Genomic DNA, 288,358 nt, shown 5'->3' with positions numbered 1-288,358 from the left:
AAAGACAGACATTGGTTAAAAGCCTCCATGTAATGAGATGTATGATCTGAGAAGTATGGAGGAGCAGAGGGAGGATAATCCTGAACAGCAGTTTCTAGAATTGGAGACAACATTAACTTAAGGCTGCCACCCTCCAGATACAAGATAATACAGTTGCCAAGTTGCATATACACATAAAACTATTGATTACTATTACAGCTCAGAAACTTTTCAGAGCAGATTAGAGTTTAAAAGCTTCTGGAGAACTTTTTAGCTTTCAAGTAGAGAAAGAGTACCTATTCACAACATAAAGACTAATGAGCATGCTTCTTACCTAAAATAAAGTTTGGCCAGATGCTGTAACACCTGCCAAGATTTCCAGTTTTCCACACACATGTGAGCGGAAGGAAATCCAAAGCTGTGTAATAGCTTCTGATTTTGATTACCTAATTGCAGGGTTGTTAGCTTAAGGTGAAAGCCCATAAAAAGAGAGGCAAGGTGTTTTTAGCTGCACATCATTGCTAACAATCATTGGCGCCTTCCCAAATCACTGTTTCCATGTGGAGTGGCAACCACTGTGCCACCCAGAAAATAACCTCTACTACTATTCAAACATCCACTTATTCTCAAGCTGCAGATAATAAATAAAATAAAATAATAACCAATAGCTCTCCAATGCTTTCCTCATTCAAACTCTTCACCCTGAACTCAGAGCAACCTCAAAGTTCCCTCTGAGACACGTTGACATAGTTCAAGCTTGAACCAAGTTCAGAGGATTGAAATAGAGAAACAAAACTATGCAGTAAACATACCTCACACCTTCTCCCTTTTCTCTGTATATATATATATACCTCTTGCTTTGGAGTACAGACTTACATACTAGTCAGTGCATCTGACTTTTCCAAGCTTCTCAACATTCAGTATTATTTCACTAGCATGTTATAAGAGAAAGCTGGTTGGGTATTTCATGAATAGCCCCTCCTAAATAGTTATTTTTAAAAATCACGAGAAATTAAACTTTACAGAAATATATAGTCTTGAAAACTGTATAGAATTCCAGTTGGAATAAGAATAATATGCTTGGGCCAAACATAGCTAACTATGAATTGATAGCTTGGGATGTCGCCTATTTTATTTTATTCAACATGCATTTGGATTTAATAAAGAAAGCTGCCAGACTTGTGCCTTCACTTCTAAGCGCACATCCACGCACTCATCCATCACTCACATGAGAGCACAGCGCCAAAAATGTGTGTCTTTCAAGGTAGCAATCTCACAGGAGCCAGGTGACTTGCACAAGACCACAGGCCCCCAAAACAGGGTGTTCTGCTTAAATCAGGACAGTTGAGAGGTATGTCATTAACCACAAAACATAGGTAGTTGATCTGTTTAACTGGAAAATAACATAGTATTCACAATATGTTGGCTAAGCAGATCAGTTAACTTTCTATTCCCTCTAAGAATGTCCCCAAAATTAGAATATTAATTTTCTCCCCGTCATTCACATTATTTTTATGACATTTAAATATTCAAACTTTCTTTTAAGACCTAGATTAACTCCAGGTAAGGGCTGTCCCCATTAGCCATATTTCAGCGATGGGCAATGTCCACTGCAAGTAGTAAGTCAGACCAGACACCTCACCTAGTGAAAAAGAATCTCCAGCCAGCAATGCGTAATGAAGAAATAATTGATTTAAATGCCCAAGAGTAAGAACAGATACAAGGACTGCAAATATCTGCTTCGATCCAAAATCATTCTTCAGAACTATGACTTTTCACGTGAGTCATTATAATACTGTCCCTGCTTTTTACCTGGTTATGTTAAAGCAGAGGGTTCTTGCACAACAAACAAATGTCACCTACTCTTTTATTTTCTTTCTTTAGGAAGGAGCAGTTTGCAAATGAGAAAATGCCATTCCTGCATACAACAGTCTACTACTGCATTATTCCTTTCTCTCCCCTTGCAAGATGTCCCAAGTAAAAGATGTCAGACAGGTAATGATTTTTCTCCCTCTAGAGTCTGTGCCTTGTCAGATTCCTAAAGCATTTAAATTGGTGACTTAGAAGGCTCCTTCCACCCCCCACCCCCAAAGAACCAGTCTGTGACATGCTTTTAAACTTCTGATAGCCAATCAAGGTTACTTTGTCAGAGGCAGCTCTTGCCCTTGATGCTAAGTGACTGTGCATTTTTATTCATTTGCAAGCAAGGCCCCGCAGAAGAAATTGTTACATCTACCAACAAAATTGTGTAGGCCTGAAAATACGGTACTTGCATGAGTTAGTATTCACTGGAGCCTGAGATGAGAATGCTAAGAGGCCAAGTATGGCATTGTGACATAAAGATGTAATGGGTTTATATTGTATATAAAATGTTAGAGCCTCCTTGACTGCAAAATAGCCTTCTTGGCAAAACAAACCTGCACCGGAGTAAAAAAAAAAAAGTGAAGCTTTCCAAATTAAATTGACTTTTTTCCAGCAATGCACATTGTGAAACAATTAACACTTATTCTATGGTTTCTGTTTTGAACTGAACTCAGTTTTGTTTTGTTTGCCAAGGACTAGCTAATTGTCTTAATCAGCTCTCAGCTGTTCTCTTTCCTTTCCCTCCCCCAACAAAAGCAACGTGAGAACATTTCACAGGGAATTTGGCCATTCTTGACTCAGAAAATTATTTATTTACAATATTTGCACCCCAACTTTCATAAAATAGTAAGGTGGCTAGCAACAAAATCAAGAAATGATTTAATCATTTAAAATATCAGTTACATTAAACATTAAAACAATAGGTTTTTTTAAAAAAAAAGCCTATCAAATCAGTAGATTAAAGCTAATTTTAAAAGTTGTCTGCAGGCCAAAATCCTTCTTATAAGGGGAAGGTGGTTTTTTTGCCAGCTTCTGCAAGGACATCTAAGAGGGGCTGAGGCATGTCTCCTAGTCGAGATGGAGACCCAAAGTCTAGATGCAGCCACAGAAATGACTCTTCGGTTCCAACCATCTTAAGAGATGTTGGAACACGGAGAACATCTTAGGATGATCTCAGTAGGTGGGCAGACTTGCACCAGTGCAAGTGATCTGTTCTTTCCCACATGATATTTCAATATAACACTAGACTGAAGTTCTTGTTTCTGTTTAGGTGTGCCTAGCCAAGGTTGGAGTTCCATAATTTACATGCCAGGTTGACCATTTCTATGGACCTCAGTAGCCACCTGATTTTGCATATCTGGAGTGTAGCCTATCACATGCAGGAGCCACATCCACTGGACCACACACTATTGTCTCTAGCCTTGCTCACTTTTGCCTCTGGTCATACCCACCATTGTCATGTGGCCCCCCCCAAAGTGGTTATGCTTGACAGAATGTGACCCCCAGGCTATAAAAACCTGGGAAGTAGGCACAGCAGCTCTTTATTTTCTCAGCTCCACAGCTGCTGTGCCTTGCTTTCCTTTGGTCAGTGCTTCTCCTCCATCTATGATGGGACATACCTAAAGTTTTGCATGCTATAGCAGGCAGAAAAAGTAGAAAGCGTAAGAAAATCTAGGGATCATAGTAGCTTCATATTCTTTCTTCATGCCCCAGAACTTTTAAAGAGACATGCACCATCTCCGGGTGAAGACCTGGCAGTCTGAATTTGTGCTAAGATGATTGAAGGTATCCGATACAAATCCATTAACAATAGTTAATGCCTTGCAGTGATTAATTTGAAGTCCTGTGCCCCTTTTTGCCATAATTCTATCTCCCAGCTACATTTGTGCCTCCTTTGTGATTAATGAACACAGAACAGAGAGATGCAGTACAACGTGCAAATTTTGCCTTCTTCTGCCAGTTTCATCTCTACTTAGCCATTCTCATTTATTATCTCTAAATACAGGATGCAACTCAATGTGAGCCAGGACACATGCATGATATAATTAATAGTATTGATCGGCATTTCATTAAAGCAAGGCCTCTCATTCTTCCTAGGAAATGAAACACATTTTCTGGAGATCCAAAACCACTAGCGGCAGTACTTTAAGAAAACAGACCAAATGAAATTGACAAACTAGATTTGTGTCATATTTATGAATGAGCATAACATTAACAGGCAATATTTGTAACTTATCACAGTCCAGATTACAGTAAACAGAGGATCTAATCAACATAGCCTTAGGGAGAAAAAGAGGAAAATATATGCTAGCTGACAAACATATACCATAACAGATTTGCAAGGAACAATCCAATAAATTGGATTAGGTTAGGAATAGCAGTGGCCACCCTCTAACTTTAGGAAGTCCAAAGACACCTTCCTGAGAAAGAGGCTTATGGCAGCAGGAAAGTTGTGCCTATTGGGCCTGTATTTCCTTATTACACCTGCTGCTTCTCAATTTTTACAACAGTCATTCTTCTTGTTGCTTTGCTATCAGTCACCATTATGCTTTTTGCCCTGGGAAGCAAGGATGTAGTGCAGGATATTTCTGAGAAATCTGACAAGTAGGTGTTGCATCTGAACAAAATGTTCCCAGGCAAGGGATAAGAAGGAAATGAGCTGACAGCAAGTAATTTAGAGGAGTTACAGAAGGATTGGACCAAGCTTCTCCAACCTAGTGCCCTTCATATGCTTTTGAAGTAAAACTCCCATCAGCCCCAACCACCATTGGTCATTAGCCATGGATGAAGAGTCCAACAATATATGGAGGGCACCAGCTTGAAAAAGGCTGGATTAAATAAATTCATGGTGGAATAAATTCACAAATCCCACCCCCTCTTTCTGTCTCCCCCGCCACCTTTGGGAACTTGAGCTTCTCCTATGTCTCTATGCAACCTAATCAAATTATGGCTTTCAGAACCACATATATGCTGATGACACCCAACTGTACCACTCCACGCTCTACCTGCCTGATATTTCTGTTTGGATGCTTCATCATCCTTATTACAAGTACAGTACATCCAAGACAATGTCACATTCCAGCCTGCTGAAGAGTCACAAAGACAGTATTTGTCTCCTCTCTTTCATTTGCTCCCCATATTCAGACTGTTGCCAAGAGATACAACCCTTCCTCTGCCCCTTCAGCAAAAACTTTCATTTGCACCCTGGCCATCAGTCTCCTTGATTAGCATGACCTTCTCATCTCACTCCCCTCATCTCTAACCAAAACTGCTACTGAAATCAATCTCGTCACTCTGACCATGTGACACTCCTCCTTAAATCCCTATACTGGCTTCCAAAACACAATCTCTTCATCCGTACCTTCAAGGACCTCCCTTTATCTCTCTGCGCCCACATTCTGATACACAAACACAGTTTTGTTGCGGTCTTATATCATTCTTTGGAAATTTTATTGAATATTGTATTTTTTTTTACTCTTATATAAAATTGCTTAGATACCGTTATTACATTAGGCAGTATTATTTTTGATTTAAAAAATAAATATTTGCTATCAAACATTGCTCCTCCAGCTCAGTCAGCCGCAACTCTCCACAGAACTCCTGCTTCCTTGGGTTGCAAAATACTGGAAGAAATCAAACATTTCCACTGGCTTGGCAAACCTTGGTTATGATATTTTTTAAAAAAATATGAAAGATTCTGGGGAAATAAGCTATACTCACAGATAGTTTGAGACCCTTCTTGATAAACTGGAGCAAAATTAAACCATAGGCAGTTGTTTGCTGAGATATATTAACATTGTATAATACTTTTTTCCAATATATTTTTTTTTCTGGAATAATAATATATATGGAGACACACTACAAACTCAAATGCTGAGTTATGAAAGCTACTGAGAAACTACAAGGAGGCTTTGTGGGGATGGGAACTTAATGGGGAAACAAACAACACCCAAAAATTCAATGACCATTGAACATACTCAGTGGTCACAGAATGGTAATGACAGAAGCAAACCATCAGTAAATCATACCGTGCATGTTGGATTTAACTCTTTATTAGCAAGAACAGGATCAGCACAGTCTTGGCAGAGTGCCCGACCTACTGAACATAAGAACTCGTGCCTGGTAGGCCTTTAGTTGCTAAGAGTACACAGCTGTCTATGTCTTCTTCTCTCCAGGGTTTTGCCAAGCAATCAGAGATAGCTCTTGCATGCTTGTTTTGCTCCTTCCACTTCATACATCTTCTGGTTCTGGGAGGCCAAGGGGAGGGGAGCTTATTACAGCAGAAGGAGGAGACACCCGTGACTCTTCACCAGCCTGACTCCTCTCTGCCTCTTAGCCTTCTCCTCCCACCCTCCTGCTTCAAGCTTCTGCTTCTGGACATTTCTCTCCCAGAGTCTCCCAGCTCACTAAGCCCTGTTACCTCTTCAGCTTCCAACACTTCCTCTTCCCAGTTTTCTCCCTGTGATCACTCATCGTTGTCCCACCACCCCAGGTGCTGAGCCTTCTTCCCTTGCTGGTTCCCCAGCTGGTTCCTCCCACTATTCCTCTGCATCCAACCAGTTCATGGCAGATATATATATCTGTTGAAGGGTCAGTAACAGAAAGCTGGGTGGGGAGCTGGAATGGAGTAAGCTGAAAGACAGGCTGGCTTATTGAAAATAGTCACTCCATGCTGCAACATTTTTTTGAAGGTCACACACATACATGCATATTCCTTTTTTATACTGGAGAGGTACGACACATGGAGACAAGTGCTTAACTAGGTGGACCTTGGCCTGATAGAGCAAGCCAATTCTTTTTTTAAAAAAAGAAATCATGACTAAATGGGTTACTTTTTAGTTTGGTTGAGGTGGCATAGCTAAGGAATTGGTGCATGTCCACATTTGACATCACTATTGTACAACAGATTAGTGATCTAACAGTCTTAACGGTTTCCTGTAATGCTACAAATATTTAGAGCTAATGGGATACAAGCCCGCTCTCCTCATTGATGGTAATGGATCAGGACTGCCACCTCATGGTAAGCAGGACAGTTTAAGATGAGGTGAATTGCAGCAGAGCATTACAATGGCTTAAAGTGTTTAAAGAGGGATAAACTGAGTTTTCTTTTAAAGAAAACTTTGCTAAGCGTATGCCCTAAGAAAGTAATCAATGTAAATTTGCACATTTTAATTCCTAAGGAAAAGACAGGTTTGTGATTAATATAAAAGGCAGCATAATATGCAGAGTCTACATGCAAATTTATTGCACAGAGCTTATAGCAGTCCCCGGGCTTCTCCGGCAGTTGTAGATTAACCACTGGCCTGACACACCAAGCAAGCAATTAACAGTAAATGCATTTTCTCCTTTGAAATATTTAGTAAGTTTCTTGCTAGTAGAATTCCCTCATCAGTTTGATAGCGTAAAAGTGCTCACCTGTGAATTTTCCTATCCTATGACAAGCCTTAGTCTACCTCAGTTTCTCATATTACAAGAGGCAGAAATCATTTAGGCCCTGTGTTTACTTTGAGTCCTTGGGACTCTGTTCCCTATGAACTTGGGTCAGAGGGAGGGAGAGATAAAAATCTAGGTACTCCATAGAGGAGAAATTACTTTGACTATGACAGAGTAAAGGGAGACATTTTTTTAAAATCAAAAGACAAACAGCTTTTACATTAGGAAGCAGTTTAAGGGCCAGCATACCTCTTTTGGAATCTGGCAATTAGCTTGTATGCATAATCAGGATTCAAGTTCATTTCTGTGTTAATCGAACATTGAAATCCACATCCTTGTCAAATACCTTGGCTTGTTCAACAACCAAGCCTGGAGCCCTATGACCACAAGTTCTGGAGTGAAGGTAACCACTTAGAGCCAGTTTACTGGCCATGATATTAAATGTGTGAATCCAATTGATGTGCAGAGTTTTTATGATGTAAATAAAAAAAGGAGTCATGTGGAAGCCTGAGCAGCTTTGGGATTATATGGTGGGCAAAGGGGAGAGAGATTAAGTCTTTATTTCCCTGCCACAGTCCTGACAAAAATGGCCTTCCCGAAGGTACTACTTGCATTTCAAGAGAAGTCACCATTGGCAGCTTTCCTTGAAATACAAACAGCAACTTCAGATAGGGGATTTTTCATAGCAAGGTAGTCAGGACTAGGTCAGGGAAATAAAAGTTTCACTACACATCATGGAGAGGCCAATCTCCATAGCTGCTGTGCCTGCTGCCCCTACCTTGCCTCCTTTAACGCAAAAGAGCTTGCAGGTACCAAGTGTGTGTTGTGCCCTGGTTTAGTGCTGAAACCCGCAAGGAAAATAGGACAGCTGGCAGACCACGGACAGCTCCAAGTGAGCAACTTGAAAGCTGACTGAGACTTTGTCTCTGTCTCCAGACTACCTCCTTCAGGCTCCACCCACTTGAGAAAACTTCAGAGCCTTAAAGGGCCAACCATCTAGCCTGAAGCACAGAGCTTGCAGGCAGTCCGCCCGCCACCTCCCCCTCAGCTGTAGGACAGAAGCCTGAAAGAGAGGCGGGAGGCGGTGGGCAGACACAAGCCACATGCTGCTGTTTGGGCAGTGCAGAGCCTGAAGGCGCCCAAGCCACTATGTCACTCCCAGGAGAGACACGTGGCTCGGGTGCGCTACAGGCCCTGCAGCAAGTGCCGCCCCCATGGTGTGTCACCAGAGCCCCCCACAACCCCTAGCTATGCCTCTGCTCCCTCCTGATGCACTCCTGGAGCTGCTGGACTGGTCATGCGTGGTGGGGGTCGTCTGGTTCTTCAGGCTCAGGAGAAGATGTTTGCAAGGGTCCACGCTCTGAGCTTATAGGCCCTGGTGGTCTGAGAGGCTCCTCTAGGAGTTCTTGTCCAACTGCCTCAGGAGCAATCAATTCCCTATTTTCCACAGTCAGTTCCTGGTCAGCTCCCCATCTGATGCCTCCAACTCTGTGTCCAGAACACTGCTGTATACAGGGGGTCATTATACTTTGGCTATGAAGAGACTACAGACACACACACCCTGCAATCTGACACACAGCATTCACTCAATTATTAAAAGCTTCAGTGTATCCACACTTGGATAACATGTGGTTTTATGTTGCGTATTTTCCCTTTTCAAATTATTCACAGATCAGGAAATTCTAATTATTTGGGGGGAAGTACAGGTTGCCACTTGGATGAGGAAAACACAATGTGAACATCAGAGCAAAAAAACCAAAAAAAAACCACAACCAGACACACACAGGATGCACTGTATTCACTTTAAACTGCCTTGTATACATGCCCTTGGTGCTGAAGGGCCCATAGCATCACAGGTGTTTAAAAACAAATGGAGGGCGTGGAGTCACTGGAGGGACAGATGTGGCATAGAACTGAAAGACTGCTCCAGGAACAGAAATTACAACTTTGGGCACTAATGTGAAATGAACAGAAAGAGATGGGAGTGTGCTATGCTAAGCTGGTGGCAATCATGGATTTAAAAGCTAGATGTGTTAGCTGAGCAAGGTGGTATAAAAACACGATGTATTGCTCATGGTCACACTAATCTTACCTTGTTTGAATCACAAAGTGTATTTGTATTGGGCACAGAAACAAAGTACTGCATGTTGCTATTTGCGAAGAGACAACATTATGGTAATAAATTAGTAAACCATTTTAAAAAGAGATTAAAAAGAGACCACCGATTTTTTGTTTCAATAAGTCTACTTCTACAACACGAAAATCTATTTCATTTCATGATCAAACAAGATGTGTGCATTCATTATACACATTTCATGATAACCTACTTTGAAAATTAACCCACAGTTTCAAAAGTTCTAAATAACCTTAATTAAGAGACTGAGAAGGGATAGCTCAGAGGAGCCATTACTAACATTTTGATCGAGTAGCTCATTAGTTATCATTATGTAACTGGTCCAAGTTTTGCTCCAAAGGGCATAAATTATTCCATAGCTGCCTCCAAAATGGAACCTAGACTCACTTTTTCAGGCTTATCCATAAAGTAAATATACCAAAACCACAAATCCAAAAAGCCAGAGTGCAGGTATTGCTGTAGCAAGGTAGTATTCTGGACTCAAGACTGGTGGGGACGCACCAGTTAATGTGCCCACAAGCTAGAAACTACCCTGTGAGGCAAGTTAGACTTTGTCACGATCACCCTAAAGCTTTCTAGCTTGTAGGATGACCTTGACAAAGTCTAACCTACCTCACAGGGTAGCTGTGAAGATAAAAGGGGAATGCTACCTATATGTGCCAGCCTGCATGCCTTGTGGAAAAGGCAGGATAAAAGAACATTCAAGGAGAACATATTTAGATTTTAAAAACTTACATCCATTATGTTTAGGATCTCATTAATCCAAACGTTAGTACAATATTCTTTAAAAAGAATGTGATTTCAGACTGGGAAAGCTATCAATGTTTATTTCGAAGGATCACTAACATTTTACGTTCTAGTCTTTAATAATCCATATCTTAGAGCACACTTTCCCATTCTGGCAGCCTTCATATGTTTTGGACTACAAAACCCATCGCGCTTGAGCATTGGCTATGATGGCCGGGAGCCTGGGGCTAATGGGAGTTGCAGACCAACAACTTCAAAAGTTGGGGAAGGCTGCCTTAGTGTAGGAATGACTGGCCCTCTGGTGGTACAAGAGCTGGTTATCAGCCCCAAAAGAGGTTTTACCTTACCCCCACTCAGTTTTAAACAGCACAGTCCCCCCCAAAAATGCACATATTTGACGTTGTATGAAATAAGGAAATCCTATCTACACTTTTAAGCTTATAACTCTCTTTTGCATTTTGTATATAACATGTGGGACTTGCAGCAAAAAGTCCCAGCATGGAATACTCCAGTTGAGGGTTCCAGCTAGCTAGCTAGCCAGCCAGCCTTCTTTCAGGATACATTTCCAGTCCCTCCTGGTTTTCCATTCCTGACCATGATAGACATCAGAATTCTGTGGCCACTGGGCATGATCAATTCGTACTGGACAGCATGGTTGGTTGTTTTTCCTTCTTCCCCTTAAAATTTTATTTTCCCTTAAAGTTATTTTTTCCCCTGACTCCTGCTCATATCTCTCTTCTTTTTTGTGCATACTACTCTTTTGACTTCATAAGGATCCACATTTTGAGAGTGAATGTATAGTATACTGTATATTCTCCAGCTAGGACTGAGGATTTGTGCTGTACTCAACAATTGTGTAGTACCGCTACAAGGTGCCAACTTTATTACGGAACCTGACCAATGATGAAGGTGTTGGTCTTTGCAGCAAACGTTGTAGCATTGGACCCCTCCCTGGAGAACTGATCACTCAGGTTTACTTTATTTATCAGGCAAATTCATAGCCTGCTTTTGAAAAATTGTTCTCCAAGCAAGTTAGACTGAAAGAAAATTGCATGTCGACAAAATTATTTCAACAACCAAACATAACAGTGAGCTTAAAAATAGAAGGCAGACATGAAAACATATGCTGCAATCCTATACACAATTATCTATAAATAAATCACACTAAGACAAGAAGGATGTACCTCCCAGTAGCCTTGCACAGGATTGCACTGCAGAGAAAAATATTGACAGTTCATTTAAAAGTCTCCTGGATCTGCCAGAACTTGAAGATCTTGGTTATTCCCAGAGGTTGAGCTGTGACAGGCGGGTGGTCACTACTCAACATCAAAACTATTCTGTTCCAGAGCATTCAGCACAGCTGTTTCACCTTCTGCATATTTAAAAGTAAAAAGGTGACTGCAAAATACTGGCAGACTCCAGACCATGACTAAGTAAGTCTTTTCTTAAACTCTTGCCTGCAGCATGAACTAAGTAATTGGCTTTAGCTAAGCAACTGCCCTGAGCCTTCAAATGCAATACTGCAATATCAGATTAATACTACTAACCTACCTTATAAGATTGTTGTAATGATCAACTGAAATGATGCATGAAGAGCATTTTGAACATTGTAAATTGCTATGCAAATATTAAATAGTATAATCTTATTACTAAAAAGCTTCTGAGAAAATTCTTTAAACTACAGAAGAGTGAATCCAAACCGGGGGGGGACACTCCCAAATAAAACCGTATGATATAAGGGACCTAAAGGTTATTTCACTAAACAAATCCCCAGCTTTTAGATTAATCTCTTATACACAAAGTAATTTATAAATATCCAGATAGGGGAATGTCTTAAAAACTTTCCTCCTTTTATTCTAGCAGTGTTCATAATGGTAATCATTTGCTTTTCAAACAAGCATTGAGAAGGAAAACACATTAAAAAGATCACAATGAAGCCGCTAGAGTATTATTGCTACCATTGGAATATCAAAGAATTTCGCAAGCACTGAGGATTTATTGTCATACGAAAACATTCAAATGTTAATGATACCAATCTGCAATAGGATATTCTCCCTTTGATTAGATGCCATGCATCAATCTGACACCCTTAATACTTTTCAGTTAGGCTGAAAAATGAAATCAATTTTAAATTACATTACACAGTATGCCTGCTGGTTAATTTAGAAATAAAATTATTTCCTTATAAATCTTGAGACGATCAACTAAGCAAGTGTAAATAGCCCAAAATAAAAGTTTCTCCAGGGGTTGTACTTTTGAGGTTGGTGTATTCTCTTTAAAATAGTAATAGTAACACTTCTAAGCTCAGAAATTGGGCATTATGGGAGATGTGTGGCTGCCATAAATTTCGCGGTGTGTTTTTCCAACCAAACAACATGCACAGAAATACACTTATTGGGGGAAGAGTTGCATAAGCACCCACATATTAATGAAAACAGCATACAAAAATACATTGTATGATGTGGGGGTGTAATTATCCAAAACTACACAGGAAAATGGGTTTATTAGAAGAAATGCTGATGAATTTTTAATTTTTTTTATTAAAAATGCACAAATTGCTACAAAAATGTGGAGAGGTGAATTTAAGATTGGAAAAATGAGGAACAGAAAGAAGCCAAAACTTGACAGATTTGTCCATCCCTCTTAGTGCCCGAAAGAACAGGTGCTGGTCATTGGGAGGCAGCAGATATATAAGGAAGTTGCAGGTGGGACTGGACAATCTTAACTGAACTGATTAAATTTCACCCTAAGAGATTCTGCTGTTGATCATTCCCTATTGCTAAGCATGGATAATTTATGTGAATACTTTTTTGGATTCAGATATGAAGCGCTAGCGCTTTGTGCAAAATGACATTTCTGCTGAATTGCAATTCTGCCTCTGCTTTGATCTATAGGGCTCGGTGTGTGCAATTGCTCTTCAGAGATATACAAATAGACAGTCAAGTTGCAGGAAGATGACACACAGCAAAAGTTATGTCGATTAAATGTAATTACCATGCGCACATTTTACTTTAGTCATTTGGAAACGACGAGAAGCGGCTGCAAAATTAAAGTGAAGTTTCAAAAGAGAGGAGTGGGCAAAGAATCTCAGCCAGCTGGGCTTTGCTGGCTGAACCATTACAAGATATATCCCAAGCTGTTTCCTGAAGATCAACACAACTCACTCATAAAGTCTGCAGGAATGAGGCACTTCATTTCTCCCAATTTGAATCAAGTTGTGGAATATGATGTGCAAAATCCTGTATGTCCTTAAAGGAGGACAGCTAATGGATTAAGTTGCTTCCTTCCCACAAATGATTCTGGCATCTGCTATTCTGATGGCTAGAACCGGATATAATGGCATAAGCTTATTGTCCAGCTAAGTTACCATTGTGCTTCCACCAATACAAGCTGATCAGTAGCCTATACCTGGCTAGCACCACCATCAAACCAGCTCTGTTATAAGATTAAAAGAACTCCAAACAAAGCAATAATAACACACCCACTGCAAAAGCCATGGCAATTGCATGCTCCCAGCAGTCATAATGTCATACCCTGATAATTCCCCAAGCAATTGCCAAGGTTACTATATTGTAATGTTACCCTTTTATTATGGGAACACTTGACCCAAAATTGCCCTAAGCTTCTTTTATGATTCTTTAATGCACAGAAGCCCTGTTTAGCTGTTCTAATATCTCACAAAACAAGCACATTAGCTCTGCCTCCCCTCCCTGGCATCCATCATGTGCTGGAGGGGAAACTCCTAAAAGGGAAAACTTTTCTATGCAAGCAGAGAAGCCCTCCTGGATCAGCCCATAAGTTCATATAGTCTAGCCTTTTCATAGAATCATGGAATTGTAGAGTTGGAAGGGATCCAAGGGTCATCTAATCCAATCCCTGCAATACAGGACTCTCAACTAAAGCATCTGTGACAGATGGCCATCCATCCTCTGCTTAAAAACCTCCAAGGAAGGAGAGTCCAACCATTGTCCAACAGTTCCTACTGTCAAAAAGTTCTTCCCAATGTTTAGTCAGAATCACCTTTCTTGTAACTTGGTTCAGGTCCTACCCCTCAAAGCAGGAGAAAACAAGCTTGCTCCAGAAGTCCATAAACAGGAGCTGAGGGTAACAGCCCTCTCCCCATTTGTGATCCCAAGCAACTGAAATTTCAGGTCAGTGTGAACATACACCTTCATGATGTAACCAAAGTGCCTTCTATACAGGGCTTTTCCCTCTGAAATAGTCATCCTTTTTAAAAACAAAAATAGAACATCCAAATGACACTGTTATGAGCCTACTGATACTTATTCCAGTCATTTTTGTGTTGTCCTCTGTTTTATTCTCAGACTCCACAGCCAGTGATTTTTTGGTAATAAAATGCAGCTGTGGCACCATTCAATCTAGTATGGACAAGCAAAACTTTTAAGGGTCATTTTCCTTTATTAAACATTTGCAGGTTCAGTCCATTTTACTGCCGATGAATGCAAGTGGGGTGCTTCTTAGTGATGAGCAACTTCTTAATTTCCCCTTGAATAGCCTCCCTTAATTGCTTCGTTACTGGTTTCCTCTCATTATTCCTCTCATTTCTATAGTGAAATAGTGCGTTTACACTACCATTGTACCTCTACTTATGTATCCCTCTGGATATAGAATCTTCGGGTTACGGCCACGGCAAACCCAGAAATGTATACTTCCAGGTTTCACCGTGCGCGCATGCGCAGAAGCGCTCAATCGTGCCACGTGCATGCACAGAAGCACTCAATCATGCTGCACGCATGCGCAGAAGCGCGCCTCTATTTATGTAATTTTTGGGGTGTAAATGGACCCCCGGAACGAATTACGTTCGTATCCGGAGGGTCCACTGTATCACAAAGTTAGAGCAGGAATAAAACTGAGGGGAAGCTCATAATTTCTCCCCTCAAGAACTGAAACTGACATCGGGGTAATTAAGAAAGGCTATTCAAGAAGCTCTTTTAATCAAAAATTTCCCACCTGCACTCAACAGGAAGCAGTAACACAGGCCAAACCCACAAGGAAGTTTAGAAAGAAAGAAAGAAAGAAAGAAAGAAAGAAAGAAAGAAAGAAAGAAAGAACTAAATAGAAATTACTTTTCTCAAATAGCGTAAGCAGATCTAGACAAGGAGGGGTCCACAACCCAGCATCCATGGGTACCAATGCTACCACAGAGCACCTGTCAAGCTCTTTAATCCTCACCTGGACACCAGCCACAAATCCAGTATGGTCTTCACTCTCCTGCCCACCTTCTAGTTTAATTGGCTAGCTGATTTGGAAAAGAGGAAAGAAAACTGTTCTCTCTGCTGGTGCTGTCCAGTTAGAAGAGAGAGGGCAGTTCTAATTGGATGCCACCAGCTGAGAGGATACAGAGAGAACAATTGTAATTGGAGGCTGCCAGCAGAGGGCAACAGCTCCCAGGACAGATAGCAACAATCTAGCAAGCTCTTCTTAATCTCAGTTACAATTCCTCTTCCAGACCGTTGTGTGAAAGCAATGCATCAGCTCTAGTGTGAAGCAGCCAGACATCTTTTTGCATGGATCCCAATCAGAATGAAGAGAGCAGAACTCAGTTTAAAGGTACTTTAGTGATACCAAACTGACCTTAAATGGGTGCCCAAGGGGAACCTTCATTCTGTCCTAGGTCAGTAGCCATGAAACAAGATTGGTGCTCTATCCCTCTTCATCATGTTGTTATACATTTACTGCAGAGTTAATCAAACACAACACACAAGTCTGCCTCACGCAAAATCATCCAAAATCACCACAACATATCAAGCAGCTATATATCAAGCAATATCTCCAACAACAACAACAACAACGATGATTAAGGATTTTGAAAAGCTGCGACTGCAGATCTGAATGAAAGGATACTCTGACATCTGCCATTAGCTGGGAGACCAAGATCTCCTTGGTTGTATATGTGTGCACACATAAAGGCAGGGGGGTCCACCTGCCCAGATCAGACAATACTTCAAGAATTTGTGCCTGAATTTGCTTATTTACCACTTGCCTACATTTTCCCATTTAATCCAGGTTTACCGTTTCCATGGAAAAATCTGGTCAATTAAGCAAAAACAACATGGAAATTGGAAATGGAACAGGCCCTTTCTCCCCACCCTCACTAAGCAAACTTATATTAAGCTTGGAAACAACAGAAAGCACCTCAGTAGTTGAGTGAAGTTCTCAAGTGATTCTTGAAGAACTCTGGTCCCAGATCATTTGGGCTGTTAAAGGATAATGCCATCCAAGCACCTTGAACTGTATCTGGAAACAACCTAAGAGCTAGTGACATATGAAAGGTATAATGTGAACCATTCTGTGAGTCTCTGCTATCAGTCTGGTTCCGTTTTGAAGCAACTGAAGGTACAGGCATTCTTTTATTTAAATTTTTACAAACTGCATTTTTATGTAAAGTATTACAAGGCACTATAAAACAACTCCACGAAGATAGCATTACACTAGTCCAACGCTCAGGCTGTACATATGTCAAGGTTGGGAGAGAATACTATATTCACACACATACATCATCATAACATATAACCTGCATTAGTCGGCTCTGCTCATATGATCCCTCTGTTCTGTGGCTGACGGATTACATGCATAAAACATGCACAAGAGTCCTCCTGACTCATGCTAAAGCTCCAACACACAATATGAGAAAGAGTTCACAAGCCAAAGTTTGCTGTGAAGTCCTGTCAAACAGACAGCATACTCCAGCCTTTTTCAACCTTTGATCCCCAGATGTTGTTGGACTACAACTCCCATCATACCTAGCTAACAGGACATGTGGTGAGGAATAATGGGAGTTGTAGTCCAACAACATCTGGGGACCCAAGGCTGAGAAAGGCTGGCCTACACCAAAGGCGAGGAACCTGTTATCCACCAGTTGTTGTTGGACTTTAGTTTCCATCAGTCCCAGCCAGCATGCACAGGACAAATGGTCAGGGATGATGGGAACTGGAGTCTAGCAACATCTGGAGGGCTGCAGCTTCCCCATTTGTGTCCTTCATGTATATGTGAACAACTTCAGTATATGTACGCAATGTGTGAAGCCTGTCAGACTTGGGACCAACAGGGTGGGTGACTCAGCTTCAGCAAAGTGGAGATTTTTTTGCCTACTCTCATCACAGGTGTTACATATAACTGCCAATGTATGTGCTGAAGCAAAATGCACACAAGCCTTTTAGTGCATAAAATATTACACTTACGTGCCAAAGAAGGATCGAACATTCTTTTTGTACGCAACAGCAGCAGCAAGGATACTTATCGCTAAGAAGTGGAAAACCCAAGATCTACCCACGCTGGAAGAATGGCAGATGCAGCTGATGGACTATATGCAACTGGCTGAGATGACTGGCAGAATCCGAGACCTGGGAGAAGAGAGGGTTGAAGAAGATTGGAGGAAATTTAAGACTTATTTACAAAAATATTGTGATTTGGTGGAAAGTTAAGTAGGATGTTTGATCATAAATAATTGGCCACCACAAAATCGGATCGGAATGGGATGTAAAGCGAGATTAAGAGAAATAAATTTGCAGAGGACTATATTTAAATAAGCGGTTATAAAATTTGCAAACTAGATGATAAATTGCATGGAAAAAAAATTTATGATGATGAAAATGGCAGCGGGAGATGTGAGGAAGTCCAAAGAAGTTATGAAACTCTGTTGAGATAAAAGTAAGGTTGTTTATTGTCTTTGTACTTTATTCTGTAAAAACCCCTAATAAAAATTTTATTAAAAAAAAAAAAAATTACACTTACGACAAAGTGTTTAAAACACACACATCATAGCTGTAATCTGAAACATTTTAAAGAAATGAAAGTGTTAAAAGTCTCCTACTACAGTTGCTTTCATTCTTAGTAATTACCCTGAAGCCAACCCCCACAAACAAACAGTGCAAAGAAGAAAACACAATAAATTTTGAAGTATGTTCCTTCCATTCTGCATATTTAAGGGTGCAGTTTAGCTATGTGGACATTGCTGAATTCTTGGGTTATTGAAATAAAGCAAATTAAAATTTAACACTTTAGGATACAATTATCCATGTTCTAACAGAATGCTGGTACAGTACTTACAGCAGGTTTGGACTGCCATCTTCTGGGATCCTGGAAAATTGCCACATCTTCTGCTAGACCTAATGCAGTGTTTTCAAGGGCTGAAAGTGATGATTCTACATGCTGTGCAGAATCCAGTTGTACAATATAGCTATAGAATTATTGACTGTGCTTTAGACTCCAAATAGAAGAGTTGTGTTGTTGAGTGCTCCCACACAAACACACACACTTCTTGTAAACTAGCACATCCTGAAAGATTTTCTATGAGGTGTTTATATAGGGCAGCACTCAACAATATAACCTCTCCACATAGAGTCTGAAGGGTGGAGTCCAACCTCATTTTGCTACTTCTATACTGGAGGTGTGCCAGCCATCACAACCTGACATTTTCCATTGCAGAGGTAGCGTTAAAGGTATTGGGGCACAAGTAAGGTGGTGAAGGATGTCAAAGACCAGTCCTCTATTTGATAGGCTGGTGAAAAGATAAAGAACCATATGACAGGAGAGTCGGTGCAGGCCTCTCTGTAAAATAAATCAGTCTGGGAGAAAGAAGGGGAAGCAATCTGGGGAGAGTGGAGACACCAGCACAAAGCAAATTTGGGGGGTAGGGTCACACCACAGATGCAGGCTGTCTGTCTGTCTTCCATTGTCTGTCGTTCAAGAAAAAAGATAGCATGGACACTACAGGCAGTTAGAAAAACATTTAGAGGTATAAGGTGACTTGCACTTATGCCCTGCAGTTCTCTTCATTGCTTTCACAGGGGATGCAGGGGGTTTTCTTGAGAAAGCCTCGCTAGCTTCATGCATCCCAATTAAAAAAATAAAAAACCACAGAAATGAGGGAGATGGATGCTATTCCACAACATCACCCAGGCACCTCCACCAGCTTCTGCCTGCCAATTTCATCTGCTAACTTCAGCCTGCCAACTTCCATGGGTTTCACCTATTCATGAATATACACCAGTTTCTTTTCACACATCACAGTCATGCACATATGCACACCACTAGCCCCAACCCCTTTCAAAATCTTACAGTCATGCACACAAGCATACACCAGAACACCAATAGACACAACCACTCATCTTCCACTCACCATTTAGTCATATGCATTGCCCAATTTCAATCCACAAATATCCACTGGCTTCTGTCAATCAGCTCCCAAAGGTGAAGTTCAACCAGTTTACAACCACAAATATCACTATGTTTCAGCCTTGCAACATCCAAATGAGAACTCCATTGGCTTCCACCCACCAACATCTGCCAGCTTCTGCTAGGTCTACCACTAGAACATCACACACCTTGAATCATGGATATCAGCTGCCTTCAAGCAACAATTCCACACTGCAAGTGAACTTGCCTTATTATTGCTCCATAGCATCCTACAGCCAGATGATCATCTCCATCCATCTGCCTATTCACCTCCTCCAGGTGGAAGAAGACTAAACGTCACAGCTGTTGCTTGCTATGTTCTGTTGGGGAAGAGGAAAAGGCCCACCTTCATATCCACTCAGCTGCCATGTACTTTTGTGATGTCACAGGTAGTCTGTAGCCAGTGGCAACAGCTGGAGATGCATCATTATAATCTCTGCAGGCCTCACAATTGTGGGTACATCTCAGCAGTGATTTATTTGTATGCTTGCTTATTGTTAAAAATATTTATAGAAACCAACCTTCATGTGTACTGATACCAGGGAAGGGTATACCATAAAATGATTGTAGGAGTCCTTTTTCAGCACAAGGGTCACATTTCCCTCTAGGGACCCCTGCTACACACACACACACACACACACACACACACACATCTATATACAGTAGGCTTCATTCCAGCTATGTAAAAGCCAGAGGCTCCCCCCCCCAATCCTTCAATCCGCTTAAATAAGAAGCATGATCGAAGTTCAGGAAAATATTCCAACCAGGCAGAAACATTTTGAGGGTGTACAGCTGGTGAGGGGAATGACCTAGAGAGAGTCCAGTGGTCTGCTCTTGACTTGCAGACTGGACGTTCCCCACCCCATAATAAAACCCAAGGGTTATAGCCAGCATTATTTGCAATCAGATGAGACCTATTGAATCAATAGGGTTAATAACTTAAATCCATTGATTTCAATGGATGTACTCTGAGTATGATGTATTTGCATATTGTTCCAATTATTAAAAACACCAGCACACAAAAACACTAAAAAAAAGCTGAACAGAAGGAAAGGGTAAAATACTAGTTTCACAGTTAAGTAGCCACAATAGTTGCCCAAAACAGACATGACCAAAACATACAAATGCACACACAGAACTACATACTACCGGTATATTCTCTTTCTCAACACACACAAACTGCACATTTGCATGTGCCCACATCCATTCATTGAGAAGAGAAGACTCCCTGGAAAAGACCCTGATGTTGGGAAAGATGGAGGGCACAAGGAGAAGGGGACGACAGAGGACGAGATGGTTGGACAGTGTTCTCGAAGCTACCAGCATGAGTTTGACCAAACTGCGGGAGGCAGTGGAAGACAGGAGTGCCTGGCGTGCTCTGGTCCATAGGGTCACAAAGAGTCGGACATGACTAAATGACTAAACAACAACAACAAACAACATCCATCCATCCATATCTCAATCACACATTTATTACACATGTTCTCACCCATTACCATACTGCACACCTCTCTCAGCTTGACTTCATCATTATGTGCTGTATCACTTGCTTGCTCCATTTCCCCCCCCATGTACTGTACTGAGACAGGGGCTCCCTTTTTTGAGCATGCAGCAAAGAAGCGGAGCTTTAAAAAGGGAAGCACAACAAACTGGTGACGCAGGAATGCTTTACTCTAGTGATTTAGAGACAGAGTGCTTTTCTTTGCCAGCCCACTCAGTTTCCATACTGTCAAAGGACCTATTCTAAGATGCACGCTCCTGCACTGGATTCAGACCCACAACACCAGAGGCGCCACACAAACGAGAACGTGTAGCCTGAACCATATAGCTACGCTTTTATTGCTCCAAAAAAAGGTGCTTGTCATTTATACAAATGGCCACAAGGTGTCAGCTGTTTGTAACTTTAAAGGGGAAATCTGCATTAACCTATTGCCAGAAAAAGGCAAACACATGCAGCACAATTCTATGCATACATGTAGTAAGCACCACTAAACAGGGATCGTGGGCATAGCCAGGATTTAAGCTATGCACCTATCTGTCATCATCCTGTCTGGCTCTGTCTAGCAGATTCTAAATTAAATTTCTCAACAACTGTTGTTTTAAATTACTTTCTTTTGACCCCGTGCTCAGAAAAACCTGTCAAAATCTCTCTACAATGTATACTTTTAGTTAAGTATTATTTTTTTTTTACTTATTTACTTGATTTAGTGGGGGGGGACACTTGCCTCCCTGCCACACCCATGACTGGGATGACTGCCACCTCGAATGTAGAACAAAAGGGGGGGTTGCGCCGTGTGCGTATTTCACCAAAATATTAATTTTCTGCTTCTCTCTGTCACACCATCCTTCAAAACTTTGGTGGCTATTGGATTCCATTAACCTTGTCAAAGACAAGATAACAGCAGCAGGCGACGCATCCCTTGTGAGGCTGGATCTGCTGCCCCTGCGAGCCCTGCCACCTGAAGCAGCCGCCTCATCTTGCCTCAGGACGTTTTCAGAACGCTTTAGGAGGGCCGAAGTCATACTTTTAATAAAGAAGGCTTCCAGATATTTTGCTGTCCTTAACACAAGCGAGGCACAGAGGCGCGAAGAACGTTACAAGCAGCTGACCACCTCAGACTAACAGCCTCTGAAGAGAAGCACTCCGAACCTTTGCCCCTCCCCTTTACCCGGCGAAACCGAACCCTCAACGGAAACCTAAGCCCCGCCCCGTGACGCAATCGCATGCAGCGGGAGGGTTCTCTGGCAGGTGGGGCTTAACTAAGCTCCGCCCTTTGCCTTGTCCTGTCAGGGTTTCGCAATGCACTGTGGGAGCGAGACGATGAGCGTCGAGAGCGGCAGCGGACCGGGGAGGGAAAGGCTTTTGCGCGCGTGCGCGCTCTCCCTCGTCACGTTCGGCTTTTCCTCGTCTCTTCCCGTTCCCATAATGCTCTGCCGCTTCCGTCACTGACGGCTTGTCGCAAACGCGAAGCCCTCGTTCTGCCGGTGGTGGATTCCATCAGTCTCCCCTCACAGCTTGCCCGCTGCCGCCACCACCACACCCCCCCCAGCCGAGCCCCCCTCCCCTCCGCTTGGCGGTTAAGCAAAGGCGTGGGGGGCGCTTTTGCTCCTGGGCCTCGGCGGCGTCTTCTTCCCTTCCCCCCCACCCGTTCTCTTCCCTCCTCTTCCTCCTCCCCCCCCCGTCCGAAATGCCCCCCAAAAAACAGGCACCGGCAGCATCGGGGGCGGGTAACAAAAAGGCAGATCAGAAAAAGAAGGAGAAGATCATCGAGGTGAGACAATTTAGGCCCAATTATCGGCGGGGGGGTCAATCTCTGTTTTGGGGCTGTACCACTAAGGACTGCAGGGAAAGCTTTTTAACAGCGTGGCCTCCAAAACTACCCAATGTGTGCCCTGCATGTAGAAAGTTAACATTTTAGGAAGGGGGCGAGTTTCAGCTCATGTCATTTCACCCAGACATGTTCTGAGGTGGTGGGTGTTTTCGTCTAGAAAACCAATAAACCAGGAGATTCCCCCCCCCCCCAATTTGTATTCTGATTTTGTGCTATCCAGAGGTAGGCAACTTTTAGCAGGGTAGTGAAGATGCCACCTCTCTGTAATTACCTGCTTCGCTGGACTTGGCACCCAGTACAGGTTTCGGAGGCTGCACTTATTCTGGTCCTGAGCCGAGTCCAAGATCCTCAGGTGGCGTCATAAATTAGTATTGCCATGCCTGTTTATGTGCTCTCTGCTCCTGTTAATTATTACAAGGCTTTAAAGCATTGCTGGGGAACATGTGGCCTGCCAGATGTTGATGTATTATCACTCCTGTCATCCCTAACCTTTGGCCAGATTGGCTTGGGCTGATGGGAATTGGGAGTCCCCACAGAATCAGGAAGGCCCACAGCTTAGCCACCTGTTTTAAGGAAGCTATAGGTACTGGATATCTCTTAAACAATGACAACTGTAATGCACAGGACTATGCCTCATATTTTTCTATCAGTATTATTTTTCAGAGGGTATATTTCAGTATTATTTTGAAAGTGGCATGGTAATAAATAAAACGGCTGAGCCCAGGCATTCGTTTCCAATGCCTGAACTTAACTTCCTTCTATAGTCAGGTCATTGATTCATCCAGTCTGGTATTGTTTACATTGGTTGGCAGCTGCATTTTTAATGAGGCCTTTCCTAGCCCTACATATTTGCCAGGGATTGAACTTGGACCCTTTCTCATGCAAGTCATACAAAACATGTACTCTGTACACTGAACTATGGCGGTAAAATTCCTACACATCATTATTATGGGAAAGGCTTCCAAATAGCTGATCAAAGGGTAATGTTTTCAGGTGGATAAGCCCTCCAGCATCTCTTCAAAAAAGTAAAGTACTGAAAGGTACAAAACAATTTGTAATGGTAGGATTAAGAGAGCTGTGTGCATTTTGGAGTAAAACCCACACAACTTAGTCTGGTTTATTCCTGAGTGATCATGTTTAAACTAATCTGAGTCATTGAACACCCTGTTGGGTTTCTACTTCTGAGTGAACATGTATTGGTATGGAATTGTAATGCTAATAACCAAATGGCGGTATCCCTTGGTAGGATTCTAAACCAGATAATATTGGAGTGAGATGAGACTGATAGATGGTTTTTGAACCAAAACAAAAATATCATATGCTCCTTGATATTATTAATATAATAATATGATAAAATAAGACGCTGTTCTTTAGACTTTAAGCCCAACATTCAAATAATTTAACCAGTACACGTGACACACCATATTAAGTTATGACAGCTTGAGAAGTGAAAGGTGAATTGATATGTTACTTTGCCTAAATATGATCCACATGATGTACATCTTTTAAAACATTTAGATGAAAAGTGTTGGTTCTTTTAACACTGGAGCAATCTCAGTTGCAAAAAAACTTTCTTTTTTTAATGAATATGTATTCCTGTTTATTAGTTCTGTATTAGTGAACAGAGATGAATTCAAAGAGAAAATGCCATATATGTTATATGGGGCAAAATTAATATAGAAAATTTGAAATTATAAATGTACTGCTATTACAGTAGCAATTGGGACCATGTTACACAATATTGTGCCCAAATCAGTTGTATATTGTTGTCAGTAATGTCTTCTGCATGCAGAATATTTTGCTTCCATTTTAATTGGTCATCTAAACATGGTTATTGTAATTCTAAATTGTAGTTTGTTCTAATCCACGGCCTCAGAAACCTTTAAGTTCTTTTAAAAAGAATTATCACAGTCCTGTAGTTACTAAAAAATTATTGATAACTGGGGAGGCTCACCCTCCTTTATGTGCATGGCTCTATTGAATCATCAGATTTTATCACTGAAGAGAATATTAGATACACATCGCAAGACAGATGCATATGATTTAAACTGAGCTGTAAAGAGCCTTCATAGGAGATTTATACTAGAATTGGTGTTTTTTGTCACTAGATAGCAGTTAAAATGTATTTATTTTCTAACAGAGTTAAAAGTAAAAAGGTTTTATTTAGAGTTTTAAGTGTTTGACTAAACAGATGTGCACTAAAAGTGAATGAGTGTTAAACTACATTTTCTACACATTGAAAAATCATGCTAGCTAATAACATTCCTACAAACCTTTGAAATTAGGACAAAACCTTTGGCTTAAAGAATAAGAAAGGAGCGAAACAGCAAAAGTTTATCAAGGCTGTGACCCATCAAGTTAAGTTCGGTCAGCAAAACCCACGGCAGGTAAGTAAATGTTTACTTGACTTCACTGTTCTCTCTTTGCACTTGTTATAATGTGATTGTTTTTTCTATTATGTTGCATCATAGGAGTGTGGAGCTGTCAGAAGATGGGACAATTAAGTTAGGTCCTTCTTTGTTGGATAAATTTGTGTTAAGGGGCAGCCATTATGTTTATGGATGTACAGTCATACCTCGGGTTGAATGCGCTTCAGGTTGAGCGCGTTCGAGTTGCGCTCCGCGGCAACCCGGAAGTAACGGAGTGCGTTACTTACGGGTTTCGCCGCTTGTACATGTGCAGACGCTCAAAATGACGTCACGCACATGCGCAAAAGTGGCGAAAAGCGACGCTCGCGTGCGCAGACATTCCGTCGCTAGCTATATTTGCTTCTGGATGCGAACGGGGCTCCGGAACGGATCCCGTTCGTATCCAGAGGTACCACTGTATTGTGAGATTAGGCCATACTCACAGCAGAGAAAGAGGTGATGGGCTATAGATAGCCCTTGGGCTACATGGAACAGTTCAAAATATATTAATGTGTCTTTTAAAAAAAATTATTATATTTATTTATATCTCATCTTTTTCCCAGACTGGGACTCAATGTGGTTTACAGATGAAATCGAAAAAATGGGGGGGGGGAGGGAGAGAAAGAATAATAATTGAAAAAGTAATTAATTACTTGTACAATTAATATATAATATCTGTATGAATATAGATAATAACCACAATAAAATGCCAAAATATGGTTAGTTAAAAAGGTAAGAAAATGCTTTCAAACTCCTCACAGCTGCACCAGAGACGAGAAGGAAACACACAAGCCCAGGTTATGCACAGGCTCGTTCCGCTTATAATGTCTGGAAGAAGGCCATTATGAATTATGTTTTATGGATATTGTATCATGCACTTTGTCTTAAGAGTTGTGGTATGCACTTACACACTCCCGCTGGTCTTGTAAATACCTGTTCTGTGTCTTGTTTTAGGCTGGTCAAGCAGAAGGTGACAAGAAACTAAAGAAAGATGATAAGAAGAAAGAATTACAGGAGCTGAATGAGCTTTTCAAACCTGTGGTTGCTGCACAGAAAATCAGTAAAGGCAAGCTTTCTTTGGATGACTTCCATTTTCCTGCCTCAGTGCATCTGAGATTTATGCATTATTTGATCTGGAAAGTTACTAAATAATCAGCATATCTTGCAGGTGCCGATCCTAAATCAGTAGTCTGTGCTTTCTTCAAGCAAGGGCAATGCACAAAAGGGGACAAGTGCAAATTTTCTCATGACTTGACCTTGGAGAGAAAGTGTGAAAAGAGGAGTGTTTACATTGATGCCAGAGATGAAGATCTTGAAAAGGGTAGGTTACTTCTTAAAAATTGCAGACAAATTGTTTTTCTGTTGTAGTTTTTAGAACAAATCATGTCTTTGAGGAAGTAGATATAAATGCAAGTCTAAATAGGTGCTTCTTCTTTTCATTGGATTTTCATACATACTTATGTAAAGGACAAATTACCTGCATTTCTACAGATTCACTGTAGTCTGTGGTTTCAATTTTTATAAGCATTTAAACCAGGGTTAAAATTGGTTACAATGAAGAAATGGAGCTCTTTGATCTGGGATGGTGACTCTCCAGCCCATGAGCCAATCTTGTCGTGCCAAGGGGTCCATCTTGGGATATATATTTTTCCCCTTTGCAAACAGCAAATAGGCTTTAAAACAATACTATACTGGTTTTGGAAGTCTCAACAGTTGGGAGTTCAAAGTGCAGCATCAGCTGGCATGGTGATGTCATAGCAGCTGCATTGATCTGTCACATTTGGCCCACCAGGATGTGAGGAGAGTGATCTGGCCCAGTAGCCAGAAAATGTTCCCTGCCCCTGTCCTAGATAATGGTATCTCTTGGCACTGTCTTGTGCTTTTACTCTGGGAGAATGAATGTAAAATAAGAGAGCTGCAGATTGATCAGTGGCTATATTTACAAACATAGCACTTAGGAAAAGACTTCTGTGAACATGCTTCAGCATAATTCAGATGCAATGCTAAATTATGGTTTGGTGTTACATGAACAAACGTGTGCAGACTTTGGACTCATACACCCAACCCCTTCCTCTGGCGTGGCTAAGAGGAGCAGTTTGGAAGCTTTTCTTTTTTTTCCCCCCACTTCACAAGAGTTTGGACTTACTAGTTAGTTGGTTTTGATACCTGAACCTGGTTTTCTAAGGTAATTATTTTGATCTTTCCTTGAATTCATTAATTCCTCTTGTTGCTTCATCCAAATATTTCGCTATTTGTCTTCATCTTAGCCCATCCTCCCTTTGCACTTTTAATTCCTTCTGGCTTACATCTTTTTAATATGCCACTTGCAGTATAAACACAAAGGTAGAATTCAAATATTTATATAGGAGAGCTTTGCTGGTGGTGTTGAACAAGCTTAGTCCCCTTCTTCCCTTGTATAATGAAATGTTTTCCTGCTATATGTAGACACAATGGATAACTGGGATGAAAAGAAACTGGAGGAGGTAGTGAACAAGAAGCATGGTGAAGCTGAAAAGAAGAAACCCAAAACCCAAATAGTATGTCTGTCTTGTTTTGTATTGGAATACCTAGTTTAAATCTTATGTATTACATACCTCATTTTTAGCAGAAAAAAAGTTTATAAAATGACAGGATATTCTTATTGTGTGATTTGTGACTGAAAATAAGCTGTGATGCAAATAAGCTGAATTGTTAAAAAAGTACTATGGCAACAGCTTGAACTTTTAAGGGCAAAATAGCTCAGGGACCACCTGGTGACATTATATGATAATGCCAAGGTACGATAAACAATACTAAATAGAATGAGAAGTAGCTCAGAGATGTAATTACTTTATGTAGTTATTAGTACAATATAGCTAAAATCCAGTCCATAATAATTACAAGTACTCTTGTTTTGAAACTATACTATTTACTAGTGTTGATCAAAACCTTATGTGTGATTATTAGTTGATTCAGCAAATGGAGTCTGGAAGTCTAGTTTTATAACCCATTACTATTAAATTTGAGTATTGGGGGCTGGGGGGCTTCTATTATGTTGTAAATAAAATTCCAATTTAAAAAATTGAGTTATAAGGTGTAATTGCTGTTCACTGTATAGATGGCAATTCTGTGGTGTCACAAAATTATTTCATAGACTGTAATCTCAAACTTGATTTTATTTAAAAGTAGATATTCACCGTAACCTGCAAATCAGAGAACAATGATTGAAACATGATACTACTTTCCTAGGTAAAAATGGTTCCATGGAGGTCTTATTCTTCCAAATCAATATAAATGTATACTTTTTTGACTAAAGGTAACTATTAAACCAGAGAGCTAGCTCAGATGTACACAAGTTGTTGCATACACTCATTGGAGATTTTACCCTTTGTTGAGATAATGGCATTCCTATGTCATTTTCACCAATTCTTTTTAACTCCTTGAGTTTTTGGAAATGTTTGCCATAAAGCCAGAATGGTAAGGAATGCTGCTCTATACATTCTAAGCCCAGCTGAATGTATAGATTCCTTAGTGGGGGGGGGGGTTCCTGCATTTGCTGCCAAAGTCAAGAGAACTTAACATTTCTCCGTATTGTGCCAGATTCTGCTATGTAACCACTGCATTCAGTCATGATTGATTTATACATGTCATACATTTAGGGGTTCTGGAAGAAATTCAGTGTCACACCAAGGTAATAGTTCCATCAGGGCAAGCATTTCAGTTTGCCAGACAGAAAGATCCCCCTCTCCTTCCCTTGCATGCTGTTGCAGGGGTTATCTCAGTCCCAATTTTGAGGGATGCAGTAGGGAGGAGGAATATTTGTGCCCCATTGCAAAAGCTGAAGTTGTTATACAAAATTTCCACTTATAGGACTCATTGATTGAATCTTGCTCACTGCATCTGATAACTTAAAAAATAGGTACAATTGCTGAGTGAATGTAGATTTAATTATCATACTATGGTAACTTCGTCCACTTTATAGTGCAGCGTTTCCCAAACTTGGGTCTCCAGCCATTTCTGGACTACAGCTCCCATCATCCCAAGCTAGCAGGACCAGTGGTTTGGCATAGACACCTGATTTGGTGACCAGAGCCTAAGATTCATTCTGCCTATTGTGTGTATAAAATGAAGACAATGTGTGATAATAAATGTTCAATGCAGGTCTGCAAGTATTTCCTCGACGCTATTGAAAACAATAAATATGGATGGTTTTGGGTCTGTCCTGGTGGAGGAGACAACTGTATGTACCGCCATGCGCTCCCTCCTGGCTTCGTACTCAAGAAGGACAAGAAGAAAGAAGAAAAGGAAGAAGAAATTTCTTTAGAAGACCTAATAGAAAAAGAGGTGACATTGTAGTCATTTTCTCTATAAAAATACAGTAGTTTGTCACTTTGATGTTGTGAGGTTATTTTAGCAATGAGGAGTCTTTAGTTAAGTGGATTTTTGTATACCTGAGCCTTAATATGGGCACTTTAATTTTTTAAAAGGCTTATTTCAGTAAAATTTAGCAATTTCTATCTATAATTGGAGTAGATTTATTGGATTACAGCAGATTTTTTTGTAATACTCTAGTTAGGTTAAAAAAAATCAATTTCTGCATCATCAGGAATCAGTACTGATTTCCTGCCTTCAAGGGACAGCTATGTTTACTTTTTTAAAAATGTGTTCATATATTCAAACTGAATACAGTGTAGCACTTAATGTTAAATATCTGATTACTAATGAATCTGGCTTGCCATGTACTTGGAAAATGTTTACTCAGAGAAGAACATTTATGGGTATTAGTGCATCATCTAGTCTTTTTGACATTAGGTAATCCTTTTTTTCATGTTTACTAGTTCCTTGTAGGCTTGGAGGAAACTATGAGAACAATAATGGAGATTTGCTGAGATTCATAGAACAAAAGCTTCTGCAGAAGGACTGTATTTAATTGCTTTAAGGCCTTTTCTTAATGTACTGGAGAGAAAATAATGAATCTTCTAAAAGCGTGCTCAGTTAATAATGTTTTATCTTACAGCGTGCAGCCTTAGGAGCAAATGTTACTAAAATTACTTTAGAGTCTTTTCTGGCATGGAAGAAAAGGAAAAGACAAGAAAAAATTAATAAGGCTGAGCAAGATATGGAAAGAAGAAAAGCAGACTTTAAGGCTGGCAAAGCACTGGTGGTAAGTTCTATGTAGCCTGATCTATAACATTAAAGTCATGTAATGACACACAGGCCAACATTTTTCAGTGAAGCGAAATGTTCCGAACTCTCAAATGTATATTACTGTTTCATATTGTGCTCTTTCTCTGTGGCTAGATCAGTGGGCGTGAAGTGTTTGAGTTCCGGCCAGAGCTGGTCGATGCAGATGATGAAGAAGCAGATGACACTCGTTATATTCAAGGAACAGGTGAAGATGAGGTAAAGGAGATGTAAGAGGATTGTATGCAATCTCAAGACAACCAAAGGATAACCTTATTTCCATGGTTGAGGAACTGACATAATGAACTGTAGCATTATTAGGGACCACTATGTACCAGGTGCCTTTGGATCACAGCATGATCTACTGTGGCTCAGCTGCACTGAATGCAGTGGGACTTTAAGCCTACACTGATTCTGCTGTAAGTAAAATTAAAATAACTTTTTCCCCTTTCAGGTTGATGAACAGGGGGATGTAAATGATGTGGACTTGAACCTGTATGTTCCAAAAGCCGTAGATGAGACTGGAATTACAGTAGCAAGTCTGGAACGATTTAGCACATACACTTCGGCTGAAAAAGATGGTAAGATTTGTGTGTTCTGTGTTCTTAAGAACTGCAGTAGTATTTAAACTTTGAAAGGTTATTGATATGTTCGGGATTTTAATTGATATATTCAGAATTGTAGTCAATGAAGCTGCCCTGTTTATGCAAGAACTTGCCCTTGCGCATCGGAATGGCCTTTCCATTCCTTCCCCACACTCCCTCTGATACCTTCTAGGGGTTCCCCCAGCTCACTAGAGCAGATTTGGGGGCAGAGGAAATTCCATTGTTAAAGTGGAAGTCCTTGGCACAAATGGAATTCTGTTATTGGATTCAACCTTTCATGCATGGGTGTAGGCAGGGGAGACAGCTGCCTCCCCTAAATCGAGTAAATCAATAAAAAATACTTAATTAACTGAGGTTCTGCCCCCTCTAGCATAAATCCTGGCAACGCCCATGCTTTAATGTTTCATGCCACAGTGTGTGACTCCTGTGTTTTCAATTTATCCCTGCAGTTTGTATATGGAATGGACTGCAAAACATTAACTTGGGTAGAGGTAGTTATCCCTTTTAAAAAGTTACTTATGTATCTTTCCTGTACACAGACATGTGTAATGATATATAGCATTGTATCCATTATGACCCATCCAGCTCTATATATAATGGAATATAGATTGTTTGTTAGTTAGTTAGTTAGTTAGTTAGTTAGTTAGTTAGTTAGTTAGTTAAATAAATAAATAAATAAATAAATAAATAAATCCTTCCTTCCTTCCTTCCTTCCCATCTGGCTGGTATCCATTACCAGCATGAAAATTAAATTTTATCTTTATGACTTAGGGTTACGATAATGTCACTCATTTCCCCATTCCCCTCCTTTCCATTTCTCATTCTTTCTAAAATCTTCAGGATAGAGACGATGGAAAAATGCATTGGCATATTTAATATCCATTTTCTAGCTCTTGTTGTGGTTTTCTTTGGAACACATTATTTCTGAAGCTGCTAAAATTGTATAGTCACAATACACAGATTACAATGAGAACATTACTGGCCTACAGGTTTGGAATCTAAAATACATGATAAAAAGGAGTGGGGGTGATAGGGAGAGGAAAACAAGCAGGCATCAACTCTTCTTCTTCTTCTTCTTCTTCTTATTATTATTATTATTATTTATCATTATTATTTATACCCCACCCATCTGGCTGGGTTTCCCCATCCACTCTTGGTGGCTCCCAACAGAATTAAAAACACAATAAAACATCAAACATTAAAAACTTCCCTAAACAAAGCTGCCTTCAGATGTCTTCTAAAAGTCAAATAGTTGTTTATTTCCTTGACATCTGATGGGAGGGTGTTCCACAGGACGGGCGCCACTACCGAGAAGGCCCTCTGCCTGGTCACATAGTTCTTAAAATGACAAGCTTGAATGGAAACAGTTCAGAAAGAGGCGAAGCTAAATTACCAACTGAAGTTTAAACCAGGTCTATGGAGAGAGGCCTAATGTTCCTTTGCCCTACCATTAGGAAAAAGCAAAACAAAACAAAAAATCACAGAACAAAAATATCAGCAACAAAAGCAGTCACTCTCGGTGAGCTCACAAGCAAAAAATGTGGAGGAACACTATAAAATTAAAGCAGTGTAATATTGGCCACCAAACTCCCAAGAAATTCCTATCAAGGAGAAGGCTCAGATAAAGCTGTAGTTTTTAAGTCCAGGAAGCCTCTGAGGGACTTGAGTGTAAGTGTGCTCAGGACTAAGTAGCAAATATTTTTGATTTCTGTGACGTTTACTTCAAAATAAGGGTGGTTTGCTCACTCTGGAAAGTATCTACCAAAGTAGTTGAATTAGCACACAAACTTCCAGCTATGCAGTGGAATTTCTTCTTCCTCTCCCTTCCCCACAGACTCCCTAAATCTGTTTTGGGGTTTCCCCTAGTCCTTGAGCACATTTAAGGAGGGCCTGTGAGGAGAGGGAAGAAATGTTTGATTGCACAAATGGAATTCTCCTAGCACTAATAGAATTCCTTCATTGAAATCAAATATATATTTTTCAGATACATCAGCCTCACTTTCTAGAGTTGTGTAGCCAATTTTCTTAGCCTGCTTAACATCAGCAGAAAAAATAGGTTGGTGTGTTTAAATGGTACATGGTACGAATTGTTTTCACTTTCAGATAACAAGTTGAGTGAAGCTTCTGGAGGTGGACTGGAGAATGGAGAACAAAGTGATTTGGAAGCTGACAGCGACATGGAGGGCACCCAGGAAAATGGAGTAATTGATGCAGTCCCAGTCGATGAAAATCTTTTTACTGGCGAGGATTTGGAAGAACTAGAAGAAGAACTAAACACACTTGATTTAGAGGAATGAACATTTAGAGGAATGAATCTACTTGACAACGTTAATACTATCTCCATTCTTATGTGGAGTACTCTTGGTTCCTCACACGATTCTGGGGGGGAAAAAACATTAAACAGAAATACCTTTCCCCCAATTTTTTTCCTGATTCAGTCTTAACCAGCTTAATAAACTTCCCAGATAGTACACTGAGAAAGAACTCTCTTAATGTACAATGACGTAATGAAATTCCCGCCAAAAGTAGGAAGTCGATCACAACTTTTCCAGGATGTGTGAAGGGGTGTGTTGCTACCAAGTCCAGGAAGAGGCCAAGAATTCCTTCAGTAGAACTGCATTTGAAATAAGTATTTTGAGTGATTAAGTTTGTGCTACGATACTGTAAGTCAAAGTGATAACAGGTTGAAATGGCTGTGTTCTTAAAAGTGCTGGAATTGCTTTTGATTATTTGACCAAACAGATACGTAAGGTAGAGATTCATAAAATCACACAAGTATGGTCCCTGCTTCTAAATTTTAAAGTTAATCCACCAAGGTGTAAATAAAGACTATCTGGTTAAAAAAAACAAACCATGTTGGTTCTACATTAGTGTATATGCATGTTTTGCAAATATGCAGTAGACCTAAACAAAAGCACTTCTGCAAGTATGATTAATTGCAGTTTAAAGTGTAATTTATAGATTGCCTCTGTGTGTGAAAAGTCTTCTTCTTCTGCCTGCTGAAAAATCCCAGTATATGCAAAATGTACTTGCCATGACTTCATCATTCTTACTGGTTTTCAGGCATATCCATTTGTATGTAGTGTAAATTTTGTGAGATTTGGGAATTAGTACTGGAATTCTGCTTTCAGTAATCAAAGCAGGAGATTCCTACATTCTTTGGACTACAGAGCCAAATGGATTTAAATTTAGTTGTAAAGTTGAAAAGACAAATACCATATTACAGTGGTATTTTAAAAAAATGTTAGCCCAGGTAGTTCAACATTAAATACAGCAACTCGCTTTGCATTTTTTGTAGCAAAGTTTAGAAGTTTTTCTGGCAGAGTAGCTTGCAAACCAGTGATGCGGAGAGAGCTTTCAGACAAATGTTACATTTCATGTGGCACAGACCTCTGGCTTAGAATGTGAATATAGCCTCGTTCATTTCAAAAGTGTTTTTAGTCCCATATTTGAGTACGAATGGGATATGTTGCTATATGACCCAAGTACTAAAATCTAGAAATTATAGATTTTTTTTTTAAATGGAAAATTACTTGGAAGGGATATTGTGAACACTGGAAACTGGAAATGCCTTGACTAATCTGTCCAGCTGGTGAGAGGTAATGCTTCATCCAGTACTGGGGTGGGGGGGTTAAAACATAATGCTAAATAAGATAATGCTGAAGAAAGATTTGTAGAACTGAATGTTAATGGTCTAGCCATCAAAGTTCATAGAACCTTCACAGCCTGTGGCTGGATTAAAATAGAAAAACTTGGATCAGCCTATACCTAAGTGGGATCTGTAGGGTTGCTTATATATTTTATGTGTACTTTATTTTTCACCGTCTCCTTCATTGCTCACTTTTTTTCATGCAGACCTCTTATTGAGTTGAGATTCATTTGAATCACAACGTCTTGCTTATCTGCCTTAATTTTTCCAGAACCAAATAGAGTTGTGGGCTTCCGTTTGTCATACATCCTGCTTTTTATTTTTTAAAAAGCACTTGAATTATTTTTTTTAGCACTGCAGTATGCTTGTTTTCAAGGAAAATGAAGAGTAAATGTTGTTGAAGATCTTGATGTTATTCTCTTTTTCAAAAGTTTGGAAAACTTTCCTCTCTAAAATGTAGACTGAGGATTAAACAGCAGACCCAGCCATTTTTAGTTGTGGCTAATGTTACCTTATTTTTGAAGTATTAATTCTTACATTATTACTATGCCAAGCAAACCTTAATAAGACACAAATGGCTTCTTTGATTCATCTATCCTGAAAGTGGGTTAGCTTTTTGAATTGTAGTGGATGATTGTGTTTATACTTGTGCTATTATTTTCCAAAAGACATTGAACAACTTTGTATTCAAGTTCAGTTATAGTGAAGGAAAAGACAAGATCATGTTGAGATTGAATCCTCAGTTTAATTGCAGTGTGCAGTGAACCACATGGAGAAAATGCATCTAGATCATATAACATGGGAATTATTGTAAATCAGTGGCTCTGCAGCTCTTAATTTTCTCATGTACCGTGTGTTATGATATGTTCTCTTCCAGAACTATAACATGTTTCCTGACTAAATATTCATTTCAGCCATATTCCTGCATTTGGCAGTGTTTTGTAAAAATATAAATAGCCTTGGTTGAAAGATGACTCCCCCACAATTTCTTACTAAGTAATATGGTACAAGACATATTAAACTGGGGGAAGTCTCACTAAATTTTAGAGTAGTTGAAATTTCTACACATAGCTTAGCAAAACAGTGGCTTTCAAATTTTCATGAGGTTTGCTAGATTTTGTGTTCCCCCTACTTCAACTGAGGCTGACCTTAAGGGTGTTCCCACTGTTCCTCTGCAGTTGTAAAATTGATTGCCACAAATGATATTTTCATTAAGGGATCCCTGAGAAGCTTCCCAGGTACTCCAGGATTCCCTGAAATATAGTTAGGAAACCACTGTTAATAGTCATCTTTTCATATGCGTCCAAAACTGTAGGGATGGGGGATCCCAAACTTAATCTAGTCAGGTGGTATGGTGTGGTATATCTTTCTAGACATGTTATAGTCATGACTTTGCTTTGTGACCCTTCTTTTTGTGTTTGGTTGTTTTCTAGAGATTAATGAATTTTTAACCGTGCCTAGAAATGTTTTGCCCCAAGTGGATAATTGGGAGCTCTAGTTCCCAAATTGTAGGATGGGATCCCCGTCAGGTTTGAAATGAATGAAGAGTAGGTGTAAAGACCCTTAGACGCAGCATGTCTTACCTACCACCCAAAGTCCTGGATAGTCTGCAGTGGACACAGCTGTGCTTAAACGAATTTTGTAGGCCTGGGGAGAGGAAACTGACTCTCCAGCTCTTCCCATCATCCTTGACCACTGACCAAGCTGCCTGAGGCTGCTGGGAGTTGGAATCTGGGGGAATCACAAGTTCCTCACCCTTAGATACCTATGGAGGAGATGATTGACACTTACGGAGTGGGGGCAGAAGGTGTAAACTTGGAAAGGGAGCTGAGCTGGAAAAGTTTGAAAAATTCTGCCTTAGTTTGTTACACAGGGGCGAGAGAACCTTACAGATGTTGGTCATCTGTATGAGATCTGTAAAGGAACAGCGCTTTGCCTACATTTTTTGCTTGAAAAGGTGAGTGAAATATCCTCTATTTTTGTTCATAGTGTGTGGTAGGAATCATTATTTACATCCTGCCTAGCATATTTACTCTTGAATGTGTGTATGTACATTGGGTGGGGCGGTCCACCAGTGATCACGATTGGGGAGGCGGCTACTAAAACAATTCCTATCCTTCAGCACTGAAATCAGTGCATACTTTGCCTGAGAAGTAAACCTGCTAACAAAGGGTTTAAAAATTGGAAATTGTGATTTTTGTAGTCCTCTGTCAATGGAGTTACAGCAAGGTCTGAATCCAGTGTAGCCCCCTTTGCTGTGTGGTCTTGCATGCTCACATACTCGTAATAAGGGAGATGCAAAGATTATTCACTAGTGAGGGTACAACTCAAATACAAAGCACAACTTAAAACACTTAGTGTCCTAGAATAAGTATTGCCTAACTACTGTGCAGATCTAGTATATCAGCAAATGGATGCTTTTTGTGACAAGAGAACCAGCTGTTACCTTTATTTAAAACCCTGTTTAAATGCTCCCATAAGGTGTTTTTTCCAGTTAACTGGTGGGCATTGCTGGCAGGTGGTGATGTATATTAAATTAGTTGACATGGAAATCAGTGAGCCTACAAAATTGCCATTTCACCATCTTCTCAAATTTTCACAGCCCTCTAGTGGCTATGGTGGCTCATTTACCAGAAGTAATGTATTTAACATTAACTCTGGAAGTATATACAGTACTCGATTCTGACCAAACTAGGCTCTCTTGGTATATTTTGCAACCTACAATAAATTAGGCCAAATATATTTGGGAAACAAGTTACCCACCCCATGTACCGTATTGGCCCAAATATAAGCTGCACCTGAATATAAGCCACACCTTTAAAATTTGGGGGGGGGGGGGAGAAAAAAAGACAATACCTGAATCTAAGCTGCTCCCTTAAAATTCTACAGGCATTCACACCCATTCTATTTTACTGTATGTCTGTTTCAGCAGCGATCTCGTAAAAGCCAATTTTTGTAAGGTCACGAATTTAAGCCGCACTTTAACTTTTCACAGTCAGAATTTGGTAAAAAAGTGAGGCTTATATTCAGGGCAATACAGTATATACTGCATATGTTGAGCCAAGATATATGCAGGAACACCATCCTATAAGCAGCACACACAGTTCCCAGTTAAGAGATGCATCTAAGCTACAATTCTGTTGTTGGCCTCCCTTTAATAACCACCTCACCAGGTTTGCATACCCTGTTCTGTTATAAATGCTTTCTTTGGTTTAATTACCTGCTGGTCATTGGGCTGGCATCCAAGAAATGAGCTGTTTCCTGTGTTTGTTGCTTCTGCCGTTAATGCTGTGAACCATTAATGAAATGCAGGAGAGAGTGATGTTGAATGCTCATAGACTTGTAGATTTCCTCCTCTGCTCTCAGTCATGTTATGTTATTATCAGAGTGGAAAGTACCCACAGCACCAATCAGATGCTTCTTTCCCATCCCTGCCCCTTAAAGGGAAAATAACCCTGTGAGCCTATATAGTTTTACCAAAGAGAGTTTGAAGCTTCATGTACATGGGATTTAAATCTGGATCCTTCCTTGTGCATTTGCTTTACCCCATGCAGTCAAATGTGCTAGCAGTTTTATTGTTGCGCCATCCTTTTAAGGCTCTACCATATTATCAACTATTATATTGTAACCTGCCCCGGGACTCCTATGATGAAGAGTGAGTAAGCAATCTTCTAAATAAACAACTTTCGTCTGAGTATAACCCAATGCACCTTTGAATTGTAGGTTGTCTGCTTTCTTGAAGTGACACGCATGCACATGGCTACCAGCCCCTTTTAGAAGTGACAACCACTTTTGTGGGTTCATCTCATAGTGCAGGGATGGCATACCTCAGGACCAGAAACTGAATGCTCCTCTTGTCTGGCCTTTGGAGTTCTCAGTCTACATTCTCCCCAGCCCTCCTTCATAACTTCCTTGAGTGTTTGGAATGTGTCATTGTTGTCTGATCATGCCTCTTGCTCAGAAGTGGCCTGTCTTGTTTCGCCACCGGAGGCAAAAATGGATTGGGCCACCATACCACCACCACTTCCGTTGTGCACCGGAGCACTCCTCCTTGCCAAACTTGGCAAGAGTGAGGGGGCGTTATGCAAAGCCCCTTGACGCTCGTCTCTGCCCCAGAGGCAGGGAAGACAAGAGGAAACGCCACACGCCAGAACAACCCCCTCTCACTGACTTTGGCAAGAGGGGGACATTCCGCCACCGGTGGCAGAAGCAGTGGGGCTTTACCCTGCCTCATCAGTGAGCCGGTTCTGCTCTTGCTTGGCTGGATAGAAAGGTGTGGGTGTACAGAAATCATGGGTCATGCATGGCTTTTTTTATCTAGTAACCATCATAGAACAACCAACCAAACTCAGTAGAAACATTTGAGTTAAAAAAGAAAGAAAAGCTCAAAGCCAATGACAACTTGCCCTGTTGTTGTTATCACAAAAGTGATGTAACTGGCTGTAGATAACATGGGTTTAGTCTTGTGGTGAGTGAACAAGTACTCCTTGAGGTAGGCATGTATATCCTACGGCATTATGGTTCTGGAACTGCAAATGTGGAAACAAAGCTAATCCCATTTAAGATGCTGTTTCTATCCTTTAATCTGTTCAAAATTACGATGCTAAACTGCAAGAAAATAGCACCGTTGACTGGTGACAAAATTTTCGAAAACAGAATTACTGGTTAGAGTCAAATGAGTAAAGGCAGATGTAATCCAGAAACGGAAAACAAAAAGGGATTCTTCCAGCTCTGCCATCTGCATGCCAGACTGGTTCAGCCACCAGTCATGTCTCTTCTCCCATGTTAAAGGAAGCATGCCTTGCCTTTAACAAATCAATGTGTGTTTTAAAGCATCTCATGTACATTTCAACTTTGATAACCCTGACCTTTATTTTTTAAATAGGCAAAACTAATTGCCAAAGGCCCGCTGCTATAATACAATTCGTATCCACTTAAAAAATAAAGATGCTAGACAATTTCCTCCAGCATCAGTTGCATTTTAAAGGTTGATTGGTGCATGGATTCTCTGCTAAAAATACAGCCAAGTAAATGCAAGTGGGCCTATCCCATTGATCACTGGAGGGGAAAGTATTGTGGATGAATTTGGAAATCTATCTGCTATAGCAACTAAAGAGTGCTGCCCTTATACAGTGGTGCCCCGCAAGACGAACGCCTCGCAAGACGGAAAACCCGCTAGATGAAAGGGTTTTCCGTTTTCGCAAAACGAATTTCCCTATGGGCTTGCTTCGCAAGACGAAAAAGTCTTGTGAGTTCCTTTGGGGGGTTTTTTCCTCTCCCCCCCCTTTTCCTAAGCCGCTAATCAGCTGATCCGCTGATAAGCCGCTTAACAGCTGATCGCTAAAAGCCGCTAAACCGCTAATAGCACTAATCCGCTAAGCTGTCAATGGGCTTGCTTCGCAAGACGAAAAAACCGCTATACGAAGAGGCTCACGGAACGAATTAATTTCGTCTTGCGAGGCACCACTGTATGTAGTTCTAGTCTAAAGCAGCCGACTGTTGCTTTGTGTGAACCCTATGTCTGCATGAAATTACCTACATCTGGACAGCAAAGAAATCAATGCATGTATGTAACTGTATGTACGTTCCAGAGTGTGCAAGCTGGAAAGAAGGTAAGTATACATGCCATTTCCATGGGTACCGATAGATGGGAACTTCAAACTCCACTTGCTTGGGGATGGATTTCCCCTTCTAGTGCAGCTTACCATGCTATAAAAGGGTCATTTGATGTCATAAGGGTGTCAGGTGATTGGCCCACCTGTAAAAATGGCCCATCAAAGGTGGGGAAATCCAGACCAGGTCCAGTTCACCACCCCTCTTCTAGGCAGATACCTTGGGCCTGGTCTCATCCTTCAACTGTAGAGTGTAATGTATGAACTGATACAAAGTCTTAGCTTTGTCCATTTGTGGCCCATGACAGATCAATGATAATTGAATAAGCAAGTGCTTTGTGCTTTGTGTCTTGCTTATTTGGGACGCAGGTGGCGCTGTGGGTTAAAGCCTCAGCGCCTAGGACTTGCCGATCGAAAGGTCGGCGGTTCGAATCCCTGCGGCGGGGTGCGCTCCCGCTGCTCGGTCCCAGCGCCTGCCAACCTAGCAGTTCGAAAGCACCTCCGGGTGCAAGTAGATAAACAGGGACCGCTTACCAGCGGGAAGGTAAACGGCGTTTCCGTGTGCGGCTCTGGCTCGCCAGAGCAGCGATGTCACGCTGGCCACGTGACCCGGAAGTGTCTCCGGACAGCGCTGGCCCCTGGCCTCTTAAGTGAGATGGGCGCACAACCCCAGAGTCTGTCAAGACTGGCCCGTACGGGCAGGGGTACCTTTACCTTTACCTTTTGTGTCTTGCAAACTAACCAGTATTTTCACTGTATCCCATATCTACATCCTGTCCAACCTGAAAGCTCAAGAAGTAAAGGGAAAATGACTGTGAAACGGGATACACCAGCCCTTGCGATTAAGTTCACATACATTTTCACCACTTAGAGGAAGAAAATGTAAAAGCTTCCATGTTTGCCTTTTTGTATTGTTTAACATAGATGCCAGGTAAGTGGTTGTTTATAAGCTTGGGATAAGTATTATATGGTGATAATAGGAAAAGTTCAGGAAAGGGGCTGTAGCTCAGTGGCAATGCCGGATTACCCGATAGGCAGAGTAGACATGAGCCTATGGGGTCCACAACATAGGATCCAAATATTGATGTGATCTTGAAAGAAAATTACAAGAAAATATTAGGAGATAATTTGCAAGGAGGCCCCTGAGATTTTGACTGCTGAGGAGCCTCCAAAGCGTTTAATCTGGCACTGTGCAGTGGTAGGGCACCTGCTACCTGGTAGGACTGGGAATATCCTGTCTCAAACCCAGTCAATGTTAACAATACTGGGCCAGTGGTCTAACTTGATATGAGAAAGTTCCTCCAATATGCCACTGTGAATCCTCTCCCACTATATTCCCTCGCACTTTAAATAAAAGAGAGGGGAAAGAAATATACGTGTTTTTACTGTCTTAAGATGTAATCAATGGTGTGTGCATGAATGTAATAGGCTGTGCTATGCATTTGGGGGCTCTTCCTAGCAAGCCAGAATTAATCGGGAAAAGGGATAAATGTGGGAACAGTTAATATGACTCTCAGTTGCCATGTATTCACTAACTTCAATTCACTAACCAAGAAACAGGCCACAAAACATTTCTTACTCATTAAAATTATGTGTTTTGATTTGGATCTCCTCTCTGCTTGTCACATTCATCACATTCCAAGATAATATAGAAGCAGGAAAGAAAATATCCCACATTCTAATAAATAACTTGTGAAATATACAAGGTTCCTAGAAGCAGGCCGTTTTCTGTCGGCGACCGAGAACTTGTACAGCGAAAAGAACTTGGACATCCGCAAATATTTTTACTCTTGGAATGGATGCTGGCTGTTCATATATCATTCCGTTGCTATTTTTATACACATATAGGAAAATGCCTAAATGTTTCTTAATGCATTTTTAGACATCTACAGAATAGTTCCTCAGGGGGGAAATGTTTGTTAAGGGGTAGGTCTTCTGGGCATCATTGTTCCATTTTAGAGGATGGTGGGCTTCCATGTGAGTCTGACTGTGCCTGGCCCTAGTTGGTGGCAAAGTTCTGGTGAGTCATTTATTCATTAGAACGAAGAGGAAGGAGGAAGGGCGAGACACCATTGATTCTTATCAATATAGAGATTGAGCAGAAACTGAAACAAGCTTTCTAACCCTTTAACAAGCAACTAACCCTTTAGGTCTGCTTCTTGAACTATATATTGCTTTTCCATAGACCAACCTGATGTTCTACAGTGTTTAGACTACAGCTCCTGTAATCACTCACCATTGGTTATGCTGATGGGAGCTGTAGTCCAAGACATCAGGGCTGGCATAGACCATTAACACTTTGGCAGCCAGGCAGTTCTATTTACCTTCCAAGTGTGGCAACTATAAATATTTGGGGAGGGAGGGCTGTCAAAAAATCAACATGTGTTGAAATCTGTAGGAGACCCTTGAGCTTACAGTCTAAGCTGCTCTTCCAGTCAGCTTTGCTGAGTGCCCATCTCTCCCACTACCATTCACTGTCTCCCCAGGTTGGTGGAGGTGGCAGGCCTTCCCAGAGTCTCAGTAGAGCATATTCCCACACAAGCCATCGGACTCATTTCAGTGCTGGGGGATTCCGGAAGTAGTCACTCCATTCCCACCACCAATGAGAGAATATGCTTTGCCATGGCCCCCAGAGGCACCTGCCACCACTGCTAAGGCCCACATCCTTTCCTTGCCCTCTCCAGGTTTGGAGAGCAAGGTGGCAGCACGTCCAGGATCAAGGTGTGAGTAGGTCCCCGTTTGCTTCCTTGTTGCTTGCAAGTATTCAAAAGGGGACCCTTGGCTTTATAAGGGCTTGTGGCTTCACTTGTTACAACTGTCATAAATGAATAACTATGAAGAATGAGCTGCATCAGTTTGGGCATCCCCCATTAGGAAACCCCCTAAACCCTTTGGTATCTGCTTTTAATCCATGAGCTCAATTGTGCCTTCATGCCTGTGCCATCTATGAATCAGACTGCTGGCCTCAAAGAAACCCCGAGTTACCAGAAACCATGCCGTCTCCAGAGTAAACACTGCCAGGGCTTTGGTTTTCATTTTAATCACCCTCCCATTGAGGCTGCTTAATCAGATTAATGCTGAAGCCTTGCTTTTGCTGAGTTCCCGGCCTGCCCACTCAACCACCTACCACTCAGGGTCTTCTCCTTTCATTTAGCAATCTGAAGGGGAGAAATGCTTTTGGTTGATTTGCTCAGTGATGCTGTCTGAACCCACCACAAGCCAGTGTTTAAGTATCTGGAGCCTGAACTGTCTTTTAGCACTGCAAAACCACCTCTGGTTTCCTAATAAGTTTTCCCCTATTTAATGAATTTATTGCAAGCTGCTTTTTGAGAACATGCTGCACAAAAGCAGCTTTAAAACAAACGTATAAAACTACCTTCCCACCATCTCTTTAGGATGCATCTATCAATGTCTATTAGTCCTGACAGCTGCATATGACCGCCATAATATTAGGAAGTTGCCTGAGACAGAGTGCACTGATCCACCAAATTCTACACTGACTTGGAGGCAGGTGTCCAGGGTTTCAGACAGACTTTTCAAGCCCTTCCTCATGGGCGTGAAACCTTTATCAACCTTCCAATGGCTACATGCCAGAGGTGGGTGAGGTCAGGGGCAAAGGGGAGCTGAGGGAAGAGGATGCAAATGTTACCTTTGTGCTGTAGGTTAGTGTGACATTAACATGAGAGTGCTGGAGGTGAAATAGTTAAACAGGTTACCCAATCAGGATCCAGAGGGGTGGAGTCAGAGGGACTATAAAACCAGCTCTGGGAGGAGCAAAGAGAGGAGTTCGTTGGGAGTTGGGTGGTTGATTGAAGCGGGAGTGAATTGACCTAGAGTTTGTGGGTAGGTTGAGTTAAGTGCAGCAAAATAAGCTGAGTCAGGAACAGTTAGGGGCTAGGAAGACAAGTAAATATCTGAGAGGTAGTTTAGTGAGTGAGAGCAGGTAGCGGAAGTTATAGGTCTGGATAGGCACCCCATAATTGTAATTGACCGATACCGTTTATGAAACCACACACTTGTTAAACTGCAATAAATAAACAAAAGTTTATGTTCCAATTTAACCCTGGCTGGACTCAGTATTGTACCAGGTAGGGCCTGGGTGGTGGCAGCGAGAAATAAAGTGGTGGCACAGGGATCAATAGATGGTGAAACGTCCGGGGACCCTGTGTGATCACCACAGTTAGTTTCTACATCCACCCCTCTCTATGCTCCCTCCATGCAAGAGGAATTCTCAGAGTCCCATGCGAGTCAGGCAATTACAACAGCATGGACCACTCAGTCAGTAATCTAAGGCATTGATTCTGTTCTTTGGCTAGCAGCAGACTGGTTGTCTGTAGGTTCTGAAGGTTCTAGTCGATTCGGAGGTAGTTTTCAGTGAAGAAGACTGGGGAGAATTGAGTTTAGCCCTGTATCGGGAAGTTTTCAATGAATGACATTTTATGTTTTTATATGTGCTGGAAGCCACCTAGAGTGGCTGCGGAAACCCAGCCAGATGAGTGGGGTATAAAAAATAAAATTATTATTATTACTATTAAGAAAAGTGGTTCTGAAGGAGTTTCTCTCCCACACCCTTACCCTCCCTGTGTAGGCCTGACTTAGGACAGACAAGGCTATGTTTTTTTTCCTCCTGTTCCTGTTCAATTGACTTCAGTAAAGTGTTTACAGTTTATTCTCTCTCTGGACTTTTGTATGCTCTATTCCCTTCACTCTGCACACAGGGCTGATGAAAGGTAGACTTTTTAGGGCCTGACAGAGAAACTTGGGGAGCTGCATATACCCTGCCTGAGGCTTCCCAACCCTGTGTGGATAGGCACTTAGAGATTTAACCTGGGACCTGCAGAAGCAGCATCACAACATTTGCTGGGGGATCCTGAGTAGTGATGTGCTATTGCTCTCACTTCCTGCTTGCAGGTATCCCAGACATATCTGGTTGGCTACTGTTGGAATACATTACTGGACTAGATATGGCATTCAGAACCAGCACTCGGTTAGTTGTCTTTAAGATGCACAAGCCTTTTTTTGTTTCAGTCAGGACAGGTTTTCTTCTCCCACCTGTTTGAAGAGATTAGCATTTAGGCTATACAGACCCAAGGCAGAAGGAACCACAGCTTTGGCAGGATGTAGTTATTTATTTACTGACTGCCTTTATAGACTGCCTCTCGGCCGTAACAGCTCCCAAGGCAATTTTACAATTAAAAAACAGCAACACAGTTCCTGTGTAAAGAATAAAAAAAAAAATGTAAACCATCTTACAAAGCCATGCCCTCACTTCAAATGATATTGCCTGAATCCAGGTGCAGAATCAGAGCGCAGCAGGACCCGTGAAAAACAGTGCTCAGGGCCCAGAAAAATGTGGCACAATGGGTCAGTGCATCTGGCTGTTAACCAGGAGGTTGCTGGTTTGAGCCCACTCAGGATTCCTACATTGTAGGGGGTTGGACTAGATGACCCTCAGGGTCCCTTTCAACTCTACAATGCTATGTCAAACCCCAAGCCGTAACATGCCAGGCTGCGGCTACCCATTTGCCAGTCCGTTAAGACCGAGGATTTGGAATGTCTTGATCGTTTTAATGTATGCCACCATGACATTCTTACGAGTTGGCAGTTTACAAATATAATAAATAACTAAATCCAAACCACCATGAAAAAAAGACAGCTTCATAAATGGGTGTTTTTATCAATGGAAAACTCAGGTGGGATTCGGCATTGCTCTATTGCAAGCATCCTATCCACACAAGCATATATTTGGTGGGCAACTGGGCATGAAAGGAAATAACATTAATCGCAGGCTGCACACTGCTTAAAACAGGTTCTGTATCGAAGTATTCTTGTGGCCCACTTGGTATGAGGGGTTGAACTGCCCTGCTGTAGATGATGGTCGTATTCCAGCTCCCATCAGCCCCGGCCAGCATGACAAATAGCCTAGACCGGATGATGGGAACTGAAGTCTGACAACACCTGGAGGGGGTATAAAAACTTATTCATATTTCTCTGAAATCCAGCAATGAATCTTCCAGCTAGGGGAGGACAGAGATTTAAATACATAGGATTGGTTATAACCACATTGACTTGTTTCCCCCTCTAAAGCACTGCTGAGGTATCCTATAATCAAAGCCCACCTCTCCCCAGGAGCATCATCTCAGGTTTTGGGGGCTGAGAAAATTAAACCAGCGTGGAAAGAGAAGATTGAAGCTGGCTAGGAAGGCCTTCTCTTGGCTAGAGATTCAATATTACATAGTTTATAAAAAGAAGAAGAAAGCAAAGCAGTGTTTTTAAAGATAATTAAATATTAATCCGAATTCTATTTAATGTACAGTGTGGTCACCTTAAACCACTGTGCTCAAATTAGATTAGATTAATTTGTACTGAGACATTTGGCCATCACAAAACAAAACTTTAATAGGATAAAAGTTCACAAGGGAACATCAGTAGAAGTTAAGTTGGGCCCCAAAGGACCAAAGCATAAGCAAACTTAAAACACCAAATTTCCCTGGCTATTCACAACATGCCTCTTTAAAAAAGAAAACAAAATGTTCCGCTGCAGTGCTCATATAATGGGACATGACAAGAGTGGACTACATAAGAGTTCTTTTTTTATGAAGGGCTGCATCCATCTGATGAAGTGGGTTTAGTCTATGAAAACTTGAGCCGCAATAAGGCTGCAATCCTGGAAGCAACCCATACTGAACTCAGTGGGATTTACTTTTGAGAAAGCATGCATGGGATTACATGGGAGATCTGTTAGGCCCCATCTGCACTATGCACTTAAAGCAATTTCATACCACTTGGAACAAGTCACGGGTTCCTATTCCTCTCACAGAATGGTTTAACAGTCAATCTCTCTTCTCAGAGAACTCTGGGAATTGTAGCACTAGGAGGGGAATAAGAGTCTCCTAGAAACTCTCAGCATCCTTAACAAACGACAGCACCCAGAATTATTTGAGGGAAGCCATGACAGTTTGAAGTAGTATGCTGTTTTCAATGTACACCACAGATGGAGCCTTATAAAGGTACGACAAGACTTTTTTTTGCTACAGCTGTGCAACATAGTCACTGATCTTGCTTCTTTTCTCTTTTTTTTGAATAGCTAGAACAACATTACAGCATACCAAATAAAAGCCTCCTCTCCTTAAGTCTGCCCTTAATTGCGACTTTAGGATAGGTATCTGAGCCTAACACCAAAAAACAAGAGCACGCCGGCCCATTTTTTGTTTACCATCTGGAATCTGATTCTAGAGTTGTTCATTTTGCAGCTGTACCCAAAAACTGAACAAGCAGAATCAGAAGTACCATGTTTTCCACTTCTAAGCGAGATAAGGGTTTTGTTCACCAGAACTCCACTTAGCCACAAGTCATTCTCATCTATTCAACCTAAAATTAGTGTTTGTAATCCTTTGTTAGCCGTAGATCAATCAGATTTAGTCATTCATTCCAAAAGGCAGGAATTGTTTTGCAGCTGAATGTAATACATTTATCTTCTTGGCCTACGACCATTCCTCTTTAGTCATATTACAAACTAGTTAGGATACACTCACATCCTTACCTTTCCTAGTTCTGGTGCCCTTGGGGATTTTTTTTTTTAATTGTAGGGGGGGGAGGCACATTTCCATATAAGGATGTGTAGCTACACCCTGAATATGTCTAGACAGCTGGAGGGTTGGGTTGCTGGTTTTTTTTGCAAGGCCTGTAGGGACTGAAGTCCATACAGTAAATGACTCTGTGACTTCCTTTTCTTTGAGATGACTCAGCATGGTAGGAGGCAGTTTGCTGACTTGGCAAAACAACTGCCTTAATTAACTCAGTTGCTGCCCTTCTGACACACATCAAAACACAAGGAGGAAACAAATATTACGGAAGGATTCTTTTTTTAAAAATCCAACAATGGTGGGAGTATGAGGAAGAGGGATAATAAACCCAGTAATAATTAACCAACTACGTTTTCTTCTGGTCTAGGGTTTTTTCTGCTCAGTTCACTTTTCAATAAACAGGATGCTAAACAACTACTTGATGGGACAAACTATTTAAATCAGAAAGAAAATTCTTTTTGATTCAGCCTTTTCACTGTGGAACCAAATATGTCCCAGTTCAGAAGTAGCAATCCTGGTCCAGCAAATTCAGAGTAGCCAGATGAAGAAGATCACAGGGTTCCTACAACTTTCATTAGTTGAGTAAGGAAAGGAAACATGGGTTCCTGGTTTGTTTTCCCCAGATAAGCCAGGAACAGTAAACTATGAACAAACCTTCATTACAGAGTGAGACAAACCATGAACCTTGGCTCAGATACAATGCGAAGTGAAACCATGGTTTAGAGCAGCAGTACCAACCAGGGGATGAGCAAAACGGTGCCCGTTTTTACTGCGGGTACCCATTCACTCACCAATTCATGTTTAACCAAGGGACCCTCCGTCCAAAGCCATGTTGCCCCCCGCCAAGATTTCCTGTTAATCGCACCTGACTGCTAGAACCCCCATTTTACAGGTGGGCATGCTGAGGCCCAGCTCAGTTCGCCTTGTAGTTCGAACTTCGAGTTTTCCAGGAAATGATTCGGCGCTCTCGGTGCCTATCCAGCCTGATCGTGCACTCGCTCCGCGGGTCAGCAGGAGCCGAGGCTCTCCCGCCTCCGGCCGGACCGAGGAGAGAGAGCAACCCCTGCGAGCGACCAAGGCCGCCTTTCCCTACTGTTCGCATTCAAGCGCACGCCGCTCCTCCTCCTCTCCAGACAGTCACATGATGGCGATGATCCGCCTTTCGCTCTCTCCTCGCCCGGCCCCCTTGGAGCGATGGGGGCGGTTCGACGGCTCAAGGCTGGCGGCGTTGGCGGCGGCTGCGCCTGTTTCCCCGCCCACGACCCAGTCTGTGCCCGTCCTGGAGAAACAGGGAACAAAACAAAAAAGGAAGTGGTCAGTCCCACCGGCTGGCTGTGGAGTAATTTTCGCAGCTCCCTCTTCGCCGTGTCGGAATCGGATCTCCCGCAACCCTTCCTTGGCTGGAGAGTTGAGGTGCCCGCAAAAAAATAAAATTAAATCCCAAGGGGGGAGCTTGGAAGGACCCGTCTCTACAGGGCATCTGCTGGGCATCGCTTTTGCTGGCCATGGCTGGGTTCTGGTTGTTTTTGCTCGTGGGCCGCCTACTGGCGCCGGGCATCGCCTTCAACCTGGACGTGGAGAGCCCAACTGTTTACTCCGGTTCCGAAGGGAGTTACTTCGGCTTCGCGGTGGATTTCTTCGCCCCGGATCTCTCCTCGTAAGTATAATCTGTCACTCGGGCGCATCCATCCCGAAACGGGAAAAGGCGCCGCGCTCCTTCGCCAGGAGGACCCTGGGATCTTTGCAGTCTTTTCTCTTTTTCGTTAATTATTAGACGCCAGAAAATGTTGGACAAGCCCCAGGAAAGTCCTTGATGGAGCCCTGCAAGGGAAACTGAAACGCGCCTGTTCTGATCTCCATTCTGAGCACAGCTCCGCTTTGGAAGCGAGCTTCATTGGAATGAATGGAACGGAACTTCCGAGCAAAAGTGTGTCTGGAATTGGGATAGAGTAAGCTTCCCTCCGCGCCTGTACGCCCAGCTTAGACACCCTCCTCCTCGCTCGGCTATACGTTCTCCCCATCTTCTGCCTCTCCCAAATCCCGCTGATTTCAGTGGACCATAAGAAATGCACCACAGAGCGAACCTCCTCAAAAGTGCTTTGAGCTGGACTTAACTCCCCAAGTAAGGGTGCGTAGGCTTTTGGGAGCCCGGATTTAGGAAGGAACCCCGTTGAAATCATTGGAAAGCTACGTGCATATAGGAAGATTTGGCTAAAACCCAAGTACTGAAAGTCTTAGCTCACATTCCTTCCCCCTGATACAAGGCAAGATTGCCTCTTCTTATCCTGGCCATACAAATCTGTGAGGGACACTTTGTATCAGAAGATGATAGTGGTGCTATGTGGTGTGAGCCATTTTGATGCTGTAATTGCAGGGGAAAGGGGCGGGGGAGGGGAGAGAAGGAAACATATTTTCTTTTCCTTATTCATAATTTGTTACCTGCTTGTCCCAGATTAATTAGAAGTGGCGGACAATGTCATGCTGAAATCCTGCCTTTTAGAGGACCCCGGCCAACATTTTTATTATTAATATTATTACTACTGTATAAATGGAGTAATTATGGACAGATGCTATGTTTCATAATTATATGTGGAAATGTATAAAACTGTGGAAGATGAATCAATAAGAAGTGAACCTCTCTTAAACCCGCCCATCCACTGAATCCTAAACAATGCTGTCTTGAACTTCGGATCCGTTACCAGGAGTAACACAAACTCTGTGTCAGGATATTTGCAGCCTGTGAGCCAGTCTTGATGTGTGATTCAGATATTGTCATCCATTTGAATGCACTTTTGTCTAATAGGCTCTAATGTGGTCTGACAGCTTTTCATTTTGATTATGGGGAAGAGGGAGCAGAACCGTCCAGATTGCACAAACTTTGCTGTGTTAAGTCCCCCAAAATGAGAGGGTCCGTTTGTTTCTGTGATGGCTAAACTTAATGCTCTGAAGCCAGGGATACTAACTTGAATAAAATCTGGGGGTGGGGGGCAGGTAACCCTCGCCCCACATAATCGATCACAAGACACGGCACACGCACAGCGTTAGAAAGGCAATGCCCATCAACTTGGGGGGGAGGGTAGCCTCATCAAATATTTTATTAGGGGGGTGTGAAATCACCTCAGCCCCTAAGAGCTGGTTGCTATGCTCTGATGCGTATTCTCCCAGTCTCACTGTGATTTCTTTCCAGATAGGCGTTTGTGGCAGAGGATATACATTTTGAATGTAACTGAGGTGCTCCAAGTTGGTGCAAAGGTTGGGATATGCTGCTAATGTCATATGTGTGTGTTTTTCCTAGAGGAGGTCCCAGGAATAAGTGGTAGCCTAGGCCTGCAATGATCAAACATTAAAAACTTCCCTATACAGTGCTGCCTTCAGATGTCTTCTAAAAGTTATAGTTGCTTATCTCCTTGACATCTGGTGGAAGGGGGTTCCACAGGGACCGAGAAGGCCCTCTGTCTGGTTCGCTGTGAAACCACCAGAAGGCCCTAACCAGTTTGTAAGCCCCACAGAACCCATGGCATATACTTTTGGGTAAACATGAGTAGCATTGTCTTATAAGACCGTTTCACATATGAACTCTCTTTATGGATCGAACCAAAGGTCTATCATAGAAACGCCTCTGACCAGATATGGCCAAATAAGTTTTGGGCCTGAGGTAGACTTGGATAGGGCCGTCCCCACCATTAGTCAGAGTGAGGTGGCCACCTCAGGCAGTGAATGCTGAGGGTGGGGCTGGCAGCAAGGTGCTGAAGGACAGAGCTTATCCTGCGCCCCCTAAGCTAGCCTGTTGCCCTCAGGTTTGGTGGGGAAAGCTGACACGTGGCTAGTGTTGAAGTAAAATTCAGCTGTCAAGCCCCAGGCAATTTCTGTATGTGCCATTGGAGAACCATCTTGTCTGCCTCAGGCAGCAAAAAGTCTTGTCTGAGGAGGGGCTGCCTATGGGTAGATAAGTTTTAACCCTTTATTCCAGTATGTAGCAGTATGTACTGATCAGTCAAGCTGAGTATCACCTGCTCTTCGTGTGTAGGTTCCTCACTTCCATGAATTATAAGCCCTGTATGATCTGGGTTTGAAATTATGGTGGGCTTTGTTCTACAGACCTTCCCTGCGTCCCATGGATGGGGGGGCAGAGCCAGCACAGGAGGGGATATGGGGCAGGGTCAGTGGGCTGGGCAGGGTGGAGCTGGTGGGCATGATCCTGGTGTCTGCATGAAGGATAATGCCCAAATAGGACTACAGTGGCAATGGGGAAGACGCACCATATTTTTCCATATATAAGACTAGGGTTTTTTTTTTTTACCAGAAATTAGGTTTTAAATTGGGGCTTGTCTTATACATGGGTAGTGCTGAGGGATGTTTTCTTAATTTGGAGTCCCCAAAAATAGGGGGCGTCTTTAGACGGAAAAATATGGTAAGGGGGCTCACATTCTCACCATACATTTAAAGCAGTCTTATGCCTCATTAACAGCAATGGTTTCCCCCCCAAGGAATCCAGGGAAGTGTAGTTTGCTAAGGGTGCTTGGAATTGTAGCTCTCTGACAAAGATACAACAGTTCGCAGGATTCTTTGGGAGACGCCGTGACTTTTAAATGTGGCATAAGAGTGGTTTAAAGGAATGGTGTGGATGTCACCCATGAGATGGGTGTGTATTTGGACGCCTATAAGCTGTGGGCATCTGCTGTCAGATGGCACTCAAAGAGGTACATGAGTAAGAGCCAAAAATAATACAGTGGTATCTCGGGTACGCAGGTGGCGCAGGTGGCGCTGTGGGTTAAAGCCTCAGCACCTAGGACTTGCCGATCGAAAGGTCGGCGGTTGGAATCCCTGCGGCGGGGTGCGCTCCCGCTGCTCGGTCCCAGCGCCTGCCAACCTAGCAGTTCGAAAGCACCTCCGGGTGCAAGTAGATAAATAGGGACCACTTACTAGTGGAAAGGTAAACGGCGTTTCCGTGTGCAGCTCTGGCTCGCCAGATGCAGCTTTGTCACGCTGGCCACGTGACCCGGAAGTGTCTCCGGACAGCGCTGGCCCCTGGCCTCTTGAGTGAGATGGGCGCACAACCCCAGAGTCTGTCAAGACTGGCCCGTATGGGCAGGGGTACCTTTACCTTTTTTATCTCGGGTTAAGTACTTAATTCGTTCCGGAGGTCCGTTCTTAACCTGAAACTGTTCTTAACCTGGCCATTGCACCGCCAGAGCACCATTTCTGTTCTCATCCTGAAGCAAAGTTCTTAACCCAAGGTACTATTTCTGGGTTAGCGGAGTCTGTAACCTGAAGCATATGTAACCTGAAGCGTATGTAACCCGAGGTACCACTGTATAACGTACACAGCCAGTGTGGTGTAGTGGTTAAGAGCGGTAGTCTCGTAATCCTGGGTAACCGGGTTCGCGTCTCCGCTCCTCCACATGCAGCTGCTGGGTGACCTTGGGCCAGTCACACTTCCTTGAAGTCTCTCAGCCCCACTCACCTCACAGAGTGTTTGTTGTGGGGGAGGAAGGGAAAGGAGAATGTTAGCCGCTTTGAGACTCCTTAAAGGGAGTGAAAGGCGGGATATCAAATCCAAACTCTTCTTCTTCTTCTATTTTACTGTACTGGTACAGGAAACCTATGCACAGGGTGGATTTGATTTAAATCACAATTTAAATCAGTAAGACAGGATGAGAACAGAAATCGTGCTCCAGTGGCGTGGCAACAGCAGGAGGCCCTATTAGCTGAAGTGGTGCTTCAGGTTAAGAACAGTTTCAGTTTAAGAACAGACCTCCGGAATGAATTAAGTACTTAACCCGAGGTACCACTGTACACTTAATGTAGGCAGGAGGAAAGCCATGCTTATGACCAAGTAGGATGAAGGAAAACAGGTCACTAGCAGCTTATGCCTACAGTGGTTTGTTCTGCAGGAACTCAGGAGAGCAGTTTTGCATGATGAATTGCAGGAGGAATTCAGGAAATTCCCCGAAACCTTGTTGTATGGAACTTGGTATGCCTGGGTAGTACAAAGAGCTTGCTGTCTATCATCTTGAGATGCCGCAGGACTGGAGATAGGCAAATGTTGCCCAAATAGTAAAAAAAAAAACCAAAAAAAAACAGGGCTGGGAAGTGGGAGAGTGGGGGAGGATCCAGGAAATAACAGACTTGTCATTCTGACATCAGTACCAGGGAAGATCCTAGGGCAGATGATGAAGCAGTCAGTTTGCAAGCATCTTGATAACAATGCCGTGCTTAGTAGTGGCCGCTCAAGCTGAACCTAGTCCATCAATCATGTATGAGCGCACCACCAGTGGTGAGATAAATCACACCCTTGTGCTTCCTGCCTGCAAAACTGGGGGCCAGGATTGGGGAGGGGAAGTGCCTGCAGCCCACAACGCATGTCTGTTGGCCTGTCTTGGGCTTGGTGGATTATAGCTTGAGTAGACCTGCTATATCTTGACAGAAGTCTGATAACTTACAATATCTGATGGTTTAGTAAGTGGCAGTTGTTTTGATTATGGGCAGATCCCCATCTAGCACAACTTGTATGAATCATTCAAAGAAGGAGCAGGGAGACCTCACAAGGATTAGATAAATTATTGGAAGATAGGGCTATCAGTTGGCTACTAGCCTTGATTGATATGCTCAACCTCCGCTGTCGAAGGCAGGCAGCAATGCTTCTGATACCAGTTGCTGGAAACCACAGGAGGGGAGAGTGCTGTTGTGTTCAAGTCCATCTTGGCTGTGAGTCCTGGAAGACCTGCTCCCTGCCTTATAGGCCTTTTCCCACCTGGCATGGGAGGGTGCGGTCCGGACTGACTCCAACTACAAAAGCTGAGGCTGCTGAACAGACTCATGGGCTGAGGTTTTTTTGTTTTTTGTTTTGAGGGGGGTGCTGTTGGTTTTTTGTAACTTTATTTTAGATTTTGTTGTGATTTATGTGGAAATTGTTCAGTTTAGTTTTGTAACTTTTAATGTTTAATTTATTGTTTATGAATGCTTTTGTTAAGTTGTAGATAGGGCTGGGCGATATCTGGTTTTCAACATTGTGATATATCATCAGCTGAACACAGTGGTATATAGCGATAGATCACGATGTCTGAAATAAGGATGTAACTATGTAGAGGCAAACAGGATAATGTCCTGGCAACTGCTACTACTTAGGGCAGAGCTTTCCAAACTGTGTGTTGCGACATATTAGTGTGTCGGCTGCAGTGTGTAGGTGTGTCATGCGAACACTCCTCCTGGGGCTGAGAGGGGGTTAGTTTAACCTCCGTTGTGCTAGTAAAACTGAATTACTGTGTCACGAAATGATGTGTGTCTGAAAAATGTGCCAGCACCATGAAAAGTTTGAAAAACTCTGACATAGGGGTCTAAAACAGATACATTTTTACTTACCTTTAGCATACTGTTAAAACTGCTATTTTATAAGCAGCAGGGGCAGCAGAAATCATGAGAGAAGTTATGACCGGCTCCATTATTTCCCCCCATCACAATTTTTTATATAGCACTCAAACACACACACACATTGTGATTTGTGATATCACCATGTCAGATATTATGAAACCATTATCACGATAGGGATAGGGAAAACCGATAGGGTTTTCCACGATAGGGAAAACCGATTTTGGGTGATTGTATTGATACATCACCAAGCCCTAGTTGTAGTCATTTATGTTTTTTTATGTTGGAAGAAGAGTTTGGATTTGATACCCCGCTTTATCACTACCCGAAGGAGTCTCAAAGCAGCTAACATTCTCCTTTCCCTTCCTCCCCCACAACAAACACTCTGTGAGGTGAGTGGGCCTGAGAGACTTCAGAGAAGTGTGACTGGCCCAAGGTCACCCAGCAGCTGCATGTGGAGGAGCGGAGACGTGAACCCAGTTCACCAGATTACAAGACTACCGCTCTTAACCACTACACCATACTGGAAGCCACCTTGAGCATGGTTTGAACTGTGGAAAGGTGGCATATGAATAAAATGATGTATGTATGCTTGTATGTTCTGCTTGCTGGTTTCCATGAGCATGGGGCTGGCCACTGAGAGAACAGGACGCTGGACCAGAAGGGCCTTTGCTCTGATCTAGGAGGAGTCTTCTTATGTTCCTACTTTGCAGAAGCTTGATGACTGACCATTTTGCTTCACTGTTTCTCCTTGGTGGATATTGCTCCTCCTTTTGTTATTCTTTAAATGAATTGTGCCCCAGGCAAAACGAAATGAATGGTGGTATCCGATGCTATTTGTACTCAGGATGGAGCCATAGAAATTAAAAAACTTAACCAACTAAAGTCCATTGATTTCAATGGGTCTACTCTGAGTACAACTTAGTTGGATATCATGCTCTTACAATAGTTGACTTGCCTTGTTATATTTAGTACAGCATGACTCATTGTATATATAATTTTCCTGAACTCTGATGCCAAGGAACAAAGACTTGGAAAAAAGCTCTATTCAAATAATTGGGATTCATCTACTTGGCTGGGGATCCAGTGAACCACAGAACCATTTCTACATGTTTAACAATATAAACATGCCCAAGGTATAAACTTGACTAGCTATCCAAATAAGCAAGGTGTGTACATGGCACAAACTTAGTTGGATATTTGTCTACACACAGTTCCGATTGCTGAAGACATAATCCATGGTTTCAGTTTTGCAAATTCAGCAGTTGTTAAGAAAGAAATAGAGGAGGAATCTTATGTTCTGAAAGCATGCAAATACTAATTCTGGGATAAAAGTGAAACAATTGAAATTTGGCAGGAACAGAGGGAGTGGACACTATTTTCCCTTTCTCTTATATCTGCTCACATGGTGATAAGCAAACTGTACCTGTGGAACTTCCGACTTCCTCTGAAAGAGAGAGGAGCCATAATCCTTTTGGAATGTGGCAATTTTGTGTTGGCACACAGCACACTCTGTGGCTCACCACTGCATCTGCTGATATCTGTAGGATCAACATGCAACACTCCAATCCTAAACATTTGTGTTGGACAGCGTTGATGTCCCTGGCAAAATGTTGCGCTGTAAGTCGCTGCAGTGGGTAGAGCAGTTTATTTGCCATATGTTTTGCATTTATTTCCTGGCATAGTCAACATCAGAATTGGGATATTATGGGGTGTGTTTTTTGTTTGACTGCTTCTTTTCTATTTTAAGCTGTCATTTCAATACTGTCACGGCCAAGATTTGCCAAATCAAAACATCAGAAGTAAGTGAGACTGAATAGCTGAGGGTATTTGTTCTGGAGAGTAGATTTGAGCAGAGATGTTGTGAATTAAGGGGAATATGCCTGATGATTTATAGAGGCATGTTGCTTGAAGTGGAAGGAGAGCAGGAGAGACTTTCCTTGAGTACAAGGAACATGATATATTCTAATGACTGCAGGAGGCTGTTTGTTTTATTTTTGGAGTAGATTTGTTTGCGCTTAAAGTGTGTTTGCTGGGGGAGGAGTTGAAGGCCAGAATAGCTTTGGAATATATTGAATGCCATGGAATTTAAAGACTCATTCCCTTCAACTTAGAAGATCACTAAACCTCATATGCTGCTGGTTACTCAAACACAGCACATGGAAACATCTGTTGTGTGGAAACATCATGCAAGGCTCATCTGCCATGTAGACTTCTTCTTTGTGGTCTGTCTATCTGCACTGTCAAAGGCATTATGCCTCTGAATACCAGGTGCTGGAAAATGCAGACAGGCAGAGTGCTCATGTGTAGCTTGCAGACTTCCCACAGGCATCTTTTTGGCCATTGTGAAACAGGATGCTGGACTAGATGGGCCAGTGATCTGATCCAACAGGCGTTTCTTACGTTCTTATGTCTTACAGTCCAGCCCTGTACAGTCGTACCTCAGAAGTTGAACAGAATCAGTTCCGGAAGTCCGTTCGACTTCCAAATCATTTGAAAACCAAAGTGTGGCTTCTGATTGGCTGCAGGAGCTTCCTGCAGCCAATCAGAAGCCACAGAAGCCCTGTCAGACGTTGGGCTTCCAAAAGAACGTTTGAAAACCATAACACTCACTTCCGGTTTTCGATTATTTGGAAGCTGGAACATTCGACTCCCAAGGCGTTCGGGAGCCAAGGAATGACTGTATATCGTTTTGGTTGAGGTGGGGTAAGCAAGTTGCAACTTTGGCCATTCCAGCACATTTTGAGCCTAGGTCAGAGAGAAAGAGACCTCAGGCCTGGTGGCCTTCATGCAGTCCTATAGGCCTTTTAATCTGGTCTTTGGGCTTCAAAGGCTACATGGCTTACTGACTGGAATGTGTCCTTGAAGTGTGATAATGCCTCTTTCTTGCCTGGATAAGGGATGGAGATGTGTGAGAGAGCAGAAACCTCTGAGCTTTGTTTTGCTAGAAGGTAGTGCCAGATTTAGGGCACTGAGCACAGTTCCCTCACACAAGGTGCTGAGCAAAATTGCAAGGGTGTGCAAAATCACAACAGCAACAGCAACATGTATATTTATACGGGTACCTACTGAGAAGATCCATTTAAAAAGCAACTGTACCAAAAAGACTTATTGTGAAAATAAGAAATATGGGGGGGGGGCGCCAAAGTTTATCCTCACAGGTTCCATATTACCTGTCCCTGATACTGCATGGTAAGATTCACATTCATTGCTCCCACTTTTTGCCTCTAGGCCTGCCCACTACTGACATGTAGCCCCTGAGAAGTTCTCTTAAGGGGATGTTGCCCTCATGCTGAAATCTTAGGTCTCACTGGTATGTCTGTAAACAGGGGGGGCAACTTGAATAAAATATTGTGGGGACCCAGGAAAGCCCCATCCCGCATAATCAGTCACACAATGCAGTGCACACATACACCCTTTGAATGGGAAGGCCCAGCCCCCTCAAATATTTTGTTGTGGAGACCGAAGCCCCCTTGGCCCCTAGGAGTTGGTTTGTATGCCTGTAAATATCAGTTGCTGCGATTCACAAATTGGAAGAGTGCTGCTGTTCTCATGTCCTGCTTCTGGGCTTTCCATAGGAATCTGGGGGAGAGTCACACTGGCTCTGAATTTTTTTGTGGTGATAAAAAATCTCATGGGACAAGACCTCCCTAATGGTGACCCACCAAGATGACTACAGCCCATGAGCCATGTGCTCTGCCAGGTGATTGACCCCCCCCCCACTCTAGCCACCATTTTTCTAGTCTCAGCTGGGCAGCAAAACCACAATGTTTAGATGGGCTGGACTCTCACGTATGGCTGGTGGGGTAGCATTTGGCTCGGTGGACCACAAGTTGTTCTATGCAGCAAATCTGACTATAGAAGGAAGAGCAAACAGGGCCTCCAACAATCCCACCTCAATCCTTTGGCTTCTACATGGTCCTAGCTATGGTTCTAGCCCTACCTAACATTACAGTAGCTGCCATACTACACTTGAATCCATTTCCTTCAGTGGCATAATGAGGATTCCTAAACTGTTTGCTTCTTCATTTGTTTCCTGCAGGATGTTTCTCCTTGTGGGTGCTCCAAAGGCAAACACAACTCAACCTGGGATTGTGCAAGGAGGCCAGGTGCTCAAGTGCAACTGGAACCCCAACAGAAGAAACTGCCAGCCGATTGTATTTGATGCCACAGGTAATATAGCAATATGGGCTTTTGCCAACCCAAGGGATTTGGGTGAATTGCAAAGGGGAAAGCAAATCAGCAACCTGTTGGAAAAGATTTGGAGCAATAAGGGTCACTGTACACAAAGCTCACTTTGTTGGCCTGTCTTCATGCCATAGTCATTCAAAATGGTGGAGGTGCTCTTAGCTCAGTGTTGTGAACCATCTTGAGGGCTCGGGTAGTGATGCATGTTGTGGTAGGCCTGCCGACATGCATAGTATGCCATTGATTTGGAATGGTTGTGACAAGACAGCCAACACATTAATTGTTGGTGAACAGTTTGGATCCTGGTGACAGAACCAGCAGGATGGAAGGATGTAGCTTTCCCACGTGATCTTGGGAATCTGTACTGTTTGGAAACCAGCCCCCATCTCCCTGCCCTCTTCTGCTTGTTTCTGGCAGCCCCTCAAGGAACTGCAAATCCTAGCAGATAAAGTTTCTCTTGGCGGAAGTGCACCGGATTTGCAAATGTAAGGGAGGGAATGACGGCCTGTGATGAGAGGTAGGGTATAAGCCAATTCGAAGACATCCCTAAGCTGTCACTGTTCGTTCTTGGCAGTTTCAATGTGTTAAAATAGGCTGGCTTTCTGGTGAGCTGGAATCTTTGTCGCTGGAATTAAAGAACTCTCTGCTTTACAATGGCAAAAACCATTTGAAAGTGCTTTTTATATGCTGGCTATTTCAGCAAAGGGTACGTTGGTTCCTTGTCCAGGGCTTAGAACAATGTAGGCATAACATAGAGGACTGGATTCTAGAATTTCACGGAGGGGGGGAGGTTTCCTGACCCCTCCTCTCCATTGCAGTGATTTGCACCCCCAATAAAAGCCTCTTTGGAGGGTCGAGGATCCCTCCTGAAAAATATGGGATGTGGTGTGGTAGGCTGCTATGAGAGGGGAGAATTGCCCCAAATCAGATTTGAACCACAAGGGAAATTCTAGTTCCTGTTCCTAGCAGCAATCTCATGCCCTGCCCCACATTGTTTAGGAGCCCCCTCCCCAACCCTCCAGGGAACAATACTAGGGGGGGGGCTCTAGGGCAGCAGGTAAGAGGGGATGGGAAACTTTCCATTCAGAAAGTTTCTTAAGTTCACTTAGCCTGAGGCTCCAAGTCAAGAGGTCCTGAAGTGGGAGATATGCTCATAAAGGCAGGCTTGAATTCCTGTGCTTATGAGTTGCAGATTGCTCAGTCCCTCAGTCACTCCCACTAAAGATAGATAGATAGATAGATAGATAGATAGATAGATAGATAGATAGATAGATTTATTTATTTATTTATTTATTTATTTATTTATTTATTTATTTATTTATTTATTTAAAGGGAAACCATGTACATAGCATGACTTTGCACATGCAGCCCCACAGCCATCTGTGGACATGTGGTGGAATCCTGGTAAGCGTTCTATAGGGCCAGGCAGTCATTTAAGGCATTTCTGGAGCAGTGCTGGGCTTGCAGGTACACTAGTTGCAGGTTAAGTACTTAATTCATTCCGGAGGTCCGTACTTAACCTGAAACTGTTCTTAATCTGAAGTACCACTTTAGCTAATGGGGCCTCCTCTGCTGCCACGCCGCCGGAGCACGATTTTTGTTCTCATCCTGAAGCAAAGTTCTTAACCTGAAGCACTATTTCTGGGTTAGCGGAGTCTGTGACCTGAAGCGTATGTAACCTGAAGCATATGTAACCCGAGGTACCACTGTACTGTGTTTTCCCCCAAATCAGCTTCGATCTAAATTGAGAAAAAGAACAACCTAGCTGTGTTTTAAGCTGGCAGTGTGTACATGGCCAAAGTCTGGATCCATCTCAAAGATTCTCCCTCTAGCCTGCACACAAACACCTTATAGAAACATGTCATCTGGTTCCAGCTGTAGCCTAGTTCCAAAAAAACAGCCCATGGGCTGAGACTGGTCAGCTGTAGTGTGATGCAAGCCCAGTGAATTCCGCTCCCCTTCATTTGACTGTTGAAATGTTCCCTAGGAGAAACTCTGCAGCTCTGGTTTCATTTCTGATGTGCGTGGAAGGGGAAGCATGGCTTTTAAAAGAGTGTAGAATTCCTTTTTCAGGGCAACAGAGCCACGTTCCCTTCTGGTTATTGTGTGTGGGTGATCCCTTCGCCAACAATAGAAAGCCTTGTTTGAGAGCCAAACGACGCTATCGGTCAGGCATGGCCATTGCTGTGACCCATTTAGCATCTGGCATATTTTAAAGGGCCTTGCGTAGCGCCGTCCTCTCAGCCTTCTCCAGCTCAGGAGCTGCTGCCGGTGCCGAGAACTCATGCGGAAAATGTGTGCCAGGGGTCTGGGAAGGGGGGGAATTGGTGGGGAGCTGCGTGCCGACTTCTCTCGGCGTACGGCAGAGGAAGCTGGCAGAGACGAAGCTGAACTCATCCAGCGTGTCATTGTTCAAAGGCTGCGTTTGGGGGCGGTGGGTCACGGGAAGGTCCTTTTCCTATTTATAGCTTTAGTCTAAAAACAACATCTTGCCAACAAGCCCACAAAAGGCTCCTGTGGCAGCAAAAGAGGAGATCAAAATATAAAACCCCAACGAAAACGTTTAGAACACCGAATCCACTACAAAACGGGAGGGAGAGAGGAAGCCAATCAAGCTGATTTTGATAAAATAATATTAGGAACAGCTGATTTGACTGAAACCCTTATGTGAGCAGGAAAGTATTTATCACCTTCCTGTGATATGAGCTAGTTAGAGGAGCCTCCCCAGGTAAGTGTTCTTCATCCTTAGGTCCCCAGGTGTTTTTGGACTACAGTTCCCATTGTCCTTTGCTGGTTTAGGCAGGGGTCAGGGATTATGGGAGTTGTAGTCCAACAGCATCTGGGGACTAAAGGTTGAAAAGTGCTGCCAGCAAGGGAAAGAGCTCAAATCAAGGGGACTCATCTTCACTGCCACCCAGCTTAGACAGTGACAGCAACAAGTGAAGTTCTTTTAGAGGTTTGACATGGGATCAGGCATCCTGGACCCAAACAGCACAATCCTGCACATCTGGATTGGATGCTGGGAAAGGATTATCTCTCATAATACTAAGAACTTGTTAAATGAAGCTAGAGTTGAAAGATTCAGGGCAGTCAAAAAGAAATTATATCTTCACCATAGTCGAACTATGGAATTTGCTTTCACAAGATGTTGTGATGGCCGCTAACCTGGATGGCTTTAAAAGAGGTTCCGGGTTTGTTTGTTTTTCAAACTTGGCCCTCCAGCTGTTTTTGGACTACAGTTCCCATCATCCCTGACCACTGGTCTTGCTAGCTAGGGATGATGGGAGTTGTAGTCCAGAAACAGCTGGAAACCCAAGTTTGAGAAGCCTTGACCAGTGATGGCCAAACTTGGCCCTCTAGCTGTTTTGGGACTACAGCTCCCATCATCCCTAGCTAACAGGACCAGTGGTCAGGGATGATGGGAATTGTAGTCCCAAAACAGCTGGAGGGCCAAGTTAGGTCATCACTGGTTTAGACCAGTTCATGGAGGATAAAGCTATGTTCTGCCTCCATTTTGGGAGGCAGCATGCACCTGAATACCAGTTGCTGAGCACTACAAATGAGGAGAGTGCTGTTGTACTCAAATCCTGCTTGCAGACTTCATGTGGGTAGCTGGTTGGCCTCTGTGAGAACAGAATGCTAGATGAGATGACCCCTCTTCTGCTCGTATCTTTACTCAAAAGTAAGTCCTGCTGTGTTTAACAGGTCTTGTGGATGTGTTTCAGGATTTGGGCCCTTGTGTGACTGAGTTTGATATCCTTTACTAAAGTTATGCAAAAGGAAGCAAAGGATGCTCAGGGGCCCCTTTAGCAAGAAGAAACATTGCAGTTTCTCATTTCTTGGAGGGTCCTGCCAGACCTCTCCTCTGGTTTAATTTTACAGTTCAGATCAAAGCTTTTCAACACATGGTGAAACAGGATATGACATTTGTGCAAGGAGCGTGCTTCTTGCAAAACTCCCAGCCTATTTTGAAAGTGTTGCAACTGATACACGGTTTAATATATGTTGATTTTCAGTGTGTATATGACAAAATCTTTCACTGAAGCTGTTTAAAAAGCTGTTTTTGAAGCTATTATGAAACTACAGGCAGTACACACAAGGAAAAAGTATAGAGGGAGCAAGCCAAAGATCCTGTATTTATTACTATTATATTTATATCCCGACTTTCCTCCAAGGAGCTCAAAGTGGCATATATGGGTTCTAACCCACTCCATTTTATCTTAACAACAACCCTGGGATGTAGGTTAGCCTGAGAGTCTGTGGCTGGCTGAAAGTTGTCAAGCAAGCTTCATGGCTGAGTAGGGATTTGAACCCAGATGAAAGAGACAGAGCACCTTGTAGAAGAATTAACAAAAGATCCAAGGGTGCTTGCTCCTGGCAGCTGATGCATTGTGGGGGGCCCTCCATTTTATTTTTATTTTTTTAGGGGGCTGGGACTCCTCGATGTTCAGAGGGCCATGTGTGCGATGTCAGAATGTCAGGTCGGGCCCCCTCAATCCTCTGGAGAAGGTGGCACCTCTGAAAGGATCTAATATAGCTAGGACAACTGAGGCACAAAATGGTAGATGGATTTAATTGTGGATATGTAAAGTGGATATGTAACAGTGACTGTGGAGGCCTATTCTGGATCCACATGTCCTTCCGCAGTGGGGATATAGGTTTCTGGGCAGGAGTTGATTATGATGAGGATTTGCCAAATTAATTTAATTGTGGATATGTAAAGTGGGACGCAGGTGGCGCTGTTGGGACGCAGGTGGCGCTGTGGGTTAAAGCCTCAGCGCCTAGGACTTGCCGATCAAAAGGTCGGCGGTTCGAATCCCTGCGGCGGGGTGCGCTCCCGCTGCTCGGTCCCAGCGCCTGCCAACCTAGCAGTTCGAAAGCACCTCCGGGTGCAAGTAGATAAATAGGGACCGCTTACCAGCGGGAAGGTAAACGGCGTTTCCGTGTGCGGCTCTGGCTCGCCAGAGCAGCGATGTCACGCTGGCCACGTGACCCGGAAGTGTCTCCGGACAGCGCTGGCCCCTGGCCTCTTAAGTGAGATGGGCGCACAACCCCAGAGTCTGTCAAGACTGGCCCGTACGGGCAGGGGTACCTTTACCTTTACCTTTTAAAGTGGCACACCCATGAGAAATATATTGGGCAAACCAATCCCAACCTCTGATCATGTGCTTTGGGATACAGAGGAAATTTCCTGAAGATAGCTGCCTTCTTTCTTCTTTAGCGATCACTCATAGCCGAGTAAGATTGTCTTCCATGAACACGGTCTTAACAGTGACTGTGGAGGCCTATTCTGGATCCACATGTCCTTCCGCAGTGGGGATATAGGTTTCTGGGCAGGAGTTGATTATGATGAGGATTTGCCAAATGTGCCTTCCTCTTAGCTTGTTTCTCCCTTTCGTCCTGAATTTGTGCTTCTTCAAAGCCCATTACACCTTTGGTAGAGGCTGTTCTTCAGTTGGAGCCCTCGCAGGCCAATGTTTCCCAATTATCTGTGCTTATACTGCATTTTTAAAAATAGATTTGCCTTGAGAGCATCTTTAAACCTCTTTTGCTGTCCACAAGTATTTTGCTTTCCATTCTTAAGTTGCTTTGGAAGACGATAATCAGGCATCCGAACCACATGACCAGTCCAACGAAGTTGATGTACGATGAAAATGACTACAGATGACATACATCTGTATGCCTTCTGAATTTTCTGTTTGTTTTTTAAAAGCATTTTTAAGTTGCGGGAATTTGAGAAACAAAAACTTTATGGTATGTCTACTGGATGTCACAATTATGTTGCCAAGTTAGCACTTTTGTGCTTTCTTTCCTTACACCCTTCAGAAGTGTCTGGAACAGATCACTGTCAGAAGTAGGATGCAGGGCTGAGGCAGGTCATTGACCTGACCCAGTCAAGATGCCTTTTTTTGCTTCAACTTCCTTATTTCCTCGTCTTCCTCATTCACATTGGAGCCCCAAAGTGTAATCTCACAAACTGATAGTGGTGCAAGTAAAAAGAAAACACTGTTGGGCATGGGAAGGGCTGGGGCTCAGTGGTAGGCCATCTGCTTCGTATACAGAAGGCCCCAAGTTCGATCACTGACAAGTAGGGCTGGGAGAGCCCCCAGCCTCAAACATTGGAGATCTGCTGCCAGCCAGCATAGACCAATACTGAGCTAGATGAATCAAGTGTCTGATTTGAGATAAGAGAGTTTTGATGCCTTGTGCCATGGCACAGGTTGAACATTTGGTTGAAAAACACCTGGGCTTCATTTTGGTTCAAGCAAGTTGCAATGTATACCTATGCGCTTAATTTATTATGGGGCCCTTGTTAAATCCAGTATACCTCACGCAAAGCTGCAAGGACATAAGCTCTGCCTCTTTTCCACCACAGCATGCAATTCCCGGCATGAGTCATTGTGCGCATGGTTAAGGAGATTCCTGCTTGGATAGTTTTAAACTGTGTTTACTCAAGTCATAACTAGATGGGAGGATAAAATGCCTTGCTCGTACTAGCCAAGATAGAATGATTTATTTGTGTTTTAAAAGGTTTCTGGAGGAAGAAACAGTTCTTTGCTGCCCAAAGCAGGAGCTGTGCAGTTACAGTGAGGGCTAGTTGAAATGTGGTTGGTGCTAGAGCAGTGGCAAAGCCTGGGGCGGCCTTGACTGCATGGCCGGTGTTATTGTGAACATGCCTACACAGCAAACCAATGCTTGTGAATGTCTTGTCGGTTCTTGGAGATGTTCCATGCAGCCCAGCGGGAAATCCTGAAGGCCGAGTTCATATATTTATCCTGACGCAACAATATATGCTCACAGATTGAGGAGCAAGCATGCTCTCTCCCCTCCACAATGCATGTCATGTTGCATATTGTGCAGGTATCCTCCTCCTTGGATGAGCACCATATTCGCCTTCCTCCATCCTGCACAAATGGGCAGAAACCTGATGTGATCAGCATGGCAAAGGGGAGGAGGTCCTGTCTGCTCTTTCAGCACACACACACTCCAATATTTATCTGATGAAAATAGGGATGTCGATAATAATAATAATAATACCCCACCCATCTGACTGGGTTGCCCCAGCCACTCTAGGTGGATTCCATCATATATAAACACATAATCAAACATAAATCAATAAAAAATTAGAAAAGCTTCCCTATATAGGGCTGCCTTCAGGTGTCTTCTAAAGGTTGTATAGTTACTTATCTCCTTGGCTCAGTTGTTGCATAACTTCACGCTCTCCAACATTTCTCTGATGAAAATAGGGACATCCTAAGGAAAAGTGAGACATTCTGGGATCAAATCAGAAACCAGGACAGCTTCTGTAAATCTGGGACTGCCCCTGGAAAATACAGATACTTGGAGGGTGCGCCAGCATGTAAGGGCTATTGCTATCTGAATGCATGTTTAAATGAAGGCTGAGTGCATGTGAGGGTGGCAGGCCTATTTCTTTAAAAGTGCAAAGTGGAGAGGTTGAGTTGAACGGTAGGGCGTCTGATTCCATGCAGAAGGTCCCAGATTCAATCCTTGGCCTCTCCAGGTAAGGCTAGAGAAATACCTCATCTGAAACCCTGGGGATCCCCTGCCCATCAATGTAAGCAGTACTGAGCTATGTAGTCCGGCTCTGTATAAGGCAGCTTCCTATGGCACTCTTGATGGTGGTGTTGCATCCTTCCCCTGCTCCAGAAGTCTCTCCCTCAGCTGCTTTTTATTTAGTTATATTTGCTTCCACTATTCAAGCCCTTGAAACTGTAGGGGGTGAGCTTGGTTGGTGGGTGGAGAGATTTGGCATTCCTTACCTGCTCACCTCTTTTGCTCTTTAAATTGCACACCACCCCACACTTTACACTGGCTGACTCGCGTTTAAAGACATGGATCAGCCAACCCACAGGCCTTCCACCTCCCTCCACCCCCTGCCCTCCGAAGACTAGCATTTGCTTTCATTTATATTGTGTATGTTGCAACGACTGCTGTGCTAAACAATGCGCTCTGGAGATATTAACATTGGAAGGCCTCTAAACAAACTGAGAAGGAGGCAGCAACATCGCAAGCCGTCTTTTCTTGGCACAAAAGCAGACGAAGCATCTCTGCAAATAAATGATCCCTCTGGAGATGCAATAAATCTGCGACTTCTGGCTAGGCTTTCCACCCCATGCAGTCCATTTCTTCTTAGATTTCCTAGCCAGCCAGGGACTCTGGTTCAGTTTTTGCATTTTTGATGTATCTGAAGGGCTGCATGAAGAGAAGAGAAATGCTGGGTCACATCTTGCAGAGCGCTGTTGCTCCCAGGGCCTGCTTGCAGGCTTCCCATAGGCAACTAATTGGCCTGGACGTAGCTGTCAACTTTTTCCTTTTCTTGCAAGGGATCCTATTTGGAATAAGGGAATTTCCCTTTAAAAAAGGGGGAAATTGACAGCTATGGTTGGCCACTGTGAGGACAGATTATTGGACTAGGTGGGGCTGCATGACCCTTGTTTTCAGGGGTCCCTTATTGTTGAACTGCAACTCCCATCAGCCCCAGCTAGCATGGCCACTGGGAGTTGTAGGGCAACAGCATCTGGAGGGCACCAGGCTGGCTGCCATTATTTCCCCTTGTGAAAGTTACTAAGCAGTGATGTGCCCAATGTTAACATTTGCCCAACTGCTTTAAGGGGCCCGGGGCTGAGAGAAGATCTTGGTGAGGCAACCACAGCAGCCTTGCCCCTTTTTGCTGCCTGCTCCCAACAGGCTCACATGTGGGGGGGGGTGTGGTTGTTACCAAGGTGACACTTTGGGGAGAGAACAGGGCCTTCGCTGTACTGGCCCCCCGGATATGAAACTCCCACTGCAGATACAGCCACACACCCTGTTACCTGTTTTTAGACATCATTTCTTCCTTCAGGCAGATTTTAAGATTTGGTTTCCTCTGTTGAAGGGTTGCTGTTTAACACGCTTACTGGATTTATGGATTTTACTGCTGTGTATTTCAATCAACTGTTTGGGTGCTAGTTTGAGTTTGGAGACTGGGTTATAAATGCCATAAATAATCGTGACTAATTAAGAACAACAATGTGCTCTGGAAGTATTGGCGTTTGAAGCACCCCAAGCAAGGAGCTAAAGAGGCAGCTGTGATGCAGGCCACTCCCCGCCGCTGACTGAAAAAGCCGATGAAACATACTGCCTTGAGGAACAGGTCATGTCTTGCCTTTCCATTAGCTGAAGAGATGCTTTTGAAGAAGCACCTTTTTTCTTGCTCTTCAATCATCAGGCTTGCTTCCAAGAGAGGTGTTGGTTTTCAAACTCTCCCAGGGAAACCAGAGGTTCCTCAGCTGGGAAGTTAGCCAGACAAACTTCCCCAAACTAAGGCTGATCTTTCTCTACAATATAGAGCCAGAAGGGAGTATGAAGAGTATGTAGCACTGAAATCTCCAGCCAGAAAGCAATATGGTATAGAGTAAGGCATAGAATCATAGACTTGTATAGTTGGAAGGGACCCCAAGGGTCATTTAGTTCAACCCCCTGCAAATGCAGGAATCTCAGCTGAAACATCAGTCCACATTGAGGAAAGGAAGCCCTAAGCCCAGACCTAACCAGAGCTATGCATAAACTGAATGTGCAGCCCAGGACATGTTCAAGAATCTTCCTCAGGCGCCGTGTGACTTAAGATTCCTCAGCAAAGAGGCTAGTGTTTAAAAAAAATCACCTGCAGGCAGAAAATCTGGAAACTATTGCAATGTACTCTTACATTTATGCCAAGATTCTAGCAAATTTCAGTTGCACTTTCTGGTCTTAGGCACAGAGCTTTTGTTTTGTTTGCTTGCTTGCACTGAAACGTTAGATCTTAAGTTTGGAAGTGAGTGAAAAATCGTTCTTGAAATACCAAGTACGGGCTATTTTAAGTGCTTCTGTCCAGAAAAAGCACAGAAGCCTCATGGAGATCATTATGTGCACCGACCATAGCATATACCTCAGTATGCTCCAGTTTATCACACATTTTTACTTAATTCTGCACGCATGTGCATGCGCACGCAGATGCACACACATATCAATTGGTGTACAGTTTGTAAAGTAGCAGGCTCCTACAATATTATATCAAGAATAGGAGAATGATAACAGTCCATAATGCACTTGTGAAGAAATGCCACTTTCGAGTTATTTTATTCTGTTTCATTTCCCCCCACCTTATATAGCTGGCCGCCAAAGCTGTATTGTGGCCATACCTATCACAATATTACATACCGAGGCAAATTAAAACAAGTGCAATCAAGGCAATGCATCTAGAAGGGACTAATAACTGAAAATCTGGCTATGGCCATTCAGACCAGTCAATGGCGCTTCCAGTTTAACAAATTGAGGCTACAAACCTGTACACACTTATCCTAGAAATTAGCCCCACTGAGCATTATGTCCAGAAACTTCCTTCCTTCCTTCTGAATTGTGTTGTAAGAACTACAAAATCTTTATTAATCTAGCATCTTCTACAGCCAGCTCTGCAACCCTATAAGTAAACTTCCTGCATTAAAAACGAATCAACTTATGATTAGATGGAGAGCTTTGCTTCTTGTCTGAAAAGACCCTCAATAGCTCCCTGCTAAAGATTTTGTACACATGACGGTGTGGAATGTAAAGTGGTAGATCTTCACCCATCCCTTTGCCGCATGGTTATAAAATCCTACTAAGATTTTAAACCAGCTGTTATTTGTTTCGGCTTGCCAGCAAAGACGGAAACCTTTCTCTCCAGGATTTCCCGGACAGGAAGCAATAATATGCCTAAAGAGGCAGAGATTTCCTTACAAGGTGGATAGCATACAAAGGAGTTTAGATTAGTCGCCAGCAGTTGAGCTGAATTACTGTGGAGCTGCTGACTCGTAGAAGAGAGGATCATTCTTAATCATGGCTCTCTTGTTTTCGTGAGAACCATGATAAGTGGTGCTTGCATAACCTTTGAAGATGGCCTTGCTTTGGGTTGTATTCTGGCAAGGCCATCTTCATGGACAGATGCAATACTGCAGCCCTATTCTTTGAGAATATCCCACAGAATATTATGTGGTTTGTGTCCAGAGAAATGTGAACACAGCTTAGCTAATGAAACAGTGCCAGAATTTGTCAACAAGGCTTTGGAGCAGGTGAGATCTTCTCAACTCCAGGCAGTCTTGGCTTCAGAATGGTTTAGGGACAAAAATTGACTTGGTCACCCTGGTGGATGACATAGAGCAGGGTGGGAAGTGCAGTGTTGTTAGTCAAAAGCTAATCTTTTGAGATAGATTACAAAAATTTAAGCTGATGTAGCTGGTGAGTCACACAGACATCTGCCTTGTTGGCCAAGCCTGGGGGTAGGGTGCAGGTTCTGGAAATATTTATTGGCCCCCTTGATGTATTCAAAAGATACTGTGAATGCAGAGTTCAACAGGCCTAACAAGGTCCTATATTTATTCCTTTTCATTGGGAAAAGTGGTGATCGTTAACCCCTGCCTGAGCATCCTTCAGCAGCAACTAAGGAAAGTTGGAAGAAAGGTTTCACAATCTGTCTCCAGAACTGGGTAGATTCTGGCTGGGCTGTTATGAGAATGCACTCCCTTTGGGGGTGAAACCATAGTTCAGTGGTAGCACAGCACATTTGTCAAATTCAACCCCTGGCATCTCCTGTTAAAAGAATCAGGTAGTATATGATGTGAAATACCTTTACCAGAGACCCTAGGGTTCCCTAGCGAATGGGGAACCGGGTACTCTCCAGATGGGATTGTAACTCCCATCATCCTTGACCATTGGCTATGTGGCTGGGACAGATGGAAGCTGGAGTCTAGTACCACCTGGAAGTTCCCCATCCCTTCCTTCGAGAGACATTTGCATGAGAGTAAACAGTATTGGTGTAGATCAGTGTGTCCTAAACTTTGGCCTCCAGCTGTTTTCAGACTATAATTTCCATCATTCCTGACCATTGGTCTTGCTTGCTAGGGATTATGGGAGTTGTAGTCCGAAAACAGCTTGAGACCCAAGTTTCGGAACACTGGTGTAGATGACTAAATAGTCTGATCTAGTATAAGGCATCTTCCTATGTTCCCAGCATGGTGATCAAGTTATGAGGGTCACTTCCACCAAGATAATGAGGACCTTTAGACTGGAGCCATATCCTCATCTCATGGAGACCTTGTCCATTATCACTGATCCCAGACAGCTAGGCACAGCTTCTAAGGTGCCATTCTGTCTTTGAGAAGAGGCAAGTCTTTTAACAGATACCGTGTTTTTTTCAATAGGTGATTCAGGTCTTTGTAATCTAGTAGGCTGACAATGGGCAACATTATCACTGTTGATGAATGCATGGTTCCTTGGTGTGTGAATGAGCCAACTCAAACACCACAGATAGGAGAACTTCAAACAGTTTTGCAAATGCTCTTCTTCACACATGTGAATAAGCACACTAAGCTCTGCCACCACCACCACATTTGGCAGCCATCCCCATTGCCTTTCACAAGCTGGAGGGTGAACTGCACAATTTAGACCTCTAGATTCTAAAGCACACAGAGAGCCTCTGTAAGTGCAGGAAATTCTGAACTGCATAGGTTTGCTCTGCAACTTGTGGAAGATTGGGTGGAGACCTAGCACTCTTGCTGTTCCCTCTCATGTGTTTAATCAACACATAAGTGGAATGCTTGAATAGGGTCACACGTGCACCATACATTTAAAACTCATGGGTACCACTTTAACAGTCACTTAGCAAACACTTAATTGCAATACAACATAGAAGCAGCATAAAATACAGTATAAAAGCATGAATAACAATAAAATTCAAAGTTCAAAAATCAATTTGGGGGAAATCCATCCAATAGGCATTAGATAGTCACCCGGGGTAGCTGCCTGAATTAGTCCTACTTGGGCCAGCGGGGAGGCCAGGGGAGAATTAGCTGTGGGGTCTCAGATTGGGTAATCTTCATAAAAAGGGGATGGGGAGAGAAGAGAAAGGAAATATAAGATCAGGCTGAATTCAAATCAAAGGCCAGGCAGAATAGCTCTGTCTTACAGGCCCGGCGGAAGGAGGTTAAATCCTGAAGGGCCCTAGTCTCATGGGACAGAGCATTCCACCAGGTCAGAGCTGTCACTGAAAAGGCCCTGGCCCTGGTGGAGGATGGTCTGACTTCCTTAGGGCCCGGGACCTCTAAACTATGGTTATTCATGTACCTTAAGGTCCTCTGCGGGGGATACCAGGAGCAGTGTTCAGATGTTACAACATTGAAATGTCATTTTCATAGCTCCGTGACGGGGTTGTTTGTCTTCTAGGCAACAGAGATTTTGCAAAAAACGATCCTCTGGAATTCAAGTCCCATCAATGGTTTGGCGCATCGGTGAGATCGAAAGATGACAAAATTTTGGTAAGCCTTCATTTTCAGTGTTTATTGCATGCCGTTATCATTATATCTATTTACAAGTCAATCAATCAAATTGATTGAGTATCAATTAACGTCTTTGTACACCACCCACTCATAAGAGAGTAGAATCAGCAAGCTCAGGGTAACTCCAATGTACAAAAAAATCAGCAGAATTGTTGGTGGCAGGCAGAATCCACTCAAACTGTCCCATGGGATGTTGAGAGACTGAGGGGAGGCAGCCTTTTAATTAAGTAGGTGGGAGAAGATAGTGTCTGATAGGTCACTCCCTGATTCAAATGGAGAAGATGTCCATAGATATCAGTAGAGAAATTAAAGAACTGGGGGAGCAGGGGACCCAAACAGCCCAACAGAGACTTGGAATGCTCAGTGGGCCTAAAAAAGACAGACTCACAATTTGATTATGGTGGTGGAAAGCAGGGTGTTTTCAGAGAGATGGCATGGAGTAGCTGGAGCCCTCAACAGAAGCACGCCACGCTGCAGCATTTTATTGCCGTGCTGCATCTGTATATGCTAACGGTGAACTCTGTGAGTGCCCGTTCTTACACAGCCAAAACAGCACCATTCACACATAAGGAGGGCACCATCAACAGGTTTGGAGGAATTCAAAGGCCCCAACATTTTTCAGCTATGTTATAGCACAGAGACAGTCGACGTGCTCTCCAGATGTTGCTAGACTCCAGATCCCAGTATCCCTAACCATTGATGGTGGTGCCTTGGGCTGATGGGAGTTGGAGTCCAACAATATATGTAGGGTACCATAGTTTGACAGACCTTTGTGCACTCCCTGGCCTTTAGATAGATGGACTTCCTCCAGCTGCCCAGCACCTTACTGCACAGTCAATGAGCACCCATTCCTTCAAGTGTTTGCTTGGATCACTTGAGCACTTCCATGCAGCAGCAGCTTAACTGAGCTACAGGCTGAGGCAGATGCTGACACAGCCTTGGTGCTTGGGTGGTGCCAGGAAATTAATGGCTAGGGCGCCCTGAAAGTTAGCTGACGTGAGGAAGTTTTTGTTTGCGTCGTTTCTTTTCCTTCCCTTCTTGTTATTTTTTTGCGAAACTTCAGCCAAATCACTTTGCGAAGCACCTCATTTGCCTTCACCAGACTGAGTGACTTTGCTTAAGCTGCAGACAAGGCAGATGTTCCCCCTCTCTATGGTTGGCTGAGGCAAGCATTGTTTGTCCCCTTTTCAAAAGCATCCCCCCCCCCATTGATTCTCAGCCTCTCACTGCACCAAGTATAATGGTGGACTTTTTAAAAGAGCTTTCTAAATGCTGCCATTTTGCTTCCCCCGCAGGCGTGTGCCCCATTGTACCACTGGAGAACAGAACAGAAAGCAGAGAGGGAGCCTGTGGGAACATGTTATCTTCATGACGGGTCCAAAGCTTTTGAATACGCTCCCTGCAGGTCAAGTATGTGGAGAATGTCTTGCTATTGTAATTACAGCCCTGAATCTATTTTCTGTGTGCTGCCGTATTATAAGCACAACTTTAAGGTGTGTGGAAGAAACACACCCGCACCCACATCTTTGCAAAAGTGGTTTAAGGCAGCCGTCCCCAGCCTTTTGGGGCCCAAGGGGAATATATAGAAATCTAAGAACCTCTTGCGGTCACCACAAAATGGAAAACTGGCGATGATCAGAGCCCTTCTCCCACAAAATAACAGGAAAAACATCTAGACACATTCCAAAACAAATACAACACAAAAGCAAAGAAAGCAGGCTACCCCTTCCCCAAATACACAACCAACCAAACAAATTTTTTTTTTTTAAAAAAAAAAAAGCTCATTGGGGGAAAAAATCAGAGGGGCAGGAAACCTTGGCAGGCACTTGGGAAGAACGTATCTGAGAATGCTATGGTGTCACATTGGTGGTTCTAGAACTAGGGTGCGTGGTCATACAAAAACAAAACCTGCGAGATGATAGGATCCTCTGCAGATAAATTGAATGCTCAGTCTGGTTCCAAATTTCACAGCAGGTAGAAATTTCGTAGGGATCTGAAGATAGAAGTGGAAATATGATGATAGCAATAATCTGTTGGGCTTGGTTCTTTCATTGATTTTTAATGCAGAGTCACTGCAATGGGACTGTGCCAAACGACTGGGAAGGCTAAGGGCCAAATGACGTGTGATGTTATATGTGTGGTTCGGCACTGTATCTTTTTTAAAACAAAAATAAAAACCTGTAAATGGCAGCCTCTGTTGAAGGCTAGTCATGACCTTGGTGTGTACGGAAAAGAACAAACCAAAGGGGTACTAGGATCACTCCTCCACCCTTCAAAAAAACCCCGTTTTTTTTGGCAAGGTAGGAAAGTTGTTACAATCAGGAGAATAAATGTTTAGATGGTTTCTTGCAAAATAATAATAGCAAGCCCCTTGCCTATGTAACAACTAGTAGGTCTTAGAAAAGGTTACTGGTCTGTATGTACAATATGTGTTGTTGCTTTTTACACAAGGAAGCACCCTGCAATATGTTCCAGTAACAGATACATCATGCAGAGCTGCTGATCATGTAGCTTGGCTCCAACAGCTGGGATGTAAGCTGCATCCTGTTTGGGCAGAACCATCTACTACAGCCCCTGTGACTTTCCAGGTCACAAAAGGTTATTATTCCAGCTAAGCTGGAACACCAAACTTGGATATCCAGCTGATTTTGTTAAAAAAAGGGGGGGAACCCAGTAGGTCCAAATTACTTCCGAACTAGAACAGACGCATTTAGTGCATCCCCAGTGGTGATCAAAATTAACCCTCTACCCCTGTGTGCACATGCATACAATCTATTTAAACAGCAAGAGCCCAGAGAGGGAGAGTGCATTCCAGAGTCATTCCCAGGATCAAAGGTGCACGGAATGCCCTAAGTGAAATGTGCACTCTGTTATACACCGCAATACCGATAAGAGACTGTTAGCATTTCTGTTATAAAGCTCTGTATTCAGAGGGATTAACCACATCATAAGAAAGCCTCCTTGGGCTGTCTCGTGGCATGCGAGGGATTAGCTCTGGAATTCCCTTTCTTTTCCTGTTTTAAAGGCAGGCGACATCTCAAAGCTGTTTGTAGGTTGCTGATCTGTAAATAGAGAAGAAAAGCAGCATATACTCGCCATGCTAGATTTCGTACTTAATGTGTTTAGAAACAGGCAGAGCCCTTTGGATCGATTGTGTTGATTGTGTTGGCCTTAACAATGGGGGGGGGGGTATTCTGTTCTGACCAGCGTAGGTCAGGCCTGCACAGATTATGAGACCCAAAGCCAAATGAACCATATCAGCAGACCAGAGCCCCACTAAACCTCTTTGTGCTGCCTGGCTGGACTGAGTCTTAAAAAGGGCGGTGGGGAATGGCTAAACCACAAGATACATAGCTCGGTTGCGTCTGGGGTGACTGGGCAGAGCTCCCCTTCTAATCCTGGTGCTCACTGCAGGGGATTATATGGTCCTCAGGGTCTCTTCCAACTCTACAATTCTATGGGTCTGGGATGGAGCTGCCACTTTGGGTTGGGCAAAATACAGGACAGGTCAGGCAAAATAAAGTACGCATTGGGGTGGGGATTGGGGGGCACACACACTTTCATGACACCAAATCCTCCCCCCCCCTTTGTGGAGTGGGGGTTCCCTGCATTCTGCCTCCTGACTCCATCACCACCCAGGCTCCTTTCTTCCCCTTGACTCACATAGACAGGCAGGGCCATTGGGGGTAGACGGCCATTTCTCAGGGCGACTTGAGCCACAGCTCGAGCCTCTCACCCACGAGTGGGGAGGGGGAGAGGAGAGGTCAGGGTGGTGGAGGGGGCCAAGCGGCAACAGACTCACACTATGTGAGACCAGTGGGCAGTGGCTGAGGAGGAGCACCAGTGAGAGAGAAGGAAGGATGGGCAAGGGAAGCAGAGGAGGTCCCTCCTTCCCCTTCTCTCTATTGTCACTCAGGAGAACCTCTCAGACCTGCTTGCTTGCTTGGCTACTGCACAACAGCCCTGCAGTACTTCCAGCTGGGTCTCAAGATACGGTACTTGCTGCCACCAAAAATAAGCCAGAGCACTGTGGCTCTAAAAACTGGACTAATCCTAGCCTAGCCATTAAAGATAATACTTCTAGTCTACATATGAGTAGGCAGTGAGGATGTTCAGCTTCCTGGTGCTGGTGGAGCCCACCTGCAAGGGCAGCTCAGCTTTTTAAAGGCTCTCTCTTTTGAGGAAATGACCTCTGACTCTTTCTGGCCAATGGGGAGCCAGCACCAATTCACCAGGTAGGGCATCTCCCAGGTAAGCATCTTAAGTACCTTTTTCCCCCCATTTGAAGAGAACAAGAGGAAGTTACGTGGCAGCTTGGCTTAGAGCAGTGGTTGTTCCGGATCAAGGTCTTTCTTGACACTATTATGCACAGGGTTTTGTGTTAAACATCTTCCCCATCTATTGTTTCCTATTTCTCTTGTTCTCACAGCAAGCATTGACGCTGAAGGACAGGGCTTTTGTCAAGGTGGATTCAGCATTGACTTTACTCAGGTAGGGAAGCTATAACTGTACATCTTCCTTTTTTTCAGTACCTGACAGCAAAGGAGAAAGAGTCTACAGAAATCAATTCTATAAAGGCATATCTGTCAGAACAGCTTTTCAAGGGGCTTCTTACACTTCACTCCTGTTGGCTTAGATTTATACATCTGGATGTAGCCTGCTAGACAGAAATCATTTATTCAGCTCAGGATTTCAAAGAGCATGTGAGCAAATCAGGGAAGAATAGAAATTAATAAGAAGGAGATGCTATCTCTCCTACTGGGTTAATTCTTCTACAGAATATAACAATGTATTTAAGAATTTCCATTTGCCTTTGTCTTTTAACAACACTAATTAGTCTGAAAATCAGAATATATATACTGGTCTCTGTCATTATTTCACTGTGCAACAACAGGTGCAGATTCTTAAAGCAGGGATAGGGGAACTGTGGCATTTCAGGTGTTGCTAAACTACAACTCCCATCGTTCCCAACCATTGGCCATGCTGATGGGAGTTGGGAGTCCAATGACAATTGAAAAGCCACAGCTTCTCCATCTCTGACTTAAAGAATGGAACCTCCGCACGCAGAAGCAGTATATCTGATCACCAGATAATGGAGGAAAAAAAGAAACAAACAGGAATGGTTTATGCTATCAGCCCCAGCCAGCACGGCCAATGGTCAGGGATGATGGGAAGTTGTAGTTCTCAACATCCAGAGGGCATTGGGTTGGATAGCGATTTAAAGAATTTTGAAGGGCACTGAATACAATTACCTTGTTTGGATATAGTGCTAAACCATAGTTTATTGTTACAGGAACGAGCCTGCTGGAACCTTAAGGTTCAACAGGAAGCATCTGTTTCCTGGTTTAAACTAGCCACAGTTTCTCAATATGTCCAAACTAGGAACTGCGGTTAGGTTAATTTTTTTTGTACTAAATTGTGTTTATGGTTTGCATTCAGAGGGGGATGGGGAGAAGATTGCTTGAAGTATGGAATGTTAAGGTAATTGTGAGAGAGTGTAGAATAGCAGTTGGTGGGAATTTGAGCCGTCTGTCTTCCACCAGGCTGAAAACGTCCCTGTCCCCTGCCTTAGAAGTAACAAGAAAAGAAACTTACATATTTTTTTCCTTCCACTCTTACCCCAGGGAGATAGAGTACTTCTTGGAGGACCTGGAAGTTTTTACTGGCAAGGTGAGACACAGCTGGTAAAAAGCTGACCATTCTATTTAATCTTCTGCTGTCCTATTAAGGACACTAGCAAAATAAACCATATGCAACAAGTTTCCTTTCTGGCAAGGTTAATTGAAGAGGGGGGTGATTTTGAGTGGAGAAGTGGTGACTTTTGCTGTCAGCTGTTTCTCTGCTTCAAACTGTCCCTCGCAGCTGCGTTTTCCATTGCAGGTTTCCTGACCCTTGCAAGACTTTACCTTTGCCAGGGGCAAAACTAGGCTTTATTTCACCCAGGTCAAAAACCCAATATGGCACCCCACACACAAGCATTTGCGTACACACAGAGAGAGGTTGGCAGCCTCAGTGATGCCCCTCTGGAGGCTTCACCTAGGGCAAAAAACCCAGCTTGCCCCCCGTAGCTACGGCACTGCCTTTGCAAGCATGTATTTGGAATCCTGTGATGAAAAGCAGCTGGGGGGCATTTGGAGAAATAGAAGTGGAAAGGGCCAAGCATCTCCCCTGGCTGTGTTTCTGCTCAAATCCTAAAGTGGCTTTTTCTGGGATGGAGCAGGGTGGATTCCATTGGGGTTTAGTTATACATATTTGCGTGTAATGTAATGTAATGTGTAATGTAATGTCTTGGTTCTTCATGCAGTTGATGAATTAAATGCCTGCCTATGAAAGCTTATGCTGCAATAAATAAATTGGGGTTTGATTGGACTAAGTTGTTACTTGTTAGGAATGAGTTCTGCTCACTCAGTGGGTCTCTCCCCCCCCCTCCTTACCCCACAACCCTGGAATCTGCTTCAGGGGATTGGGAGGAACCCCCAGAACAGGTTTAGGGGGAGCAGAAGAGGCAAACTCCCGTCATGTGAGTACACCTCATTCCCCGTGTGCATAACCCCCTTTGTGCTATCTTGAATTCCACCCTCCCTCTTCAAAGCGCCACGAGAAACTTTGTAGTTTTTTAACGCAACAGATTAACGTGTCTATCATTATAGAATCTTTCTCCTCAGTAACTATCAATTTAATAAAGAAGTTGTTTCAAGTTGCTTATTTTTACTCCCAGCTCCTTGCTTCCATTTGTCTTTTTCTAATGTGAACTAGGAGACTGCAAGTATCGTCTAATAGCTCCGTCTGTGTTTTTATGTCCCCTCTTCTACTTGGTACCCAACAGGCCAGCTCATTTCTGATAAAGTGGCTGAGATTGTGTCAAAATACAACCCTAAAGTCTACACTACCAAGTATGACAGCCAGTTAGCAACGCGGTCGGCTAATGCTGCTTTCGATGACAGCTACTTGGGTAGGTTACTTGAGAGTAAAACACTGGTAAGAATTGTGTTCCTTGTAAGACTGAGTCTGAGGTTCTTCATTCCTCCCTCCCCATCCAGTGATATTAGTGAAAGCTAGTACTAAGCAGGTGCCAAAATGCCCTTGTGAATGACCCATAATGCTAAGCAATTGTTTAAGCCATGGTTTGTAAAGCAAACCACGAGTTAATGATGAACTGTGCCACAGATGATCAGGTAAACCATGGCTTGTTTCTCCAAAGTTTGTTTTGCTTTCTAGCTGCTCTTGCCTCACACGTTGGTGGTTTAGTGAGTTTCTAGGGCAGAGCTTTCCAAACTTTTCATATTGGTGACACATTTTTTAGACATGCATCATTTCACAACACAGTTTTACTAGCAAACCAGAGGTTAAACTCACCCCTTTCCAGCCCCGGAAGGAGCGCGGGGGGGGGGTCACACAACACACCTACACCCTGCAGCCAACACATTGATGTGTCGCGACACACAGTTTGGAAAGCTTTGTTCTTTGTTTTCAACCTTTTTGAGTCCATAGCTCCCTAAACCAACTACATTCTTTCTGCAGCACCCCCAAAGGGCTCACCCCTCAGTTATGTCACCCCTTGCCTGCAAAGCTGGCAGCCTCTCTGTCCCTGGTCTCTGAGCCACCAACACCTCCTTCCCCCTCCCCATCAAGCAAAAGTAGGAGAATCGGATTAGCTAATTGGGATGGCTAAAACATAAGCAGCCAGATCCACAGACCTGAATAGATGCAGGGGAAACTGCCTCTTGGTATTTATTTAAGGTTGTAATAGGTCATGTGCATTGATAAGTCATGATTACCCCTTTCATGTTTGACAGGTTATTCAGTAGCTGTGGGAGATTTCAGCCATGATGGCATAGAAGGTATGGCTTATTAACTTTTGCTCCCTCTTTGATAAGATTTTGCTTGCCCCGGCTCCATTATTGTTTGCTAACATCTCACCTCTCATCCCTGTTTTGCAAGTCTTTGGTAAATTTTAAGCACTCTTTAGTAGGGACTGTGGGGCTTCTGCATAGCTCCTAGGTTACCACTGGACCTAGTTAAGGCTACAGTCTTGTAGCTCATTAAAGGAGGATAAAGTCAAGAGTCCTTACCTATGTGCAACTATTGGCAGAATGGCGGCCTAAATGGAAAATGTTTCTGAAGGTCATTGACTGCTATCCATATAGGTCATGTCGTCTTTCTTATTTTCAGATTTTGTCTCTGGGGTCCCAAGAGCAGCCAGAACTTTGGGCATGGTAAGGAACTTACATAATATACTTTTCAGTGCTGGTATTATCCCAGCAACTTCTAAAATATTGTGCAGTGCAGATGTTAAGTTATATCTTTTTCATGCAGGTGTCTATTTATAATGGAGACACCATGGCGTCCATGTATAACTTTACTGGAGAGCAGGTATGGTTTTCTCTTCAATGTTTTGATTTATATTATCTATCATTGGTTAGTGGAATCTAGGTGTTATAAATTCACAAAGTAACCTACAGCAAATCAGAGAATGTTGATTTGGGAGTTGTTTTAAGAACAGTGAAACATAACCATAAGCAATCTACCCCTGATCACATCAGTTCAAACTGGCAGCATATATGGTTGTTGACCAAGTGTGCCTGAAATCAACGAGATTATTTTGAAATAAAGAGCTGCTCTTTGGTTAGAGAAATCCTCTTTCTTGATTAATTATAGGGGGGTGCATCTTTTAGCATAGAAGAACCACATGACAGTTGTGGCTGGAGCCAGAGGCAAAAGTGGGAGGAGTAATCCAAAGCCTTTAAAGAATGCATGGCAAGGGACCTTTTTTTAAACAATTTTAAAAAAAAACTTTATTATGAGAAAGAAATAATATTCCAAAATAACATATACAGTACAGCTAAGCACATCCGAGAAACAAGGGAGCTTTTATTGAGTCACTAATTCCGAAATATCTTTACTGAAGTATTTACATAAAATGCAACATTTTTCTGTTTAATCTTATCTCCCAGATGGCTGCATATTTTGGATATTCTGTAGCTGCCACAGATATCAATGGGGATGAGTAAGTGATGCTTTTCTCATTCTTCCTGAAAAGAATTGCTTGCCTTAAAAAAAAAATCTTGTTTAGGATAAAAATAGAAGATTTGCAAAGATTAATTGAAAGCCAGTGACGCACACAGAGTTTCTTCTGCTGGCTTGTTCTGCTGGGGTCCCTGCATGCATCTTATCTGGAGTGCTTGGTATATAAATCTCTAAACATTTCATGCATGGCTTAATTGTCCTGTGAAGACATTATACATAGTATAGCTATGAATCCCTCGAGAGTGGCGTGCTTGTAATTCTGGAGGTTCCTAAGCACAGATCTTGTGTCATCATCCCTTTCTCCCATGCAACTCCCTCAATTCTTTACCTCGCTTCTTCCTTTATTTTCCCTTTCCTCCCCTCTCATTCCATGCATTAGGTATATCTGACAGATGCCCTTTTGAGAATGAATGACACAGCTCATTTTGTGGGATAGATTAGCTGATTTTCTTTTAAATCATATTGTGTGATGACGCATTTAAATGTCTTCTGGCATTCTAATTGCTCTCGGTGTCTTTGGGCAGAAATTTTTGGGTTATATCCATGGTTACTCATACTCAGAGCAGATCCCCTGAAATTAATGGGCATTATTAACTTAGGCCCAGTACTACCTACTCTGAGGTAAAATCTACACACATATAAAAAACACTTTGATTTTTTTTAAAAAAAAGTTTTGAAAAATATATTGAATTTGACATAGCTCACCATCACCACCTAGTGTCACATTTGTATAATGCACTTTACAACATACTTAGAATGTTTTGTTTGCAGCTGTATAGCTGAGTCCTAAGTAGAATTTAGTTGGCTACAACCCGTTGGCTACACTGCATACATGGTGAAGCTTTTCTGCCTCCCTACCCTACAGAAAAATGACCCCCCCAGAACGCCATTCCAGAAAAACACTACAGGCTGTCACTGGCAAAGCCCACACACCCCTTAACTGTGTGGGTGAATGGATTCTATGCATGCACACAGGATTGTTGGAATCTTCACTTTTATAAATTCTTAAGCCAAAGGAACAAAACTAAAAGCATACAGTGGGAATGATCCACTCAGCATTAGGCACCTGCAATTTTCATCGTTTTCAAACCACCAAACCTTTGAACCTTAAAAGTACTTCACTTGGCTAGACTGCAGCTGTCAGTGATGTGAACCTATAGTTCTAAGAATGTTTCTAGACAGGTGTTTATTGTAGGACTGGGGTTCCTCATGCAGGCACATATTTTTCAGGATCCACGTTACATTGCTGCTCTCAAAATGCCAGCCCATATTTCTTTCCCTTTTAATCTGGATTTAAGAACATAAAAATAGTCTTCTGGATCAGGCCAATGGCCCATCTAGTCCAGCTTCCTGTTCTCACAGTGGCCAACCAGCTGCTTGAACAGAACATAGGCAGAACATGAGCACAATGGCACTTGTGGGAGAAAATATAATAAGTTGAAGAAACCTTTTTGCCAGTGACCCATTTGTGATAGCTCTCTGACGAGGTTGCACTCATATGGAAGCACCTTAAATGTAGGGATTTTTGCCGTGACTGAAATACTTGATCTCTTCCCCTCTCTCTTTCTCTTCAGTTACACAGATCTACTCATAGGAGCCCCACTCTTTATGGATCGTGGTTCTGACGGCAAACTTCTTGAAGTGGGACAAGTTTCTGTTTATCTCCAACAAGCCTCTGGAGGCTTTCAGAGTCAGGCCATGAAGCTGAACGGCTTCGAGGTTTTTGCAAGGTTCAGCAGTTCAATTGCACCTTTGGGAGATCTTGATCAGGACGGCTTCAATGGTAAAGCGTTGGGTCATTGGAAGGAATTCAATATTACAATGTTTTGATCATTCTGTCAACACAAGCGTATCTACTTGTCAGATGGAACAATTCCCCCTCTCCTCCCCCCCTACATATGTTTTCTGGTGGGTTCTCCTGACCCTACAGAGTGGATTTGGGGAAGGAGTGGGAAAGCCTATACAGAAACTTCCTCCCCACCCCAAGCCCTATAACCTTTAATTTTCAGACCTACAGCAGAAAGCCTTTACGCTTCAAATACAATTTATTTTGGAGCATTATTGTGTTTCCGTGGCAGAGATCCCTGCGCAAGCTGAGCCTTTGTGAGGAGGTTCAAACACTCACTGACTCAGAGGTATTTGCCTCATATTGCTGAGTCCGTCCCAGTCAACTGCATGGTGTGAAACTGAATAGGCAGGGAAAAGTCCATGGATCTGAACAGAATACAAAGCCTCCAACTCAGTGGAGGCTAGTCCATTAGGGACGTGGGTGGCACTGTGGTCTAAACCACTGAACCTCTTGGGCTCGCTGACTGGAAGGTCCATGATGGAGTGTGCTCCTGTTGCTCTGTCCCAGCTCCTGCCAACCTAGCAGTTCGAAAGCATACCAGTGCAAGTAGATAAATAGGTACCATTGTGGCAGAAAGGTAAACGGCATTTCTGTGCACTCTGGTTTCTGTCACGGTGTCCTGTTGCGCCAGAAGCGGTTTAGTCATGCTGGCCACATGACCCAGAAAGCTGTCTGTGGATAAATACCAGCTCCCTCGGCTTGAAAGTGAGATGAGTGCCGCAGCCCCATAGTCGCCTTTGGCTGGACTTAACCTTCCAGGGGTCCTTTACCAAGGGAACCTTTTAGTCCATTAGGACAAGTGGAGCACTATTGCACCAACCTGAGTCTGACCTCATTCAGCCATTCACCACTTTCCAGACTTCCTCCTTACAACCAGCTCAGGGATGGAACAGTCACCTTCCTCGTCCTTAGTCTCCGTGCTGCTTTTTGTAGAACTCAACAGGGAGAGGGATGGGGACGAAACTGGAATTAGTGGACTCTGCATGTTATTGGCTCAGGCTCCGCCTATCATTGATGGCCCTGCCTTTTGCCAATGGGCATCAGCCAGCAATACTCCCACTGACTCATATGTGTTACTGCAGAATCATCGGGAGTATATATTTTGATTCCTTTCTATTTGGATATGCTAAAGATTCCTTGTTGTGGCTTGTAGATATCGCAGTTGCTGCCCCTTATGGTGGAGAAGACAAGAAAGGGCTGGTTTACATCTACAATGGGAGAGCTACAGGTTTGAATGGGATGCCATCTCAGGTCCTTGAAGGACAATGGGCCTCAGAGACAATGCCACCAAGCTTTGGCTACTCACTGAAAGGAGCTACCGACGTGGACAAAAATGGCTACCCAGGTGATCTTTCATAATAGCAATGCCGGTTCCTGTATCTTGTAAACTAATCCAACATTTATTTCACAGGGAGGAGCCCAATTCAGAACTGTGTAAGAAAAAGAGATTTCATGGGGTTTTGATCTTTACTAGAGATGAATAGATTCTCTCAGTTCTACTCTGTTAGCATCCTGACATTGTGATATCTCTTGGATTCTACACCATTTGTATTCTGGAATGAATTTCAGATTTCAGAATATCTGCTATTTCAGAATATTTGCAAAATCCCCCACCATTTGTTCTCCTGTGGAAATATAGTGGAATAAAAAAATAAAATAAAAGAACAACATCACTTTTAAAAACCTTAGCACTTAACAATTTAACAAAGAGAAATAATAATTTCAGGAATATTTGGCGGAAGGAGGAAGAGTTTCTTTTCATTTTTCTATTTGCTTTTGATATATTTGTGACTGGATATAGGCAGGAAAAAGGGACGCAGGTGGCGCTGTGGGTTAAAGCCTCAGCGCCTAGGACTTGCCGATCGAAAGGTCGGCGGTTCGAATCCCTGCGGCGGGGTGCGCTCCCGCTGCTCGGTCCCAGCGCCTGCCAACCTAGCAGTTCGAAAGCACCTCCTGGTGCAAGTAGATAAATAGGGACCACTTACCAGCGGGAAGGTAAACGGCGTTTCCGTGTGCGGCTCTGGCTCGCCAGAGCAGCGATGTCACGCTGGCCACGTGACCCGGAAGTGTCTCCGGACAGCGCTGGCCCCTGGCCTCTTGAGTGAGATGGGCACACAACCCCAGAGTCTGTCAAGACTGGCCCGTATGGGCAGGGATACCTTTACCTTTACTATAGGCAGGAAAAAGAGCAAAAATTATCTGTTCAATCAGCTTGCAAAATTCCAAAAACATATCTTAGAAGAATAATGGATATCAACCTTTTGAGTTTGTTTAAACATGTCTGGCAAAGCAGCTCCTTAAAATCTAAGACAGAATTCAGCAGATTTAGGTTCCACAAGCATCCCCAATCTTTACCCTTTTGCATCCACATTTAAATGTTTACATACCGTACTTGCTCTTTCAGCAAAAGCACTTGCTCCTAATTCATGTACTGGAGACCTGTTGCTAATCAGAGAATTGTGTATCATTCAAAAAAAGTCTCAACTCTAAAAACAATATTATTTTATTCTATTTCCAGACTTGATTGTAGGTGCTTTTGGTGCTGACAAAGTTGCCTTATATAGGTAAGTGCTCAAAATTAAGTCAGAGCGGAAAAACCCAATGATATTTGCATTTTACTGAGGAGCAAAGTTTGCTTCCCTGTTGGAGGCGTTGCCTTTTTCTAGCATCATGGTCTCCACAGGCATATCAGGGTGAGGAATGGTTCCCTCCTTGCTCAGTGGCCTGCAAGCAAGGGACACAATGTTCTGTTCTCTGGGTGTTCTGTTATTTCCACCATGTTGCACACAGCTACCTCCATGTGTGTTAACCTCTGGCCAGCAGCTGAGCTTAGCAGGTGCTACCATCCTGGGGTTTAGTCATAAGAACAAGGCTGCAATCACAAATCTGGGTTTGAGCAGCAGCAGCAGCGTGGGTGGTTTGCAATCAGCCAGTTTGCAATCATAATCCCTGATCCATAGGACTAGGTGGACATTCTGCCTGCAGGTCTCCAATGACCTCCACCAGTGGGGGAGCTCTCCCACCATGAAGGCCCCACTGCAGCACTGGAAAGCGCAGCAGCAGGGGAAACACCACCGCCAGGGGTGTTCAAACTGGGAGTAGCTACTATAAGGGCACTACTACAGTAGTGGGGCAGTGCAGTCTGGCCAGTCTGTTCCCTGCAGAAGGGCCCAATTAGGACCCCAGACTGGTGCAAACGTAGCAGATAATCCACCAGCCCTAGTTAGGACAAATCTACTCAGAGGTAGGCCCCACTGAGCCTGAAGAAGAGGACAAGGTGGTTCTTTCATGCAGTAACCCTGTTTTGCTTACCATTTGGTTCTTTTCAAAGGGCACGGCCAGTCATTACAGTAAATGCTGGACTAGAAGTCACCCCAACCATTCTAAATCCGGAAGACAAATCCTGTGAACTGAATGAAAATGGCCAGAAAGTTTCTTGGTAAGATGACTCGTTTGTATTTTGAAATGGAAACTCGAAATGGATTGGGAGCCTCTTCAGTCAATCAAAGGAGGCCATGAGAGACAAGGGGCAAAGGGAACGTGTTTCCCCACACTTCCTGGCCTTATGCCTTCTCGGCGAGGTCCATAGCCTGTGGATGCTCCAAAGAAGCAAGCATATATACAAATCCTTCCTTGCTGTTTAAAAAATGGTCAAAGGCTCTTCCCAGGTGGGAAACTTAAGTGGATTCATTGTGTAATGTTATACAGTCCCATCTGAAGCATGAACAGCTTTGCAAACGTGTCCTATTCTAAGCCCTTTCCAGAAGCAGGGAGAGCCTATCAACAGAGCTAGCTAGATGGAAGGGTGGAAATCTGTTCACCCCATTGGGAGAATGTGCTCTAGTCGTCTCCGTCTCCATGGACAAATCCTTTAAGGATGTGGAAAGGAAGTGAGTCGCTTGTGCTTCGTGTCTTGCCAACTCTTTTGAATGGCCAACATAGTTCTTGCACTCCTCCAAGTGCAATTTTAGGGGAAACTCCATTTTGCCTTTATAAGAGTGAGGACCGACCTTACCATTAGGTGGGGGAGGTATATGAGTAATGGGCAGCAGCAATGAGGTGTTGAGGAACATAGCTGTGTGTGCTACACAGCCTGCCCTGCATACAAACACACATATACACCACCACCCCACCCCACCCCCGGCTAGCCTGCTGCCTTCAGATGTGGTGCTGAAATATTAAACTGGCAATTCAGTTGGCCTAAGTACATGGATTTTGGGGAGTTTCTGCCTCAGGCAGCAAAAAGTCTTAGACCAGCCCTAATAAGAGCTCAGTTATAGCAGTAAAATCTTACCAAAATAGATAAACTAAGCTCTTAAGAAAGTATATTTAATAACCGGGAGCTGAAGGAACCAGTGGAGGGAACTTTTTAAAGTTTCTTTAAACCCAACAACACCGACCAAGGAATCTGCACGTGCAACTAGATCTTATTAACAGTCATGAAAGGGTAGGTCTGGAAGCCACTACTGCACTTTTGCTGATCAATAGATGTAGCTTGACCTTCAAGTACAAAATGTGTTTTGTTTTTAAATATTCTCTAATTTCCCCCAACAGTTTTAAAGTAAAGTTCTGCTTAAAAGCGGATGGCAAAGGAAGTCTTCCCAGGGACCTCAGTAAGTTCCTCAGTAGATTTACTTACCATGCACTTCGGTTCTCCTCATATTGTCAGCACATGTTCAGTGGCAATAATTTAAATTATCAAACTTCTTTGGCTGTTCAAAGCCGCACTGGTATCAGACACATGCAAAACCCGTGCTCCTGTTAAATCTTCTGGCTCAGACTTCACACCATTATTCTTCTCAATGTATGGGAGACAACTTTGTGGTGGTCTGCTAGCTGGAGAAATCTCCTTCTCTGAGGAATCAGTCAGAGAACCCTGGAAAATGGGCCTATCTGGACTCAAATATGGGGTTCCCCGAGTGGTTTAAAGAAGCATGGAAGTATCAGGGAGCACAGTCGTAAGTTACTGGCTGGCAAAATTGTGAACATTGTGTGGCACACAATGAGATGAGAGTTGAAGAAGGCCAAGTGACTGTTGATTGCGTTCAATAGAGCTGTCCTGTTTGCACAGACACTTCCACTTGCTCTGTGGAACTTGCCCTCCTTCTTCTTCCCTTGTGAACCCCCTCTCCCCAATCTCTGCTGGGGTTCCTCCAACTCTCCCTAGCAGATTTGATAGTGGGGCACAGGAAATGGAGAGCAAAGGGAAATTCAGCTGTGCAAGAGAAGTCCTTGTGCAAATAGGATGACACCCTTTATGTGTAATTCCTCTTGGGTCTGGAGTAGAGCACATTTTGCACAGATGCCATATTGCCTAAGAAGACCTAGTTACCACAAACAGCAGCTGCAGTGATAAACCTGTTTCTGAGATGCATCACTCTAAGCTGCAGTCGAGATTTCATATGTTGAATAAAACGTTCCTCTGTCCATAATGAATTGGAAAAAAAATATTTAAAAGTACTTTCCAAAAAAACCCAAACCAGAGTTCTTTCTGTTGAGGATAATTCAGACTGAAATTCCCAGGTGTCAAAAAATGTTATTTATGTATGCTACTACTGCGGCCCATGTTTTGTTAGCCCCAAAATGGAAAACGAGCGAGGTCCCAACCAAAGAAGAATGGAAACTTAAGTTGACAGAATATGCACAACTTGCAGACCTAACATATGGAATAAGAGAACAAGAGGAACATATGTTTAAAGAGGATTGGAAAATGTTTATTGAATATACGGGAAATAATTGTATACAGCTGAAAATGCTAGCAGCGTTAAGATAAATTCAACAGTGTAAGAAAGTTTTGATGGATGCAATAATGGAAAACTGAATAGTATAATTTTTGTAAAACATGTAGGGATTTATGATATGTAAAATGAACCATAGAAAGAGAAGAAGGGAAGTCATTGATATCTTAAGGATGTAAGATGAGTATTTTAAATTGTAAAACAGAAAATTATATCTATATATATATATAGATATATAGATATATAGTAAGTTCCTCTGCAGAGGAAAAACTATTTGCATTTAGAAAAAGCTAGCATGTTGGGATAAGTCTAGGCTAGAATGTACCACCTTGTATCTGGTCTGTAAGAACAAGGCCTAGCAGCAGCCACTAAGGAATTGTGACACTAATAGGAGACATGCTGGGAAGTTAAGAGACAGGAATGGAACATCCCCACTGAGCAACAGTTAATCTGGGAGACCTGAGGCAGCAATGGAAACAGAGAGCAACGAGAGTCAGTGCCGTGCAGGCAAATAGTTGCTGACTGGCTGGCAGAACTGGGTAGAGGTACAGGCACTGATGTTAGCAGCCTGTGCTGGCAGTCTTAGTCAGCAGCCCCCTTTCTGTATGGTCCTGATTCTCTCGGCCACTGCTCAGCCACAGCATCTCTTCCAGCTCAGCATCCTGCCTTACCAGTGGCTGCTGCAGTAAGGCATGGCAAGACGTGAGCATTGCTTGACTAAAATGCCTTTTCCTTTGGCGGCAGCTTTCCAGGTGGAGCTGCTGTTGGACAAGCTGAAGCAAAAAGGTGCCATCAGGAGGGCGCTGTTTCTCCACAACAGGCAACCGGTCCACTCAAAGAACATGACTGTCCCCAAAGGGGGTCGAATGAGCTGTGAAGAACTTCAGGCATTTTTAAGGGTAAGCGTGATACAAGGCCACAACCCACCCACCTCCTGCCTTCTTGCTATACATAGAGTTAACGTTATTGATGTCCGGAATTGAGGAGAGCCCTGTCTGGAGTGCCAGGACTCGAACTTGGAACCTTCTGCGTGCAAAGTAGATGCTCTGCCTCATGGCTACAGCCTTTCTCTTTTCTCCAAAAGAATTTACAAATGGCTGCCTCTTATTTGCTTGGTTGTTTTTTTTTAATTCCATCCGCTATTGTTTCCATTAAAGCGGTAGGTAGCCACAAGCCTTTGTAGTAGATGTTTGATTGAGTTCCATTCCAGTATAATCGTGCAGTTTTCGTTTTCTAAAAGCAACTCCATTTTTGTTCTCCCTTAGGATGATTCCGAATTTAGAGACAAGCTTACTCCAATCACCATATTCATGGAATATCAGCTAGATTACAAAACAGCTATGGACTCTACTGGCTTGCAGCCTATCCTCAACCAGTTCACTCCTGCAAATGTTAGCAGACAGGTACAGCGCTGAGAGATTTAATGGCAAAACGTACTTTTGTATCGGCAAGTTCTCCTCAAGTTAATTCTCACAAGCACAAGTTACTTTGTTCCTCGGATGTGGCATTGCAGTGAAGTTTGAAATTCAATCTCCACAACACAGAAGAATGTGTTCTGTAACAATTCCCCTCTGTCATTGCCCTTTTCAGTGCTGGATAGCAGGTGTACGCTGTTCAAAAAGCAAAATTTGCCCTTTGCTATTCCCTCTTACTACATAGGGAAAGGGTTTCATGTTAATAGTGCTAACTTTCCCACATAGGATAAAAGCATGGAGTATATAATGCATACATATTCTGATAGTCTGAACAATTCACATATCATATACCTAATTATTACTATTCTTATTTACATATTTAGGCTCATATTCTTCTGGACTGTGGTGAGGACAATGTCTGTCGTCCAGACTTGCAAGTGGCCGTGGACAGGTATGAGTCTAACTCTTCTGCAAAAGAGACAATTAGTATAGTAAAGACATTTGACCCAGTTCAGACAATCTCACTAAGATATAAGCAAGCCTTTCTCCCACATGTGCAGCCCCATTACCATTACTCCTTCTTTTCTGGTATGAGCATTCAGGAATCTTCTGATTAACCATGGTTTCCTGTTCCACCTGAACCAAGAAACTGTGGCTGCTAGCTTCAGGAAAAAGCTAAGACACTGAACCAACTTCAAACTGTGGTTCAATATCATGGCTTGTTCTAAAGCCGGTAGCCATTGTTTCATGGTTTCGGCAAAATGAGAAACTTTGATTAATTAGAGCTTCCTTGGTTTGATTGCTTGTGCTGTGAAGGGCAGAGCAAAGGGACTGTGCACATGGATGGGCTCTTCCATGTACATAAAGATGGTGTAAAATTTGTTTCCCTTATCTCATATCTTCATTAAAGGTAAAGGTAAAGGTACCCCTGCCCGTACGGGCCAGTCTTGACAGACTCTGGGGTTGTGCACCCATCTCACTTAAGAGGCCAGGGGCCAGCGCTGTCCGGAGACACTTCCGGGTCACGTGGCCAGCGTGACATCGCTGCTCTGGCGAGCCAGAGCCGCACACGGAAACGCCGTTTACCTTCCCGCTGGTAAGCGGTCCCTATTTATCTACTTGCACCCGGAGGTGCTTTCGAACTGCTAGGTTGGCAGGCGCTGGGACCGAGCAGCGGGAGCGCACCCCGCCGCAGGGATTCGAACCGCCGACCTTTTGATCGGCAAGTCCTAGGCGCTGAGGCTTTAACCCACAGCGCCACCTGCGTCTTCATTAGTTACTATCTTTTACTACTATTAGTTACTATTAGTTACATATCTTCATTAGTTACTGCTAAATAAAGGGGTGGTTCTGTGTCATTTTATCCAGCAGATGGCAGTGCTGTTTCTATACTGTATGTTTCTTGAGGCCTAGCTCTTTATAATTAGTTTACATCTAGGCAGGCCAGATACAATAGATTTTTGTATCTTTGCCAAGCTGCATGTACCCGCAGTCCTGCGCAGCAAAATGCCCTCTTTATGTCCTGCTTTTGAGTTCTGAGAAGACTAGATGATCCTCAAGAGGCTACAATTCTGTGATTTTCTGACTGCTGTTTAGCTGGAAACAGCACTATACAAAGCCCTCTCCTATAGCTGGCTGTTCAGTTGTTTCTGTACAGTTCTGCTAATGTGTTGCATGACCTTGGCAGTTTACAAATGAAGTTGTTCCTGGGAGCACCTAGGAGAAGTGTTGCCACAGGCTCTTTCAAACGTTTAATGTGCTGTAGTGGATGGGGAGCTACAGCGGTGGGTGGGCAAGTGTCTGCAATACTCTGGTGTTGAAGAAATGTGCTTGAGTGGAAGAAGCATTTTCTGAAGGATGGACTGTTTAGTTTGCGATTTTTGTGCTTGCGAAACACCTGTTTTTGAAAAGCACTCGGCTGATCTAATGAGTGCAATGTCAGAGTGATGCTAGTACCTCATTGGGCCTGAAGTCTCCAATGTGGCACCCTCAGACAGACTACTTAGTACCCACCCAGCCCCCCTTCAACCCTATTTTTTTAATTAGTTGGGTTTTGGGGGGGTTTTGAAATTATTTGGTCACAAGTGTCAGGTTTTTCTGTGGGAGGTGGGAGGCCTGTTTTGTTTTTCTATGTTTTAGTTTTGAGCCATTTAGATGTTTTGCGGTGGGGGCAGGGTTTGTACATCACCAGTTTTCTTCTGTGGAATGGGCGTTTTGTGGTGCCTATAGGTTTATTAGTTTCCCAAATACGCCCCCAGACTCAAGAAGGTTTTTTGTGGTGAGGGGCTGTGCTCGGCTATGATTTTAACAGCTATGGAAACACATTGATCTAGAGCAGTGGTTCCCAACCTTTTTGAGAGGTCAACCCACAAGTCTAAATGTATTTGGCATGGTGACCCACTGATTATCACATGGATTTTGGACCTTAGACATTTGGCAGCTGTTGGTTTCGTTCATTTTACCTGCAAGTCTTTGTTTTTTTATAACCATTATTTGAGACATCCAAGCAAAAAATTACTTAATAGCATTTATGTGGAATTTGTTGATTTTTTTATAGTACATTCAAAGTTATTCATAGTTTTGTTTGTGGGAATGTAAGGACACCAACCATCTGATTGCAGGATATTCAATCACAACCTATAAAAATGTATTGCAGAAACATACAGATACTCAAGCCATGTCAGATGTAAAAAAAGTATGAGTGGTTTTGACAGTTTTATTCACAACGAAGTCCATCTTGACAAGTATCAGTGGGGTGGCTGAGCTTGCATTTTGCTGAAGAGTAGATCAATGTGGGGTTTGATGGTTGTCAGACATACTCTCAGATCATTATTGATACATAGCCTGCTTCTGTATTTCGTCTTCACAGCAGTCATTGCTGAAAAGGCTGTCTTTCAAAGATATGTGCTATCAAATGGCAACAGCATGGAGATTGCTTCATCAGCAAGCTCAGGGTACTTCGCAACATGAAGCCAAAATTTAGCTAACCTCAATTTCCAAAAATTATCTTTGAGGGTCCCCACACATGGCAGTTCAATGGGTTGTTATTTTGGAACAAAGGCAACTTCATGGCATCAGTTGCAAAATGGTTTTGCACGTGTTCAGACTTCTGTTTCTAAGCAAACTTACCCTTTAACAAACCCTAGCAGCAGATTCAATCACTGTTCACAACAAGGTGCTCATACAGGAAGGGTTTGGTTTTTTTTATTCTGCTTGTGCATAAGACGCAAGCTGTAACAGTCATACCACACAATTCCCAAGGCCATATAACACCGGTCCTGAAAGATCTTCATTGGCTCCCACTGGCTTCCGAGCACAATTCAGAGTGTTGGTGCTGACCTTTAAAGGCCTAAACAGCCTCGGTCCTGAATACCTGAAGGAGCATCTCTACCCCCATCGTCCAGCCCAGACACTGAGATCCAGCTCTGAGGGCCTTCTGATGGTTCCCTCACTGCAAGAAGTTAGGTTACAGGGAACCAGGCAGAGGGCCTTCTTGGTAGTGGCGCCTGCCCTGTGGAACGCCCTCTCAGCAGATGTCAAGGCAGTAAGCAACTATTTTACTTTCAAAAGACAACTGAAGGCGGCCCTGTTTAGGGAAGTTTTTAATGTTTGATGCTGTATTGTTTTTAATTTCGGTTGGAAGCCGCCCAGAGTGGCTGGGGAAACCCAGCCAGATGGGTGGGGTATAAATAATAATAAAATATTATTAATATTATTATTATTCCCTGTACAAGCACCTCACAATGAGCGGTCACTGGATCTGCTGCCAACCTGCAGAGAGTGGCTCCCAAGTGTTAAAATGTTGGGCCTTTCAGACAAAACATTGTAAGAGGTATTCATCAGGCCAGTTAAGGATTAAAAGTAAACATTATTTGGGGTTTATTATAAAGCCCACAAGCCACTTGCAGGTCATGACCAACAGGTTGAGAAACACTGATCCAGAGGCCTCACTTTTGTTCCATATTGGTCTTGTGCAGTGATCAGAAGCAGATCTATATTGGGGATGAGAATCCTTTAACCCTAGTCGTCAATGCCGAGAACCTAGGAGAGGGAGCCTATGAAGCTGAACTCTTTGTTACCGTCCCACCTCAAGCAGACTTCATTGGCATAGTTCGCAACAAGGAGGTAAGTCTAGTGAGTACGCTGTGAGCAGAATTTATTGCAACAAGTTTGTGTTTCAAACAATTGATGTGGGAAGCAGCAATATGAGTGGGCTGCTCACATGATCAGAAGATCTGTACATTACAAATGGGACATGGAATAAGACTGCTAGGGAAACAGGTCTGTGCAACTACAGTGAGCTTTAGACAAGACCATTCATTGAGCTTCAGGCTCGTTAGCATGGGTTTGAACCTGGGTCTCCCACATCCCAAACCATAGTTCTGTCTACCATGTCATACACTCTCATCAAGCACTAGTTCAGTGTAGCCCAAACTTTTACTTGGTGGGCAGGTGGCTTTCTTGCCTCTGCATCTCAGTTCCTTCATGATAGACCTCAGTAATTTCACATTATAAATATAATCATTTTCCTTCCTTCAAAATTTCTACTTAGCATTTAAAGTAAGGAAGCTGTTAGGCAAAGCTTAAAAGTGCCACCTTTTGTGGCTATGTTCCTTCATCCCTTTTAGTTGATCATATGGTGCTGATGAACAGTGTGGACCTGCCAGCTGGAAGATAAAGCTGGATGATCCTCTCCTAAACTGGGAGAGAGGTGTCTTGTCTAGCAACAGGGAGCAGTCTGTGCAAAGCGAGCCAGGCTGCTAAGACAAAGCTATTTCTGTTGAGGCGCTTAGAGCCACACATTTGGTAATTAAATTAATTCAGGCTCATGCTCTTACACCTTGGGAAATGAACGGGGCGATCCCAAGGGACTGGGATAAGTGCCTTAGCTGTTGCTGTTTTGTCCCTAACATGGCAATAATTAAGACTGTACAAATGCACCAGAAAAATTCTGCCATGTCAAGATTCCCCCGCCATGATGCATTCAGGATTTACTTCAGAGTTCTAAGCAACTGACTGTATTCGTATCTTAAAGAAGATTTAGGAGCCCAAGTTCTAGGTGAAGTTTTAAAAAATAAATGTTTTGGTAATACAGTCATACCTTGGAAGTCAAACGGAATCCATTCCGGAAGTCCGTTCGACTTCTAAAATGTTCGAAAACCAAAGCGTGGCTTCTCATTGGCTGCAGGAAGCTCCTGCAGCCAATTGGAAGCTGTGGAAGCCCCGTTGGATGTTCGGGTTCCAAAGAACGTTCGCAAACCGGAACACTCACTTCCAGGTTTGCGGCGTTCAGGAACTAAAATGTTTGACTTGCAAGGCATTCAGGATCCAAGGTACGACTGTAGTATTGCCTAAGTAATGGAGCTGGCCTGCTAGAGTACTGATGAAATGTCGCTGCCTTAAACAAAGCAGCATTGCCCATTTGGAAGCCATTTTGGTGTTGTCAATACAGTTCCGAACTTGGACCTGGGTTCAATTCTCTCTTTAGTCATATGCACAATGGAACAAATCACTCTTTCCCTCTCTTACATCTAGATAAGTGTGTGCTTAGAGATTACAGCCTGATAATTGATTGTTTCCTCTGGACTTGAAAAACACTAGTGATCTTTGCACCACACTTGCCAGCGGAGAGACAGGTTCTGAACCCTAAAATGTCATGTTTGATAGACTGCTCATAACCATTGGAAGTGCTAAAGAATTCAGTGCAGACAATAAATATCATTATATGTCAGAAGGAGAACGTGCTTAGAGAATGATAAGTATTGTGCTCTTCTCTGAAAACAGTCACCTTTGTTTCACTGCAGGATTTGGCAAGGCTTTCATGTGCATTTAAAACTGAGAATAAAACCCGGCTAGTTGTCTGTGACCTTGGGAATCCAATGAAAGCAGGAACAAAAGTAAGAATTAACAAAAACAAAGGAGAACCCTATGCCTACAGCAGCAGGGGTTTGCTGGTTTGGGAGGCAGCCTCATACTCATTGCCTTTTGGTTAATTGGATGAGCCACACGACGGGTTAAACCAACCTCTTTCCAACTGTCACATGTTAAATCCTGTACATCTTCTTTTGTGTTCAAGCTTTCAGCCGGCCTCCATTTTAGTGTTCATCAGGAATCTGAGATGGACACCTTTGTGAAGTTTGATCTACAGATTCGTAGGTATGGGGCACTTAGCACTGTGTACTCACCTGTCTAATAACTGGGGCTGCTATTGAAACGGGGGGGGGGGGGACAGGCAGAAACGGAATTAAATTATAAATAATAGTAATATTATTGTCTGTAAGAATATTAAATTGCAACAGTGTAATTATATGGTGCATATACACACACACACATTTCCAATTTAATACCACCGACTTCCCTTTTTAGCCATTTTCTTAATTTATTTAAAAGCATGTATGCGTATCTCACATGTTTCAGAAATCTCCAAGCACCATGCAGTCTAAAAAGAAACAATATATCATTAAAACATTTTGCCCGTTAATGTCATAAATGAAATCTTGTTTGAGGATCTTTGTGTACCTGTGGCCTTTTGCATTTAAAAGGCCGCTGCCTCTCTTCCAGAATCTATTGTTTTAAAAACCTGTAATCTAACATCAGTCAGGACTGCATTGCCAATATATTACATTTAACCACAAAGACTGAGATACTCAGCATATTAGTCGACATACGCTGTAAAAGGAATGTATTGATTTGCGCATCTCCAAAATGGGATGTACAGAGTGAGTTGGAGAGAGAGAGAGAGAGTTTATATTGGATTGCATTCCTCTTTTAAATGGCTGTCTTAAGACCAATGAAACTTCTGGCCAGAGAGAGCCTGACACATTTTGTTACCTGAGGCAAAAAATTCCAGAGGTTGGCCCCTAAACTGACAGTTTGCTGCCCTTTAAATGCAGGGATGGGAAACCTTTGGCCCTCCTGATAATGCTGTACTCCCATCAGCCCCAAACAGCATCACCAGTGATTGGAGAAGATCAAAGTCGTAGCCCATGGGTAGGCAAACTAAGGCCCGGGGGCCAGATCCGGCCCAATCGCCTTCTCAATCCGGCCCACAGACAGTCTGGGAAACAGCATGTTTTTACATGAGTAGAATGTGTCCTTTTATTTAAAATGCATCTCTAGGTTATTTGTGGGGCATGCCTGGTGTTCTTACATGAGTGGAATGTGTCCTTTTATTTAAAATGCATCTCTGGGTTATTTGTGGGGCATAGGAAATCGTTCATTATTTTTTTTCCAAAATATAGTCTGGCCCACCACATGGTCTGAGGCACAGTGGACCGGCCCATGGCTGAAAAAGGTTGCTGACCCCTGTCGTAGCCCAACAATGTCTGGAAGGCCACTAGCTTCCCACCTCTGATTTAAAGGAGAAAGTTCTCAGAAAGCAGCCACTCTTCAGGCATTGCAGGAAAAGCAACTCACTTGAAATGGGCTACTGAACTAAACCGTGTGCTTTCAGCGCATGCCACTTGTAGGGTTAAACCTCCTTCTTTATACCTTCGACAGCAGCACATGACTTGACTCGCTGTGCCATTGCTTTGTTTCACAGCTCTAACATGTACAACAACCTAAGCCCCGTGACATCTTATCAGGTGGACCTGGCCATCTTAGCAGTTGTCGAAATCAGAGGGTGAGTGATGGCCTTGGTGCCATTGTAGCTAGTGCCTCATTTCCTTCCTTTCACAGTTATGCGGCTTATGCTGCATGCTCACGGTGCCTGGTGGTTATTGTGCGCTCCTTATGTAATTTTAGGGTTTCTTCTCCGGATCATCTTTTTCTCCCAATTCCTAATTGGCAACCCAAGGAGAATCCAGAAACGGAGGATGACATCGGACCTCTGGTTCAACACATCTATGAGGTAAATCTGTGCTCAAGGCTGTAACCAGAAGGCCATGCCTGCTAGAATCATGCCTTACCTCTTGTCAGAATGGTAAACTAATCAGATGGCCTTGTGGGCTGCAAACTTGCAGAGTGAGGTCCACCAGGCAGCTTAGTACTATATGCAGGGATGTCACACGTCATGGTGTGTTCACGCATTTATGGTACCGAGACCACCCTTCTACCCTCCTCTCTCCCCCAGAAACAGAACAGAAAGACTTAAGAGCATGCCTGAAAAATGTGTTACCTGCCAAGCCAAACACAACCCATGAGTTACTGTACTGTAGCCTGCCAGGTGCTTCACAACCTTTGGGCGGTATTTAACATAACAAATATGCATTACAAAAGCATTACACAAGGGCTTTTGGAGACCTGAGGAGTGGGGCGGGATTTTCCGTTCTAACATCTGTAGTGGCAGGTGGCCCAGTTCTGAACCAATGTCACACAGCTTTGAGATAGGTAAGAGCAAAGGGATTCGCTGTGGTCAACCTGATGTTGGCCCTTCAGATGCTATTGGACTGCAGCTTCTATCATCCCTAGCCAACATGAGCGGTGGTCAGGAATGAGGGGAGTTGTAGTCCAACAACATCTGGATGGCCTTTAAAATAGCATAGGATTGCCTGGCTGTGCCCACAGACAAGTTGTTGGGGCATATGCCACAATAGCATAGCCATTGTACTGCAAGAGTGAAAATAGCATCGTTCTTCGTGGTCATTTGTTTCTCCTGCCTCTCACTAGCTCAGAAACAATGGCCCGAGTGCTGTCAGCAAAGTGATGCTCAATCTTCAGTGGCCTTACAAGTATAACAACAACACCCTGTTGTATATTATGGAATATGAAATTGAAGGCCCCATGAACTGCACTTCTGATATGGAGATTAACCCGCTAAAAATTAAGGTAAGTCGAAAGCATCTTCAGATTTTCCGTGTACTGAGCAATCCATCTGTCTTGAATGTTTAAAGCAATACAAATCATTGTTAGTGGTTATAATGCTAAAGAATATTCAACTTGTCATCAAAAGGGGCAGCGGGGAATCCAGCGGTTGTTCGCTTGTATCTTCCCAATGCTTGGGCAAAGAGGTTCTTCTGTGCAAATGTTGAGCGAATTCGTTAGAGAAGAGAGGTACAGGGAGAAATGAAGTGACCTTGGGAGGGTGATGATGCAAACATACTCTCATCTCGTCTGCTCAGCAGCATAGACCTTCTCCACTAAAGATCTGGTTGAAGTCACCTCACTCCCAAACCAGCCCATCCCCTTGTGGGCTCACTTGACAACAGCAGTTCCCTGAATGTGGACAGGGCAAATGACCATTTCAAAATGGCCGTGGGCTTTTTGGTGTCTCGTTTATCACTCTCGATTTCCAATATATGCTGTTCACCCATCCGCAAAGTGTTTAGGAATGTGTCACCAATCCGTACTGATAATTGAATCCTTCTTGATGCTGTAGATGTCAACGCCTCACCAAGATGAAAAGAATGAAACAACAAATGGAGGAGATAGCCGCAGTCACAATGTCAACCGGAGGGACCTCAGCGCAGCTGAGGGAGATGTACAAACTTTGGTAATGTCTGTTTATTGGTTTGTTTGAGAAAAGTTTGAGAATCTTAGGTATGCTTCATGTGTCCCAAGGGATTGCTCCATAAAGCAAATTCTCATATAGATGCATAGCCCTGATTGACCATGACGGACAGATTGGTTAGGGAAACTCTGAGAAAAGAGGTGAGCAAGCTGGTGGGATAGTTGCCCAAACCTTTGGCAGCCTGCCTCTGTCTTTAGGTAAAGATGCCTAGGCCCTACTGCCTCACTCACGGGAGATCGAAACTGATCAGATGCTTTTTGATGAGTAGAGACCTGCTATATGGTACCTATGTAATGCAAGACACCCTGATTAACACAAAACATGCAACATGGTGTATTTGAACATCTCTCAGTGTGGGGGCTGGAGAGGCTGATTAAATTACTGTCCAAAATACTGGAGAACCACTGCCAGTCAACACAGATGGACAAATGATCTGACTGAGTATAAGGCAGTTCCTATCATTGAATCAAGATTTGATTTGGACGAGGGGAAGACTGTTATGGGCATGCATCACGACAGGGGAGTGTGTAAGAATGAGAGAGAATATGTTACATAGCTCCCTTTAGATATTTAGCAATGCAAGTTCCCCTTACCAGAGATACCTGTGAACTACGGATAATTTTGCCTTGATGATGATGATGATGATACTTTTATTATTTATACCCCACCCATCTGGCTGGGTTTCCCCAGCCACCCTGGGTGGCTTATAGCATATATTAAAACATCAAGGTGTATGTTTCTAGGTGTGTAGTGATGTTTCTAGGTGTATAGTGCCAGGTGTGCTGGCTCAGCACTATTTAAATCTGCAAATTACATGGGGTTTTTATCTAAATTCCCTTTCTGAAGGAGCCCAGTGAATTAAGCAGGGTTGCAGAATCCAAATCGCTGCAGACACCACTCTGCAACTTTGCACCTCTTCTTTTGCAGGCACTGTTTTTGGTTTGGTTGTAAATTGCACACCAACTGAGATTGCCACCAGGGGTTGCAATAAGTGGTCAGCCAAGACTGTACCAGCTCTAGGACTCAAAGCACTGTAAGGTTGGAAGGGAACCGACTCTATGAAAGATTCCTGAGGGCCGTTTTACAGTGACCTTAGCATATATTGCTTGCTAGGTTACGTTTCTCAAATTCAAAACCTCTTAGAGCCTGAGTATTGCAATTCTAGTTCCCTGGGATGTTCCACTAGCAATGCCTCTGAGAAAAATCCTTATACGGAATGATTTATAACCGCTAGAACAACTGATTCAGACTGAGCATGCTAAGCTCATTTGGAGTTCTCAGAATAAGTGGGTGTAACTCATTTAAATGTATGTAAATACTTTGCATGGTATGAATAATCGTACATATGACTTAGATAACCCAGAGCCACAAAATCCTAACATGGGACACACACAAGTGGTGCACATCTACATCCTTTGCCACTGGCATATTCCCCCATCCCCTCTGCATTTGGGTGACAGCAATGGCAATTTGAAATGCAACATGCATGCCTGCAGCTGCTGCTGCAATGTTTTCCCCATGATCAGGAGGAAGAGGTTACAGCATTACATCAGCCACTGCAGGGTAGCAAATATTGGATTTTAATGGCCCTAGCGAGAGATGATTTAATGCTGCATGTTTATTGCACTTCAGATGCCTGTGATATATGAGGTGCAAATCTCTACAACTGATTTGCCAGCTTGACAAATAACTCATTGTTCCAAGCCTTTCCAGGAATGGAAAAGTCAAGGACAATGGGATTCCCAAAATCATGTGCTGATGACTTACCTTTGTGCCTTGTGGTTTCACAGTTCAAGGGTGCTGCCTCATGTGTCCAAAAGGAGCTTTATTATTGTAGGTATGATGAAAAGGAAAGCACACCCAAAAAAGGCACTCTTGTTCTTCTCCACCTTAATTTTGCTTGGAGCTGTATGCGCATGAAATCACAGGGCAAAGGTGTGTTCATGAAAAATGGGCATTTAAAAAAAATGCATTCTGAATTTCCATGGTGCCACTTGAAAAAAATAATAATTCCATCCTATACTGATGGAACTATTTCTGTTTCTTCTCTCTGTCCACATCTGTCCACAACTCATCTCTCAAGTGCTCTCATTCATGGAACATTCATCTCTCCCCATCCACAGCAATAGATAAGACCTGGAAACATGGATAGAAGGAGGTGCACGCAACACATGAGATTTCTTTTTTAAAAAATATAATTTTTATTAGATTTTGCACAAATTTTCCAACATAACAACTCCAAAACAACATAACAAATATTTGGCTATTACAGCCTAAGACTTCCTTCAACCACTTCTAATGGTTCTCTAAATTCCTTTCTGATTTTGCATTTTGTTACTATGCTTATTGCTAAAAGTCCAATCTTACATCAGCAATCTTAGCCCTTTTCACAATAATTTATATAGTCCTCCTTACAAAACTTCTTGTAACCCTATAAGCAATGTTAGGTAATTACAACTGTCTTTCAGATACGACATAAATTTATTCCAGTCCTTTAGGAAAGTCTGGTCCTGCTGGTTTCGAATTTTCCCTGTTAGTCTCTCCAGCTCAGCATAGTCCATCAATTTCGTTTGCCATTCTTTTTTTGTTGGCATTTCCTCTTGCTTCCATTGTTGAGCTAATAATATTCTTGCTGGAAGAAATCTCATTGAATAGAATAAGAACAAGAACACATGAGATTTCTTCTTGCTGTTTCTTTGAAGCATCCAGGGTAGCTTTGACAGTCTGTTCTCTAGCTGAAGAAACTGGAGCAGAAAAGGGAATGAGATAACAGGCAGAAATGTCGTTTCATGCCACTCTACTTACATGAAATAAACATCTTCAGGGGAAAACAAGTTGCTGTTAGTTCCCAGACATTTTGGTGAATGCTATAGTGGAAATGTATGTAGGTAAATTTAGCCAGGGAGATCTAGCTAAAAATGGTTCAGGAGCATATGCTTTTAATTCACACTTTACTCCCTTTACCCAAAGTTCAACATTTGGTATGAATATCACACAAGTCACCAGCAGCGTAATTCAAAGTCTCGCTGCAGTGGTGTCCAAGCAGGGTGTAGTAGTTGTTACACCACCAAACATGTTAAGTCACCATTGTAGTAATAACAGCATAACAAACAGCTCTCAGGAGGTGGCTCCAACACATAGGAAATAAATCAAGAAGTAAATGGAAGCATGGATAGCTCTGTGGTACTAGTTTCCTTTGAACATAAGATCTGAAAACTCATGTACAGCTCTTCCTCTCCTATTGTTTTAACCTTAGGGCTGCGGAACTGCAGAATGTTTAAAGATATTCTGCCAAGTGGGTCGCCTAGAGAGGGAGAAGACGGCAATTCTGTATTTAAAATCTCGCCTTTGGACTCAGACTTTCATGAACGTAAGCATCCATTGCTGTTTCTACGACATCTGCCTGCCCCTGAATAATATGGGTTCTAATTTGACATTTTCTTTCTTATCATCCCCATCACAGAAAGAAAACCAGAACCACTCCTATTCTCTCAAATCATCCGCTTCCTTCAGCGTTATCGAGTTCCCTTACAAGAATCTTTCCTTTCCCGAAGATGTCCACAATTCTACAATAGTAAGCTATTTGATATTCAAAATTAGCGCGACCCAGGGTAACACAATTAAGCTGAAAAGAGCTGTCAAAATGAAACACGCATCTGATCTGCTTCCAATGTTTGTATTGTCCTATATTAAATCGTGGATTGTTGGGCTCATTCAGTTTTATCGCATGCTGCTGAAGCTTTTAATTAAATTTTAGCCTTCAATTAAAAGCTTTAGATGCAGCCTTCACACTGCTGCTCCAGATTGGGCTCGTGTCTGGCGGTGGCATACAGAATAGCATTGCCGCAGAACTTGGAGCCAGCCCATTGCATTGCAATCGACTAATCACACAATTGCAGACCCAATCCTATGCATGTTTACATAGGACATATGTATTCTATCGAGGCTTATTTCCATGTAAATGTGCACAAGATTGCAGCCCTGAACTTCAGCAGATTTATCACCATCAAAGCCAGCAATATTAAGCTAGACAGCATGGAGGCTTCAGTGGTGTTTAATTGGCCCTAATAACCTTCCGCAAATGGAAGGACTGCAGCCGTACCTTGGTTTTCGAACAGCTTAGTTCTCAATCATTTTGCCTCCTGAACGCCACAAACCCAGAAGTGACTGTTTTGGTTTGCGAACTATTTTTGGAAGCCAAACGTCTGATGGGGCTTTGTGGCTTCTGATTGGCTGCATGAACTTCCTGCAGCCAATCAGAAGCCACGCTTTGGTTTCCAAACGTTTTGGAAGTCAAACGGACTTCCAGAACGGATTGCATTCGACTTCCAAGGTACAACTGTACTTCTGTTCATGGAAGACTTTTGCTCCGGTAGCGGGGAGGCGATTCGGAGATTCCTCCAAACCTCCACAGCAGATTTTCAGAGGGTGCAAGGGGCTGCAGGGCAAAGGAGGGTACTGATTAAGCTTGCCTCTCCCACTTCTGCCATCAAGTATCCTGTGAGTGAATACCACTCAAGCATATTCCCATCAGTGGGAGCAAACTCAAAATCCAAGCCAGTGAAGCTATGCGATCATCTTCCGACCAGAAGCTACCTTTATCTTACGAGCAATTTGGCAAGCAGTGTCAAGATTTTGCTCCTGCCAAATCACAGCATACACACAAACATAGGCCAGGAAAACCTTGCTCCTTCCCTTTCGTTGAACAGTGTTTGTTTCTGCCCACTGGTGTGCCACATGCAAGTGAATCATGAAGAATTTCCAAAGCATATCCCTCCAATGCTCTACATTGTTTCTCTATAAAATATGTTGTCATCTCCTCCTCTTTAGGTTACCACGAATATCCTGTGGGGTATTCAGCCAGCACCCATGACCGTGCAAGTCTGGGTAATCATACTAGCCGTCTTAGCAGGATTATTACTTCTGGCACTTCTAGTCTTTATAATGTACAGGGTAAGTGGTGTCTTTAATGAATCATAGAATGGTAGAGTTGGAAGGGACCCTGTGGATCATCTAGTCCAACCCCCTGCAATGCAGGAATATGCAGCTGTCCCATATGGGGATCGAACCTGCAACCTTGGCTTTATCAGCACCACGCTCTAACCAGCTGAGCTATCCTGGCTCATTTTATTGTACTATGGTACTTTTCAGAGTGCACTCCTATGCTCGTCTGTGATTAGCTCCCACTGAACTTGGTGGAGCTTATTTCTGAGTAGGTTCAACCTAGGGGGAAGAAGCCTCTAAATCAGTGGTTCTCAACCTTGGGTCCCCAGGTGTTTTTGGCCTACAATTCCCATGATCCCTAGCTCACAGGACCAGTGGTCAGGGATGATGGGAGTTGTAGGCCAAAAACATCTGGGGACCCAAGGTTGAGAAAGGCTGCTCTAAATCATGGGTGGGGAACTGGATACAGTCAGTGGGCCAGATCCTTACCTCTGCCACAAAGAAACTTTGAAAGATGGGTGGGACTGACCACCTGTCATTCCCTCAAGATGACCTCTCCAGAGGGGATCACTGGGCACAAAGCCACTGATGGGCACTGGCAGTACACCCGCAAAGGAGATCAGCTGATGGGCACAAAGAATGTGCCCTTTTTCTTTGCAGACAGGTTTCAATTAAAATGGACCTATTTCCTCTGCCAGCCTGTTGATTGGCTGTATTAGAAAGTTCTCAGTGAGGCACTTTGTAGTGCAGCACATCCCAGCAACATCGGTATATGCCCTACACTTCATGTCAGGTGCGGGGCAAGAGGCTGTGGATTGGGGAAGCTGTCTAACTGGGACCTCTACCAAGCCCAAAGATGGCCAAATGTTCCCCTGTTCCTCTAAACTGACTTACCTTTTGTGTTCCATATAAATATTTGGAAATCAAAGCCAGAAATCCAGTAGCCAAAGACAGAAATCAGATGAGTAATCTTTTGGGGCATTCAGCATGGTTGTAGAGGTACACGTGCCCAATCACATGAAAGCACAAAACAGGTAGAAGAACAGGGAGTTTGTCCATTTAGCTGCAGCTTCAGGTAAACACAAGGAAAAGAACCAAAGGAAACATGTTGTACAGCCTTTGAGATTTCTGTAGCGGTTGGCTGTGAGAGCTCTGGTTATAGCTGATTCAAATGGACCCTCCCCAGCCCTTTTACAGGTTTGCTTACTCAGAGCATTAGTTATACCAGTTTTCAGACCAACCTCACAGAACAGGAGCTTGCACGGGAAATATTTAAATGTTTTAAAATAGTAACAATGACTTGGCTGCTTAAGATCTGCGTCCAGATGTTTAAAGATCTGTTATTGCAGAAAGCCTGGCTGAGTTCTGCTGGTGGCAAGAGGTTCAGCAGTAAATAGATTTTTAAAGCGCTGTTGATGTGCTGGGTCAACTAGGCTATGTATGTGGATGTTGTGCGTGTAACAACAGTAGCGTGGCATATGGAAGTCCCATGCACGTACAGTGGTACTTCAGAAATAGTGCTTCAGGTTAAGAACTCTGCTTCAGGATAAGAACAGAAATCGTGCTCCGGCGGCGCGGCGGCAGCAGGAGGCCCCATTAGCTAAAGTGGTGCTTCAGGTTAAGAACAGTTTCAGGTTAAAAACGGACCTCCAGAACAAATTAAGTATTTAACCTGAGGTACCACTGTATGCGGATTCTGTGCGCATGGTAAAATGTTTTTGAAATTGGGGGCTGCATTTGTCTACCTGTTGTAGGGATGCCTTAACTATTTTGATACCCCCATGAGTGAGGCCCAGGGGTGTTTATGGGCAGAGATAATTCCCGTGTCGCTCCCAATGTGCATTGTATTTCCTTCCTTTCTCTCTACAACACAGGTGGGTTTCTTCAAGCGTGTGCGGCCACCTCAGGAAGAACAAGAAAGGGAACAGCTGCAGCCACATGAAAATGGAGAAGGGACATCAGAGGCCTAAGCAGTGTTTTAGCTGTGTCATTTACCAAAAGGTTCAGAATGGTCAACACCTTCCTTTTTTAAAAAAAATGTGTACTTTTTCTGCCTTGAGGGACAGACTGTCTAGAATTGCACTGCAGGTGTCTTCTGGCATTTACAGTGGTCAGAGGTTAACAATATGTTAGCCTCCCTCCTATTTAATCCTGTTCACATACATGACTAATACATGTGCACTGATGAGCATATTTTTAGTGCCACAGCCTTGCTTATCCGGCTTCGGAAGGCTAAAGACATAAAATGTATTGATTGGTACAACTTGAACTGCTAGCAAGAGTTTGAAGACCTGCAACTACTACATCCGTTTAATGAACTGTGTGTACACTAATTGAAGACTGTCTGGGCTGGACCATTCCACGGTACTCACCAATCCTCAGAAGTACTTAACTTGCCACTACATTTTCAAACCAGAAATTGACAAAACGTACAATATTCTGCTCCAGTTATATGATTTTCAGTGAGTTCACCATAGAAGACAACTGTACGGTACCCGTTTCAGGAATTGCTGTCCACTTCGTAGATGCAAAAGATTTATTTCGGTTCCCTAATATTTATGAGATATCATCAGCCTTTTTCTAGACACTAATATACCCATACTCTAGGAAATGATTGATTTGTGCACCAGACTTCTGATAACTTTTCTAGCCTTTCATAATTTTTCTGCACTTCAGAAAATTCAAAGCCTATACAAGGAAATGGAAATTCTTCAATCACAATATATTATAAAAATAATTAAGAGTATCTGCTTGACCTTACTATGCATAATTTTACTTCTGCTTTCAAAATGCAAGTTTTGAAACAAAATGGAATTATTTCTAGCAAAACTAGCCTGTTGGAGGATGAGCAAGAAGAGGAAATAGAGGGAGCGAAGCAAATGGTGCTTAGATGAATTGTAATTGTAACCTCTTACAAGCCCACTAGAAGCCTTCAACAAATGTGTCTCACAATTTCCAGCTCTTACCTGCAGCCTAAGGTAGAAAACTGAAGAGTTCAGAAGGCCACATCCCGCTCTAGATCTTGGCTTTGCTCTGGGTCTTTACAGATCAAACCCTTAGACATGTAAAGAAGGAATCCTGTTTGTACAAGTAAGTTGACAGGCGGTGATAGCAGACATGCTGTGCTGAGCATGTCCCAGTGAAGATACTAAGTGCCAATGTCATGCTGTCTCAAGTGGGACCCCCTCATAGTTGCATTTGCCAGGAAGTTAAAAAAAAAAAAATCGTCATAGAGGAAAGCAGTGAAGTAATGAAGGGAAAGCATTTTATTCTGAACAGCTCGCAGGATGCATGTTGTTAAGCAGGAAAGAGCCTTAAAGGGCAGTTCCAGTGAATGGGATTTCAGAGGATGTCGACTGTACCTTCACTCTTTCTGGGATCAATGCCAGGATTTGATCTATGGAAGGAAGCTGAAACCCCATTGGAGATAGTTAGCCAGGTATTAAAGAGCTCTCATGGAGAGTTTTCCTGGAGAAGAGTGACCACTGAGGCGATAATACAGAAGGAGGCAAATGTGAAGCTGAATTGTAAGGTTTGATCTTAGGTGCTTCTACCTTTTCCTAAAATGGGGTATTGTAAGTACATTTAACGGGAAGGATATGCCTAGTTGCAGAAATAAAAAAATGTGGACTATGAGAGCAACTGTGTGCCATGTAGATGAACTACCAAAATTGGGAAATGAGGTCGATTTATCAAAGTGATGTGGTTCTGAATTGCTGATTTATTTTTAACATCATCTCTATTTTCTGTGAGAGGAAAAATACAAAGGGACTTAAGTTTTAGTGTTTATCTCAGGCCTAGTGCACCACATGTATGCACATCATTTGATTTGGGGGGGATATTGATTACTGTACTCGATGACTGTTAGCTGAATGTGTGAACTTAGGAGCAACTGGAAAAATAGAGCTCTATCTATGCCATGGTGCCAGATCTGATGGCCCTTTCATACAGGCAAGTTATCAAGTGATGAGCATGCAGGTGTGAACTAGGCTTAAGAAAATAAAGAGAAGACAATTGCTTCCATGGGGCTCAAAGTAGCACTTTCCATACAAATGCCATACTGAAAGAGGCTATTGTTTGATAAGCATGAACTGCAACTGCAAAACACAACAGATTGTATCAGTTTCCACTTTCCACCCTGGGTTATTGGATAGTTTTGCTTTGCCACATACGCAGTGTGTTCTTCCATAAGGGCCAATGACGCTGCAACACTTTGTAGATAGTACTCTAGTTTATCCAAATCTCTTTTTTCTTGGATATCCCCTCCTAGACCATTCAGATGAATGAATTTGTACTATATGTAAATATTTTTAAAGGAAAGAATGTCACAGAAGTAGGCAAAATGAAATATATTAAGCATTTTATACTTAATAATTTTTTCATGAAGAATATATATTTTGTACACAGCAAAAGCCTATGCATCAAAATGTACAAAAAACGCTACCCCCCCAAACCAAAACCAAATGGCTATGTCCTGTCAGTTCAGTCTGCTTAATTGGAAGCAAATATGGTTAAGATAAGAGATAAATATTTTTTTCTGGCCTTGTGGCTCTATTGGTCTGTATCTAGACATAGCTGTTACTGAAAGTATCCTTCTTAACAGTACAATCCTATGCATTCAGAAGTAAGTCCCATTCTGTTCAATGGGGCTTACTGTCGGGTAAGTGTGCACAGAATTGCAACCCAGGGTGAGTAATCAATCAAGTTCATTGTTGAATAGACACATCTTGGTGTCCTGTATTACAAAAAGCATAAATTTCCGAGTGGTATATCGTTTAGCAATCTGCCAATTTGTATTATTAACTAGAAATTTGAATTTCTTTTCTCTGCAGCTTAACATACTCAGTGAACAACTCAGTCCTATGCTCCCACAGCTAATAGCTGCAACCCAGTGGTGTTGGGAGTTTTGGCATCTTTAAATTTAAATATCTGAAAACAACAAGATTTAGAAAACTGACAAAAATGCATTAATTAAAGATGTAAAGGTAGCACTGGGTTTTTCAGTTCTGTGTGGTGTTAGGGGTGTGTGATAGAGGTTTCGTAATTTGAGAGGCATTATGTTGCAACATCAGTGCTTTTTTGCCAAAGCATTCCTGTCACTAATATAGTAAAGATAAAGGACCCCTGAGAGTTAAGTCCAGTTGCGAATGTCTCTGGGGTTGCGGTGCTCATCTCGCTTTACTGTCCGAGGGAGCTGACATTTGTTCACAGACAGTTTTTCCGGGTCATGTGGCCAGCATGACTAAGCCGCTTCTGGCAAACCAGAGCAGCGCGAGGAAATGCCGTTTACCTTCCCGCCAGAGCGTACCTATTTATCTTCTTGCACTTTGACGTGCTTTCGAACTGCTAGGTTGGCAGGAGCTGGGACCAAGCAATGGGAGCTCACCCCGTTGCGGGGATTCGAACCGCCAGCCTTCCGATCGGCAAGCCCTAGGTTCAGTGGTTTAGACCACAATGCCACCTGCGTCCCATCACTAATATAGGACTCCCTAATAATCAAATGAACTATGTATAGGCAACCGCTTTTCAAAAAATACAAAGTTGTATTATATAGTATGATATTTCCTTCAAAGTTATTATACACAGCATTAGAACAAACCATAGAATCATAGAATTGTAGAGCTGGAAGGGACCACAAGGGCTATCTAGTCCAGCCCCCTGCAATGCAGGAATCTTTTGCCCAACATGGGGCTTGAACCCATGACCCAGAGATTATGAGTCTCATGCTCTTATCAACAGAGCTGTGTGATCTCTTCATCAAAATCCCTTCCAGAAACCAACCACCCATTCTTCATAAGACACTGTCATTCTATTGCCGATAGAGCTGATATCTATCTGTCCATAATGCATTTATGCTTTAATATTGGTGCACCACTGCTTCATTTTCATGGCATATTCTGAGAGGTACTGAGTTGATTGAATTATTTAACGGAATGTAATGTTATTATAACTGAATCAACGGGCTGGGAATGGGGCATGATGTTTTTCTGAGTTCGCTGCTCTTTTTAAAAAAATAATAATCAAATGCAATTCATCTTTTATAACCAGTTTTAATTAATTCCTTGCCAAATTATCAACATATACAGGCCTCACTAAGGAAAAACCAGATGCTGTAATTCTGTCGGGGCATTCTCTCCCTGTTGCGCATATCTCTAGTCACTTAAAATTCATTCACATTCGCAGGTTTGTTACATAATGTCACAGGACACCCAATTTTATTTATTTATTTTAAATGAGTTTAAGGTCATACGGAAACCTCTATCTGTCCTGCTTGACCTGTGATGGCTATTTCAAAGGCAGTATCAAGTGATTTTATGTTATGAATGTTGTGTGTGTGAAGCTGAAGTGGAATATCCATGTGCAAATATAATACACTCAACGAGCATGCATGAACCCAGTATGTATGAACAGCTTCAGTTGAAAATATTTGCAGAGGTGGGGGGGGCCAAAACACTTTCTGGGCAGAAAACTCCATTTCATACACTATATCTCTTATAGTTAGGCAAGTCATCACTGATGTTGAACATGCATTTATATACTCATTCCACTTAGGGTTTTTCTTTTACTTGCATAAAGAATTCCAGGGACCTAGAGAGGAAGTACTTGAGTGCATCTTATGGGCTGTCTGAAGACTTTATATTGGTGCAAACACTTCAGATTGAAAGTCAGTCTCTTCCATTTGTCTTTTCCCTGTGTCTCCTTGCTACAGAATTAGTACCAAAGCCAAACCCAGGACAAGCATAAAATGTGGCACCTCACACACATGTTGGCCTGAGATGAATGTAGCATATATTGTCTCCCAGAGGTCAGCAGGGCAGAGAGCAAATATACTAAACTGACCTTGCAGGTTTAAGTAGGTTTACTCATAGCTAACCCCCATTGCTTTTAGTAGAACCTGTGCACTAATAATACTGCTTAGGTGTGCAACCACAGTGACTATTTAACTGCTGTAGATAGTATTATGATCACCCACAGGATTAATCAGAAGTAAGCTCCATTGCTTTCAGCAGAACGTATTCACTAGTCAGAATACTTAGGTTTGCAGCCTCCTTGTCTGTATAATTGCTCTAGAAATGTGATTGCCCACATTGGGCGACACACCACGTACTTTAGCAAATTTTGCTAGTTGTAAACTTATTTAGTTTTTTATAACTTCTGCAAGTAAAATAATGATTGTACTCTTACTGAGCTGATAGTACACTGCAACTATTGTGTCAAACATTTATTCCTCTAAAGATACTGACCTTACAATAATGTTCCATGTCAATTCAACATAAATTAACCCACCATTAAAAACAGTAACACATTTTACTTAACACTAATAGTAACCAATGAGAGACTATGGCCTGAACCCAAATATCCATTCATTTAAGGGTGCTTAATTTGTTTGTTTCTTTAGACAGTCCTTCATGCTGCACAGCTGAGTTTTCAAACTCGGGGATTAACTAGACATTATAAGAACAGCATTGCCAGAGCTTCCTTGCAATGTCTGAAGACACACATGGTATTATATTATTGTACTGTGCTCTGCTTTGCCCCAGCTGGCCAACAATGAATTAGGTGAGGCACAACACAGTGCAATTATGTCACATCACTGTACTGTGTTTCTATTTATACCACAGGTGGGGCACCTATAGTGCTCCAGATGTTGTTGGACTACAGCTCCCATTGTCCATGACCATTAGCTATGCTGGAGCTATGTTGCTTGGAGACCCACAACATCTGGAGGGCCCTGGATTCTCCATCTTTGGCCTAGACATTACAGAGAACTGGGGATAGGAGACAGGGAGTTGTCTGTAACATCTGGCCAATATGACAAAGGAGAAGCAAAAGTAATTTATGATCTCTCATGGGGTGGAGGGTTGTTAAAAGTAAAACATCTCAATGGGGTGAGCATAAGACTTTCAGCAGGTCTAAGATAAATCTTCGGATTCCAGCCTACGTTTGTGGTCTTGATGTTTAGAATGTGTATTTTATTTCACCATTTCCTAATTTTTTTATATATATGTAGTGATTTATTGTTTGTGAAACACGTGCGCCATTTTCTAAACAAACCAATGATTGGCAGTGTAACTACCACATAACTGAGACCTTTTCTTAATTATATCATAAATGCACTTTGCTAATATGAATTTCTGGTTACGATGTGCCCTCTTATATCAGGACGCTGCAGTGCTATTCAGCCCATCTGAACAACATTTATCTAAACATCTCACACAAACATTTCTTTTCAGATGTCTCACAACCACTTTAATTTACTATGTGTGATTCCATAGGATATAGGCTGAAATAATATATGTTATGCCATATACCTGCACCTGTTACTCCAATTTCACAGTCATTCCTTCCCCCAAAGAATCCTGGGAATTGTAGGTGCTGTTGTAGATGCATCCTAAAATATTTTCTGTGTATTTATTTGGCGGAAGTCTTCAATGCACTTTAGACTTTCTCTTAGAAATAAGAGTATATGTTTCCTTAAAAAAATAACAATACATTGAAACATCAGATGTGTAACTGGGTTTGACTGTGCATGAACAGGATGGTCACACTGTTAATGCTCAGGAATTTAAAAAAAAATGCATTTGGAAAAGCAATAAATAAAATCCACCAGCACTTACACTTTAAGCCTTATAAAAGTTCTGTGAATTAATAGTATTTTAAATGCTGAAAACAAATAAAACAAATCATTGTTGTCACTCACAGCAGCTGTAAATATAGCCTATAGGAGATACATTAGCTGTATTACTTGACTTACTACATTGCCCATCCCTTAATCCACAAATCCACTGAAGTTAAAACACTTGGAAAAGAAAGTCAGATATATTTTTAAATTGTTCACATAAATCAATCGAATAAATCTTTAATGTAAATAGTAGGATAACTAATGTTTCTTTGTTCATTGATGAATAAAATACTTATTTCACTCTGTCCTTTGGATTTATTTGCAAAACACAAATATCAGGATATGTACGACTTCACATTCACAAAATTGCTTTGCATTTTCTCCTGATATAAAACTAGCTGGGACTGCCCGAGACTGATGCATTACAATAAAGTAGCAAAAGCTCGTCAAACTGGTGCATGGGTGTTAATTAAGTGGTTAGGGAAAAGAATGCTCACTCTGCTATTATGATGCAGGCCTATAGACACTGAACATTACAACAGACCATCTCTAATAAGGCATGCAAAGAGAACATTATGTAAGAATATGAAGTTGCAGGGAATTGGATGAAGTAAGCTTACCAACACTTTGGTTGGTAGGATCCGTATTTGGGGGGCAGTGGCAAACCAGGCAATGACCCCCAAGGCCCAGCGGCGTAGCATGGGTTATCAGCACCCGGGGCAAGGCAAGTAATTTGCGCCCCCTAACCCGGGGCAAGGCAAGTACAGTAATTTACTCTCCCAAGCAGCAGCAGCAGCAGCAGCAGCGAGGCTTCTCTTTCCCCCGCGCTCTCCCGGAGCTGCCTCTTTTCTTTCCTTTTTTCCCTTTCTCCAAGGCTTTTCGCTTTCTCTCCTTAATTGATTCCCCCTCCACACCGAGGCGTTTCCTGGCTGCTTCCCCCCCCCCCTTCCCCTCTCTCTCCTCCTCGCTCTGCTTGCCTTGCCCTGCCCTGCCTGAGGGCGCCCTGAGGAGACTCCGCTCTCCTTTCTGACCAGGCGAGGTAGAAAAAAGGGGGGAAAGTCTCTTCCCGCCCCCTCGCCAGACTCCCTGCTCGGCGGGGCCAGTGGAAAGAGAGCCGCAATTACCATACAGCTCCTCTCCCTCCACTTCGCCAAGCTGTCAAAGCCCGGCAGCAGCGGCAACGGCAGCAGCAGGCGCAGCCAGACCCCCGCCAGCCAGCCAGCCCGCCCGCCCGCCCGCCCGGCTTCCTCTCCTTTTTTTGCCCGCGGCAGAAGGCTTTGCTCTCCCCCTTCTGCGACCTCCTCGCCAAGCGCGGGCTCCCTAACCCGTGGATTTTAGTAGGGGCAGAGAGCTGTTAGTGCACCCCCCACGCTACGCCACTGCCAAGGCCCCACAAGGGGTCCCAAGATCTTGTACAAAATCCGGGCTGACCTCTTTATAGTCAGTCTCAGCCTGCTTTGTTATTAACTTAGCAGCATTGCAGGCAAGTTAGTCCCTTCCTTCAAAAGCACAGCCCTCCCTTCCACTGTAAACCAAGCCCATCTGCATCAGTTTTACACTAGTTCCTTGGCTATCGGCTGTCCTGGTGCCCCTTTTTTTCCTGTACATGCCCAGTTGCCCCAGTTTGCTCAGGACATTAGGAGTCAGCAGCCTTTTGATTTTAGTAAGAGGAAAGGAGACAAGATTCACAATTTCACAGGTGTTGTTTCACTATGAAATCCTTCAGCTTTTTCTGCTGGAAGGTAACTCAGTTGTTTAACCAAATATCTGCTAGGGCAAGGAAAAAGTTGGAGCTATTCTTTCTCAGTGAAAACTTCCTTGGCCAAAGAAGACTTAAAATCAGAATTGTAGAATTGGAAGGGACCACAAGAGTAATCTAGTCCAACCCTGAGATTAAGCCTCATGCTCTGCTGACAGAGCCATCTTCCAATCCTATAGTGTACACCCTTGCCTAAGACTGAATCCTACCGAATACAGTAGTGCTTACTGAGCGTCATATCATTTCACCTATCTTCTGATTGGTTTATGGAGCAGTGCAGAAGGGATCGTGGTGGCAGGATTTCTCTCCTGCACTGGCTATATTTACTATTACAAATGCAGTAGCAAACTTTATTAGGTTGGGAAACAGGGTCAGCTTAGCTCACTGATTGTCAGGATAATGTCAATGTGCAAATCTCTAGGCTGTGCGCACACATTTTCATTTTCCCCCTCCAAATCCTATTGTCCTAAAACTGTTATGTTATATCTTCCTTTTCTGTCTGCTTCAGGCTTAAAATAACACTGCTTTCTTTGAGGGAGAATTTTGCTGCCTCCTTAAAGCTGCATTTTGAGAAGCTCTGAGAATTAGATTGGGTGGGGACACATTACTGTACTCAAAATACTTCAGCAAATGCCTGGGTGATAGGGCCATTAGTGGCTAACAGCCAGATGGTTTAAAGGACTCGGCCTTATGCCCAGAGCATCCTAAACCTCTAAGTGTGAAACAAAAAGGATTGAACAACCTAAGTGCTTATGCCATCAGTCCATCCTTGTCAAGTAGATTCTGGTACAGACCTACTAAACACTCTGATATTGACCACTGTCTTGCTCAATTGGCGTTAGGTGTGTTGCTGTCCATTGTCACAGCTCCCTACAATACTAGTGATACTGAACTAACATTGTTTGGGATGATCATGCTTTTTAGCAGACAATTGCACTCCCTCAGCAGTGCTTCCAGTCTGTTGTATGGCAGGCCCATATTTGCTTGTTATTTGTGAATTTTATTACAGCTGCTATGTGCAGAGGTTGTTTGAAAAACATCTGAATTAAAACTCGCCTCCTCCTCCCCTACTGTAAAACTATATATTGTATTCCACTTGGAACAACAAGCACAAGGGTGAAGGGGAAGGAACTGCGGGGCTAGGAATCAGGTTGGTGCTAGGTTTGCACGTGTCCCCATAGCCACAGGCATTTTTCAGTCAAGACACAGCTATCTCAGGCAACTTGCATGGTAAATAACTCCAGCACATTGATGTTGCCATATGGAGGAGCACTTCTCACTTCTTCCGCTGGATGGCTGACCATTACACAGGAATCATGCCTGAATTTGAGCATCTGTAAACTGGACCGTGTGTAGCCGTCCCCTTTCCCCTCACCTCAGTGCTATATTTGAGAGCAAAAGAAGCCATTTAAATTCAGCTTTCACTACCGTTCATGGCTGCAACTGACACTTCAAAGAAGCCTCCGTCTCTGTAGCATTCCTCTCTATTGCTTCTGTCATTCACCAGTAGTCCGTGGATCAGTTTAAGAATTACTTAACAGGGTGAGATTATCTTTCTCAAGTTTCCTTGACATAAGCATTGGCAGTGTAATCCCAAGGCTGGTGGGGAGTACGTGTGTGAATAGCACATCCCATAGTCAGGCCCGTCTGCATGGCTCTTCTCAATTTCCCCCTACACTTTTCTATTGCAAAACAATAGTCGTCAAGTGGAACTCCCATCATCCCGAACTGGCAAAGCCAGCAGTCATGGACGATGGGCGTTGTAGTCCCCCCCCCAAAAAAAACCCCACAACCACTCTGGAGACCCACGTTTGGGAAACACCAGGAGCACCTTTGAGGCGCAAGCCCTGCTGCTAGGGGGAAGAAGACGCCAACACCCTCCACCCCCATCCAGTCACGGAGAGGCCACACCTCAGCGAGGGCGGACTGCCTCTAGGGCAGGCACCCCCAAACTCGGCCCACCAGATGTTTTGGGACTACATCATCCCTAGCTAACAGGACCAGTGGTCAGGGATGATGGGAATTGTAGTCTCAAAACATCTGGAGGGCTGAGTTTGGGGACGCTTGCTCTAGGGAAAGCCCTAAGGCCCCTTGCAGCTGGGGAGGGAGGCAGGAACACGGCAGCAGAGCTCCCGGTTATGAAGGCGGGCTCGGCGGTGCCCCTGTGGAATGGGGCAGGGAGATAAGGGGAGCCGTGCTTGTGCGGACTGGGCGCCTGCTCTCCAAAGTGACGCCCAGGAGAGCGAGCGGGGAGACGCGCTGAGGCGCCTCGTCTACGGCCGCCTCGCCTTCCTCCTCCTCGCCGTCACGTGGGCGGGAGGGGCGGGCGGGAGTGTGCGCGCGTGAGGGGGACTGGCGTAGAGCGGGAGACCCTGTGGCCGCGCGCGGCTCAGCTGCCGGCCTGGGCGTCCGCGCTCCTTCCCTTTCTGGCCGCCCTCCCTCGGCCCGCAATATGCCTCCGCTGCCCGCTGGCTGGTGGTCGCCATGCCGGGCATTCACGGGAGCTCGCCGTCCTTCTCGCTCCGGGGGCTGGCTGCCGCGTCGGGGTTTCTGCTGCTGCTGCTGCTGTTTCTGAAGGGGCGCCCGGGCTCCGCAGCCTCCACCGGCGCCGCCGACCTCGCCAGGCGCCCTCCGAAGCAGCAGCCGCAGAGAGCCGCCCTGGCGGAGGCATCTTCCTCCGCCGCTACTCCAGGTACGTCTCCCCGCACTCTGACCGCGCAACATGCGAGTATTTGCACCCAGAGGCTCCCGCTTGAAAAAAAAACCTCTCCCACGTAACACCCACATTTTTCCCCGTATTGCGTCGCACCCCATTTCTTTCCCTCGCGTTGCACCTTTTCGTCCCCGTCCCCGGGTTGCAATGCATGCACACACTATCCCTTCTCTCCGCCCTTATGAGTGGACGGAAAGACCCATTCATTCCCTTTAACCTTCTGATCTGGATTGTTGTTACGATGATGATGAGTATTTAGCAGCGTGCTGCTCTGCTCTCGCCTTATGCCGTTCATCCGTATTATGTAGCCCGCCTGGGGAACGTGCATTCGCCTCTTTAGCGTGGAGGGCTTGCGGTAGTAGATCTGCCCTCGCTAGCTTGCCACAACATCACCCCTGTTTTAAGATCTGGGGAGGGAATGTCGCATCGGGTTGTTTTGTTATGTTTTGTATGGGGTTTGCCTGAACAGCGCGGTTTCACTGGAGTGGCTGGCGCGTTGCTTGGAGAGGTTGCCCAATTTTATAGACGGCCTCCTCGCTTTCTCGCAGAGTTTACATGGCAAGCCCAGACCGGCTTCCTCTCATCCCCATCCATCCATCCATCCATCCATCCATCCATCCATCTCTTTCTCTCTCTCCCCCCGCCCCCCACCCGACGTTTTTCACTTTTGCCACTATACCCGTCTCTTTTCTTCCATGCAGATGGATGAGTGCGATCAGGATGGTAAAATGTATTTACATCAACTGCAAATGCGACATTCATTTTTTAAAATGCTACATAGAAAGAACAGGACAGCGTGTTCTCCCCAGGAACAGGAGGATGCAGTTTCAGTGGGATCAGGGATGAAACTAGGCTTTATTTCCCCCGGGTCAAAGACCCAGTTTGGCACACACACCCTCCCCCAGGATGGGAGCATCAATAGCTCTCCTTTGGAGGCTTCACCTGGGGCAAAACCCATGACTCCCACCCCCTCCAATTACCGCACCGAGTGGGATGCATCTAATGCACAAGCCCTCTCCCCTCCCAATATTGCCTCATGCCTCTCTCCCCCTCCCCCATAATGCAATCTATTTCTTTATTCACACCATTAATTTCATCATATTGCCTTGTTTGTATGTGCCCCGTCCATGGGTTGCATCATCTCCTCCCCTTTCCTCTCTAAAGCTGCACCTATACACTGACACCAAAGCTCCCCTCTGCTTTCCTCACTGGGTGGACTCCCTTATTTCTCTCTGGTCCTTTTGCCTCTGCTTCCCCTTTAAATCCCGCAGTCTCCCTTCCTCTTCCCAGAAGACTGGCCCTAGCCTAGACCATGCATGTGCTGCTTGTTATTTATGGATAGTGTTGCTGAGGAGGGGGTCTTGGCACTGTGTGTTTAATGAAGCAGCCTCCTTGCCTCTTGGGGATGTGAATTAGCCCTCCAGTTGCTGTTCCTTTCCCTCTATGGGGATTTAATAGCTGACCTGGAGCAGCTGCTGCTATGCTGTACTTTAAAGCTGATATTGAAAGCAGCTCCATTGGTGTATTGTGATGTGATATTCCTTCAACCATTCCCTTCTATCCACAGAAAGGGAAATATTTTGTATTACGCAAGACTCCTTTTTTTAAAAAAAGATGGAGAGATGTTGTTTAACTAGAAGGGAGATGAAAGTGTCTTGGGATTTCTTGCAGCTCAAAATGAGCTTTCTTACCTGAACATCGTATATTGAGGAAAATCAGTTGGAGTTTGAATTCACCATTTTATAATTTTTTTGTTTTTTGTTTTAATGGATCTTGTGATCTCACTTGGCATGAGTTCAAATATATGTGCAGAGTATGACACATCCAACAAGGAAGTTGCACATCTGGTGATTTGTGATACATCATTGGTGATCTAATTTGCAAAAATGAAACACTGGCTGCTGATGTTTCTGTTTGCATTTTCTAATGCCAAATAATGGTATTTTTTCTTTTTCTAATCAGAATTCTTCTTCTCTCCCTTTCCCCTTGTTGGCTTTCCCTCCCTTGTTTTTTACTCTTTGGATACAGCAGTGTTGTTGTTGTTTTTAAGGGAAATAGGTCAAGATCCAAAAAGATGTGCTAGCTTAGTCTTTAGCTTCCAAGGTAATACTTTTTATTAAGCTTAGCTCAGTCAATTTGTGCTGGTGCGAAATGGCTAGTTTATGTTAAAACGTCTTCGATGACTGGCAAAATCTATGAGCTCACTTGTTTTTTCAGAATACTCTGCTGAGCAAGAAAATGTGTCATTTCCCTCCCCTTCTGGCAGTAGCGTATGCAGAAATGTGATGTTTCTGGCTTGTTTCTAGAATCAGCCTTGCATTGCAAATGCTCCTGTACCATAGCAATTGGTGATTAAAGCTTTGTTTGAGAATCCTTGTTTGTAACTAAGATGCCTGTAGATTTGTACTTCCTTCAGATCCTTGTTATTTAAGGCTTAAGTAGAGCCATAACTCCTCAGAGCAGGGATGACCAACTGAGGGCCCTCCAAATTATGTTGGACTCCAGCTCCCATCAGCCTTAGCCATCATTTCCAGCGGGCAGGGATGATGGGAGTTGTAGTCCAGGGACAACTGGAGGTCCATAGCTGCAGGTTCAACTAGATGCTTGTTACATAATGAAGCCATGGCACTTTCTTTAAGTGCTTAAGGTAGCTGGTATCCCTGTGAAACATATAATCATATGACTAAACTATTACAGTTAAGATGCTTCAGCTCCAAAATGTTTCCCATTTTATTCCATGGAGAATAAACAGAGCAGTTTAAGTTACATTGAGCTTGAGCAAAAGAATTGTTGCTTTTAATGCTGTGGTGTTGTAAACCTCTTGAAAATGTGGCTAAAATAAGAAGAGGGGAGCAAACATGTTTACTCATTAGAGTCACATTTGGATGCCAAATACATGACCATGGACAACAAACAGTGAATTTAAAAAGGTCTTTGTAGCGGTTGTGCTTTGGTTACACACCTCCTAAATTATATTATGACTTGTGTTTTTTTTCAATTTAAACATGTTGGTTCCAGGCTCAGGATGGACAAAAGGATGCTCTTGAGATTATTTAAAATTACAGTAACAGAATCATATCATGGAATCACAGAATTTTAAAGTTGGACGAGACCCTGAGGGTCATCTAGTTCAACCCTCTGCAGTGCAGGAATCTCAGCTAGAATGCCTAAATGCAAGACTGAATGTTAGCCAAATGAAGAGAATAGAAAGGAGCACAAAACTTGACAGGGGAGTCAACCGACACTAAGACATATGCAATATGAGGAACATATTGCTGAAAACATTAAGGTTGATAATTTATTTCATTGTATTGAAAATCAGACAAGCAGTTAGACCATTATGCAACAGATGGGTGAATGAATTAGGAAAATTGCAAGGAAACTGAATTAATTATTTGCATCTGTCTTCACTGTGGAAGATGTTAAATAGTTCTCAACCCAATTTTCTGAAGAAAGGCACAATAAAACAAAAATGAAATAGAAATGACTAGATGAAATTCTGTTCACCAGTACATTAAAATTAGTAAATTATCAAGCGTAGATGGCAAACCCCTGAGCTTTTTGAAAGGATTCATATGTGAAACTGTTGGCTCTTCTAGCAAAAAAATAGACAACTTGTTCTTGAAACCAGCTTCCTTATCAGAGGAGTGAAAGATAACCAATATTATTACCAGCTTTTAATGAGGGATCTCAAGTGAATCCAAGAAATTACAGGTCTAGTAGCTTCACATCTGCCCCAAGTAAAATGGTGGGAAGATGTTTGAAGCTACAATGATTGAAGAACATTGAAGAATAAGCCTTGCAGAGAATGAATGAACATGGCTTCTACAAAGGGAAGTTCTGCTCTGGCAACCTTTTGGAGTTACCAGAAAGCTTTTGTTAAAGCTTCTCATGAATATACTTAGCATTGCAAAAAGAGGGCAACTCTTACAGATTGGTAACTGGTTGAATAACAGGAAACAGTTGATGGGCAGTTTGCAAAACAGAGGAAGGTAAGAAGTTGGATCCACTAAGGATCTGTATTGGTACTGGTATTATTTAATTTATTCATAAATGATATAGAGCAGGGGTCAGGAACCGCTTTTTGTTCTGTGGGATGGATATAATGTCAGGTGGATCTGATCTACTGGAAGGCAGCAGGATTTACATTCTCTACTCAATTTAAACAGTATTAGAAATGGATGGTAAGGTCTGGATGCCATTTTTTTTGCACCTGGCTGACACTCAAGGATTACTGAAATGTTTGTGCTTTGAAGCCTCGAAGTATATGTTAAGGATAGGCAATATGTTAAGGAGTTTAACAATAAAGAGTAGAGTGTTTTGAAAACTGAAGTATATTTTATTGTAAACACTATATTAAACAAAGTCGGCATACAACCCAACTGAACACATCTTCTCTCTGGGGATTTTGGTTACTCTTAATACTTTAATTGGGACGCGGGTGGCGCTGTGGGTAAATGCCTCAGCGCCTAGGGCTTGCCGATCGAAAGGTCGGCGGTTCGAATCCCCGCGGGGGGTGCGCTCCCGTTGCTCAGTCCCAGCGCCTGCCAACCTAGCAGTTCGAAAGCACCCTCGGGTGCAAGTAGATAAATAGGGACCGCTTTCTAGTGGGAAGGTAAATGGCGTTTCCGTGTGCAGCTCTGGCTCGCCAGAGCAGCGATGTCACGCTGGCCACGTGACCCGGAAGTGTCTCCGGACAGCGCTGGCCCCTGGCCTCTTGAGTGAGATGGGCGCACAACCCCAGAGTCTGGCAAGACTGGCCCCTACGGGCAGGGGTACCTTTACCTTTAATACTTTAATTGGACCTAAGGTTCTATGTCTACCTGTTGGCACATTATTTTGGATTCTGAGCTGGCAGCCTCTATTCACATTGTTGAAACCTTGACACTGTACTAAGGATTGGGGAAACCCAGCCAGATGGGTGTGGTATGTTATTGTTATTGTTATTATTTATTATCCTCACTCCCCAGAGACCCCCATTCAAGTAGCTTGGGCATCTGCAGGACTTCTGCTACATTGTTGGCCAAGCAGGATTCACCTTTTGTGTAAACAATAGGCTTCTTGTGGGTGCTGAACAGTGTTTGTGACCCCTGGGATTAGCATGATTGTGGCAGACTGGGGGGGAAATGGGGCTGTTGTGATGCAAACGATGGCAGCAGCATGCACAATCATGATATAAAAAAAGCCAGTATATACAAACAGTGCCTCTGTACAAGCTTGGCCTGGCTGGGACATTTTATGTGTGCTGGAAAGTGTTCATGGAACTGTCTTCAAAGATATTTCAGATACTATAGCTGGGAAGCAGCAAGGCAGCCCTCCTCTAGGCATGAATGTGGGATTTCTGGGAAATTTTGCCCTTGAAAAATTTTCGTTTCAAATTAGGGTAATTTTCCTAGGGTAATTTGCACTGTGAAATATTTAGTTTGCTTTTTTTAAAAAAAGAAAAGATGCCCTAGCCTGCTTTAACATGTTTATACTCATATTAAGTGAACAGTGCTAAAACTTTGAAATCGCCAAGCTTGACTAATACTGTATTGAAGTTGGCATCCATTTAAATAAGAATACACTTATACCGCCAGCATATAGGAGAGTCAATAAGTTAAAGCTGCAGTCTCGTGCACACTTATGTCCCACTGCAGTCAGTGGAATTTCCTTCTGATTAGACCAGTGTTTCCCAACCTTGTGCCTCCAGCTGTTTTTGAACTACAACTCCCATCATTCCTGACTAGCAAGACCAGTGGCAAGGGATGATGGGAATTGTAGTCCAAAAACAGCTGGAGGCAGAAGGTTGGGAAACACTGGATTAGACAAAATAGAATTGCATTGCCTATACCTCTTTAAAACGTGCATTTCATGTTCCGCTAAATTTTCTTTCTAGATATTTCACATATTCTAATATCAAACCTTGCACACCACAGTTCTGTTACCACTAGTATTAATGAAATACTATAAATTGCTTGCATCAGAAATGTGAAGTCATTTAAGGTAACAGAAAATGCTCTTCTGGGCTAAAGAAATTATTTCTACGGCAGAGCTTTATGTTTCTGAATTGATGTCCCAGTCTTGTCCTTTCATTTTTGTCCTTTGTTCTCAGGATTAATCTTGTGTCATAACCAAAACATCATTCATCTGCCCATGGAATGCTTGCACTTTAGAATTGTATCAAAAGTAGTTATGCCAATTAGGTTACTTGGGGAATAATTCCCCCTTGCCTAGAATTCCCACCTAGAATTTAACAAGATCGCGCACTCTTGTGTCTCCACCCTAATTTTATTATTTTGGGTTATGCATTATGCATTGCATGATTTTATAAACGAAACATCAGACCTATTTCTGCCAGCAAGGAGCTCACATTCTAAAATAAGACAGGTGGGTGGGAAGGGAGAGACAAAGGTAGGAAGAGCTGAACGTGAGCAAATGGTGTTATACATACCTAACTTTAGTTACAGCTGATTTGAAACCAAAGGTTTCAAAACAAGGTGTGTTTTGAGAAGTGAAGAGTGAAAGGTAGCACTGCATGAATATTCAAGCAGATACTTTTAGCACAGGAGGCAATGAGGGAGGAGGGTTGAAGCCCTATTAGCAAGCAAGATACCTTTAGGCAGCTGAGGATGGAAATGGGGGAGTGGAAGTAATAATAATAATAATAATAATAATAATAATAATAATAATAATAATAAAAGGTATGTTACAGGAATAAAAACCAAAACTAGAGTGGGTAAGTTCATGACAACCTTTAAAGGTAAGGGCATGGAGTCCATGCTGGAAGCCAAGCAACAGAATTTGAGGAAGGGGTGTCTTGTGGAGTCAGTGTAGGAAAACGTTGTCAGGGGAGTTTTTGATAGATGTGAGAAGGCTGTGATAGGAAGACCAAGGTAGAAGGTTGCAGTAGTCGATGTAGGAGATTACTAGAGTATGGACCAAGACTTTAGCAAAGGGCAGAGGAATGGGAAAATTGATGTACAGGGAGAAGCAACACGAATTTGCAACAGATTGCTCTTTGCATTTAAAATGTGTCTTGCAGCCTGGACTTGGGGCAGGGAATGTGTCTCCTGCAAAGTGAGACCTCCTCTCCCGCCCCCCCCCCCCCGCGCCTTGTGAGTTCTGTGTTATGTGACTAATTCAGGAGTTTCTTGTCTTACGCTTGTCCACAAAGCTGTTACCAGGAAGAGAATCCTGGTTGCCAATAGCAATGGCATTTGTGAATTCCTGCCAAGAAGTCCTCAGGGTTCTTTTAACCCATGTGGCAATGCAGCACGTAGGATCAGAAAAAAAGTGCTACAGGGGCAATGGCAGTGCTATATCTGTGAATAATATTAATCTTGCATTTGTGGGCAGCTGTTCTTGCAAGGAGTTTAGAACATATGCCCATTTTATTCTCTTAATCCTGAGAGAGAAGGTCCAGTGCCGCACAACCCAGATCTCTGATCAAAAGTCTGACATTATCTACTACACCAGGGGTGGTTAACCTGTGGCCCTTCAGATGTTGTTGGGACTTGAATGCCCTATCACCCTTGATCATTGGCCATGCTGGCTGCCGCTGGTTGGAGTAGGAGTTCAATCACAGCTGGAGGACCACAGGTTCCTCATCCCTGTACCCCACCCCACACCCCTGTTCCTCCAGCCGTCCACAACTGAGGATGCTATGCTACGTTGATGGACCATGACTGAATCTGCCAGAACAAATGAGCAGCCATTATGTCTTCATTGTATGGAAAATAAATGATTGTTGGGGGAGAGCCCTTGGCTTCTTGATTATTTATCTGAAGTCTTTATTTTCTGTTAAGATTTTTTTCTTAATTGCTTTGTTTTTGTCACGACAGTATGCAGACCTTCTTGGCATTTAAAGCAGCCTTGAAATGTTGGGTTTATAATTCCTCTTGAATTATAGAGTCTGTTTCACGACGATTGTATGTAAGGAGTCGAGCCAACACATTATTATAGTTCTTTTGAGAAGCTCATTGGTTGCCTGCCCTCTTCTTTATTCGCGCCTCTCTATATTTGTCTCCATTGATTATTCTCCTATGAAAAATTTAGTGAACAATGTTGAGAGAAAACACTGTTTCCACAAATCAGCCTGCTTTCATGTAAATATCAACTTTGGCCTTTAAATATTTTATTGGACATATATTATTTATTATAGTGGATAGCTTTTAAGTTCCATGGGCAGAGCCTGAATTAATTTGACAGTGGGTGTCTCATACATAACATTTGTGAAACGGGAAAGGGGATGTTGGGAAATAGCATATCTTTTTAGAGATGTCCAGCTTTGTGCATGCCGTCGCCTGATTTGACTAGCACAATGTAAGGTGATGTTTGCTGCTTAATACTCACAATCAATAAATGTCCAAATGTGTTGGCAAAATCACACAAGCAGTTGTGATAGTAAGCTGGATCTGGAAGCTGGTCTGTACCCTTATTTGTCTCATGCGGCTTGTTTCCATGCTTTGTCACTGAAAGGGAAGGGGGGGGGGAACTGGAAGAGCTTGTACTCCATTATATATTTCATACCTAATTGTTGCTGATCAGAGCTTCAGCTTCAGTTAACCTCCAGGGATACTTGTGGACACCGTGCCCCATATGGTGGTTCTTGCTTTATGCCATCTGTTAGTAGGTCCTGGCCATACATTTGTTTTAGTATTACTGCACTCCTCCAACATTGACAGATAGCCAGTTTGCCATGAAAAATGTGGTAAGGGGTGCTGCCTTTTACTTTCTGGTATGCTTAGATTAGTATTGGAATGATTTTTCAGCCAAAACCTAGAATTTAAGGCATTAGCCTTGATGGGGTTTCTTTTTCTGGTGGTGGTGGCAGGAAGCAGTCTCCTCTATTTACTTGCTTGTTTTATTGACAAAAATTATGTTTCTCTCCCTACTCCATCCCTCCAGCATTCATATATGAAGCTGTCTTAAACTGAGTCTGACCATTGGTCCCCTGTAGCTCAGTACTTCCAACTTTGACTGGCAGCACAGATCAGGCCTCCGTCGCTTAAATCTGTTTAGGGAAGCTTTTAATGTTTGATGTATTACAGTATTTTAATATTTTTTTTGGAAGCTGACCAGTGTGGCTGGGGAAGCCCAGCCAGATGGGCGGGGTATAAATTATTATTATTATTATTGGCGGGACGCAGGTGGCGCTGTGGGTTAAAGCCTCAGCGCCTAGGACTTGCCGATCGAAAGGTCGGCGGTTCGAATCCCTGCGGCGGGGTGCGCTCCCGCTGCTCGGTCCCAGCGCCTGCCAACCTAGCAGTTCGAAAGCACCTCCGGGTGCAAGTAGATAAATAGGGACCGCTTACCAGCGGGAAGGTAAACGGCGTTTCCGTGTGCGGCTCTGGCTCGCCAGATGCAGCTTTGCCACTGAGCTATGCCTTTCCCCTTCTAAGAACATATTCCTTCCACCATATTGCACACAGATGTGTGCAAGAAGGCCCCATCAGCTGCTTCTGCTAGAATAGCATTAACCATACACATGCACACACATACATACACACACATACATACACATACAGTGCATTTTCTGTTTCCAAAGAAAACTGAGACACTGAGCTTTCCTTACACCAAGATGCATGTAATGCTTAGTTCTGCCAGCCTTGCATTTAAGCACTCGCCTGGTGGGCACAGGTGATAAGTATTTGCATACAGCCAAGTGCATGGTGGAGGGGGGATGGTGTGCTCTGCCTGCCTTCTGTGCACACCAAAGAAACCTAGTGGGCTGCCAGAGAAAGTACCTGCCCCCACCCCCATCAGAGGAATGGAATAGGCGACTAGAAAAATGATGGAAACCCCAGCAGGTTGTTAATTTTCAGGGGACGGGATTTTGTGGTTTTATTTGCAAGGCTGATTTCTGCCCCAAAACGTAATAGGAATGCAAAGGTACTTTTTGTGATGGGCTCCTTTTATTTTGTTGATAATAAAGTCGTTAAGCACTGCTGCATTTTTCAGTTATGACAGTGATATTCATCTTGCATGCCTGGTGCAGGTTCCTCACCCCTGCAAAAGGTCAGCTGTGGTCCTTTGGGGGACTGCAGTCTAGTTTTTAATGTACCATTTCCTACTTGCTAGTTGCTGAGAATTTTGCAAAGGGTGCTGAAGTAGCTTGAACTGCGAGCTGATCCAGCAAAGTAATTCTTTTGTTCTCACCCAAGAATGCCAATGCAGGATCACTTAGCACAGGTTATTTATGCCTTTCCCATTACCAAATGAGTTCTTGAGTGTGCACATTTTCTTTGTAACTTACCTCACAGTAGGGGACCACGCAGTTCCAGAAACCTGTGCTTGTGTAGCACATTTTACTTATTGTTAAGGGTTGTTGCTTCTGGGTTGTGAAGGAATGTTTGTTTTATTTCTACTATAGGCTTTTTCTTCTGTGCTCACCATTAAAGCTTGTGATAATGCTGTTTTAGAAAATAGAGAAACTCATTGGCTTTTTAGGTCATTAAAATGAAGTCAGGAGATAAAAAGCTCCTTTATGTGGCCATGATTGAGTGCTGAATGTGTCCTGGGTATATATCAAGATGTTCAATACCATTTTTGTGTTAGTGCAGCATTCATGGTACGCACACATATATATTCAGGGTAATTCTTAAACTTTGGAAGGCTTCCAAGCTGTTTTATTTCTCCTGAATAAATTACTGCAGCGTATATTATGAAAACTCATTAGCTATTGTAATGGTTGAGACAAAAACCCTTCAGAATTGCCATTGGGTCAGTATAACCCTTGTCTTATCACAGTCCTGGCAAAACAATACTGAACAACTAGAGTTGGGTTTGTTCCTTGGTTGTGTTCTCCCTCTACCCTTGCTATATAGTTGGACAAAGCAGAGATAGTTAGGCAAAGCAGGAATGGGAAATCTCTGGCCTTGCAGATGTTGATGGACTCCAGTTCCCATCAACCCCAGCCAACATAGCCAGTGGTAGTATGATTGGAGCTGTCATCCAACAGTATGTGGAGGGCCACTGGTTTCCCATGCAAATTTGGAAGTGTTGGTGCTACAAAATTTTGCCATTCATAACAGACTGTCATTCCTTATCTTTAAAAACCCCAGATGGTTTGGGACCAAGGTACTCAAGGGATTAGCTCCTTCTGTGCGATCCTCCCCAACTAATAAGGCCTTTTTGTCTTGAGGTGCAGTTGACCATGATGAGTCAAAAGGGAGGAATCTCCATGGCAGTTCCCGGGTTGTAGAACAGTTGCCCCTTGAGCGATTTCAGTAGAGCATGAGACTCTTAATCTCAGGGTTGTGGATTCAAGCCCTGCTTTGGGTGAAATATTCTTGCATTGCAAGGGGTTGGACTAGATGATCCTCGTGGTCCCTTCTAACTCTACAGTTCTATGATTTGTTTGGTGACTTCACTTAATGTCCTATGAAAAACTTTTTTATGCTAGCAGGCATTATTCTTAACTTTTGGTAACTTCCAGCTGCCTGCTATCAGAAATCTTTTTTACCTCCCCCCCCCCCCCCGTTCATTTGTTAATATTTTAATTAACATTCCTTCTTAATTTGTTATTGATTGGCCTCTATAATTAATGAATGTTAGCTGCCTTGTGTGCTTTTGCTAAAATGGAAAGGCTGGATAAAAGATCTTTCCATAAATAAATAAAGCATTTGCCTTGGAGATAAAGGACAATTGAAAATTATTCTCTCCTGTATATGGTATTAAAACAGTTTATGAGACACACAGGTTGTTTTTTTATTATTATTCAACAGAATTTAAATAACAATCAGCTAAACCTCTTACGTGGTTTATGTAAAGCATTCATTTAAAAATATATATTCCTCTACCTTCTACCCTCTTTGACCAAAAAGAAATTACTTTTAAAAGGACACCATTTACTCTTTTTTTATTTACATCATACTGCTAGTATTGTATACTTTGCATATGCCTTCTGCTGGGGAGTGGAGGGGAAATCATTTTCTGTTTGCTTTGCAATAGAGGTTTACTCCAGCTGCTTCAGACAAAGGATTGGTTGAGTCTGTGATGCATGGAGATTCAGGTGTCCAGTACTACTTCAGAGAGAGGGAACCTGTGGCCCTGCAAATGAGGAGGGATTCCCCTCAGCCCCAGCCAGCTTTGACCCTGGTCAGGGATGATGAGAGTTGTAAGTCCAGCAACATCTGGAGGGTCTCAGGTTAGCCACCTCTGCCCTGCAAGCCGCACAGGGACTGTGCTGATTCCTAGCATTCCATATGGCAGACTTCTGGTCCTAATTAGCATAATTAGCAGGAGAAGCAAAACAGCCCCAAACAGAGATAACTACACTGGACAATATTGTACTGGTCTGCAGATGTAACATTTGAACTTGCATTTCTAACAACATAACAAAAGCATTTTTCGAGTAGGACCAAACTGGTGATAGCTTCACCGGTAAGCCGTCTCGGTAGGGACTTTGTGACACATTTGTATAACACCTAGCTAACATTCTGCTCAATAAGCACTGAACAGTAGCAGTAATTAAGTGAATATGTACCAGCTGTCTCCCATCGTTTGTGTTTTCACTAATTGTGATGAGGCTTGACTCCCCCCCCCCAATAGAATAAGAATATGAGAATGCCTGCTCTAAATGCTGAATTAAATAATTTGATGCAAGGGTATGCTAAATATAGCCTTTAGGGTGTATTTGACTGAAGAAAGATATCAAGATTATTCCGATGTGTGGTGGCTTGTGACCTGCATTTTTCATGGGGAGGAACAAGTTTTGACAAACCTGTCTTCTCCTCTTGATTTAAAATAGCTTGTGTGCATTAGAAAGTTCAAATCCAAGATTTGCAAATCACATTCAAATGAATGTATGATCAGTTCAGAACTTTCTTCTCCTGATATGTATATTGTAACGATGTCATACAAAAAGATTGTGTATCAAAGTAAAGCACACTTATATGCAATTGGCAATTTAACAAACAAAAGCAACCTTAACACACTGCCCTTCTACCAATTTATAGATAATTTTACCTTAGTCCTGTGACTTGTCAAGTAAACTCATTTGTTCTATTGAGAGACAGAGGATCATAGAGTTGGTAGAGGCCCGGGGCGGGGGGGTCATCTAGTTCAACCCCCTCCAAAGCAGGAATCTCAGTTAAAGCATCCATGACAGATTTAAGCATCTAGCCACTGCTTAAAAACCTCCAAGGGAGGAGAATCCACATCATAAAGTAACCACATCTCATACAAAATCTCATAATTAATAAACATCAATATATTTGTTAAATATAGTACAGTCATACCTCGGGTTGAAGTAGCTTCGGGATGAATATTTTCAGGTTACGCTCCACGGCAACCCGGAAGTAACGGAGTGTGTTACTTCCGGGTTTTGCCTCTTGCACATGCGCAGACGCTCAAAATGACATCATGTGCGGAAGCGGTGAAATATGGCACGCACAAACGCGCAGTCACGTCTTACGTTTACTTCAGGATGCAAACGGGGCTCCGGAATGGATCCCATTGGTATCCAGAGGTACCACTGTAACTATATCTGCCGGGCCTTCTACCACTCCTCTATCCCACAGTTACTTACCAGGGTTATTGGTAAGTTAAAGGTAGAAAGGGCATAAGTGATATTAAATGGTGGCAATGTGGTACCATTGGTTCAGGCAAACCACTGGAGTGGAACCCCCCCCCCCCAAAAAAAAAAACCCCCACACATATTGTGTGCTGACTCCGTGTAGAGTACAAATTCCCTTCTTGTTGGCCCTACAATAACACTATCCATGCTGGGTTTACAGGGCCTGATTATCTTCGGAATAACTGATTTCTTCTTTATAGGTCAGTGCACCTTTTGTATCCCTAATAAGGCTGATCAGGAAATAGCATGTTCTACAGAAGCAAGAGTGAGACATGGAAAATGATGGTTGTTCAGTCAGCTAAGACCAAACAAATCACCCAGTGTGGGGGCTCACAGCTGCTTCGCTTGTGAGATGGAAATGCATGTTAGAGGCAGCCTTCGGGAAATAAATCGTAAGCGTATGCCTGGCATTTTCAAAATAGGGGAGATTTTAAAAGGAAGGAAAGATCATCACACTGATTTTATGTCAAATCTTGCATGCAGAGAAGGGGGAGGTATGATAAAAAGCCAAATCAAACATTACATGCAAAAGGCTGCCTGTCCTAGGGACAAGCAATTTCAGGTACAGAGGTTTGGAATTGAGAAGAGGTGAGAGGAGATGGAAAGCGGCAAATGGGGAAAGACTGATGCACCCCTCTTCACCTCTCTGCCCTCTATTTATCCCCCCAAATTGCCCTTCCTGAAGCCATTTTTCTGTAGAAGAAGTAGCACTTGTGTGTAATGTATAACGTGGCACAAAATATATCCAGTAAAAATTAACAGGAAAATCATCCATTGTTGGTGTTGCTGCTTCAGTGTTCATCACTTCGCTAGCAGTGATTATCATGAATGCTTGTTAGACAGCATTGCATATACGGTTTACTTGATGAGTTAACATCCAAGGAAAAGTGAACCGTTTTACTGTTTCTAATTGAGTCACCCTGTCGAAGGATTATTGGCAGGCTGTAAACAAACAAACAAAAAAGCAAACAAAACAACTTTGCTTTTAACATTGCTTTACTCCATTGTTCTTCCCCCCACCCCCTTCCCTTTTCTGCTTTAGTAAACGTGCACCTTAGTGATTAAAGCAGTCTTGGAAGCAGAGACGGCACACTCACAACAAATGTTTTCACTCCTACACAACTGGTTTATTCAACCAGTCTTGAATAAAAAGAAAACTCACTAATACCATCCCCTCTTGGAATATATTGGTACAATAACTGTTTTCACTACTCAGTAAGATAGTGTTTTAGATCTTGAACAAACAAACCATAAATTTCCAAAGACACAAGTGAAAAATGGGTCCAGGACAGGAAAACAGCTTTAAATAAAAAATAAAGACCAGGCTCAGGGCGGCTAACACTGAATATAAATACAGTAAAAACAAAAACAAAACAAAAACAGTTGATTAAAATATAAGTTAGAATACAGTTTAAAATGCAGCGAAACCAGAGCAGCGCATGGAAACGCTGTTTACCTTGCCGCCAGAGTGGTACCAATTTATCTACTTTCACTGGTGTGCTTTCGAACTGTTAGGTTGGCGGGAGCTAGGACTGAGCAACGGGAGCTCACCCCGTCACTGGGGATTCGAACCGCCAACCTTCCGACCAGCAAGCCCTAGGCTTAGTAGTTTAGACCACAGCACCACCCACGTCCCTAATATAAGCCACCTTATATAGCAATAAAAACTATTAGATCCAGAGACTATCAAACAATCACAGATTTTAGGAGATGACATTCCGTATCTCACAGGATAATCCACAGAATGATTTTGCACTCCTCTTTTTTGCCCTCTTATTACTAAAGCATGGTAGTTGCTTTAGTTTTCAAGTTATGAATGTATATGGTTCTTGACATGCAGAGAACATGGGTATTTCCTTTCTGTCTTTTAGGGAAATGCTATTTTGCCCACTTCCTACTAGCCCATATTTCTAGAATAGTCAGGATTGCTCCTATATAAGCAGGTGCAGGATTTCAGCATTAGACATTGCAGCAAATGGCACCTCCAGGAGGCAAGGATGTCCAGTGGGAAAAGTGTGGAGGGAAAATAAGGAGGGATCCCTGTAGCTGCTATTTCTAAACAAATCTAGGAGAACCTATCCCATGACAAATGAATGCTCAGGACCTTAGTGCTCTTTTGGTGGAAATAACCAAGCAAAGGGCTCATCTCTAAGCAGATAGCACTCTACAGAGCATTACGCCTATATGAGCAATGGTTTTAGATTAAGATCCTAAATTGTATAAAGGCTCTATTTGGACGCAAACCAGCATGTTTTCATTGTTACAGCAACCAGTGAGACTGTATGCTTCAGGAAATGTTTGAGCTTTGAAATGGGAAACTTGATTAAATTTAGTCCACCTTGCTTGGTGGTGTATTAGATACTCACCCTTCTCCTCCACTATGCACCTCTTGTAATGTGCAACATAGCTGGATGCACTGTGCATGTGCAATGGCCCAGTCCATATCTTCTCCTTTTTCTTCCTTTTTTGAAAGTTGTATGAACCGGTCCTGTGTACTGTATATGGTGATATGTGCAAAACCAGTGCATGACTTACTGGAGGTATGTGGTGAAATGCAAGTTTATTTGTAGGAATAAAGTCCACAACCCAGTAATGTATGAACTGTGCTTTCTTCTCGGTCTGATCCTGACCTGTTTTAAGCAGATGTGTGCACTTATTCCAAATCAAGTTACCACTGCGTGAACTACATTAGTGTATTTCCTCAAGAATTCATATTTAAAGTCTCCAGCTCTTTTATCTTAGTTGGACCATTTTCTTCTGGAGTGAAAAAAAGAGTTCTTTTGAACTAGGAAAGCCCATCCCTAGCAAGCTTTCAAAGCATATATAACGTTGAGGATTGTCTTTCTCCTTTTGTCTTATTTAGGATCTATGTTTACACTGAAAGTGCAAGTCAACGACATCATCAGCCATCAATATTTAAGCCAAGCGACTGTGGAAGTGTTTGTCAATTACACAAAAACAAATTCCACGCTGACTGGAAATAATGGAGCAGTATTGATACAAGTTCCCTATCAACTAGGTCTAAGTTTAACTATTGCATCTTATAAAGATGGTTATATGTTAACACCTTTGCCTTGGAAGACTGGAAGAATGCCAAGTGAGTAAGCCTCTTTTAAAATCCTATTATTAAACTGAATGCACTTGAACTTTCTTCCTTCTTTTTGGTAATCCATCTAATTTTCATCAAATGAATGTGACTTAATGAAGTCACACAAAGTATATTGTGCTGAATGCAACTGCAAAGGTAAATGCCGCCGTCTTGAAAGAGTTATAAAATATATATGAAATGCTTCCATGAAAATATTGTAATTAATGCAGGTCTGCCCCAAATATTGAATACAGATTATCTTGAAGGAGGCTGAACAGTTTGTGAAACTGGAGCATATTGTCTCAAACGATAATCATGTGTTTTCCTGATGAGTTGGGAATGGCACAATTCTTACCCTGTGCTATAGGTCATAGAATTATAGAGTTGGACCTAAATGTCATCTAGTCCAACCCCGTGCAATGCAGAAATCTCAATTAAAGCATCCTTTTTTAATGCTTCTTCTGTTTTGTTATATTATTTTCCCTCCAAAATACCAAAGCAGAAAGGCTAAAACAAATTCCCAACATAAACTAATGCATAAAAATAACAGCTTGTGCGTAGGCATATAGTTTTGAAACTGATGACTTTAAACAAATCAGATTGCCTCATTATATTCTTAGTGGAGAAACTCTGCTTAGTTTAAACTCTAGTTTTGTTTAAAGTAAGGGTCATAAACCCAGTTTGCACATAGTAAGAAACTCTTGCAAATTTACAGCAGGAAACAAAGGCTTTTGATTTCCTTGTTTCCATGTGAAATACCAGTCCTCTTTTGTATCCATCACTGTGGTGTCCTAAATTTTACCACTCTGCAGAACTGTAAATCTTTTTTCTAGCTTTCTTTTCCAGTACATAAACCTTTGTAGTAATGTATTCCTATTATTTTGTCTTCCCACAGTATATTCATCAGTCACACTCTCACTGTTCCCCCAAAGCCAGGCAAATATATGGTTGTTTGATGATACAATTTTGATTACTGGGAAACTATCTGGTAAGTAACAGCAGTACTAAAGATTTATCTAAGTTTTTATGGAAAGGTAAAAAAACATGTTAAACTGAAAGTACAGCAAGTTGCAGGGACGCGGGTGGCACTGTGGGTTAAACCACAGAGCCTAGGACTTGCCGATCAGAAGGTCAGTGGTTCAAATCCCCACAACGGGGTGAGCTCCCGTTGTTCGGTCCCTGCTCCTGCCAACCTAGCAGTTCGAAAGCACATCAAAGTGCAAGTAGATAAATAGGTACCGCTCCGGTGGGATGATAAACGGTGTTTCTGTGCGCTGCTCTGCTTCTCCAGAAGCGGCTTAGTCATGCCGGCCACATGAGCTGTACACCGGCTCCCTCGGCTAATAAAGCGAGATGAGCGCCGCAATCCCAGAGTTGGCCACAACTGGACCTAATGGTCAGGGGTCCCTTTACCTTTACCCTTACAGCAAGATGCAAAGGAAAGGGGAGGATTGGGACTGTCTGACTTGAAACTGTACTTTGCAGCCAGTTGCCTAGTTTGGATGAAGAAGTGGGTGACCTTGAGAAATAAAATAAATTTTGAATTAGAAGGTTACAATTTAAGGTTTGAATGGCATGGGTATCTGTGGTATGACAAGGTTTATAGTTAGGGAGTTTAAAAATCATTTGTTAGACATACTGTATTGAGAGTCTGGAATAGATAGAAGCCTAGGTTCTATACGAAGATACTTTTATGGGTCTCAACACCCAAATGTAGCATATTACCTGAATGCTCATATAAGATGCACATTGATAAGAGGTGCAAGTGGTTCATGCTTGAACATTAATTTTTGAATGCCAGTTAAAAGTTTTGCCAATCAAAAGTGTTAACTCTTTGAAAGAAGCACTGTGAAATTGCTGGCTTTGAATTCTTCCTCTTTTTCAGATGCCAAATCTCAACCAAGTGTTCAGTTTCCAAAATATTTAATAAAACTTCCTATGAACCACCATATCACAAATGTTACAGCTTACCTTACAGTGCCACAGCAGTTTCTGAAAGTGGACCATTTTCTTTATACAACTGGAATTCTTTTAAATAAGTCAGGTATGTCAGATTTTCCACTACCTTTTGAAGATATACAGCAAGGATCTGAAGACTATCCCTTTAAAACATTAGCGGCATAGGTTTTAGACCCACAGGTTAGGACTTGAAATGTAATACTGTAGCTGAATAACAATTTATCTACCTTGGAAGTGTAAAGAGTCTCTGATTTTTCTCAAAACACCTTGTTAATTGTGTGATCCAACTCGCAAGAACGTTCCCTGAATCGCCCTTGATTCATCTTGTAATTTGGGGTATGCTCAGAGCCAGCACGCACCCCTACATTTGTTGCTGGCAGAGATTTTGTCATCCCCAGCTTGTTGCAAGAGAGGAGGGAAGTTATTTGTCTGCACCTTCTTTGAAACTATAGAAATTTTAAAATCTCCATTTATATTGGCAACAGTGCCATTGTACAAATTCTTACCAACTCAAGATCCCCACATCATTTACAGAAAGAAAAATGTCAATGTAGAATACTGTATTCTAAACAACAACAACAATAAACTTTTATTTATATCCCACCCTCCCCAGCCGAAGTTGGGCTCAGGGCGGCTAACATCAAATGTATAACATTAGTATAAAATCAAACAATAATTAAATTACCTCCTAAAAACAGGTCAAAATCAAATTAAAGTCTAATTAGATGGCTTTCCGCAGGGTTAGGGTTGGGAACACTAAATGCTCATCAGCCCAACTGTTTACGCTGATCTTATATGGGCCTGTGAGAATGCTGGGAGACCTCTTTCATATTTGTTCTTATACAAAAAGAAAAGGGGAGTCAGGTCGAGCCCTGACCTAAGGCCTGGAGGAACAGCTCTGTCTTGCAGGCCCTGCGGAAAGATGTCAAATCCTGCAGGGCCCTGATCTCTTGTGGCAGAGCGTTCCATCAGGCTGGGGCCAAGGCTGAAAAAGCCCTGGCCCTGGCCGAGGCCGAGCCCAGTCTAATCTCTCTAAGGCCTGGGATCTCCAAGGTGTTATTATTTGTAGACCGTAAGGTCCTCCGTAGGCTGTACCAGGAGAGGCGGTCCCGTAGGTACGAAGGTCCTAGTTTTGTTCCTTGTACACTGGAGTGCTCTCACCAAAGTTTCAGTGTATTCTCCCTTGTTTTGTTTTGAATTAAGTCTCTGTGCCACAGCGTGTGGCTTGTATTCCAGACCAGTGCTAAGAGTAAGGTTCCATCAGCCCAAGCTCTTTCCTTGCACAACAGAACCTTCAAGGCATCCCCTAAATCTGTTCTGGATGTTGCTTCCAACCCTTCAGAGCAGATGTGGAGATACCTCTGGGGGCATGCCCCCCCCCCCGGTGGGTGGTTGGAATTCCCCTTGCACTAGTGGGAATCCTTCTCTTAGCCCAATGTAACCCCCCCCCAAAAAAAAATATGATTTCATTATTGAGCTGTATGATAATCATTGATGTTTAAAATAAACAATAAATGGCTGCCTAGTTTTTTTCATTTCTGCCACTGATCACTACTCTTTCAAAGGGTATTTGAACACACTGAGACACACAGGGATTAATAATGTATGCCTACACCTTTTGCAGCTGACGAATCAGCTTTCATTTCCCCCCCTTGATCCTCCTGAAATCTCTCTGATGTGTTTCTTTTTAAATTATTTATGGGGTCCTGCAAAAAAAAAACAAACATCCAGCTTTTATCCTAGGGGCAGGTGGAAGTTAATTGATACATGATATTTGACAGTTTTCTTGCGACCCACATCTAACAGTGTGCACATTTTGAGAAAGATTCGGATACTTAATTCTGTTCTTGAGCCTTTCTCTCTCTCCTTCTGCAAGCTGTGCCAAGATGAGTCATTTGTGCACAGGTCTGTTAAGCTTGTAGAAATGGAGAGTGACAAATGTGACAATGTGTAATATTACACCATGCATCTGGAAGGTTTTCACAACATTTTGACTGGGCATAGAAATTAGAATTCTTATGGTTAAATGCAGAAGACTTGAATATATATATATATATATATATATATTAAGCTAATGAATATTTTAGTTGATACAGTTAATATTTTAAGATGTTTTAAGTATTCAGATGCTGCAGGGAAACATGCATATTAATTAATTGCTGTTTTTCTTTCTTTCTTTTACATGATAGTGTTCTGATTCAGTTTCCCTCTGCATATTTATAAGTAGATCCCATGTTTATAAACTGAATGTCAGAAAGCTTAGATTAGGAAAGGGGTTGGTTAATGCTCAGCCTCTCAGATTAATGTGTGTTTGTTCTGAGCTAACCGAGTTACATTGATTCATCCATTCCACGGTTGCTGTTGTTTGCCAAAGTGGAAAAGCACTTTACTATCCACACATCTTCGAAATTCATTTTGAACTGATCTTTTGTAGGTCCCTGAGTATCATGCTTAGTGGATTTGCTTCTGAATTTTGTTTGCCCTGCTACCGATTGTACACTTACCCTACTCTATGTGCTCAGATGCATAAACCATAGTACAGATACCATACTGCATTTTGTAGAGGGATGGTGACAATTCTGCCACCTGCAAAATAGATTTTTCGCCTTAGATCTTTGCAATCCTGAAGCACAGTCGCCCATCAAAAGGGTAGGAAACATTTGGCCCTCCAGATGTTGTGGAACTTCAACTCCTATCATGCCTGGCCACTGGCTATGTTTACTGGACTGATGGGAGTTGTAGTTCAGCAACATGAGCTAGGTCAGGCTTCCTCAAACTTGGCTCTCCAGATGTTTTGAGACTTCAATTCCCATCATCCCTGACCACTGGTCCTGCTAGCTAGGGATCATGGGAGTTGTAGGCCACAAACATCTGGAGCGCCGAGTTAGATGAGCTAGATGAACCAGTAATCTGGCAGTTTCTTAATAAGGGCTACTCCATACTATTTAAGTGCTGTCATAGTATTAAATAATTAAGACTAAATATAGAAAGGGACGCGGGTGGCGCTGTGGGTAAAAGCCTCAGCGCCTAGGGCTTGCCGATCGAAAGGTTGGCGGTTCGAATCCCCGCGGCGGGGTGCGCTCCCGTTGCTCGGTCCCAGCGCCTGCCAACCTAGCAGTTCGAAAGCACCTCCGGGTGCAAGTAGATAAATAGGGACCGCTTACCAGCGGGAAGGTAAACAGCGTTTCCGTGTGCAGCTCTGGCTCGCCAGAGCAGCGATGTCACACTGGCCACATGACCCGGAAGTGTCTTCGGACAGCGCTGGCCCCTGGCCTCTTGAGTGAGATGGGCGCACAACCCCAGAGTCTGGCAAGACTGGCCCGTACGGGCAGGGGTACCTTTACCTTTACCTTAGTGGTTTATTTCTGTACTGCCTCCACTACTAATGGCTATTGAAATCTAGCGTGTGTAGAGACATATTTTCCTAATTATTTTTTTATTACTGTGGTGGTGATGGGTCTAGGTCCATTCTGTATCAGTAGCCAGATAATCAAAAAGTATAATGGAGAAGAGGGAAATGTTTGCTTCTGCAAACTAGTCTGGCTGCTGGGTGGAATACTGATTTGCTCCTTTTGAAAAGATTTTGAGATTTTGGAGATGCTGGCTAGAATGTTCACTGAAATATTCTTCCCAATAAATTACTGTGAAATGGTATTTTTTAGAGGGCCAATATATGTTAATTTGGAAATGCATTAATATCCATCTTTCTCCAGTTTAATAATAAAAAGCAGACAGTTTAAACAGCTGTACATATATGTAGAATAAGCCTTTGGTTTGCATATTGGAAATTCCAAAAATGTTATGACTACATACCTTTTGTGGTTCCAGATGACTAATTTGGAACATCCAACACCACACTGAAAATGAAATAAAATCATCTCCTTGTTTATATGTTTAGGTTTCAAAAGTATTGAATTAACTCCTCTTGCTGCAATATGTGTAAACCTGTTTTCGGCTGGGAAAGAACTGGACGTAGATGGTCCCATTCAGATAACATTGCCTCTCCTACCTACTAGTGCTGTCAAAGCAGGAGATCCTATCCCAGCATGGACCTTTGACATGAAAACTGGTGAGTGTGTTCTCTGTTCTGCATTAGCACAGGGCTGAAGCTGTGTAGCTTTAGGATTTTCACTTAGTCAAAGACAAAGAGACCACATGGTCATTGGGCCTTGCCAGAAGCTAACAAGTAGGCTGCCATCAACCTCAGGTAGGTGTTCTTTCCAGGGATCCAAATACTTAAAAGCAGGAAGCAAAGTTAACAATTAGCTTACCTACCCCACCTGGAGACTAAAGTAGCTTGACTTTCTCCGTCAGGTCCCACTCATACATAGCAGGAACCTAATGACTAGGCACGTGAGAGCTTGGATTAACCCTGACAGTTTTTTGTGTGTGTTTTTTAATTAAGTATGTCTTTAAGAGTACCTGAAAAATGCAAATTGGCATAACTCATAGTACATGCTGTTTCTACACTCTGACATCTTGTTCGGTTACATGGAGATCTTTGATGTGCACTTGGAACTTTTGAACAGGAAAGGTCTTAGCTGTTTTAGTGTTTGAAGACAGCTCCACATGAATGATAGGAGCTGGAGTCCGGCAATAGAAGAGGGTCACAGATTCCCCATTCATGCAGCTGGAAGCATCACTGGCACATCTGACCACTAGAGTTTTGGACAGGGCTTATTGTGCTTTGATTTAAAGGCATCTTGCCCTTCTAAAAGAAAGCCTTTCTTTCTCCCAGGTGCCTGGGTGAATCGCGGGTTGGGCATGGTGAAGGATGCACAGGATCATCTTGTATGGACATACAGTGCTCCAAGTCTTGGTTACTGGATAGCAGCTCCACTGCCTGGAACCAGAGGTATACCATGGAAATGTGAAATCAGTGAATGGAACTTAGCTGTTGTAGTTAGCAGGAGAATAATTATGTGCAAGTTGGCGGCCAGAACATGGGACAGGGAAGAATGCCCCCTTCCCAACTTTAATAGGAATCATAGGCTTTGTTCCCTGGTCTAGTGGAAATATAAGTACGATTCACAGGTTACTTGGTTGTAGGGCATCTCTGTGTAGTAATGATCAACTTTTTAGCCCTGCCCTCAAACCTTGCACCTTTGTCATCCAGTAACTGTGTGGTTGTGTGAGAAGAAAGGCCAGCATGCAAGCTCCTCCCTGCAAATGGGCCTCATGCAATAAAGTGCCTTAACCACACTGCATCCCCTACTTGGGAGCATGAGCTTGCCCACTGGGGTTTTCTTCTCACACAACCATGTGTAACGTGATTACTGAAAGAGATAGATTTAGAGGCAAGGCTAAAACAAGGCCTCATACTGAAGCCATACACACAAACTGTCGGAGCCTCTGCTACGACTGAGCTACTCCTCCGGTCGAGTCCTTTGGAATCGCCTCCAATGATGATTAACGACCTGAGCCTCTGATAAGGCTCCAGGCATGTTCCCTCATTACGCAAAGTATCCAGCAGCAGGGAAGGAGCCGAGAAATATGAGCTACATTGCAAAGTTTTATTTCTAACTATGCAGACAGAAAAGAAATAAACATGCTCTCTCTGTGAGAGCAGAGAGACAACTGAAAAAGGAACAGGAAACAGTAACATCACATCCATCTCCTGTCTTCCATGAGACTTCCAACAGCCTGGAATCTCTGGAATGCAAAACAGAGTCTTGTGACTCCCAAGCACTGCACAGTGGCAACACAAAGAAACCAACACGAACAATATGCAAACAGGGCTATATTATTTAAGGCATGAAAAATACTCATAAGAAAAAAGGCATCCCAGCCCAGCATTTCAGGTGTCTTGACTGAGGCAGGATTCCCATCAATATTGTTTGAATGTGTGTGTATATATATATGTATATATAGGCACTGCTTAATGCCAAAACATGGATCTAAGCTGTGGACATCATCTCTGTCCATGTGAGCCACCCCTGTGTTCATGAGAACAAAAATCAGCAGCACACCCAGTGACACAATGTTAAGGAAAAACAGAGTAAACAAATGATGGGAAGACACCATATATTGTTGGATCCAGTTTGGCCACACAAGGAATCACCTTCTTTTTCTCTCCCTTTTTAATGGTTATAAATTTAGACTCCATCATTGCCTCGGTCACTAAGGATATAACTGCATACCACACAGTGTTCCTTACAGCCATATTGGGAGGCACCATCGTCATTATCATTGGGTTCTTTGCAGTTCTCCTTTGCTACTGCAGGTAAGTAACAAGATTATAGTGATGTGCAGTTATGACACAGTGTATTCATGTGTTTCATCCTTTGTCGATTGGAGTCTTGGAATGATGGCTCAGTCTTGTTTTGAAAAGGTATTTGAGGTATGGCCTCTGCAGTCCTCTGTTCAGCCACTCTGAGAACAGCCTGCTGGACTAGATAGGACATTGGCCTGATCCAGCTATTTTTATGTTCTTATGTTCATGCAGTCATATGTGTAGAAGATTCTAGCTCTAGGACTCTGTACTACTCTTCCCTGTTTTCTAAGCAACATTTATAAATAGAATAAAGGTACTGTATGCAGATAACCTATAAGGGTGTGTAATTCTTGTGTCATTTGACACAAAATGGATGTGTTACATATCTAGGCTACTCTCCTGAACAGGTAGCTTAAATCCCATTGATGTCAGCCTAACTGCAGTCAGGATTTCAGCTGGTGGGCAAGGTAGAGCTTTAACATTATTGGTTCCCCACTTTTTTTCTTAGGGATACATGTGGTCAGTCAAAAAAGAGGAGGAGAAATATGACAAAAAGGGACATCTCCAAAAAGGACCAGACAACATCAACAACTCACATAAATCACCTTGGCATTTCCAAGGGATCACTGAAGCCAGATGACAAGTCTCAGTTGTATTCAGCCACATTATCCTCTTATAGTCCCCAGAGAGGGGCTTCAGCTGAAGGGGAGGAGAGGAAAGGCTGCGACAGTTTCAAAATCTACACAGAAGGTATTTCATACCAGTTCTCCAGCAAAAATTCTCACTGTAGCTCACCCCAGTCCTTGGAACCTAGCATAGGAGTGAGGCATTTACAGCCAGCAAAACATATTGGTGGCAGCATTTCTCCTGCTAGAGACTTGCAAGAACGGAACCACTACCTCTCGATGAATGAGGAAATATATGGTCTCACTCCCCTCCCAGAGCAACTGGTACATCTTTATAGCCAACCTATTGCCATCCTTCAAACATCTGACCTTTTCCATTCTCCAGAGCAGCTGCATGCTGCCAAGTCTGCCACTTTGCCAAGGAAAGGGCAATTAGTCTATAGCCCAATGATGGAGCCAATGAGTCGGGAAAGTTATACCCAGACATTACCCAAGATGCCCATGCACTCTCACCTCCAGGTGCCAACCTCCAGAGATGAATCAGCTGCATTAGATAGTCAACAAGGCTTATCTCCTCAAGCTGCAAATTGGGGGCGCTACACCAATAGCTTGCTGGAGTCAGTTTCTGTTCCAGGGACGCTAAATGAAGCTGTGGTCATGACACCATTTTCATCGGAACTTCAAGGCATTTCAGAGCAAACCTTGCTGGAGCTTTCAAAAGGAAAACAATCTCCGCATCCACGGGCATGGTTTGTTTCATTGGATGGCAAGCCAATAGCTCAGGTGAGGCATTCATTCATAGACCTCAAGAAGGGCAGGAAGACTGAGAGTAATGATACTAGCTTGGACTCTGGGGTGGACATGAATGAGCATAATCCCAGTCGGAAACTGGAGAGGGAGAAAACCTTCATCAAAAGCATGCAACATTCTAAGGTCCTTTACCTGGAAGACTTGGATCTCAGTAGTAGTGAAAGTGGAACCACAGCTTGTACCCCCGAAGATCAGACTGTGAAGCACATGCCAGATGGAGGGACTGATCCAGTCATAGAGCAGCACACACAAGAGGTGCCTAAGAAGAAAGAAACGGAAGACCATGAGGCTAGCCCTCCTCCAGCTAAGAAACGGGGAAAGCCACCTCTAACTAAAAGAGACAGCAAGACCAATATCTGGAAGAAGAGAGAAGAGAAGCCACTTATTCCAATAAATTAAAATTAGTTATGTCTGCATTTTGGTCTGTCTGGTGTCCCCTTGGCTCTTTGTGTCTTATTTGTAAACTTAAATGTTCAGTTTATAAGAGACAGCCAGAATCTGGTAACATTCCATTTCTCAATTCGTAGAGAAGGTTACACCTTCCTAAGAGTGCAAACCAGCTCTTCTTGCTTTTCAGCAATTACTTGAACAAAGCTTCTGGTTTTTAAAATGTGCTGGGATACATCTGTTGGGGTGCGCACACATACTGCAGAAGAAGCCCAAATGCAACCTTCATTGTGTGCTCTGGAATCAGACATTTGACAAGGAAGAAGCACTGCTTGGTTGCATCGTCATAGGGAAGAGGCACACAGTGAGTGAACAACAAGATTTTATTTTTAACAAATCAGTGTCTGATATGGTTATTTTACCATACAATGTTTGATGTAGATGTCCTGCAAGGCAGTGAGATAAAAGCTGCCGTTTTTCATCTAAAATGCAAGATCAGAACCTTTTTTGATACCTTGTATAACATTCCACCGCATTGTTCTCTGTATATACTTGGGGCAAAAATAATAATTCAGGGACTTGTTATCCAAATGGTATTTCAAGTATGCGGACTTCTGCTTTTCATGTGCTGCTCCAGTATGTATTGAGCCAAATTGTGCTCCATTCTTAGAATAACTAGGTTTGTACATTAGGGCAGAATGTGCCCCTCAGTGTCCAAGATAAATATTATTTCGAACTTAGCCAAAATGATGGCTTTGTAGAAGACATTTCTTCCAGAAACAACCCCATGCTACTGAATAGCCTTAAAAGAGATAGAGACAGAGTAGTACTTAAGCAATTTGATGATGTGCCTCCTTTTTTTGCTGTAGTCCCAGTCTTGCAAGTCCATTGTGCCGCTTGAAAAGAGCCATTTGAAATCTCTTGGACTTCCTATCTGAATAAACTTACCCATATATTTAGCCAATGTCTTTCTTGCATGGGAAAATTGGCCTTGTAGGGCCAGTCCAGAACAGTCTTTGTATTAAGCAAATTCTCCAGTCTGAAAGCAAGCCTTTCAAAATGATAAAGTGAAGGGGAAAGGACCATATGGTGCAGTGAGTTCTTAAAATTGGGTAATACTCCTTTCTAAAGTCCTGGAGGGCCAGGGCCAACCAGCATAGTCCCTATGAGTTCAATGGCCCAATGATCTGTCTCTGTTAGGCAGCCTCCTATGATTGAGAGTTCTCTTATTCCAGAAAACAGATCGGAAGAGAACCTGTATTGAACTTGCTTGGTTCTGCTCTGTTTCTGTGGAAAATAACAAACACTGCAGCCCTAAACACATCTAGTAAATCCAGTTAATTTCTGCGGAAGGTACTTCCAAGTAGAAATGTCCAGGTTCAAAGCCTAAAGGTCTTAAGACTCATCCGAGATCAGGAGTGAAAGCAAGCATTCTCCCTGTATAGTGAGGCTAGCTTCCTTCCACTTACGCAGTGCAAACAATATGCCAGTGTACTTACGTAGAAGCTAGTATGACTTTTATTCTCCCATATTTCAGATGGGCTGTGTTTCTTAAAACATAGCATGAAAGTTTCTTCTCTTGGTGTATTTTAAAATCATTGTGTTTTGTTATTTTTTAAAATGGTTCTGGGAAGCCAGAGCGGGTGATACCACAGGAACTAACTGATCAGCATTCTCCTGAGCTCACTCCTAGCTCACCATTCACAGTATATTTGTCTGTATGCACCCTAAGTGTATCCTAACCTAATTTGTGTACTAGGAACACATTTCAGCACTACCTGTTGGTGTTTCTGAATATGAAGAAGGTAAACTGTGGCTCTGGCCTATAGGACAACAGCCATCCTTGGAGTAGAATTTATTGTAAAGTTAGGGGGGGTACCAAAAGAAATGATTGCATGAAATGTAACTAAGAAAATATATACAGGAAAGAAGTACATAGAAAAAATGCATGTCAGAGAGGATAGGCTGAACATTTTCAGATTTCTTAAGTTTTCTACGCACATGGAATACCCAAACATGTGACCACCACACAACCTGCACTCTGTTGGCACTGTTCAGAAAAAGCTACCACTTATATATCAATTAACTCTGTCACTGATTTTGGAGTATGCACAAAAAAATTAAGAGCAAGATAATGTCAACCTTATCCTAAGCACATTTTCTCAGAAAAATTATTCTAAGTAACTTAAATGGAATTTATATCCAAGTAATATTAGGATTACAGCCTTATAAAATATTAATGTTTTTCCTCAAATTCTATGACATTTACACTTGTTGGGTTTAGTTGTACTGAACTTTCTAAACATTTGGAATATTAAAATATTTTAAAACTTATTTTAACTTTTTCTTTTTTATCTTTTGAAAAACATTAAAAGCATTATTGCTGGTAAGCCTCTGAAGCCATCCCACCCCTTTCAAATAAAGCATTTCATAATCAAGATTTCTGAAGCAATTCTGATAATTCTTAGCATTTTTGAAATTTTATATCAATTCGTTTTACCAACTGAAATTTAAAGTAACCTTGCAGATAATAAAAGACTTGTCAAATATTTGTACATTTTCCACTTGCTAATACACTGTTCTTCTACTTTAAAGCACAATAGTTTATTGTACTTCAACAAATGCGGTGTCTTTGTAAAAAATGAGTATTTTTACATATAAGCTGTTCTGTTGGAAAGTTTTTCTGTTCTTTGTATGCCAAGACTGCAGTCCTACACATGGTTCCTCAGTAGTAAGTCCTATTTAGTTCAAGAAAACTTACACTTGGGTAAGTGTACATAAGATGGTTGCCTAAGAGCATGAATTGAATCAGGAACCCAGTTCTGTGAGCTACAATTATTGGGAACAGAGTCTGAAACCAGACATGAGAGTTGTGTGGCTGCCACTGAAAGGAGTCCTTGATACAGGAGTACTGATCCTGCCTACTGTAGCCCCAGCTGTCCTTGCTTTTTCTGCCTCACCAATAAGAGCAAGTGCCCTTTTTCAGCTGATGCTCTTCAAAAGTAACTGCCTTGTATTGTTTCCTCCACTCTCAGCAACTGCATGAACTACCATTTAGTGGATGTAACATGGGAGGAAAGAAGGACTCAACATGCAGAGCTGTTTTCAGCATTGAGCCACACAGCATCTCAGAAGACTAGTTCCAGCCTGAGTGTTCCCAAGCCAATACTGGTCATCACTTATAAGCTGTAAATACTGAGAACAAGCAGTCCACTGCCACTTGTTAATTCTTTGAGACAGTTAGAATTCTATTTAATTCTCATTTCAATTTCATGACCTTCTGTAGCTCAATCTTTTTTAAAAAAATGATCTCCATTTTTCTATTCTGTCAGGGGTGGCATATCATGTTTGTGTAACTGCTATGGTACTAATGATCTATTGCTACAGTGTATCTTAAAATTTATAAGATGTGAAAAGAGTTCATGCAATATAATAAAAATATTTTAAAAACTTGCAAATATAGCCTTTGTGATTCTTGGTCCTTTAAAAAACAATTCCTGGACTCGCATGATAATGCATCACTGTTATTTCACTAGCAATGCACTCTTCTCATGAAAAGCTAATTGCTCATGTAAAGCTATCCCCCCCCCCCCAAAAAAAACATGCTTATGCAGAAGTGAGTAACACGCTTATACAGAAGTCAGTGGCGCTTGCTCTGAAGTAGCTGTACACAGAACTTGAACCTTATGATGTGTGTGTGTGTGTGTGTGTGTGTGTGTGTGTGTGTGTGTATATATATATATATATATATTAATGAAAACCAAAAGATGCATTGAGACATCTTTAGTTAATAGTTAATTAGTTAATATTTTTTTCCTTGATGTTACAAAATAAAGCTGGGTGTTCTTTCATTGTGGAAGATAATATTTTAATTCATTTTTCCACTTCTGTGAACAAAGAAGATTCATGTTTTTAATCAACTGATTTTAAGGATGCACATTAGGTTCTGTGTACACTTGCTTGAAATAAGCATTACCCAATAAATGAGCTGTGTTAATAAAAACAGATATAAATTAACAAAGCAGCAGATATGCTAAGCTTGGCTTCCATTCCTAGGAATGTTATCCAGCAGCTACTCACAAATTTTGCAAAACAATCTCACCTGACAAACCAAGGCAAGGGGATCAAAATTAAGGAATTCTTCATTAATACCTATTCTCTTGCAATTTATGATATGTGCTGAACCTTTGCTTGAAACTTCCTGGTTCTACATGGTGTAGTTCTGAGTTCATTCATCCACTATACATGTTTCTGAGTACTTACGTAAAACGAAGTGCTGTAGAAGTAGTGGCTCCAATTCAACACAGTGCATATGTAAACTTTTTAAAAGTAAAAACCTGAGGTAGGGAAAAACCTCAACCCTTTGTTTTGCCCACATGAGCAGCCGCTATATGATGTTTCAAAACTTTTTTAAAATGGCACATATCTGCAGTTCCAGCTGCTAAATCAGGAGGGAAAACATGCACAGCAGTCATTTGTGCACATGACTTCCTCTCTAATTTTTGATATGCAGGATCAAATGAAAATATTTTGTATTAATGTCAAAATTTAAATGGCAAATTTATGTCTTACTGCTTTATACACTAACAGATTTTTTTCTCATCATGTTTAACGAAAACAATATGGATGTATATGACTTGTGCAGGCATAATGTTGCCAGACATAATTTGCTGTAAGATTAAGTACTGAGTTAAGCCAAGTTGGCTATTTCGCACAGATTCCTCCTAATATGAGATAGGAGCGAAAAAGAATATAATAAATTCAAATAGTTCTTTTGAAATATATTAAACTTGCATCCTGATTCTATAAACATTTACTCAGAAGTAAGTCCTACTGAGTTCAATGGGGCTTACTCCCAAGTAAATGTGCACAGAATGGAAATTTAAAAGGCATTTCGAGTTACAGATAAACCTCTCAAGGCAGTGCCAATTGCCTCCTGTGTAAACACATCAGCATGAGGCTTTGGAATAAGAGACAAACCCTTAGCATATCTAGAAAACTTCAAATTTCTGATTGTCTGAGTACTGTGCTGGCTAGAAGCAGAGCTTCTTGTACAAGTATAGTTGACGCCATTCCGTGTTAGACTCTCTTCACATTCTGAATTATTTTTCTTACAATGCACTTGAATATGACTTTGAGACTTCTCAAGAACGTGGCCAGGTTTCATTTGCTTGACAAGCAATCCTGTCCCTGGTATAAAAAGCTCCTGCTCATCCTGCTTTGTAAACTTGTTCTTTGCTTGAGACATAATTGGGGTTACTTCGCCTTTGCTTCGTACATTCTCCCAGGTTAATGGATTATACACAATGTGTCCGTCAATAGGGCAGGCATTTTCTTTGTGCAACCAATTGTCAATGCATTTCCTATGGAACTAAAAAAAACAAACACATAATATATTATATATCAGTAATTATCCACCAAAATACTCTTCATTGACAAAAGGGTATTTAGCATCAACAAATTATTTGCAAAGAGGTCAGATTCTCCTTCCATTTTAGAGAAAATCGGAAGCAACTTAAAAGGTTTCATTACAATAATACTGATCCAAACCTACTTATCTTGGGAGCATCAGGCCAAGCACACTAATATACTGTGGGAAATGCATTTGCTCAAATGGTATAAACTGTTGTAAATCAATAAAATAGCCATGGTGCTCTTAACTGAGACAAATTCCATGACTGAACCAATGCTCTCTGAAATCCATTGCTAACATCTCTTCGATTACAGGCTAGTGCTCTCCAGTTACTCTATTTTCCATTCTTTCAAGAAATCTATAGAGCATATTTATTATAAACATAGCAATGGATGGTTTCAAACTAAGTCACACTAGCACAATGACTTTCAGCTGCATAATATAGCTTCCCCACCCTCTCCTATCCCCACATACCCCCATGTACCCTGCAAAATCTGCTATGGTGGTTTCTCCGATCCACTAGAGCAAATTCAGAAGGTGTACAGGTAGAGGACAGAGTAGGGAAGTTACACTGTGCAGGGAGGTCATTGCACTAGCAGAATTGTTTAGTTGAATGCTGCCCAGTGCAACTGTTTATTGAAGCGGGTCACATAAATTGGTATAAAATATAATACAAATAAAATATTTGGTTAAAAACTGGACAGCAATAAGCTACACTAGTTTAAAAATTGGACATCTCAAGCTGACTTATACTGAGTCTGAAGACTGATTCATTTACTCAGCATTGCATACTCTGGCAGCAGGTCACCAAAGCCTCAGCCACTGATCTATCCCAGCTTCAATACCTGAGATCCTTTAAGTGGAGATGCCAGTGAAGAACCCATAAACATATTTGCATGTCATGCATGTGCTGTAGTGCTGAGTTGTGTGTGAGAGAACTAGAACCATATTATGTGCTGAAACAAGTTTCAATTACTGCATCATGTTTCTAATCTTAAAAAACAACAAATAGTAGAACAATAATGTAGCCTGCTCTAACACTCCAATTAGCAAATTATATACCAATGGGGAAAGCTTGGTTCCTAAAAACAGGAGAAATGGCTATGGTATGACAGCTGCTGGTCTTTGGTTCTATTTGAGAAAACCTTTTTAGCCTGAGAGCCACAGCCCCTCATAAGCAACTTTCCAGGAACTGCATGCCAGTGTGGGCAGGGCCAGCAGAAAAAGTGGGTGGAGCAAGTGAAATGATTCTTCCCTTTGTGCAGCAGGCTATATTCCAGCCATGCAAACGTCAGACGTATCTGCACATACACACAAACTCCATTCCAACAAGCAGGAGACATTATCACAGTTCAAGGACAGGAGGTGGAAGGGAGGTGGAACGCAGGAATCGTGAGGAACATTGGCTAAGGAATGTGTCAAAGACTGGACAGAAGGGCTGAATTTGGCACCCAAACATGAAGTATCCACCAAGTCTTTAGCTTGTTTCACAACCTTAGTAAACACTTCTTGACTCACACCTAGAATTGTAGAGTTGGAAGGGACCCTGAGGGTCATCTAATTCAACCCCCTGCATTACAGGTAGGTGTGTGTGAATGCCCGAATGTGTGAATGGTCTCTGCTTAAAAGCATTGTATCTGAAGTAACACTGGGTGGCATATGACAATGAGAGGTGTGTTTTTTTTTTTGGGGGGGGAAGCTGGGCAGTTGTATCTTTTATTTACCTTGTGATTACATGGCAAGAATCTTGTCATTTGGCCAAGGTGAAAGATCTTCAAGCAGAGTCTACATTGCAAGCCTGGATCAAGTAAACTGCTGCATTTTCCAACCAGCACAGTAGGTAATGAGTTTATTATACCCTCTGGTATGCAGCTGTACCAAAAAAAAAAACACCCAAGCATTTATCTTTAATTGCACTAAGTCTTAGAAATTAAGCGAAACAAAATCAATATTGTAACTTGAAGAGTGCACATACACAAAACTGCATAAAGCCAAAACTTGCCAGGATCACCACTTTCCAGTCTAGCCAGGGCCCTAAAAAGCTGTCCAAGCTTTTCCACTTTGGCAGCTCATGTTCTTTACTGCAGGAGGGCACAGCCTTTTGCCTGTAGAGTAACTACCGCCACTGCCGCTACATCCTGCCAGTACTGGCTGAGCCCTCTCCCAACAGACAGACACCTTCTCAGCAGTAACAGCTTAGATTGGCCATGGTCCTTGCCAGCTGCTTAAGTTTCATTTATTTTAATTTAAAATGATTAAAATGAGTTACATCTTACTTATCCCTGTGTTTTTCCTCTTTAGAGTTCTCTGGATTAAAACTCTGCAGATTTTCTGAAGTTGATAGTTGTGTTACTGGTTCAACTGACCTCCATCTCTGATTCCTTTTCTAGAGAATGGGTAAAGAGCTAATGAAAGCTAAGCAGTAATTCATTACTTCAAAGTCACTGACAGCAGAAAAATGGCACACATACATCTTCAGTCTTAAGGACTATGGAAGCACAGTTTTTTCCAACAGATATCCTACAAGAAATTAACTGAAATTAGATTGTGCACCATAGCAGCACATAGTCAAAGACTTTATTCAAAGGAAAAATATAGTAGACTTGGTGAACCTGTGGCCCTCCAGATGTTGTTGGACTGTAACTCACACCCAGCATGGTCACTGATCAGAGATGATGGGAGCTGTAGTCCAACAATAGCTGAAGGGTTAGATTCCCCCAGCAATATTGGATAGGATAGAAAAGCAATTGAGAGTCAAATCACACTTGCACAATTCCATATGCATGCAAGTAAATCCTGCTATGCTCAATGAGGTGAGGTATATGGACACATTTGTGGCTTGAAATGCAGCAAGGTCCTTTGTTAGGGTATGTTTGGATTACTGCTTATTCTACATCCAGTTTTCTAATCAGACTGAACCTTTTTTATTGAACCAGCTTCAAACAGCAGTATTTGTCAAGAAACTATGTGCTCAGTATGGACTGTAGCAAGCATAATGTGAATGTGGCTTCAAAAATTAGTAGTGGAAGCACATCGGGTGCAGAGTTAGCAGTACTTTAAACATATCCTTATTCCCTTAACCTTAGTAAATGTTTTAGGATTACATCCTTACTCTTTATTTTGATCCTTGGGTCAAAATTTCTTGGATCAAAAGACCTTCATAAATGCTCATTTTTGTTCCACAGAGATGATTTATATACAAACAGTTACCAGTTCCCTGTAAAATGTTTGCTGATTCAATTCCTGAATTAAGATAATTTTGAAAGGGGTTGTACTGTACCTCACGAAAAGCAAAGCTATGTGAAGGATGACAAAATCTTCTAAAACATCCATGGCATAGGTGATATTCACTACACTCAGTGCACCTTTAAGCAATGAGGCAAACAAAATTGTCAGCAGCTTCCTTATTTCACAAATAAGCATATCTTAAAATAAAACTGATTGATGTTGAATTTATCAGCGCTTTTGTATGGAACACTCTACTAACACCCAAGCTGTATGCTACATACAAGCCCGTATTACATTTACTTTTATAGGTGAAAAAGTAAAATAATTTAAGCTAGCTGGAAGTATTTTGATGGTTCTGAATCATCTATAAAATGTGAGAACACATGTCTTTTTGAAAACCAAAGAACCCTTGCTTTTTATTTTAGTGTTCAAAACTAACCTTTCAAAGCACATACGTCAGGCTTCATTTGATAAAAACTGCCTATCCCTAAAGAGTTGAGCAGGTCAGGTGAAGAAATACTGGCCTATACTGTACCACAATGCCTGGAAATGTCAGAATTAAAACCTCTAAAAAGACTCCTATTTCAAAATATAGTGCTGTCTAAGGTAGTACATTAGGCCACCTTAGCAACAGAAACATTTGGAAGAAAGTGAAGCTTGTCTTTATTTACATACGCAGCAAATCAGGGTATCATTCTCCTCAATGGACACTAGGGGGACAACAGTCTTCTTTTCTTCATAATATTTTTTAAATGCGATGTTTGCTACTATTGATTTATTGGAGAAAACCTTTCTTGAATATGGCTATTACCTTTTTTTATTTGAATACTTGTATATAAATGTTTTTAATTATGTATTCAAGTCAGTTTCCACTATATAAAAGACTGGAGGGAAAGCAGCTGCAATCAAACAAATCTCTCATGTAAGAATAGTTACCAATGTGAGTAAGGTTTTATTGCATTGAAATATAACCCAAGATACATACAAGAACTATGAACTATGATACAAACAGGTTTTTTCCTCTGTTAACAGCACTATCCTATGCATGTTTACTGGAAAATAAGTCTTACTTGCCATGTATGCACAGAACACTAAACTATGGCTTGTTTTAACCATGGTTTGTTGAATAAGCCATGATCAGTCTTACACACAAGCAAAGAAACCATGGCTTATTTTGCCATGGAAAATTTTGAACTGTCAAGTAGAAAAGGACATTATTGTTTTGCTACTTTAAGTAGGTAGAAAATCATGGTAGCCAGCTCAAATTTAAGTTGGTTTTTTTCACAGAGTCCTGCATAGCTGTTAGTAAAGTAGCAATGCATTCTTTAAATTTACATCTTCTGCAAAGCTAGGTTTACTTGTTTGAAATTGATAGCTAGATGCTAGGGCAGGGAAAGGAATCTGTTGCTCAGCAGAATGAGGAGAGGGTTATTCTGCAAAGGTGCCAGAAGTTGCTTAGCCTAGTGCATGGGCCTTTTTTACAGTCGCTTTTGCTTCACACTTCTTAGTGGGTAGGGCACCATTACAAACAAGAATAAGCCAGAATCCTGAGTTCACATGTAACAATACACCATGCTTAAAACAAGCCAAGATTCAAAAGCAAAACATGGTTTCAAATCATGGTTTGTTGCCCCACCCCCAACCAAGGTGGGCTCAAATATTCAAACAAGCGAGAATTAGGATAAACAAACCATGACTTAGCAGTATGTATGAATGTGTCTGCTTTGTTCAATGGAATATATACCTTAGTGTGTTTAGACTACTAAAAAAATATATTTTCTATGTGATCTGAAGGAAGGAAAAAGCGAGGGAGCCCAAGCCAGGGAGCTTTACCTTCAGCTCCCCGCTGGCCTGAGTGGCCTCTATCTTTTTAGATTTTATATAATGCACTTATTTTAGTTTTTTAACTTTGTAAACTGCCTTGGATGCCTTGGCAAAAATGGTAGTATATAAATTCAGAAAATAACAAATAAATTTAGTAGAGCAGAAACACCTACTGACATAATTTAGTAGAAAATCAAAGGGTTAGTAATCATAAAAATAACAGCTATATCCCTACAAAATATTAATCTCAAAGGGTGTGCCTGTTTGTATACATTTTCTTTCATTTCTGACTGAGGAAGAGTTACAAGTACCACAAGCTCACAAATAAGGATGTAGGACTGTACTAGAATACTGTACTAGAAAATGCTTACTTGTAACAATTGCCTTCAATGGGACATACCCTGCAATTATTGCACGGGATTCCAAGATGTCTGTCAAGATGCTGCTTCTCTGCTACAGTGATGAGTCTTTTGCTGTTTCTGAATTCTTCCAATATAAGTTTCAACGGTGCAAAATCTTCCCTACACAGAGGACACTTCACCAAAGAATCTTTCTCTAACTCTATCTGATGATCAGCCCAGATCTTCATACATACTATGTGTATGTTGTTGCCACAACCAAACCTATAGAAAATTAACTATATTATGTATCCTTCTCAAGAAAAGTCACATACAAAAAGTTCTATGAAACTATGAAAGCTGTAACAAATATACAGTAGTCTAGATTCATAAGCATATTAACAAGGAAATGTTACCCTGCTGTCTCTGACAAAATTGTGTAACATGTTCTAACTTATCTATGATCATCATAAAAGCTTTAAAGTGGTTTATTTTAAACCCAGTTTATCTTACATGGAAGGGAAGAAATGACATAGGACAATCACAAAGATTGAGAGGAATCTGGTTCATTTATTGACAGATGAGTTTACAATATTAAAAATGTTCTTAGTGCAGCTAAATTAAAAAAGAGCTAAATGTTTGAAATCCACCTGCCTGGCTGTGTTTTGAAGCTGATATGTTTAACTAAACAGAGCTTCTTTAAAACCACAAACTCTACTCTATATGAAGCAATAAGCCAAGATTCTTGAAAGCAAAGCTAAATGCTAGTGAATTTTTTCTCAAAGTCACATAACAGAAGATGAGAGGAAAGGAGATGACGTGACCCCAAAGCTTTGCTTGGGCTCTTTCTAGCTTTTGCACCTAATGCTAAACTATACATTAGCACTGCATGAAAACCAACATAAATACAATAATAATAATAATAATAATAATAATAATAATAATAATAAATAAAATAATAAAAAGCTCAAGATGTGATTCTAAAGTATTAAAGAAAACACTACCAAACAAATACTAACAACACAATTATTCTAGACTATATAGCCTTCAGATAATGTAGTCCAAGCAAAACATTTTTGGAGATACTGTGACATAATTATTTAGCCTTCTTAAATAGCAGGGGTGACTCACCTGCAGTAAGTGACAGGAAGCATTCTCTTCAGCAGCTTGTCCTGGCAAATAGGGCACACATCCTCATCATCAATTTGTTTTTGTTTAATGTACCCATCATCAGCTGTTTGCAGCTCCTTGGTAGAATTAGCAGATACCTTTGGTTGGGGAGCAACTTGTAGACCCTGAAGCACTTGGTTAATTTCTCTTTCCACAAGACCCAACTGTAGAGCATCTGTAGAAAAATTCAACAATGAAAATGTCTGATAAAATATAATTCTGGTTGTTTTCCAAGTGAATCAGAAGTAGTCAACGATGTAGTAACTCACTCTTTTATATAAAATGAATGGTCTCTCATTAAAAGTCAGATTCCCACACACTAAGAACATGAAAAAATTGGTATGGGGTTGAATGAAGGAATGAAGTTATTTTGGAAATATTGCTTGTGATGCATATGGTGAGTCAGTCAGAAGATCAGGCTTCATGCTGTGATTTCTGCCATAAACTGACCACCAAAAAGTGAACTAATGTAATGAAAAATGAAATATTAGCACTTTATGTACTGATCTACAACAGAGGAATAAAAATATGAGGTTAGTTAGTACTTACATTCATGGTCTCTGGGAAGTTTGAATTTTTTCAACAATAACCTAAAAATAAAAAAGCAAAAAAGGACACAGCTATTCAGTAACTTGACACTGTAACAAAAGCTGCCTAATCAAATTTTAATTTAAAAGTGTATAATCCTTAAGATGCAGCCCATCTTTACCAAATTTGACTATGACAGTAGCCTGGTTTACACATCGCAGTAAGGCAGGAATGCCAGCTTGGCTCCACAACCGTGGGTGCCCAGGGCCGTGGGTGCTATACAGTGTGCCTGGCTCTGACACTTAAATTTGTGGGTGCCTGGTCCCTTCATGGAAAATTTTGTGGGTCCTTGAACACCCAGGGCCCCAGGGAGTTCTTTACTGCTGCAACACATGAGTGTCATCTGAACCTGGGCTCACAGTTAGCAGTCCCCAGTAAGCCATAATTTGGCTTACCATGATGTGCAAACCAGGCCTCTGTACAATTGTGGTTTGCTATCATTTACTCTTCTTTTTCTACCTCTTAATTAATAATTCTCAAATATTAATATGTTTACTAAATAATTACATCAACATAGGCAAGGACATGGAACTTTTGGCTATCCAGATACTGTTCTACTCACTCCCATCATCCCTGACCATTGACCATACTGGCTGGGACTGATAGGAGCTGGAATTTGGAGGGCCAAAGCTTCCTCATTCCTGGTATAGAGCTTTCACATATTTAAAGTACTTCACATTGTCTTATAATCCTCACAGAAATACAGAAGATCTTTTATATATCATTTAATACTTCAAAACATATTATAAGACAATGGAGTATTATCCCTTTATTGCAGATGCAGGGATGGTGAAGGTGAGGCTGAATGTGAGTGTCTTGCCTAAGGTTTTCATGAGTTTATGATAGAGAAAAAATTCAAACTCTAGACTTATAGTCACTGCAGCATTGTATCTTATAGTCACTGCAGCATTGGTCTTTGACTGATGGATTGCAACCCATGGTGGGTCACAACCTGACCTAACAGCAACACTGCCATATATATGTATGTTTTGGGTTCCCATAAGCATGTCTTGGCTAAATTTCTGAACATTCTGAAGACTTACACAACAGGTCTTTTACTCAACATTAATTCTCTGATTTCAATGCAATAAATCTATTTAGGTGAACTTGGAATAGTAGACCTATGATTTTTCACACTCCCTTTCCCTCTCCAAGTTCTCATCCCTCTGTATTACTTCCTCTTCGTTAACATTTTGGTCCTTGCTACATCTCATAACCCTCTTTCCCGCCTTTTTTGAGGCCTTTCTGCTTTCACCCAGTCTCGTTCTGTCAGAATAGCTACCTGATTTTTTAAAAACCAAATAATTGTCCTTGTGCAATTGTGTAAAACAAATCTATCATAACATCATTTGTATACGGTAACTTCGTTTTACAAATCAATTTACCAGCAGATATGTTTACAAAGATCCTTTTCTTTCACAAATATTGAGCAGCTGCACGAGTGAGGATTCCCCAGAAAAACCTTACAGCAAAGCAACAAAGAACACATTTAGAAATTGTAATACAAAAATGATACAATGAAGATAAAGGCAAAGGTGGGGGTGATGCTATAGCTGAGTATTTAGTAAAATCTTGCTATTCTTCCTGTACTTTATTTACACATCTTTAAAAACAGCCCTTAGTTTACAAACTAACTAGTTGTGTTGATGGCTCTCTGAATGTGAACCTTCAGGATATGTAGTTTGTGTTGTCGGCACCAATCACCTGCTGAAACAGGAGTAAGAAAATTCGAAATGGATTCTTTTGGCAATTAAAGCATTGGAATGGATGCTAAAATTATATTGGGGGGGTGCTTTAAAAAGCATAACTTAAAACACTTTTGATCCTGGACACATAGGTTTTACTGCTTTCGTACAAGTGAAGCATATCCAGAAATGTTTTACGTATGTGGCTTTTCATGTGCAGATTTCCATTTTTAGATTGGGGCAAGTTTATGCTGGTCTTTGCTCTGTCAGCACTGAAGAGGTAGCTGTGAAATCACGTCTCATTTCTTGCTAGCATTACATCTTGTAATTCTGTAATTATGGGATTTATTTGGTGCTTTGTAGCTAAGCTTTTATCTAATTCTTGAAAAGCTTCAAAAAGGGGGGCTTGAGCTTACTCAAGTACTAGGAAACCAGAATATGATTAATTGGGAAAATGCAAATGCTATTTTTATTTTATGAGCTCTTTAAGTCACTCATATGTCTGCACTTGAGAAATCTGATTCAAGACTAGAGTTCACAATACAAGATTTGTGCCTTTGCCCTACTGTGGGTATGGAGAGACTGATATTGTGCCTGAACAGTGTGTCTAGCTCCTGAAGTGGAAAATGGGCTTGCAGAGCAGAAATAGCCTTGAGACAGGATAGTAGCATGATCTTTTAAGAGTTATGTTCAGAACCCTGGGTGCTGTAGATGGTAACAGTTTCATAGAATCATAGAATTGCAGAGTTGGAAGGGAAACTGAGGATCATCTAGTCCAACTCCCTGTAATACAGGAATATGCATTTGGCTCATATGGAGACCAAAATTGCAACCTTAGCATTATCAGAACCATGCTCTAACCAGCTGAGCTGAGCTATCAGACCCTCCAAGTGCCCCCATTTTCCAGGGACAGTCCCAGATTTACAGAAGCCGTACTGGTTTCTGATTTCATCCTAGAATGTCCCGCTTTTCCTTAGGATGTCGCTATTTTCATCAGAAAAATAATGGAGGTTACGGAGTTACGTGACCCGCGAGCCAAGGAAATAAGTAACTCTACAACCTTTAGAAGAAATCCAAAGGCAGCCCTGTATAGGGAAGTTTTTTAAATGTCATGTTTTTGTCTATGTTGGAAGCCGCCCAGAGTGGCTGGGACAACTCAGTAAGATGGGTGGGGTATAAATAATAAAATTATTACTATGGGCACCCCTTATTTTCACTGGGGAAATGTTGGAAGGTATGAGATATGTTATTTGGCATTATAGCTGCATGAGGGGCAAACAGTTTGTTTATTTAATTTATATACCGCTCTATACCCTGGGGGTCTCAGGGCGGTTCACAGAATAAAATGAAGATATACAATCACAAAATACATAATAAAGATAAAAACAACAACCTAATAGAGCACCCCCTTCAGAATTCCCATGATTCCAGGGGGGGCGGGGGGAAAATAAGTCGGGACTGTTATAAGCAGTAAAAATGTGCTTCACATAGATGCTGTGGGTGGGAGAGATTATGGGATGGAGAAGGGGGCGGGGGGGGAGTAGCACAGGCGACCTGGTCTAGCCAGAGATCTTCACAAGAGAAGCTTCTGCTCTCCCATTTCCCTCGCTACTCCCGAGTCCTTAGATGGGGGAGAAACGGCTTCCCTCTTCCTCAGCCTCCCTACCCGGTGCTCCGCCGCCCGCTGCTCTTCCTCCTGCAGGACGAAAGCGGTGGGCCCCAGCACCCTCACCAGACGCATGGTGCCGCTCAGCGCCTGGTCCTGCCGCCGGCTAAGCTCCGGGGGGACCGAGAGATGCCTCCGCGACATGAGAGGCGTCGAGCCCAACCGCCTCTCTTTAAAAAGAAACCGTCAACTGCCGGCCGCCTCAGGCTGGTTCCCATGGAGACGGGAAGGAGCAGCGCGCGCCTCGCGCCTGCGCCGTCAACGCGTCTGCTGGCGGGGCGGTGTGTGGTGATAGGAAACCAGGTGTTCCCCCCGCCTCCTTCCTTCGACTTCTTTGGCCGGCTGCGTTGCTTCCGCGAACCGAGAGAGGAAAAGGAGTCCTCATTTGGGAGCAAGGAGGCACGCGGATGGTTCCCACGGAGGAGGATGGGAAGGAAAGCTTTGGCGGCCCCGCTCTGTCCTCCCAAGGGATGCTGCTGTGCCAGGGCCGGCCCACCCACGAGGCAAGGTGAGGCGAGTGCCCGAGGCAGTGGAATCCGAAGGGGGAGCCGACCCCAATGGTACCGTTTCATTCCTCCCTTGTTCCCGATGTGGATCTTCACTCACTCCCTTCTCCCTATAAGTATTTTATGTAATACATATATAACGAGTGTATATATATATATATATATATATATATATAATATAATAGACATATAATTAATACACACACACACACACACACACATATATATATATATATATATATATATATATATATATATATATATATATGCTTTCGTAGATTTTCACGGGTACAGGAATGCAGGTTTTGGTGTCCTCGGGTGTCTTCCCGTGTAAAAGTTGGGGTGTCTAGGCGACGTTTCGACGAGGTCTCACTCGTCATCTTCAGGCTGGTGCTTTCGGCTTCTTGTTACTGGAACAGAGCGGGATCTCAATGTTTGAGTTCCTATAAATACTGTAGAGGGGGTGTGGTGTCTAGCCTCCAATGTTCTGGGCAGAGAGGAAGTTCCCAGGCTAGTGTGCCTTTTCTTCTTTTGTTCCTTAATTACTTGAGAGATACCTTGAGTGATTTCTTGAGTGATATCCTGAGTACCACTTAGGTGGGTCATTAGGTGTGGATTAGTTGCTAAAGTCTTTGTGTCTTGACCTCTTGAACTTTGTGAAGAGTTTTCCTGAGAAGATGGCTGTATTGCACTTAGTTGTGCTTTGGCTTGGCTTCGTGTATAGGGGATGCAGCACCTCCGGATGCTGCACCCCCCTGCAATCCCTACACAGATCTGGCTGACACAAGCCACAAAACCACAGCTCGCCCCTATACACGAAGCCAAGCCAAAGCACAACTAAGTGCAATACAGCCATCTTCTCAGGAAAACTCTTCACAAAGTTCAAGAGGTCAAGACACAAAGACTTTAGCAACTAATCCACACCTAATGACCCACCTAAGTGGTACTCAGGATATCACTCAAGAAATCACTCAAGGTATCTCTCAAGTAATTAAGGAACAAAAGAAGAAAAGGCACACTAGCCTGGGAACTTCCTCTCTGCCCAGAACATTGGAGGCTAGACACCACACCCCCTCTACAGTATTTATAGGAACTCAAACATTGAGATCCCGCTCTGTTCCAGTAACAAGAAGCCGAAAGCACCAGCCTGAAGATGACGAGTGAGACCTCGTCGAAACGTCGCCTAGACACCCCAACTTTTACACGGGAAGACACCCGAGGACACCAAAACCTGCATATATATATATATATATATATAAATATATATATATAAAGGTAAAGGTGCCCCTGACCATTAGGTCCAGTCATATATGTAATACATAGTAGATTTTGGATGTGTGGTTTTCCTTTAAGAAAGCACATTACAAATTTCCATCATGCTGCTGTCCGGAAGCCCAGGCAGTGCAAACAGAAAGTTGCTCTTTTAGTTCAGTGCATGTATTGCATTCTAATCCTTGTGTTTAAAGAGATTCAGCACTTCAGAAATATAAACGCAGCAAACAAAGCCACGGGGGCTAAAGTGGAAATCAAAGGGTTCTTTGAGAAACAGTTTGCTAAAACTGTATTAATATTTTTACACTTGACGAAGCTAAAAACGGAGCTCCCCCAATCAAACAAATCCCTCATGTAGTTTCATATTTCAGATACATGGTCTTGTTATTTAATTATATTACCAGTTTTGTATCAGTGTGTCCTGGTATCAAATATGTTCTAAGACTGTGAAGGTGTGTTTTCCTAATGACATCATCATGCACTAATTAAAGGGACTTTGGGTGAGTTTCCATTTTTACCCAACACAAACTTTCACGCTGTTCTTGCCTTAAAATTAATAAATATTACTTTTACAAACTGTAACTGGAAGCTTGTTACTAACTACGTAACACTAGTTTTCTTTCAAAACAATTTGTATAATTGAGCAGTCACTTCACAAATAAACATGCGTGTCAAAAGGCTTCCAATACCAAAACCTGTTTTTAAAATTTCGTTCAGCTACAGATGCAAATAACCATCTCAACAACACAGTGTTGAGCTTTGTGTAGAATTATAAAGAGAGTACATTGACTTACACAAGTACACCTGCTGTTGTAGCACTAATTTCTAAACTCTACTGACCGTTATCCCTTACATTCTTGGTTCTCCTTGGGTTATGTTTGAGATATGCTCAGAAGTAGCATTGAGCTCAATGAAACTCCCAGGTAACTGTCGTAAAGTGGGGGGGACATGACAGATTTTTGAAAGTGTGTATGTTGTAGAAAAAACGTTTTTCTGCCACTCTCATATTATTCCAACTAGAAATCATTCATAAAAAGAGTAGCTGTAAATTGAGGAAAGTACTTCAGCACACAAAGAATAACCGATTTATGCAAATCACTCCCCAAAGATCTGGCAATGACAACTGGATTAGGCAGTTTTAAAATAGGACTAGACAAATTAATGGATGATGGGTCTATTAATGAATGGCTATTAGGCATGGCAAGCAGGATCTGCAGCAAAACAGTTGCAGTGTGGAGTGCTCCTGTTCAGGATACAGTGGTACCTCAGGTTACAGACGCTTCAGGTTACAGACTCCACTAACCCAGAGATAGTACCTTGGGCTAAGAACTTTGCTTCAGGATGAGAACAGAAATCGTGCAGCGACAGGCCCCATTAGCTAAAGTGGTGCTTCAGGTTAAGAACAGTTTCAGGTTAAGAATGGACCTGTAGAACGAATTAAGTTCTTAACCCGAGGTACCACTGTAACAATAATAATAGTCATACCTTGGAAGTCGAATGGAATCCGTTCGACTTCCAAAATGTTCGGAAGTCACAGAAACTCTGTTGGACATTCAGCATCCAAAAATAGTTCGCAAACCAGAACAGTCACTTCTGGTTTTGAAGCATACCTCCAGAACAAATTAAGTTCTTAACCTGAGGTACCACTGTACTTCATTCCATTCCATTCCTTTTGCCCTCCCCAAGAGTCAGGCATTTTGTACTCAGTGAGCATGCTTCGTCCTCTTTTGCCGTTTCAGAGGTTTCTCCCTTTACATCCATATAATTTTTTTAAAGTTATTTGTACTTCTGGAAACATGATTCCTGTCTGCTGATACCACCCCCTTGTGATCAGGTGTTGCCATTTTCATAAGAATGGTGCTTGTAACATTTGATTGCTAATACAATGGTACCTCGGGTTATGAACTTACTGTAATTCATTCCGGAAGTCCTTTCTTAACCTGAAACCGTTCTTAATCTGAGGTACCACTTTAGCTAATGGGGCCTCCCGCTGCCGCCACAGAATTTCTGTTCTCATCCTGGGGCAAAGTTCTTAACTAGCGGAGTTTGTAACCCGAGGTACCACTGTATATGACACTTACTTGGGGTGTCCCCCAGCTTCCTCTGCTTGCCAACCTGCCCACCATTCTCCCTCACATTACCCCCTTGCCACCTCATGCAACTACTAAACTCTTTCCTGACCCAATTCTGAAGCCACTTCTTGCTTCTATTCTGCAGCCCCACTCTCCACCTGTGTTCCCATGTCTATACCTCCTTCCCTCTCCCTTGGAGCAGCTACTTTGCACACAAACCATCAAGTGCCATCCCATATGTTCTACTGCATTTTATTGTCACTTTCCTTATGGCAAAAGTGTGATCTTTCAGAGAAGTGTGTTGTGCAAGAGCTCCAAATCTGCTTTAATTGTACAACCTGAAATTGATAGTTGTTTTAAATTGTTCTATGTGCACTGCTTAGAGATTCTTTGATTAAAGAGTTTATAACTACTTCTCAGGAAGGAAGGAAAACCTTCTGCAATCTCTTTTTGTATTTTTTGAGCTCTTATAGCTATATGATTCTTAACGCGTTTATGTTTCTGCCAACTAATCCAATATAGCACAGTCAGGAGGCACCCAGAATATCAATCTTATGCATGCCTACAATGTTCCAATGAGTTCACTTGGACCTGTTCCCAGGTAAATGGTTATTGTCTTACAGCTGCATTTTGCAAGGCATCAGATGTTGTCTGAGAAAACCACACTTGATAACAAGGAATCAGAAGCACAGAAATGCCAACTCTTTTACAGAGTGGATGGACAGTAAAGCACATCAAAGCTGGAGAGGACAGTTGAACTGTACATGCTCTCGAGTCCTGTACTTATTGTGGTTAACATTCTCGAAGGCAAGGCCAGATCCACATAATATGTGCCACATTACATATAAAAGCTCACTGCCTGGCCACATATGTGATTCTAGCTTTGTCTTCAAGAATATTAAAGACAATAAGCAATGTAATATGACAACAGTGAAACAGTCATTTAATAAAATATGAAAACAGCATTTAGCTTCTCAAAATACTTTTAATATACAAGTTGCATGTTTCATACCAAGCACTCACATTTCCATGTGTCCTTCCTAGGTGAGAATTACAAACTACAAAAATTTCCAAAACAATGAGTTTCCAACGCTCAGTTCAGGCAACACAGAGCTATTTTGGTACCCCCCAAATCCATCTGTTTCAACACATCAGTGACTATGTAACCCTATGAAGGTTACAGTCCCTATGTAACAGTCATGACAATGTTGACCAGGTACTCCAGTTCAGGATACTGTTCATTAGTCTATGCCAACCTGGAGCCCTCCAGTTATTTTGGACTTGCAACTCCCACCAACCCCAAGCAGTGGAGCTGATGAGGGCTGTAGTCCAAAACGTGGAAGACACAAGAGTCGGTAAAGGCTGCTGTAAGTTAATCATATTTTAAAAAATACATTTAAGAGAACATACCAAAATGAACATATATTTCCTTTTCTATACAACTTTACAGAGGTATATGCAAAAGGGGCTATATATACTAACTGAAAACCATTCAAAGTTCTGCTACAAACATGCTCTGAATGTTGCAAAATTTTAAACTGAGCAATTCGTTTCTCAACTATTGCAATATATTAGTGCAAAGGTTTAGGACAGCATGTTTTATGTATCTTTAGAATGCTGATGAAAACAAACATTTTATACTGTGAGATACAGACACACGTAGACATGGCATATCTGAAGAGCCAATGCTGCAACCAACCACTGGTTCTAGTGGCCATCTCTCTGTTTTTGGAGTGTAAATAAACAGACTGGAGAAGATAGAGCAACCTGATTCGTGTCATCAGGCTGCTTGCCTTCCAATGGAATAATCTTAACATACAATTTGACACTATTTGCTTGAGCTGGAGGTAGGAGTTATTTTATGAGATACAGCCGAGGGGCTTACCTTTCTTCACTGGCTTAATTAATTATATGCAAAAAAAATCCTCCTCCAAATCAGGTTCTCATTGGTTTGGATACACGTATCAGTTTATTAATCCAAGATACATATGAGCTTTGCGCCAACACATTCCATCTGCGTGCTACCCTTTCCTCCATTCTATGTGTGCTGTGACCAAAAATTCCCTGTTAATTAACCATGTGCTTCCCATTCTCTGATGGGGTGAAAGACAGGTTGCTTGCCTGGAACTGTGGTTCTTTGAATGGTCATCTGTGCAGTTACACATACGGGTTCTGCCAACTCCACAGAGCAACATTCAGAACATTTTAGAGTTAGGTTTTGCTGGGAAGCCTATTCCCAACCCTCAGTATGCAAAAAGGGACATGGTTCCCACTTTTCTGCTCAGTTCGACAGAATAACCAAAGTGGCTATACTGTATAGGGAAGCACCAGAGCAAGAGCAGGCCAACAAAAGCACCTGCAGCAAGGAAGAAGACTGCAGAGGGCAACTCAAAGAAAAACAGTACAGGTAAGCAATCTCTGTGGTTTCTGTGTAGTCCCACGTACAAGAGAATACCAAACTGACTTACCTGGGTAGCATGCTTTCCAATACTGACACAAGCACACATAGGACTCAGTTCAGGACAGGTTATAGTAAAATCCTACATGCATGTAATCCTCAGATTTAGTGGGATTTACTCCCAGAATTACAGCCTTAGTCAGTTAGGTTCAGTGGAATTCAGTGGGCTTTCATCACCAACATTTCACATTGATCAGCTTTCTTTGGATTGAGGCCATGGCAATTCACAAATTAAAGACTAAATTATCACATCATACTCAAAATATTCCAGTATCCCTGGATAGATATCAAGTCCATATATACAAGAGGAGAATCAGGATTACAATGTCCCACCCATGCTCCCACCTGATCTTTGCACATTGTACAAAGAGGCCAATGTGCAGAGCTGATCTTTGTGACCCTGGCACCTTTATTTTGAAGTGTGGAGATCATATGGATTGTCTTATATGCACTGAGTCTAGGAATTTGAGTTGCTATGCAAACATTCAACATGCAATTGTCAGGAAGAGATAGGGCAGGTATCCCAAAGGGGCTAGGTCCCACCAGTGTAATCCCAGTTCCTCCTCATGGATCCAGATTTAATATTTGCACAGGACTAGTGAATACATTTAAATATCCACATCTAAAATGACTTTGGGAATTACAAAAAAAGTTTGCTTCTTTTACTAGTTTAGTTTCCTGAAAAACAGATCAATCAAATTTGATGCATGCAAAACAAAAAACAAAAACACAGAATTAATCTCCCTCTTGAAACATCATACTCTTCAAAAAATATACAAAGCATAGGACAATCTAGAAAGGTAATAGTACAGTATAAGAATTTTGTTGTACATCCTAAAGATTTTACTGTATTATTAACAGGTATAGTTTTTCATTACGACTTATAATGGAGCTGTAGTAACACATACTATTTCTCTTCCTGTATTAAATACTTTAAGGAAGAGTGATTCAAACATACTTTAATTTCAAGAACTAAAGAACACTAAAGAAGGGTATATTGCAGGTTCAGGGCTCTTTACAAAATGACATAGTATCAGATCCCTAAAAGATCAAAGTTGTGGGTTTGTACTTTAATGAAACAGTTCACAGAATTAGGATTTCACAACAGTGGAGACAGGAACTCAAGATAACCATTTGCTATCAGTGCACCAACACACTTTTTTCAGGCCCAGTGAGGAACAACTAAAACAGTTAATGAGGCTACAATATACTAAAGGGAATGTCAGGACTTTCCTAAGTGGGACACAACTATGTGGCTGTTACCATCTGCCATGTTCTTTAACCCACAACAGCATATCGCACACTTAGCAAAATAGGAGCTGCAGATGAGCATCAAGATCAATCTTGGGCAATTACAGAAAAGAGGCATACAGTTCTGTAAGTATGAATGTTTGGAATCGCCAAATAACCATTTTTCTAGATGTGAAATTGGGTTTAATACCATGGGCAAAATGGTAAATGTGAAGTATTACTACTTGAGTTATCATAATTTTCAGAAGGGCAGCTACGTTGGTCTGTTGCAGTAAGAAACAATGAAGAGTGTTGTGATACCTTAACAACTCACTAATTATTGTGTATGTTTTTGTGGACCACAGTCCATAGTCAATTCATTATGTGTAAAAGTGTAACCCTTAATTGGCACACATATTGAAGATTACATTTTACACACCCTATGGTCTGTGACATAGTAGCAATTTCTTAACCAATTAACAAATACGTTAATCTTTAAGGTGCTTTTGATTTATCGTAATTTCATCATAATGTGGAATAATACGGACCAAGACACATGGCAGAAGTATTCCTGGCATACATCATGTACTTTGGATGCTAATTACCTTTTAATGTGTGTCAGCTTTCTATTTCTGTGACTAAAAGTCAGGTTTTCACACTGCCATTGAGGTCACCAAATATGCTCGATCCCAAAAGCTTTTCAAAATGCCACCAAGCTCAGGTTTAACTGATTCACATCAATCCTGGTATTAGGGGAAACAAATTTAGCAAGTGAAAAAAAATTCTGTCATCAAAATTAACTGCAGTTTGTTGACATAGCAGACAAAAAGCAATTCTGTATGCATCCATGCTTTATAGCCTGAAGTTTTTAATTTCTTAAAGGAAGAACACAGTAAACTATAATACATTCCTCTTCCATTTTACTTAAGCAACAGTTGAAAGTATTTTACCCTAAAGACAAGTTTTCCCATGTATCCAGGGGGGACTTTTGAAACTTACATAGTCCAATAGCTTGCATGGTGTTTAAACTTAAAATAACTGAAGTGATTGCCCAGTATAGATGTACTGCGAATAAATGACGAACAAAATTTAATCCCTTACACTCACAACTTCATTACATTGGATGTGCATTTGTTCTTTGCTTGTTTTTACTGGTGATGTTATGCATGTGTGCTGTGTATGTATTCCCATGTGCCCTTCATTTCTCAAGTAGATGACAAGCTGATGGTCCTATCCCAAGTCTGAGTGGAGACCCGGTCTTAAATCTTTTATGAATCATTGTAGACCTAGGTTTCTCTACTCTTTGCTGCACTTTTCAACATCTGCTAGAAAAATGGAAGCAGAAAGAGCAGTTGCAGCACAAGCTATAGAAAAAAAACTTCTCCCTCATCATTTTCATTTCTTCAGGCAGAAGAAAAGTTAAGACATACGGTGCACGTTTTAAACTTACATATCCAAGCTACTGAGGATGTACTCTACACAACGTCCAGAACAAATGCTGGGTCCCAACAAACTATCATTAACAGGACAAAATGGCTACTGGAGAGTTAGAAAACTGGGAATCCTACTTACAAATACAGTTGCACTCTGACTTCCTATCTAGAAGAATGTTTTCCCCTTTAGACAAAGCATGCAGAATTCAATCTTCTACAAGAGACATAATACAGTAACACAGCATACAAAATGCACTGCTACAGGGAAGCCTGAATCAAAAATAAAATGGAGGTTACCCAGAAGCATATAAAGATTACCATTTCTGAAAGAACTGCTTCTGCTGAAAATATTTCATTCATAATAAATGGTTGTTCCAAAGACCAAAGGGATTTATGGTTTGTTTGTTTGTTTGTTTGTTTGTTTGTTTGTTTGTTTGTTTGTTTTTCCTTAATGGCAACAGCAGTATAGCATTTTGGGCAAACAGATACCTTCACTTCAAATTGCAGAATATCTTTCCTCCTTCCACATCTCTATTATATACTAGCTGTCTCCTTATTGTAGTCCTGCAATGTTAACATATTATTTATTAACATGAACGTAACAGCAATTCTCTGAGACATGAGTAGGCAGATTTCTACTGGTTAAAATAAATTAAATTTATTTTCAGCCCAACCAGTTTCTTTGTAGTGAGTCATCTAAATTAAAATGTAAATGCAATACAATGTTTCCTTCTGTTAACACAGAAGCAGGATACATAAACTCTGAAATATTAAAACACAGCACACCATATTACACATAAAACTTGTTTTTCCATTTCAAGTTTATTAAAACTTTAGCAGTACAAATGATCCAGGCTGTGGATTATCAAAAGACCAAACAGAAGTCCACATTAAAAAAAAAAAATGTTCCCCAACATGTCTCTAGAACCTGGAGGCAGAATGGAAACATCAAGTTCATCAAATTATCCATGTCTGTCTTCATCAGTCCCAGCACTCGATTCATGATCAGATTTTTTATCTTTACCACGGGCACGATCTCGCTCCTGATTCTTAGATTTTTGGTTGACCTCTTTTTCTTTTGAGGACCGGGACCTGTCTTTTTCCTTTTCCTTACTCCTGCGTGAAGATGATCTTTTCGATTCCCTGTCCTTGCTGCTTCGTCTTTTCTTTGAATCAGGACTTCTATCCTGATCTCTACTGGATTTTTTGCTCTTATTGGTCTCTGAGCTACTACTGTCACGGCTTTTAGAACGCCTTCTTTTTTCAGCATCATCTTTTTTGTGAGAACTTCTATGCTCTTGATTCCTATGCCGATCCTTACTTCGACTTTTCTCCCTCTCAGAGCTCTGTGACTTCCTCCTTTTGTTTTCTTTGCCTTTAGATCTTTCTGGTGTGCCTTTTCTGTCTCTACTTCTTGATCTTCCCCTTCTTTTTACTTCTCTATCTTTGTGTTTTGAATAATCTTTACTTCTGCTGCGGTCTCGTTCTTTACTTCGGGACCTGGCTCTTTTCCCTCTGTCTCCACTTTTGCTTCGCTCTCTGGTCTTACTATTTGAGCTGTGTTTGCTTTTAGATGATTCACGTTCTCTGCTCTTTGACTTTGTATGCTTTTCCGTATCTTTACTTTTAGTATGATTCTGACCATTAGTTTTAGACCCTCCCCTTTTATTTTTCTCTTTACTTCTGCTCCTTTCTCTTCCTCGAAAATCATTGGATTTCTCTTTCTCTTTCTCATAGTCCCTCTCTTTGCTTCCTGATCTCACTTTCTTTTCTTCATGTTTGCTGTGTTTTGAGTCCCTCTCCTTACTTTTTGACACCTCTTTGCTTTTGCTCTGGCTTTTGGATCGAGCCCTTTTTTTGGCTTTGCTTTTATTATGCTTGTCTTTGTCCTCCTTCTCAGAATTCCTCCTTGTCTCTCTGTCTTTACTACTAGATTTGTGGTCTTTTGATTTCTTTTCTTTTCCTTCCCTCCTATTTGGGCTCTCAGAAATTTGCCTGTGGTCAGATGCTTTCCTTTCTTTTCCTCTTCCTGGGCTTTTCTGATTTGCAGCATCCTTCTTGTTCTCATTAACTTCACCCCTGGGGAAAACATACCATATATATATATTTCTGCATTTTGTTATGAAAAGGTGAGAACTAGAAAAGTCAAAGGAGGAAATGCCAAATCAGTGACTGAAGCTGAATCTGCAGATCCAAAAAAATCACAATTATTCTTTATAGTTGTTGCACATATCTCTGCTGGCTAAAAACTGAAGGAAATTCAAGGCAAAAAAGTAACTTATTGTAATTTGTGCATGTTCAAGTCATGCACGTCTGCTGACATGCGTACCGTTTTCAGCAACAAAAGGGGTTGGGCGGAATGGGCGGGCTTATGCATGTCCCACTCACATGCCTTGGAACACAACCCCTGAATAAATAAGGAGTTGCTTGTACTTAGTATATGCTCTATTGTATACACACTGAAACTGGAAAAGATGTATGTAAGAGTCAAAAAGTAATGAAAATTCTATGACTGCTTCTTACTTATCTCCCTTTATCCATCTTTCTCCGCTTGATATTCTCATTCTTTGAGCTCTTTGCATTTCTTGTCTCCAGTGTGGTGGAGTCTCACTGCGCCTAAAACGATCTCGTGACCTGGATCTTGAAGGTGTTCGGTAGCGCTTTGAAAACAGAAAAAGTTAGATAAAAAATGTGTACCAGTATGCTAAAAACACATTACTTTACCAAAAGGAAAAGAAAAGTTTAAGTATTTAAAAGCAAAACAGTCATTCTTAGAATTGCATAATTTTGGCTACATCAGGCTTCTATCATTCAATCCCAACAATAAGAGTTATGAGATTTTAAATGTTCTTAAGACAGGCCAGGAGCAAATTTAGGCCTGTGCTTACAATAATAGCCTACGCTATTCAGTGGAACAGATCTCCTGTTAATCACATAGGTGCAAATAACCTCAGAAAATGAATACTGCATAGAGAGGAGCAAAGGAATGCAAGAGTAATTCCTTTAGATAAAAGAAAGCAGAGAAACCCTTAAGTAATATATTTAAGTCAAAACTGACAAAAGACACTGTGCTCTATGTGTCTAAGACCTGCTCGTCTTAAAATGCTGTTGAGCTGGTGGGCAGCTTACTGGAATTCAAAACAAAAGCTTGCAAAAACTCGCTCTTTCATTAAATAACTAGTAGCAGCATCCCCAAAATCCTTCTCTCCAAAACTTCTTCAGTGTATCCATAAAAAAGGAACAATTACTCTTAAATGTTGTTATGGAACAAGATCACTGTATTACAGGGTAAAAGCTGTCAAAATGTACAGAATAAATCACAAGAAAGGACATACCCGTGGTCCTCTTCCTTTAATTTTTCGTCCAGATCTAGTCACTAACAGCCTTCTCTGATATGTTGATTGACAGTTCGATGGGTTACTAGAAAGGAGGAAAAAGACTTCACTGTAGTTCTGGGATGTTTCTAAGGATAATTCTAGTGCATGCTCTAGTTATCTCCCGTTTGGACTACTGCAATGCGCTCTATGTGGGGTTACCTTTGAAGGTGACTCGGAAACTGAAATTATTTCATAATGTGGCAGCTGGACTAGTGACTGGGAGTGGCTGCAGAGACCATATAACACCAGTCCTGAAAGATCTTCGTTGGCTCCCAGTACGTTTCTAAGCCCAATTCAAAGTGTTGGTGCTGACCTTTAATCAAGCCCTAAAGGGCCTCAGTCCTGTATACCTGAAAGAGCATCTCCACCCCCATCATCCAGCCCGGACACTGAGGTCCAGCACCAAGGGCCTTCTGGCTGTTCCCTCACTGCGAGAAGTAAGGTTACAGGGAACCAGGCAGAGGGCCTTCTCAGTTGTGGCGCCTGCCCTGTGGAACGCCCTCCCAGCAGATGTCAAGGCAATAAACAACTATTTTACTTTTAAAAGACAACTAAAGGCAGCCCTGTTTAGGGAAGTTTTAAAAGTCTGATGATGTGTTGTTTCTAATATTCGGTTGGAAGCTGCCCAGAGTGGCTAGGAAAACCCAGCTAGATGGGCGAGGTATAAATTAATAATAATAATTCATTTCTTCTATTATTATGTATTTCTGAAGCTTAATCAAACTGTACGTTTCCACAAACAGTCTGCTAAATATTCACTTCATGGCAAAAGATTCAAAGGCACAACTGTGAGGATTAAGAACACAGTGGGTAAAAGCCAACTGTGATCATCTACCAATTGAAGAGACACGGTGTAACAGATTACTCTTCCTGCACCACCCAAATTTGCTTTAGAGGATTGGGGGTGGGGAGAGGAAAGGAAGTCTGCTTGCATGATATAGGACAACCTTACCAAAAATTGATTTCAAAACACCTCCATCCTAAGGAAATCTCACTGAAATCATTGGCGGAAGGCCTGGGAAGATTACTGTCTTTTTTTCTTGCAAAATTCATTTAATAGATCCCATTGTATTTAAGCATGTGTAAAAGTACCAGCACGTAGTAAATTACCGAAGTCAACATCAAGGTAATTCACATGGACCACAGCTTGGGGTTACTCATAAGTCTGCAGTTATGATGAAGTACAACTTTACCTCTCCCTTTCCCTCTCTCTGCTCTTGGTCTCTTTTTCCTTTTCATCCACTTTAGGAGGACTTTTTCTCATAAGGAATCTGTTTTCTGGTACAGGAGGAATCTCTTCAGGACGGACTGTGGAAAGTGGCTGTGATTCAGGATTTTCTGTTTCACTTTCACTGGCTGAGCTTCATTGATAAGAGAACAAAAGTTATATGCATCTGTTTGAAATGTTACATATGTTTCTTTTGCAATTCGCATATGCCAAAACAAGAACTTCAAATGCACTATTTTTAAGAAACTATTGTTGGAAGAAGAAACAAAGGTATTTAATATTTTAACATGTGTTCTGCCAAAATAAAATAAAGTTGAGACTTCAAAGGCAAAAATCTTTTTGCACCGGGTTTATATTCAAAATATATCCCTTCTTTAAGCTAAATCCCTTTCCCAAATACCTGTAGTAAAACAAAGAAAAGGAAATGGCACTGTCACGAGGCAGACTCTGTGCCAGCACCCCACCCATCTAGCCATTCCTGCAAGGTTGTACCTAAGCTAGTAACTACAGCAGGGGTAGGGAACCTCTGGCCTGCAGGCCAAGCCCGGCCCCCAGGAGGTTGGCCCATAAAGCTAGCTTCCCCAAACTATGTCCACCTATCCATCAGCTGACATGAATAGGTCCTGTCAGATAATCGGTGGGATTCAATCCTGCTGAGATCTGCTTTGCAAACATGTTCTCTGTGCTCCCAGAGCATACCCCTGCAGCCAGCAAGACTGTACTCTCTGTTCACCAGTCGTTCCCTACAAGCCCTTTCGTAAACAGTCCTGCCCTGCTTTAAATCTCCAAAAATCGGAGGTATAAATAGCAGTGTGGGGTTGTTTGCAAAAGGGCTTTCAAACAGCCTCATGCTGCTCTTTGAATCAGGGCTTCATAGCACAACACCATCTATATTGAAAGAAGCAGGCTAAAGGCTTGTTTTACTGTATTTTTAATATTTTATTGGAAGCCACCCAGAGTGGCTGGGGAAACCCAGCCAGATGGGTGGGGTATAAATAATAAATTATTATTATTAAAAACGTGGTAATTATCTGACATGCCAGATAGAAAAAATACCCCACCACCAAAGGGGGAAAAACCGCTTACAGAGGGAAAAGATTATTGTTGCCTGGAAATACTTAATTCTGTAGCAATGATAAAGCTAAGGGAACATGGATTTTAGTGCCTGGATTAGAGAGCACATGAAACTGTAGGCAAGATAGGCTCTGAGCTTTCTAAAGGAAGTGCTGGATAAAAGTATAAGTATTTTTGACAGGACTATATAAACAATAAAAAGTTAAGTCCTTCACAAGAGTAAACAAACAAACTAAAACATGCTGGTTGCCTGTTGTTTGTGATCCAATGTTGTGTCAACAAACAGTATGGGGTGAGCTAATGTTGGGCAGATTTGTTCCATTGTAAAAAAATTCAAAAACCCATTAAAACTAAGTATTTCAGATTTCATTCTAAACTCCACCTGTACAGATATGCAAGAATTTTTATTTTGATGGAGAGCATGTTGGAGATTAATAAAGAACTATATTATTTTTGTAAGACATGAAAATGACATGGAAGAATGCACTACTGATTCTTCTGAGCCATTTTCTTCTAACTGTAGCACAGGAAGGTAGGTGTTGTTGTTTTTTCAAGTCTCAAAAATAAATCTCTCCCCGCAGCCTGCCTGCATGTACCTCTTCTTGCTCTTCTTTTTCTTCTTCTTCTCTTTCTTATGTTTCTTGGAATTTTTTTTGTGCTTCTTTTTCTTCTTCTTTGTTTTTTCCCCAGAAGCACTTTCAGAATCAGATGATGAATCAGAAGAAGATTTTGAATCACTTGAACTTTCAGAATCGCTGGATGAGGATGATGACTTTCGTCTTTTCTTCTCTTCTTTCTTGGCTTTAAATTAAAGCAATAGACAAGCAGTTACCAAACAAAACCTTCAGAAGCTTAGGAGAACAGGTATGTTTCCACTGTGGGTTAGAATTCCATTAATGATTTGGCCACCCGCACATCCAGCAGGAGGGAATGCCGCAGCTGGGGTACCATTATAAAGAAGGGACTATCCCATGTTGTTACAGAATGAGCTACACTCGCAGGTGGCACAGTGAGAAGACTCCCCCCAACTTTATTCAGGCAAAGTTTTTTGGTCTTTGTTCTTGGTCTTCCCTGGGGTCACCAAGCAAGAGGCCCACTAAAGCATGGAAGCTGGGTTAGGAGCAGGAACTCACTCAGCTCACAATGAAACAATTATCACAGCAGAAAAAGAGGGAGGTATCTGAATGCTTGGAGGAACTCCTCTAATTATGCTGAGTAAACAAATGAGGGCTAAGCATACTCATGGTTGGAAAAGCAGAGGGAAAGAGAATAGAATTGGCTGGATATATTGAAAGAAGCAGGCTGAAGGCTTCAAAATGTCGTCTATCAGCCTGAAAGTGTCCGAAGTGACTTGCTAAGAGTGGGAAAGGAGCACAGTAGGGGAAGGAGGAAGATAGAGGAATTGGAGCAAGAGACGACTGAGGAAGAACACATATATAAGGAAGGCATAAATAACCATCCCGTTGTTTGGATAGGTGATTTCAAGGCTCATATTTCCTGATACACATCAATCTCTGCAGGCAGGGATGGAAGAGAGTTGGCCATAGAAAACCAAAATTCTAATCTGTAATGGAGCTGGGCAAGAGAACAACTGGTGAAAAGCAAATGATGGAGAAGTGAGAGCCAAGTGAGAGGCATGGAGGAAGGAAGAAGACAACAAGGAAGATCTCCTAAGAAAACCCTCTAACTCTCAAGAGGAAATCAGAGCTATAATCCCCTGGGAAGGCATTTTTTCCTTCATGGGGAGACAAATTTTGTTGCAGGTCCCATTTGCTCCCTCCAACAGCAAAATAGGTGCCTATCAGTTTTGAAGCAAACCAGAGCTGCACACAGATATTAGTAGCTTCTACATACAGAAGGGGCTCTGTAGGTGTTCAGAAATATATAGTTAGCAAATTGAAATAAAAAGCAAAGAAAAAAGCTCCCAACATGTTCAGTGATCTCCAGGAGCCGCAAAATTCCAAATGCTTGGAAAAGGTGGGGGCGGGGGATTGTTTCACCTCCTTTAGCTTTTAACAACCTAAGAATTGTGAAAGAGGGCATAACTTGTCATATGCAGCTCTGATTAACAACATGCATCTTTGGGCACAGAGGCCGACTGCAACATTTTGCTTCAAGCTTCACTTGTTACCGTATTTTTCGCCCTATAGGGCGCACCGGCCCATAGGGCGCACCTAGTTTTTTTTTTTGGGGGGGGGGGGGAAATAAAGAAAAAAAAATCACACACCCCCGGTGCGGGGCTGGGGCGGGGGAAGCCCGAGCTTCCCCTGACCCCAGCCCCCAGAACAGGCTGCTATCCGCAAGCCTAGGGAGCCCGGCAGGAACTCCTATAGGGAGTTCTATAGGGCGAAAAATACGGTATTTATTTAATATACTCTTTGTTACTACTACTTCAATGACAACAATTTACAGAACCGAGATTCCCAGTTACCAATCTTCTGAGTTAGATCTGACACACCTCTTACAAAACTAGAAAAGAGACAACCTTTAAAAACATTTTAATAAAAGAGACAACCTTTAAAAACATTTCACTCTTACCTTTGGATTTTTGGATTAGTTCGCCACAACTTAGTATTCGTACTTCAGCATAAGGTTTACTAGATGCATCTGTTTTCTGGTTTTCTATTTCTCTTACAACATCTTGACCCGAGATTACTTGTCCAAACACAACATGAAGCCTAAATGATTAAAGCTTAATTTTAAAAGCTGACTAATATCTATGTCACACTGAAATTTTTAAGTAGCTATCCAATTAACTTTTCCAAATGCAAGTAAGATACAAGGGCACTTACCCATCAAGATGAGGGGTAGGTTTGGTTGTTCTTTTGATTACATCAAGGGAAAGAATGACAAAATATAGTATTAGTATTACGGATATAAACTTGTATTAAGCCATAAATGAGAAAATATAAACAGATTCAGGAGGCATTAAACTGTAGTTCAAATATCAATGCATTACGAAGTTGCAAACTTTAATAGTATCTTAAATTTGAAGAATTGTTACAAATGTATGCGGGTTACAGTATTTAATCCCCCTCACCTCATGTTTCGGCCAATTCTCACTACAGTGGTACCTTGGTTTACAAACAGCCTAGTATATGACCATTTTGGATTACAACCAATTACAACCTGGAAATGAGTACTCCGGGTTGTGGGGTTTTTTGTTTTTTTGGTATACAACGGGCCCTGGCTGCAGGAGGCCTTCGTGTGTGCCACCTGCGCTGCCCGGATCGGGCCTCCTGCCTCCCTAAGTGGCGCCACGCTGTGGGGCTAGGCCTCGCCACCGGCACTGCCCAGATCGGGCCTCCCTAAGCGGTGCCGCGCTGCGGGGCTAGGCCTCGCCACCACCACCTGGATTGGGCCTCTGCCTTTTTTCCTTCCGCATCTTCCCTTTCGCTGTTCAATCTGAGTCCCCCCTGATCGTAATTTAAGCATTTCCCCCCCCTGTGTTTTCCCTTTCGCCATTCATCTGAGCCCCCCCCCCAACGTAATTAAAGCCTTCCGTTTCTGATTGCAGTGTTCTGAGGTGATATTTGGTGCTTTTGTTTTTGCTATTTTTTGTGTTTTTGTTTGTTTGGCTTTTTCATTTATGTGTCTGTGGATTATTTTTCATTTATGATTGAGTGAGTGAGTGCGGAAAGCCCCCCATCCAAACAATGACTATCATCAGTGCAGGTAAGAAAAAAATAATAATTTTCATTTTTATCAACTACAATACTGTTTTATTTATTTCTTAGTGCAGTACCTTAATTATTGCTTTCATTTTATGGATCAATAGTCTCGATAGATAGTAGAAGTCATGCGAAATTTTTGTTTTAGGGGATGCTTTTCATTGTCTGGAATGGATCAATCCATTTTCCATTACTTTCTATGGGAAAGCACGCCTTGGTTTAAGTCCGCTTTGGTTTAAGGCCAGGCTTCCAGAATGGATTAAGGTTGTAAACCAAGGTACCACTGTAGTATGATACCAGAGATGGGAACACTGAGGTTTTATTACAAACGAGGAGTATATAAATGTTGTGAAATAAAAAACAAAACTAAACAAAAATATGTCCAGATGTTCCTGCATAAAAAACAAATGCCCCCACATAAAAAATTATATGTCAGGAAAATAGCTAACTAGAACCCTTTTGTCTATCATCTAGTTTTCTTTTTGAAGGGAATATTTTGCAAGGAGAAACATCCAGTGATGTGAGCCCTCACTTGTAGTCAGAAGTGAAAGTTTACACACAAGTACATCACCTTGCTGAAAATTTAGCCTCCTCCCACCAAAAAAAAAAAACAAAACCCCGAGAGGACATGCTGCCAACCTTCAGAAGTATGATCCTCCTGGTGTGTTGTTGAAATTATACCCCTAATACATAAATTTTATTTATGATCAAGCAAATGAATGTTTTGAGTATACATTTATTTCACAAAAGGTAACTTAGTTTATAAGAACTATACTAATAAGTCAACGTTTATAACTATTCCTCTAAAAGCAAGTAACTGACCAACTAAGGTGGCACAGAAAAAGGGTGACAAGGCAAAAAGGAAAAACAAGGAACTGCAGGCCGGCAGAGGAGGGCAGAGAAAGATAACATTTCTGAAGGTACAGTCCCCAATGTGTTACCCTACCTACAACTCCATTTAACTGAATCTGGTAAACCCAAGGTTGACTCTGATTGAAGTTTATCGAAGAAAAAAATATTTAATATTTTCATTGCAAAGACTTGTCTCTTTCTGCTGTCTGAGCAATTCTGTGCAGAAACTATTTCACTCCTGAAATGAGAGTGTAGGGCTCAAGTCTTCACCCTTCCTTCCTCCACACTATGGGCATAGACTGATGAGTAAACCAGGGATATGCTACCTACTATCCACACATAGAGGCAGAGAATAGAACATACAAATCACAAGCATGCTTCTTATTTAACCACATACAGCACCTTGGTGTTAAGAGTAGCATCTGAACTGGCCCTTTATTACTCTTCAGTAAGGCTTGGTGTAACTAAAACAGCTTGCTCTGACAGATTTAAAAATCTCATACTAAACAAACACTACCACAAACAGCCTATTTATATTCTGCAATGGCCACTGGCTACATACAGAAGTCTTGACTATAAACTCATGTTCAGCTTTTCATCAAGAAAACACGCAGCAGAGTGCATTCCGACTGCCAATAGTCTACCATCCAGGCAATGATTAGACCCATACCTCTTAGCTTCTATATTGGTAAAGTACCAGGTGTTCCCATATGTTAGGAGATAGTGATAACTACTCCCAAATTAATCCTGATTCTAAACACGGCAGGGCTAAATAGTCAAACCTATCCCATATAATCTTTTATATGCTATCTCCAATAAACATTTAAGAGCAAGTTAACTTTGATATCTTTTAAAAGTAGTCATGCTTTCTAAATGGAAAAGGAGTTAGCTGTTTCACCTGTTCCAAGCTCTAAAATGTAAACTGTAAGGACTACCATCCCAATGCTGAAGAAACACAGTGGAGCTGCATGATACTTACATAAAAAACTGTGAACCATTTGTATCTTTCCCTCTGTTGGCCATTGAAAGGAGAAATTCTTTGTTGTGCTTTACAGCAAAGCTTTCATCTAGAGAAAGCGTTCCAATTACTTCAAAATTCCAAGTATGACCTTGCATTGGCATTTCTTTAGAATTTCAAATTAGGATTGTCAAACTGCACAAATGTATCATTATAGTGCCAAACAGCATTCAAATAGATAAAAATAAAGACAGAGGTATACTATATAATTCTCAGTCTAATGCACAAAAATGTAAATACTATTTACATATAGACTCAACTATAATGTCAAGTCAAGACCATTATATAAGATATAAATATATACGTGAACCTGTCTCTTGATATTCAGTACAGCTGCTTAGTAAGACCAGTGGATTTTAAATTCATTCCAATTAGCACAAGCAAAGCAGTGTGTTTTTGTGCAAAGGAGCTCACTACATGTCATTTATAAAAGTGTAAAAAGTGACAGAAATAATGTGGGGAAAGAAAGCTTGTAATAAACAGACAAAAACAAACTTAAGAACACCTATGTACAAGGTGGGCAATTTTGAAATTTAAAACTAAACATAACAGAAATTCTATTTATTTGTGCAAATGCAGTCTTGTGCAACAGACTTGCTTATAACAGCTCTGAACCATAATAGCTTGATCGTCATAAAAACTTGAAATAAAAGTATTTTAATTGTCATCACACAATTCAAGTTTTCTAAATCAGAAACTGAACTGGTTGGCCAGTAAGCATCAACAAACAGCTACCTTGCAAAGGCAAAGTGTAAGACCCCATTCCCTAGCCTGCTTGGGCCAACTGCTACTTAGCATTAATCTCTCAGCCAGACTGTCCAGTCATCTTAAAGATCAGTCTGATGACTGGGATGATGTTCTATTTTCTCTCTTAGGATAATGAAGTGTAAGTAAAATTGAATGGAGGGTTGTTTTGGTTAGTCACCATCAATGAGATGGTGAAGGGTGGGTAAAGGGGAAGAGAAGTTAGATGAGTATGAGATACAGAGTTATCAAGCTTCTTAATAAGAGAACTACCACCTCAATAGAAAAAAGAGGAGATCCATTTGGGTAGAAGAGGAGATGTAAGACAGGGAATTGTAATAATAATTATAATTCCTGAAAATTCTACAACAGCACTCTGAATCCCTAGGATAGGGCACTCTATGACCTGTAATAAATAAATTTGCCATCAGTTTTAGGGCCAAAAAATGCAATTTGCCTAATATACATATTCTTAAACCAGTGACTGTGACTGGGAGTTGCAGGCTAACCTGATAAAAGACTATGCTTACCTTCAAAAAAGCCACCATAAATTGATTCTCCTCCTCTCCCATTTCCTTGTATTAAAAGAAAAATGTTATTACAAATGAGAATGGCACAATGGGATCTTACCATTAGGGATTCTTTACTGATGAGTCATTGGAGCCAGTCAAAGAGGGTTACAGCATATCCTACTAGCTGAGACAGGAAACCTCTATTGCATAGATGCATGCTATCTCCTCCCATTTCAAGAGTGCCTCGAGTTTCCTTTAAATTTAATAACAACATCAACTACCTGACCTACAAGAACCATCAGGTTCCAGGGTGGGTTATAACCATGTAAAATTCAGAATTAAGAACAGTTGAAACAGATTCATCGCAGGTATAGGGTAGGTCTGTGACTGGCTCCAGAGCCCATCAGAAAAATAACAATTGTGTATCATATAAATTCAAAGTTAAAGCTATCACAGAAAAAAATCTTACTAAAGGGAACCTAAATTTTAATGGAGCTACGCAAATCTTAAGCTAGACTTTTATGAAGCAGAATGAGGCTATTCTACATTTTCTTTATATTTCTGTTAGTAAATCTAGTTGTTTTTAAGAAAATGAATGGGCATTATTATTTTAGTCACGTTCATTATAAAAGCACTTGGCTTCAAGAAATTACGAAAATGCATTCTTGAAACACATTTCCATTTAATAGTCCTGTCAGATGCCTCATGTGCATCTCACTGAGAACCACAGCTTATCTTAAAAACCATCATTTACTTGTGAATGTGGCCCTCTTGTGGCTTCTTCCTCCCCACACCCAACCTCTGTATGACATACACATAAATCAAACAAGTCATGTTAAGTATTGCTGTGTCATCTGAATATAGACTGTGGTTTGTCTGAAAGACACAAACCACAGCCTGGACAAAACATCGGGGGGGGGGGGGCATGTAAGAGGCCATGTGCCAGCAAGGAGGGATGGGACAAATTTACCATTAAATCATGGTAAGTGACAAGCTAAGTGACATGCGAACCAGAGCATTCTATCCTGACAGAGAAGCTGCAATATCAAGTGCTTTATTCAGGAGGAAGAGAGCATGACCATTCAAATAATAACTTCATACACATTTGTATACTCGGCAAATACTATTTGATATCATTTAGCCAATGTCATACCTTCACTGAAGTCACCTCCTTGGATCATAAAATCTTTTACAACTCTGTGAAACAAACAACTCTTGTAATGTAATGGCTTCTGAGTTGATTTTCCTGTACCTTTTTCACCTGCAAGGGGGGGGGGGAAGGAAAGTTAACCCATTAGCTTTTAATGGAGTACCCCTCAGGTACAACAGAAGTAGAACTGGAAATCAGCTCTTGATCTATCTGACTTGGACATTCTACTTGTTGAAGCCTATAAAAGAAAAAAAAGTTGCAATATAGTACCAACAGAAAGGAACCCCCTTATTTACTACATTTAACTCAAATCATAAGGACACTGAAAAGAAATACTATGGGTTGCATCCAAAGTAGCACTATGTCATAGTCCTGTCAGCATAAGGATGTCTGCTTTTGGAACAGGAATTCCACCTGCTCCTCACAAGCTTTAATGACCGTGCAATGAGGGGAATTGTGGTAGGTACTTTTTTGCATCCTTGCATTAACCACACCTGACAAAATCCCCTCTTCTATGCAATTGCTGAAGCTATAGGAGCCCTGTCCATTTCTGTATCTGGTGGTACCGGTGGTACCTTGAGTATGATCCACTTGTGTGTCGAATGCAGCAGTTCAAACCCCCAGAGGCAGAAAACAGTCTTCAATTCCGACTTCACCATCCTCATCAATGTACTATGTCAAGCTGTGTAACTTAACACTCAAGTTCATGGATGGCAAGTGAAGAGTGACACATATAACCCCTGCCCTTCTTTAGGCTTGGAAGAAGGCAACAATTCTCCCTATCCTGGCACTAAGCTTGAGAAGCACTTAGAAAGCACTGGGAAGTTTCGCTCGTTTTTCAGTGCCTCCAAAGCTCAGTGCATGATTAAGGAAGAGCCAAGTTGGTAGCGCTCATAAATTTGGGCTAGCTATGAAAGCCAGCCAAAATTTGTAGACCTATGATGGATTAATTAATTCTGCATATATGAATTTATACCAAAATATAGAAAACTGTGTATCTTCATTTTCAGTACACAAGGAGACGAATATCAAAGTCATTCATTTCATATTTTATTGCCAGGATTTTCTTGGTATACCATTTGGAGGAACCAGGAACAATTCAATTTGGGCTACATAACAAATTATTCAAGTGAGGAAATATACAAACCTGTACAAAGGCAGCGAAAGTTCTCACATGTCTTTGGGCAAACATCTGAAAACAGCTCAAAGACAACTCTGCCAGCTAAAAGAAAAAGAACGAATGAATGAATAAGTCATAAATAAAGTAATATCATTGTGCTTAAGACGCACTTGTTTCAACTGGACATAGCTGTGTGTTATCAGGTTTAGGCCAGAAGCATCACTCTTACCAGGTGTGTTGTTGATGGCGATGTCAAAAAAGCAACGAGGTCTCTGGCTTTTCACTCCCATGGCTTCAAATTTTGAAGACTGTTAACAAAGAAGCGAGTTCTATTAAATTTGAAGACTTTTAAAATGAAAACCTCAAATATGAAACTCTAACAAACAATAAAAAATAGGGAAGAAAGTAGCCCCCCTCCCCTTTTCCATGTAGAGATAAAGTTATGCAAACAATGACAGTGATGAACACAAGTATATGGACTTTGGAATGGTAGGCTACTGAGTATGGCAGACATGACAACATAGGGCAAGCTGAAACCAAGTGGCTCTCAACTCCAAAGTTCATACCATGTTGGGGATAAATTACAAGTAGAAGGACGAAGGAAAAGAGTAGGGATGGGGCAGCAAATAAACACTTGGTGCCTCCTTGTCTCCTCCAAGTCATTCTTAGCTACTTATTCCAGAAATATATCCCTCTCCACCCAGCCAGCACCAATGCGATCAGAAACACTGCATGGCAGATATTCTAATAGATGGAGACAGGATGAGAGAGTAGCCATCAGTTTCTAGCAATTTGATTTTCCGTTAAAATTTTCCAATAACCTGAACTGACTGGGATCTGAGTTACTATGTTTGTATGTTTACTTAGTAAACAGAAAATATTAGTAAACCATCTTAAGTTTTACATGCTGTATAAATATCCCAATGTTTTCCGGTTTATTGGAAACATTTTGTTGGGGGGGGGGGTTCAATAAAGCATGATAAGGTGCTTTATTATATGTATCAACATCTGAAAAATTGCAGTATTGAAAATGCCCAATTTGGCTGTCCTTTATCATACTAATTACTCTTATGAAACAATGCACTTTCATAAATAGGGGATAGTTTTTAAAAGAATATAACGTTTGACACTTCTACCCCACATCATTATCAGTACAACCCGAGTCTACACCCAATATGAACAGCTGCACCTTCAAAGCACTGGAGCAACTATGAGGCTGATTGATCTCCAATGCCCTTTTAAATGTGTTGTCGAAGGGGGGATTATTGGTTTGTTTCTGTTCTTATTTTTATTATGTATTTTGTGTTTCTTATATTGTAATTTTATGTTGTGAACTGCCAAGAACTACGCTTATAGGGCAGTATACAAATTTAATACACAGGACAAATAATACAAGGGTCGCCAGAATAAGGAATGTGGCAGTCTCCTAAGAATTACAGTGGTACCTTGGGTTACAGACACCTCAGGTTACAGACTCCGCTAACCCAGAAATAGTACCTCGGGTTAAGAACTTTGCTTCAAGAGAAGAACAGAAATCGTGCGACAGCGGCAGGAGGCCCAATTAGCTAAAATGGTGCTTCAGGTTACGAACAGTTTCAGGTAAGAAGGGACCTCCAGAACGAATTAAGTTCTTAATCCGAGGTACCACTGTATATTACTGCCAGAGTGCAGTGGTTCATGCCATCTACATGCCTTGTTCCTCTTTCTCTCACTTCCTAGGCCTGATCACATGGCAGTTGCACAATGCCAACTTTGCAGGCTCTCCACTTTATCTCAGAATTACAAACCACTTTTTCTGCTTTGGTGTGTATACAACTAGCATTAGAAAAATCACCGCTTACACTGCCTTACTAAGCCCTAGTAGCATAGTACCCTCCAAGTTCCTCCAAGACATAGGGAAAACTGTGATCATTCTTTAACAATAATTTCTAGACAATTACAGTTAACTACATGATCTCTTGCAGATAATAAACAGCAAACCCTTAAGATGCAAGCATTCTCTGAAAACACTACTCAAGTGTTGTTGTTTTTTAAAGGATTCATGTTCAAATTTAGATTTCTCTAAAACCCTTGAACCTAGGAGCCCTCTCCATGAAATACACAAATACTGTATTAAGGAAATCCAAGGTCTAGAATAAAATTTGCAACTGAAATTTTCAGACAATTTACTTGATATACACAACTGAATCCAACTGCCATATTGAAATTTCTATTTTGTAAATTGTGGTACTGAGCAGACAATGGACAGTATAAGGTAATGGGGGGGGGCAGAGAAGTGTGTAGAACACTCATCTTTCTTGCTCTCTGATTACCAAAGGATTGATTAGAGTCAAATGATTAGATAAATTTTCAAAATTTATCCCTTAGCCAGGAGTGCTAGAAAGTATGCTCCTTTGAAACTGAAAGCCATGGACTGATTTTCATACAGTGAGTTATTGTTTTATGAGACTATTATATGGAAGATGTTATGACTTTGCTATTAGGGATTGTTGTCTCAATGTTTCATGGTAGATAAGGAAACAAATACGAACTAATGCCCCTTGGTAGTTGATTGTTCACTGTGGGAAACCAAACGCACCAATCTCTTAATAGCTGTAATTTATTATTCAGGTTTGCATATTCATGTTTGAATAAATGGATCCAACATGCTGAGAAGTCAAATTCTGCAAGGGATTCCAGATGTTCTCAATGTTCTTCACAATAAAGAAAAGCAGTCATGACTATGAGTTCCCCATACAGAAATACTAACCTAAGCATTGCTAGCAACTTTGCAAAGAGTGACAGATGGAAGGAACTTAGACGAAAGGCTAAGAACTATTTGAAAGCACAAGGCAGATGTTCCTTCAACAAACTGTTTTGTCTTTCGAACTAACACTCCACCTCTGAGAGGCCTGTAGGATGATCAGCAGCAAGGAGTTGCAGCATGTGGCACTCCTACCTTTCCCTAGAGGTGAAATGCAAAACTGTATCAAGGCAGAGCTGTGTAGGTAGAACAATTCAAGCCCCTCTGTGCTGAGTGGTGGGGAGGTTTGGACTGGGCAGAGGTGCCCCTCTGTCAGCCTCCTGCTGGCCACCAGAAGCATAGAACTCCCCCTTTGTCCACCAAGTGTGCAGTGCCACTGACAGCAGGTGGAAAGCCCTGAAACAGCAACTAGAGGAAAGTCCCACACTGAGACCAATCACTGCCCCAGCTCTAATCTGGCCCAGAAATCTGCTTGTCCAACCCACCTTGTGCCCTGGTCATTGTAGTTGTTGGGCTGTGCATATAGCACAGAGCTTTCCAAAGTGTGTGTCACAACATGTTAGCGTGTTGGCTGCAGGGTGTCGCGGGAACGAACCCTGTGCTCCTCCTGGGGCTGGAAAGGGGTTTGTTTAACCTCTGGTTTGCTAGTAAAATTGAATTACTGTCGCAAAATGATGCATGTCTAAAAAGTGTGTCACCAACATGCAAAGCTCTGATTTAGCAGTAGCCTCACCACTCCATAAATCCTGTTGGGCTGGGGAGAGGAGTTTGGATTATAAGCCGCACCATCTCACAGCATGGACTTCAGTTGTGCCACACCTGCCAATAAGCTTATAGAAAAGAGTATGGGGAGAGGAAAGGATTCATTCAAAATCTACATCACAGAAGGGTCTGATCTATTTAGCAGTCGAATAGACTACTGTGTTTACAGAAGTGTGGCCTGCACTCTATGAGGAAGTTTTCTTTTCCAAGGGTAAACTTTTAAGTCCCCTGCACATCAGAACTGTATGCATCAGCATCAAGATTTACTGTAGCCACCAATATTAAACAGAGGAAAATAGATACCCTTGCTGTGAGTTCAGGCAGCAAACCTATGCACATATGCATTGGAGTAAATCCTACTGAACTCAGTAGGACTTCCTTCCAAGTAAATATGCATAGGACTGGGTCGTTAGGTTGCTAAATGTGTATTCAGTGCAATCAGGAGGATTCTTTCCCTAGCAAACATGGCTTGGATAGGTAAGTTTGTAAACAATGGATTCCCCACAGGTCAGTCACCATTTTGTGTGTGTGTGTGTTTGTGTGTGTAAATAATCAATGTAATACAATAAACAAATAGCTCCTCAAACACAAGAGCAGGAAATCACTGATAAGTTACAGTATAATTGTTTAAAAACAAAAATATCATGATAACCAAATCTCTTTTTGTACCTCAGAGTTGGAGGTATAGGATATAAACTCCCAACATGCTGCATTTTTTCCTCGATTTTCTGCATTTTTAAAGACCCAAATTTTGTGTTATTTTCCCCGCTATGGCCAAGTTCCGTAAGTTCTTTTATCATTAGGTTAACTGGAGATTTTTTAGTCTTCTACTGTTGAGCTATGGAGATCTCAGCAGCTAGCCATCATTTTTCAATATTTAAGAAGTGCTCTGTTGGATCAGACTGAGAGCCCATCTAGATTTTAACAGTGGTCAGCTAGATGCCTCTGGAAAGCCAAGAAATATGGCATAAAAAGGGAGAAGAGTATCTTTAGCACATAATATTCAAAGCTATTCAAGCAGACATGTGGTTTTCCTAGAAAATTTTGAATTGGACAATGTTCCTAGAAATTTCCTGAAAAGTTTTCCATTGCCATAAATTGAGAGAAACTTAATTTAACATGGTTAGCTGACAATTAAACAAAATTGTAAAAGTGTGTCACGATAACTTTACATGTGATATAAATATCTGAAAGGTTTTTCTAATAGCTAATAATAGTTGAACTGAAATATTTACTGGGAGGAAGATAAATAATATGCATTTAGTGAGGCTTAATTTTCTATTCAAAAAGCATAGCTTCACTTGAAAATTATTTCAATTACCGTAAAATACTTCCAAATATTTTAAGGCATGACACTGACACATAATCGCAGCCCCTTAGTTCCTTAAAAACAAAGTCCAAATACAACTTTTCTCATTGGAATATGCTCTGACCCTTGATGGTTTTAATGGCTCTTTTTTTTTTATCTGTTCCAGTGCTATTGCATCCTTTTTGAGAAAGGGCAATCAGAACTTCATATGGTATGCCAGTTATGGCTGGAATATGCACTATGGAAGGGGTTGGCAAGGTTTACTCCAGCGGAGATCCCTTTGTGGGCCGGATCGCCCGCGCACCCGCGTTTTCCGGCGTCTGTGCAGCATGCCAGGACTCGCCGAGTGGGCAGCTCGGTTTGGGGGCAGCTCATGGCAGGTTAAATGGCCCCCGTAGGCCTTAGGTTTCCAACCCCTGCACTATGGCAACAGAATTTTATTTTTTAGTCCCTTTCCTAATAATGTCCAACAGCCTACCTTTTATCACTGCTTCTTCTGTTACAGTGAGCTGTCCACCACTACCCCAATATCTCTTATAGCAGTCAGTCACAACCAATTAAGATCCCATCCATCAACTTTTATCTCAGGTAAGGCCTTTTTTTTCTTTCTTTCTTTCTTTCTTTCTTTCTTTCTTTCTTTCTTTCTTTTGCCTTGGTGTGCATGATTTTACACTTACATTGAAACTTATTTGCCATTTTGCTGCCCCTTCACCACATATGGAGAGTCTACTGTGGCCTTCACCATCCTGAATAACTTGGGAGTCACCTGCAAACTTGGCTGTGATCATTTTGAATGACTTGAAATGCATCAGTCCCAACACACTTCTTCCTTCCATTGATGAGAAAGCAAGCCTTACAGATGTTTCTGGAAAGGCCCATTCCCCTTACATTTCAGAATGCAGTTTCAGAAAGCAAAGCACATTAATCTGCTCCTTTATTTTACCATTGCATGCATGTCACGCTGCACATAACTTCTTTCCAAACAGAGACGAGCAAAGTGATCCAGTTCTCGAATAAAAGACCCCTACGTTGTCAAATAGCCTGTGGTGTTTTTTCTGTTTTTGTTTTTAAACTTTGTGCTTTCTACTGGAGCCTGTCTACTATCAACCTGCATACAGCATGCGGGGGCGGGGAGGAATCAGTACAGGTACAACAATATCACGTAGCTTTTTATCACACTTCGGAGTGTGCAAAATGTTTCCTTTGGGCCATGAGTTTACTCGCCTATCCCTCCCCGCTCCTGTGCACGTTTATCCCGCGACTTCTTGCCCCTAGTTAAGGTATTATTTTTAAAGCCAACTGCCAGGCCACCTTCCTTTCCGCCCCCCCTTTAATTACAAGGACGTGAGCGCCCGCTTTCATTCATAACTATTTGCAACGGTTCTCGAAACCGCCTCCCGCGCGGCCTCCCAAGTTTGCCCACCCGAACCCAGTCCGCGTCTCCCGGAGATTGAATCGCGGGAAGACCCTCCACATTCAAGGCCTCGCGCTTCTCCCTCAAGTCATTCCCCGCCGAGAAACTACCTCTCGTCTTCCCCCCGCCTTCCCCAACGGCCCACCCGGGGACTTGTTGAGGGGGCGACACTCGGGCCGGCCGAGCCCTCTGCGGAGTCGGCCGTGAGGGAGCCCGCCCGCCCCTCGCGAGGCAGATTCAAATGGAGAGAGAAGACCGAGCCCTCTCGCCTTCCGCGCCATTGCTCCCCTTTCCCCCCTCACCACGAGGCCCTTAAATATTCGCCGGCGGCGACGCCGCGGCCCCTCGGGCGGAGGAGAGCCCGGCTCAAGCCACTCACCCGCCCGCCCGCCGCCGCCGCGCTTGCCCGCTCGGCCCGGAGTCTCCTTTCGCCGCCGCCGCGCTCTTCACCACCTCGCCGCCGCCATGTTAGGATCTGGTGCAGCACGGACTGCGTCAGTGGAGGAGGGGAGGGAAGCGGGGAAGCCTTGGAGCGGCGAGGGCGGGACGGGGCGCGAGCGAGCGAGGATGTCTGCCGAGGAGAGCGGGCTGGAGGGGAGCCCTCGGGCGCCAGGGCCCTCTCTCGACCTCTCCAGAAAGGGGGGGACACACGAAGATGGGAGGAAGATCAGATCTGTCGGACTCGCCGCCCCTTTTGGCGCGCACGCCCAATTCCCCTCCAGCCTCCAGGCCGGAGCTCCAGCGCCTGCCCCTCTTCTCTGGGGATATAGAGAAGGAAGGGAAGAGGCAACCAAACGGAGAGTGGTGTGTGTGTGTGTGTCCAGCCGCCGCACCTCAACCCAAACGATGCCCTCAGTTTTTAGGTTTGCTTGCACTCTCGGCCGTAGGCTTTCCTCGAAACGCCCTGGGATTCAAGTTTCCAGTCCTCTTGACGCCTCTAGCGCTGGCGCCCCGCGTCATTGTACTTCGGCTGCACCGCTTTGCGATCCAGGGAGCGCTTAGGGGTGGTAGACAAACGCATGCCGCACACATTGGTAGGGGCACGTTGTATTTGACATACATACATACATATTGGTATTTTTTATTATTTATTAAATGTCATTTTTTAAAAATAAAAAAGTAAACTTGCAGGAAGGTCAGGCCGACCCACGTCGGGAGAGGGGAGCATCATCTTCCCAACACCGTAGACGGAGGGGAAATGGTTCTAAATGTTGTCGAGGGGTTCAGGCTGCAAGGCTACACTTTCTAGGAGGGAGTCTACTTTTGTGTTAAACGTGCAGTTTTGCTGCGTTTAACCTTCCTTAGGGTTTCCTACTCATAGCTGTCAACTTTCAGATTTGAAAATAAGGGATCAGATAGCAGCGGGAAACGGCGCTGGAATAAGGGAATTTCCCGCAAAAAAATGAAAGGTTGACAGCTATGCAATCCTACTGTCCAAAAAAAGAGAGAAAAAAATAACTAGTGGCATATATTTCCCCAGGACTAGCTATTGCCTGGAAGTGTCTTAATTTTCTCCAACCCATAGCGCGGACTTAAATTTGTACTGTGTTAGAAAATGAAACAAAAGGGTCTGGTTGCATCCTTTCCGACCCTGGGTCTCCAGATGTCGGGCTACAACTCACTGACCATGGTGGCTGTGGATGATGGGGGTTGTAGTCAACATCTGGGGGCCCAAAGTTGGGATTTCTCAAGCTTGGGTCCCCAGATGTTTTTGGCCTACAACTCCCATGATCCCTAGCTCACAGGACCAGTGGTCAGGGATGATGGGAGTTGTAGGCCAAAAACATCTGGGGACCCAAGGTTGAGAAAGGCTGGTTGCGATCTTGCATGTATTATCAATAACCCTTGGCCAAAAATAAATTCGCAGATCCCTAGGGAGAGGCAAAGTCTAATAAATCAGCTTAAGGCTGGTAGGAGTCGTCCTGGGAGTACACTTTTTAAAGCAGCTTGCCATCACACTTCGTCACCCCACCAAATAGTTGTAGCCTAGATTCCGCCGCAAGCAACGTTGCACAATGGAAAGACTACAACTCCCGACAGGCAAGGAGGCTGTCGGTGGAGCATGCTGGGAAATGTAGTAGCAGATTCTTCAACCAAGACTCAGACCCGACTGTTGTATAGGACAGAAGCTGCGGAGCGGCTGGTAAGTGTGTATTTTTTGCGGCCGGTGTGGACGGAGTTAAAGACATTTATTTCATTGTTAGCCAGTTGTCTCTCTATGCGGGGATATTTGCTGCTGGAGCAGAGGTGGTGATCTCCCGCCATGTGGATTCTAGGAGGAGCCTGCTTTGCAATAGGCAGCATGGTCGTGTGATCTGTAGGAAGTCTTCCTTTTCCTGCGTGCGACATGCTTCTGTTGAAAGAGATGGGCTTATACTTCCTAAGCAGCGCAAGGGACACAAGGATCCAGGCGGTTCACGGGGGTTCAAACTGTTACCTTCACAGCTGCAGAAAGGTGATAATGTCGATACGTTAGAGGTTGTACTAGGTTTCTGTGTACAAGGGTGGACTTATTCTCACGTGGCTTCTACAGAGGGGGTTTTGTTTTGGTTTTTTAAAAAATATATATTGAGAAGGAGCTTCACTTTTCTGTATGAAAATGAGTGGATGTCAAGACACATTGGTTTTAAAAATAAAAAATAGACAATATAGTGAGTTTGGATTTGTTGGAAAGGTTTTGGTTCAGATCCATCTTGAAATCAGGAAGGAAGTACAATATCATTATTACCTCAGAACACCTGTGGGAATACATATTCATATAATCCTAGAGTTGGGTGGAACCTTAAATGTGATCTAGTTCAGCCCTCCGCTGATTCAGGAAATCCACTTATCCCAGGGGGAGGCAGAACCAAGTTATCTGCAAGGTAATTGGTCAGTTAGTTAAGTATTTCTATTTATTTACTTGATGGGGCAACTGCAGTGGCTTGATTCACGCATATTGCTATATTACAGCTTAGTGCTATATGGACAGATTTCTCAACTATGGTTTGTTGAAACAAGCTAACTTCATAAAACCTGTGCTTTGAAGTTGGCAAGTTTCAACAAACCATTGTTAAGATGATCTATGCTTTTTTTGAGTTCACTTTTCCCGGTGAGCAGCAAAATAAAAAATGGAAGCTGAATCGAAAATGAAGGTGAGAGCTTCCAAATTCCTATATAGCTACACCGGAGGAGGAGAGGAGTATTGAACCTGAGGTTCACTGCAACTCATCATGTAACACTAAACCATGATTTTGTGTGAAGTTTGAATGCCAAATATTGTTTGTTTGGACTATTGATAGGCTACAATATTGATACAGGCATGCACAGGCAGACAGAACAATCAAATTTTGTGGTTTAATAACTTATTTGCAAGACTAATTATTTTAAACTGCTGCTTTTGCAGGTTCTTCAGAATTATTTCCGCTTCTTCAACAATAACTACAAAGAATAAGGGAAAAGCAATATTATATATCTAAATGCTTTACCTTGCTGCTAGCTTGTGGTTTGCATCTGATTGGAAGTGAAGAAGAGTAGCCTCATTCTGGACATGTTTCAAAAAACATAAAAATCACAAAAATGCTTTCTGTAAGACGTTTTTATTTATTTGCACTGAGATGTCGCCAGTGTCAGACTTGGAGTAGTGATCCCTTGTTAAGCCAGCTAAATAACTGCATAAATGAAGATCAAGTGTTTGACCTTGTTGGAAAGAACAAAACCAAACTTTCTGAAAAACATGTGGGAAGGGCAATTAATATACTTTGGGAGTTTCAAAAGAAGAAGCCTGAGCCTCTGAGGCTTACTGATTATGTAAAAAATCACTCCCAGTTTCTTATACTTCGCATTTTAGCAGAAAACAAGATTGAACAAATGGATAATGAAGCATTAGTGGATATTCTGTATAATTTACTCAGGTAAGCCATATAGTATGATGCCGAAATGTAATGAGGGTAAGTATATTAATCTGTGATTTTAAAAATTAATTGTGTTTTTTAAAAAATGTATATGCTTAAGCTGAAGCATCCTGGTTGCTGCAAAAGCACAGCTCACTGGTACAATGCCCGTTTAAAATGTGCTCATATTTCTCTATCATCTATCTATCTATCTATCTATCTATCTATCTATCTATCTATCTATCTCTATCTATCATCTATCTATCTATCTATCTATCTATCTATCTATCTATCTATCTATCTAAACAATGTATGATCTAATGAGTCACAATACCTGTGTCTGACCTCCATAAAAATGTATGAGATTACTCTCACGTAGCAGATGTTAGGTGTAAAAGGCGGTGTAGGGACTGATAGTTACAGGCACAGTCAAGCCAAAGCAAAGGTAGCTTGGCTGCCAATATTTTCTCCCATTAATGTCCTGATGTTAGGCAGTTCTAAGGGAAACTAGATAATCATTGCAGAGGTGACAACAACTTCCAGAGGGTTCTCACTATTGGTTACTGCAGGGATGGGGAATCTGTAGACCTCCAGATGTTGGACCACAGTTTTCATCACCCGTGGTCATTGGCCAATGCAGGCTGGGGCTGATAGAGTCCAAAAAGTTTGAAAAGCAAAATACAAAGTTCCAGCTGTGGCTGACTTTCTGTCCCAAGCAGGCAGAGCAATGGAGAAGCCAACAGAAGAAGGAGAGCCAAGTGTTAAGGGCTGAATGTGAGCAAATGCAATTATGCATATTTACGGTTGGTTACAGCGGAGATGGGAGGAAATTCAGTCTCTCGGTAAAATATTCCATCGGCGCAAGCCTTTTTGCCTGCCTGGCGTAATAACCTCTCCTCTTCTACCACTTGCATGCTGTTTGTGGGTTCTCCTAATCCCCACAGTGCCGATTTGGGGGTGCAGTGGGGGGGACCCCATTGCGCCAGCGGGAGCCCTTGAACTGGCTCCTACTAGTGGAACTAGGAAGCTGAACTTGGCCCAGGGATTTAAGTGGTTAAGTAAAAGGCCTTGAAGAAAATGTGGGGTTTAAAGGGGAAAGACAGTTGGCATCCTAGCTGCACCGTTCCAAGCACTGATCTGTTCATAGTTGTAAGAGGTTTCCCAGAACGCGCAAGGAAAGTGTTCGGTAAGCATAAAACTCTAGCAACCTGCTATTTGTAATACATTTAAAATCGCACAGGTTTCCCCCCCCCCCCCATCTCTCTCTGTTAAAATATCTATGCAGAGCATTTGACTTGTCTTTTGGTCCTTGTGAAGGTTTGGAATTGAGGCCCATGATTCGCTGGTTGAAGAGCTCGTCATGGAATGCTGGAGAAGATTAAATGGGCAAGTACACATTAAAATTAAAATCCTATAAATTGAAAGCTTGAGAGCTCATGCTTATAAAAACTATCACAAGGTTAGTACTGACAAGCTTAATTTATTAAAAGTATGGCAGGCCCCTTTCTCTCTTCAAAGCTGAAGTAGTTGTGGGTTAAGATAAATTTACACTGAGGACCATTGTACCAATACAGGCAGCTACAGATTTAAAAATGTAACACTCCTGGATAGATTTTGAAAGGTGACTTTAGGCTTAAATTTGATAGCTATGTTAACTGGCAGTAAGGCTAACTAACCTCAGTGGGATTTATTTCAGTATACGATTGCACTGTTAAGATTCCTAAATGAAAGCAGTGGAAGACTTGGTTTTAAACCAGTTTATAGAAGAATCTATAAAGATTTATGGGAGAAAATAACCTCTGCTCCTGTCCGCCCTTCCCTGAGGAAGTTAAAGTGTACCAGAACAATAAACTCAAGAATCTGGGCTAATATCTAAGCTTTGTGAGCAGCAATATACATAAAACTATTTAAAAATAAATAAATCACAAAATCAGCAAAATTTAAAAAGCAGGTATATACTGTATGTTAAATCATGTGACTCAGGGGGCTTGGTGATATGAAGATTTCAGCAGGGATTTAAAGTAGTACAGTGAGGGTGCCTTATGCAGATAGGCAGGAGGTTCAAGGGATTTGGAAAGCTTTAATGTTCAGTGCTGTGGTCAGTCACAAACTCACTTTGGGATACATGTTGCTTTTTCCCTCTTGTGTCTGGTCTGCACCCTAGAGCCCTCCCTGTCCTCTTCCCCGCCTCCAGTTCTGATGCACATTTAAGTAAAACTTTAAAGGGAAGGAAAAGGGACGCAGGTGGCGCTGTGGGTTAAAGCCTCAGCGCCTAGGACTTGCCGATCGAAAGGTCGGCGGTTCGAATCCCTGCGGCGGGGTGCGCTCCCGCTGCTCGGTCCCAGCGCCTGCCAACCTAGCAGTTCGAAAGCACCTCCGGGTGCAAGTAGATAAATAGGGACCGCTTACCAGCGGGAAGGTAAACGGTGTTTCCGTGTGCGGCTCTGGCTCGCCAGAGCAGCGATGTCACGCTGGCCACGTGACCCGGAAGTGTCTCCGGACAGCGCTGGCCCCTGGCCTCTTGAGTGAGATGGGCGCACAACCCCAGAGTCTGTCAAGACTGGCCCGTACGGGCAGGGGTACCTTTACCTTTACCTTTAAACCTAGCTTTGCAGAAGATGTAAATTTAAAGAATGCATTGCTACTTTACTAACAGCTATGCAGGACTCTGTGAAAAAAAACAACTTAAATTTGAGCTGGCTACCATGATTTTCTACCTACTTAAAGTAGCAAAACAATAATGTCCTTTTCTACTTGACAGTTCAAAATTTTCCATGGCAAAATAAGCCCCTGGCCTCTTGAGTGAGATGGGCGCACAACCCCAGAGTCTGTCAAGACTGGCCCATACGGGCAGGGGTACCTTAAAGGGAAGGAAGGACAAGGCAAGGACCCTCTGCTAAGTTGTACCCGACCTAAGGTGGTCACAACAACAGTACTACCACTGTACTTCAAATATATGCTAAATAAAAATAAGAAGCTGATCCCCAAATGCATGTTGGGTTAAAGATGACCCCCATTCTGAAATAGTTGAAGGCTACCAGTCTAGAAATGGTATTTACCACTTGCCAGAGGGGGCTGAGGCTGGTTATTTACATGTTTCTGTATGGTCCAATGTAAGTCAGTCTAAGAAGAAGAAGAAGAAGAGTTTGGATTTGATATCCCGCCTTTCACTCCCTTTAAGGAGTCTCAAAGCGGCTAACATTCTCCTTTCCCTTCCTCCCCCACAACAAACACTCTGTGAGGTGAGTGGGGCTGAGAGACTTCAAAGAAGTGTGACTGGCCCAAGGTCACCCAGCAGCTGCATGTGGAGGAGCGGAGACGCGAACCCGGTTACCCAGGATTACGAGACTACCGCTCTTAACCACTACACCACACTGGCTCTCACACTAAAAGTCCTGTGGAGCCTTAATGGACTGCTCTTGAGTTAGAATTCTCAGTATGCCAATTTAGATTGGTGGGTACAGATTCAGAATTTTCAGTTAGATGGTGTGATTGGCTGGGGCTAGACGAGCGGCCAGAAGAAGTGTATATAATACTACTGGGTGCTGGTCAGCAGTACTTAGTTGAGCTAGGTAGGACACATCCACACTTCTGCTTGTCTAGAAAGCATGGGTCCAAGAGGTTTTTTTTGCTTGACCCGCTGCTGGGAAACCTGCTGTTTACCTCTGAAGACGAACAAACATCAATCCACAGAGAAACCAATTGGCATTTGTTCCAGTTCAGGTTTTCTCAGGGGAAAGCAATGGGACAGTGGAACTGTAAACAAGCCCTTGGTCAGAGTTGTGGTTGGTTGCCAGTTCCACCAGAAGACAATGCCAGGATCAGGGAAGAAGTTAGATCTGAGAATGGCCAAAGACTTGCTGGGGGATAGCTGAATCATGTGGCTTAGGCCAAAGATACCGGAGGAATTGTTTTGGGATGACTGGTAGGAATACCAGAAATATTATTTCCATGGTAGTACAGTGAGACAAACCTTTGCTTCAATAAATCAGTGAAGGTTTGGGGGGGGAAAACACTTCGAGCAGAGTCCTCAATGTACTGATGAGGCTTAACAGGGGTGGAGAAAATAAAAGATCAATTTGGTTATAGCATGTTAATAGGATAACTGATTGCAGTGTACGGTAGAGCTGCCATACGTCCATCGGAAATGGCGTCCCGGCTGAATTTTTGAAAATTGTTTATAATTCTCCAGGAAAACCCAGGAGTATGTCAGCCCATTGCAAATTTCCTTTAAAAAATAGCTTTAAAACTTTGCCCCCTTCCTCCTAGTATCATGAGTGGACTTTGGTAATATGGTGCCCTCAACGAGGGGGGGGAAATTGCCACCCCATTCTTATTTTCACAATAATTACTTTCGGTATAATTGCTTTTATATGCATCTTTTCAGTAGGTACCTATATAAATATAGGGATGATGATGATGATGATAGTGATGCACATATTTGGCTTGGCAGGGGAACTGCCCTAAATCTAGCGCTGGTGGCCTGGTTTTAGCAGAACCAGTGGAGTGGAAGTTGAGTTTTGTTATTATAGAGTAAACAAGTAAATACCCCCCTTCCCTTCACAAAGGGCATCAACCCTCTCAAGGCTGCTTACAAGGTAAAATAACATACAACAAGCCACACTTAATAAAACCAGCAGTAAACAGTAAAAAGAAAACCAGTCCAGAAATGTTAAAATCTATTTTACAAGGTACTTGAAGTAGTAATCTAGGATGACCGATAACTGCAGGATGTAAAGCTATTATAATTTGTTACCAAGGGACAGTTGCAGGTTTGTTTGTTATTTTTAAATCAATAATGTAAGTAAGCTGTGAACTGCTCTTCAAGGATCTCTTAAATTTTGTATATAGGTAAATGTTTTAAAGCTTTAGTAAAGCAGGCTTTTCCTTTTATATCCTCACAGACTCAGCATGCCTCTGCTATCTAAATTTGCAATGTGCCTACATGACCAACAAATGTACTTTAGTCCTCTCACTGGTGAAATAGCTGATATTGTGAATAGGAACTTGGATTCCATACAAGATGGAAGGTAATGTTAATTTAATAAATGTCTCAGAAGAATTGAGAGTATTTTTGTTACCGTTCTCATGCATATACAGCACTACTGTAGCATATCTGTTTAGGCCTCTCTTGTTGTTTAAGTTAGCTGAACACAATTCTAATGAAGGTGCAACTGATAGGACACCCCGTATGTTTTATTGTGCCTGTGGATTTAAATCCTCTTCCGCTGCAATCCTACAGTCCCTAGGAGGGCATTGCAGGGACCCTAGGATATTGCAGCTCTCTCTTCATTGGCAGAGAAAGATCTGCCCTTCTGATATGGAAATATTTCCGTTATTTTGCTTGAAAACACTCCAGCCTGCATAGCATTAAGAAAAGACACAAGAACAGCTTTGCCTTGAAGGCAAAATGCTTTTTCCTTTAATTTTTGCCTCTTTCAAATAGAGTTTCAAAAAAAAAAGATACCCAGTTTCATTCTGCCTCAAAACCTTACCTCCCCTCCTCTAGTCCTTTCCATTTTTAATGTAATGTCCTTTTAAATATTGTTGGGTTTGTTGAATCACCGCATACTTTTTTTGGAATGTTTTTAGGGTCTTGTCAATTTTGATGGTCAGCATATCTGGTGTTATCTCGCAGCATTTTAGAGATCGGTTAATACAGAAGGCAGAGTTTCTTCTGGAAACCTCGGAATCTGCCCCCTTGAATAATGCCAGACGATTTGTACAGTTTCTCCGGAATGTCAAACTACCACATCGACCACTGCTGGACAAGTGTAACAAAGTTTTTCTTCAGAATGCGAACCAGCTAGGTGTTGACCGTGTGGTTATCATCCTTGGACTTTACCAGGCTTTACAATTCAGCAGCGTTGAGTTAAAATTAGTTGCTAAACAGAAACTGATGGAAGCAATGGATGACTACAATAATTCTTCAAGCTTCCCTCGACTGTTTGTTACCCTTGCACCCATGGCAGGACCAGAGGTCAGAGAACGGTAAGTTTCACTTCTGGCTTACTGGGTGTGCATGTGAATACATTTTTCCTTAGAAAAGGAAGTGAATTTTCCCATGCTTTATCTGAAGACCATTGCTATCTGAGGCAGAATAGGCTGCAGTTCAACAAAGGGAAACTACAAATGCAATGGAATTGTGCTCAGCTTATGCTATTAATGGTGAAACACCCTCCTGTCGACTTGCTTTGTTACTATTGTTGACCCAAATTGACAAAATAGATTTCAGATTGCATATATGCACACACACACACCTTGCCATTGTGTTCTTTTTCACTCCATCTGTGACAAATTCTCTTGTGCTGAGGAAAGGCAACACAACAACGGCCTTGTTGAGCACACTTAACTCCTTCCTCGGAAGTAATGGAGACCGCAGAATTAGTCACAGGCTCAAATCCAAAGAGATGTGCACAGAGTTTCTGTTACCCTGAAAATGTCTTCAGAAATTTGAAGTTCCATGGCTACCACCAATAGCATAGAACTAGAACACAGCACTCTCTATTCTCTTGGTCCATTTGAACAGTTTTGGTGTTTTGTTGCAATATTTAGACTGCTCTTTCATCTCAATGTGCATTTGTTGATACCAACAGCCAACAATAATTGCTTGTTCCAAAAGTATTTCTGTACAGAATCATGTGGTTTGTGTTGCCGTTTTCCTTTGCTCACAATGGCACAAGAGATGGGGGGGCTGAGGTCACTGTTCCCTACAGAAATAACAGAAGCTAAGGTTCCAAATTTCACCCTTCACCAATCCAGAACCAAAAGTGTTATTATTTATTTGCCTTGGATCAGCTGCATGCTTTTCCTGCATTGTCTCATATGCTGCCCTTGTGATGGTGGAAGAGCACATTACCGAATCTGGGACTTAGGAAACATGCTGTATTTGTACCTGTATGTTGTTGTTGTTGTTGTTGTTGTTGTTTAGTCGTTTAGTCATGTCTGACTCTTCGTGACCCCATGGACCAGAGCACGCCAGGCACTTCTGTCTTCCACTGCCTCCCGCAGTTTGGTCAAACTCATGCTGGTAGCTTCGAGAACACTGTCCAACATCTCATCCTCTGTTGTCCCCTTCTCCTTGTGCCCTCCATCTTTCCCAAAATCAGGGTCTTTTCCAGGGAGTCTTCTCTTCTCATGAGGTGGCCAAATTATTGGAGCCTCAGCTTCAGGATCTGTCCTTCCAGTGACCACTCAGGGCTGATTTCCTTAAGAATGGAGAGGTTTGATCTTCTTGCAGTCCATGGGACTCTCAAGAGTCTTCTCCAGCACCATAATTCAAAAGCATCAATTCTTCGGCGATCAGCCTTCTTTATGGTCCAGCTCTCACTTCCATACATCACTATTGTAGCTGTATAGTTATCAGTAAAGGAACCACACCATTCTCCTGCTCCTGAAGATATTATTCATTCAGTGTGACCCTAAGTTAAAATGCTCCCTGATGGGGAACCTCTAATCCTAAATGTTTACTGGAGGTGTGTGTATTTTAAGGTTATCTTTCTTTCTTTCAAGATACATTAAAAGCTTCACTTTATGGAGTCTGTTTCCATTTCCCCAAGCACGCTTCTTTTCCTTTTTGAAATAAGAGTGATATACACAACTCTGTGACCTCTTAAACTGCTGGAAATATGTAATATTTTGTATGTTTATTTTTAGGTTAACTGAAACTGCTCTACTAGTGGCAGATGAATTTGACCATCAGCAAACATTGGCAGTGGCGGACACTATGCAAGAAACAGAAATCAGACATCCACAACTGATTCAAAAGTAAACCTTCAGTACAAAATGGCGACTCAAAATGTTCTCAATTTCTGTAGCTTCCCTTTTCTGACTGTTCAGAATGCAGCAAGTGAAAAATCTGTAACTTCTGTTTAGTTTAAGAATGACCGATACAGAACGCTGAATATGCTTGCACTATATGATCTGCCGTTGACTTACCTTACACCACAGTCCTAAACACATCTATTGGAAGCAAGTCCCATTGATTTTAGCAGAACTTGCATCCAGGTAAGCGTGCCTAGGATTATGGTGTAACTCATCACTGTTTGGTTGACATTAAGCTCATTTGACTTAAGAGTTTTTTGAGGAAATGTATGCTGGAATGTGCACAAGACATGTCCTGACACAACGGGTGTTAATAAACCTCAATGAAGCTGGTGAACAAAAGCAGCATAGTTATTTTGTCCTACTTTGTGCCTGAGGCCAAACTAGGCAAAACATTAAATGCATCTTTACACTTAATGTACCTGTTTTTAAAAAGGAAAATGTCTCCCCTGATGCTGCTTTTTGCATGGCCAGAAAGAATCCCATGGTGCCAATAGGAGGTTTTCTTACAATGCAAATAAGCAGCTTTAGAGAAGAGGTTTTCATCAGAATGGCAGCAGGAGAGAAAAGGCTTAAATCCCACCCACCTGTTGCATTCCTAATTTCAGATCCCTCTCACAGCAGCTATTTACAATTTTAAGCATGCATATTAAATATAGGAAGGTATTTAACATCCCATCTTGTTTCCCTGTTAGGGTGGCTTGGGGTAAAAATTAAATAACAGAGAGAAAATAATTTCCCTGCATCTACTTGGTGTTTTCCCTTTCTCTGTATGGTGCCCTGAAATTGCTGCAAATACAGTGACCAGGATCAAGACCAGCATAAACCTTTAGTCTCCCTAAAAGTATGAGGGCCTCCAACTGAATGACATTTTTCTTCCTCCTGCCATATATGAGTAGAGGTGCTTTTCACTCATATGTTGTTTGTGTCTGTTGGATATGGTCCACTGTCTTGGAAAGCGGGTAACACTTTCTTCCCTTCCTCTCTGAAAAAGTGAATTTAGTTTATAGAATGCTATGGTATACCCAGCTTGACTCCTTCCATTCACAGAAGGCTCTGGGATTCAGCTGGCACTTAGGTAAACGACAGGGGTGTTTGCCTTGTTTTGGTCAAATGTTGCAAGGGGCTGCAGGAGAAAGGGGGATAAATACAAATTGCTTTCCCATTTCCATTAATATTAGCCTCTACCGTATCAAAGAAACATCCACAAATGGAAGGCACCATTGGATCCAATCATCCTTTTATTAACTACGTTCTTTAATTAAGGACTGGAGTCCAGATTTCTGCCAGTGAAGGCAAGGCCAATATGGACCTGATTTTCAGATTATACCATTTTTATTGCTGGAATAAGACAATATATCTATTTGCAGCAGTCTATGGGTATCCCAACTTCGTTCAAGTTTCTGGACATAACCCAGTGATCGCCAGCCTTTCAGCACAAAGGGATGGCCACTTCTGGAATCTGAGGGAGTGCCATAGCTGAAAATAGCTGCCATGGAGGATATGGCATAATACAAAATGTACAATTCTGGGATCTAGTGAAATGTGGGCGTGTTTAAGGGCGTGAGCTCATTGTAAAAGAAGCTGAGCCACTGCAGACAGCAGCAGAGCAGGAAGAGTAAACATTCTATCGTGCATTGTGGATTTTTGAAGGGACATTTACCATGTCTTTTTGTGGGCACTGCAAAGAGGTATTGACAGGCACAATGGCACCCAACGACATCATGGTGGTGACCCCTGGCATAATAACACATGAAATGCAGGACATCATTATCAGAAAGCATTGACAGATCCCAAGCAGCCTGCTTTTGCTGTTGTGCCGATGTTACAGATACTCCATTCAAAATAGATTTATGATCCGTCTTGTAATTTAATGTGTGTTCATCTCAAGGCCAGGGCAGTTTGTAAAATACATCTTCACTATTATTTGAAAGGATTTTAATTTCACCCTGAAATTTAGCCTCATCTGCTTTTGGTTTCCAGGATTGTGTCTCTGCTTTACAAACATATGGATCTCTACAAACCAGTAGAATTGGCCAAATTGGCCTACGCTCTCCTCCTATTTCATTGCTCCAATCCTGAGATTTATTCCAAATTACAGAGATTGCTCACCAGGTAAGAAAGCACATTTTATCAGCAAATATATTCTGATGATCACTTTCTTTATTAATTTGTTACATTTGAATCCTTCCCTTCCTCCTTAGCAGAATTCAAGGAAGTGTTGTTGTTGTTTAGTCCTTTAGTCGTGTCCGACTCTTCATGACCCCATGGACCAGGAAGTACAGTGGTACCTCGGGTTAAGAACTTAATTCGTTCCGGAGGTCTGTTCTTAACCTGAAACTGTTCTTAACCTGAAGCACCACATTAGCTAATGGGGCCTCCCGCTGCTGCCGCGCCACCGGAGTATGATTTCTGTTCTCATCCTGAAGCAAAGTTCTTAACCCGAGGTACTATTTCTAGGTTAGCGAGTCTGTAACCTGAAGCGTATGTAACCCAAGGTACCACTGTACTTATCAAAATTGAAGTTTGCAGTGATCATCTTAAGAAGGCATTCTTTCTCTTGTACATGGGAAGAATATCTCGCTTCTAAATAAAGCACACTACTGGCTTTAGAAATAACATTTTAATGCAAATGTCCATTTAATTGATAAATTAATCAATTGTCTTTGAACAGGGTACTTCTCTAATTTTCATACCCTTTTAAAATTTGATACAGTGGATACAATTTCTTGCTAAGGAATTATAAGTGAATTACATCAGGGAATAAGCTCAGTCTGACCCAGTTTGCTGTATTTGTTCCTATTTTCACATTTTCAGTGTGTAGGACTAGGGATTTAAGTAGCTTGCAATGATATCTGTGGCAAGAGCAGCTGGTGGGTGGGTGGGTTGTTCGCCTCCCAGCACTGGTGTTACTGTAGCTTACCAGGATTGGGGATGAGGTGGCAGGGGGTTTGGTGCTGGCCACACCAGTAGGAGCTGGCCACACTGCTCCACATCATCCTTCTGGTGAGCCACAACGATGCCACTGCCTTCCATACCCGCTGCTCGCTCCTGTTCGGTCGGATTTCTTTTCAAGCAAATATGCAATTGACCTGGGTGTAAAATGCACTAAAAAATATTTGTGGCCTGCCGATTTTCACTCTTCATCACTGACAGATGTATATCTCTCTGTTTTGCATTCCAGCTGTTTACACACTAATGTCGTACCGACGGATATTTCCATGCTCATCCGTGTTCTTTCCTTGCTTCCTAACTCCTACATGGATGACGTCATAGTCACTCGAATGGAGGCTGCAATGCCTCAGTGCAGCCTGAGTGATTTGAGTTCCTTCGCCACAGCTGTTATGAAATGGATTCGACGTGATCAGCCCCATCAGCAAAGCCCTTCGGTGCAGTACGGAAAACTTTTGCAAAAAGTCAATAATTGCGCACTTGAGAGACTTCAGAAAGCCAATGATCTAGATCTTCTGTTAGACGAGTTGAAATACGTATCTGGAGACTGGTTTGAAGAAATGCTCCTTGAGGAAACCATGGTTGCTCTTCAGCGCTTGACGGACCAGATTACATGGACAAATGTGCCAGAGTTGTCATCTTTTTTTGCCAGAACTTCCTATCTCTGCGTTCCATTACTTGATAGAATAGCTGCCGTTACCGTTCAGCATATAGATAAGGTACTAACGACACATGATCATTTCATCTCCCTTGAAAGTGATAGGACAAACAGCATGCAGTGTTACGTTTCGTGTGTATTCTTATTTGGACATAGTTTATCAGAGCTGTGTCTCTCCCCCCCCCCCCCCCCGGTGTATTGGGTCTGCATTGCACACTACGCTGAGTGATTTGATTGCTACCCCGGGAACATGTATAACTTGCTCACATTAGGGAGAGACTGAAGACGCGGACCCATTTTGAAGAAAGCATATCCCCATTTACACGGGTCTTATATTCCAAATCCCCGTGTGCATCAGTGAAGTTGCATACAATGGGGGAATCGGCTGTCGGCTCAACAAAGCCCCACTGATGTGTGGGGAAGGAACTCGATGTTTACAGACCACCTTCTTAACTTTTGTTGCTTTTTTGATAATAATAATAATTCCCTGCCCATCTGGCTCGGTTTCTCTGGGCAGCTCCCAACAGAATATTAAAAAACATGATGCAACATCAAACATTAAAAACTTCCCTAAACAGGGCTGCCTTCAGATGTCTTCTCAAAGTCAGGTAATTGTATATTTCCTTGACATCTGATGGGAGGGCGTTCCACAGGGCGGGCGCCACCACTGAGAAGGCCCTCTGCCTGGTTCCCCGTAACCTCAGTTCTTGCAGTGAGGGAACCGCCAGAAGGCCCTCAGAGCTGAATCTCAGTGTCCAGGCTGAATGATGGGGGTGGAGACGCTCCTTCAGGTATATTGGAGGAATTATTAAAATCTGGCAGACATACATGGTGAATGCTAACTGTCCTTTTCTCCTCCACCCCCTGCTTTCTTCTCTAGGTTTACAGTTCTGAGATTTACTCTTTTCTCCGTCCCTTTGCTACTCTAAATTATGATCCTCCCCAGAGTGAAGAGTTTTTTGAGGCTTGCCTTCAGCACTTGAGCTCTTGCTTGGGTAAGTTCATCAGAGAGGAATGGTAGCCAGGTGACATTTCCCCCAGGTGCCAGCTGGCAGTGTGATGAGCGCACAAGGCCAAATAAAATCTCTTTCTGAATCAAAGAAAACTGATATATTTCAGAACCTTTTGTTGTTGTTTTTTGGGAGGCCGCGGGGGGGGGGGGACGACAACGACGTTGTGCTAACTATTCTAAACATCAGCAGGTAGAATGAATTTAAACTGGTGAGCAGTGAAGTGGCAGCTCTTCCTTTCCCCATCTTTCAAAATGAGCACAGCGCTAAGCAGGAGCACATTTTAAACAATTTGTGCTTGCTGATACAAAAATACCCCCACAGACTTTAAGACAAAGATTCATTTGGCTATTTCCTGTAAAGCATGCTTATGAAGTTGCTGCCGCTCGCAATGTGGGAAGACCCAGTTGCACAGCCTTAGGCATGGCAATGTATGGAGAAGGGGCTGGCAGGCAAGGACTGGGTGAATACAAGTGTGGGAGTACTAGCAGTGATTTTGTTACATAAACCATGCTGGAGAGGATGTGGGCGAAGGATCTGTTATTCTGTCCAAATTAACGTCAAAGCCAACAGCATGAAAATAAGCTCTTATCAGTGTACAGTTAATCGGGTCGTTTTTAGGACTGTGACATTTGCCATCACATTCTTCCTTCTGTGATGGTTCCCCACTGTTTTCCACCCACCCTGTTCCCAATCTCTATATCCCTGCTCCTTCTGTTCCTCTGGACCATTATAAAATCCGAACCTCAGTTTCCAGAAGCAGAATAAATAAGCAAATATGTAAAAACACCCAACATTTTAGCCTTGTTCATGTGTCACTTGTGTGTTAGGTATAGCTGTTGAGCAAGGAACAGGGATGCACTTTTATCCCCACCCATGATAAATTCCTGTGGCAAGGAAGGGGCTCTGTGTGATTGTATGGGTGTGGAGAGTTCTAGTTTCCCATCTGTTTCTCCACTTCTTCAGAGATACTGTCAGTTAAAGGATACACTAATATATTTGTTTTATACAGGTAGTTTTGAACCGCATCTCCTTGTGCTGCTTGGTTTTGCTTTGGCCGTTGCTGAGTATTTTCCAGAGAATGTGATAAAGGCTATATTTAACATCGAATTTTTGGCCAAACTAGATGCCCAGCTTGAAAGTAAGAAATAATTACAAATTTTAACAAGACTCTTGCATTTTGTAAGAGATTGTGTGTATGTGTTTTCTTTTGCTCAGAACAGGAATAGCCAACTGCATTTTTGGATACTGCTGCCTTCTTGGTTTCCAATAATCAACCTTGGAATAATATTCCTATGTTTGAGTTAGGTTATTTTCAACAAACCACGGTTTGCCAGTTCAGAAACAACAAACCATGGTTGAGCCTGAGGCTTGCTGTGATGGGATAATGAGCTGCTTGTGCGTAAAAGCTGAATCCCTCAGAGCTTTGCATAGGTCTCAAAGCTCTGCCTTTACGGGAGCCCTCAAAGCATGACTCCCTCAATCGCTGGCAGAATCCGTCAGTGGACGCTTCCAGAATTTACGCCAACATAAGAGTTCCTTAACGGAAACTCTACGTCTGGATTCTCTGCATGACAGTTTCCTGCGCGGAGTGGGCGTCCCCAGCAGAGGTCCTGAGCCCTCCCCGCTGTTCTCACTGGAAGCATCTTGGAGCCATCCCTCCGCCTGAGTTTCTGCAGGAACTCTCCCTCTCCCCCTGCTGGTTCCTTCCTCAGCATCTGAGGGTCCCTTAGCCTCCTTGAGCCCTTCCACCACCTGACTCTCCGATGGCAGTTCCCTGACACTTGCCTAGAATATTGTTTAATGGGATATGCGGGTGTGACCATATCCCCCACATGTAAAAATGGGCAAAGCACGATGATTCTTTTCTTCAGATACATACTCTGCCTTAGAAATATCAACCTACTTAGTATTTCTTCCTCTTGCATACTACTCCCCAACGCCATTATGGGAAGGAAGTAAAATCTGATTCAGGCTAAACTGTGTTTTAAATGTCTTCTCTTGCCACCCAGCTTGAAGGAATAAAGATTTTCAGTTGTGATTATAAATGAGGTTACTTGCATCCTGACAGGAGGCTGGCTGAGGCAGCAGAAGCAAGCAGAGAGATGCCTCTGTTCAGTCCAGTGCTCCCGCAGCCCAGTGTACAGTGGTGGGGGTTGGATTGCAGCTTAAGAGACTTCTGATTTGCTTCTGCGGCCATGCCCTTTGTCTGAAGGGCTGCTTGCTTTTGTACTTACAGAAGTGCTGTCAGGCCTACAGTGGTGTAAATAGTGTTCGCTTTTCCCCTCCATTTTTTTAAAAACCAGCGCTACCGGGTTCCTTAAACCGGAGGGTCCGCTTACGGCTGATGGAACTGAACCGAGCAGTCTGTTTGGAGTGCCCAGAGCTTCAAATTCCGTGGTTTCATGAGCGCTACTGTCAGCAACTACAGCGAAAAGGTGAATATTTAACCTTTTAAATGACGGTTGCATTATGGGTGCCTCAGTCCATTAAAAGAAGAAAACCTTTACAGAGTCATATTTATTAAAACTTGGAACATTTCAGAAATGGCTTAAACTTCAGTTATGTCCTTGGTCAGCCTGCTTTGAAGTGCTATATGAAGTTCTTTTAAAAAAACAGAAAAGATGCTGACAGTCTCAGGGTAATATCCATTTGGTACCCTTGCATAACGTATCTCCTAATGGAAGAATGCAGGAGGTGATCCCCCCCCCCCATTCTCTCTCCCCACTGAAGCCCATAGCACCCCCTGAACATCTGCTCTGGAGGGTTGGGGAATCTCCAGGATGAGTTGGGAGATGGCATTGGGCGGAGGGACAAATTGGCAAAGATCGCCTCCCTTCTTCTTTTAGTAGATGCCTCTACTGGAGCAAAACCTCAAGGAGCATCACCTGGATTCCATCTTCTGATAACGTAACACGCGTCATTCTTGTAAAGTGATTCATGATATTTTGTTCTGTCCTCCCTTTGCTTCTGATCTGGTTTTTATGCTTTGTTTTTGTTTTCACCCACAGGCAGTGGTAGTCTTAGCGCGTTGCAACAGCAGATTCACGGACTGCTGGGAGAAATTTTGGGAGGAAGCCACTTTGCCAAGGTGTCTGTTCTCACCCCGTACTACTACGGAATCGGTGGGTGTTTAATTCATGGGAAATCCTCTGTGGTTCAGCGTTTCATGGGAAACTCTTTCAAAACATTTCTCAAATGTACAGAAGCAAGTCCTGGCTATCCCACAGGCTTTCCAGACAATCTATAGTTATCTGAATGCAGTGTTATTTATTTTTCTTTATTGAAGGCCTGTCCTGATTCACAGGCCCAAAGGAGGGCCCGTGTGAGTTGTTTGATGCAGGGATACCAAAGACGGATGCCTCAAACACCATCAGGGCCAGTTCTTGTGCTGGGGCAACCCAGCCAGATGAGCGGGGTATAAATGATAAAATTATTATTACAGTGGTACCTTGGTTACATACGCTTCAGGTTACATACACTTTAGGTTACAGAGTCCACTAACCCAGAAATAGTACCTCGGGTTAAGAACTTTGCTTCAGGATGAGAACAGAAATCATTCGCTGGTGGCGCGGCAGCAGCAGGAGGCCCCATTAGCTAAAGTGGTGCTTTAGATTAAGAACAGTTTCAGGTTAAGAACGGACCTCCAGAACGAATTAAGTACGTAACCAGAGGTACCACTGTATTAGTAGTAGTAGTAGTACTTATATACTTTTATTTATATGCTATTCAAAAAACAAAATTCTACAACAAGTACAACAAGTCTACTTAAAACCACACAATACAGCTATATAGAGTGCATTGCATTAATCCAGCCTCTGGGTTACCAAAGTAACCACCTAGGCTACTCCCTAACTTTCCCTTTAAAATAGCTACTGCATCTGCATGAAGCTTGTGGAAACTGTTGGGCCATGGATAAAAATGCGGTTGGCTGAGGCTTTGCATCTTTTGGATAATAAGCCCCTGTGAGGAGCATATTTAATTGAAATCAGTAACATGTCCTTCCAAGTAATTGTGCTCAGGATCTTGGTGTGAAAAGTTGTACTACTGAAATCAATGGGACTGGAGTGACATAAGCAGTAAATAGTCAGCCTGTGTGTAACAGGGAAGTTTTGCTTATAGGTTTCCTTTTCTTTTCTTGTAAGTGGTGGCCTGTGTAACTATTATCCTAACCTTAAATAGTGAGTGAGTGCTCTAGGAGCTAAAGTATTGTTGAAGCAAAGTATGAGCCTGGTGAGTACCTGGATTGTAGATCACTGGAGCCCCATGGAAGCTGTTTCATGCTTTACTTAAGAGTCTGCTCTTAAGTATACAGCTCTTAAGTATATACGTGTGTCTGATTATACAGTAGTAGTGCTTGAGTAACATTGTGGTTTGCAATATTGCACTGGTGGAGAAGTCATGCCCCACTGTCAACATTAACTTCCTATTGTGACAAGTCCTGAGATGATATTTTTTATTTCAGACTTTGAGTGTATTCTTGATAAAAACAAGAAGCCTCTTCCGCATACCGAACAGATTGTTGTCATGGCTGACTTGAAGGGAATGCACTGGGAGCAAGATGGCCTGTTGTTGGGAAGGAAAGGGCTGCCGCCGGGAGCTCAGAGGTGGTTACATATTTTCTGTGTGCTTCTATGGTCCATCTTCTTTCATACTGTTTCATGCCACGTACAAATTCAGGGAAGGCTGATCTGTCCCATTGTACGTATCTGACTCCACTTGCTCCTAAAGAGTAAGTGAGAGGCAAGTTGCACTTACAACTTTAGTCGCTAACAACAACACTTAAAATAACAGCATTTAAAGTAAGTTGCTACTTACTTTGGCCTGAACCTGAGTGCCAACTTCTGCTGCCATTTAAACTGGGAAGCATATCTTCGCATCTGCGTGTGCTCTTCAGCCGTTAATATTTTTGACTTGGAATAAAATGCTACATTGTGAAATGCACTAAGCTTTATTACAAGGCCCTTGGGTTCTTGAACCAAGGCAAGCTGAGTTGAAATAAAAAAGGATATTTCATTTCCTCCATTAATTCTTCAATTTATTCCGGATAGACACCTTCATTAAGTCTACACCATTCCTAATGTAGAAACTCCCTTCCTTATTGATAGGGCAACCTATATTTGCTTTAGTTACTTGCTCAATGGAAAGTTAATTTCTAGCTGGCTGTGTTGTTAAAGAGCATCCGTTTTAGTATTCCTTGAACTTTATTTGCTCTGAAGAAACCTTGTTAGATTTTATTGTTGTTCTGGACATATGCCACATATTTGCAGAGACTGATGCACATTGAGATGTGACAGATATCTCTTGTTCAGGGTGAACCTTTCCATTTCAGTGGAGTGAGGTATTATAAGTGTGCAAAAGAATAAACATAGCTTGTCTCCCTCTACTGAAAGAAACTGGGAAAGTTCTCCTTGGCAGGGAAACTTGAGGCATCAGCCTTCAGAGGCCCCTTGCTCAGAAGAGACTGATGCATTTGCAGTTTAACATTGCAATACATGTTTTAATATGATAAAACTCTGCACTTTCCCTTGCCTCTTTTCACTTCTGAGGTGAGACATACAGTTTCAGGAGTTTTCTGCCCCTGTTATCTAAATGGCTCACTTTAGATTCTGAGTCGATTGTGTTTTCAGATTGTTGAACCTATAATCATGCACATATGATTGTATTGTATTCAGAATTGCAGTGGATTTTCTGGATTCAAAAGCCTTTTGTAAGAACTTGAATCACCTGAAAGGAGAAGCTGCTATGAAAAAGCGACATTTGGAGATTCTAGGATACCACGTTGTTCAGGTATGTTGTCCTCTATATTTTGTATCAATATTGCACATAATTACAGAGTCATCTGACAATATGTCAATGTTCTTTATCTGAAAGCTTTTTATGATAAATATTCAGGGCTGTGCTCTGCTAACTTTTACTCAGGGTAGACCCATTGAAAGTTGCTTTCTGCTCTTCTCAAGTTGTTCTCAGCTGAATATTATTATTACCACCACCACACCACTTCCCAAATGGTCTTACAATCTAAAAACAGACCAGGGGGCAGGGCGGGGGAGACAGCAAAGGGGAAAAGATGGAAACAGAGGCAGGAATAAAAAGAGGAAGAAGACGCCATTTCCCCCCCCCCCCCAGTTGCTCATGTTTGGATTTAGAGTGGGACATAGAGCTTGACAGTTATTCCAGAGGCTTCAGCAAAAAGATGGCCTTTGGTTTGAGGAAAGTAAGAGAGGTTATTTAAACTTACACAGTTGAATAAAAGGTCGAGAACTTACATTGAGTTTTAAAAAAACATTGAAAAGAATTACACAGTTGGAAGATGTGTTATCAAGTTCATCTCACAACCTGTGGACCTCCATATGTTGTTCTACAACAATTCATATTATCCTTGCTCTTTGGCTAAGCTGCCTAGGGGAGGGGTAAGCAAATGTTTTCAGCAGGAAGCCGGTCCACTGTCCCTCAGACCTTGTGGGAGGGCAGACTATATTTTTTTTTGGGGGGGGGAATGAACGAATTCCTATGCCCCACAACTAACCCAGAGATGCATTTTAAATAAAAGGACACATTCTACTTATGTAAAAACACGTTGATTCCCGGACCATCCGCGGGCTGGATTTTGAAGGTGATTGGGCTGGATCCAGCCCCCGGGCCTTAGTTTGCCCACCCATGATCTTGTTCTTTAGCCTCAGTGCAGATGGAATACTGTCCAGTTTCCTAAACGTAGGTGACCAAGTGCTCTGTAACAGGAAACTGACTAGTGTTATGTCTGAACATGTTTTCACTTAACATGTTCCCCTACAAATCAGTTTACAACCAGATCTAGAAGCAGCCGTGTAACTATGCCAATACAACAGAGATTCTTGTTAAAAAAAAATATCTTGATAGGTTTCCCTTGCTATATTTCTACAGTAAACTTTATTTTATTTCAGATCCCTCATTTTGAATGGAATTCCATGGAGCTGTCATCAAAGGAGGCATGGATGGAGTATCTAAAGAATAAAATATATGAAAAGGTTTGAAACGATCACGTGAAGAAGACACACAATCATGAAGTTATTTTATATGGACTATGGAACATTAAATATTTTCAGCCTGATGTGGCTTTACTGAAATCCCTTTTTAAAACTGAAATCATCACAACGCACACTAGGCTCTAGTTCCACAAGGCTGACCCACATGCGGAAGCAGGTTCACACACCTGCTGCCTATGCAGATGTGCCTCTGGATTTACATTTGGACCTGGATTTTGATGCTCCACTACATCTCTTTGAAATGGCTGGATAATTCTTCCAATGCAGATGAGAATGTGTTTCTCCATCTGTAACCCTCCTTTCTGACCCCCCCCCCCCCGAGGGTTGGAGAACTTCCAGAGCTGCTCCCCTTGAGGCACAAAGAGCTGCCTCTTCCACCCATAGGAAAATATCAATCATACATACACTGACCTCTCAGAATCTTAGCTCAGACACATTTGTGTTTCTCATATGCATACAAATGGGCAATAAAAGACAATGGAACAAAAAGCCTAATGGAAGTCATTAGGATGGAATGTGTCTCCGCACCTTGAAATTTTGCTTTAGGTCAAAGTAAGTGAAAGTAAACCACACTTGCCTGTTCCCCTCAGTTTATGATACCTTTATACCTGCTTCTTCCTCCTACAGAGCTACTTCTAGCCTGGTGAACAAGAAAGCTACCACACTCTGATTTTTGAATTGGTTCCAGCTAGTAAATGTGTCATGTTGCTATTTAAAAACTATCTTCCTCTGCTAAGAGCTGGTGAATTGCAGTAATGTTTCCTTCCCAGTATGAATCTCCCCTCGGGTCTGCTGCTGCCCCAGCCGTTGAAAGAACAGGAGACATGCAACAATAGCACAAGCGCTTGAGCCTGCCAGGCATTGTGAGTGACAACCACAGGTTGCTTGTCCGTTGCAGAGAGGCAAACCACTCCTCCAAATATTTGGCATTTATTTCATGGTGTCCCCCTCCTATTTCATGGCTGGCCCATGCTTTAAACCTGCAGAACTCCACAACTCAGCAAATTCACCCCCATATTTTAAGGGGAACCCAAGCTGATCTTTAAAAAATGGAGGTGGCTTCCATAACCCGATTCTCAGAATGCAAGCACAGGAATTGGCTATACAGTTAAATGAATACCAGGCAGAGGAAATTTCTGCTTATGCAGGAGAGGGGAGTTCCCTGATATATTTTTTTAGAAATTGTCCCTATTGCAACTCCCTGATCCATATGCTGTAGTGTGCCAGAGGATCTGGCAGCGGAGGAAGGTGAGGTATGGTAAAGTCCTCTGCTGTGATTGGTGCAGAAGCTCCAAGCCCATTTTATGTGAAAATAGTTTTGAAATGTATAACAATCCAAGACAGCCTGGAAGATTGGGGCAATAAGCGTATTTTGTATATGAGGCTACAGCAAAAATTGCACGGGTAGGAACCATTTCTAGGTGAAACCTCCCAGTCTCATTTTTAGTCAAATTCAATTTTATTCAGTGTTACAGCAGAATTTACTTCAAATTCAAACTGTTAGTAAAAACTGAGGGTGGGGGGCATTGGGCACCTACAGAAGTTAATACGTATAAGACGGATACATTAACAGTTTAATGAATCAAGGGAGTTCTCAATCTCTGTACAGGGTAAGCTTGCACAACAAAACCAGAGGGGGCCAATAAAAAATAAAAAATCATCATTCGTCAATCTTCCTTTCACTTTACAGCTTTGAAAGCTTAAAGAGATTCAGGCCAACAGAAAGACAAGAGGCACCAGAAGCATAGCGAATTTCTTTCAGCATCCCACACCACTCCTTCTTCTCATCGTCATACCTGCATGGACAAAAGTTACTATAAGTAGGCACCTGAGATCAGAGCAACGAATCCCTTTCTGTGTTTACAAATACCAACCATGTATTAGGATCCCAACATAAAAGGCCAGTTATGACGATAAGGCTTTATTCTCCATAGTACATCATTGATTTAGCGACTCATTTCACAGCTCTGGAACTGTTTGTTATTTCCCAACGTTCTTTTTCCTTGTGGTCCTCCACCTGTTATTGGGCAACTCCCATTATCCATGACCGTTGGCCACGCTAAAAGGGGATGATAGGAGGGAGTAGGAATCCAATGACCCAGGGCGGCCGGTGGTTCCTGATCCCTGCTTTAAAATTTCACGACTCAAGTAATTCTGTCAGCTCTTAACTGAATCAGTTATCTGCATCAGTTTATATGGTATATTTCTGTTCTGAACATGTTAGGCCAAAAATCTTAGGGGTGCTTTCAACACCGCACTATGCAGATCATTTTGGAATGATCTCCCCTTCTCTGCCCATGTGGTCCCTAAATCTGTTCTTTCCCCACAGAGCAGTTTCAGGGACAGTGTGGGGCTAGCACAAAACTGTAGCCAAACACTGCCTTTGAAAGGCAATCTAGCATAAACCCTTGCATAAAAGATAGACAAATCCATCCACCACTCCTTGGTAGAGACCTGTCTCCGCAAACACACAGTACTCGAGCAAAGAGTCTGGCCTGTTTGTGGGTAAAGAGGTTACTCCTCAGATCTGGAAAGCATTTTGACCATTTTTTTATTAACCTGAAGTTAAGATTATTTAGTCCTCTGAAGTGAGTAATATTTCGTAGCAAAAAAAAGGTGGAATTAACAGGCTTCAGATGAGATGATAATATAGATTGTCAAAAGATTGTCAATAAAAAATAAGCTGACATTGGAACATTTACAAAAGCAGCAGTTCTTCACTGGATTCTGGAGATGACCTCGTGCAGTGTGAATATGAAATATTTTAGTCTCTCATACAGTATCCTATACATGTCTACTCAGAAGCAGATCCCATTAAGTTCAGCGGGAGTGCCGGCCAACATGTATGCAGTTACGGTCTTTGATTAGCAAAAAGAGTAATATTCAAACACAACTTACTTCCAGATGTCGTTCACCTCATTAGGTGCAAATTCCTTTGTTTCAAGCTGAATCATAGCAAAGCCTCCAATAGCATACAAGGAGCCAGACAGTTCAACTAAAGAAATGGAGCTTCTTTCTTGTGGAAACTCTGGCATAACCTCCCATCTGTAATTTAACAAATATTAGATAATGCTCACTTTTAAAACATAACTTTGGTATAACAGCAGAGCAGGAAATATATATATATATTGTTTCCACTTCATTCATGCAAGGATTCCTTCTGTGAGCAGAACTCCTTCAAGGAATGAAGTGAAAATGTTGGATACAACCCACACTTTCTCAGATATGCTGGAAAACTTCTGGCCAAGCTCCAACATATGGTGAAGTGATGGTGCCAAAACTGGGGGAGTTTTGGGGTGGCAGCAAGGTTCGAAATTATCAGGGCACCAGGCGCATTTTGCACCTAAAGATTCTCCACTTGTGAGCACCTCAAAAAGTCCTGCTGCCATTTTTTTTCGCCTGGCTGACACTTGAAGATTTCTGAAATGTATGTGCTTTGAAGCTTTGAAGTATACACTAACAACAGACAATGAGGAGTTTAACAACGAAGAGTAGAACGTTTTGAAAACTGAAGTATAGTACCAATATTTTAATTGCAAACACCAAATTAAACATGTATTAACAATTTCTGCTAACAATTTTTATTAACAGTGTGTCACTTATGTGAATTGCGTATTAGTTAATGCTTATTTAAATAATAAAAAGTGTTGCCGACCCACCCACCCTGGTGGCGACAAGACATTCTATTCTGGCACCCACAACCCAGTTCCCAGAAGCCATTTGGCTCCTTGCTTTGCTATCCCAGTTTCTAACACGGGGTGGCGGTTACCTTGCAGGTGTACACCCATCTATAGGACCATTGCTGCTAAGAGCTCCAGAGCTCCACCAGCCCTGCCATGTCACCTCATCCCATCTCAATGAGCACAATGCCACCGCTAAGACACCACCACTCCTTCAACTGCCCACCCCCAAATCACTGCTGCATTGGCTGCCTCTGCTTATGGAAGAAGGGAGGCAATACGGTACTGTCATTCTAAACACAATCACTCCTTTCCAAGACAGATTGTGTGAATTTGGTAGTGGGTTTCTGCATATCTGTAGTGGGGAAAGCTCCAGCATAGGTGTGGCCAATGAGAATGAGACTGGATATCACACTCACTTGTTAGTGGTGAGATCAAATGCTTCAACGGAAGCGGAGAGGCCCTCTTCGGTAACGCCCCCTGCAATCACAATTTTGCCTTTGTGGACAGCGATGCCAAACATAGAGCGAGCCACTTTCATAGGGGGAAGATCACGCCAGTCTCCCCTCTTGGAATTGTATGCAAACACTCTGTTAGTGCATTTTCTGTGGAGAGAAAGAAGCAACGTGAATTGTTCTCAGAAATCACAACTCGGCGGTCACAACGAAAAGGTGTGAACATCTTGCAAGACATTTCCACTTTGAGGATAACAGGCATTCGGATTTGGAAAATAGTTTCAAATCCAATCCAAGCATAACACTCTAGGACCAAGAAAGAACTTCTAGATAGATATGCCAAACACCTTAACATCCCATGTCTTTAAATGGGAAGATAATGCATTAATTTGTATCCTGAGTTCTTTCTGTTATTTATATTGCAGATGTCAACTTCCTATTATTTTTCTCTATCCTGTCTTAGAATGGCTGCCTTGGCTTCTGTGGTCTGGATCAAAAGTCCTCAGAGAAAACACCTCACAGCATCTTGAGATGGAAGACCTGCTCCCAGCCTTGCAGTCCTTTTCCCACCTGGCATGGGAGGGCAGGGCCCGGACTGACTCCAGCTACAAAGGTTGAGGCTGCTGAACAGTCTCTTGGGTTGGGTACTATTTAGGAGTTTTCGTTGCTGTTGTTGATACTAATTTTTTGTATCTTTACATTTAGAAATTATGATTTATGTGAAAATCGTTCAGTTTGGTCATGTACATTTTGGCATCCTTTTTATTTATTCTTTTTGACTACATTTATGCAAATCTTTTTATGCTGTAAGCTGCCTTGAGCATGGTTTTAACTATGGAAAGGTGGCATACAAAGAGGATGATGTTCCGCTCCCATGATATTTAACTAATGGAATACCCATTCTTTTTTCAGCAGTGGCTCATTTCATTAACTTGCCATGGTCTCTTCTGTATATGTTACAAGTCTTCCATTAATTCTGCCATCCTCAGCCAATTTGTTGCTACAGTATAGTTCAAGAGCAAATCAACATAATCTCCCAGAATGTTGCATAATATACACATAGCCAAAAACCAATGCTGGATATTTCTAAAACTATAGGCTGAGGTTTCACCCCTCCAGTATGGTGACACTCGACACATGCAATGGGACATGCAATTGTGAACCTCTCTGAGACCTGTGGGTATAGGCTGGTATATATTTTCAATCAATCAATCAATCAATCAATCAATCAATCAATCAATACTACTTCATACGATCATGGGTTCCAGCCCTTTTCCTCTCTGCAGCAGAATTTCCCCACTGCCTTTAACTTCAGTTATGGTTACATGGGCACCAACTTTAATTAAGGTTAATCAGGGGTTGAAACAGGGCACAAGTAGAAACGTTTTACCATGCCCCCCCACCACCATTGGGACACTTTTGAAGTACTCACTTATCATCAGTCTTTCCTCCAAGACAATATACAACTCCATTGTGTGAAGTAGTAGCATGGCCATAGACTTTGAGGGGAAGCTTTTTGACCTCATTCCATTTGAGGGATCTGGAATGGAAGAGGACCCAGTAAGGCAACAGAAAATTCAACGAGAAGCTCCAGTAAACACAACAATATGAAGGCACCTACGTGGGATCATAGCATAGTACTGAATCCAGAGACTCCTCAGTTTGGAGGTCTTTGCCTGCAATCACATAGATTTTGTTCTCCAGTTCACCTAGTCCAAACAGGCACCTGGCTGATGGCAGCGGAGGAAGGCCAACCCATTCAGAAGTGATGGTATCCAACTATATGTTTTTCCAAAATTCAAAATAAGAAGTACAGTATTAGCGAAGACATACAAAAAGAAAACATACAAAAGAGTACATAGGCCTGAAAGATGGTAAAACAAGAGTGCTCAAAGAGATAATAGTAAACTGTGGGAAGGAAGGAAGGAAGGAAGGAAGGAAGGAAGGAAGGAAGGAAGGAAGGAAAACTGAAAAGGGGATGGGCACATTGTAAGATAAAAGGTAGAATAAGCAGGTGAAGAAAAGAAACAGTACAGAATCCATTCCTCCCATCCTGACTTTTAACCACACACAGTGAAGACTGAATGTACTTCTGGAAAGAGAACTCGGAAGGTGAGAGCTACACCCTTTGGATGTGTGCATATAATTTGGGGGAAGGCTAACCTACCAAAACTCTAGCCTACCTTTAAATGTTTCCCATATAGGACTTGGCTAGCAGAGATATCATCTGTAGGCTTGTATAGAGATTACAAATAAGTAGATCTGATCCTTGACAACATTCCCCTCCTCCCCGTTTAAAAAACCTTTATGCACTGTGTGTCTTCTTTAGTCCCATCCCACAAGCTTCCCCAACTTGTATCTTGATTATACCGTCCTCCACCCCACCAGACCTCTGTACCAAATTTGCGAGTCCCAATGCACCTTTTGGAAATGACTAAACTATGCCCTGCCCTAATAATGCTTGCTATGTTTCCCTGGCTATACATTTTTCTTCCTTTTTTATGTCTGTTTCACATTCAAACTTTCCAAGAGCTATTTTATCTCCCCCGTCTACCCACCAATTCTTCTACTTACCTGGACATGTTTTTCACAGAGGTGGGGAATTTATCTCTGGATTGTAGTACCTCACCCTGGGCTCTCTTTTTTTTGCAAAATGTTTTGCCAATTGCAAAAAGGAGGTCCATTATTATGTCAATCGTTTGTGGTGAACGTGAACTGGGATGGAAATGTACACTCCCTTTAAAGCAGCCAGAACTGAATTATTTGGGTGTTGGGTGAGAGCAGGAGAGAAAGAAATCTGAACAAGACAGGTGAAGTGAGTGGATGAATATTTAAATTTAAATACAGCTTGTGTAAAGATGGGCCAAGACAGAGCCTTGGCTGAGTGAGCAGCTACAATATGGCCCAGTCACTTGGAGGCTATACTGAGGATAGGGTGGGGGATTGAAAAATACAAAAGTAGAAGGAATAAAGAGTAAATAGAGAAATAGAAGAAAAGCAGGTAGCTGGACTAATAAAGACAAAACATGGCAGTTACCTGAATGACCACCACTCTGTGTAGAAGCCTGTCCAACAACCCAGGTCATCAGGGAAACCCTTTTGATGGCACCAAGTCCTGTGGATTACTGTAGGACAGTGGCTCGAAACATACAAACTACCTTCTAATATGTTGCAGGGCAAATAGGATCCTCCATTTATCAGTTGTTTGTTATGCCTGAACTTGTGGAAACACTGGTTATTTTAAACTATGGCCTGTTCCAACAAGCTTACAATTTTGGCTTGTTAGAAAATATAGGTTAACAATTGCTTAAACTAATCAAACTGTTCCGATGCAACAAGGAACTCCAATTGGTTTAAAAGTGAAGACAGATGCCTCTAATCTCTTCCTTGCAGCTGTCCCAGAAGAGATGGGAAGGGAAAGTATGGGGGGTCTACCTGCTGCTTGTGCAGGTAACGCAAAACTAGGGTACTGCAGACAAAATGAGCCATCTTGCTCACCCCATCAATGGCTTAAGATATTTGGGCTCATTTATTGACAGGGGAAAGTTTACATTTTGATGAACTTAAAAAAGAACAGCAACAAAGTGAGCAATGTAGCACATTTTGACCTAGAAGTCTACATGTACCCAGAATGCACACAGCCTGCAAAAGCAATGTCCATAAATATGCTGCTGAAATGAATGGGGAGACCCTTGGAATTGTTCTCTCTCTCTCTCTCTCTCTCTCTGTGTGTGTGTGTGTGTGTGTGTAGCAGGTGTTATGTCCATCAGGACTCACTGTATTAGAATGTCTAACTATGGACAGATCACCCAAACAATCCTGGGGGCTGTGGTTTGTTAAGGATGCTGGGAATTGTAACTTTGTGAGGGAGAAAATACAGTTCCCAGGATTCTTTGGGAAAAGCCATGTGCTTTAAATAGAATTTAAATGTATGGTGTGGATCTGTCATGTATATGACGTAAAACAGGGAAAAAGCAAAAGCAAGCTAGAAAACATATAAATATGGACAGGACGCTAAGGCCCACATTAAAAAGCCACTTTACACGTGTTCAGATGTTCATCTGAGCAGACATTCAAGGGGAGTGGGATTGCATTTATTCCTGCTGGTTCTGCCCCCGCTCTCTGCTCACATTTATGCAAGTATGAACTGCATGTGAGTAGGTTCTTTCAGACATTTCACCAGGATAGAGCTGTGATTTTAAGTCAGAGCACACATGATGCCACAGCTTCTGTTATACAGTACAATTTCGGTTTCACGTCAATAACATTTTGTAGACCAACACAGTTGGTGTTGTTGACAAATGTTAAAAAAAAAGTTTTTAGAGGAGAATCTTCTAATATTATAGAGGAAATCAGTTTAGAAAGCAAAAGAGGATCGAGGGTAATCCGGAAGGAGTGGTGAAATTATTGGATCAATGGTAAAATTACAGGATAAAATTATTATGCACCTTTGGATTTCTAAACTCTTAAGACCTTGAACTAGAAAGACAATACAGGATGTACAGCTCCTACAGAAAAGTTGCACACTAAAGGAGCTACACAAAAGCTATGTTTTTAGCATGTGGAGTTCAATTATTTCTTCCCTTACCAAACAAACCAGAGATTTATACCTGGAAAAAGTATGACTGGAAAGGCTGCTCCTTGTTCTCTTCATCCACATACAGTCCTCCCACTACATAAACCTGCTTCTGTTTAGTGACTATGCTGGAATGATTTCTGGGAATCTGTTCCGACAGTGCTGCCAGGTAACATTCATTCTCTGTGGGGTCATAAGCCACAGAAGCAGTATCGTTTATGAGAAGAATAAGGTCTTTAGTAAACATTCCATGCCTCGGAATATCATTTAAGTAACCAGGAAGCAAATCTTCGTCCCCCACGTCACCATTAACCTCTCCTTTGCCCGATTTCCCTTTGGTTGGCTCTGGCAGTTTCCCAGCAAAGGCATCTTTAATAACCTTAATCTTTTTTGAAAGATCTGGGTTGCTTTTGATGATTTCATCCTTCTCAACATGCTCCTTGAAATATTTCTCATCCATCAGGCGAAAGCGGATGCAGTCAAACACTTCTCCGAGGTTCTTCGCTCGATTCTCTTTATCCGCTTGCACCCATCTCATCACAGCCTCAAAAACCACTTCCTCCTTTTCGATGTTCAAGCTGTCTGGTGAAATCACGGAGATCAATTCATGATGGGCGAGCTGCCTGAAGTCCTCTTCTTTGCAAATCTTCACAAAGTGGTCTGATATAAAATCACGGGCGGACAGGGCAAGTCTCGGGCAATCGAGGAGGAGACCTAATCTCAGGATGGCCAGGCAATTGCCAACAGCAAGTCTCTTCTGGAGGTAAGAAACACAGACAGTGAAAACGGAAGGGATTTGAAAGCGGCTTGCCAAAGCAAAAATATCTTGCACGTTAGAATCGTTGAGGTCAATGCTTGCAGAATAAAGGTACTTAAGAATCATATCTAGGATGACAGGATCGACATTGTCCAGCACCACCTCTTTCTTTTTCTCCTCGCTTTGCTCCGATAAGAAGTACTCACGGAAATAAGGACTACAGGCTGACAGAATCAGTCTGTGGCAAGGGAGACTTTTATCCCCGGCTTTTAGGGAACAATCAACAAACTTTTTCTCTTCCAAAAGTTCCCTAAGGCCATCTTGAAGAAGAGTGGATTGATAAAGCCGAAGCTCTTCCGCAAGTTCTCTTCGGGAATCCATTTTGTGGAACGACTGGGCAAGGAGGTAGGAGTGAGAGCCCTCTTGCTGGTACCTAGGTTTGCCTGAAAAAGGCAGATCAATGTGCTCTGCCCGGCCTGAAGCTTCTGTAATTTAATCTTGCCAGCTAAATATAGGTACAGACTTTCACAAGCTGGAATTTAGGGTGGATGGTGTGGAAAGAAGAGTGGAGCTTGCAGCTGTCATGGGTTGAAAGAAGCAACTGTTGCTTTTAGTCACTAGGGAACCACTTTTACTTGGTTACACACACTGAATCACCAAGATTACTTGCAGAATATAGTTAGCACCTGCAGTCAGCAAAGGTGCAGAATTAGAACCAAGGCAGTTACTATGAAGTAGGTCTTTAAAATGCTAATGTTACTCAAGCAAGATGGGAAAAAGTGGAAGCCAGCAGGTGGAACTATGATAGCCATTCATAACTGAGTCATTGCATTCATTTAAAAGATTGTTTCAGAAAAATCAGGCCAGTGCCTATGAAAACAAATTCCTATGAAATATCTGCTAGATACAAATATAAAGTTACTTTCATTTAATAACATATTCACCCTTTAAGCAATGGGGAAATGTCCACTGATTTACAATAAAAGCAGGATCACGTCCCAAAATGTCAGTGATCTAGTATGTGTGCTTAGCCAGACTGGGTGTACTTTTCATATCATTCAAGAATGATAATGGAGCTGCTGCTGGAGTCATAGCAAGAACGTAAGATTTCTGGGAACACAGTGGCTACTTATTAAATGAATCAACAGGTACAATTCTTCTACTACTGACATATAAATTCTAATTTTAAATGTACCACCCCTGCAATTTTATACAGTTTACTGAAATTCACCTTTATACTTTCAATATAACTTCAGCTGCTAAAATAACAGCTGGATGAACAAGTCATTTGACATTTTTCCATTTACAGAAATTGTGTGCATGGTATGGTCTCGTGAAAACTTAGCAGCTGCCTCTCTCAAACAATAACTGACATTTAATTTTGCATGCAGCATACTGTTAGTTCACTGCATGGAAAAATTATGTTCTGATACTCCTACAGGTAAACAAATTTGACAAAAACAAAGCTGGAATGAAATTTTTGATGAATTATAGTATTATGCAATTTTACATGTGTGCACATAGAAACACACACATACACATGTCATTCTGTTTGGGACTCGCTTGAAGACAATGGGTGGAATTTATCACTGTGAAGCTTTATTTAGTGGAATTCCCAGGGGGAAATTAAGTGGAATCAGTAGGCAGTAATAGCTAGTAAGTAAAATGGAAATAAATATTGAACAGATAAAAAGGTACAATGACAAGACAAATTCAACATTTGTCACAGCAACCAGTAGAATTCATAAAAGTAAACTTCATTTCTTAGCATACATCCAGGGTAATGGAATGTGCAGTATATTGGTGGAATGAAGTAAGAGTAAGATTTAGTGACTGGGTCATAGTTGGAAATTCAGAAATACCACGTATTATCTCATGTTATTTCCTTAAAAATATTTTTATTTACACTCATATGAGACCAACACATATTCTAAATAATCAAATATTTTTAAATAATTTTAAATGTAACCACTGAAAGCACTGTATACTTTTACAAAACTGTACATTCCATGAATATATAATCAAATATATTTTATTATAACATGACAACTATACACTGTACATCATTATCTCTTCCTTCTTGTAATAGTTTTCTTGTAAATATAATCACTATAAAACAGGGAGCTGTAGCTTTTTCAATAAATGACTTTTAGAGACTAAACAGATTAATTAAATGTTGCATTACAATAATGTCAACCCATTACTTCCCAGAGTCCTTGCAGTGTGAAGCCATCTTTTAGTTTTTCTATGGCGAGCCCCAACTCTTCAGAAAAAACAGGCTCACGGTCCTGTTGCTTTTTTTCAGGAAATGAGGAAGAGAGGAAATGAAAGAAAACGAAGGTTAATACTGTATAATCAATTAGGCCATTAGGAACTAACACACTATTAAGTTTTCACTAAAAATAAAATGAAACCTTACCTTATTTCCATCAGCAAAATAAGCCTACAACAGAAAAGTAAATATATATATATTAAAACCTTAAAAAGTAATTGTCTAAGGATGCTATGTAATGTTAGTCATACTCAAAGCAGACCCACTGAAATCAGTGGGCCTACAATTATTATATATCATCTTAAATATTTTAATTATAAACAGCACAACCTTGTGTATGCCTACTGAGAAGCCCCACTAAGTTCTATGGGGCTTATTCCCAGGTAACTGGATAGTACTGCAGCCTAAGAATTGAACATTTGTTAATTCAAACACAGACACCAAGTAACTCAGTTCAATTAAATACTTTTGGATCTAATTATTTAATTATCTGTTATATCTGAAGTGGTTATTAAAACCATGTACTGCCATTTTGTTTCATTTCCCCCTTATTCAGTATGAGTAACTCCATTTTACACTCTATCAAATAAAAGAAAAATCTCTTCGACTTGACAGATTTATAAAATATAGTATTAAACAAAGTAATTTTTTCTGCCAGTTTTCTGCCAGATTGCTTAAACACAAAGGAAATGCTTCGATCATACATAACTTACAGCAATTGTGAGCAGTAATTAAAACAGTTTTTTTCACTTTAATACCCAACACTGAAATAGAGGTCAGGACTGCTGATTATTTCAACAGCATTAACACTCTTAAGAAATGTGTTCTAGTGTCATGCCTTTGGTGACTGTCAAACAAGGAGTGAAATATTCACATGAGAAAGTTATTCACATTTCTTTCCTTAATGAAGTAAGGAACCCAAAGGTGCTTAGCAACTCACCAGATATTTGAAGGCATACTGAAGAGGTAGAAGATATGTGATAGCATTTTGATAGTATCTTATAACTCCATATTTACCCCAGCTCAGTTCCCGGCAAAGAGGAAAGCAGACAGCATATCTGCTAAATAAGTCTTCTGGGAAAACAACTTTGTCAGTGGCTAAATTCCTTTTCCTGGCACTCAAGTGTCAGAAACGTATAACTGAATGCTTTGATGTGGGTTATCTGTGAGAGGTCTAGTACTGTGGCCCTACCTTATTTATGTACCCCTATGATGTTTTAGTTTATAATTCTGTATTGTGTAATGTTTTATTTCTGACTATCGGTCGAATAAAGGAAATTGATTGAGTGCATTTTTATCTTTGAAAAATCCAGTGTGATTGTAATAGATGTATTGTCACAGGTGGTCACTATACTGTGCAAGGGACTTCTGCCTGTGCTATAGGATCCCCTTCCTGTTCCCAAGGGTCTCTGGAATTAAGGTGACTTTTAAAGGACCTCAGAAGTTTTATTTTGTTTGTCTTTTACAGGGCAAAAAATAATCATGTGTATTCTTATCACTTCATGCAGCTGGACCACAAGAACAGCATAACTTCAAAGTGATTGCCAGCTGAAATGGAGCCACTCTGTTTAATCACAAACTCAAATGAGTATGAAACATGCAGGTGAGCAAGATATAACCTACTGCAAGTAGGCTTCCATTCTTCACAACCAAGATTTTTTTTGTGAAATACAGGGTTGGACGCAGAGATGAATGGAACTCCATGCAGCGGGGCTTTCCTGGCCATTCCCCCCCCCCCCCGCTCTAGTCCTCCATTACCAAAAAACCACCTGCTCCCAAGTGTCAAGGGACCCCCTGAAAGAAGAAGAGGAGGAGTTTGGATTTGATATCCCGCTTTATCACTACCCAAAGGAGTCTCAAAGTGGCTAATGCTGGGCCAGTCACAGTAAGCCATGCTGGGCCAGTCACAGTAAGCAATAATAAATGCTGTCCAATCACTTCCACTTCTCTCTTCCATAATCCAAATGGGAGGATCAAGCCACAAGGTTTACCGTGATATCTGAAATGGGGATCATGGTTTTTTCTTGGCTTGTCAATTATGGCTTGTCAGGGAGAGAAGCCAAGCTTTGCCGCTTGATCATCCCACACACACTAGAGCAGGAGTGACGTGGAAGTGATCAGGCATTATTTACAGTAAGCCATTAACTGTGATTTACGGTGACGTGTGAATTGCGTCACAGAGTTCAGGGGGGGTCAAAGTATGCACAGGACTACATAATTCGAGGTAAATTAACAGAGGATTATTATTTTTCTGTAGAACCTTACCACAAAAGCATCTGTCTGCTCATCTGCCTCAATCTCTACATCATCCTGTATTTGTTCCACAGTCAGATCTTCTAGCTGCTGAGGCTGAAAATTAATAAATGAAAGAAAACACTTTTAAATCTAATCTTTAAATCTTGTTAAGTAAATAGTAGCTAGTTTAATTTCTATAAATCATATTTTTAAAATAGGAATACCTTTTCTTCCATTTCATAATCTACACCAAATATAGGATTAACTGAAAAGACTTGATGCAATGATTTTATTTCTTTCGCTGTTCCCTCTAGTTTTTCCACTGGGTCAATCTTAAATCCAAGCACATAACCACCAGTCTATAAGAGAGTATATGTTGAAAGAAAACATATCCGATTGTTATCCCACAGTATGATGACCCAAATTCAGTAAAACCATTTTGGCTGAAATTGTGCTACAAAATGTTACACTGTATCAATGATAAGCCACAGTTTTATTAGGAAGATGAGGCAAACCATTGTCAATTTGAATCATGCTCAAGTATTTAAAACATTCAGCTATATTGAAGCAATACAACATCTATATTAAATAAATATAGCAATTTAGTGGGGCTTTGCAGTGCGTTACATGTTCACTATTAGTCACCATGTTTTTATGAATGGCTATAATTGTAAATATAGTGTTACAAAAACAACAGAACAATTCCAGGTTTAAAGCTATTTTTAAGTACTAATCTCAACTGTGCCATGTGGAAAGTAATCAGCAATGACACATTCAAAATTGCGTTTCTGAACTATTTATTCACAAACAGATCTACTACCAAGAACTACTAAGGAGCAAATCATTTCAAGACTCTAAACTTTTACAGGGGCACAGAACTCAAAAATAGCAAGTGACCAAGCTGATATGCTGGTGTCTCATTCAGAGATTTGATTAGTCACCTGGTGCTCATTTATCATAGTCATTATTCTGTGAACTCATAACTAAGCTCTTCAGATTGAAAAGATCATACTACCATGACATCCTAATTAAAGCAGCAACTTCCTCAGGAATAAATACCACCAAGTATAGGTGCTTGATTGAAGATGTTTTAGAAATGTCTTAATGGAGTTTTGTATGGAATGATTAAAAAACTGAAGGAAGTACAATATACGGAGTTCTTACCGCCTGAGAACTCTCAATGACAAGTGCCAAGCCAAATTTTGAGTCTCTGATCTTTACTGAACGCTGGTTGAAAAGTAAAAACAAACAAAAAATTGTTTGTTAAAAAGAATGACTGAAATATGACTCCTTAATAGAATTAACTGAAATTACTGACACTGACTCAATGAATTACTCTATTTCCAGTCACTTGTAATTATAAACACACATGAATTTTTAGTGGAGAAGAACACTGAGAACATTGAAAAGTTGGAAAATATCTTATCTGGAAACTTTGATAAGAATTCTGTTCATATGCCTCTGACAAAAAACAACTATAATGCTCAGCTAGCAGCACTGGCGAAATACCATGGAAACCATATAAACTGACCCATGTTTTGAAAGAACTAGTGTACCATAGTGGTAAAGAGTGTGAGCTATGTACAGCTCAGTACAGAGGAAATGCTATTGGCCTGATGCAAAGATGTATGTGAATCTGACTGCAGATTTTGGAGGTGGAATATCCTCCATGTTCTCTCTATGAGACTAAAAGCTGACCAAACGCAGTTTTGTCCATCAGTGTATTTCTGCATAAGCACTGCCTAATAAGGAAATATTAGATAATGCATGTCACAGCAAACTTATCCAGGACAAGTCTCTAACACCAAATCACTGTACCCCTTCCACCATCATCCAGCTAAAAGACCACTCACTTCAACCACCAGAGGAAATACATACTGTAAACCCACAACTTATGCACATTTAACTTGTGCACATTCAGCTCTATGTGCTTTGCAAATTTAAAAATTAAAACTAAAAAGGGGGTGGGCATCTGGGAAAAAGAGACTTTGGCAATCCCACCCGCCACTGAACCCTATATGCAATCCCTGAAATGTAACCCCGCATGCAAGTTGCAGGCTGACTCTATGTACTTCTAAGATTTGTCAGCTTTGTCAAGTTTATATTAATATCCATTGACACTTGCCAAAAATTGCATAGTATTTCTTTGGAAATTATATATACAACAGTTAAAATAAGGTAACCCATATTAATATTTAGGCAAAAATATTATGCTGTTATTGTACTTACAATTTGTAGATATGGGATACTGACATTAAAGCTGTCATTCATATTAGCATGCCAAACTACTCTTACATTTGTAACAAAAAAGGTACCCAGATTTCCCTAGGAAAGAGAGAAATTATAATCAGTTGGTACTAGCCTTCTATAACACTATATTAGGTCCCTCTGCATTTAAAATGTAAAGAGAATAGCATTTTTTATTTACTAAAACTCACATTTAAATACAAAATCCATTGGTGAAACCCTTACTGCAGCAAACCAGGGTTGAACCATAGTACTGTATAAGAAGCTTTCCATTGCATCTACAGGACTCAACATAATATACCATTCAAGTTCAATGGCATGCAAGACACATATGCCAAAGTTAAAATAGCAGTATACAAAAATAACTTTTTGCTCTGCAATATTGCTTTTGTGTCTATTTTCACACACTAAAATAGTCACCACGCTCTGTTTCACATGCCAAATGAATATGGGTTGCATCTTGAGAAATGCAAGACGAAGGAAACTTGTGGAAGTGACCTTCCCACCTTCTGCAGTGGCCTTCTAAATGTTTCTCCTCAGGAACAGGGACCCTCTGAAATGGGGTGGGGTGGGATACAGAGAACTCTGGAAGATGGGTGGACTGATTGAAACTGGGCAGAACCAACTTGTGCCAAGATAGCTCTTCTTTCCTAAGATGGTTCTGACCAATTTTCGTTGATTTCCCTTTCCTCCAGCAGCTCCTTGTGACCCAGTCAATACCACAATGGAGGGTCCCCTGAACCTCAGGAGTGTCTTTTGGGGATTGGAGGACAGTAGAGTGGGCAGGGAAGTCCCCTACTGTGAGCTTCCTTCCACTCACGGTTCTCAGGAAACAGCCTTATGAAATTCAAGTAATATGACAGAACTTGCACATAAATATTAAAGAGCTAAGAATATTCCGCTGAACCTCAGTGCCATGTATTTTTCAAGTAGTCAGTTTCACAAGGTGGTTACAGAACTTCTTTGTCAGATTTTGCAGGAAAGGTTTTAAAAAAATCACATTCTTAATTTCAGTTTATGAATATATCACACTGTACCTGATCACTAGATAAATTCCAGACACCATTTATTTTGTCATATACTTGTTCTTTGGGTAACAATCTCAACTGCTTGTTTTGAATTAATGCACATCTCAGCTTCAGCTCACGGTACATTTTTGAAGTTTCATAAGCTCTAGGAATAATACAACTTGGTTTCAAACAATGATAAAAATGGGAAAAAAATATTTATACTCCTCACTTAACCAATTTGCCTCCTCTAACTTGAGCAACATGGAAGTAATTATGCCAGAGATTCCTGAGTTTAGCTTGAAGGGAAACCTCCACAATGGGATGGCCCTTCCTCAATAAGATCCTTTATCCTAAAAAGCCATTTATCTGCCCATCCTGAGAATATTCTTATCTTGAAATATAAGGGTTGCTCTGTGTATTTGCATACATATGCACGCCAATCCCAAATTATTACCATTTCCTCACTGAACAAAATATATGCAAACCTTTCATTCTAACATTCATTGATTATATGGCATATGCAACTAAACCAACTAACTTCATTAGGATTGTGCTTCAGCATGCATTTCTTGCTTTTGTGCAAGACTAACACTTTTTAAAATAAAAAAAGCTCAAGTACCTGTGTACAGCAATAACAGAGGCAAAAAGTCTGGGGCTTCCAGGAACCACATTTGTAAATATGAATTCAAAACGTGTATTGTTACATTTGGTTAATATATAAAGTGCTTCTGTCTGGCCTCTTAATTTCTGTAAGAGAAAAGATTTATAAGATTTAGTATATTAGTACTGCAGTTTCCAAAAGAAATTAACAATCTTAATATTTATGTATTCTCAGTATAATCGGAAACCAGTAACAATTTCCAGGATGGTAGCCATGTTGCAGCAAAAGTGTCTTCTCACACTTTAAAAACTAATCAATTGCTACAAGTTTTTGCACAGTAGAGTCCACTTTATTAGATTCAGGAATTTATTACCCTAATCGAGATAAAAGGGTTTTTATACCACTACTAGTATTAATTAAGTAATTAATTGTGGTTTGTTTGGAACTGTTTGTCTTTTACCACTACAAGTATTAATTAACTTACCATTGCCAGGATATCTGTGTTACACTCAACACTACTTTGTGAATGTTCACTTTACTTATTCTGCGTATACTTATTTTGTAGACATAGTTGTATCCATCTAAGTCAAATTCAGAGGCACCCACTGAAATCAACTGGTCACTCTGAATATGACTTAGCTGAATATAACCCCTAAGCTTTAAATGTTGTAGTCTGTATTTTTCTGCATTTCATTTCTCTCTGACTTTACTGCTTACACAGCCCTTAAGGTGTCACAAGGCTTTTTGTTGCTTTTGAAATTCATAAGACTTGCTCACAATTAAATGTTTTTTAGAAGAACTGGAAAATCATGTCATTTGACGAGAGCATGCTATATATTTCAAAATACGCTCTAATTCAAAATTTGTTTCGTAAACTCACCGAGTTAGCAGTTCTTGTTGTTGTGCTTACAAAACAATTGTAGCCAACAGCTAAGGAATCAGGGAAAACAAAAACAGTATTGTTAAAGATGTCATTGAATATCTCCAGATATCTGTCTGGTATATTTTGTTGTCTGGAATAGAAAATTGCCCAAATTAAACTTAGCCCGGTGTGCTAGTTGATTCCAACACAAGGGTTCCTGCTAGCACAACAGGTCTTCCTCCTTCTCCACTCCACCTCCCCCAAATCTGCTCTGGAGGGTCCGGAGAAATCCCAGAACAGCACAATGGGGAAGGAGAGGGGGGTATTTCCATCTGGCAAGCAGAAATGCTTGCTCTGAAGGAATGATCAGATAAATTCATTAAATTCATTAAATAAAACATTAAATTGAATTCCTCCCAATGAAATCACTGTGTGACAGCTATGTACTAATTGTAGCTGCAGGAACACGTGCTGCTACTATAATAGTAACCAATTCACAGGTAAACTCAACTAAATTAAACGAAACCTACTCCCAGGTAGTTGTTTATACCACTGCAGTCTAATAAGACTTGCTTCCAATAACCAGAGGCTGCAATTTTTCCAGTGCTTATTTTTCCATGGAACATTTTCTGTTTCATAGTAACAATGAACAGACGCCAAAACAGTTTTAGCCAAGTTTGGCACCTTCAATATTTTTTGGTTTTGTTTACTAAATACAAGTAAAAAAGCAGGCTAATCACTGTCTAGGGCAGGGTGATCTAACACGTGGCCCAAGGGGCACATGCGGCCCTCAATGCCTTTTTGGTGGCCCTCAGCAACATTTGATGGGCCCCCCACAGTCCTCGTGCTGCCTTCCCAAAGCCAGGGGGCATAAAATTTTGGCCTCACTCCTTCTCCCCTGGGTGCAACAAGACAGTGTGGAGCCTGCAGATTCTATGTCAAAGTACTCTTGGGGCCCACTTGGAAAGAAAAGTTGGGTCACCCTGCTGTAGAGCATGAGAAATTTTCCAGGAACCCCACAGCATTGCATACTTTTGAGAAGACATGTGCAGCATAGTTGTTTATCTCCAAAACTTTTATTTTACTTTTCTTTTGAAAAACCTTACAACACACACACACACACACACACACACACACACACACACACACACAAAGACAGTTCCTTTCCTCAGGGTAACAATCCAAAAAGACATCACACAAAAGGAAAATGGATCGGGAAGGAGGAAAAAATAAGCAATCGCAGGTACAAGAGCTTAGTTTCAAGTCCTTTCAATGACCAGTTGGCAGTGGAAAAGTTCAAGAAAAAGAAGTGCCAAAGTATCTGAGCACACTGTTAAGAGTGGCCTTCTTGAAGCTTGATGTAGTGGCTGCTGCCAGAGGATAGTTGGTGTCAGAGTTTTCTTAAATAAGAGATGTATGGTGCAGACCTACCACCCCCCCCCCAGCCAAGTCTATCCATGGTCTCAGGTCCCAACCCACATTTGTCCACAATTAACTACATGTTTACAAAAGGCTAAGCTACCACAAATGCTATTTATATGAACAGAATTAACATCACTTTGAAGAATACTATTTGTTAGCAGGTAACTGTATCTTACTAGACTAGACACACTGTAGAAAAACAGCTTTAGAGCTAAGCTGACATGCCCTTGATAAAGATCATGAGCAAATAAAAAGAGCCTGAAAAATTTCTGCCCCCCCCCCCCCAGTTTTATAACCCAGTAAAGGGCAAACCAAGTTTCTGGTTGCCAGCACACTGGACCTGAAAGGAGACTGGCCACAGTACGTCATCCTTATTTATAATTTTTTAATATTATATCAGTCTGAAAGTTGTCCAGCATTTAAAGTTAGTAGTGTGATGAGTCATATGCTGAATGAGAATGCTTTTTATATGAAGTGACCTTAGGAAGTATGAAACACTGTGTGCCTCCCACAAAGAAAATAGACAATTGCAGTGTGAGTTGGTAAGGGACAATGCAAAGTCTGCAAGGCTTTCTTATTTTCGAGAATGCCAGATATACCTAAGGAAAGCTAGAATTTTCAGTATTTTCTAGAATGTTTTGAGAACATTTACTAATGCATTCTTTACATGGGAATAATTATGTCAATTCTAACTACTAATATAAAGATAGTATACATAACGTTAATAGAGTGATGAAGGTTACAGTGAAACCAGAGCCTTCCACTCTGATCCTAATGGTGTTTTACAGCTCTGAAACTATTGGGACTTACTTTCAAGCATATGCACTTAACACTGGGATGTCTCTCTCTGAAACAGCAGCAGTATCAGGTAAAGGAGAAAAGTTTTTGATTGACCAGTTATTTTTTTTAATGGTATAGAAACAAAGGAAGGGATACTTACAGAGGTTGACTCTAGGCAATACAATGGAGTGCCAAATAATTCTCAAGTTTGTTACCAAAAGTCTGCCTGGAAATTAAAAAAGGGGGGGGGGGTCACTAGTTAATTTATAGCAAAATTATTCTAATACTAGACAGACAGAAAACACAAAGGCTATCGTACTCAATCCTATGTACTCAGTCAGGATCTTCTACACCCAGTATCCCCCATGCATTTATTAATGCCACATATATAAAACAAACAAGTGGGATGTGCCACAAAATGTGGAGCACTCCTTTCCTGGGTTTCAGCCAGCCATGACCTTCTCTAATATACTTCATTCCAGCCCCACCACATTTTTGTTTTTTTCTCCCAAACAGCCAGCTTTTGATTCTGTGATCACTTGGCTTGTTCAGTTTGTGATGCTTTTGTACTACTGCAAATCTAACAATCTCTAGGGTCATTGCTCAGTGGTAGAACATCTTCTTTGCATCCGGAAGGACCCATGTTCAACTCTCGGTAGCACTGGGAGAGAACCCTGACTGAAACCTTAGAGAGCCAGTTACTGTAAACAGCAATAGGGAACTCGATAGGGCAATGGTCTGAGTCAGTATAAGGCAGCTTCCTATTTTCCTATGCAGAATTCTAAGCATAATAACCCATTCAAATCTGCTGTACAAGAAAATAAGCAGAAATGAGTGAACTGCAACTATATTAGAAAAAGAGATTGGGCAAGCAAACTACCGCAACGAAATCAAAATCTTTCAGGACCTACATACTATCTAAGATCTGCAGGAGGGGAAGAAAGGGAGCTGATACTACATAAATCACAAGGAAAGGATATAAAGGCAAGTTATAAATATTTATAATTAATAAATAAATACACATGGCGATCTTGGACATCTGCACTGACACATCATCGTAATCTCTAATAATAGCAAACTCAGGTGGCCCAGTGCCAATCACTTGGGAAGCAAAATGCTGCAATCCAAAAATAAGTCCATGGCTTCTACATATGTTGGGAATCCCCCAGGCATGCAGAAGAACACACATTTGTGAAACAATAAAATAACGCTGGGCGGAAGGTGGGAAATAACCCTCCAAAAACTGCCTGACAAGAACCTGCAAACTTTTAGCTTGGAAGAGAGTGCTGGTAGCACTTGAGAAAGAGGGAGAAAGGGTCAATAGAAACCAGAAGTTGTACCTTTCTCTCCATTGTTTCCTTTGGTATCTTCAATAGGATCCAAACAGTCAATGAGAACTTCTCCTGGTCTCATTTTCATTTGCCTATAACAATATTGCATGTTAAGTTGCTGCTTCAGCCCTTGGTTTTCTTTTATTTAGGTAAACCAGTAATATCCCAATGAAACATTTTGGGACAATAATGCTCACCATGCACACACACAAATCCAAGATCTATAATGACTTTGGAATAAACTTGTCTTCTCCCCAACCAAAGAGAGTCATCTTTCCAAATGAAACACTAATTGAAATGGCAGAGTTGTGCAATGACATTCACCTATCTGCTTTTTGCATTACTTCTCATGAGTACTGAAAATGTTAATCAAATGTTTTAACTGTAGGTTCCAATCAAAGTAGTTCCCTGCAAGGAGGAATGTGTGACATATTGGTAAGCTTGTTTCCATTCTGAAAGAAACAAGTTTATTTTTTATTTTTTAAAGTGCTATTAATCCAGCTTGTTGTTTAAATAATCTATTGGTAGCCACCAGTGACAAGGAATCACACACAGGTGTGTGCACAGAATACCATGAAGGTGAATGAGCAAGCCAAGTGCTCAGTCCCTTCTCTAGGCACAGGCCAGAAACCAAACAAGCTGGCAGAGGATGGAAAAACCCCTCCTTCATGCCCATCACAGATATACAGAGGGGCTGCTGGAGGCGGGTAGGGCTCCCTATCCTTCCTCAGCCAATCTCCTTGCCCCCAGCAAGCTAGCAATTTTTTCTGGACTTATTTATGAAGTTGCAATTGGTCACATTGGGCAAGTAGCAATGGTCAGTTCCTAGCCAGCATGACCAGCATAGCCACTCTTTTATCCTCTATGAATTTGTCCCAACATTTATAGTCATCACTACATCTCATGGCAGCGAATTCAAGCCATCTTGCATCAACAGGCACATGGTACATATTTACAGACCTGGTGAAACAGTTTGTATAAAGTATAACCTGTATAAACAAGTCTAAAATCACATACTTATCTGTTCTGTCCAGGACAGAGGCACCTTTTTCTCCTTAAGTATCAGCCATGGAGAGATATTGCTGCAGTTTAGATTGTCAATTTGACCAATTTTCAATTTAAAAAACAACAGGCTACACTTTATCCAGTTTTTTAAAAAATCTTACTTTGCGTCAGCCACAAGCCACAGCAAAGGAATAAATAAAATGCAGATATACCTAGATGGTTGGCTATACAAAATACGTTCCGAAAAATTACGACTATACAAATAAAAGAGTTAATAACTGTCCTTGATCTTTTATCCCGTTTGATTTCACTTCTTTCATCCCCTTCTTCCAACGAGTCCCTCTCCCTGCCCCACTCATCCTCACAATAACCCAGTGAGGTAGGCTGGGCCTGAGAGACAGTGGTTGTGTGAACGGGAGAAGAGCTAAACCGAAGATCTAATCCGGAGGCTGCGTACAAACCGCATTTTAAAGCACATCTCCCCCCTTCAAAAGAATCCTGGGCGCTGTAAATATTAAGACTCAGAGAGTTACAATTCCCAGCAATTCCTTAAAAGTACGACGCTCATAATTCTTTTAGGGAGCAACAAATATGCTTCGGACGGGCTTTAAAGGTGTAGGGAAACTATATAAATTCAATAAAAAATATTGATATTGACATAATAATATAATAATATATCAAGCGCGACTTTTTTGTGTTCAGGAGCGGAGAGGCCGTTGGCGTCCAGGGACCTGAGGAAGCCCGCTTAAGAAATAAAAGAGCCCCGAGAAGAGCCGTGCCCTAGAGAACGTGGGGAACCAAAGACGCGTGTGCGAATCCCGAGTTTTATTTTTAACGGCGAGGGCGGAACCCTCGGCGCCCGCAAGATGGCGCTGACAGACTTGAAGGAAACGGCGCTCTCCGCTCTCGGGCTCGCGAGGCCCGGAAGAAGCGGCCGCTTTGCCAACGGCTACTTAGCGAGGCCGGGGTCGCGAACTCCCTGTCGCGACGGAGCCGCCTGCGCGGGGGACACAGCGAGAAAGGGAGCCCCCGTTCGCGCGAGAACACTCACTGAGAGGTGATGTCGAAACGGACGTCCCTGTCCTCCCACAGAGAGTCCGCCGTGGCCGCCATGGTGACCGCCGGGCCCCGTCTCGGCGTCCGTGCGCCGTTCCTTGGCAACTCTCCGACGGGCGCCGGCTGGGGACAAACTTCCTCGGCGCGACGCGCGAAGAAGCCTGTTGTGCGCATGCTCCAGGCTTTTAGGGCTGTGCGTGCTTTTCTGCTGCTGGCGATCCGCGCTCTCGTTAACTACGCTCGGCGGATCGAATTAGGGACGCCAAGGCGCGCCTGCGGGGTGCTTATAGGAAACTGGTTTCCTGGGCTCCTAAGAATGCCAGGCGGCCTGGATAGGGATGTATTTATTGCCGAGCCTACCTCCCAGGGCTCTTGCAAGGATCAAAGTGGGGAGAGCAATAATGGTAAACCGCCCGGAGTTCCCTGGAGGAAAGGGAACGTAAATAATAAACGTTCCATCGTGCCCAGTCGGTGGGATTTGTGCGCATTGCTTTCTAACAAGATTTAAAAACCTCAAAAATTATGCCTGGCTGGGACTAGGGATGACGCCCCTTTCGGAGGGAGGCTTATCTCCCAAGAGCCAGCCGGAGGATGGTCAAAACCTTACTTATAGGAAGGATTCTGGTGGTGCCTAAATGAAAATTCTTTTATTGAAATGATTTAAAATGCTTTGCTTATATTTTTCAAGGGTAATTGCATTTTTCTTCTTTTTGTTTTAGTGTTTGGCGGTTTTATGGTGTGTGTTTTTTTAAAAAAATTAATGTCAAGTTGTTTTTTAAAATAATTATTTAAACATGTTTTTAGCACCCTTGGGCTACTTGAGGAAAGGCAGGGTAATAAATGTGTTAAATAAAATTAAAAATGTCTAGGCTATTATTGCTATGAAATATCACTAAATACCAATATTGTGACAACCAGTATTCTGTTAGTTGGTGGAAAGGTGTGCATGCATATTAAATACAAGTTTGAGATGCCAGCAACTACAATATTTTTAAATAATGTACAATGTGTCTAAAGTTAAGATTTTTATTAACCACTTGTGTGTGTGTGGTTGCTCAGAAATCCCACAGACTTCAAAACGACTTTCTCTTAAGTAAGCATGCATAGATTGCAACATTACTGTAACATTAAATCAACAAGGCACTTGAAAGAACCAAATAAACTTATGAATTGGACAGAGACTACAGCCTGTATATAAATCTATTTTGAAAGAATATTATTTATTCTTGGTTACATTTTCACAAAAGCAAACATTCAGTTCTAAATATCTTCCTCATATGACGTGATTAAAAGATACAGTGATTTTTAATTAACACAGTGAGATGAGATGTTAGTTTTGCATCACCACTCAGATTTTTCTAGTGGCACAGAAATACACTTAGTGCAAAATGTATTTTAGTATAGTTTATGCATAAAGTACCTTTTGCATGTTTAATGCTGATATATGTATGCTAGTAAACAAAAACAAAAAACCTGGAATGCAGATATTTATGGGCATATGCTGACAGAGGTAACAAATTAACAACCCACTTTGAAACATGTATACAGTACTGATGTATCTACCTGCAGTGCCAGTATTCTACTGAGCAAGCAGTAGTTTTGTGAAACTAGCATGGCATAGTGTTTGATGCCCACATTCTAATCTCTTATATTTTGGTTCAGCAAGTTTTAGGACTGAGCCATATTAATATACAATTTATTTGGATACGTTTAATGTAGCTTTACAGGTAATTTTGCCATGCTGCCTGCTTGTCAATATTCACTTTCAACAGCATAATTGGAACACTATGAGCTAGTTTGCATATAACACTCTTAACCATGTTTTGCTGCTATATGCATGAGCTGGAACAAGAGCAAAAGCCTCACACTTGTATGCTCCCTACTCTCACACAGCCATAAAAAAAGACTTGTAACAGTTACTTTCACTTTTCACAATTCTTGGCTTATCACATATAAAGCGGAGATCGTGGCTTACAACAAACAGGTTAAATAAGGCAGCTTTGTAGCCTATGCTTTGAGGTTAGCTTGTTTAAAAACTAAGGAAGAGAGGAGATGAGGCTTTGATGAGGTTCTTTCCATAACTTAGCATTACATGTGAACTAGTCCAATGGGTGAAAAACCTCTAGCACACCATGAGGCATGTATAGTATCTAAAAGACACGGTTTAAGGCAAAAAAAAAAAGGGTCATGTATCATGCCCAAAGTTACATAACTAGTTTATCAAGTGATGTAAATGACCAAGGAGTTTGTTAGGGTATAATAATGTTTTTAGGATTAACTTGTGCAACCTAACCTGTGCAGCACTCCTTTCTCAGAAGTACGCTTCCATTTTGGGGTTAATTGCAAATAATTGTGCATTGGGTTGCAGCCTTAAAGAAGTATCTAATTTCTACCCCTGAGTAACATTTACCTGCAGATTCCAACAGATGTAAATCCTTATTTATTCTGGAATATAGTCCACAGGCAAACTGAAAATTGTGGAGCGAGAATTTGATGTGTGTATAAGGAAAGGGGTACTATTGGTTATAGTTTTGCTGGCTCTATTAGGTTCTTGGAGGCTGCTAGCTCTTGGGAAGGTCCTACAAAGAGCCCTCATACAGGAATTTATAACATTTCCTGGCAAACATAGTACCTTATAGCTTTCTAGATTCCCATGGGTAAAACTTCATATTACCAGGAAAAGACAGGGTCCTTAACATCATGTTTCTACCATGTTTCTACCATGAGTTAAATGAAACCCTTTTGAATTGGCAAATCACTCCTCCCCATTGTTTCCTGGTTATTTATTGCCCCGGCTGAGCTCCTAAATTAAAAGCGAACGTGGCAGGGGGCAGGGTAAAATCAGCCTCAGTATGGGGAAGTTTCTATTCACAATATAAGATACAACATTTATTTTTGTTTTGTTAATGTTTTACAATCTACAAAGCATGCACGATTGTTTCAGATGTGAAGGGTCTTATCCAATGGTATGGTTTCTGTGAGTAGAACGGAAAAGGAAGCAGCTTTCAGAAATCTTCCCTCCCCCCCTTGTTGGCTCCCCAAACCGCCTAAATCAGCTCTAAATCCAACCATCTGAAGCAGATTTAAAGGCTGTTTTCCTTCCCATTCCCATGACACAAGGCCTTACTGTCAGCTGAGCAGTGTGATGATACAATCCAAACGTATGTGTGGGCTCAGTATGTGTCTTAACATTGCACCTGCATGTAAGCTCTGTTTCGGAAATAGAAGATAAACTGCTCCATTGACTTCAGTAGGACTACAGTGGAATAAGTAGTTTGAGGATACCGGTCATCTTTCCACTTGTTAATCAAGTACAAAATACAAAAAGATCTTAATACATTTGCACAAAATCTCCCCTCTCTTGGTTAACAATCTTTTCTGTTGAATTCTGCTTGGCGAGCGTCTCTGTTAATATCCTTCAGCCATCTGTAAAACAGGACAAGTTATATAATTTGTACTGATAAATATGAATTTCTCTATTAAAGCAAAATTAAATCTGAGTGTTGTGTCCAGAACTTGTTTCACAATTTCCTGTTATACTGTTTCCCCAGTGTAACCAAGTTCCTTATCAGAGCATCATTGACATTAGATTTGAAAATATTCTGTGTACACATCATACATCTAAAGCACATCCTCTCCAAGAATCCTGGGATCTGTAGTTTGTTAACAGTACTGGGAAATGTAGCCAGGATTTGTTCACAGGATTCTTTGGTGGGGCCATGCTTTAAATGTATGGTGGGTACACAGCAGACTGTTGTTCTCTTCTTTGCTAGAGGGTATCCATTCTTAAGGAAATCAGCCCTGAGTGCTCACTGGAAGGACAGATCCTGAAGCTGAGGCTCCAATACTTTGGCCACCTCATGAGAAGAGAAGACTCCCTGGAAAAGACCCTGATTTTGGGATAAGATGGAGGGCACAAGGAGAAGGGGATGACAGAGGACGAGATGGTTGGACAGTGTTCTCGAAGCTACCAGCATGAGTTTGACCAAACTGTGGGAGGCAGTGGAAGACAGGAGTGCCTGGCGTGCTCTGGTCCATGGGGTCACGAAGAGTCGGACACAACTAAACGACTAAACAACAACAAGGAGTTACGACTTCTCCCTCGCTTAGAGAATCTGGTAAATAGGAAAGTGAAAGAGCTATTTATCCAGGCAGATGTGTGGGACAGGATTAGAAGAAGGAAACAACGCAGCTTCAGGATGCTCAAGGCATTGATCTATTCTAAGAGAATGTGGCAGAATAGATTCTTCCTCTAGCAGACTGTTGGAACTCATAGAGGGAGGGAAAAAGAGAAGACCCCCTGAGACACAGTGATCCCCAGCAGCTGCTTGTCTTCTGGCTAGGTCGAAGTCACAACCTTCCTCCATCCTCTTACAAATATTTTGCAGCTGATTTTTTTTTTGGGGGGGGTAGGGGGGTCCCGCCATGCAGTTTCAGAACATCAGGTTTAAGCCCACAAACCAGTGGGACTACTAACAGTATGGTATTGACAGTGTGTGGCACAGGTCACACAACCTGTATAATGTTGAGAATTACTTTTTCATGCGCAACCTTGATTTTTCATATTTTATTTCTGAAGCTCTGATCTTGGGTGAGAGTGAAAGGACACACAAGTGTAACATGAACCTCTCCACGATCAGGAAGCCCTTGAAAGTGTGATCCTAGACAAGTCTATTCATAAGTAAATTCCAGTTTGTTCACTGAGGCTTACTGGCACATAAGCATGCATAGGAAAGCAGCATTCTTTGAAATATTGGGGCAGTGTCAGCACAGGCTCTTCCCAGAAGTACAAGAGTCTGTAGAAAAGCCTTGTTGGTTCCTACCTCAAGAGGAAAATACGCAGGTCTTTTTACAGTCTTCCTCGATATCAAAGCGGTTAGCATTTCCATCGCAGCCACCATACCAAAACTGAGCACAAGAATTGGCTTGCTTATCATAATACCATTTTATAATATACACACGGCATGGTCCTTGATCTAATCTTAATTTACATTGTGGAGGGCTCAAGAGATTTGCTTTAATAAAAAACAAAAACAAAATATAATTATGATAGTGCTTTACAAAAGTAATTGTGGCAATAAAGTTCCAATTTAATCAAACATTTACCATGTTAGAAGTTAAATTTATGAAGGTAGTGCCGATATACGCTACCCCCCCCAACATGATGGATGGATAAATGGATAGAGTTTCTTCTTCTCTTCAGTATTTCTCCAATCTTGCTTTACTCACATCTCTACTATTGTTTAAAACTTTTCCTCTCAATTTTTATCTACCCTTATTTAAACACACACACCCACCCCTTTTCTGTGTTACTCCCTTCCCATATTCAAACCTGTTCCTGCTCATTTTCTCAGCTACCTCATGTGAGACAGATAAAAGATGTGGAGCCCTCAAATATTCCACAGGACAGGCGTCTCCACCACTTCTGTGAAGGTGGCGTTCCTGGGTACCACGTGTATACATTAAATCACATATAAAAATCCTGTAATCACCCTCTAAACCTCTGGAAACCCACAAAAATCCGCTGAACTCCACCACAATTGCTCCCTCCAAGCCTCCCTCCAAACCCCAACTCTTCATAGGCTTCAAAGATCTGGGCAAAGACTCATGGGATTGCAGTTACAAAGGTTCATGGGATGGCCATTTCCCCCTTTTTCACACAATTTTTGCTGCTTTCCCGCTCTTTTTGCCCCTTTCACGCCCTTTTGCAGTATAAACGGGTTTATTTACTTTCAGGCGTCATGCATATGCGCAGTTGCGCATAAGTCGAATGTGCGTAAGCGGGGAGACGCTTGTACCTTCTTTATACTTTGCTCCAACTTCAGCTATTGTTTAATAACCCAATTTTTCTTGCAGTTCCCTCTCCCCTTGCTTTACTCAAACGTCTGCCTTCATTTTCCACACCCGCTACTGCTTCATGCAAATCCTGGATCGCGAGGAGGCACTGCAAATCCTCCAATTAGGGTTGCACAACGACATCATTGCATTTTTATTATATATAGGGGGAAATGGAAGAGTGTTAAAACTTTGATACATGTAACGACCTGGTTTGGGTGTAGGTGGCATGGAGGAAGATGATGAATGAGAAGGTGGGAGCGTTTTCTCAGCTGTTAGCGATGCCAACGGCGGTGATGACGATGGTGATGATGGCAATGATGGCAGTGCTGAAGTAACTGCTGCAGAATATAATGTTATACACACAGAGAGAAAAAACCATTCAAGAGATGGGATGACATATAGCTGATGAAGTACATTTTAATCCCTGAAGGTTTATGCCATAATAATACCTGCAGCGTCACAATATTATTTGTTATTTTTGCTGCAGCAGACTAACATGGCTACCCCTCTAGGAATTTAAGGAAAGGGTGGTGAGGTTTGTTTCTTTCTTTTTGTTTTGCCTATGAGACATATCCTGTTAAGAACTAGATTGCAGAAAGAATTACCTTTAACAGGAGACAAAGATGAGAGATCATCAGGTTCCACATTGTAGTTCTCATGAGATGACCTGTGCAATTCTTTGGTCTGAAACAAATTCAGTTTTGTTAATTTTAAAATTTAGTGGGGACTTACCACCAGTGAACTTAACATTTACTGCCCTCAATAACTTAGGCCCCAAATATGTGAAAGGCCAACTCCTTCCCTACAGACCCTCTTGGCTGAGAAACCTCTTGGTAGTTCCACCGCCCTCAAAATTCAGGGAGTGGTGGCCCCAGAGAGGACATTCTCTGTGCCCTAAGCTGAAGAATTCCCTCCCCACAAAGCTGCATCTGTCTCTTGCATTGTTCAGTTTTGTCATACGCTGAAGATGCACCTCTCGTCTTTTGATATCTGATACATATATTTTTAGAACTCCATCTATTCTTCTGATCGTAAATTGTTTTAATATTGTATTTTTACATTGCTGTAACCCACCATGTCACTTTATAGGGAACAGCAGCTTAGATAGATAGACAGATAGATAGACAAACAAATATTTGTTCTGTGATACAGAGAAGCCTAATAGAGACCTGCTTCCTTTTACTTCTGTCCACAAAGAACCACTTGTGTTGGTTCTTTGTACATGAAAGTCATATATGCTTCAAGTTCAAGACTAAAATGTAGGTTCCAGAGCTTTCAAATAGTGTTTGCCTGATTTACGGAAACATGAAGCATCAACCAGGTGATTGCAGGCTTTAGATAAAATTACCTTTAAATTAAAAGCACTGGAATTAGATCCTTCATTGAAATAACTTAATGACTAACTAAGCTACTTATTGAAAATAAGTATTCAGTTTCAAAATATTGAGCTGCAAAGGCAGTTCTTTGCAACTAATTTTTAAAGAAAACCTTATCATTTTGTATTTTTCAGCTGTGAACTGTCCTGGGATTCGGATGAAGGGTGATATACAAATTTAATAAGTAATAATAATCACTACAAGTAAAAAGAGAGAATCCAGAAAATATCCAGTAGCCAATGAGTACCGGGATTAATGGTTGAGAAGGCTGGCCAAGATTTATAGAATCCACTTTCACTGTTGTTTCAAATTCATTTGATAAAATTGACTGTCCATTATTACTGTTTGTGTGCAATATGTATTGTGAAGAACGAGAAGATACTGAGTGGATAGATGGTCCATTTATGCTTCCTCCAGTTCCAATCCGATTATATATTAAGGCCCCATGTTCATCTTCACAAAACTGGTTAACAAGTTTGGACTCCAAAGCTTGAAACAAAAGAAAATAAAAACCCATTTAAAAATCCCAAATGTTGAAAAAAATACATTATGTTCAAGAAATAATATTACTCATGCAATTTTCACTATGTTAAAACTTTTTTATAAAAAAGTAATTGTTCCTTAAGTCTTGGGAAGACTTCCTTAAGCCTTCTTCACATATGGCAACCCCCAAAGCATAGCCATTTATGTCAAAGTAAATGGGTTGTGTCCAGCTAAGTTTTACTCAGAAAACCCCTTGAAATTTGGGGACTTCAGTTAATAAAGCCCATAAATTTCAATGTGTGTGCTCTGAGTATAAGCCTTTTCCTCTGATGGGACTCAAGGCAGTTTGCAGATAATAATAAGAACCATTAAAAATATAGAAAAAACAAAACACCCTCACCCATAAAAACCATACAAACATTGGTGGAGGAACAGGGGGGACGGGGAGAACACACCGCCCCTGGCACCATCAAGGAGGTGGTGGTACCATCGTGGCCACCCCCCGACACGCGCCGCACAACCCCCCACTGCGCCACACCCCCGGGGCACGTGCCAGCCATGCCCCCACCTGCTCTCCGCCCCCAGTGCCGGAGCATGCAGCTTCGCCACTGCATACAAGTAATTACAATAAAAACAGCATGGCACCCACCCCTCTGCAAAGCAATAATTTGCACATCATATTTTATGTTTTTGTGCTTGCACAAAAGTTGGTATATTTTGCCCTAAGCATTTATTAACTGGTGCAGCAAACTATTAAGATAGGTCCACAACATGAAATTCTTATTTGTGTAATTTTAGGAAAATACATAAGAAAGTCTTGCTTTAATTCCTACCCCCTTGCCCTGAGTGGAGAACAACAGAGGTCTTAGCAGAGTTCTCCCTTTGAGAACCTCAGCTTCTCATTCCTGTTTGCTTGTGTCCTGGGTCACAAAGGGACAAGAGAAGGACTGGGTGATCCATTCTATTTCTGGTCCATGTCAGTGTTGTCTATATTCATTCTTAAGTCTCTTCTGTCCTGTTTCCTTCTTAGTGTTTTTTTTAAAAAAACAACAACATCCATATATTACCCTTCAACTATGCATGCTTTTACACTTCAGCTATGGCCACTTTGACATGCAGACCCCAGAACATTGAATGTGGAGCAATGCAGCCCTTGGCCTAAGAAAAGTTAACTATCTCTCTAGCTTTGGGATATAAAATCTATGGATGAACATAACATTCCTACATGGCATGCTCTACAACCACTATGTTGTTCCAAGACCTTAGTGAGGGATGTAGAGGGTAATCTTTGACTGGAGGCACCCAAAAGCTTGAAGATGATCTGTGGGGACCAGTAATTCTTTTAAGAGCCATGATTACCTGGAAGAGTATTAAAGTCGTCAATGAGGTACATATGTTCTCTGTCAGGGTCTGATGCAATGAGATTCAGCTCCCGCAAGAATTCAACTTGTGTTGGGTCTGAAGTATTCACAATTCCAATGGCATACATTTCGATGTTAGCTGCATGAGCCTCTCGGACAGCAATATCCAACTTGACGGCTTCTCTCTTATCCGCTTGGCCATCTGTGAGGACTATGGCAACTTTCCTCACTCCAGTTCGAGCCCCAAAAAATCCTTCCTGCGTTGCTTTGCGGATGGCTGTGCCTGTGTAAGTGCCTTCTCCCATATATAACATCTTCCTGATTGCTTGTTTCACATCCTGTTGAGTTGTGTACCTATTAAGTCCAAATTCAAGCCGGACCTCCAGGCTGTAGAGGACAAGGCCAATTCTGGTGGCATTTCTCCCTACAGTTACTCTGTCTACCAAAGCAGTGACAAAATCTTTGATTATTTCAAAATTCTCTGGGCCCACACTTTCAGAGCTGTCAATCACAAACACAAGTTCCATAGGTATCTCCTTGCATTTGATACCGCAGCCTGCAAAAAAGAAAAACAAACCAAATCCATTCAGATAGACCATATGGCTTGCTTTAATTATATACTATATTCCCGATGTGTGATGTATATGAGGATAAGTGCATTTTTTAATTAAAAAAGTGCAAACAATTGCAGCATGCCATGAATCGACTTAACAGCTACACTCTTCTTAGGCTAGAAGTAAGATTGCAGATGAAACAGAACCAATTTAAATTACTTGATGGCTTTAATGGAGACCTTAGTATGACCAAGACTTTCAAATTATCTATTACTAATGTGAGATTCACAGTGCTCACAGTGATAGATGGAATCACAAGAACCTTCCCACAGTGACAAACTCCCCGATAGGTCAGAATCTGGCCACTCCCCATTAGGTCAGAATCTGGAGAGCCAGTGTGGTGTAGTGGTTAAGAGAGGTAGACTCGTAATCTGGAGAACCGGGTTCGCGTCTCCGCTCCTCCACATGCAGCTGCTGGGTGACCTTGGGCCAGTCACACTTCTCTGAAGTCTCTCAGCCCCACTCACCTCACAGAGTGTTTGTTGTGGGGGAGGAAGGGAAAGGAGAATGTTAGCCGCTTTGAGACTCCTTAGGGTAGTGATAAAGCGGGATATCAAATCCAAACTCTTCTAAGATTAGCCACAATCGGGCTGTAGACCGAGGACTGCTAATATTTGGGGACTGACAGAACACTTTCTCCTTTTGACTTAGCAATGTAGGCTAAATTTAAAAGTGCCTGCCAAAGGCAAACATCTGTTAGTGTTCTAATTCTCACGGCTCTTTCTGGGTGCTAAACTATTTAAATGTGAATTTTTAAATATTAAATTGACATCTCAAATGAGTGGGCGACCTTTTCATTTCCCCTTGGAGTTGCAGATGTTTCGATAATCATTTTCTGAGAGGAGGAAATGATCAAAACAGGCATAGGATTGGAATGAGAAGGCTTGTTGAAAACTTACCACATATCTCTTTAATCAATTTAATTATATCTTCTCTCTAGGTTAGAAAAGACAAAGAGTGCACATATACATTATCTGACGTCTGCTTTATTCCCAGCAATTTATAGCATGGCCTCTGCTGGCATACCTCAGATTTCAGGCATTTTTCATCATCAGAGTTGTTGCCAATATTGTTCATGCAATGAAGCTTAAGCACTTAAGTACTGGACCATTCAGTCAATGCTTAAATGCTGCAATGCATCATGGCTTAAGAAGCTTTAAGAGTAGATGCGAATACCCCTGGAAGTTCATAGGCTGCCTTTTGTGTGCGCAGGGGAATATTATAATCTCAATCGGATGCTGCAAGACATTTCTTAAAATATGGAATTTATTTCTTCTAATGGAGACATTTTAGTAAGGCAACTTTTCCACCACCTGCATTTCACCAAAGATTATTCTACTGTAGCCAATTCTGTATTGGCTTTTGTATGTATCAAATCATTTTGCCTGAGTTGCCCAAGGATGTAAGATAGGATGTCTTTGGTGTCCCACTTACACACATACCAACACTGCTGTGCTGTTTGTGTGTGCGGAGTGCAGTGGAGCACTCCTGGTGGCAGTGTTGCTGCTTGCTAGGACAGAGATGGTGAGTTCAAGGGAGCTTCAGGTGTGTGTGCATTTGTGGGGTTGTCACTGCGTTTGCTATCACTTTACCTCACCTCATCCCCATCTCAGTAAGCACAGCATCTCCACTGACTTAGCACAAAGGTGAGCCAAGGTGGATGAGCAGGTGGAAGTCCACCTGTGCTGCCTTTCAGCAGGAGGACCAGACATCCAGCTGTGGGTGTTGAAGACAGAGCAGCCCAAGCAAGAAGTATATTTAAATCTGAAAGTGAAGATCCATCTAGTCTCTGGATGGAGCTCCAGAAACAACAACATCAGCACACCTGGAACTGAGATCTGCACCTCCTTCAACCCAGGTCAGTTCCCTCTACAGGACTGCTTTGAAAAATACACTTTTAATAGTTGGTCGGCTTCCTGCAAAAACACTCCTTTATTTTTGTGACTTCTAGTGTTGTATGGCTACCATGGTTTCTGACTTATTTTTTTAAAAAATATGTGATGTCTACAATGTCATTTTTATTTCATTTGGCCTCCTTTATCCCCCTTTTCCCAATAGCCAGAAAATTATAAAGAAATACTCTGAACAACATACTTGGGTATTCAGTAAGCTTTCTCTATATATGCCTTCTTCAAATAAAGCATTAAAAAAAATCTTTCACAGCTGCTCAGTGACACATACAGAGATTGAGATAATATTGCATAAATGAATTTTCTTTCCAAAATATTAAGTGCTTACTGTTAGACCTTGCTCGCCCTTTGCTCCGGTTCTGCCCTAAAAAGACAAGCATTCATTAAATAACAATAACATTTTTATTATTTATGCCCCACCCATCTGGCTTGGTTTTCCCAGCCACTCTGGGCTGCTTACATCATACCTAAAAACATAAAACATAAAGCGTTAAAATCCTCCCGATACAGGGCTGCCTTCAGATATCTTCTGAAAGTTGTGTAATTCCTTGACATCTGAAGGGAGGGCATTCCCCAGGGAGGGTGCCACTACCAAGAAGGCCCTCTGACTGGTTCCCTGTAACTTTGCTTCTCACAGTGAGGGAACCCGCAGAAGACCCTTGGAGGAGGACCTCAGGCTGGACGATGGGAGTGGAGACGCTCCTTCAGTTATACTTGGCCAAGGCCATTTAGGGCTTCAAAGGTCAGCACCAACACTTTGAATTGCACTTGGAAACGTACTAGGAGCCAGTGAAGATCCTTTAGGACTGGTGTTATATGGTACCAGCGGCCACTCCCAGTCACAAGTCTCTTAGAACAATCTGTGGGATGATTTCCTTGCTACTGTTTTAAGGTTGAAAATGTTTTATGGTTTTTATTTTGCTGTGTTAAATAAGTTACAGCATGTTTATGAACCATTCTGAGATTTTTTAAATTAAGAACAGTATATAAATTATTTTAATTCATAACTAACAAACAGCATAAGGAGGGTTGTGGTTGGTTGTTTTTTTTTAAAAAAGAAAACAATCAACAACAAATAATTGTGTGGGGAAAGGAATTTGGAGACGAGAAGTCTCCTGGGAGAAAGGAGTATTTCAGTGTTTCCCAACCTTTTTTGGGCAAAGGCACACTTGTTTCATGAAAAAAATCTCGAGGCACACCACCATTAGAAAATGTTTAAAAAATTAACTCTGTGCCTATATTGACTATATATAAAGTAACTCTCTTTAATAGGCATCAAATAAACACAAATAAAGTATTTTATAATTACTTTATTATGAAATAGTAAGTACCGTATTTTTAGGACGCTCCGTCCCATAGGACGCACCTACTTTTTTGGGGGGGGGGAAATAAAGGAATTTTTCCCCCCTTTATTTCCCCCCCCAAAAAAAACCCAGGTCGGGGAACAGTGGGATGGCGGTGCTGCGCCTCCCCACTGTCCCCCGAGCTTGTGGGGCTGGCCCATGTCTGCCTGGCGCGAGGGGCGCTCTGCTTCAGGGCGCCCCGCGTGTCGGGCGGCAGGCTACAGTCCGCAGCATGGGGAACCCTCTGTTTCAGGGCGCCCCACGCGCCCCCCGGGTGCGCAAGGCTTGCCAACACGAGCGCGGAGCACGGGGCGTCCTCCGAAGGGCGCCCCGTGCTCCGCGCTGCCAGCTGCCGCCCGCAAGCCTTGCGCTCCCGGGGGGAGATCCCCCGGGTGCGCAAGGCTGGCCAACACCAGCGCGGAGCACGGGGCGTCCTCCGAAGGGCGCCCCGTCCTCCGCGCTGCCAGCTGCCGCCCGCAAGCCTTGCGCTCCTGGGGGGAGATCCCCCGGGTGCGCAAGGCTGGCCAACACCAGCGCGGAGCACGGGGCGGCCTCCGAAGGGCGCCCCGTGCTCCGTGCTGCCGGCTGCCGCCCGCAAGCCTTGCGCTCTCGGGGGGGGGGGAGATCCCCGGGGTGCGTAAGGCTTGCCAACACGAGCGCGGAGCACGGGGCGTCCTCCGAAGGGCGCCCCGTGCTCCGCGCTGCCAGCTGCCGCCCGCAAGCCTTGCGCTCTTGGGGGGAGATCCCCAGGGTGTGCAAGGCTGGCCAACACCAGCACCGAGCACGGGGCGTCCTCCAAAGGGCGCGCAAGGCTTGCCGACACCAGCGCGGAGCACAGGGCGGCCGGCCTAAGCGAGCGGCGATGGGATGTGGGAGGGAGCTCGCTTGCCGCCCCGCGTGTCGCCGCCGCCCCGCCTCTCGCCGCCCGACTCGCCCGCCTCCCTCCCACGGCACACCAGGCAACGTCTCGCGGCACACTAGTGTGCCGCGGAACACCGGTTGGGAAACACTGGAGTATTTAATGCTTTCCCTGCTCTAAATTGTTCCCCTTCATGCCACTCCTCCCACTCCCATGGGGTTCAAATGTGTGTCATTTGTAGTTAGATGATTTTTTAAGTGAAAAAGTATTAATGATTTCTTATGCATATTATTACATACAGGTTCTCCAGCTGAACCAGGGTCACCCATGTTTCCCTTCTCTCCTTTTCTTCCTCTTTCTCCAGCAGCTCCACGATCACCCTTGGAATTAATTACACAACATTTGTAAGGCATCACATTAACCACCTCTGTTTGAAACAACATGCACTGATGGGAAAGACTAGATAGTATTATGTGGAAGTTCCCTACATTTTGCAGCAGAAATGGACTCTACCATATGAATTCCAAATGCATACATTTAAAAAAATAATGCATGACTTGACAGGCCTGATCCATCCTAATTTCTTGACCACTTAGCACATCAAGACATAATTAAAGCCCCCAAACTGGCCGATCCACCGAACCAAGTCCCCACTCCACCCTCAGCAGACTGGGGTGTAGAAGGGAGAGAACTCTGGCACTTAGAGCATGATATTGTAGTCAGTGGCCGTGTAACTGATGTGATTTTCTGGAATAATCACAACCATTCTAAGTGGTCAAGGTATGAAGAAACTCCTTTTGAGTGAATCAATAGGTGGAACCCATCAAGCAGGCTAAAAGGCAGCAGATGGTAGGGAGCATAGATCTCTTTTGCTTGTGATCACCAGCAACAGGGGTTCAGAGACATACTGCCCCTGATATTAGAGCGGGCGGCGCTGTGGTATAAACCACTGAGCCTCTTGGGCTTGTTGATCGGAAGGTTGGGGTGAGCTCCCGTTGCTCTGTCCCTGCTTCTGCCAACCTAGCAGTTCGAAAGCACACCAGTTCAAGTAGATAATTAGATACTGCTGCAGCAGGAAGGTAAACAGTGTTTCCATGCACTCTGGCTTCCATCATTGTGTTTCGTTGCGCCAGAAGCGGTTTATTCATGCTGGCCATATGACTTAGAAAGCTGTCTGTGGACAAACGCCAGCTCCCTCAGCCTGAAGCAAGATGGGCGCCGCAACCCCATAGTTGCCTTTGACTGGACTTAACCATCCAGGGGTCCTTTACCCTTTTACCTTAGAGGTAGTAAATAATCATCTCGACCCATAGCCATTAATGAGTATATTTAATCCCCTTAATTTAAAATTGTCTAATCTTCCCATACTATATATTTCAAAATGCCCATAACATTAATTCCACTACTTTTTTTGTTTTAAATAGATTACGAGTAGCTTCAAACAGCTAAACTGGGTAACAGGTAGAAACCTGTTTTTAGATTTTGATACCATACCTTGGGTCCAAGAAGCCCTTCTCCAGGAGCCCCACGGGGTCCTGGCATTCCTTGAATTCCTTGCTCACCCTGAAGGCAAGGCAGAATCATTGACATTTATTGTCTACCCTAAATCAACCTTCATTGGTTACACAAATTTGATTAAAAGTAAAAAATAAATAAATAAGGGAAAGGTTTTTTATTTGAGCTGTCTGTTCATAAATAAGCTTACACTGAAAGACATTCCAGCAAATGTAGCACTTCACGCAAACTGAATTCTGCATATGTTCTCCTTGGTGCCACATATTAATATTTTCATCACTATGTATGTTTTTGAGCAGATGTTGTGACCCACTTTGGATCATGACTCAGTAGTCAGCAGCAACCCACCAGCCAAAAACCAATGGAGTAGGTAGTGGCAAAGTGCTACAGCACCTTGTGGCCTTCAATATGTTGTTGGATACCCAGGACCCATCTGCTCCATCTTCCATGACCAAAGATCAGAGATGATGAAGGTCCACGGGTTCCTCACCATTAAATTACAGGTTCCTCACCCCTAAATCTCAGGAAGCTGAATGTCACTTGTCTGTGTAAGATTCTGGATGCTGACCGCTCAGGGGTCTGCATAACTACTGGTATTTGGCATGATAGAGTCTTCTCATTCATTATCAGAATTAACCAGACAAATCGCTCCACCACCATGGACCCCAGTCCCACAGAACAGAGAAAGAGATATCAATCTGTCAAACCTTTTCTGTATCTGAGCTGCGCCAAACTGGGTCAAATTAAGCCACAAGCTCCACTCCTGGTGGTCCCCTTCCACAAATTCCTTTTAGTTTCAGCTTTGCAATCATACTCCCCCTGAAAACCAAAGGCTGCCCAGTGGGTCATGGGAATGATGCCACCATCATTTGTGGTTGGAACTACAGTATGATGGTATCTGATTGTCTTCAAACCTCTGATTTTCAGACTTGATTAATGACAACCTTCTTGGCAAATGCTTTTGGTCTGGTTTGTCTTTCCAATCTATATCAACCCATAACAAAGTTTTTAACATCTCTAAATTGCCAAAAACTGAGCCCAACCCAAATTGCATGTAAAACTGAATGCAAGAAATGTTAATACCTTTGGTCCTTGGATACCTTCACCTGGAGGTCCCAAGGCTCCAGGTGGTCCTTGTCGTCCAACATTGCCCTGAATAGAGAAGCAGCATAGCATCCTTATATGCCTGCAAAATGTGATAATCATTGCCACATTTCATGTCACTTCTACTTAATATGTTTATGAGATACAAGTGGGTTCTTGAGAGTCCATGGCTGGCAGCCAATGTATGTTACAGCTCAATCCTAACCACATATCTGCTAAGAAGCATCACTTGATTTTGTTGTTGTTTAGTCGTTTAGTCGTGTCCGACTCTTCATGACCCCATGGACATTCCTGTCTTCCACTGCCTCCCGCAGTTTGGTCAAACTCATGCTGGTAGCTTCAAGAACACTGTTCAACCATCTCGTCCTCTGTCGTCCCCTTCCCCTTGTGTCCTCCATCTTTCCCAACATCAGGGTCTTTTTCAGGGAGTCTTCTCTTCTCATGAGGTGGCCAAAGTACTGGAGCCTCAGCTTCAGGATCTGTCCTTCCAGTGAGCACTCAGGGCTGATTTCCTTCAGAATGGATAGGTTTGATCTTCCTGCAGTCCATGGGACTCTCAAGAGTCTCCTCCAACACCATAATTCAAAAGCATCAATTCTTCGGCGATCAGCCTTCTTTATGGTCTAGCTCTCACTTCCATACATCACTACTGGGAAAACCATAGCTTTAACTATACGGACCTTTGTTGGCAAGATGATGTCTCTGCAAAGTGATGTCACTTGATTTTAGTGGTACTTATTTCCAAATAAATATGTTTTATCGTTGTCTTAAACGACAATCCATACATCACATATCCCAAGTTATTCTAAATGGTCAATGGATGATGTGGTTTGTGAACTATTGACTTTGACCTGTGATGATGATGATGATGATTTAAATCAGCAAATTAATTTAATTAGGACTTTGGATTAACTTTTTGTCTCTGTCAATGCTGTTATTTATTATTATTTATTCCTAAATTAATGCAAAGATTATCACAGCTGCAGAGAGATAGGGAAAGGAGACAGTAATAATTATTCCTGAAAAGATACGTTTCAATTTGAGAAGTAATTCTAACTTACTTTAGGCCCTGGTAGGCCTTCTCCTGCTGGGCCTGGGAGACCAGCTGGTCCTCTAATACCGGGATCACCCTAAAAATATATATATATTATAAATTTTCCCAAGCCCAGTTTTACTTTTTCATCCTTATTATTACTTCTATCGTGCTAAGCAATCAATGTGGGAAAGAATCATTAAGGAGAACAAATTAAGCAGAATAAAAAATTCAAGGTTTAAGAGACACCACGGAGGGAAAGGTAGATAGATAGATGATAGATGATAGATAGATAAATGATAGATAGATAGATGATAGATAGATAGATAGATAGATAGATAGATGATAGATGATAGATAGGTAGTAATATTTAGCTAAGAACTGTAATATACATTTTCCAACAGTATTAGATAAAAACACTACAATCATTTTTAATAGAATAAACCAAACTCCTGTTAAGAAGCCTTACAGCCTAATCGGGAAACAATAATTTTATAATTTTACTTTAAATTACCAGATTTTACCTTTGGTCCAGGTAACCCAATCCCTTCAGGGCCTTGATCTCCTGGAGCTCCTGGAAGACCCGGAAGACCCTGAAATCAGAAAGTAAATTGGTTAACTATTAACTGCTTTGCAATGACAAATGTCCCATATTCCCCAATATAGCGGCACACATTATTGAAAAATGTCGACAAGTAGTTTGTCAAAATTGCATTTGCTTACAGGTGGGCCAGGGTACCCATCTCCCTTTGGTCCAAATGGTCCCGGTGGTCCTGGATGTCCACGATCGCCCTATTTGCAAAAAAGAAGAACATATTCACATTTTTCAGCAGTTATTAGTTGCTAGATGTTTATTTTCTATTTTTCAATTTGTTTAATTTAAATGAGTATACCAATTTGGTTATTACCTTAGCCCCTGGAATCCCTATTCCCTGTTCTCCAACTGGGCCAGGAGGTCCTGGTAATCCAAGATCACCCTTCAATTAAAAAAACCCACATATATAACCAAAAATATACATATGCAACTAGAGAAGTGAATTTTGAATATTATGTACTATCCTTTTAAAAAACGAATCTGCCTTTATTTAAGGGCTGCTACAAATGTCACAAAATTCCCATATGAAATACAGGTAGATTACAACTCATGCACAGGTGATGCTCGTGAACACACATTAATTCTATGATGTGAATATGGTCTTTCTTTTGGCCAGCTCTGACTGGCTTTTTTTCAGTGCATACACAGACATGTGCATGTTTATGCATGATGATCCACATTCAGATTTTGCAATGGTTTTGACCTGACAGTGCTTTTCAGGTAGAAATCTTGCCATACTTGGCGCTCAGTAATATCTCGGATTCAAGGGCTGTTGTAATTGCAACCGTCACTAGGCTCATTACTATGTCCAGACTGAACATTATGAAGCAACAGAAATGAGGCTGTTACCTTTGGTCCCATAATGGCTCGTCCAGGGAGACCTGGCATTCCAAGACGCCCGGGTGTACCGGGTTCACCCTACCATTATAAAACAACAACAATGACTTTGTAAAGGAACAAAACAAAATTAATAAAGGATCATTGAGATGTGAAGCTTTTTTCAAAGCCTCACTCCTAAGGGCTCATCCACCCTTACTTGTTTTGCCCTGCACATTCTTGACGCAGGTCTGAGCTTTAAAGCTCTGTATCCAAGAGCTCTCACCTCCCTCCTGTTACTTTCCCCAGGAAAACCCACTCTTTAACGCCAATCAGAACAAACAACAAATCAGGTTTTCCACAGATTGCCATTAGTTCAATTCAGCGGTAAAGAACAAGTTTTCCCAGGGGAAGCGCCAGGGCGGGGGGTAGGGGGAATCAGTCAAGCACAGAGCTTGAAAGAGCAGACCTATGCCTTGAAATGCCACATAAAATGAATTCAGGATGAGCCCTTGGTGAGGGCTGTGTTTTCACTGTGGGCCTTTCTAGATAGGTGGGTTGTTTTTGTGAGTCTATTCTGAAACCTCGCTTATTGGCACAATAATCCTGCATTTATGGCAGATTTATTCTGAACCATTCACACACCACACATCCACTTAATCCGCTGTTCACCAACGCTTCCCCAAGTCACACCACTGTTGCTGTCTTGTGGGGCATTTTTGCATTTTTGCCTTCACCCCTGTGGTTCCCCTTTATTACATACACAGCACAACAGAACAATGACCCATCCCCTCCAACAGCATAAAAATCAATATGGCTCACCTGAGCCAACAACCTAGCCCGCCTCCCTCACACAAATCAGCCACACCGCAATCAACTAAACAGAACCAACCAAGCTCGGGAACCCCCAACCTCTCACAATCTCAATAAAAATAAATAAATACATAAACAAAGAACCTACCCATGTGATGCTGACACCCCCCCACCCGCTACACTAAGAACAGGCAAAAGAGCGAAAGACCAATATCCCCATCTTTCTCCCCTCTCCCCTAACTGCAAGATGTCTATGAAAAAAAAATGTCTCTCACCAAATGTAAATGAACTGTGAGAAAGACCATGAATTGAAAGTGGAGACAATAGATGTACCATCCCCCGTTTACCTGTTTGCTTTGTAACACAAAACCCCCAATAAAAAGTATTTTTATATAAAGAAAACTATGGGACAAGTACTGATAAAAAAGGAAGCACCACAAAACATTTGCAGTAGCAAACAGTACTGAAAGTGGCATCGTGTATTGCCATCCAGGTAATTTCATGAGCACAAATAATCACAAATGCATAATAAAAAGGACTGGTGGAGGGGCTGTTGCCTTTCCTCCCTTGACAACTGCTCCACCACACCAACCTCTGACACCAGACGTGGTAATAAAATAATAATAATAATAATAATAATAATAATAATAATAATAATACTTTAGCCCCTGCAGGTCCTGGCACTCCAGTTGGTCCTGATAATCCACGTATACCTCTTTGACCTTGATCACCCTAGGAAAAAGTTGAAAAAGCTACTTTATACAAAAGCTACTTTAACTTTCTCAGAGAAGGTAATAAAAAGCACACACAATTCCATGACCAATTATAAATAACTTCTTGCCTTTTCACCCTGTATTCCAATTCCAGGAGCACCTTCTGGACCACGGGGGCCAGGTAATCCTGGTTCTCCCTACAAAAGAAAAAATAATAATGTGGTAGCATATCATTGTATATATTGGTGCAATTCAGCAGCTAAAATATTGCTCTGGGAATCAAGAAGTCCCTGTTTGGAATTCTCCCCTTCACCGAGGACTCATTAAAGGCCCCTCCAGACTGGTGTGTTTTTTGCAGGTGTATTCTGCTATGTGTCATTCATGCAATAATAGAGAATTAGCAGTGAATTTATACTGGGCCATTCACATATCATTCCATTTTATCTGTTGTTCTTCGATGCTTCCCCAGTGTTACCGCATTTTTGCTGTCAGGAGGGGCACTTTTGCACCACAGCGCAACAAAAGCAGGACAACAGCAGCAACTCTGCATATTATTAGGAGAATGTATATGTTAGTGAGACTAGCATACCAAAATTATTTATATGAAGAAAATTGCTTGCAAAAATTTGAGTGTTTTGCAAAACTGCATAAAAATGTGTCTATTAGGAGAGATTCACATTAAATGCTGAGGACTTTTGAAAATAATAATTTCAAATTGCTGCAGGAATCTGGACAAGGGAATTTAAAATTGGGGGAAAATGAGGAACCGAGAGAACTGAAATTGGCAGATCCTTCCATCTCTTTCTCTAGGTGTTATCATGTGAGTGTGTCCAACGCATCACATCACACAGAACTAATCCCTTGGCTATAGATGAAACCAGCCTAGATTTGCCAAATGGCATTTACAGCAATTCTTTTAATTTTAGAAACAGACATGCTCCAATAAAATAAGCAAACCTTTTGACCTGGTGCTCCATCTTCTCCTGGCAGGCCAGGTAGACCTGCTAGTCCTGAAGAACCTGGTTCCCCCTAATGTCAATGAGAAATGGAAAGTTAAGGACACAAATAGAGCCCAACTGGATCAGACCTAAGCCCATCTAGTCCAGTATTTTGCTTTCTCAGTGGCCAACAGATGCCTCTTGGAAGCTCTCAAGTAAGACACAAGCACAGCAGCATTCTCCTCACTTGCAGTTCCCAGCAAATGATCTACGTTGCCTCTGATATTTGAGGCAATATATAGCCATCGTGAACCAGTAGCTGTTGAAACCCTTTCCCTCTCTCTCTCCTGTTTCTGTTCTCCCTGGTACTCAGTTCTCCTAAATATACAATAGAATTAAGTCCTTGAATTTAAATACACAGGGCTACTTATGCAATGCAAAAATAATTAAATACCTTATTATAATGCAACTTTATACAGTTTTAATATACAGCTTTTAGAATGCTACTTTACCTTTGCTCCAGGTTCTCCAAGACCTCTTTCTCCCGGAGCTCCAGTTTCTCCTGGTAAACCTTGATCACCCTTAAACAAAACAAAATGATTTGAAATGCTTGAGCAACATAAAGAACATCTGCTCGGCTTATTCAGTCTTCAGAGAGAGACGATGGGAGTACATCAGTAGAGAGCAGCACCATTTAAACCACTATATACTTGGTAAAATTGAAATGATAAAAATAAAATCCTGAACACCTTGGCAGGGTTTCCATATCACACTAAGCTATGGCTTAGTTTTATGTGCATGAGCCCAGCATGGCTGAGAAGAGGGAAATCAGAGGCTTTCACTTCAGTTTTCAAGTTACTGTGGTTTCTTGTTATGCCCAAACTCCACTCCCAACCACATTTGTTGTTGATTACACTGCCCACATGCGAGAAGTTTGCTTGGTGGGGATTTCTGCCAAAATCCCACATAGTTATTTAAAAATCAAGCAGCTGCAGTTCTGGTTGTCAGCAGAGTGACTGAAATAAAGCATATGGAACCTGGTGCAAAAAGAAACTGGTAACACTCAATAATACATGATAGAAGGATAAATAAAACACAGGGGGAGACTCCTTCAGAGCTACTTTTTCCTTCAACTTCTCAAATTTCAACTGTCTTGCTCATCACAGCCAGCTCCCAGCTGACTAAAGTCTCCAGCCAATCAGAGTCTGCTGTCATGCAGACCAATCACAGAATTAAACCCAACACTGACTTGGCTCACCTTTGGTCCAGGCAATCCCTGTCCAGGTGGCCCTCTTGGCCCTGGTGGTCCTTTGGGGCCTTCTACTCCCTAGAGAAGATGTCAGAAAATGAATCTTGGAGAAAGAGTTTCTAAGCAAGGCTTAAGCAATTTTTAAATACCTGCAAGCACCCAAACTCACCTTCTCTCCTTGAAGTCCAACACCAGGTAATCCAATAGGCCCAGGCAAACCAGGTGGGCCAAATTCACCCTTATAAACAAAGCATTGTTACTTAATACAAGTTACTTAGGCTGCAATCCGATACCCAGGAGTAAGTCCCAATTGAAACTTAGTTATAATAGACACATATAGGATTGTGATGTAAATATTCACTGGGTACAATTTGGACCAGCTCCCTTGAAGCCATTGGCATAGTCTCAGTACAGAGACGTTGATAAATGTATGCTATATTTTCTTAGGACGCATTAAATGCCAGCCTTTTATAGATGCTGTCTCCGGCACAGTAAGGAACGTGTACAGTCTTCTTTTCTTTTTGTACCCCAGAACTTAACTTTCCCACAGAATGAAACCCTTCTTATTTCATCTCACACTTTACTATGAAGAGATGTTAAAATGGGCTTTGGGTAGTTTATTGGGCATAAATCTATCTGAGAAACTACAGTATTGTTCAATCGCCATTGAAAAAGCAAATTCTTTATTTTGCTTCATTACACTCTTTGTGACTAGTATCAGTCACAGGTCATTTAGACTTTGCAAATCCCCTGGCATATTTACTGCTCACCTTTTCACCCTTTATGCCAATGCCTGGTTGGCCTCGGGGTCCCTTTGGACCATCAAAGCCACGATCTCCCTGTATAGAAAGACAAAAATGCATAGAGGTTAGAAAATGTGATCTGTGCTTTATCCTTAAAGTTCTGTTTAGTACAAATGGACTGATTGCTGGCAATGTAAGGATATAATTCAAAAATACTGAGAATGCAAAAGGCAGTGCTTGAAGTTGATTTTCTCTTGTGCATTCAAGAGAGTTCCCCGCCCACCTGATGAGATCACTGTTGAATTTGAAAGTCATTACAAAGAGATGAATAAAATGATTTATCTTCTTTCCATTTCAAATGTTTATGTTCCGGTCCTGAATTCTCCATATTGATGGGAAGAATTCAGCGCTTGCCATATAACAAACATGGCTTTCTTAATGTACACGATTCATCTACGTAAAGATCATGATTCACCTATTGCACACTTTTTGGCAATGTTATGCTCTCTTACAGTGGAAAATATTGTTATTTATTTAAGGTGCTTAGACTCATCATTTTTGTGTGAAACCAGGGTGGTTTCCAGTAATTTAAAACGACAGATGGCCAACAGCACTATCACCTGCCTAGGGAGGGGAGGAGCCTGAATTTTCTCCCGCTTTGACAACCTCCATAGGAGAGAACAGTTAAAAGGTCTCAGACAGGTGATTAGTGCTGCTAAAACTGAAAGTACCAACTTTCTGTTAAGCATTGTGTGTTGCAATGTATCCCTGGGGACGGAAGGGTGAGGCGGTGAACAGGTGGAACTAATTGGGACAACAACATCTTGGAGTTGAGAATTAGCCACAACTTTATAGATTACAAATGTAGATAGGCTTCGGCTTAAGGTGCTGGGTGTGTATTCTGTATCAGCCTCCTACAAGATGGCTGGAGTTTTGGACAGGGTCATGCCACTTCAAGATGCAGGTCAACTGAGCTGCCCCGACCCCAGGCCACCATTGGAAGTTCTAAGGCCCGTCCACTCTCCATATGGCTTCACGACATAAACTTCCACTCAGATCCATTTACCAGGGTACCCTGAGATATTGCACCTGCTCAAGGACAGGGGTGATGCACCAACTCACCCCACCCCTGGAAACAGACTAAGGATTCAGCCCAATGCCTTATCTACCACACAAGCCACTGGATACAGAGATCTACCACCGGGGAGTCCATCTTCCTATTCCTTTGCACATTGTGTTCTTGATGTAGCCAGAGACGTGGGTGGAGAAACCCCCTTTTTTCTCAACCACATTACCCCAGCCGGATCAGGCTGTTGATTAGTATCAACAAGGAACAATCTTTCCTTCTAATATTTCTTATATATTTTTTGAAACTTCTTGTTTTAAAATAGTACCCGTCAATCTTGAAAACAGGCCAAATGTTTGGTTCTTCCTTTTGACAGGCTTGATTTTTGTTTAAAAATGGGAAATGTAACATTATAATTTGCCTAGATAAGAAAACACTCGAATGTACAAAGATGTATGAGAAGCCTTACATATATCTGTTGACATTTCATCCTTGCTTTTCTGAAGAACTAAGTTCTATTAACAGTGGAGTTCTGGCTAAATGCCAGATTGGTTAATTACATTTGTTCTGCCTGTTTAAATCTCCTTTGTAGTTTCAGTTTGTTAATGCATTCTTTACTTCACTAAGCTGTTGTGAAGTGTAGCTGTGTGTTCGCAGGGAAGCAATTGCTTCATGTCATCCCAGGAATGGTTTGATTTCTACAGGCATGTTCAGCTTTATATATAAAGAGAGAGATGAGCTGAATTTTTCTTTTTTCCTGCTACTGGCTGCATTCCTAATCATATTGATTTGAAATAGTAATTGTTGGTTCTGCCTTTATATGCTTTACTTGTGGTTTTAATGTGCAAGTGTACCCTGTCTGGTGACTTTGGGGTGAAGGATGGGCCATAAATAGTTGACAAAAATAAAAACATACCGAAGATGCTATAAGATATGATAATACAGTGGTACATTGGGTTAAGTACTTAATTCGTTCCAGAGGTCCATTCTTAACCTGAAACTGTTCTTAACCTGAGGTACCACTTTAGCTAATGGGGCCTCCCGCTGCTGCCGCGCCGTAGTCATGCGATTTCTGTTCTCATCCTGAAGCAAAGTTCTTAACCCAAGGTACTATTTCTGGGTTAGCGGAGTCTGTAACCTGAAGCGTCTGTAACCCGAGGTACCACTGTAAAACCATTAGGGATGTGAGCATTCCTGTGGAACCACAGCAGTCATGCAAAGGAAGCTTCCCACAGGTGGGCAAAAGGTAGATAGATCCTAATCTACTGGGGAATCTAGATCAATAGGAATTATGGTCTGAACCAGTGTTTCCCAACCTTTTTTGGGCAAAGGCACACTTGTTTCATGAAAAAAATCTCGAGGCACACCACCATTAGAAAATGTTTAAAAAATTAACTCTGTGCCTATATTGACTATATGCCGCTTGGGGTGGCAGCCTGTTGCCCGAAGCACAGGGAGCCCTACGGAGGGCTCCCCGTGCTTCCGGCGAGTGTCTGCAACCCTGCGCGCCCGGCAGGAGCTCCTGCCAGGCGGCAAGGCTTGGGGTGGCAGCCTGTTGCCCGAAGCACAGGGAGCCCTACGGAGGGCTCCCCGTGCTTCCGGCGAGTGTCTGCAACCATGCGCGCCCGGCAGGAGCTCCTGCCAGGCGGCAAGGCTTGGGGCGGCAGCCTGTTGCCCGAAGCACAGGGAGCCCTACGGAGGGCTCCCCGTGCTTCGGGCGAGTGTCTGCAACCCTGCGCGCCCGGCAGGAGCTCCTGCCAGGCGCGCAAGGCTTGGGGCGGCAGCCTGTTGCCCGAAGCACAGGGAGCCCTACGGAGGGCTGCCCGTGCTTCGGGCGAGTGTCTGCAAGTCTTGCGCGCCCGGCAGGAGCTCCTGCCAGGCGCGCAAGGCTTGGGGCGGCAGCCTGTTGCCCGAAGCACAGGGAGCCCTACGGAGGGCTCCCCGTGCTTCGGGCGAGTGTCTGCAAGCCTTGCGCGCCCGGCAGCAGCTCCTGCCAGGCGCGCAAGGCTTGGGGCGGCAGCCTGTTGCCCGAAGCACAGGGAGCCCTACGGAGGGCTGCCCGTGCTTCGGGCGAGTGTCTGCAAGTCTTGCGCGCCCGGCAGCAGCTCCTGCCAGGCGCGCAAGGCTTGGGGCGGCAGCCTGTTGCCCGAAGCACAGGGAGCCCTACGGAGGGCTCCCCGTGCTTCGGGCGAGTGTCTGCAAGCCTTGCGCGCCGGGCAGGAGCTCCTGCCAGGCGCGCAAGGCTTGGGGCGGCAGCCTGTTGCCCGAAGCACAGGGAGCCCTACGGAGGGCTCCCTGTGCTTCGGGCGAGTGTCTGCAACCCTGCGCGCCCGGCAGGAGCTCCCGCTGGGCGCGCGAGGCTTGGGGCGGCAGCCTGTTGCCCGAAGCACGCGGAGCCCTCCGGAGGGTGCCCCGTGCTTCGGGCGAGTGTCTGCAAGCCTTGCGCACCCGGCAGGAGCTCCCGTCGGGCGCGCGAGGCTTGGGGCGGCAGCCTGTTGCTCTAAGCACATGGAGCCCGCCTCCCTCCCACGGCACACCAGGCAAAGTCTCGCGGCACACTAGTGTGCCGCGGAACACCGGTTGGGAAACACTGGTCTGAACAATAGCAACAGGGGAAAAAAAGCTTTTTCCCACTGCCTAAATTAGGCTGTGGAGATGAAGAAAGCTTGAAGGGGAAACCAGGACTAGATTTAGGTGGGGCAGGATTGTGAGCCCAGACTCAGCTCTGAAAACAAATTCCTGGGTTGAACATGTGTTCCGAGGCACCTTGTTCTTTAACTCTATGTCCTCAAAGCCTCCACTCCAAACCACTACTTTGCACCCAGGTCTGACTGGTGGACCCTGAGGTTGTAGTAAAAAACAAAGTAGATCCTTCAAGTCTGAAAACTGCCCAGCCTTGCCATAATGCTTAACAGCTTTGTTTACCTCTTACCCTCTTCTTGGAGCGTGTACCAGGTCGTTCTGGGGAGTGGGGAGCTTGACTCTATCTTTTAATCCAGCTTCCTCCCTCCGCTTGGTTAAGAAATATAAGTCCAGATTGTTGTAACAATTGTTTTCTCAAAATTTATCTTCTATACCAGGAAAACAAATAAAAACAGTTGAAAAAAGAAAAGAAAAGAAATATAAGCCCAGAGCCGATGCAGCTTGACTGAATGGAGTGGGACAGCTCTTTTTATGGCCTATGTCACTGTACAATCTTAGATTCTTACTGTGGCTAATGTCATGCGCACACAGCTTCCCAAAACTGTGGTGGGAGAGCACTGAATGCAGAATAAATGGGAGTGTGTCCACGGTTTAAGTGCTAAAGTTATTATTGATGTTGAACAGGTCTCCAGCTACAGCATGAAGTTTCTGAGGACTGGGTTACAATGAAAAGCAACACATTTCTATGTACATTTTGATAATTCCAAGTTTGGAAATGGGCTTGCACAAACACTTTAAAAGGTCATTTATATGCCATGGCATTTTTAAAGCAAAACTCTTTTGTACCTTTGGTCCTGGAAGCCCTTCTCCTGGAGATCCTCTTTCTCCCTGAATACCTTGTGGTCCCTGAGGCCCCTGTAAAAATGTTTTTGAAAGCAAAATTCTGGAAATCAATAGCAAATCAATCAAAGTAGGATCTTCATACATCTTTGTGGTTTGGAGCCTAGTTTCAACCTGCCCTAAATTGCTAAAGTAATGCTATATTTATGAAAAGCAAAAGTAGCTTTTTTCATGATACATCAAACAGCAGACAGCTATGAACTCCAGGTATAACAAGTTATACTGGATTATGCTAGGAGTCCCCCCGCTCCCAGCACCATTAAAGAAAAGGCTTAAACGTGTGAGCCTGCAAGGTTTACCCTGTAATAGCCTGAAAATGCAGTCAAGTATAAGATCAACTTTAATAATAGATTCTTTATGGGCTCACTCAAGCTTAAAGTTAAGCAAGTCTTTTAAAACAGATTCAGTGGTTTGCCCACATTCTAGGGAATTATTTCCATATTTTCTTGTTTGCTGAGGAGATTGTGTGTGTGTTTGACAGAACCCCTAGAGCAGGGTTTCCCAAACTTGTGTCTCCAGCTGTCTTGGGACTACAATTCCCATCATCCCTGACCACTGGTCCTGCCAGCTAGGGATGATGGAAGTTATAGCCTCAAAACAGATAGACACCCAAGTTCGGGAAACCCTGTTCTAGATGCATTGCAGAGGATGCTGATGACATACACATGTTCTATGGTGCTGGAAACTCGCCCAGAGTGTAGGCCTGATCTAGTAGGAAATATTATAGTTTTGCATAAATTGAGACGAACCTCCTTCCTAAAACAAACTCAGTATTTCCCTGCAGATGAATGTTTAAAATTTATTCCATAAAATGTATATACTGTGTTGACTGTAAACAACAACCCCCCCACCCCACAAGTAGTATACAAAATGGGCGGTTGGCACTGCCAGTATAACTGAAGAACTACCAGGATCCTTTTGCTAATTAGTATGTTTCATTCTCACTTCTAAAGTTATGTTTGTATTTACTACGCCAAGTTAGAAACTATCTCAGAATGAAGCACGTAAGTGGATGTGTAAATGTGAACAAGAAATTTGGAGGTTACCAATGTGGTGACCTCTAGATATTGTTGGGAGTCCAACTCCCATCAGCCTCAGTCAGGGTGGCCAATAATCAAGGGTAATGGGACTTAGAATCATAGAATCATAGAGTTGGAAGAGACCACAAGGGCCATCGAGTCCAACCCCCTGCCAAGCAGGAAACAGGAGACCAGGAGTATTTGGAGGTCCACATATTGGCTGCTCCTGAAACTGGATGAGTAGCGTGTAAACATTTGTAGACACCCCATCCCCCCCAAAAGGGAACTGAAAATGAACATGCTATAGAAAAGGAGAACAAACAAGTCAAGAAGAAGAAGGTGGGAGACAGGAAGCCACAACAGAGGGCATCGCCATAGTCAAGAGACATTACAGAATTAACACAGTGGTCATAGTTTCCATAGATGGAAGACAAAAACACAAATGGAAAATGGAAGGAAAGAACACAGCTTAGAGACATCGAGAACAAGAGTTGGCAGTTGTTCAGATAAAAGAATGAAAAGACCAAGAGGTATCTCTTATTCTTCTACAATCACACTCCCGTTCCATCTGAGCCAAAGAAAGACATAGAGGATAATAGAAGGATGTCCACAAGCCAGATACACAAATGGGGTGAGATTACAGAGCACAGAAGAAACAAGAAAGCAATCAGAAAGAGAACGGGGTGAAAGATCTGGAACACAGAGTTGCAGATCATCTCTATTAAAGCAATAACTACTTTGAAAAGAACTTGTAAGAGAAGCTGAATAAGAAAGGCTGAAAAAAGTAAAGAACCAGGAACCAAACCTTGAATGGATCAGAGCCACTCTTTCTTTTTATGTGCACTGATTTTTGCATATAAAGGTGCAATTATTTGTTACTAAGGGATTTCCCCCCTGTGTGATCTCCCCACGTACAGTACATACCGGTAAACCTGGTTCTCCAACTCCAGGTGGCCCAACAGGCCCTGGTCTTCCTGTTAAACCAATGTCACCCTTCAGAAAAAGATATGTTATTTTTGGATTTGAACAAAATTATGGACACTGAAATGAAGCAGCATTCTTTGATTTAATACAGTGATATTAAGAAGACTAGAGGGAAGTAAAACAAATCTGATACCTGTAATAATAACTTCATTTGCCCCTCTGTCTCTCTATATATGTCAAATTTTATTTCCAATAAACTACTAAGAGTTACACCATTCTGTGCATTCCCTCCCCCCCCTTTTAATGGTATGAATGTATTTGAACTGCATCCAGAATACCTTTCAGGTATTACAAAGACATCATTTATCCTTGTTTTAAGTTGTTTTTGGTTTTTGTTTTAATCCAGCCATATATTATTTCAGCAGCTGTCCTTCTGCACAGTAGGCTATATGATTGGCATTTTTACCTTGGGGCCAGGCAACCCTACTCCCGTTTCTCCAGTCAGTCCAGCAGGGCCAGGCAGGCCTCTTTCACCCTTTAGAAAATTGCAAAACAAAAGAACTGATTTCAACTTTTTGATAGGGTTTCAGAGAGAAGAAAACCTGCTCCTCCCTCCCGCCCTTAAACTAAGGTACAATAGGCCCACAACTTATGTAGGCGTTAAGTTCCAAAGCCAAAATTGTGTATGGTCAATTGGGGTTCAGTCTTAAATGGGATTGACAAAGCCAATTTTTCCTGGAACCTCAACCCTCTTTTAATTTTTTGCCACACGTGTAAAGCTGAATGTGCGCAAGTTAAATGCTTGCAAGTTGTGGGGGAATTGCTTTCGCAATATGTATCATAATGCTTCTGCCATGATAAAACTAGCAGATTGCTTGGAGTGGGAGTAATAAATGAAACAAGCCTGGGAAACACATCCAAACATAGAAGGAATTAGCAGAAGTAGAAAAGATGGGTGAGTTTTCCCTGTTGTGCTCCTGCATTGAACATTGGTTTGCGCCACCCTGTCTTGCCCTGCTTGTGAATTCCAGTTTAACAAGGATAATTTCTAAAATCAATTCTGGAACCAGAGTGTGCCCACTATGCTGCAGCTTTCAGTTCCTTTGCATCTTTTGCCCCTTGAACAATGTCATGGCCCCGGTGATACACTACCAGAAAAAGAAAAGCAGTCTTGATGTGACTGAGCATATGATTGCACCAATATTTTTTTTAGTGTGCTATTTCATCAATGCACAGCAGTGCTTTTTGGGGTAGGACTGCTCATCTTCCGCAGTGGGAGGCGTTGCGGCTGGACATCTGGGCCCTTGTGGTGATCCGGCTCGGGGGCAGGGGATTGATGCCCCCATCATGCCAACCCTGGCCGCGTCAAAATATGACACTAAAATTTAATTGGGGATGAAGGTAATAGATGCAAAACTGGAAATTGGCCACATGGAAACTGACCCAACCACATGTGCCCAACTTGAAGCGGATTTTACAATCAATCCCCCTCTCCATGAGATTCTCAAGAAAAGCACTTTTGAAAGAGTCTAATGTGACCTTCTGGGTTGCTACATGCACAGTAACCAGCATGAAAGCCAAACGCAAGCTGAATTGCTATGAAGACTGTTTTCCTCATGGAATACAGAACAGCGTGGTAACAAAAAATAATCTCAAAGTGGAAGAAAGAAGTTGTGTGTGGATCTATTTCTTACTAATTAATACTCATGTACTGTCCCATTGTTGGAGAGATGGCCTGGAGGAAAAATAGCTTTCTCTTGCTTTTGAGAAGAAATTCAAGTGTCATAAAAAGCCTCAACAAGGTGTTATTTATGAGCTGTACTTTAATGGTTCCCTGCGGCTTAAAGCCATACAAAGCTCTGAATGGGCTGAAGTGCCTTGAAGGGGATTTTTTTGTGATGTGGAATGTCATATGACAACGGAGTTGATTTTTGCTTCTTAGATGTTCCATTTGGTGGTTTTGCAGACACGGCCAGAAAAGTCAGTTTCAGCACAGCTAAGATGCATAGAATTCATAGCAGAGGAAATATCTGAATAGTAGCAACATTTTCCTCAGGGATGAAGAGCCTGTGGGCCTTTCCAGATGTTACCAGACTACAATTCCCATCATCCTTGACCATTGGCCATGGTGGCTGAGGTTGATGGGAACTGGGAGTCCAACCACACCTGGAAGGCAGTTGGTTTCCAAGCCATGGTTTACAGGGGCAGCCAGTGTGGAAACCTCCATAGGTTGTTGGCCAACGGTTCCCATCATCCCATACCATTTGTCATGATGGCTGGGGCTGACAGGACTTGGAGTCCAACAACATCTGCAGGGCACCATGTTTCTTTTTAACAGTTTTTGGTTTTCCAGTTTCATATGACGTATGAACCGGGCCAACGTGAGTGAAAGCAAAAGTGGAAAGGTAGCAGTAATCTCTCACAGCGTTTAGAATTAAATTAATGTTAAGAGTCTTGCCTTTGATCCTTGCATTCCTTCAGGTCCTTGGTCTCCAGGCAGTCCTTGGGAACCCTGTTAAACAGGAAGGCATTTTTTATTTATTTTACAAAAAAGACCTTGGATGAGTGCATCGTTAAATAGGAATATGACTGTTTTACTTGAATCCACACAAAACAGTTTATTCAGTGTTCAAATAATTGTGATATTTGCCTATTACATTCACTTATCATCTGTTTATCCTGGTTCGTTTTGCATTGAAAATGATTACACTGCCTTTAGTTTCATGGCCTTCAAAAACCTGTATCATATGCATTTGTTTTTCCATTTGAAGCTCTGATCTGTAAGTTTCTTTCTGTCTGTTATGCTTTTAGCTCATAAAACCCATTACTAGCAGACTGGCAACTCACAAGAAAGGTCTTTCAGCCTGCTGGAGAATCCTGACTTGGGCATTGCTACCTTAACCGTATTAGGCTAATGGTTAAAGAAAATGGCTGTGAAAAGGCTTTCCCTTCTCTGTGACACAACCCTTTGTTAAAGGTATGTGAGGACTACAGAGACTAGTTCTCTAAATACAGGAAGAAACAGAAGAAGGTCAGTCATTCATCAGCTTGTTATCCATGGGTTACTGATTTATTTCATTTATTAAGCACATCCCATAAAACATCCTGAAGTGATTTAACTATGAGAACACCAACAATTAAAACATTATTTCGAGTCCAATACAAACACACAGAGAGACAGAAAAATCTCCACTTAAAAGCCTTGTTGGAAAAGGAAGGTTTTCAATAGGTGCCTTAAAAACGTAATACTAGAGATGGTACTGGTCTGATACGCTACAGGAGATAGTTTCAAAGGGCAGGTGCCACCACACTAAAGGTCTGATTCTTACACTGTACAGAACAGACTTCTTGATGAGAAGTTTCTACAGGAAGTCCTCACCTGCAGAGTGCAGTGATCAGTTGGATATAGATAGCCCACAGTTCCAGGGACACGAAGAGTGATGGGATGGGGAGTTGGCATCAGTGACTGACAGCCAACATATAATTCACAGGAGGGACAATTTAGAAAGATGGCAGCTAGCACAGTCTTGAAGCAAAGCACTTCCACTCTCTGTTCATTTACCTGAAGACCTCGAAGGCCTCTTGGTCCACCTGGGCCTTCTGGACCCTGAGTGATAAGAGGAGGAATTATATGTGAGCCCATATACAGTGCAAAATATTACAAATCATACAGTGAATTGCCAGCAAGGGAAAAACAAAATGATTCAAATGTGGGAAGGATAATTGAAACGTGGGCAGAAAGGCTAACGTCAAACTAGATATTTAAAAATCCAGTTTGTGTTATCATGCTCTCTGCAAATATGTACCTAGCATTTCAGGACTATTTTCTCTCCAGTAAGTCTCTCTTTCTCCCCGCCCCTACCCATGACACCCAGTGTGGTATAGTGGTTAGAATGTCAGACATGGACCTGGAAGACCAGGGTTCAAATCCCCGCTAAGACATGAAGCTCACTAGGTGACCTTGGGCCAGTCCCTGCCTCTCAGCTTAACCTACCTCAAAGGGTTGTTGTGGGGATTAAATGAGGAGAGGGATAACCAAGTACGCTACCTTGAGTTCCTTGGAGGAAAAGGTGGGTTATAAGGGCTAATAATACTTATTATAATGGTATTGTTTACACAAAGGGACGCAGGTGGCACTGTGGGTTAAACCACAGAGCCTAAGACCTGCCAGAAGGTCGGTGGTTTGAATCCCCGCCACGGGTGAGCTCCTGTTGCTCAGTCCCTGCTCCTGCCAACCCAGCAGTTCGAAAGCACGTCAAAGTGCAAGTAGATAAATAGGTACCGCTCTGGCAGGAAGGTAAATGGCATTTCCGTGCGCTGCTCTGGTTCGCCAGAAGCGGCTTAGTCATGCTGGCCACATGACCCGGAAGCTGTACGCCAGCTCCCTCGGCCAGTAAAGCGAGATAAGCGCCGCAACTCCAGAGTAGGCCACGACTGGACCTAATGGTCAGGGGTCCCTTTACCTTTACCTATATTGTTTACACATTGCTCACACTACTATTGCAGCACTGGGCCTAGAAGTTCTATGAGCAGCACAGTTTCTGATTATACAAGTCCTTACATTGCAATCTGATGTAGTTGACCATCAGCTAGTTACTTACCCTGTCGCCTTTTATTCCTGGTGTTCCACATTCGCCTCTTTCACCCTTAGATTGAGAAAAGCACAATCAATCATTACTTTGAAAAATATGTAATGTTCTTGCCAGTGCTTTATCCCCCACCCATTCCCATTCTATTTTAGATGCTAAATTCTTTGTCCTCAAATCCAGTAAATCAATATGGCTGTATTGGTCTTTAGCACCTAGTTGATTCAAGAAGGAGAAAAATCCGTACCTTTTCTCCTTTGTATCCAGATTTTCCCTGATGGGAAAAAGAAGAAGAGCAGAATGCATATTGATTAAATTGCTACTGACACTAAACAGTAATCACTAATTCTGGTTCCTGCCGCCCCCCCCCCCCCGGCTATGTTTTTAGCTGCTCCTATTTTATCTGTAAGCCGCGTTGAATCCCTGTCAAGGGAAAAGGCGGAGTATATATACATATATCAGCAGCAGCAGCAAAATTTACGGCAAGTACTAGGAAAATAAATCTTACTTATTAATCCAGAGTTTTAGAATGGGTAACAGAAATGACAAATTTATTGGCTGGCTTCATCCAGCCTGCTTTGCTTGCATTTGGTGATTAAGGTCTCTTTGCCTTTGGGGTGGGGTGGGGAGGAGAAATCAAACCCCTGAAAAGTTTCAGAAGTTGCTCTGCAAATTTCAGAACGGGTGCTGCTTTCCATCACTAGATCTGTGTGCTGAAAAACACTCCAAAAGCAGACCAATGAGCTCTTGTGTGTAGAGTGAGTATTGTCTTGATTTATGCTTCAGATATGAAAATATGTAATAAAGCTGGTACTGCAAATGCCATTGGGTATCATTGTGAGTGCCAAAAGCCAGCCATTTCCCGTGTCATTCCAGTCCTGGAAATACAGCAGAAATATTGCTGACATGATTTGGAAGCACACGGGCAACCTGAATCACATGACAGAGGTTTTATGTGAGACCTTAGGAGCAATGGCTCACATGGTGCTAAGTTATTGTCAAAGCGGATCTTACATAACCACGAGTAGAATGAGCAGTCTTTTTTTTTCATTTTTTTGCCCTTTGACATTGCTGCTTTCAAGTTATTTTCTTCACACCCTTCTTTATATTCTCTTGCATTTTAAGAAGGTGTACCCAAAAAGTAAAAATGAGATAAAAAAGGAGCAGTGATATATATGGGGCAGATGTGTTTTAAAATAACAGAGTTTCCCTCAAAGTAAATAAATACATAATAGAATACACACACACACTTTTTACCTCTGTTCCATCTCTTCCTGGAATTCCATTTAAGCCTGGCTCCCCCTAGAAGCATCAGGGTGTTGGGTTATTACTTTGCTTAACATTCTGTAGTCAGTGAAAATGTTGTCCATTTAAGTTAAGATTACATTATATATTGCTGAAAACAGATAGGAAAAATGTACCCTGCTGTTCAAACTAGCTCCATCTTCAATGCAAAACATAATTCATATTCAGAAATCTGTATGTTTTAGAACTGTGGTTCCCAACATGGGGCACATCCCCCCCCCACAGGGGGGCAATTTGATTTTTAAGGGGGGCAATTTGAGAATGAGTTATTAACAGTTAATGGCCTTTTAGGCTTCCTCACTTTTTGAATAATAAGAATTATATGTCATGGGGGACGGGGTGCATCAGGATTTTAGAGATGCTTAGGTGGGGCATGGCAAAAAAATACTGTATTTTTCGCTCTATAAGACGCACCAGACCACAAGACGCACCTAGTTTTTGGAGGAGGAAAACAAGGAAAAAAATATTCTGAATCTCAGAAGCCAGAAGAGCAAGAGGGATCACTGCGCAGTGAAAGCAGCAATCCCTCTTGCTGTTCTGGCTTCTGGGATAGCTGCGCAACCTGCATTCGCTCCATAAGACGCACACACATTTCCCCTTACTTTTTAGAAGTGAAAAAGTGAGTCTTATAGAGCAAAAAATACGGTAATAATGTTGGGAACCACTGATTTAGAATGATTTATACCCCCTCACTTGTAAACTGCCATGTGGCGACTGAGCATGCTTCTATTTCAACTTGCTCCCATCTTAAATTACTAATGTTAATCAATGAGCATTTCAGTCATGTCATGTTACCTTCACGCCCTTTGGACCAGGGGCTCCATCATCACCAGGACGGCCCTTTTTACCCTGGAAGCAGAAAAACAACAGAGGAAAGTTAAATGGAAAGCCTTGTGTTTAAACTTCATCTGTTAATTGCATTTTTAAACATGCCAAGGAAGGGGGGAGACCCTTTGGCTTATATTCTTACTATTAAGAAAATGATTCTATGATTGCAGGAAATAAGTAAAGTTCTAAAGATTTCCCTCTCACACCTGAAGCTTAAAAGCAACTCATGCTCCAATCAGTGCAAGAGCTACATTGGTCAGAATGCATTTTCCCAGGTCATTCTCAGCTTTCAAACAGCTCATTGGTAGATAATAATGTTTTCATGAACATATGTTTTCTGTTCGGGTGTTTCCAGGTGCCCTTTTTTATTAAGCATTCACCCTGGGCAATTAGATGACAGCATCTTAAAAAGCAGAGACATCACCTTGCCAACAAAGGTCCGTATAGTTAAAGCTATGGTTTTCCCAGTAGTGATGTATGGAAGTGAGATCTGGACCATAAAGGCTGATCGCCGAAGAATTGATGCTTCTGAATTGTGGTGCTGGAGGAGACTCTTGAGAGTCCCATGGACTGCAAGAAGATCAAACCTATCCATTCTTAAGGAAATCAGCCCTGAGTGCTCACTGGAAGGACAGATCCTGAAGCTGAGGCTCCAATACTTTGGCCACCTCATGAGAAGAGAAGACTCCCTGGAAAAGACCCTGATGCTGGGAAAGATTGAGGGCACAAGGAGAAGGGGACGACAGAGGACGAGATGGTTGAACAGTGTTCTTGAAGCTATCAGCATGAGTTTGATCAAACTGCGGGAGGCAGTGGAAGACAGGAGTGCCTGGCGTGCTCTGGTCCATGGGGTCACGAAGAGTCGGACACGACTAAACGACTAAACAACAAAATGCTAAAACAAGTGTTGTTGTTGTTGTTGTTAATTACATTCATATACCACCCATCATCTGAGGATCACAGGGTGGTTTACAGTATAAAAGCACAAAAATCATAGCTCTCAACTGTTACCTTTTCTTGCAAGGAATCCTATTTGGAATAAGGGAATTTCCCTTAAAAAAAGGGAAATGTTTACAGCTATGCACAAAAATACATGACCAAACCCTACTCTTTCCAGTGCATTTTCCCACTACTTGTTGCAATCGAATAAATAAATACATCCAATCTTTTGGGGAAGCAAGTTTGTTGCATAATAATAATAATAATAATAATAATAATAATAATAATAATTTATTATTTGTAGCCCACCCATCTGGCTGGGTTTCCCCAGCCACTCTGGGCAGCTTCCAACAAAGATTAAAAATACATTAAAATGTCACACATTAAAAACTTCTCTGATGTCTTCTAAATGTCTAGATGTCTTCTAAATGTAGTTGTTGAGTGGATGTTGTTTGGAAGTCAGTTGAGAGTTGGGAGTTGAAGAAAGAAGAGGGAGGATAAGTCTGTGGGTTGGTCGAGTTGTGTTGTGTTGTGAGAGAGAGTGAGAGGAATTGTTAGGTGGAGTCAGATAGTTAGTTGGGATAATCAGTTTGAAGTTGTTAGGAACACTGGGACAGCAAAGGAACTAAGATTAAGAGACTGACCAGAAAAATTAACTGAAACCATAAGCCTGTACATGCTTATCAAAATAAACTTGATTATTTGTTAATGTTAACAACTGCCTGGGCTCTGTGTGTATCCATGAGAAACGGGTTGGTGGCAGCGAAGAAAGCAGTTACAGTAGTGGCACAGGGTTAATAGACTGTCAAACGTCCGGGGACCCTGTGTGATCGCCACAGTAATGAATAAAATAATGCCACCAAAAAGATTAGCTTTTTATTTTTGCAATAAAAAAAGCGGTTTTTGTAAACTACTCTGGGATTGTTTACAATCAAGTGGTGTATATTTTTTAATAAAATAAATAAAATAAGAAGAAAGTAAATGGGGGGGGGGGATACTTACAGCAGGGCCAGGAAGACCTCTTTCACCTTTTTCACAGTTACATATAGGAGGCTGGGGACACTTTGAAAAGAAATAACCATACAAATTAATCATCACTTCCCACCTAGGAAGAAAGCTCTACAGCTCTTTTATTTTCCTATAATTTATTTATTTAACCACAAGTAGGAAAGATCTAATCTTGAAACCGCATCCTATTGCTTTACAGTACTGTTTTCTAATCAATATTTTCACAGTTTCCCCACAACATAGTCAAAACTTACATTTCTCATTTCATTATTGAATCCATACTTCTTGTTCATGTTTCAGTTTTCTGGCTGGTGCTGAATTTTGTGTTCCCTATTGAAGTGATAAATTTACAAATATCTCCATTTCAGATTTTTCTAGTAGTCCTGGGTGAACTATAGCTGGACGGAATCTCAAATGTCTGTGTGGTGTAAAAGTACTCTAACAACTGTGATTCAGTTCTTTTTCATATACAGCAGAGTTAAACTTTGGTCTTTGCTACCACAAGATGTTGTGACTGCCACCAACTTGGATGGCATTTTAAAAAAGGGATGAGAGAAACCCCTCTTTCAAGACTATCCATGTCTACTAGTCATGAGGACTGTATTATGTCCAGGATCAGAGGCAGCCTGGTTTGGAAAGCCAATTTCCTGGCACCAAAATCAGGACATTATAATTGTGATTGTGTCCAGCTTGTATGTTTTTCATAGGCATCTGGTTATCCACTATGAGAAGACAATAAAGGTAAAGGTAAAGGTACCCCTGACCATTATGTCCATTTGTGGCTGACTCTGGGGTTGCGGCGCTCATCTCGCTTTATTAGCCGAGGGAGCCAGCGTACAGCTTCCGGGTCATGTAGCCAGCATGACTAAGCCGCTTCTGGCGAACCAGAGCAGCGCATGGAAACACAGTTTACCTTCCCAGCAGAGCGGTTCCTATTTATCTACTTGCACTTTGACGTGCTTTCGAACTGCTAGGTTGGCAGGAGCAGGGACCGAGCAACGGGAGCTCACCCCGTTGCAGGGATTCAAACTGCCAATCTTCTGATCGGCAAGTCCTAATCTCTGTGGTTTAACTCACAGCGCCACCCGCGTCCCAAGAAGACAATACTGGACTAAAAAAACTAAAATGGCTTCTGGCATGATGGAGGAAGGCTCTTCTTAGTTTCTTATGTGATACCCTTGGGAGTTAGCATTAGGTGTTTTCACTTATATATTATAGATATATTCAGACTATTGCTGGAACCAGAAACTGCAAGATGCATCAAAGACCAAACAAATTTACATTTTCTTATGTCACTTCTTAGTGCTCATCATTTAGCAAGACTTATTCTTCTTTTTCTATTTGTTTTAGTTTACTGAAATGGTAATAATGAACATAGTTTTGGCAAGATAGTTGTTTCACCACCACTCTTAATTTAAAATGTTGTAGATGTAATCCATTGTCCCCAGTTCACAGTTAAGACTTACCCCTTCTTCTGCCAGTTCTTTCTGGGGAGACAAATAAGTGCAAACAAAATTAATTATTTTATAAGTAACAAGGCACACTGTGAGAAAAATGAAAAAAGAGACTTTGCTGGCTGGGAATATGCTGACATAGGGCCAGCATATGCCTATTTCCTGTACACAAACACAACAAATCATAGGAAGAAGCAGAGTACTAGGCATTACTGGTTGTTCAAGGCATAGATATGTGCTCCCTAGGGATTCAATTAAAACACAGAAATTAGGAATGCAGTGTAAAATATCACTGTATAAAAGCCTATCATCATGTAAGGAATGTGTCCCCAGAGTTCAAGCACTGGGGAGAAGGATGCTTAATCCAAATTGGAGCATCCTATGCAGCAAGCCAATTAATTTTGATGGGATTCTTTTATTGTGAATATTGATTATGAATGTTTACATGTAAATGTTTGAGTAACTGGTTTTGTACTTTGTAAACTAAGGGAAGCCCGTAACTTACGCGCAGTTAACTTGTGCGCATTGAGTTTTACAGGCATGGCAGACAGACAGACAGACAGAGAGAGAGAGAGAGAGAGAGAGATCTGGGGGAAGTGGCTTTGGCAATCCCACCCGCCATTGAACCCAATGAGTTTTGAGTAGACACAATATTGGCTTTAGGCACGATCCTTGAAACGTTACCCTTGTGTACATTGTGGGCTTACCATACTTAGAAGCAGTGATATTAAATATATAAAATGAATGACTAAATGAATGTCATGATAGAAATATTGCTTCTACCCCCTAAACTAGCCTGCTGCCCCCAGGAGGATGTTTTCTTATGGTCAGTGTCCAATCCAGTCACCTTCCGCATATGAAATGCAAAGGGGTACATACTCCCTTTTGTCACTTTCTTCAGGCAGCAAAATGTCTAGGGCCCAGTATTAGTCAGCACCCATTAATATTGAATTGACAAACCTTAAAAGTTCAGAATTGATTATGTGGCCTTGTGAATAAAAGTGAAACCAAGTTGTGCAGCAACAACAAAAAATCTAGTAAAGTGTGTGTGTGTTTAATAAACTACCACAGCTGAGATAATGTTGAAGCTATGGCCTTCTTCAGTCATTCTCGTCCACATGGGAAGGAGGGGAGAGGAAAGCCATGTTGTGTGAAGGTTATGGCCTTCTGCTCATGTCAGTTTTTGGATACAACTCATTTGTGAAAGGACTGAGACAGATGCTGTCACTCCCTGCTTGAGCTTGAGAAATGCTGCAGTTGAGGCGACACACACAGTTGAGGAGTGGGAGCTAGAAGTGGTGGTGGGCATCCTTCAAGAGCTAAAAGGGCAGCATCTAGGGGTCACAGCAGGGAGGAGGGGTATGGGAGAAACAGAGGAGAAACACAGAAGAGAGATTTACGAGTAGGTAGAAGGAAAAGAGACGAACTGCAAAAGAAATTTATGTTGTCTCGGTGAAGGCAATGAGGAGGGAATAGAGGAAGAAGAACTGGCAGAAGTGGACACTGTACAGGAGGTGTCAGGAGAAGAATTATGTAAGGGATGGCAGGCAAGAAAACACTGCATATAAAGCAAAACACAGCAGAGTCCTGTGATGAAAGGCGGGTAACAGAACTCTTTGAGTACGTTCCCCACCAGGGGCCTCTTTGAGAACAAGGACTCCTGGGGCAAAGAGCAGGGATAGAGGCGACACCATTATGATAATACTAGAAGTGCAGAGTACACTTATATTCTGTTAAGTATAATATACGCTTTATATAGGCCCCACTGAAATCTTTGTCCCTACCATTTCTTTGAGAATTCTCTCCACAACTCCTTTCTCTTGCAGATTGAAGACAAACCTGGATGCCGGGACACTGGCCAGGAGCCGAAGCTTGGCGGCATTGGCCACCTCCTCGGCCACTCTGGTCATCCCCACTGTGAAGAACACGATGCCTTGGTGTTTAGCATCGGCAGTGGCTGAGAAAATATCTGGGTTTCTCGGGTGGTCCACTCCGTCCGTCAAGAGCACAGCTACTTTCACGCTACCGTGAGTCCCCTCGGTCATGTAGAGCTGCGTGAGGTTGGTGATGGCGTAAGTGGTGTAGGTGCCGTGACCGATGTAGGTGATGGGGGCGATGCGGGATTTAAAGGCATCTGGGCCCTTCCAATCTCTGAAAGTTTGCTCTATGAGGACAGTGCTGCTGTACTGCAGCAAGGCCGTCCTCCAGCTGAGGGAACGTCCAGAGCTGAGCTGCAGCCCTTTCATCCTGTCCACTATCTCCAAGATAAACTTCTTCTGTTGTTCGTGATTGAAGTTCTTTGCACTCTCCGAACTGTCCAGAAGGAAAGCCATTTCCAGAATGCAGTCTTCATCTAGAAATAACACATCACCAGGTAAATAATTTACATTACAGCCACATTACGAGAGCTATGGTTTGTTACAGTTCTCAAAAACGCCTACCCTCTCCACAGAGAACTGGGGCTCTGGGGCGGCAGTGGGGTGGGGTGGGGGAGAAGGGCCTCCTAACAACTCTCTCAGCATCCTTCATAAACCACGGTTCCCAGAATTCTTTGTGGGGGGAGGCATGACTGTTTAAAATGGTACTGTAGTAGACCACACTGAGAGCCAGTGTGGTGTAGTGATTAAGAGCAGTAGACTCGTAATCTGGGGAACCGGGTTTGTGTCTCCGCTCCTCCACATGCAGCTGCTGGGTGACCTTGGGCTAGTCACACTTCTCTGAGGTCTCTCAGCCCCATTCACCTCACAGAGTGTTTGTTGTGGGGGAGGAAGGGAAAGGAGAATGTTAGCCACTTTGAGAATCCCTTGGGTAGTGATAAAGCGGGATATCAAATCCAAACTTTTCTTTATATATATGGTGTGAACGTGGCCTAGGTTAATCATTTGATAACTGTAGAGAATGTTACTCCCATTAGAGTTGGGCTGAAGTGACAAGAACAATTTCTCAGCAGTCCCAAACACCTTGAAATTGACATTTTGCCAATATTTCAGGGGTGAGGTGAAATACAGTTTTGGGGGGGGGAGTGAATCTGAGCAGCTGCCATTTTGTTTTGTTTTTTACCCCTGCCCCATCCCAGTAAGTAGCAGCAACACCACTGTTGGGAAGTGGCACCAACCCCATCACATTGGCCACTCCTGCCTACCACTTCACCACAGTCCTTCCTCGCAGGTGTGTTCAGACTTTCATACATTTCAAAGCAATCCCATCCAGATAAACTTTGGGATCAGAACCGACCATTTCAAAGAATCTGTTAAAATTCAAAGTAGTCACCTTGGTCACTTGGACTGGGATATTTTTCTACTGCATTTGAGAGGAATGGTTTAGGCTTCTGTTTTCTGATTCCATTTCTCTTTTCTTCGTTGGTGTTTTGTGCCAAAAAGACTTGGTGGTCCAGCAGGAACAAAAGCCACCATAACCTAGAGGGCATGGTTTGCTTTGTTGGCCAAAAAGACACAAGAAATTGTGATTGTGAAAGCAAAACAAAGCACACAATACAAAAATGCAAAGCAAACAAAAGCTAGTTTTCTACTTGCAAAATGGAGATCGCCTTGTTACCACCTTAGCGAAAAGGTTTTATGATGATTTTTAATTGTTCTTTGATGGCTTTTAAAAATGTACTGTAATTTAATGTACACTGCTTACAAATGTCAATGATTAACAGTATAGTGGTACCTCGTGTTACAAACACTTCGGTTTACAGACTCTGCTAACACAGAAATAGTACCTCGGGTTAAGAACTTTACCTCAGGATGAGAACAGAAATCGTGTGCCAGCAGCATGGTGGCAGCAGGAGGCCCCATTAGCTAAGTGGTACCTCAGGTTAAGAACGGTTTCAGGTTAAGAACGGACCTCCGAAATGAATTAAGTTCATAACCAGAGGTACCACTGTATATAAATATCTTAAATAAACAAATAAAAGCACATGATCCATTCATCTAGCATTTCCTAGGAAATGTCACTTACAATGATACCACTGCATGCAGCAACAGGTTTTGGCATATTTACTATGTCTAAAAAAATATTATTTGGCAAATTTATATCTTCTCCTTCCTCCAAGGAGTTTAAGCAACTTATAGTATTTAAATTATATTTCATTTCCACACACACACCAGCAGTCTGTAGACTGCAAACGTGTGGACAGATTGTTCATTTTAAATTCTATAATACTACAGCATCTAGGTTAGAGGCACCGAATAGTCATAAGTAACAACAACAATAATCTAGAAAGTACTTTACAGTAGCTCTTCAAGGTATGCTGATTGATAATGACTTGCGCTAGACCACCTGGAATGCTTTCTGGCAGATCAAGGATTTGAATTCCTACTCCAATGAGTACAATTTTCTAGCCACTATGCCATACTGGGTTATTTCCATAGGTTTTATCCCACTCTGCTCCCAAAATAGGGCAAGCAGTCAAAAGGTCTTGAGTGGAGCTGAAGGACAGGTAGGCAGAGCTGTACACCAATTCCATAGTTTGAGGTGGTGGCACGACAACAAAGAATGTGGCAGATTGTGCATCTACACCCGCAAATTATTTTTACCCGTATGTTTCTATTTAAGAGGGATACATTACATATAGATCAGTATGTCTCATTCAAGAGGAATCTGTTACATATAAACAGCTGCCCAAAGGCCTGGTGTTTGATGCCAAAATCAATGTCAAGTACCTGATTCTATAATAACTCGCATACTGCAACAATTTCAATTTCACCCCTGGGAGCTGTTTCCAAACATGAAATTGGGATTTAAAAAGGAATAATATTCACACCAGAGATATAAACAAGCCCCGTCCTTCTGTCCTTCAGTTAGTTTTACAGTTTCCTCTGCTGTCACTTTTATGGCTTGCTGGTGGCAAAAACTGCCTTGATAAGAGTTTGTGGGGGAGTTTCAGTCCTCCTTGCAGAGATTTCACTGCCCTGTATTCTACACACATAGTCCCAGTATAAACACAGAGAAAGTGCCAGTCACATGGATTTTTTTTTTTGGTGGCGATAACGATCTCCCGACTCATAAATCTGCTTCATCTATCTTTTGTGTATTGGTTTCAAACCGTCTGAGGAATGAGCAATAAAAAGCCTACAGCAATCCAACTCCCTGCTAAAAGGCTGGTGCCTATAAAAGATATCTTAATTCTTGCACAGTTTGCCCTTGCACAATACTGCAGTCGTCTGGGGGCGGGCGGGCGGGCAAGAGAGGGTTCTTACCTCTGTCTTGTTGGATGCACCAAGTTCTGTGGTGATGAGTGCTGTGTCTGGGAGAAGAGACGTCTGCCTGAGGTTGCTGCCTAAGCTATTACCGGCTCAGAGCCTTCCACTCTTGAAGTGAATTGCAGAGGGAGCAGGAGGGGGGAGCAGGAGGAGAAGAAGAAAGTTTGACAAAGGAAAGGGACCACTCCTCCAATCATCTAGTTCCACCGAAAGCTACAGCCACACTGACTCAAATTCCATCCAGGACACATTTATTCGCCCTTGTTTTACTCATCCCCAGGCTAAGTAAACCCATGTGTGGTAGTATGGCGAAGTTTATATCCCACCTATGTACTCACACACATGGACTCAAAAAAGTTGTTTAACTCATTGGGGCAAATGATTTTCATTTTTTCTTTCAGCTGTGGAGAAGAAACTGTTTCTCTGTGTGTGGTGCAGTGCAAACCTCATTTATACAAATGCAATTGTCAAACATGCCTGCACCTAGGTCTCATTATTATGAGAAATATTTGTTCCATAGTTCAGGTTAATACGTGAGGCATCATAGCTCAATTTTCATGAGACCTGGAAACTGGACTTGAGTCTCGGGGGCAACAACAATTAACGTGGTCTCATGTGTCATCTACAGAACTCATATTTTCTTAATTGTTTTTTTAAAGTAGCTTACTTGCTTAGAATACACACACACACATACAAACACTCACTCACTCACTCACTCACTCACTCACTCACTCACTCACTCACTTATAGGCCCTGATGGGTAAACCCAGAATTGCTTCATCTACCTAACAGTACAGCAAATATTTTAAAAATCTTAACATGCACCTGTATCAGGACTAAAATAAATGTGATGTTATTCACATCTTTAGTCCATGTTTATTAAAGGTAAAGGTAAAGGGACCTCTGACCATTAGGTCCAGTCGTGACTGACTCTGGGATTGCAGCGCTCATCTCGCTTTATTGGCCGAGGGAGCCGGCGTACAGCTTCTGGGTCATGTGGCCAGCATGACTAAGCAGCTTCTGGTGAACCAGAGCAGCGCACGGAAACGCCGTTTACCTTCCCGCCAGAGCGGTACCTATTTATCTACTTGCACTTTGATGTGCTTTCAAACTACTTGGTTGGCAGGAGCAGGGACCGAGCAACAGGAGCTCACCCCATCACGGGGATTCGAACTGCCGACCTTCTGATCGGCAAGTCCTAGTCTCTGTGGTTTAACCCACAGCGCCACCCACGTCCCTTTCCATGTTTATTATCTCCCAATAATTAGCCAGTGTATCACCCCATTTCCCTTGAAATGTTGTGAGGAGTTTCCTGCTTGCATTTCCCCCAGATAGCAAAATTACTGCAGAAATCACAGTTCTGTAGTCTATCTGGATCTGGGTTCAAGCCTAGGACAACCTTACAAAAAAGAAAAGAAAAAAGGCACGACTGAATCCTTAAAGTTTTCAAAAGAAGTGCGCTTCTTAAAAAATGAGAGATAGAGATAGAGAAATAAGTTCTGTTGCTGGCTGAAGAGGGACCAGACAGAACAAAGCAGCAACGCTTTCCCCAAAAAGAAACATGTTAAACTGGATACGGATCTGTAAGAAGCAAGACATTCCCCTACCCAAATTATAATTTGTTACTCATGCCTTTGTATGTGTGTGTGTGTGCATATTTATTTAGTAGCAACTTCTTAGCTGCATGGTGTTCTTATCATGAAGCAGTTCTGTTTTGCCTCGGGACAAAATTTTATTTTGCCCAGCTGCTTTCTTGCCTGGGTGGCTTAGCAGATTTCTCGCAAGTTTTATGGCCAAGTGCACATAACACATGACAACATTCTCACTAGAATTCCTGGTATGTGACATGTTGCATGCTACATCGGGCATTTACAGACTTGTAGCTGCCTGAAATGATATACCGTATATAACCCGCAACTTGAAATATACTTGTAGTTGTAGTTGTAGTTACACAGAAAATTAAATTGATATTTTTTATTTGACCTAACGACTTCTTTTTACTTGTATATTAATAATAAAAATAGTAATAACAATCATTTTAACAATCATTTTCAGTCTGCCTCTGTATTGAATTAAAAAATGTTTTTATATGAATTTGTTTACATCGTTCTCTATCTGAGATCATCCTATACATATATTTTGTTTATGTTTTTATTCAAAAATTGTCTTGGGATTTTCCTAGGAAGCAAATTAATGGAAATAAAATTGATGATGATGATGATGACAAACACAGCACAACAGGGGAAAATCAGGAAAAAGACAGTTAGTTCCACACTGTGGACTCAACCTTTATTGGTGTTTGGCATCCATTTATTTATGTATTTATTTCATTCCGTCCTCTTCAATGCAAAGATTCGCAGAGCAGCTCATAATATAATGCTAAAACAAAAAACAAAGAATTAAACAACCCAAAACAGAAAGTTTGACGAAACATAACAAAGAAGCATTGGAAGTTGCCATATACTAAGTCTACTAAGTGGTACCTATTTATACTAAGGCAGACCATTGTTCTATCTAGCTCAGTACTGTCTACACGGACTGGCAGCCACTTTTCAGGATTGTCAGTCTCAAGTTTCTCCCAGTTCTACTTGGAAAGCCTGGGGATTGAAACTGGGACATTCTGCATTCAGCTCAGATGCTCTACCACTGAGTTGCAGCCAGAGCTTTTTTTCAGCCAGAATCCACCAGAACTCAGTTCCAGCACCTTTCAGGGAGGTGCCATTGCCATTACATATTTTTTACCTATTTATAAGAGAACAAGGGAGGCATTCATGAGGAGTTCTGGCACGTCCTTTTCTAGAAAAATATAACTGGTTACAGCCTTTCCCCAGCAGCACCATAGGCAGATGAAAAACAGAATTAAATCCACTGGCAAAAAGCAACCGGAGAAACAAAAAGGATTTCAAGAAACCTGGTGCCAGAAGAACCTCTCTGGGGATGTGCATGCTGTGGACTATAAGTAAACAAAATGTTATTTGTAGTATTTCATGGCCTCGGGACAGTTTTTTGACCATTGAACCTGGCAGTGATTTGCAGGGCAGATGGCAAAAAACCATGACCCAACCATGGCATTTAGTGTGCATTTTTTGTACCTGCAGGCTGAGGTTAAAGCGTGCATGCAGTCGCTTGCCTTGCCCTCAGTGTTAACATACTTTGGAAACGATGTCTGGTGATTTAAAAGGAGCAGGCTTCCAGGTAAGAATGATTAGAACGGTGGCCCAAGGCACACCTTCTTTGAATAACTCCTGTAACTTGTACGTAACAGGCTATGTTGTTAAGGAATTTAAATAAGAAGATCTCTGTTGGATCTGATCATGGGCCCATCCAGTTCAGGGCTAGCCAATATGGTGGCCTCCAGAAGTCAGCGTGGTATAGTGATTAAGAGTGGTAGACTCGTAATCTGGTGAACTGGGTTTGATTCCCCGCTCCTCCACATGCAGCTGCTGGGTGACCTTGGGCTAGTCACACTTTTCTGAAGTCTCCCAGCCCCACTCACCTCACAGAGTGTTTGTTGTGGGGGAGGAAGGGAAAGGAGAATGTTGGCCGCTTTGGGGCCAACTCCTTCGGGTGACTCCTTCGGGTAGTGCTAAAGCGGGATATCAAATCCAAACTCTTCTTCTTCTCTTCTTCATTGGACTATAGCCCACATTGTTCCTGACCACTGGAGTGCTTATTCTTGAATTAACTTTAGCTCTCCTCTCAATATTTAGAGTGGATGTACTGTACCTAACTACTACAAACTGCTGGTCATGAAGTTCCTTGTGGAGATACAGCTAGAAATTCCCAGGAACTGGAGAGGAGCAGAACGTCTCTCCCTTAAGTAAGAATAGGAATAAGAATTTTATTTATATGCCACCCATCTGACTGGGTTCCCCCAGCCGCTCTGGGTGGCTCCCAAGAAAATATTAAAAACACAATACAACATCAGCCATTAAAAACTTCTAGAAACAGGTCTGCCTTCAGATGTCTTCTAGAAGTCAAATATTTGTTTATCTGTTTGACATCTGATGGGAGGGCATTCCACAGGGAGGGCTCCACTGCTGAGAAGGCCCTCTGCCTGGTTCCCTGTAACTTCATGTCTCACAGTAAGGGAACCACCAGAAGGCCCTTGGAGCTGGACCTCAGTGTCTAGGCTGGACGATGGAGGTGGGGATGCTCCTTCAGGTATACAGCTATCATATTGGTACAAAAGAGTGGTATGAAAGCTGACCCAGGAAAGAAGAAAGGCATGGGAGGAAATCAAAACTGATAAATTTATGATGATTTGGTATCCATTTATCCCATTTATTAACAAAAGTGATTCAATTGAATGATGCCACACCTGTGCCCCAAGCTCCCCCCCCTCTCTCTCTGGCCTGAGGATCTGCCCTACCCTATTTCTTCTTCCTTAAAGTTTCTTTAAACCATTTTCATTCATTTCTTCTACTATTGTAAAAAGTGACACTGCGGTAAATGACTCTTCTGATTGCTGAAAATGACTATCTATCATCTATCTATCTCTATCTCTATCATCTCTATCTCTATCATCTCTATCTCTATCTATCTATCTATCATCTATCTATCTATCATCTATCATCTATCTATCTATCATCTATCTATCTATCTATCTATCTATCTATCTATCTATCTATCTATCTATCATCTATCTATCTATCTATCTATCTATCATCATCTATCTATCTATCTATCTATCTATCTATCTATCATCTATCTATCTATCTATCATCTATCTATCTATCTATCTATCTATCTATCATCTATCTATCTATCTATCATCATCATCTATCTATCTATCTATCTATCTATCTATCTATATCTATCTATCTATCTATCTATCTATCTATCTCTATCATCTATCTATCTATCTATCTATCTATCTATCTATCTATCTATCTATCATCTATCTATCTA

The 288,358-nt window shown here is 42.1% G+C and overlaps 10 protein-coding genes and 1 long non-coding RNA gene across 20 annotated transcripts; 6 read left to right on the top strand and 5 right to left on the bottom strand.

Moving 5' to 3' along the window:
* The first annotated feature begins 22,168 nt into the window (after positions 1-22,168).
* ZC3H15 (zinc finger CCCH-type containing 15) lies at positions 22,169-33,245 on the top strand. Its single transcript, XM_083711931.1, has 10 exons — positions 22,169-22,626; positions 24,972-25,073; positions 26,049-26,160; positions 26,263-26,415; positions 27,540-27,631; positions 29,235-29,417; positions 30,091-30,237; positions 30,375-30,476; positions 30,712-30,838; positions 32,966-33,245. The coding sequence occupies exons 1-10, from the start codon at positions 22,543-22,545 to the stop codon at positions 33,157-33,159; spliced, it is 1,296 nt and encodes a 431-aa protein (XP_083568057.1). The 5' UTR covers positions 22,169-22,542; the 3' UTR covers positions 33,160-33,245.
* A 15,644-nt stretch (positions 33,246-48,889) lies between these two features.
* On the top strand, positions 48,890-113,964 carry ITGAV (integrin subunit alpha V). The gene is made up of 30 exons (XM_083706209.1): positions 48,890-49,366; positions 59,120-59,250; positions 72,502-72,593; positions 73,910-74,024; positions 77,044-77,105; positions 78,239-78,284; positions 79,441-79,566; positions 80,411-80,455; positions 80,787-80,830; positions 80,931-80,987; positions 81,569-81,621; positions 83,216-83,424; positions 84,644-84,835; positions 86,009-86,054; positions 86,822-86,929; positions 88,045-88,103; positions 89,973-90,127; positions 90,494-90,631; positions 91,027-91,094; positions 94,621-94,768; positions 96,448-96,540; positions 96,720-96,799; positions 98,187-98,267; positions 98,390-98,495; positions 99,254-99,412; positions 99,963-100,076; positions 103,351-103,464; positions 103,558-103,668; positions 104,925-105,047; positions 106,913-113,964. Exons 1-30 carry the CDS (start codon positions 49,215-49,217, stop codon positions 107,006-107,008), a joined length of 3,123 nt encoding a protein of 1,040 aa, XP_083562335.1. The 5' UTR covers positions 48,890-49,214; the 3' UTR covers positions 107,009-113,964.
* Positions 113,965-117,732: 3,768 nt separating this feature from the next.
* FAM171B (family with sequence similarity 171 member B) lies at positions 117,733-148,236 on the top strand. The gene is made up of 8 exons (XM_083707275.1): positions 117,733-118,112; positions 134,558-134,791; positions 135,678-135,770; positions 136,668-136,826; positions 140,640-140,810; positions 141,480-141,596; positions 142,841-142,964; positions 143,464-148,236. Exons 1-8 carry the CDS (start codon positions 117,905-117,907, stop codon positions 144,788-144,790), a joined length of 2,433 nt encoding a protein of 810 aa, XP_083563401.1. The 5' UTR covers positions 117,733-117,904; the 3' UTR covers positions 144,791-148,236.
* Positions 148,237-148,512: 276 nt separating this feature from the next.
* ZSWIM2 (zinc finger SWIM-type containing 2) lies at positions 148,513-160,883 on the bottom strand (the record flags this gene model as incomplete). Of its 2 annotated transcripts, none has more annotated exons than XM_083710302.1 (9): positions 148,513-150,149; positions 151,916-152,063; positions 152,468-152,577; positions 153,472-153,556; positions 155,615-155,866; positions 156,713-156,926; positions 157,301-157,341; positions 158,725-158,801; positions 160,757-160,883. In XM_083710302.1, the coding sequence occupies 9 exons, from the start codon at positions 160,832-160,834 to the stop codon at positions 149,661-149,663; spliced, it is 1,494 nt and encodes a 497-aa protein (XP_083566428.1). In that variant the 3' UTR covers positions 148,513-149,660. The 2 variants fall into 2 exon arrangements, with proteins under 2 accessions (XP_083566428.1, XP_083566427.1); XM_083710301.1 differs by having other exon boundaries at positions 160,691-160,834.
* A 214-nt stretch (positions 160,884-161,097) lies between these two features.
* On the top strand, positions 161,098-168,371 carry LOC310833156 (uncharacterized protein; the record flags this gene model as incomplete). Of its 3 annotated transcripts, XM_083715575.1 has the most annotated exons (4): positions 161,098-161,198; positions 165,063-165,141; positions 166,826-166,947; positions 168,291-168,371. In XM_083715575.1, the coding sequence occupies 4 exons, from the start codon at positions 161,098-161,100 to the stop codon at positions 168,304-168,306; spliced, it is 318 nt and encodes a 105-aa protein (XP_083571701.1). In that variant the 3' UTR covers positions 168,307-168,371. The 3 variants fall into 3 exon arrangements, 1 of the variants encoding a protein (XP_083571701.1); XR_014558575.1 differs by lacking the exons at positions 161,098-161,198; positions 168,291-168,371 and adding an exon at positions 162,509-162,968 and having other exon boundaries at positions 166,826-167,726; XR_014558576.1 differs by lacking the exons at positions 161,098-161,198; positions 168,291-168,371 and having other exon boundaries at positions 164,080-165,141; positions 166,861-167,726.
* On the bottom strand, positions 165,506-191,133 carry PPIG (peptidylprolyl isomerase G). Of its 2 annotated transcripts, none has more exons than XM_083707657.1 (13): positions 191,015-191,133; positions 184,637-184,715; positions 184,435-184,509; positions 183,291-183,398; positions 182,156-182,200; positions 180,843-180,930; positions 178,133-178,162; positions 177,879-178,018; positions 175,937-176,141; positions 174,232-174,399; positions 172,997-173,081; positions 172,185-172,321; positions 165,506-171,740 (listed from the first exon to the last, which is right to left on the bottom strand). In XM_083707657.1, the coding sequence occupies exons 2-13, from the start codon at positions 184,695-184,697 to the stop codon at positions 170,624-170,626; spliced, it is 2,259 nt and encodes a 752-aa protein (XP_083563783.1). In that variant the 5' UTR covers positions 184,698-184,715; positions 191,015-191,133; the 3' UTR covers positions 165,506-170,623. The 2 variants fall into 2 exon arrangements, with proteins under 2 accessions (XP_083563783.1, XP_083563784.1); XM_083707658.1 differs by lacking the exon at positions 191,015-191,133 and adding an exon at positions 187,157-187,346.
* On the top strand, positions 190,582-215,636 carry FASTKD1 (FAST kinase domains 1). 2 transcript variants are annotated; one of them, XM_083707225.1, is made up of 16 exons: positions 190,582-191,941; positions 192,053-192,778; positions 194,021-194,528; positions 195,825-195,893; positions 199,412-199,537; positions 200,100-200,498; positions 202,164-202,274; positions 204,315-204,446; positions 205,516-206,002; positions 206,822-206,936; positions 207,964-208,092; positions 209,258-209,389; positions 209,963-210,076; positions 211,417-211,558; positions 212,627-212,741; positions 213,875-215,636. In XM_083707225.1, the coding sequence occupies exons 3-16, from the start codon at positions 194,194-194,196 to the stop codon at positions 213,962-213,964; spliced, it is 2,496 nt and encodes an 831-aa protein (XP_083563351.1). In that variant the 5' UTR covers positions 190,582-191,941; positions 192,053-192,778; positions 194,021-194,193; the 3' UTR covers positions 213,965-215,636. The 2 variants fall into 2 exon arrangements, with proteins under 2 accessions (XP_083563351.1, XP_083563352.1); XM_083707226.1 differs by lacking the exons at positions 190,582-191,941; positions 192,053-192,778 and adding an exon at positions 192,799-193,090.
* KLHL41 (kelch like family member 41) lies at positions 215,417-224,045 on the bottom strand. The gene is made up of 6 exons (XM_083709093.1): positions 222,722-224,045; positions 219,733-219,890; positions 219,544-219,651; positions 218,076-218,261; positions 216,875-217,021; positions 215,417-215,772 (listed from the first exon to the last, which is right to left on the bottom strand). The coding sequence occupies exons 1-6, from the start codon at positions 223,823-223,825 to the stop codon at positions 215,661-215,663; spliced, it is 1,815 nt and encodes a 604-aa protein (XP_083565219.1). The 5' UTR covers positions 223,826-224,045; the 3' UTR covers positions 215,417-215,660.
* On the top strand, positions 219,898-222,712 carry LOC310833433. Its single transcript, XR_014558685.1, has 3 exons — positions 219,898-220,021; positions 220,058-221,143; positions 221,193-222,712. It is a non-coding gene; the product is annotated as an uncharacterized lncRNA (long non-coding RNA).
* Positions 224,046-225,322: 1,277 nt separating the features above from the next.
* Positions 225,323-238,402, bottom strand: BBS5 (Bardet-Biedl syndrome 5). Of its 3 annotated transcripts, none has more exons than XM_083712620.1 (12): positions 238,261-238,402; positions 236,214-236,296; positions 235,034-235,099; positions 232,690-232,739; positions 231,828-231,955; positions 231,236-231,371; positions 230,181-230,276; positions 229,116-229,178; positions 228,176-228,310; positions 227,982-228,065; positions 225,864-225,887; positions 225,323-225,738 (listed from the first exon to the last, which is right to left on the bottom strand). In XM_083712620.1, the coding sequence occupies exons 1-12, from the start codon at positions 238,320-238,322 to the stop codon at positions 225,637-225,639; spliced, it is 1,029 nt and encodes a 342-aa protein (XP_083568746.1). In that variant the 5' UTR covers positions 238,323-238,402; the 3' UTR covers positions 225,323-225,636. The 3 variants fall into 3 exon arrangements, with proteins under 3 accessions (XP_083568746.1, XP_083568748.1, XP_083568747.1); XM_083712622.1 differs by lacking the exon at positions 238,261-238,402 and adding an exon at positions 237,222-238,196; XM_083712621.1 differs by lacking the exon at positions 229,116-229,178.
* Positions 238,403-239,456: 1,054 nt separating this feature from the next.
* LOC310828092 (uncharacterized protein) lies at positions 239,457-284,048 on the bottom strand. 3 transcript variants are annotated; one of them, XM_083705167.1, is made up of 37 exons: positions 283,445-284,048; positions 281,511-281,673; positions 280,025-280,593; positions 278,253-278,273; positions 276,781-276,840; positions 274,807-274,860; positions 273,964-274,008; positions 272,954-272,980; positions 272,722-272,766; positions 271,683-271,727; positions 270,579-270,632; positions 268,587-268,655; positions 268,121-268,189; positions 266,124-266,192; positions 261,596-261,664; positions 260,995-261,063; positions 260,835-260,903; positions 260,089-260,157; positions 259,596-259,667; positions 258,767-258,835; positions 258,586-258,657; positions 257,146-257,214; positions 256,610-256,678; positions 256,425-256,493; positions 256,226-256,294; positions 255,730-255,798; positions 254,648-254,716; positions 253,544-253,612; positions 252,349-252,429; positions 250,176-250,211; positions 248,837-248,873; positions 247,322-247,879; positions 245,727-245,968; positions 244,709-244,787; positions 244,310-244,438; positions 243,089-243,280; positions 239,457-241,691 (listed from the first exon to the last, which is right to left on the bottom strand). In XM_083705167.1, exons 2-36 carry the CDS (start codon positions 281,665-281,667, stop codon positions 243,090-243,092), a joined length of 3,609 nt encoding a protein of 1,202 aa, XP_083561293.1. In that variant the 5' UTR covers positions 281,668-281,673; positions 283,445-284,048; the 3' UTR covers positions 239,457-241,691; position 243,089. The 3 variants fall into 3 exon arrangements, with proteins under 3 accessions (XP_083561293.1, XP_083561294.1, XP_083561292.1); XM_083705166.1 differs by having other exon boundaries at positions 239,458-241,691; positions 244,310-244,441; XM_083705168.1 differs by lacking the exon at positions 244,310-244,438.
* Positions 284,049-288,358: the final 4,310 nt, after the last annotated feature.

This window comes from Podarcis gaigeae, assembly GCF_964106915.1.
Source record: "Podarcis gaigeae genome assembly, chromosome: 1".
NCBI lineage: Eukaryota > Metazoa > Chordata > Lepidosauria > Squamata > Lacertidae > Podarcis > Podarcis gaigeae.
Note: the sequence above shows the minus strand (reverse complement) of the source record. Positions and strands in the feature narration are given on the sequence as shown.

What these genes read in the sequence shown, in the direction of transcription:
- KLHL41 (XM_083709093.1), bottom strand. Translation starts at nt 223,825, where the DNA reads ATGGATTCCCGAAGAGAACTTGCGGAAGAGCTTCGGCTTTATCAATCC. An exon ending in TTTGATCTCACCACTAACAA is followed by an intron (nt 217,022 to 218,075) that starts GTGAGTGTGATA and finishes GTTAAATTACAG; the next exon opens with ATGGGAGGTTATGCCAGAGT. An exon ending in GAGGTGAACGACATCTGGAA is followed by an intron (nt 215,773 to 216,874) that starts GTAAGTTGTGTT and finishes TTGTCCATGCAG; the next exon opens with GTATGACGATGAGAAGAAGG.
- FAM171B (XM_083707275.1), top strand. Translation starts at nt 117,905, where the DNA reads ATGCCGGGCATTCACGGGAGCTCGCCGTCCTTCTCGCTCCGGGGGCTG. An exon ending in AATTCTTTTAAATAAGTCAG is followed by an intron (nt 136,827 to 140,639) that starts GTATGTCAGATT and finishes TTATATGTTTAG; the next exon opens with GTTTCAAAAGTATTGAATTA. An exon ending in TCCACTGCCTGGAACCAGAG is followed by an intron (nt 141,597 to 142,840) that starts GTATACCATGGA and finishes TTATAAATTTAG; the next exon opens with ACTCCATCATTGCCTCGGTC.
- LOC310828092 (XM_083705166.1), bottom strand. Translation starts at nt 281,667, where the DNA reads ATGCCCTCTAGGTTATGGTGGCTTTTGTTCCTGCTGGACCACCAAGTC. An exon ending in CTGGATACAAAGGAGAAAAG is followed by an intron (nt 272,767 to 272,953) that starts GTACGGATTTTT and finishes TCTCAATCTAAG; the next exon opens with GGTGAAAGAGGCGAATGTGG. An exon ending in AAGGGCTTCTTGGACCCAAG is followed by an intron (nt 252,430 to 253,543) that starts GTATGGTATCAA and finishes ATTAATTCCAAG; the next exon opens with GGTGATCGTGGAGCTGCTGG.
- FASTKD1 (XM_083707225.1), top strand. Translation starts at nt 194,194, where the DNA reads ATGCTTTCTGTAAGACGTTTTTATTTATTTGCACTGAGATGTCGCCAG. An exon ending in TGCTGGAGAAGATTAAATGG is followed by an intron (nt 195,894 to 199,411) that starts GCAAGTACACAT and finishes ATATCCTCACAG; the next exon opens with ACTCAGCATGCCTCTGCTAT. An exon ending in TTACAGAGATTGCTCACCAG is followed by an intron (nt 204,447 to 205,515) that starts GTAAGAAAGCAC and finishes TTTGCATTCCAG; the next exon opens with CTGTTTACACACTAATGTCG.
- BBS5 (XM_083712620.1), bottom strand. Translation starts at nt 238,322, where the DNA reads ATGGCGGCCACGGCGGACTCTCTGTGGGAGGACAGGGACGTCCGTTTC. An exon ending in TCATTGAGAGTTCTCAGGCG is followed by an intron (nt 228,311 to 229,115) that starts GTAAGAACTCCG and finishes ACTCTCTTATAG; the next exon opens with ACTGGTGGTTATGTGCTTGG. An exon ending in ATTATGAAATGGAAGAAAAG is followed by an intron (nt 228,066 to 228,175) that starts GTATTCCTATTT and finishes ATTAATTTTCAG; the next exon opens with CCTCAGCAGCTAGAAGATCT.
- ZC3H15 (XM_083711931.1), top strand. Translation starts at nt 22,543, where the DNA reads ATGCCCCCCAAAAAACAGGCACCGGCAGCATCGGGGGCGGGTAACAAA. An exon ending in AGATGAAGATCTTGAAAAGG is followed by an intron (nt 26,416 to 27,539) that starts GTAGGTTACTTC and finishes TGCTATATGTAG; the next exon opens with ACACAATGGATAACTGGGAT. An exon ending in AAGACCTAATAGAAAAAGAG is followed by an intron (nt 29,418 to 30,090) that starts GTGACATTGTAG and finishes TTTATCTTACAG; the next exon opens with CGTGCAGCCTTAGGAGCAAA.
- PPIG (XM_083707657.1), bottom strand. Translation starts at nt 184,697, where the DNA reads ATGGGAGTGAAAAGCCAGAGACCTCGTTGCTTTTTTGACATCGCCATC. An exon ending in AGGAGGTGACTTCAGTGAAG is followed by an intron (nt 182,201 to 183,290) that starts GTATGACATTGG and finishes TTTTAATACAAG; the next exon opens with GAAATGGGAGAGGAGGAGAA. An exon ending in CCTACCCCTCATCTTGATGG is followed by an intron (nt 178,019 to 178,132) that starts GTAAGTGCCCTT and finishes TTAATCATTTAG; the next exon opens with GCTTCATGTTGTGTTTGGAC.
- ITGAV (XM_083706209.1), top strand. Translation starts at nt 49,215, where the DNA reads ATGGCTGGGTTCTGGTTGTTTTTGCTCGTGGGCCGCCTACTGGCGCCG. An exon ending in ATACGCTCCCTGCAGGTCAA is followed by an intron (nt 74,025 to 77,043) that starts GTATGTGGAGAA and finishes TTGTTCTCACAG; the next exon opens with CAAGCATTGACGCTGAAGGA. An exon ending in ACAGATATCAATGGGGATGA is followed by an intron (nt 81,622 to 83,215) that starts GTAAGTGATGCT and finishes CTTTCTCTTCAG; the next exon opens with TTACACAGATCTACTCATAG.